The 288,358-nt window shown below is 40.6% G+C and overlaps 2 protein-coding genes across 5 annotated transcripts; both read left to right on the top strand.

Moving 5' to 3' along the window:
* Positions 1-48,481: 48,481 nt before the first annotated feature.
* POC1B (POC1 centriolar protein B) lies at positions 48,482-255,835 on the top strand. 4 transcript variants are annotated; one of them, XM_082665740.1, is made up of 13 exons: positions 48,482-48,835; positions 69,136-69,307; positions 73,591-73,770; positions 96,324-96,431; positions 96,562-96,677; positions 98,217-98,350; positions 100,443-100,511; positions 101,249-101,401; positions 115,854-115,934; positions 150,366-150,584; positions 251,396-252,086; positions 252,704-253,141; positions 254,184-255,835. In XM_082665740.1, exons 2-13 carry the CDS (start codon positions 69,162-69,164, stop codon positions 254,489-254,491), a joined length of 2,643 nt encoding a protein of 880 aa, XP_082521866.1. In that variant the 5' UTR covers positions 48,482-48,835; positions 69,136-69,161; the 3' UTR covers positions 254,492-255,835. The 4 variants fall into 4 exon arrangements, with proteins under 4 accessions (XP_082521866.1, XP_082521868.1, XP_082521869.1 ...); XM_082665742.1 differs by lacking the exons at positions 150,366-150,584; positions 251,396-252,086; positions 252,704-253,141 and having other exon boundaries at positions 254,184-254,391; XM_082665741.1 differs by lacking the exons at positions 48,482-48,835; positions 251,396-252,086; positions 252,704-253,141; positions 254,184-255,835 and adding an exon at positions 153,935-155,366 and having other exon boundaries at positions 69,147-69,307.
* On the top strand, positions 49,404-51,152 carry LOC309829652 (polypeptide N-acetylgalactosaminyltransferase 4; the record flags this gene model as incomplete). Its single annotated transcript, XM_082665744.1, has 1 exon — positions 49,404-51,152. One exon carries the CDS (start codon positions 49,404-49,406, stop codon positions 51,150-51,152), a length of 1,749 nt encoding a protein of 582 aa, XP_082521870.1.
* Positions 255,836-288,358: the final 32,523 nt, after the last annotated feature.

Genomic DNA, 288,358 nt, shown 5'->3' with positions numbered 1-288,358 from the left:
AAGAAAGTGATGTTTGAGATTCACCTTGAAGGAGGAATAAGAGAGGAACCGAAAACATTCTGCTTGGATAAAAAAGGGAGAGGGTTAGATTAAACTGAACTGCTACATCCATAAGGACTCACATACCACTGATCCACACTGAAAGATGAGGCTAACTGCTTCCCTTTCATAATCCTAGTCTGCGTCCAGATGTCAGCTGGGAATACCACCAACTTGTCTCTTCCAGGTTCAAGGAAATCTTTACACTCTACCCTGGGAGGCTTATTCATTTCTAAATGCAGACTGGAACATATATAGGAGTTAGAAAATCCTCATCCTAGAATATGCCAAGATTCTCCCAAATTCACCACTAAATGTGGTTATGATGGGTTAAGAAAAGAACTTTGGAGCTGTGTGGTCATTCTCAAAATTCATGCTTCTCAAGTATGGTCTAAGGCTCTGGCTCAGAATCCATTTGGGGATACTCACTGAAAATGGGGTGTCCTAGCCCTACCCTATGGCTCTGAGTCAGAATCTTTGATCATGAGACCCAGGAATCCTCATATAAACAAAATCTGTGGTTGAATCTGATGCTCCAAAGCCATCCTTGGGAATTACCTGGCAGTCCAGTGGTTAGGACTCAGTGCTTTCACTGCCGGGAGCCTGGGTTTGATCCCTGGTCAGGGAACTAAGATCCCGTAAGCCATGCAGCATGGCCAAAAAAAAAAGCCATCTTTGACCTGTACAATCTTGGGTCCAGAGCTTTCCCAGAACTGGTATAAGAAGACTTTGAAACTGCTCATTACCATCATGTAAAACCGCTTGTTAATCCAAAAAAAAAAAAAAAGAAGCAAGAAACTCATTATGTGCAAAGTATTGTACTAAGTGCTGGTGGAGGATAAACAGAATTATGTGGGAGGGCCCGTCTCTCCAGGAGCTTGTGTCAAGGAACAAACACCAAGACAGAGTTAGGAGGGCAGGAGATCTACTAGCGGTAATGCCTATGAGAAGTAAGGGGATGAGGGAGCAGGACACAACAAGGTGACTCTTTAGACCATGATGCATCTCTAAGACCATCCTGGACAGCCCAGCGGAGAGCTCCAGCTCATCGACTTCCTGTAGAGGAGTCCCAAGTTAAGCAGAGGTGGCCAGGCCCTAGTACCCCTGCCACATTTAGTCACTGGCTACAGCTACCCTGAGAGAGTGTGTCCTTGCCTCAGACATTGCGCCAAACCCCAAAGTTGTTGCAGCTAGAAGCTGTCGCCTGACTCTGCTCCTTATGAAGTTCCCTCTTGAAGAGAGTTCTGAGAGGTGTGCCTCCATGGCTGCCCCCAAGCTTGGGCTCTAAATGGAGGTTTAAAGGTCTCATCCTTATCAGTGGAACATCAGGAAGAAGGGGTGTGGCACTCGTGAGGAATCAGACACACGTCCCTGGAGCCAGACAGACCTGGATTAGAATCTCAGCTGTCACTTGGTGTGTGACCTCAGGTAGGTGGCCTGACTCTCCAAGACTCTCCTCAGTGGTCAGAGTGGGTTGGTTATAAAAGGACATTGGGGCTGGCTAATGAGAGCTCACACGGTCCCCGACTGATCACGGTTTGACTCATGATTTTTCAACTTTTATGATGGTATGCAAGCGATACACATCCAGTAGAAACTGTACTTCAAATTTTGAATTTTGATCTTTCCCCGGGCTGTCCATATGTGGTACGATACAGTCTCATCATGCTGGGCAGAGTCTGTGAGCTCAGCACCCAGTCAGCCCCGGGATCACAAGCGGAAGTGATCAATACACGCACAACCATTCTTTTCCTTCCAGTACAGTATTCAATAAATTACATGAGATATGCAACACTTTATTATAAATTAGGCTTTGTGTTAGATGATTTTGCCCAACTGTAGTCTGATGTAAGTGCTCTGAGAACTTTTAAGGTAGGTTAGGCTAAGCTCTGATGTTTGGTATGTTAGGTGTATTATAAACACATTTTTGCTTACGGTGTTTTGAACTTGCGATGGGTTTATTGGGATATAACCCCAACGTTAAGTCGAGAAAGATCTGTATAGACAATATTATATCTAATAATACGTGCATACACACACCCACACACTCATACATACACCACAATCTGCCTCTTCCTTTGCATGCAAGTTTTGTTTCCTGATAAAGAAGAGAAACTAGAAAACAGGAAAGGCAAGCAGGCTAGCAACGGCACAGTGTCTGTTGTTGAGCTAGTCCAGACTGGATTCGTACCCCTTTTGCGGTTGGCACAGGTTTGTGTGGTCGGGTTTATGTGGATGGCTAGATTCGTGTCATAGTATTAATATTTACAGAAATGATAGTATGTGTAGGCCACACTGGGGTTGATGAAAAAGACTGCTCAAGGTTCGATGACTGTGTTAGGGCTCTGCTCACTCAGTACCCACCAGGCTGCCCCAGGGGCCAAGGGGACCAGTATCCCCTGTAACCTCTGCGGTTAACTGCTGCGCCAGTGTACTGTTGGGAAGCTCTGCCATTAGCTCATAGATCTCATCAGGAGATTTGACGAGCTTCTGGCCACATGAAAAACTGCTAAACTCATGAGGTGACACAGAGGGAGATGAGACATTCTCCCTATCTCTTCATTCAACTCAGAGATGTTTGAGCACCGCAAGTACCAGAACATTCGGTAGCATCTGCAGCTGAGATCTTGGATGTAGATACTGTCATTTCACAGTGACATCTGTGCATGAAGAAAAAGAACAGAACAGACTGTGTGGTGACTTGAGGCTGACAGGCTGGTTTATAAGAAACCATGAGGGAGATATTGTGATTTATAAGAAATACATATTTGGTCATTCAGATGACTAAAATATATTTTTCATATATACTTGGTATTTGTCCCAGGTTCCTGGCTCACAGCTTTCAACACCCTTGGGATGGGCTTCCCTGGTGGTGCAGTGGTTGAGAGTCCGCCTGCCAATGCAGGGGACACGGGTTTGTGCCCCGGTCCAGGAAGATCCCACATGCAGCGGAGCTCCTGGGCCCATGAGCCATGGCCGCTGAGCCTGCGCGTCCGGAGCCTGTGCTCCGCAACGGGAGAGGCCACAGCAGTGAGAGGCCCGCATACAGCAAAACCCTTGGGACTTCCTGGGCAATAAGCAATGGGAGCATCTCTTGTCATAATATCTGATCTTCGTCTTCAGTTCCTGAAATCACTTCAGAATCGTAAAGGTGAAACGGATGCCTTTTTATTCATAACAAGGCCCTTTCCACTACAGCTGAGTTTATGTTAATGTGTGACTTTGGTAAGCGACAAGCATGGAGGCTGGCTGCCAAGGGAACCGAGCATGATTAGGGCATTGGAACTTTCAATTCTACCCTCCAGCCTCCAGGAGGCGCGGGGGCTGCTGATTGCATTTAATCACCAACAGCTAATGATGGAGTCAATCATGCCTATGTAACGAAGCCTCCATAACACCCAAAATGATGGGGTTCAGAGAGCGCCTCAGTGGGTGAACACGTGCAGAGTGGTGCCCTCGCAGGGGGCACGGAAGCTTGGTGCACTTTTCTCGTGCCTTGCCCTTAGGCATCTCTTCCATCTGGCTGCTCCTGAGTCGTATCCTTTGTAATAAATTGGTTATCTGGTGAGTAAATGGGTTTTCTGAGTTCTGTGAGCCACTCTACCAAATTAATCAAACTGAGGGAGGGGGTCCTGGGAACCTCTGATTTATACCCAGTCAGTCAGAAGTACAGGTAACAGGTAACCTGGGTTTGAGATTGACATCTGAAGTGGAGGGTGGTCTTGTGGGACTGAGCACTTTACCTGTGGAATCTGATGCCGTCTCAGGGTGGATAGTGTCCAAATTGAGCTGAATGGCAGGACTTCCAGCGGCTGTTCAAGAACTGCTTGCTGGGGCTTCCCTGGTGGCACAGTGGTTGAGAGTCCGCCTGCCGATGCAGGGGACGCGGGTTCGTGCCCCGGTCTGGGAGGATCCCGCATGCCGCGGAGCGGCTGGGCCCGTGAGCCATGGCCGCTGAGCCTGCGCGTCCGGAGCCTGTGCTCCGCAACGGGAGGGGCCCCAGCAGTGAGAGGCCCGCGTACCGCAAAAAAAAAAAAAAAAAAAAAAAAAACCTAAAAAAAAAAAAAAAGAAGAACTGCTTGTTGGTGGTATGAGGAAGCCCCTGGTGACCAGAGCCCCTTTAATGAGGCGTCCCTTGAGGGACACCCAGAAAAAAATTGTGGGATATTGGAGGAAACTATTAACCCAAGAAAGAGCTGAGTCACAAGAAAACTACTTCTCAGGGAGTTGAGAGGATTAAACAAGCTAAGTCCTGTGAAGTCTGGCACGCACTAAGAGCTAATTGGTAAATGGGTTGCATGTATTGGGGTCTTCTATTAAGTCTCTGTCTGCAGGTAACAGAAAATAACGCCAGTATACTTAAACCGACAAAGAACTGTGTGCTTGTGTCTGTGTGTGTGTGTGTCTGTGTGTGTGTGGAAGGTAGGATGTGGTGAGTGTGATGTTTATTATAATAGAGTTATCTCATGGGACCTGAAGGCTGGAATCTACCCGATCCTCGGGAGGGACTGGAACCTAGAACCGCAAAACTGGTCAGAACTCGGGCAACTTCAATGAGTGAGTTTCTCTACAGACCAACTTCCTTTACTTGCCAGTCCACTCGGTGGGTGAAAATGTAACAGCACAACCCCTGAGTTCTCCTCCTCTTCAGCCCATGTGGAGAATTCCTTAATGCAGACTCCCCGGAAGGATATCTGATTGGCCTAATTTGGGTGATGTGTCCAAACATTCTTCGAATAAACTTTGGCCTGAAGTGGGGGACCCCGTAGAGGGAACACAGCCCCTTGGTGGCCCTCCTGGGATCAGGGTGAGCAGATGCTCTGTGCCTCTCTATCTCAGGTCTGATGGAGGTCTCAGTGGGGAAAAGAGAGTATACCCATCTTAGGATAACTTGAGGAAATTGTAAGAAAAGGACTGCTTACAAAGGTGAGCAGGATGTAGGGAACAGGAAGAAGGTGCTACTGAAGCCAGGCTGTTCCCACCCCTGGACCCACCCAGAGAAGGATAAAGAGTGGTTATCAGAACCCAAGGACCCAGAAGAACTGTGCAATTCCTCTGTGGGCTGCAGCAGCCCAAGGTGACCCTGAAAGGAGGGAGCCTGGGAAACAGATTCCCTCGCATCACTTCCTTCCTTCCCTTGGATCACTTGCAAGTCACTCTGTGGCTGAACCAGGACGTAAGGGAGACCCTTGTGCTATAGCCTCTATAGGCCTGCCTGCTGGGGAAGAGAATGGAAGGAGAAAGGTAGAGGGTGTGTCTCGGGGGCAGAGGGATACATCTGGCACTGATACTTTTCACACTACTTAAGAAAATCACTCTTCTACCTAGTAGTTAATAGCTCTCTTTAAAAACAAACCAGCAAGTTTATAGTGTCAGACCTATCATCTGGACCCTAATTTCCATAATTCTCACTTCAATCAAAATAGGCTATTAACCATTCTACTTACTCCAAACTCCCATTCCTTGCCACCCCACCTCACCCCACTTACCCACCCAAGAAAAAAATTCAAACCCCACCTGCTTCCTAAGGTCTTCCATTGAACAATCTCCCCGGTCCCCGATTTCTTTAAACTCTGGGAGACTTGGTGCTGTCCCATTTCCTACTCTGTGCTGTAACTTTTGTCCAGCTTCATGCTCACTCATCTCTGCATCCCTATAGAAACGTGCACAGACCATCGCCCACAGGAGATGCTCAGGAATGTTCGCTAAGTTGTTATCGAAGGAGGTTTGAAGAGTTTGGCAAATCTCATTTTTTCTGGGATGGCATTTCTTCTTTTAAGGTTGCTTAATGGATTCTTTAAGCTTGAAATTTGGAAATACACAGTTCAACAGGGTAGAACATTTGCGAAAGGACTTATGTCTACCTCACAGCACTGGCACGGCTCCATGGCCCTTGGGTTACTTTTTTTTTTTTTTTTTTTTTTTTTTTTTCAGTACATGGGCCTCTCACTGTTGTGGCCTCTCCCGTTGCAGAACACAGGCTCCGGACACGCAGGCTCAGCAGCCATGGCTCACGGGCCCAGCTGCTCCGTGGCACGTGAGATCTTCCCGGACTGGGGCACGAACCTGTGTCCCCTGCATCGGCAGGTGGACTCTCAACCACTGCGCCACCAGGGAAGCCCCCTTGGGTTACTTTTGAAGAACTTTGATTTGTTTTGACTGTTTCTGAGAAAAGGTTGGTATTAACTAACACAGGAGTGAATCACTCTCCTATCTCTTATAAAGCAATAAGAGATGTAGTTAAAATTATTAAAACCCATGTGGACTATATCTTGACATGGTATTAACTTAACATCAATTCATACAGGATAAAATTGAAGGTGAGTCCAAAAATTACATACAATAGTCTGTTTCACACCTTTAACCTTATTCCAAGAATTCATTTGGCATCTGGAACGCCACCCAATTTTCCAAGTGGGACATTAGACTCAGAAAGTAGTTCACCCTTTCCAGTCTGATAATCTCAAGATCACCCTCAAGACTTCTGTCTTTATATTTAGAGACACTTCCCAGCATGTATAGTCACTATTCAAGGCCATGCTGTTAAAATAGGGGTCATCAGCCTATCTTCTTTTTCAACCTGCCATCTTTCCATCCTGTTACTTCTACTTTGAACTCGTTATTGTTGATCCTCTAGGCTCTTTTCTGTTCCCGCATTCAGTGGAACACCACACCACATCTCTCCTGTCTGCTTACAGACGACTGAATTTTCCTGACCCCAGGGGCTCTTTCACAAAGCCATGAGTACTGAATAAGAAAACACAAGTAAATCAAGTAGGAGTTCGTTGATGCCAGTGATAATACCTAGAAAGTTTTGTGAGAAAGATTAAATAAGGTAAGGCATGCAAAACAGCAGCCCCTAGAGGCTCATGATAAATACAAAATAAACATTGGCTCTACAGTTCTCCAAATAATGAGAAAATGGCTTCCCTTTCCAAGATTATTCATCTCTGGAGGCCAGACAAAAAGCTGGTGTGGCTGCAATAAGCACTGGGGCCACCCAACACCTCCTATCTGTACTTCTGGGCAAGACTTGCTTGGTTGGTAAATAAGCAAGTTTGGAAAAGAACAAGTTTGGGCTCAGTGGGCTCCTGTTCCTTTGCATTAGCGGTGGTAACATCTAGAAAACAACAGTGCTCACCTCCTGCATAGCCCCACAAAAGTGCTTAGGTATTTCTCTTTGACAGATTTCATCACTCTCTCAGGGTTCTAAATTCTTAAACTTTTAAGATCAAGCTTCTGCTACAGTCCTAAACTTTGCCTTTTGGGAGGTAAGCAGTGCTTTCATATCAAATGGAGAGAAGGTTTAGCTGGGGAACTACCCCTCTGGCTTTGGTAACCAGTCTTCCTGGAAAAACACCAGACTACTACAGAAAAATCCAATCCTGAGTTCCCAAACTTGTAAGACAGTTTGTTTGTTTCTTCTCTTTGAATCCTCCAGTTTCTTTCAAGTATACCACTGATTTTATCTTTCCTCTTCCCAAGCCCTAAAATCCTGCAGTGAATTGTAATAATAACAATAAATACCACCAATTACACCGTGGCCAACTCTTGGCATACGCTGTCCATTCAGTTCTCATATTAACTCTATGATGTATGTACGAACATTATGTCTAATTTACAGGTGAGCTACTGAGGTTTCAGGGAAGTTAATTGCCCAAAGTCAAATTGCTGATAAATGGTGAAGCCAGAACTTAAACTCATTTCCAAATCCAAAGCTGATGCTTTTAATCTCTGTGCCTGACTGTACCTGGGACCTTCCCCACTCTAACGGTCCTTCTCTGGTTTTGATGATGTTTTCGGCTATATTCATTTAAGTATCATGCTTCTGTCTGTTAGTCTATGATTATATTTAATTCCGTTTAAAGCTATGCTGAGCTCTGTAACAGATACAAAGAATTTTGCCCTTAATTTTCTCAAAACTTAACTTTCTTTACCCAAGTGAGGTGAACATCCATTTGGATAATAAATTCTGGCCTTACTTCCTTCTCCACACAAAATTAGTGAACACATTAGCAAAGCACTGGGCACAAGGCATTAATCTTGCGGTTCTATTCACTGCTGACTTCCTGAAAAGACCACCAAATTAACCTATTGGTGAAGCAAAGCCAAGTTTATAGCTTACTGCAGTGAAGGAGAGCCCTGTCTTGACGTCGTCTTAGTGTTTCTCAGAGGGAGACAACAAGGATGGGTATTTATTAGGTTTAGGTGAGATTTTCAGCGTGGGGACATGCTTGTGGCTAGGCCAAGTGTGTGACACAATGGTTTAAGATCAGTGAACTCAGCAAGGTGTAGGTTTTGAAGTGACTCCTGATGAGTAAGTAACCCTTTGATAAGCAATCTGGTTTTCCCAGGTGAGCTGTCTAGTCTTCAGATAAATGAATTTTCAGGATGTCCTTGAGACAAGTATTTTGCAAGCTTTATCTTCTTGGGCACGAACTTCCCAGAATAGAAAGTTGTGTTCGTGTAGCCAGTCCTATTTCATACAGTTGCACAGCAGTTTTTCTCAGTTCTTTATGTCTCTTATCTGTAAATGGAGATGATTCTAGCACTTACCTCATAGAGTTATTATGAGGTTTAATGAGTTAATGGAGGTTAAGCACTTAGAAAAGGCACACAGAAGGTGCTATGTATGTATTTATTATCATCTTTACAAGCTAGTACATTTTAATTAATCTTGCCCTTGCCAGACGGAGGAGGACTTTCAATCTAAATGGACTTTTAAGGAGGGGTTTTTCTGATAAAGTGGGATTAATAGCAATGATAGTCATCTGACAGCTTCACATTACTTTGTTTTTCAGCCATTCTGAATAAATAAAATTTGCATATATTGTCCTGGCTTTGATCCTTCCTGAATTCGAGATGTGTATTTCCTGTCAGAAATGAAACTCAGTTTCCCAAAGTGGAACTCTCATCTTTCCCTTCTAACGTGTTCTCCCAGCACCCATCTTGGCGCTACTAGAACCACTCAAACCCAGGACTGAAGACAAAGTGAGCTCTGATTTCTTACCCCATCCTCCCATGCAGGCTCTTGTCAAAGGTCTCAGTCATTCAGCAAATATTAGGTGAACACCTTTTGTGTTCCAGGTACTATGACCAGTATGGGGAATAAAATCGTGAGCAAAACAGATATGGAACCTCCCCTCACCGAGCATACAGTCTGTGGTAGAGATGGATGTTAGATGTAAAGTTACAATTGCCACAAGTGCTGTTGGGAAGGGGTGACATAGACACAGGCATGTCATGATAACTGAGACTGTTCGCCTCCATATGCTGTAACTGGGGCCTCAGAACCAAGGTCACCTACACCAACATGACTGCTCGATTTGTTCCAGTAATTCTTGCCCAGGGAGCTGAGGCTATATCCCAGTAAATATCTTTATCGTTTGCTTTAAGGACTTTCTAAAAATCAATTTATCTGAACTTTAGCTGCTCAAACAGTCAGTTTCTCAGGATAACAGAACACTTAACTGGCAAACTCCTTGCTCATCAAACAACTGTTTACTTATCAAGATTTGCTGCAAGACCCCCAGCTCACTCTAAATTCACCAATCTGAAATGATTCAGTAAAGAAGTTTGCCTGATCTCAGTCCGATCCCCTTAAAACCGCTTGAGTCTAGACCTCAAAAACCTATAAATGTCAGCTCCTGACTTCCCCCTCTGAGACATTTCTAAGTTTTAGTTGATTGACAGGTTATGCCTTTGGTCTTTTGGAGAGTCTATACTCAGTAATCATTAAACTGATAGGTGCTATGAAATCAAAACCCAGGAACAAGAATGGATAGCAAAAGACGCGATCTGGAATGAGAGTGGAGAAGGAGAGCTCAGAAGGCTCCGGAGGAAATGATGTTAGAACAGAAACCTTAACGTCGAGGAGGAATTAACTAGATAAAGAGTGAAGGAGAGAGAGTGTTCCGGGCAAAGGCCTTGAGTTGGGAGAGAACTGTATTTTTCTAGAATGGAAAGAAGACTGTTGTGTTTGGAGCAGCAAGAATACAGAGAAAGATAGGAGGAAATGAAGCTAAGGGATGGGCAGGGCCAGCAAGGTCCTAAGAACCTTGTATGATTTGTTGGAGATTGAGCTCTTATCCCTACAAGTAAAGGTAAACTATTGAAGGGCTTAAAGCAGAAGAGTAGTAGGATCTGATTTGATACCTTAACGAGATCACTCTGGCTGTTGAGTGGATGTAGTGATTGCAGAGGAGCAAAAATTGATGGGAGATAGTGAAGAGCTGCTGTAGAACTCCAGAAAAAAAGACTAAGATTGACCTGTCACCTGTATTGTAATCCAACTCCGTCCTACACTGCCCACTCCCAGTTTGGGTTTTCACCATAGCCTCCTACCTTAGTCTAACTAAGACCATTCTAACCTAACTCTAGGACCTAACTAACTCTCTGATCTCAGTACCCCGTTTTATAAATGGGGTAATAACACATATACTTCTCACTTAATTCAGCAAATACTCTGGAGCACCTGTTATATGCCCGGCATGTGCTGAGTCCCAGAAATTTACTCATGAGCAGGACAAACATATCCTGCCCCCCAAAAACCATAGGGTCAAGTAAAACAAAATATGTCAAAGCTCTTTTAAAACTATAACTTTAGGTATTGTATATATTTTTATTTTCTCTCTATTTGATGTTTTGACACCATTTTAAAAAAAGCCTTTCTGACTGGAGAGAGAGCGTTCCTGAGACTAGCAAACTTAAGAGATAGCCAAGGACTCATCTGGGAGCATGCCTTTGATATGCAAACTAACAAATCCAAAGCTATACCTCCTCTATCAGGCCCTACACCCCAGCAGACAATATCCCTCTGCCTTAATCATCCTAGGCCAGGTGTCAGGTGACTAGAGACACCCTTATAGTTTAGAGCCCACGGAAATTATTCAAACCAGCCAATCCTAGACTGTTTACCCTGATCTGCCTTGTCTTTCCCACAGAAACTGAAAAATGGTTCTAGCTTCAGCTTTCCCCTTTTTCTTGTCTTCTGCTTGAAGATAAAACCCAAATTCCGGTGCTTTCCCTGTAACCCTGTATGGCAAGCCGTCACTCCCCTCTCTAGACCTGTGACTACAATAAAATTTGTTTTCTTGTACCTCTCCTGAATCTCTTCTTGTGGCTGCACTTGACTGACCATCACATAAAAGAACACAGAAGAACACTTTTGATTGTAAGTAACAAAAACACAAATCACACATCATGAACAAAAAGGAAATTTATTAACTCATGTACCTGAAAAGTCTAGGAGTATCCTGGTGTTAGACATCTTTGTATCTATGAAATCAAGGAATGACATAAGGGATCCATATCTTTCTGCACCTCTTAGACTATTTCCACATCATGGACCAAATGGCCACTAGCAGCATAAGAACAATCTTGGCAGAAAGAGTACATCTTTCAGGAGTGCTCCAATAGAAAAATTCAGTGCAGAATTCTGATTGGCCTGGCTTAGATGATTGTACCCATCCTTGTTTCAACCTAAGGCCGGTGCCAACCTGGATGTAGTATTCTGTCTGGGCCTAGATCATGTGAGCATTCCTGGAGGAAGGAACTGGGGGAGTCAGTTCTCCTGAACAATGTTTCTAAGGGTCGGTGTGAGGGAAGATTGGTTCCCCAATGGAAGGTTTTCTGGGGAAAGAACAACCGCAATAACATGCCCAAAATGAAGATGTTGCAAACAAATATTATGCTTTATAATTAGGACCCAAATGTCTGATGTCTCTGAGATAGTCTTTGTGAGTCTCAACATAAATAGAAGAGAGGAAGGAAGAAGAAATAAGAAGGAAAAGAGAAATATGGAATAATAATAGCTAGAGGATGTCACTGTGTGTATCAAGCTGATGACTTTCAGCATGAGAGAAACCTGAAGATGTTTTTAGTCTGAGGAAGATGAAGTTGAAAACACTGGAGAGAAAGGAAAAAAAAAATCAATGGAAAAAGGTCAAGGAGGAGAAAGAGTAAAGAACATAGGAAGAGGGTTTTAGTTTTGAGGAGGGATATCTCATCTTTCAACACAGGAAAGAAAGAGGTTCTGATGGGTGTGGATGTACCATACTTAAAAATCATGCATTTTTTAAAGACAAATATTTTTTCTTAAAACATCGCTTGTATAGGAATTGTCTTAACATTGTTTCATAATTTACTGCAGCATTATTTAGTGTTATATGACATAATGGTGCTTCTTATAATCAATAGTCTCTTAGATTTGATGAAATTTGGCAGGTAATTGTATCAGTAATTGTTTGACCACCTCCATGCTCTTTGTTTTCTGAGCAGGTGAAGTAAGAGATGAGGTGAGGTCATTTGCCAATAGGGATGGGGTTGGAATTTGGATGAGGTCGGGCCAGCCCCGGCTCTGAATTTACTCTTAGCTCCACCAGTTACTAGTGAAGTCCTTGGTCAAGTTTAACATCCCTAAGCGTCAGTTTTCTCATCTATAAAATAACAGTACCTAACCTATATGGTTGAAGACTAAATAAGATAAATTTATGAGAAAAGAAACCTAACATGTTGCCTGAGCCACAGAAACTGTGAGTAAAGGTTAGTTGCTGTTGTTCTTAACTTTATTTTTGCTTCAGAGAAGTGTGCATGTTTGGAAGAGCTGCCATGGCGAGCGGGCATGAAACCACACTTCTCAGATGGGACTCGATTCCACAATCTTACAGCTGAAACCAAACAACTCGTCTCGGACTTAGTGAAGCTCAGGTTCTTTCTGTCTCGGCCCAGAAGGAATTCAGCAAGAGGCGAAGTGATAGGTAAGAGGTAGATTTATTTATATCCTTTGTAAAGAGGTTGCAGGAAAATGGGGCTCAAGAAGATGGTCATGTCCCAGGTCTTGGGGGAGTTCCTGGGACAGGCCCTTGTGAGGGTCCTTGGCTTCTCACAGGAAAGAATTCAAGAGTCAGCCAAAGTAAAGTGAAAGCAGAGATACACATTCCATAGGCAGAAGGCAGGTCCATCTCAAAAGGCTCTGAGAGCAGCCCTCAGGTGTGGGGATGGTTAGTTTTTCAGGTCTGGGTAATTTCATAGGCTAATGAGTGGGAGGAGTATTCCAACTATTTTGGGGAAGGGGCGGGGACTTCCAGGAATTGGGCCACCACCCACTTTTTGGCCTTTTATGGTCAGCCTTGGAACTGCCATGGCGCCTGTGGGTGTGTCATTTAGCATATGCTAATATATTACAATGAGCATATAATGAGGCTCAAGGTCCACTGGAAGTCGAATCTTCCGCCATCTTGGATCTAGTGGGTTCTAACCGGTTTATGTCGTATCTTCAACGGCTATGTCATTCTTTTAATGGTTGTCCCCTGTCCACTTCCCTGTCTCAGGAGAGAGAACTAAGAACAAGAGGAGCAGTGCTGAGAACCCATGTGAGAGTTGAAGAAATAAATCTACAGCGCCACTGTCTGCTCAGTGACGTGAGTACGTCCAACCGATCACGTATAGGGTGGCGATGGCTGGGGGAGGGCATCAGCATGCCAACCCTGTAGCCACTGCTGCTGGGCCTTTGCCTTTACTGTTCTCTTGCCGGCTACACCTTTTGCCCGTGGCCACGTGGCTCCTGCCCTCACTTCACTCCAACTTTTCCTCCAGTGTCGCTTCTACTGGGGTGCCTCCCTGGCCACCCTCCTGAGAGTAACACTCTACCTCGCCCTGCTTGATATCTTCATTAGCACGCAGCGGCACTGTAGGGGAGAAAAAAATCCTACTTCTACCCTTCAAGGTTCTCAGCTGGGGCCCCTGTAGCAAAAGTCAGATTAAAAAGAAAAAGGCAAACGGAAGTTTTTAAACATGTATATCTCATATACATGGGATAAACTCAGGGAACAGTAACTCAGAGGTGCCTTAGAATTTGGGTTTAAACACCATCTTCAGCTACAACAAAAGAAGAAAGGTGTGGGGAGGCAACTTCTGGGAAAGTGACCAGGAAAAGTATAATAAGCAAGAGTAAGTTTTGTTATGCAGAGTTAGGTCTGTGCCTTCTCTGTGGCTAAGAGGTTTCTGTGCTTTAGAGTTGTCTTCCCCCTGGTGCAGAGTGGGAGACATCCTTACAAATGGAGATTTCTTTTATAAATGCAAATTTTCCTTACAAAAGAGTAACTTCCACTCTGGTTTCAGAGCTTCACCTGTGTCTGCTATTTTTCAAAATAATCAGCTTAAAATAATCCTTATGCAAAAGAGGCATATTTTGGGGTGACATATTATGGTATCCTACAGCACTTAACATTACAGTACATTTTAATTTGTTTATGTATTTATTGCCTGTCTTTCTGGCGAGTAAGAAGGCAGTGACTTGGTTTTGTTCACTGCTCTATCTCCAATGTCTGGTACAGAACAGACACATAAATAATTGTTGAGCAAACAAATGAATAAATGAATGAATGGAGGGTGAGGGGGTGACTCAGGTAATCATCAGAAGCTGAGGTTGCAATGGAAGGAAATGAAGCTAGAAGGCAACTGATACCCACTTGCTCATTCACTCAAAACTGTTTCTTGTGCCTGTTCTGTGCCTACTCTGTTCTTGGTGCTGAAGACCAATTAGTGAGGAAGCCAGACAAAATTCTCGTTCTCTGGGGTTTATGTTCTACTGCAGGAGAGTCAAAATAAGCATGATCAATAATTAATTATGTACTGTGTTAGAAAGGGATCTGTACTATGCAAAAGTAGAGCAGGACAAGGGGAATGTAGAATACAGGCCAGAGGGTGGGACAGACTGGAAGTTGATCACAGAGACTCTTGAAGCCGCCTGGGTGAAGATTTTTCTAGGCAGAAGGTACAGCTAGTGCAAGGGACCTAAGGTAGGAATAGGTCTGGAGTGTACAAGGAATAGCCAGGAGGCTGGTGTGCCTGCAGCTGAGTAAGACAGGGGAGAAGGCCTGGGAATGAGGAGGGTACAGATGTTCTGGGCATCGTCAGCCATTGTAAGGATTTGGGATGTGATACTGAGCAAGGGGGAGCCATGTAGGATTTTAGGTAGTAGAATAACATGATCTGGATTTTGTTTTAAACAATTTAAGGGAGAATTAGCCCCACTTTATAACTAAGAAAACTGAAGTTCAGAGGGCAAGGTTATTTATTCAAAATCACAAAGCAAGTGACCGTGCTGGGATTGGAACCCAAGACACTCTACACTCATGTTCTTAGGCAACACACACAGAGTCTCCCCAAAAGACACATGCAGCACAGGGCACCTCCAGGGCCCCGAGAGCAGCGTTCCAGCTCTGTGTGGGACCTGAGAGTGGCCCGCCAGCAACAGGAGCTGTGTGCCACAGTCTCTCTTTGTGAGTTTGTCCTTCCAGCCTACAAAGAGCCGCCACCCTCACTCACCCCTCCACCTGTTGTGAGTCAGAAGAGTGTCAGCCAAATGCCATCAACCCCAGCCCCCAACTCCAGAGGAAGCTCTGTCCTTGAATTTCAGCTGCTGTCCTTTCACAACCCTTGTGAAGGGAACTGCCCCAACCCTGACCCCAGCTCTCTGTGGCTTCATTTACATAGGCATTTATGACCCAAGGGCAGCCCATCCATTGGCTAGGCTGTGACATTACTGTGGCCCAGTAAAATTCTGTAACCCATTAGAACTAGAAAATTCTAAGAGGTCTCCCTGTTAGTAGTGGGAACAGGAGTCAATGCATAAACAGAGGACTCAGTAGGTAGAGAGAGGAAAATGGAGCAAATAGCTGAACGTAGCAGATAGGCTGAGACAGCGCTGGTCCAGGCTGATGCTGCCTGAGTTCCTGAGCTGTTTACAGAAGTAATGCATGTGGATTCCTGCGAGTAGCCCTCACTTTTCCTGAGGTAACCTGAAAACTAACCAAGCCATGTTGAAGCAAGTTCACTCTTTTTTTTCTGACTGCGTTGGGTCTACATTGCTGTGCGTGGGCTTTCTCTAGTTGAGGCGAGCGGAGGCTACTCTTTGTTGCAGTGCACGGGCCTCTCATTGCGGTGGCTTCTGTTGCAGAGCATGGCCTCAAGGTGCACGGGCTTCAGTAGTTGCAGCAAGCAGGCGCAGTAGTTGTGGCTTGGGGGCTTTAGAGCGCAGGCTCAGTAGTTGTGGCGCACGGGCTTAGTTGCTCCGCGGCAGGCATGTGGGATCTTCCCGGACCAAGGATCGAACCTGTGTCCCCTGTATTGGCAGGCGGATTCTTAACCACTGCACCACCAGGGAAGTCCAGGTCGCTTTTGATATTTTCAAAAGATACTGCCTTCTGCTCCACATGGCACAGGGAGGTCACCACCTCCCCTGGCTATGCTATCCTTGTGGTTGTCTGCTCTGTGAGTGCCGGAGAGATAGAACCCAGCCTGGAGTCAAGGTCAAATCTCCTGACTTCCATCAATGGGGTTCTAGATGATGCCTCCCTGTTCTGATTGATGTTCAAACCATGAAAAATATTTCACCCTCCTTCCTATCAGGCATTTTCCTCTTATTTTTACTACGAGTGCTAACCTAGTCCAAACTAGAGATCCTAAAATAATCCTAGTAAGTTAAAGCCACTTTCTAATATTCAGCTCAATCCAGTAAACACTAAGTGGATATCTGTTACATGCTGGGTATTGGGAGCAACTGTGCATAAGGCAGGTAAGTTCTCAGGGAGCTTCAGTCCAAAAAAAAGAAATCAACAAATTTGTAGTCTTATTTTGGGCCTGGTGGCACAGTTCTGTTGTGTATAGAGCTTTGTTTTGAGGATCATAGAAAAGCAATGGTTTCGCCTTCTTGTGAGCTTAAGAACTTGAAGCTGGTCATTTGGTGACCCAGCAAACTCATGGAACACATTGCAGGAAAAGCTGATTAAAGCTAAAGCTTGTCTCCTTGTCTCATGGACTGAATACTTCCATTAAGGTTTGAATGTCCTCCTTGTTCCTTTAAACGTGGCATCAGGCCAAGTCATTAACTTTCTGATAGCCTGTCCTTTCCCCCCAGCTATCTGTTCCAGATCTGCACTCGGTGACTCAAGTTGCATGGATGCTTTGATGGAAATTGGGAATGAACACACATGTAGAATATTAAATCTGAAAGTACTTTGCCTAAATAGTTTTCTACCCTAGATAAATGGAAAAGGAAAACTGAGAAAAATGACGATTTTCCGCCTGTTTTATATATCTGTGCAATCTTCTGTGTTTTTTCCAGTCTCATTTTTTAAATTAACATACAGTAAAATTGACCTTTTTGTATGTACTGTCCTGTAAATTTTAACAAGTATATAAATTCATGTAACCATCACCAGGATCAAGATACAGAACAGTTCTATCCTGCCTGAAACGCCCTCATGTTATCCCTTTGCCGTCATACTCTCTCCCCAACCCCTAATCTGTTCTCCATCACTATGACTTTGTCCTTTAGAGACTTTCATATAAATGGAATCATTGAGTAGGTAACCTTCTGAGACTGGTTACTTTCACTCAGCTTAATGCCTTTGAGATTCATCCAAGTTGTAGAATGATTCGAAGTTGGTTCATTATATTGCTGAGTAGTATTCCATTATTCAGATTTACCACTGTTTGTTTATCTGTTCACTAACTGAAGGACATTTGGGTTATTTCCAATTTTTGGTGATTATGACTAGAGCCACTATATAAACAATTATGTACAAAGCTTGTTTGTTTGTTTTTGTAAATGTATTTATTTCTCTATGATAAATACCCAGGAATAGGATTGCTGGATATGGTGACTGTGAATGAAATAAGTCAGACAGAGAAAGACAAATATCATATGATAATCGCTTATATGTGAAATCTAAAAAAATGGTACAAATGAACTTATTTACAAAACAGAAATACAGTCATAGATGTAGAAAACAAATTTATGGCTACCAGGAGGAAAAGGTGAGGGGGATAAATTTGGAGACTGGGATTGACAAGTTCACACTTCTATATATAAAATAGATAACTAATAAGGACCTACTGTATAGCACAGGAAACTCTTCTCTAGACTCTGTAATGACTTATATGGGAAAAGAATCTAAAAAAGAGTGAATATATGTATATGTATATCTGATACACTTTGCTGTACAGCAGAAACTGACACAACATTGTAAATCAGCTATATGCTAATAAAAATTTAAACAAACTTCCAAACTTTTTCCAGAGGGCTTGTACCATTCTATATCCCCACCAACAAAGTATGAGAATTACAGTTGCTCTGCATCCTTGCTACCACTTGGTATGTTGGTCATTTTTATTTTAGCCATGGTAATAGATGTGTCATTGTAGCTATAATTTGTATTTCCTTAACAGCTAATGATATCGAACATCTTTTCATGGGCTTATTTGCCATCTTTACATTCTCCTTGGTAAAGTATCTACTCAGGTCTTTTGTCCATTTTAATATTGGATTGTTTTCTTTTTAATTTTTTTTATTGAAGTATAGTTGATTTACAACATTGTGTTAGTTTCTGGTATACAGCAAAGTGATTCAGTTATACACATGTATGTATATTCTTTTTCATATTCTTTTGCATTATGGTTTATTACAGGATATTGAACATAGTTCCCTGTGCTATACAGTAGGACCTTGTTGTTTATCTATTTTATATATAGTAGTTTGTATTTGCTAATCCCAAACTCCTAATTTATCCCTCCCCCACCCCCTTTCCCCTTTGGTAACAATCAGTTTGTTTTCTACATCTGTGAGTCTCTTTCTGTTTCATAAATAAGTTCATTTGTGTCATATTTTAGATTTCACATATAGGTGATCTCATATGGTATTCGTCTTTCTCTTTCTGACTTACTTCACTTAGTATGATAATCTCTAGGTCCATCCATGTTGCTGAAAATGGCATTATTTCATTCATTTTTATGGCTGAGTAGTATTCCGTTTTATATGTGTACTACATCTTCTTTATCCATTCATCTGTCAGTGGACATTTAGGTTGCTTCCATGTCTTGACTATTGTAAATAGTGCTGTTTGTATGTTTTGGAAATTAAGCCCATGTCAGTCACATTGTTGGCAAATATTTTCTCCTAATACATAGGTTGTCTTTTCATTTCATTTATGGTTTCCTTTGCTGTACAAAAGTTTATAAGTTTGATTAAGACTCATTTGTTTACTTTTGCTTTTCTTTCTATTGCCTTGGGAGACTGACCTAAGTAAACGTTAATATGATTTATGTCAGAGTCGAATTTTTTTCTTATTGTTGATATTTGAGGGTTCTTTATGTATTCCGGATAAAAGTTCTTTTTTAGAAATATTATTTGCAAATATTTTTCTCCCAGTTTGTAGCTTGTCTTTTCATGCTCTTAATATCTTTTGTAGAGCAAAAATTTGATGAAGTCCAATTTATCAATTTCTTCTTTTATGTTTCACGCTTTTGGTGTTTTTTGTTTGTTTGTTTTGTTTGTTTTTGTTTTTTACTCTTTAGACTGCTGATATGGTGAATTGCATTGACTGATATTCAATGCGGAACCAGTCTTGCATTTGTAGGGTAAATTCCACTTGGCATTGTATATTATTGTTTTTACATATTGTTGGACAGACTTGAATTTCAAGAGATACCAGAGGGGAAAAAGTGATTAAATCACCATTTTGGTCATCTTCTCCAATCTGCCTGCTACTACTTACCTTAGGAACCTCAGATGCTCCATGTGTTGTGAGCAGGTTTCACAGCTGCATTCAGTGGGAGGAACAGGGTGGAATGAATGAATGTGCTCACTCTATTGTACCTAGAATCAAATCTCTTCAGTATTTTTAAAAACTCCTTCAAGAGGCAAAAGAATGGTGGACGAAGTTCCCTATTCTAAATTTCCTGCCTAACCAAACATTTAAGCCTATTAATGCTAGGAAGAGGAAAAATGTAAGTGTGAGTGGATGAGGTGGGACTATCACGTAGTCGTGTGAAACATTTGAAAGCCAAAAAAAGAAACGTAAGTCTTTTAAGCTTTACTTTTACAGGCTTATATTTTACCCACCATCTGTGGGAAAGGAAATAAGAAGCGAAAGGCAAAAATTAAAATAAGTTTTGGAATCAGTAAAGGACTAAAGAAAGTTTTGCTGGGCAAGTTAGTATGGATTCAGAAAAGAAGGAAATACACTATACTTACTGAGGATTTTTTGTACCATCTCCAAGCCAGGGCTTGCCAGGAATTTCCCTTTTTCCATTTACCCTGCTTATAAGCCCACCACAAAGAGCAAGGCTTGGGTTTGCCTAAGCCTACGCTTGAGACAGAAATAAAACCCTTCTACCTCCAAATAGAGGACTGAGCTGTGAGACTCTGAAAGCTTTTCTTATTGCTTATCTTCTTTTTTATCTTTCACAGCCTTGTGGATCCATAATATTACTTTTTCCCACACAATTAGCTAGTTTTGGCTCTCATGTCCACATAGTCCATGGAGTCAGGTCACTATAAATATCAACCTCTACACAATGCGCCACTGTGTTAGCTGGTTTCAGCCTGAATATATTAATTATGGGGTGTGTGTGTGTGCGCGCGTGCGCGCGCCTGTGTATATACTTTGGGAAATTTTCAAAGTCAGAGTTCAGTCAAGGATATAAGATCCTGAATTGGGGGTCTCCTGACAAGAGAGACACGGGTTTTCTCCAAACCCTTTCCTACAAGTATCTCTATATTGTACTCCCATCCTGTAACTGGTTTGGTCAGAAATGCCATATCCTCTACTCTTCAAGGGCCAAGGTTGAGAAAAGGATTGCTGGGTATGATTTATAAGACAAAAACACATACTATTCATCCCAAATGAGATGCTAAATTTACTTTGAAAACCTGCTCTGTTTGCCCGAGATGACTCTCGTGGAAAACACCCTGGAGCCTCTGCTAAAATGAGGGTTGTTACTACCCAAAGCACTGTCCCTCCTCTCTGGAGCCTGGCAGGAACCAGAATTTGGAGTTTGGGGAAGTGAATTGCTATCAGCCTAACAGAGCAACCTAACCCAGAACGACCAGATTTCAGGCTTTTTCGTGGGCCAGGGACCACGTGTTCTTTACTTTTTCTCTTGCTCAGCCAGAACCTTCCACATGGGGGGTCATCCATGAAACTATTTAACTAAGTGACATCTTGACCAGATCTGAGAATTGATTCATTCATCAACATTTAATGAGTAGCTTGCTATGGGTGAAACTTTGTTCTAGTTCCATACACTGGAATAGGAAAAAAAACCACCAAAATCCTGCTTTAAAGAGACTCTTAGTGGAAGAGGCAGAAAGAAGGTAACCAATGGTCTCAGTCAGCTCGGGCTGCCATAACAAAATACCATAGGTTGGGTGGCTTAAACAACGGAAATGTATTTCTCGTGGTTCTGGAGGCTAGAAGTCCAGGATCACAGAGCTGGCTAATTCTGTTCCTAGTGAGGGCACTTTCTGACGTGCACATGGCCACTTTCTCACTGTGTCCTTACACGGCAGAGAGAGAGCTGAATCTCTGGTGTCCCTTCTTATAAGGACACTAATCCTATTGGATCAGGGCTCCACGCTTAAGACCTCATTTAAACTCAATTACTTCTCAATCTACATTTAGCATGCCGAAGGGAAGGGCTTCAACATACAAATTTTCAGGGGATACAACTCAGACCATATCGCCAATCACCAAACAAATAAATGTAATGGCAGGTAGTAGTGAGTGGTATAAAAAGCAAGTGGAAAAGACTAGCACAGTTTGAGATCAAATGATGCTAATAGGCTTCTCTGAAGAGATGACATTAAGCAGAGGCTTCAGTGAAGAGAGGCAGTAAGCTGTTCAAAGGGGAGATGGGCCAGATTGAGGGACCAACGAGACAGAGGCTCTGGGGCAGAAGAATGCTTGGTTACAGCAGGTAGATATTTCTGGACCAAAAAGAATTGATCAGGGGAAAGAGCAGATTTTTTTTTTTTTTTTTTTTGCGGTACGCGGGCCTCTCACTGTTGTGGCCTCTCCCGTTGTGGAGCACAGGCTCCGGACGCGCAGGCTCAGCGGCCATGGCTCATGGGCCCAGCCGCTCCGCGGCATGTGGGATCCTCCCAGACCGGGGCACGAACCCATGTCCCCTGCATCAGCAGGCGGACTCTCAACCACTGTGCCACCAGGGAAGCCCAGAGCAGATGTTTTGAGTGAAGCAGCCTATAGGCTTTCAGCTCAGTCCCAAGTAGGAACCACATTGACCCATCTGGTCCCCGGTGTGCCCAGAGGGTACGAAGGGGAGGGAGTCTAGATGCATTTAGAATACCAGGTCTCTCTAATAACAAGAGCTAAAGCCTCAAGAGATTTTGGCCTGTCTGCAGAGCCTTGAAATAATTCATTCAACAATTTGCAATAATTCAGAAGCTCTTGCTGCTATATGCGAGGTACTGTGTAATTACTCATGATCATGGCTTGGCATAGAAACTGGTAAAATGTCCTTGAACTTCTCTTCCTGGGAGGTAATTATTACAGTGGTAAGTGGTAAGTCAACCAGTCCTGTCACAGGCTTGGAATACCCTAGGACAGAACTGGCTGCTCTTTCTTTGTTGCTCGGTGCTTCTCTCGGACTGCTCCAGGGCTTAGTCTTTGGTTCTCTCCTCTATTTTATGTTCTCTTCCTGGTTATCTCATCTAATCTTATAAATATAATCTCTATGCCTATTAACCTGAAATTTACATTCACATTCACACATTTATTTTGGACTCTAAACTCATGTATACTTTACTACCTACTTAACTTTTCTGTTAGGATGTCTGAGAGACATCCCAGACTTACTGTGCCCAACACAGAACTTGTCATGTTCCTCCTCAGTCCCGCTCTACCCACAGTCTTCCTCATCTGAGTTGATGACAACTTCACCTTTGTTCAGTCCTGAAATCTCAAAACCATGCTTGACTCCTCTCTTTTCTCAAATCTCATATCCAATCCTTCAAAAATCCTGTTGGTTCAATCTTCAAAATATATCCAAACGCTGACAATTATTTACACGTCTGCTGCTACCAGCCTGGTCCAGGTCACCATCCTTTTTCACCTGGATTATTGCAACAGCCTCCTGACTGGTCTCCCCGTTACTAGTCTTTTCTTTTTTGTCAATATTTTAAAATTGAAGTATAGTTGGTTTACAATGTTTCAGGTGTACAGCAAAGTGATTTAGTTATATATAATATATATTTTAAGATATTATACATAAAATCTTTTTCAGATTCTTTTCCATTAGGTTATTAAAAAGATATTGAATATAGTTCCCTGTGCTGTACAGTAGGTCCTTGTTGTTTATCTATTTTATATTAGTATTGTGTATCTGTTAATCCCAAATTCCTAATTTATCCCCCCACCCTTTTCCTCTTTGGTAGCCATAAGTTTGTTTTCTATGTCTGTGAGTCGATTTCTGTTTTGTAAATGAGGTCATCTGTATCATTTTTTTAAGATTCTACATATAAGTGATATCGTATGTTATTTGTCTTTCTCTATCTGACTTACTCCACTTAGTATGACAATCTCTAGGTCCATTGATGTTGTTGCAAATGGCATTATTTCATTCTTTTTATGGCTGAGTAATATTCCATTGTGTGTGTGTGTGTGTGTGTGTGTGTGTGTCTATCACATCTTCTTTATCTTTTTATCTGTTGATGGACATTTACATTGCTTCCATGTCTTGGCTATTGTAAATAGTGCTGCTGTGAACATTGGGGTGCATGTATCTTTTTGAATTAGAGTTTTTGTCTTTTCTGCATATATGCCCATATATGCAGAAATTTCTGGATCATATGGTAGCTCTATTTTTGGTTTTTAAAGGAACCTCCATACTGTTCTCCATAGCGGCTGCACCAATTTACATTCCCACCAACAGTGTAGGAGGTTTCCTCTTTCTACTACTCTTCCTCCTTTGTAGTCTATTCACCAAATAGCAACTAGATACTTTAAAAATGTAAGTCAGCTCATGCCACTCCCTTACTCAAGTTCTTGCAATGGTGTCCCATTTCATTGAAAGTAAAAACCAGAATCATACAACAGTTTAAAATTATCTTTCCTCTCATTAATTCCCTGACCTCACATCTACTCCTTTCCCCTTAGCTCATCTTATCCTAATCACACTGGTTTCTTTGGCTTGAAGTCATCAGGTCCTTTTCTGACTCATTGTGTCCTCTGCCTGGATTCTTTCTCCAGCTCTACACATGGGTAACATCTTTTTTACATCTTTGCTTAAGTATCACCTCCTTAGTGATGCCCACCTGAACTTCTTATTTAAAATTGCAAACTTCCCCTACAACACTCCCAATCTCTCTTACCCTGCTCGATTTTCTTGAACATCCCTTATCACCATCTGACAAATCATGCAATTTACTTATTGTTTGTTGTTAATTGGCTGTCTTCTCTCACTAGGCATCAGTTCCACAAGGATGAGAATTCTGCCTGTTTTGCTCACTCATGTAAGCTCAGAGGTCTAGACTAGTGCCCGCTACTTAGCAGGTACTCAATAAATATTTGTCTTGTGATTAATTGTTTTAAATGTAGATATGTTGCCTTCCCCGCAAGTCTATAGACAATATTTAATGCAATGCCTTGCATTCTACACCTTCAATAAATGATTTTGATGGGCTGGTTAGCTGGAAGAATGCACTAATTGTGCAGCATTTTGTGAAATTGTCTAATCTAGTTTCTAGTTCATGAAAACGTTTGCAAGAATGTCATGATTATATAAAACACATTCCATTTCTCCCTTCATATTGAAGTGTAATAGACATATACAATAGAACATCTATCATAAGTGCACTGCTTGTTGTAATTTCACGAAATGAAGTTTCCCATGTAACCAATGCCCCGAGGAGGAAACACAACATTATCAGCCGCTAGATGCCCCCTTGTGCTACCTTTCCTGACTTCTGACATCATAGGTTAGTTTAAGCACATTTATTTTAAAGACTCCATCTTGGGACTCCAACAGTTTCAATAATGCTTGTATAGAACTGATCTTATAGAATTGATCTGATTTTTCCCCTGCTGACAAAGAAAATATAAAAATGAAACTTGTTTTAAAAAGCACAAACATAAGGAATGTATCAGAAGCTCACATTTCAAAATAGACTTTCTGGCAAAAATCAATTAAGCTTAGATGTTGGATGCATCTACTTTTACCTCAGGTGCGTTCAGGATGGACCATGAAATACACTATTTGTCAGAAATATATGTCAAGTGCTAAGTTATTATTCCTTTATTGCCTTCTTGGCTTGAATGTTGATGCTGTTTTGTCTGTAAGAATTTTCTCATATAAAGTAAGAAGTAAGGTTACTGAAGCTCCATTTAAATTTAAGGGTAAAGAACTTGCACATATGTGGGTGAGCTGTTATCCTCTATCCCTTCACATCCCCAATTCTATTCTCAGCCCTTCTCTTCCCTGCAGAACCACACGACTCAGACTTCCTACTGTTTCCTGCCTCTCCCTCAAACCCTACCTCTGGCCCCAGGGAATTCCCTCTGAGCAAACAATCAGAAGACAGGGGGATGCTGGCCTGATTCAAGGAGCTATCTGTCTAGGGTGGCTCTGCAAGTCACAGGGAAATCTCCCAGTAGATAGAACTTTGGGCACTACATCTGGTTGGTCACTTGACATGAAAAAAGAGATAACCTGAGTTTTCCTGAAATACACTGATTCATGGGCAATGGCTAACCAGGTTGGTCAACTTATCAGGGACTTAGCAATTTTTAAACATATTGGAAGATTGGAGCCAAGACCATCTGTAGGGAAATTACGTCATGGATCCCTAAGAATGGCTACAGTGTTCAAAGCCATTTGAGCCCCATGTAAATGCCCCCCAGAGGACATCCATTTCATGGAAGGCTAAGTAAGGAGGAGGCCAAGACGACCTATGCCTTGTTTGTCAGCAAGCCCCTTCCCCGGCCATCTCTGAGCTCGCATAAATGGCCCAAGTACCAAGTGGCTGTGGGAAGAAATAGACACGATATATGGGAATGAAGACAGGCATGTCCTCTCACCACAGCTGAGCTGGCCTCTGCCACTGCTGAGTGTCCAACTTTCTAAACCGGAATCTAACACTGAGCCCTTGCTTGGCATCGTTTCCTGGGAGCACCTGCCACTCAGGTCAATTCTTTTGGACCACTCCATTTTGGAAGGGGCAGTAATGTGTCTGTATGGAAATAATTGCATATCCTGGAGAGTGACTCCCCTTTCCTACCGGTGATGCTTCGGCCAGCACCACCATATGTGATCGATAGGCTGCCTGTTCACCCCCATGGTATCACACACATCATCGCCTCTGACCGAGGAGCTCATTTACAGTGAAATAACTGTGGTATTGAGAGCTGACATCAAGAAACCCATTGTTCTCACATCACCTACAAGCACCTGGCTTGATGGAATGATGGAATGTCATATTGAAGGCTCAGGGTTTTTTTCAATTCAGTTTTTATTTTATATTATAGTTGATTTACAATGTTGTGTTAGTTTCAGGTGTACAGTTCAGTTATCCACATACATATATCCATTCATTTTCAGATTCTTTTCCCACATAGGTTATTAAAGAATATTGAGTAGAGTTCCCTGTGCTATACAGTAGGTCCTTGTTGATTATCTATTTTACATATAGTAGTGTGTGTATGTTAATCACAAACTTCTGATTTATCCCTCCCCCTACCTTTCCCTTTTGGTAGCCATAAAGTTTGTTTTCTAAGTCTGTGAGTCTGTTCCTATTTTGTAAATAAGTCCATTTGTATCTTTTTTTAGATTCATTTGTATCATTTTTTTAGATTCCCCTTATAAGTGATGTCATATGATATTTGTCTTTGTCTGACTTATTGAAGGCTCAGTTCATGGAGGCGGGGGAGACAACATCTTGTGAGGCTGGGGTGGTGTTTGTCGAGTGGTCAGGTCAGTAGTCAATACAAGGTATTGAGTATATGGCCCTGGGAACCCAGGGGTGGAGGTGGCAGTGGCTTCTCTCAATGTTACCCTTAATAACCCACTTCAAGAAGATTATCTTCCTGTCCCTGAAACATTGTATCTAGTGAGTTTGAGGTCCTTGTGCCAAACAGGGAGGAATATTTCCACTGGACAACACTGAAACTGCCCCCTGGCCATCTCAGGCTGTGCCTGCCACTAATTAAGGGCAGAGAATTGGGTGCCTGTAATGGGCCAGTGTGATTGATTCTGCTTATCAGGGAGAAATTGGATTGTTGCTACAAAATGGGGACAACGCTATGTCTGGAGCCCATGGAATTTATTGCACTCCCTGTTCAATAGTCATGGTCAGTGGGAGACCGCAGCAACTCGATAAAGACAGAGCCATTAAGTACCTGGGTCCTGTGAGACTGAAGGTTGGCTCATCCCTTCAGGTAAGAACACCTTCACCTCCAAGGTGCTGTCGAGAGTAAGGGCGTCATGGACTGAACGGTGGAAGAAGGAAGTCAGGATTGTCACATTAGTTCCACTCAGACGCAAGGCTGGAGCCACTACATGCTGTGGTCATTGTTTCTTTGTCTCGCTTTCCTGGTTGCCTTGCACCCTGCTGGCTTTAGTTTCCAGGAAAGAGCAGGACTGAACTCTGTCACCCCTCGGCGACGCGATGTTGAGTGTTCTCGTTGTTGGGGGCCTGAGTTTCTTCAGCGAGGAAAGGACGAGAACGGAAGCTGAGTGACAACAGGATGGCCTGGCCTGGTTATTCTTAGCTCTTTTCTGGCCAGACTCTGGGGCTTGGGAGGCTGACGGCCACCACACCTGCTGCCGCCTGGTGTGCTTCCCTCGCCCTCTGATCGGGAGGCACCAGCAAGAGGCTGGAGGGCAGGCGGGGGGCCATGTCAGGGGTTCCTCCTCCCGCCTGCCCGCTCCTCCCGGCTGAGGCTCCAGGGCCTCTCTGCACAGCTCAGCTCTCCGCAGGCCAGTAGCAGCACCCCTCTCTGGGGCTGAGGGCTAATCCCTGGGTGTCTCCCCAGATCTTGCTGGTTCCGTGAACCCTGCCCACGCCTCTGTAAATAATCCCTGCGTGAAATGCTTTTCAGTTAAACCCCTTTGAGGGTGCCATCTGTTTCCTGCTAAGACTTTAATGGATAGAGCAGGGGAATAGCTGAGAAATGAGAGAGCTATACCGTTGGCTGTTGGGAGGTGAAGGGAAAGTTAGGGATGTACAGGCCAGCATATTACAGCAGGCCAGAAGACATGCCTTTTCACAGGCTGAAAAAAGAATCCCTACTGGTCAGAGTTTATAGTTGTTGTTTTTTTAAGTGTTGTCAGGTAGAAAAAGCCTGTGACGTTAACTGGGTTGTGTCTAAGGTGGAGGGGCTTCCTCGGATGCAGGATGATTCCTTCAGAGCTAAAACTGGGACAGTCCTAGACAAACTGGGGTGACTGGTTACCTTCATCTGTGACTTTTGTCAGGACCTCTGAGGCCTCCCCAGATCCCTGTGCTGGAGGGACATTCCAGGCAAAGAACTATTCTAGAACCAAGAGCCATCTGCTCTCAGTACTGTCAATGGCAGGAAGCCTTTATGGCTCATGGCATGCTTTCTCATTAACTCTACGTGCAGTCTGAGAATTCCTCTTACTGGTATCAACTGGTATCAACCAGTATCAACTGGTTGGACTCGGAATGCCAGACAGGAACTTGTCTGCCACCTCGGAACTAGAGCTTTGACCCCAAACCCAACAGCTGAACTGGACCGAGTAGAGCCTCCAGAACCCCTTTTGCCCTTATAACCCCAGGCCTTGCCAAAGCGGCAGACAACACGGCCTTTTGCACCCGGCGCAGAACCTGACCTTGTCTCTCTCTGTGTCTCTCCATCTATTGAAAAAGCTTCAGAGCCTGACAGTATGTCGTAAGGATAGCAGTTCATACCTTTGTAGTATTAACAACATGCCTGGCGTTGTTCTAAGTGTATTTATCTATTATATTTTAGACAGTGAGGAAACAGAGTGTTAAGTGATTTACGTGACTGACCCTGGTCACATGGGCAGCATGTGGTAGACTCAGGATTCACATCCGTTCATCAGGCTCTGAAATCTCTCAGGTGTTACACTGTGGTGCCTCTCATCTTGTTCACCTGGGTATCCCTGGCACCCGGCCCAAAGCCTGGCAGGTAGTCAGTGTTCAATCATTAAATATGTGCTTTAAATTGTTAAATGAAAATAAATCCTAACATAGAAAGTTGCCTCTTTTTTCAAGCCTCCTTTTCACTGGACGCTGCCCTGGTTTTATTAAGCTTCTAAGGAAGGGCAAGCTTTGACCTAGTGGACTAAACCAGCAACCCGGGAGAAAAAAAGAGCAGAATAGTCCAGTGTAATGTGGGTCTAAATCCAGGTGCTCTCAGTCTCCTAATCTGTAAAATGGGATTTTAAATGGTGTTTACCTCGAAGAGTTGTACTAAATGTTGTGCTAAAACTTGGCACACAGTGAAGAATAGTGTTAGCTTTGATTTATTTAATTGGTATTATTACAAATCAATCCAAATGTAGTAAATCTAAGTGCAAAGGGGAAATTTCCATTTCTGGGAACAATCCCTTTCCACTTCTGAGTTCCATCCCCTAGCGAAGGGCTCATTTTGTGGAATCTTTTTTTGTCCTCTATTGACGTTTCTTCTCTGGCGTGATTGAGTGTAAGGAGAGAAATCCTTGAGCGCCCCCTAGAGGCCAGTGGTCTCCAACTTTGAAATCTTCAGTGATGTCCTGAGACCCACGGGATGCTTTCTGAGATTTTGTTGATTCCTCCAGCTGTTTGTCACTTCTTCTGTGCTGAATGTTTTCTGTTTGTCCCTTTGGGTCTACTCTCCACCACTTTCTGCTCTGCTCTGGGCCCCTGGATGCTGACCTGTAAAGACTGCCTCCATTGCTTCCCTTGCCCACTAACTTCCAGTTTATTTTAACCAGTGGAAGTCACGAGCATTGAGGTCTGGGGTATTATTTCCCCTGGCCCCTCCCAGCCAGGTTGCTAAGAGAAGACAGTACCCTTATAGCAAAGCCCACAGCTCCTGTCATGCAGACTCTGGGATATCTGGTCCCTTGGTGTTGGCTCTCCATGTCCCCCTTCAGACCTAGGGATGGAAATGGCTTTGTGCTGTTATTACCCCCATAGCACAGCATATCTCAATTGTTTCCCCTAATCCTGCCACACCATTGTAAACAGTCCCTTTATTAAGCTCTCCTCAATTCCCCTATTTGAGAGTGGCATCTGGCTCCTGACAGATTCTACTCATACTATGTCCAAATTCCTCAGGTTGAAACTCTCATCTCTCCCTCACCTCCCTGGTACCCTCCGCTCCAACAAACCAACTACTTACAGTTTCCATACTATAATATGCTGCTTAGCGCTCCAGGATTGTCAGATTATTTCATCCATCTGCAATGCCCTTACACACTCGACATCCAAACCCTTTACAACCCACTCTCCTCCCTGGCCTTTACCCAATCCCAATCCCCTTTCCTGTTTAGAGGTGATGGCTCAACAGCCATGTCTTCTGTTCAGTCCTTCCTGATCTCCTGCGGTGTACATTTTTTTTTCCCCACCTCACCGGTATCCATGCCATTTCCATCCTACTGGGCATTTTGGTTACCTTTCCTCTAGTGTCTGTTGAAAGCACCACGGAGCTCCGTGATGGTCTAGCTGAATGGAGTTGGGAAAGTCAACGAGCCTTCAGAGATCTCTAGTTTCTCATCTCTAATAGAAAGGAATTGAAAAACTTCCCAGGGCCCCGACCAAAGCTAATGTTTTGCAGCTTTTTGTTGTTCTAAGTATTCATCAGAAAAAGTTTAGCATGTGCAGAGCTTGACAGCAGTATTTGTCAGCAGCAGCAGGAGAAAAGTCAATTAGTGACTCTGTATTGGTGATAATAAATCAACTCACATATGAATAGGTTACTTTTTCATGTCTCCAGGCACTATTTCAGGAACTCCTGATCTAACACAGGAAATAGAAACCTAGAAGGGTACACAGTAGACTGCTTTTTCGGAAGTTCAAGAGGTGATTAACTGACATCCACCAAGATTTGATAACAGCTACTTAGGGAGAAAATATATAAATGATCACATCTCATGCCAAGTCAAAAAACTGAAACAGTGATTTTTTTTTTAAAAGTATGTCTTACAGTGAAGAAACTGTAGTATATATATGGTGAGTTTAGGGGATTTCCAATTATTTGAAACATTCTGAACACCAGGAGAAGACCAGCCCATAACAGTGAATCAACATTTCTTGAGCTTTTAACAAGTGTCAGGCACTGTGCTAAGTGCTTTCATTTAAACCAAGAGTTCTCAACTTTGGCACTATTGGCATTTGGGACTGGAGAGTTATTGCAAGGGGCTGCCCTATGTATTGCAGGATGTTTAACAACATCCTTGCTGTCTACCCAGCAGATGCCAGTAGCACCCACACCCCCAGTTGTGACAACCATAAATGTCTCTCTCTAGACATTGCCAAATGTCCCCCCAAGGAAGGTGTGTGGTGGGGGGAGATTGTCCCTAGTTATGAACCACTGATTTAGATGATCCAATTGAATTGAATAGTTCACAGAAACGCAGCAGGGTAAGGTCCCTGCAGTCTTCATGGTGCTGAGGCCATGCTGTGGTACATGCAGACCTGGGAGGGAGCCTTCTCCTCTGGTGCCTCGTTTTCCACTTAGCTTCCAGGGTGCCCAAGCAGTGCAGCCTGTGTTAAGTGTCTCACCAGACTCAACCACAAAGCAGCTTCTCCTGCTTCTCCCTCTGCTCCCTCTCTCCATGAGACTCAGACTGAGTTCCTGGGCCTGGGGAAGCTAAGACACAACAATGCTGTCCTCTGACCTGCCTCCCATCTCCCTTCTGTGATAAAAGAGTATTTACTCAAAACTTAGGGGGGATCAGAAAACAGAAGGATAAGTCTCCAACTGCTATTAAACACTTACTATCTGCCATGCAGCAGGAGGTAATAATACCCATATTCGCTCTGTGGTGTTAAATTCTAAAATGGATGACTCTCATTTATTTTATGGAGATAAATAGAAATTTCCAGGCTACTCTCTGAGCCTTTTTCCCCCCAGTTACTTACTCATTTTACTTGAAAACACACTGCTATTTAACTTTTCACTAGCATGAACATAGTTGACTCCTTTACTAATAAATTTTATCTTGTTTGTAATGTTTTCATTCTGTTCCGTGAGGATGACTGATATAAATTTTACATTCTGGTAAAAGATAAGTGGTTATCCCATACGAGCTAGCTGGGTTAACTGGGTCACTTGCAAGGCAAGCAGCTGAAACCACGGGGACAAAGGCTAGTGCTGAAGCAGAAAGCTGACAGCAGTTCTCAAGACAGGAACAAGAATTGATTTAGGATGTCAGTACTTCGCTCTTGTGTCAACAACCTGGAAAGCCGTGTGGCTGACAGGGTCTTGGTGCTCCAGCCAGGGGTCAGACCTGAGCCTCTGAAATGGGAGAGCTGAGTTCAGGATATTGGACCACCAGAGACATCCTGGCCCCAAGTAATATCAATCAGCGAGGGCTCTCCCAGAGATCTCCATCTCAACACTAAGACCCAGCCCCACTCAAAGAGCAGCAAGCTCCAGTGCTGGACGCCCCACGCCAAACAGCTAGCAAGACAGGAGCACAGCCCCACCCATTAGCAGAGAGGCTGCCGAAAACCATACTAAGTTCACAGACACCCCAAAACACACCACCAGACGCGGTCCTGCCCACCAGAAAGACAAGATCCAGCCTCATCCATCAGAACACAGGCACCAGTCCCCTCTACCAGGAAGCCAACAAAACCCACTGAACTAACCTTACGCACTGGGGGAAGACACCAAAAACAACGGGAACTACGAGCCTGTGAAAAGGAGACCCTAAACACAGTAAGTTAAACAAAATGAGAAGAGAGAAAAATATGCAACAGATGAAGGAGCATGGTAAAAACCTGCCAGACCAAACAAATGAAGAGGAAATAGGCAGTCTACCTGAAAAAGAATTCAGAGTAATGATAGTAAAGATGATCCAAAATCTTGGAAATAGAAAGGAGAGAATACAAGAAACATTTAATAAGGACCCAGAAGAACTAAAGAGCAAATAAACAATGATGAACAGCACAATAAATGAAATTAAAAATTCTAAAGAAGGAATCAATAGCAGAATAACTGAGGCAGAAGAATGGATAAGTTCTACCTGGAAGATAAAATAGTGGAAATAACTGCTACAGAGCAGAATAAAGAAAAAAGAAAGAAAAGAATTGAGGACAGTCTCAGAGACCTCTGGGACAATATTGAACACACCAACATTTGAATAATAGGGGTCCCAGAAGAAGAAGAGAAAAAGAAAGGGACTGAGAAAATATTTCAAGAGATTATAGTTGAAAACTTCCCTAATATGGGAAAGGAAATAATCAAGTCCAGGAAATGCACAGAGTCCCATACAGGATAAATCCAAGGAGAAACATGCCAAGACACATATTAATCAAATTATCAAAAATTAAATACAAAGAAAAAATATTAAAAGCAGCAAGGGAAAAACAACAAATAACATGCACAAGAATCACCATAAGGTTAACAGCTAATCTTTCAGCAGAAACTCTGCAAGCCAGAAGGCAGTGGCAAGACATATTTAAAGTAATATAGGGAAAAACCTACAACCAAGATTCCTCTACCCAGCAAGGATCTCACTCGGATTTGACAGAGAAATTAAAACCTTTACAAACAAGCAAAAGCCAGGAGAATTCAGCACCACCGAACCAGCTTTACAACAAATGCTAAAGGAACTTCTCTAGGCAGGAAACACAAGAGAAGGGAAAGACCTACAAAAACAAACACAAAACAATGAAGAAAATGGTTATAGGAACATACATATCGATAATTACCTTAAATGTAAATGGATTCAATGCTCCCATCAAAAGACATAGACAGGCTGAATGGATACAAAAACAAGACCCGTATATATGCTGTCTACAAGAGACCCACTTCAGACCTAGGGACACATACAGACTGAAAGTGAGGGGATGGAAGAAGATATTCCATGCAAATGGAAATCAAAAGAAAGCTGGAGTAGCAATTCTCATATCAGACAAAATAGACTGTAAAATAAAGACTATTACAACAGACAAAGAAGGACACTACATAATGATGAAGGGAGCAATCCAAGAAGAAGATATAAGAATTGTCAATATTTATGTGCTCAACATAGGAGCAGCTCAATACATAAGGCAAATGTTAAACAGCCATAAAAGGGGAAATCGACAGTAACACAATCATACTAGGGGACTTTTAACACCCCACTTTCTCCAATGGACAGATCATCCAAAATGAAAATAAAGAAACACAAGCTTTAAATGATACATTAAACAAGATGGACTTAATTGATATTTATAGGACATTCCATCCAAAAACAACAGAATACACTTTCTTCTCAAGTGCTCATGGAACATTCTCCAGGATAGATCATATGTTGGGTCACAAATCAAGCCTTGGTAAATTTAAGAAAATTGAAACCATATCAAGTATCTTTTCTGACCACAACGCTATGAGACTAGGTATCAATAACAGGAAAAAAAATCTGTAAAAAATACAAACACAAGGAGACTAACCATTACACTACTTAGTAACCAAGAGATCACTGAAGAAATAAAAGAGGAAATCAAAAAATACCTAGAAACAAATGACAATGAAAACAAGACGACCCAAAACCTATGCGATGCAGCAAGAGCAGTTCTCAGAGGGAAGTTTATAGCAATACAATCCTACCTCAAGAAACAAGAAACATCTCAAGTAAACAACCTAACCTTATACCTAAAGCAATTAGAGAAAGAACAAAAAAACTCCAAAGTTAGCAGAAGGAAAGAACTCATAAAGATCAGATCAGAAATAAATGAAAAAGAAATGAAGGAAACGATAGCAAAGATCAATAAAACTAAAAGTTGGTTCTTTCAGAAGATAAACAAAATTGATAAACCATTAGCCAGACTCATGAAGGAAAAAAGGGAGAATACTCAATGGAATTAGAAATGAAAAAGGAGAAGTAACAACTGACACTGCAGAAATACAAAGGATCGTGAGAGACTACTACAAGCAACTATATGTGAAAAAAATGGACAACCTGGAAGAAATGGACAAATTCTTAGAAAAGCACAACCTTCTGAGACTGAAACAGGAAGAAATGGAAAATATAAACAGACCAATCACAAGCACTGAAGTTAAGACTGTGATTACAAATCTTCCAACAAACAAAAGCCCAGGACCAGATGGCTTCACAGGCAAATTCTATCAAACATTTAAAGAAGAGCTAACACTTATCCTTCTCAAACTCTTCCAAAATATAGCAGAGGGAGGAACACTCCCAAACTCATTCAATGAGGCCACCATCACCCTGATACCAAAACCAAAGATGCCACAAAGAAAGAAAACTACAGGCCAATATCACTGATGAACATAGATGCAAAAATCCTCAACAAAATACTAGCAAACAGAATCCAACAAAGGATCATACACCATATCAAGTGGGGTTTATCACAGGAATGCAAGGATTCTTCAATATATGCAAATCAATGTGATAAACCATATTAACAAATTGAAGGAGAAAAAGCATACGATCATCTCAATAGATGCAGAAAAAGCTTTTGACAAAATTCAACACCCATTTATGATAAAAACCCTCCAGAAAGTAGGCATAGAGGGAACTTATCTCAACATAATAGAGGCCATATATGACAAACCCACAGCCAACATTGTTCTCAATGGTGAAAATCTGAAACCATTTCCACTAAGATCAGGAACAAGACAAGGTTGTCCACTCTCACCACTATTTTTCAACATAATTTTGGAAGTTTTAGCCACAGCACTCAGAGAAGAAAAAGAAATAAAAGGAATCCAAATCAGAAAAGTAGTAAAGCTGTCACTATTTGCAGATGACATGATACTACACATAGAGAATCCTAAAGATGCTACCAGAAAACTACTAGAGCTAATCAACGAATTTGGTAAAGCAGCAGGATACAAAATTAATGCACAGAAATCTCTTGCATTCTTATACATTAATGATAAAAATCTGAAAGAGAAATTAAGGAACACTCCCATTTACCATTGGGACAAAAAGAATAAAATACCTAGGAATAAACCTACCTAAGGAGACAAAAGACCTGTATGCAGAAAACTATAGGACACTGATGAAAGAAATTAAAGATGATACCAACAGATGGAGTGATATACCATGTTCTTGGATTGGAAGAATCAACATTGTAAAATGACTCTACTACACAAAGCAATCTACAGATTCAATGCAATCCTTATCAAACTACCACTGGCATTTTTCACAGAACTAGAACAAAAAATTTTACAATTTGTATGGAAACACAAAAGACCCCGAATAGCCACAGCAATCTTGAGAAAGAAAAACGGAGCTGGAAGAATCAGGCTCCCTGACTTCAGACTATACTACAAAGCTACAGTAATCAAGACAGGATGGTACTGGCACAAAGACAGAAATATAGATCAATGGAACAGGGCAGAAAGCCCATTGATAAACCCACGCACATATGGTCACCTTATCTTTGATAAAGGAGGCAAGAATATACAATGGAGAAAAGGCAGCCTCTTCAATAAGTGGTGCTGGGAAAACTGGACAGCTACATGTAAAAGAATGAAATTAGAACACTCCCTAACACCATACACAAAGATAAACTCAAAATGGATTCAAGACCTAAACATAAGGCCAGACACTATAAAACTCTTAGAGGAAAACATAGGCAGAACACTCCGTTACATAAATCACAGCAAGATCCTTTTTGATCCACCTCCTAGAGAAATGGAAATAAAAACAAAAATAAATGGGACCTAATGAAACTTCAAAGCTCTTGCACAGCAAAGGAAACCATAAACAAGATGAAAAGAGAACCCTCAGTATGGGAGAAAATATTTGCAAATAAAGCAACGACAAAGGATTAATCTCCAAAATTTACAAGCAGCTCATGCAGCTCAATATCAATAAAACAAACAACCCAATCCAAAAATGGGCAGAAGACCTAAATAGACATTTCTCCAAAGAAGATATACAGATCACCAGAAAACACATGAAAGAATGCTCAACATCACTAGTCATTAGAGAAATGCAAATCAAAACTACAATGAGTTATCACCTCACACCAGTCAGAATGGCCATCAACAAGAAATCTACAAACAATAAATGCTGGAGAGGGTGTGGAGGAAAGGGGACCCTCTTGCACTGTTGGTGGGAATGTAAATTGATACAGCCACTATGGAGAACAGTATGGAGGTTCCTTAAAAAACTAAAAATAGAACTACCATACGACCCAGCAATCCCACTACTGGGCATATACCCTGAGAAAACCATAATTCAAAAAGAGTCATGTACCACAATGTTCATTGCAGCTCTATTTACAATAGCCAGGACATGGAAGCAACTTAAGTGTCCATCAACAGATGAATGGATAATGAAGATGTGGCACATATATACAATGGAATATTCCTCAGCCATAGAAAGAAACAAAATTGAGTTATTTGTAGTGAGGTGGATGGACCTAGAGTCTGTCGTACAGAGTGAAGTAAGCCAGAAAGAGAAAAACAAATTCTGTAGCTAACACATATATGTGGGGGAAAAAAATGGTTCTGATGAACCTAGGTGCAGGACAGGAATAAAGACGCAGACGTGGAGAATGGACTTGAGGACATGGGGAGGGGGAAGGTGAAGCTGGGACAAAGTGAGAGAGTGGCATGGACATATATACACTACCAAATGTATAATAGATAGCTAGTGGGAAGCAGCTGCATTGCCCAGGGAGATCAGCTTCGTGCTCTGTGACCACGTAGAGGGGTGGGATAGGGAGGGTGGGAGGGAGATGCAAGAGGGAAGGCATATGGGGATATATGTATACATATAGCTGATTCACTTTGTTATACAGCAGCAACTAACACAACAATGTTAAGCAATTTTATTCCAATAAAGATGTTTTTTTTTTAAAAAAACATAAGTGGTTACCTGTGTTTATTCATTTAAAGAAAAATGTTTATTTAATATTTTAAGTATAAAAAGCAAGGTTTTTATACTTAAGTTGTGAAACTGTCACCATTATCTAATTCCAGAATAGTTTCATCTCCCCCAAAAAGGAGCCCCTTTCTCATTAGTAGTCACTCCTCATTCTTTCCTCCCTGCAGTCCCTGGCAACCATGAATCCACTTTCTGTCTCTATGGATTTGTCTGTTCTGAGAATGTCTTGTGAACAGGATCAAATATTGTTTACTGGCTTCTTTCACTTAGCGTAATATTTTCATGTTTCATCCATGTTGTAGCATAAATCATTCCTTTTTATTGCCAGATAATATTCCATTTTATGGATGTACCACATTTTGTTTGCCCATTAATCAGTTGATGGACATTTAGGTTGTTTCTTCCTTTGGCTATTATGAGTAATAGTGCTATGAACATTTGTGTCCAAGTTTTTGTGTGGATATATATGTTCACTTATCATTGGTACTTACCTAGGAGTGGAATTGGTTGGTAATATGGTAACTCTATGTTTAACTTTTTTGAGGAACAGTTTGGAAATTCTTCACAAAGTTAAACATCAAGTTACCATATCACCCAACAATTCTACTCCTAGGTATAAAGTGGCCAGATCATTTTACATTGCCACTACTCAGGAGTGTTTCAGTTTCTCCACATTCTCACCAACACTTGTTATTTTCCATTTTTCTCCCCTGCTTTATTGAGATATAATTGACATATAACTTTGTGTAAGTTTAAGATGTACAGTGTGATGATTTGATAAACAGCTATATTGCAAAATGTTTACCATAATAAGGTTAGTTCATACATACTTTACCTCAAATAATTACCATTTTTTTGTTGTTGTTGTTGTTATTAGGGTGAGAACATCAAAGCTTTACTCTCCTATCAACTTTTAAATTTACAATACAGTGTTGTTAACTATAGTCACCATGCTGTACATTTGATCCCCAAAACTTATTCATCTTATAATTGAAAGTTTGTACCCTTTGACCAACATCTCCCTTTTTACCCTACTCCTCAGCCCCGGCAGCCACCATTCTACTTTATTTCTATGAGTTTGATGTTTTTAGATTCCACATATGAGATCATACAGTATTTGTCTTTGTGTGAATTATTTTACTTAGCATAATGCCCTCAAAGTCCATCCATGCTGTCACAAATGGCAGGATTCCCTTCTGTTATTTTTTTTTGGTTTTTTTTTTGTGCGTGTGTGTTTTGCAGTATGCGGACCTCTCCCTGTTGTGGCCTCTCCTGTTGTGGAGCACAGGCTCCGGACGTGCAGGCTCAGCGGCCATGGCTCACGGGCCCAGCCGCTCCGCGGCATGCGGGATCTTCCCGGACCGGGGCACGAACCCGTTCCCCTGCATTGGCAGGCAGACTCTCAACCACTGTGCCACCAGGGAAGCCCCCCCTTCTGTTTTATTTCTTTTCCCCCATTTCTTGCCTATTGTGAATAATGCTGCAATAAATATGAGTGCAAATTTCTCTTTGAGATCCTGTTTTCATTTCCTTTGGATATATACCCAGAAGTGGGATTGCTGGATTAAATGGTAGTTCTAGTTTTAATTTTTTGAGGGACTTCCATACTGTTTTCATAGTGGTTGCACCAATGTACATTCCCACCAACAGTGCACAAAGGTTCCCTTTTCTCTATATCCTTACCAACACTTGGTATCTCTCATTCTCTTGATGATAGCCATTCTAACAGGTGATTCTCTCATTATGGTTTTGATTTGCATTTCCCTGATGATTAGTGATTTTGAGCACCTTTTCATGTACCTATTGGCCATTTATATGTCTTTTTTGGAAAAATATATATTAGTTCCTCTATTTTTTATTCAGATTGTTTTTTGCTATTGAGTTGTATGAGTTCTTTATATACTTTGGGTATTAACCCCTTATCAAAGATATGATTTGCAAGTATTTTCTCCCATTCCATAGGTTGCCTTTTTAGTTTGCTGATTGTTTCTTTTGCTGTGCAGAAGCCTTTTAGTTTGATGTAGTCTCAGTTATTAATTTTTGTGTTTATTGCTTGTGCTTTTGATGTCATATCAAAAAATCATTGCTACAACCAGTGTCTAGGAGCTTTCCCCTTATGTTTCCTTCTAGCAGTTGTATGGCTTCAGGTATTACGTTTAGGTCTTTAATCCATTTCAAGCTAATTTTTGTGAGTGGTGTAAGATAAGGGTCCAGTTTTATCCTTTTGCATGTGGTTATCTAGTTTTCTCAAAACAGTTTATTAAAGGGACTGTCCTTTTCCCATTGAGTATTCTTGGGCTCCCTTGTCAAATATTAGTCGACCATATATGTGAGAGTTTTTATGGGCTTTCGATTCTGTTTCATTGGACTTGTGTCTGTTTTTATACCATTACCATACTGTTTTGATTACTATAACTTTATATTATAGTGTGAAACAAAGAATGGTTATGCCTCAAGCTTTGTTCTTCTCAGGATTGCTTTGACTAGTTGAGGTCTTTTGTGGTTCCATGCAAATTTTAGTATTTTTATTTCAATTTCTGTGAAAAATGCCATTGCAATTTTGATAGGGATTGCATTGACTCTATAAATGGCTTTGGGTAGTATGGACAAATTAATATTAATAATAGTAATTCTTCTGATTAATGAACACAGGACATTTTTCCACTTATTTTTCTTCAATTTCTTTCATCAATGTCTTATAGTGTTTCATGTATAGCTCATCAACTTCCTTGGTGAAATTTATTCCTAAGTATTTTGTTTTCGATGCTATAGTAAACAGGATGTTCTCTTTATTTTTCAGATAGTTCATTGTTAGTGTGTAGAAATGCAGCTGATTTTTGTGTGTTGGTTTTGTATCCTGTAACTTTACTGAATTTGTTTATTAGGTGTAACAGTGTTTTTGGTAGAGTCTTTAGGATGTTCTATATACAAGATTATGTCATCATCAAACACACAATTTAACTTCTTCCTTTCCAACTTGGATGCCTTTTGTTTCTTTTTCTTGCCTAACTGCTCTGTCTAGGATTTCCAGTACTATGCTGAATTGGAGTGGTGAGAGTGGGCACCTTTGTCTTGTTCTTGATCTTGGAGGAAAAGCTTTCAACTTTTCACCACTGAGTATGAATACCTGTGAGTTTGTCATATATGGCCTTTATAATGTTGAAGTATATTTCTTCTATACTCAATTTATTAAGAGTGTTTATCATAAAAGTATGTAGAATTTTGTCAAGTACTTTTTCTGTATCTATTAAGATGATCATATGATTTTTGTCTTTCATTCCTTTAACGTAGTGTATTATATTTATTGATTTGCATATGTTGAAACATCCTTGCAACCTAGGATTATTCATCTTTTTGATTATAGCTATCCTAATGGCTGTGGAGTAGTATCTCATTGTGGTTTTGATTTGCATTTCTCTAATAACTAATGATGTTGGGAATCTTTTAATGTGCTTTCTGGCCATTTATATATCTTCTTTGGTGAAATGTCTTTTCAAATCATTTGCCTATTTTTTAGTTGTGAGGCATACATGTTTGAAGAAAAATAAAAGTTAAATGTGATAAGGAATGAGTGGGGGCATGAATTTTAAAAAAGCTTGTGAGACCTAAGTGAAGTAAAAGAAGGGGGTCATGCAAAGATTTTAGGGAAGTAAAGGCAGAGGGATCAGCAAGGGCTATGGAGAAAATAAAACATGGTAATTGGATAGGGAATGACTGGAAAGAGGAGCCACACCAAATAGGGTAGTCTCTGAAGCCTCTTTGAGGGGTGTCGTTTAAGCAAAACCCTGCCAGCCATCTTCAATTCCATCTTCCCCTTCATCCCTCTTACACAGTCACTTGACAAGTCCTAGTGATACTTCACCTCAACTGACCTTCCAATGTATAAGCTTATGATTAGGATGGAGAGAGAAAGGGGGCATGGACTGCCTTTTCTTTCTAATGGGAAAAAGGAGGGGCTTCCCTGGTGGCGCAGTGGTTGAAAGTCCGCCTGCCGATGCAGGGGACACAGGTTCGTTCCCCGGTCCGGGAAGATCCCACATGCCACGGGGCGGCTGGGCCCGTGAGCCATGGCCGCTGAGCCTGCGCATCCGGAGCCTGTGCTCCGCAACAGGAGAGACCACAACAGTGAGAGCCGTGTACCACAAAAAAAAAAAAAAAAAAAAAAGGAGAAAATTCTTACAAGTGGTAACCTGATACAACGGTCAAAATACAAGGAATAAGCTAGGTAAATTGATAATAATTCGGGATTTTATTTGTTCTGAGACAGTAAAATCTTCGTTCTTTTTTAAAAAATTAAATATTGAACTGTAAGCCCGAAAAGAGGAGTTACCAGTGCCTCAAAGTAGGTCAGATAACCATTTGCCAACAGGTACTATTGGTTCAGGACCAAGGACAGCATTCACAGTTTTTCTGCCCCCTCCCCTTCGTTTTATTTATGTCACACTTGCACACATCCATCAATTTCTTTACATCCCTACTGCCAGTACTCCAACAATGCCAGAATTCCCCATTCCTGTAGTGCTCTCCATTCTACTGAAGTTCATCCCATGAAAGAGATGCCTTTATTTATGTACTTTCTTCCCCTTCAATACGTCTCTTTTTTTTCAATTGTGGTAAAATATACACAACATAAATTTACTATTTAACCATTTGTAAGTGTATAGCTCAGTGACATTAAGTACATTCGCATTGTTGTGCAACTCTTACCATCATCCATCTAGAACTTCATTATCTCCTCAAACTGAAACTCTGTACCCATTAAATAGTAACTCCCCATCTCCTCCTCCCCTCCACCCCTAGCAACCACCATTCTACTTCCTGTCTCCTCCCTGCATCCCACCACCACTTTTTTAAAAAATAAACTTATTTATTTATTTATTTAATTTTTGGCCCCGTTGGGGCTTTGTTGCTGCGCATGAGCTTTCTCTAGTTGCAGCAAGCGGAGGCTACTCTTCGTTGCAGTGCGTGGGCTTCTCATTGCGGCGCCTTCTCTTGTTGCAGAGCACGGGCTCTAGGTGCGCAGGCTTCAGCAGTTATGGCACGTGGGCTCAGTAGTTGTGGCTCATGGGCTGTAGAGCACAGGCTCAGTAGTTGTGGTGCATGGGCTTAGCTGCTCCGTGGCATGTGGGATCTTCCTGGACCAGGGATCAAACCCGTGTCCCGGAATTGCAGGCGGATTCTTAACCACTGCACCACCAGGAAAGTCCCCAACACCACTCTTTATTTAGTCTGCTGATTGCCACAGAATGGTTCATTGATAGCATAAGCGTCACATCTAGGAAATATAAATGCAAATTCTTGGACCCCTGACCTACTGAACCAGAAACTCTCAAGTGGGAGCCAGCTATTTGCATTTTAACAAGTCCTTCAGGTGATCCTAATGCCCATTTCCTGCAGGAGTTTTCTGCAATGGCTTAACTATTGGCCTAGGGAAGCTGGGCTGTTGGATATAAAATAAGAGTTGGTTTGAGGTTCAGACCATGCAATGCACCTCATGCATTGAGGTTCAAAATGCATTTTAAAGAAGTCCCATGGCATGATTTGCCCCGTGGCTCCCAAATATTGATGTACATTATAATCACCTAGAAAGCTTGTTTAAGAACATATAGATTTCTTGCATTCACATCAGCATTTCTAAATCAAAATATCTGGGGTGGGGCCCAAGAATTGGTACTTAAGCTACCCAGGTGATTCTTATGTGTTTGTTGGCAACATGCAGGATAGACAGACACAGGTAGGTCTTGAAGTCAGAAAGTAATTCAGGGATTATGGAAATACTCTAGAAGGCAGAGGCAGAGGGGCTGGGGCCAAAGAACAGAAGGATAGGAAGATAAAATCTGTTGTGAGGATATAGTGGGTAGGATTTGGCAACTTAATGTTGATTGACAAATCACTCAGTCTTTTTTTTTTTTAAAGGTTAATGCTTTAATGATTCAGAAGGATCTGGTACTTTCATTTCTATGTATTCTCCTATACTTTGAAGTAACTGTATCCAGAAGACAGTTACACTGCCAGGCAACAGGCTACAAAATAATTGACCCTTGAACAGTGCTGACCCCCCCAGGGGCAGTTGAAAACCCATGTATAGCTTTTGACTCCTCAAAACATTTTACTAATAGCCTACTGTTGATTGGAAGCCTTATTGATAACATACACAGTTGATGAACACCTATTTTGTATGTTATATGTGTTATATACTAAATTCTTACAATAAAGTAAACTAGAGAAAAGAAAATAATAAGGGAGAGAAAATACATTTACAGTACTGTACTATATTTATCAATACCATAAGTTTAGGTCATCTGTTTACAAGATGAATCATCTGCCTGTATCTACATCAATATTATCTTATATAATACAAACCACTGTATATCTTATACATATTACTAACACTAGACATCAAAAATGGAAAGATAATGTGAAAAGGAAATCCATGTTTATTTTCAGGTATAACGATTCATGCATTGATAATGAAGCAGCAGCAATATCATTGCTTTATCGTGTAGTCTAGTGCAATCAATGCAAATGCTTCATGGTAGCCTAGGCTATACACTAAATGAATGAATCAATATAAAAATTTTATGGCATACAGTCATATTCAGAGTACAGTATTGGAAACATTGTTACATTTAAAGAAACACCTGTGATGATTGGCTGATATGCAGTTTCTCTAATTACAAGAGAGAGGCATACCATATGGTAATGTAATTCTTTGAAAGCAAAGTTATAAAACAGTAAGAAGACTAATACATGATTAATTTAATATTCAATATCACTCACCTTATGCCTATGAAGGATGGACTAATCTACATAGTTTTATTCATTCATGACATACCTAAATTTCTCTTAATGTTTTGAGATTTCTAGGCTACAAAAAAGTAGCCTAGAAAGTTTTTTGAAAATTGTTGCAAATTTTAAAAAAAAATTCCAATATTTAAAAAAAATCCACGTATAAGTGGACCTGTGCAGTTCAAACCCATGTTGTTCAAGGGTCAACTATACTTTCAGTCCAAGTGCCACATAGGGAAATGAACAGTAGATGGCACTTTTGTGCTATGCCTGAATTCTCCACTTGGAAGGGAAGTAACCTCGGAATGACTCGTGCTAAAACAGAAACAACCCTTTGTAGTGTTCAAGTGGATAAATTCAATTTCTGATTTGAAGGGGATCTGGAAAAGGAGGGCTAATTAAAGAGTCAGTTTTACCCGACCTTTGTACCTGGCCTCCAATGACACCTTAGATTTTTAAATATTGTGACTCCCATCCAGATTAATAAATTTGCAATTTGAGGTGGTCCCAAATAATTACTGTAGCAAGTAGAATTACATGAACTGAAGCAGGCTTAGGGTTAGAAAAAAAATCCCGAACTTGGGCCACATTTCCAAATATCCACCTCTGAGCTTTTGCTGTTTGCAAAGGTTAGGAAGAGCAAAAAGAAATAAAATCAAATATGGAAGAGAATCATGGGAGGGGCATTTGGGAGTAATAAATGAGGACAGTGGAATGGAAATAAAGGTGTTACATTTTTTTCTTTTGTAAAACTTGTAAACTGGTAAAGCATTAGGTAGGATACAGAATTTTACATTTATCATACCCTTGCAAGCACAAAAAAGGCATCATGACTTAGTGATTAAGAGGTGGAGTCTGGAAGTGCCCACTAAAATCTAAAGCTCTGCCACTTCCTTAGCTGCGTACCCTTTTATTTTGTATCTATATGAGATGATGGATGTTCACTAAACCTACTGTGATAATCATTTCATGATGTATGAAAGTCAACTCATTATGTTGTATACCTTAAACTTATACAGTGCTGTAATTCAGTTATATCTCAACAAAACTGGAAGAACATCATCTCAAACAGAAACTCCACACCCGTTAAGCAATAACTCTCCATTCTTATCCCCATCCCCTGGTAACCTCCATTCCACTATCTCTCTCTATGAATCCATGTATTTGAGGTACCTCATATAGGTGGAATCATACAATATATGTTCCTCTATGTCTGGCTTATTCACTTAGCTTAACGTTTTAAGGTTCACCCATGTTATAACATGTATCAAAATTTCTTTTTATGACTGAATAACAGTCCATTTTATGTAGGTATCACATTTTGTTTATTGATTCACGTGTTGGATACGTGAATTATTTCCACTTATTGGTTATTGTGAGTAATGCTGCTACGAATATTGGTGTACAAGTATCTGTTCCAGTCCCTGTTTTTAATACATTTGGGTATATACCTAGGAGTTAACTTTTTGAGGAACTGCCAAACTGTTTCCCCAGTGCTATATCCTTTTACATTCCCACCAGCATCCAGCATTATTTTTAAATATATTGCTCTTTTTTAAAAAAAAAAAAAAAGTCAAACCTAGACTGGGAATAAGTAGCAAAGCTTAGAGTCCTGCCACAGTTTGCTGATAAATTGCTGGTATCAACAATCTGGACACATCACCTCCTAAACTAGAGCAATGTTTCCCAATGTACACAGCTGAGACTCCCATGGCAATCACCTAAGGGGCTTATTACATCTATAGGGTCCTCGATCCCACCCCCTATATGCTGATTCAGCATTTTGGGGAATGAGGTCCCCTAAATCAGCTGTCCCCAACTTTTTTGGCACCAGGGACCGGTTTTGTGGAAGACAATTTTTCCACGGGGGGTGAGTGTGTATGTGTGGCAGGGGAGGTGGGGGGAAGGTCCAGGCGGTAATGCGAGCGAGGGAGCGATGGGGGGGCGGCAGATGAAACTTTGCTGGCTCACCCGCCACTCACCTCCTGCTGTATGGCCAGGTTCCTAACAGGCCGCGGACCTGCAGCGGTCCGCGGCCCAGAAGTTGGGGACCCCTGCCCTAAATCATCATTATTCATGTTAAAATATGAGACTCAGAAACCTAGATTGTTGAGTTCTTAAAGGCCGGGAAAATACCTCAGTCACCTTTGTACTCCTCAGAGCCAAATATACAGGAGATATTCGACAAACATATACTTGAACTAATGTTGCAGTCTAAAGCTATTTCCTACTTGCTTGATTGCTGTGTATAGTACTCATTAAAACTAAATTCTATCACTAGACAACTAGTTAATCTGTAATTTTGGTGTATAGTTTATCTTTCATTTGCATAGAATGTGTATCTTACCAGCTGTGGTCTATTATGCCATCTTATGCTGCCAAGAATCTACTGTATATAATTTTCAGCTGAGTCCTTCAAGCTTTGAGGCAGGGTAATAAAGGGTATGGACTTGGAACTGGAAGAGCTGTGTGTGATCGTTGATAATTAAATTAAAATAAGAATCAAGTTTATAATTTGTAAAGGTTGGTAACATTTTGTAACTCTATTAACTTCATAGTGTTGCTGAAGCTCAATGATATTCTGTGCAAGAAAGCCTACTGTAGCAAAGGCTATTGTTACTATATTGCCCAATAATTTAAACAAAACAATATGTTCCTTTCTACGTCTTCCTAAAAAGTTTAAATATGCTGCTGTATCAATTTGCTGCTCTAAAGCATATGCAAATGAGATTGGAATACAAAACGCACAGCAGAAAAACATTAAGTGGATTCACAACATTAATTCATTCATCACGTTTATACAGTATTTACAACAAGCCAGGCATTGTGTGAAAACTTGTGATTAAATAAATTCAAGCCTGTCCTCCAGAGGTTTAGTTCCTTTGGGTATATTAATAAATAGCAAGCGGCCCCATTTCGCATCAAACTCTCTTGTGCGTCATAAGCTGTCTGGGACCAGCTTGAAATTCGCGCGGGCTGTCTCTTTAACGTGTAATAGAACTCTGATTGCATCGATCACAGGCTCATTACCCTCTCCCACGCTTCGGTCTCTTTTCTATCCCGGTTACTACCCTCCTACTTGTGTCAAGTCGTGGGGAGCGCAGGTGTTAGTAAAAGTTGGCTTTGATGTGTGCCGGCACCTGACCCCGGGGCTTCCTGCTTGCCAGGTGGCGGAGGCCAGGCTCTCTACGGCGCGGGCGGAGCCTCGGGGCTCGGCTGGTCATGCCTGGAGCGCGGGGTTTGAGTGGGCCGTTGTTGTAGTGACCGCGAGGCGCTGCCGCTCCGGGCAGACTGTTCCGGGCGCCGCAAGGTCCCCCTTCTTACCTCGCCCCCTCCCTTTCCCCGATTCCCCACACGGGCAGGGGGCAGGAGCCAGGAGCCAACCGCTCCCCCCATGGCCTCCGCCCCGGTAAGGACGGGCTGGGGTGCGCCTCCCCGGAGCCGGTCCCGCCGGCTGGGGAGCCAGGTCGGGGCCGCGCCCGCACCTGGCGGGAGATGGAGGCAGACGTCCTCAGTTGGGTCCCGAGCCGCTAGCTCCTCGCCCCTCGCTCCGGGGCGCCGGTGACTCGTCCTCTGCCACTGGGACACCGGGAGCGCAGAGCCCTGGCCGAGCTCCCGGGCACTCCTCCCCGAGTCCCGGAGTTCCGACAGCCACGGCAGCTCCATGGACCCCAGAATTCTCTGAGGGTTTCCGTGGAGAGCCTGCGTCAGAATCACCTGGGAAGTTTTTGAAAAGTACCGAAGCCCGGGTCCCGCCTCGCAGCTGTGACTGCGTGCCAGCGGGCGGGGTCCCGGAACGTGCATTTAAATGGAGCTGCCCAGGTGGTCCCTCGCGTGCGCTCGGTTCTGGGAAGCGCGAGTGGAGGATTCGGCCGGCTCTGCTGGGGAAGTTGGCGCTCGGCGTCCCCCTGTAGCGGTGGCCGCGTGTGCTCGCGCGGGGCGCTCCTGCTCTGCACACCCACCTTCGATGCGGCCGTTCCCGGGCCGGCCTCCGGGGGAGGGGACAGCGTTGATGCCCGACCCCCCCAAATTCGAGGTCAGCATCTGCTTTCAAAACTTGACAACTTTCCTTCCCAGGAGGACCCCGTTCTGCAGCGCTATTTTAAGGGCCACAAAGCGGCGATCACCTCCGCGGACTTTAGTCCCGACGGCAAACAACTTGGTAAGTTTTCTTTTTTTCTTTTTGTAATGAGACGCTCAACCGGTCAGAACCCTTGCCTCCTGTCCACGCCGGGCCCCCGCGAGAACCACTGAGGACGTATGGGTGGAGGTGGTGTTGAAAGCGGCCGAGATGCATTCGGAGCCAGAGTGGGCGCGAGCTGGGGCCACCTTGGTCATCCCGGCCCACAGCCCGGCCCCGCAGGGTCGCCTGTAGGCTTGGGCCTGGCCGACGACTTTCGCGAACTAACCACCAGGAGGAGTAAGTGGGAAGGGGCGGAGTTTGTCCTCGGCCCCGGGAGGGAGGGGGGTTGGCTGGAGAGTTTGTGAAAAGTTGTGAGACCAGCAGGAGGAAGTGGGGAGAGAGGCGTTGGGGCTGTTCCGGAGGCCGAGCACGGGGTGGTCTTAAGTGACCCCCGGGGAGCCCCCGCGGCTGGAAAGGAGCCGAGCGCCTGCATGAAAGGAGGAACCTGCTGGGAAGTTCGCTTCTACCTGAGCCCGGAATTCCAGCGTCGGGTCCCGCAGCCCTTCCCCTGCGTGGTGGCTCTGGTGGCCGCGTCCGCGCCCCAGCAATGAGGATCCGGATGGCCGTGAGGTGGACGTGGGCAGGCAAAAGCTGCCTGCTGCTGGCGCTTTTAACAGTGGCCTATCTCCTGGTGGAACTCTCCGTCTCCACTCTCCATGCCTCCCCAGGAGCCGGCCTTACCAGGGAGCGGGGCCCAAGACAGCTCTCAGACTCCGGGAAGAAAGCAGTGGATTTGTCTCGACCGCTTTATGAGAAGCCCCCTGCAGATTCCCATGCACTTGGGGAGTGGGGGAAGGCCAGCACACTCCAGCTCAAGGAGGGTGAACTGAAGCAGCAAGAAGAACTCATTGAGAGATATGCCATTAATATTTACCTCAGTGACAGGATTTCCCTGCACCGCCACATAGAGGATAAAAGAATGTATGAGTGTAAATCCAAGAAATTTAACTATAGGAGACTTCCCACCACTTCTGTTATCGTTGCTTTCTATAATGAAGCCTGGTCGACTTTGCTCCGCACCATCCACAGTGTTTTAGAAACTTCTCCTGCAGTCCTTTTGAAGGAGATCATCTTAGTCGATGACTTGAGCGACAGAGTTTATTTGAAGACACAACTTGAAACTTATATCAGCAATCTCGATAGAGTCCGCTTGATTAGAACAAATAAGCGGGAGGGGCTGGTTAGGGCCCGTCTGATTGGGGCCACTTTTGCCACTGGGGATGTCCTCACTTTCCTGGATTGTCACTGTGAGTGTAATACTGGTTGGCTGGAGCCACTTTTGGAAAGGATTGCTAAAGATGAAACAGCAATTGTTTGTCCTGTTATAGACACCATTGATTGGAATACTTTTGAATTCTATATGCAGACTGGGGAGCCCATGATTGGTGGGTTTGACTGGCGTCTAACGTTCCAGTGGCATTCTGTCCCCAAACATGAAAGGGAGAGGAGGAAATCGAGAATTGACCCAATCAGATCACCCACCATGGCTGGAGGACTGTTTGCTGTCAGCAAAAAATATTTTCAGTACCTTGGAACTTATGACACTGGGATGGAAGTGTGGGGAGGTGAAAATCTGGAGCTGTCTTTTAGGGTGTGGCAGTGTGGAGGTAAACTGGAGATCCACCCCTGTTCTCACGTGGGCCACGTTTTCCCCAAGCGGGCGCCATATGCTCGGCCCAATTTCCTGCAGAATACTGCTCGGGCAGCGGAAGTGTGGATGGACAGGTACAAAGAGCATTTCTACAATCGAAACCCTCCAGCAAGGAAAGAAGCTTATGGCGATATTTCTGAAAGAAAGTTACTACGAGAACGGCTGAGGTGCAAGAGCTTTGACTGGTATTTGAAAAATGTGTTTTCTAATTTACATGTTCCAGAGGATAGGCCAGGCTGGCACGGAGCTATTCGCAGTATTGGGATCTCTTCTGAATGTTTAGATTATAATTCTCCTGACAACAACCCCACAGGTGCTAACCTTTCACTGTTTGGATGCCATGGTCAAGGAGGCAATCAATTCTTTGAATATACTTCGAACAAAGAAATAAGGTTTAATTCAGTGACAGAGTTATGTGCAGAGGTTCCTGAGCAAAAAAGTCACGTGGGAATGCAAAATTGTCCCAGAGATGGGTTTCCTGTTCCAGCAAACATTATTTGGTATTTTAAAGAAGATGGAACCATTTTTCATCCCCACTCAGGACTGTGTCTTAGTGCTTACCGGACACCTGAGGGCCGACCTGATGTTCAAATGAGAACTTGTGATGCTCTAGATAAAAATCAAATCTGGAAGTTTGAGAAATAGAAGAGCATAACAGCACTTTCTCGTCCTGAGCTGACGATAGCTTGAGCAAAGTCAAAGAGCCTTCAGAGAGCCTCAGTGAAGATTAAGTTTATCAGCATTCACCCAGTGGTCATCTGCAAGAGCTCTGTAAAAGCTGTGGATCATTTTGGTAAAAACACTGAAACTGGGTACACAGAGAGCTGCTGTTTAATATTTCAAAGTGCCTTACTTATGGGTTTTATTTAAGAGCTTTGTCAATATGGTCTCTTCTTAATGAATTTGACTTGAGATACACAAAACATTTAAGTGCCAGACTTAATGTTAAAGAACGTAAAAGTCCATGCAAAACGAGGGATGATTTATTTTGATGGGTAAGTTCACTGCACATCCCATCAAAAAAAACCAAAAAAACAACTCAGAAATGTGCAGTTTGAGCTATTGCTATTTTTATTGTACATAGAATTTGAATTTCCTTTAGCCAGCACATTAAATTTCAGGTTTTGTTTATTTTTTTAATTCTAATTTTCCTTTACTCAAATAGAAATCAAGGAAAGTTAATCTTAAGGAGAAGGACCTGGTTTAGACATATGTGTCATTAGATGTGAATTTGAATGTAAGTTTAGAGGTCTTTTTAACATACAGACATCTCAGAAAAATATACCCATATCTGAATGAAATGAGAGATATTTACATTCCAGACTGCAAACTTGAGCTATTGGACTTAACTGACCTATATTGATACCTCACATCACTCTGATTTTGTAAGCTGTCCTCTCTGTTAACTTGTTTGTGTGTGTAGGGCATTTTCTGATTGCACTTCCTTAAGTTATGAATGTATTGGAGAGGGACTCATTCAGAATACTGTGCTTCTCTTTGTTAATGCTTAATCACTTAAAGTAAATGCTTAATCACTTAAAATTAACACAATAGAGGACAGCTGCATTTACTGAAATGTGTGAAACTGAAAGTGGGCCCACATCTACAAAGGCTGTGGAACACTCCTACAGACTTCTTGCTGATTAGGACTTTTAAGGATCAATTTTAAGAAAACAAGGGGAAAAGATAGCCTTGGCAATGGTGGATGCTGCCTTCCAGGTTGTTTTCTGCACCTAACCCTGAGCCTGGTGCTTAGGCAGCTGTCAGTAGTTGTGGGTGAATGACTGACTGAATGATTGGCTCAGCCGATGATTGTGACTTTGGTCAAGTCATTTGATTGACTTAGTTTGGGCCTCAGTTTCTCATCTGTAAAATGTGGGTGCTGGAGCAGGTCTTGAAGATCTCTCCAGCTCTGAAATGTTATGCTTGTACATTCAGTCACTGTGCAATCTTTACAACACCTTTATTTCCTCCCTGCTAACGTAGGTAATGTTGTTGTGCAACGTTCAGTCCAGTTATGAAGCTGGAAAAAAAGAAATGGTTTTAAAAATTAAGTGAGCTGAGCTCAACTGAAGTGGTTTATTTTGGATTGAATGGAGAGTTGTGGTCAGTGTTTGTATTCATTTTATTTTGACAATTGCTGAACCAATTTTTGTTTTTTATCTTTAATCTTTCAAACTCTAAAAGTTATCTTTTGGGTTAAGAATATGAATATTTTCCAAACTAAATTATGCAAGAAGTAAACATACTTAAAAAAATTATTTTTACTGGTTTTATTCCAATGTTGTATCCAGAATTCAATCATAGGCTGAATTCAGAATTAAATCTTAATTAGTTCATTGTGTTGTAGATTTGTGAAAAATGCATGCTCCATAAAGCATCAGTCCACAGTACTCGGAAGTTGTTTTCGGTGTCTACTTGATGACTTGGAGAGTAGGAACTTTGCAAAATCGAAATTTAAGAAAAGTTTGTAGGATAACCATTTCAAAAAGTAAAATTGCTATGTATTTTGAATATTTTGTTTCTCTTTTGTTTCTTAAAATAAAAATGTGTTAATAACTTTCTGTATGTTATGCAGCAAAGAATTGTCCAGATTCCATGTGCAGTGTGCATGGCCCTGGGTACAATTTAGGAGGGTTTGTAATCTGCTCTGATGTGGTTAATTGGCAGCAGATATGCTCCTAAACCCATATGCACCCTCACCCCTTGCTCAGTCTGCCTTTTCGTCTTTAAAATCACCCTTTCTCTTTTTATTTATTTTTGTTGTTCTTCTTAGCCCCCTATCAAATGGGAAACTAAGATTGACATATTCTAAATGTACTTACTGGAATTATTTTTATTCTAGAATCTTGCTGCTCCCATCGAAAAAAAAGGGAGCATTGAAAAGTAAAGCGCTTAATTCTTTATTTACCTTTTGCCTAAATTGCAGGGTGTGACCTGTTAATCTTTTTGGAAGAAATTTTAGGCTAGTGTTTTATTTATATCAGTAATTTGGAATCAGTGGGCTGTTCATTCCTCACAGTAATGTAGGTAACGGAAGAATGAGACCCAATTTTCATATATAGGCATTTCCAATTTAATTCCTAAAATACACTGTAAAACTACAAAGTATATTTTGATTGCCTACTTCTAATTTATTGGTACCAAAGCTCTCTTTTGCAGTAGATAATTAAGAGTTGATCTTTTAATTTATATGCTTAAAAACAGTTTTATAAAAAATTTGGTAGACAAGAAGTTTCAACTTTAAATGGTCACTATGTTATTTAGTGTTCAGTTCTATGAATATGTTGAGTAAATAGTCATTTTTAGCAGCCATTTAAAAAAATGATAATCTGGTCATCTACAGGATCTCTATAACTCAGAATAACTTGTTTGTAAACGAAAATTTGTCTGTGCACCCAGTAGTAGGCTCCTGAGTATTCATTAATTGTTGGCAAATCTCACTTTTCTAGGTTGATGATAGGAGGTTATTTTTCAGTTGTGTAATTTTAGTTGGTTTAGGGTCTCAATTTTAATTAATAAAATACTTAGTTTTGACTTTTTTGTCCTTTTCTATTGATGTTTTAATAATGTTTTAAAATGAGCACAAGGAATGTTGAGGTTCAGATTAATCTCTTTTGAACGATGAATTTTTTTGTGTGTGATGAGCGGTTTCCATCCTTTTTTCCGTTTGTTAATGGTATTTGCAATATTGATTAAGACATATAAAATAAAATGTGTGCCTAATTATTTTTGCAAATGGATTCTGATGATTTTAGTCCCTGGGGTCACTCTTCCTGTGTACACATTTATTGATGGTAATAGAAGTAAGTTAGCTTGTAATTATTTTACTTATTTGACAATGCAGGCAGTAGAATATTTTAAAAAGTTGAATTTCATGTATTATCTTGCAAAGTGTCATTAACCAGCAAGTATTCTGAAGTGGTGTTAACACTACTCGTGCATTAACTACTCATAAACAAACTGGAAATGATCGGAGATCTCTGGGACAAATTGGGGACACTATAGAAGGAGGCAAGTGGGTACGTGGGCACCTTAGCACAAATTTCAGAACCCTGGGCCGAAAAGAAATGTCTGTCCTGTAAACTGCATAGCTTCCCATTTCCCTCAACCTCCTCTCTGCATCACCCTGTCCCTAAGTGCAATTCCTGTCCACCAGTAGCATCTCTGTCCCTCTTTTAGTGATTCCCTCCAAACACCCTCCACCCCTGCCTCTCCCTGGCCTGAAACACTGCCTGAGCATCACCAGCCCAAGGACTCCGCTTTGTATATCAGATGTCTTATAGCCACGTTTAGGATATGTGTAGTCAAGCTAAACATATTTTCACTGATCTTTTTTTTTTATGTACAGTTTAAAATGTTACTATAAATATATGTTATGATCTTCCTAATAATGAGTAATATAATCTTGCTAGTAAGTTTCTAAGTGACTGCAACCCTATGCAGATCATTTCATCTCTCTGTGTTTCAGTTTCATGAACGTTAGAAAACACTGGAAAATCCGTAGAGACAATATTAGTGGCTGCCAGGGCCTGGGGGAGGCAGGAATAGAGAATGATTGCTAATGAGGATGGGTTTTTTTGGAGGGTGTGGTGATGGTGATGAGAATGTTCTGGAATTAGTGACAGTGGTTGTACAACTTTGGGCAAAACACTGAATTGTACACTTTAAAAGGGTGAATTTGTGGTATGTGAATTGTATCTCAATTAAAAAAGAGTTCAGGGGAGAAAAAGAGGCTGGAGAATTTCATGTGTCTCAGAAAAGATTGCTCTTTTCTCTGTCCCTCTGTGCATACTAGACTTTAAAACAGGCCAGCAGTATTTATTGTTGATACTTGAGTCATGCTGTAATTCAGCAGAATTAAGGAAGTTAGATAAATATGTGAATCTCCGAGCTTCGTATGAGGGTGCAGGTGGAAACCAGTTTGTATTGGAGTTTTTTCTTAAGATTTCAAAAAAACCTCAATCCTTTTGAACAGGAGGTAGAGATTATTATAAAAGGTGAAACGAGTTCCCAGAGTATATAATTGTCTGTGGCAGAACTGAAGACTAGGGAACTCCTTCTAACTTGCTAGTTAGTAGTCAGATACTACTTTTCCTTTTGTGCCCAACTTGATCATTTCCCAGGCTGGCTGGGAAGGGATGTCTGCTGCAGGCCAGCAGTGTCCTCAGCTGTCTGATCATCATTCTAACCCATTTATTTACACTTATCTAATCCTCTTCATAAAAGGAATAGGAGGTACTCTATTTACTTAGTACTCTTTTTTTTTTTCTTTAAAGTTAATTCTGCTATGTGTCAGGTGCTGTCTTATGCTTGGGTGTACATACAGAGATGTACAAAACAGGTGTGCTTCTTATGATGGTAGGAAGAATTCACAGTCCAGTGATAGAGACAGATATTAACAAGTAAACATACAAATCATGTGCAGATACAACTTCAAACTGGAAAACAACCAAATGCTGTGAAGAAAAGGAACAGGTTTCTTTGAGGGATGAAAACTGGGGCAAAGTACTTAAGTTTATGGGGTCAAAGAACACTTCTCCGTGGAAGTTAGATTTAGCTCAAGACCTGAAGGAGGAGCTAGCTAGGCAAAGACTAGAGACAGAATAGAATAAGCAAAAATCAAGGGTGGGAAAGAGCTTGTCCTTGATCAAGGAAATAAAAGAAGGCCAGAATGGGTAGAGCCTGTAAACAAAGGAAGAAAGAGAGCTTTAGGAGGTGAAATTGCAGGGGGAGGCCGAGGCAGCTTGAGTTGTCTTTGGAGGCTATAGTGGGTTAAACGGCGACCCCCCAAAAGATATGTCCATGTCCTAATCCCTGGAACTTGTAAATGTGACTTTATTTGAAAGAAAAGGTCTTTGCAGATGTAATCAAGGATCTTGAGCAGGGATCCTCCTGAACTATCTGGGTGGGCCCTAAAATGAGACATACAGAGGAGATAAGAGGAGGAGGCCACATGAAGTCAGAGATCGGAATGATAGAGCCACTGGCCAAGGAGCTCCTGGAGGCGCCAGAAGCTGGAAAAGGCAAGGAATGAAATCTCTAGAGCCTTTAGAGGGAGTGTGATCCTGCCAACACCTTGATTTTGGACTTCTGGCCTCCAGAACCGTGAGAGAATAAATTTCTGTTGCTTTAAGCCTCCAAGCTTTTGGTAATTTGTTATGGCAGCCACAGGAAACTAAGAGGGCATGTTTTAGGCTTTTGTTCTGAGAGTCATGGAAATTTGTTGAAGGATTTTAAATGAGGGAATGATACAATATGATTTATACCTCAAAAAGATCACTCTGGTTACTACGTGGAGATTGAACCACTGTGAGTAGAGAAATCAGTTAGGAGCTATTATATCAGCAGGAGATGATGGTGGTTCAGACTAGGATGGTGGTCTTCAAACTCGGTGATAGCCTGGGAAAGAGAAATTTGGGAGTTACTAGCATACAAATGGTATTTAAAGTCATGGGAATAGATGAGGTCACCTGGGAAAAACATAGAACAATGAGGGCAAATGGTCCATTTCTGAGTCCTAAGGCTCTCCAACCTTTGGATCAGAAGAGGAAATGACAAAAGAATCAAAGAAGGAATAGTCGGAAAAATAGGAGGGGAACCCATTATAGTAAGGTATTATGAAAGCCAAGGTGTAGATAGAGTGGAGTAAAAATGTAGAAGAGAGAGAAGAAGATATTAAATAGTCATTAGAAAGAGTGGGGAAGGGAACTGTTATAGAATTGAGCACCACTGGGTAGTGTGGAAGATCCGTGTGCAATTAGCGATCATGAATTTATAGTATTTCCAGTCTTCCTGGGAGTGTGTCTAGCAATTCTCACTGGCACAGATATAGTCTCAGAAAAGGCAGAGCGACTGGGATTTTGCCAGGGGAATTTAAAGGAAGGAGGAAAAGTCAAAGGATTGAATATATGTGTAAGAAGGGGTTTATAATTTGGATAAGGAGAGAAGTGAGGATTATAAATCAGATAGTGAAATGAAGATAGTGATAGAGAGCCTCAGTGGAGAACATAGGTCAATGGATTGGAGTTCTGGATGACTTAGAAGCTCATCCAGAAAAGAAGCTATAAGAAAAGCATGTTATCAAAGGGTAGTGGGTTTCATTTAGCAATCAGGGAAGTGTTGGTTCTGCTGGGGACAAAATCCAGGGTTTGACCATGGAATGGGCTGCTGAGGAAGCATGGAAGAAAAGGTCTTTGGAGAGGCCTGGTTGTCCCTTTAGTCTGAAATATTCATCACCACCTCACTCTGGTTGGCTGGCTCCTTCCTGTGCTTCACGCCTCCACTTAAAATGCCACTGATTACTCCATCTGAATAAAGTATTCTATGCCCATGAAAAATTCTCATGTGACATCCTGCTTTATCGTTCATGTCTCTTAGCACAATTTAAAGTGATATGCTTGCCTGCTAATTGACTTGTTTCCCTCTTCTCTGCTTAAATTTAAGCCTATACCAGGGCTCCCTGTTTTACAAATAAAGTAGCTCAGCACAAAGAGGCACATGGACAAGTGCTGGCAAGATAATCATTGGTCTTTGCTTTGGGTGTTATCATGGCTAAAGCAGATTTTGCTGGGAGAACGGTGATAGGTGTACTGTTCACATGGCTTTGGAGAAAGATATTTTCTTCCATTAAGATCCTGTGTCTGAGATGCAATATAGATTTTAGCACTTGAAAATGCTGCCCGAGTCAAGAGCTCTCCTGCAATTTTCAGATAAGTTTGTGACCTGCCAGCATATTTGATTTTGCATTTATTGAAATGTTCATTAAAACAATGCGTCTACTGAAACCCAAAGAAGTTACGTAAATGAAATAAAGCTTCACACAAACTTAAATTAAAAAAAAAAAAATTAAGCTCCCTATTCAGAGATTTTTGCCTGTATCGTTACTCAGGACTCTCCCCACCCCGCCCACCATGCCTTACATGTGGTAGGGGTGAGATATCTGTTGAATGAACTAATAATACCAGGAGTTAGAACGGAGAGAAAGACCTGAAGTGTGAAAGAGAAAATGATTGTTGCTTGAAAGGGCTGCAGGGAACTTGATGTCCCCGAGCAGAGTCAAAGTGTAAGTAGGTTAGTAGGAGGAGGGACTTTCAGAGAGGAGGATGTGTATACAAGAGGGATCATGTAGTGGGTGTTTCTCTGGCCCGTGGTAGCTTTGGGGAAGGAGAGCAGGCATGGGTACCAGGGTCAGCTAAGGGGCTATCTGGAGCATTATGGGAGATAGTGCAGGGTAATTGATGACCAGAGAGGCTGAAGGCTTAAATTCCTGCTCATGACTGGAGGAAACAGCATGAAGCATGGTGGATTTATACTCAGTAGCTTCTTGGAAGGTGGTGGGCTCTTGGGTTTCACAGGATGAGTTGGAAGGTGATCAGAGAGGAGAGGATGGGAAAAAATGACCACCTGTGAAATACCATCCCTCTTTATGCAGACAGAAACTGGAAGTTGAGTAACTTTGCTGAGGCGGTATAGCTAGTAAGCAGCAGAGCTTGGGTGAGCCTGACTTCCAGTCGGCCTCTGGAGCCACACTCTTCCATTAGGGCAGTTTCCCAGAGGGGCACACTTAAGTTTATACAAGTGTTAGAAGAGTTTAAGAGCATTTTCATGTGACGTGCACAATCTGAGCTGCACTTTAGAAGTTTCCATTTAAAACGATATATTTTAACATTGATGTTGTCACCTTTTCCTCTTTTTGTGTTCAAGGTTACCCTGTCATTGATTCATTCCCTATTTAATCTGTGGGACGTTTGTAGAGTAAATGACAGTATAGGACAAGTTTATATCTCCTTTTTCTTTCTGAATAGAGGCAGAATGAAATTGTGAATTTTTAAGTTATTTTCCTCACAGTGAAACTATAATTAAAGTTTGCCAGAAATTCTTTTTCTATTCTGGTTCTTGATGGCAACCTGTGTAGCAGATTTACTTAAGTTCCTCCTACTGTTATAGTTTTAAAAATTGCTCCCAAGCGCTAAAGTAAGCTCGGGTACACACTGAGAGGCAGTAGCAGAGTGCAGTATTTCTCAGATGTCCACATATATCAGAATGGACTGAGAAAGTGATCAAAAGTTCAGATTCCTGGGTTTTACTCCAGAGAATGTAACTTACTAGAAATACACGTTTTTCACAAGGTCCCCAAGTAATTCCAATGGGGATAATCAGTAAATCCCCAGAGCTTCTCCAAGCACTGGGTTCTTGGTTAAATGTCCCGGCTGTGGAGTCTGATAGACCCGGTTAAACACGGAGCTCTACTCCTTTCAACGTGCGTGACTCTGGGCAAGTTACTTCACCTCACCAAGCCTCATTTCCTCATCTGTAAAAAAGGGATAATAATGGTCACCTACCTCGTTGTGAGGATTATGTAAAAGGATGTTTACCAAGTTCTTAAAAGTACTCGGCCCACAGTGACAACTCGAGAAGGGTTTGTGTTAAGATTGTCACTCCTCATCGAGATACAGAATTTGAATACGTTAAATTTCTCCACATTGTCATTACTAAAGATTATTCTTAAAGCAGTCACAACTCCTTTGAGACTCTGCTTACACCAGCAAGCTAACTACTTAGTGTCAGCTAGCAAGAAAATTATTCCCTCATTCAGACAGGAATTTTAAGTCAGTGCCATCACTTAATTATACTATTATATAGTGCTTGGATTGTACAAACAATTCTGAAAGTATTAGATAGGGTATTAAAGTTTATCTAGTTACGGTTAGAATATTATCTTTTTATTGTGCAACCATCTCCCTTCTGTCTGGGTTTATGGATGTGTATGCCTGGGGATTACATTTTATTTTTCTTTTCTTAAAAATACTTATAGTTGGGCTTCCCTGGTGGCGCAGTGGTTGAGAGTCCACCTGCCGATGCAGGGGACGCAGGTTCGTGCCCCGGTCTGGGAGGATCCCACATGCCGCGGAGCGGCTGGGCCCGTGAGCCATGGCCGCTAAGCCTGCGCGTCCGGAGCCTGTGCTCCGCAACAGGAGAGGCCACAACAGTGAGAGGCCCGCGTACCGCAAAAAAAAAAAAAAAAAAAACTTACAGTGAACTCCTTCTCTTAGATTTCCTTAGAAGATTTCCTTGTTTATATTTTCCTGAAGAAGGTGGTCCAGTGTTTCTGTTGTGAACCAAAGACCACCATGAACCTGGAAATGCAACAGAAAGTACAAAATCATGGTGCCCTCAAACTAGAGAGCTGAGTTTCATTCTGGTAGTGGGTTTTAAAACAGAACATAATGAGGGTAGGAAATGTATTGAGGGACTTCTGCAATAATTGAAAAATTCAAGAATTTCTATATGGAGGTGATTGAGTTATTAGGACTCTCTTGATTATGGAATGAAAAGGCCTAAGAGGAATATAATCCAAATTTATAAAGTTGTGAAAGATACTATATTATGAACATGGACCTTTTTAGTAAATTCTAAAATATGTACTCTTTGACCCATCAATAATTCTTTTGGGCATTTATCACAGTGTTATTTTGCATATGTCAGAAATGACACATGTACATTGCAGCATCATTTGTAAACAACCTAAATAGGGTAGACTGCTTAGATAAATTAAGGTATAGCTACACCATAGAATACTATGCAGCTATTAAAAAGACTAAGGCCAACTTCTGCCTCCAGACACGATAGTAACTGGTAACCAAACTTGCCCTCCAGCTGAAAACAACTGTAAAATGAGACAATATATGAGGCAACTGTTTTCGGGCATTGAGCAAACAGGGAATGTAAACCGGTGATCCTTGCAAGAAGGAAACACCTTCTTGCAACGAAGGTGAGCTCCTCCCTACTTGGCTTTCTCCCCGGGGGCACTCTTCCTGCTGCACAGCAGAGGTAGAGCAAAGCGGAGCAGAGGTCTTAGTTCTTCTGCCTGTGTCCGGGCTGAATGCGTGTGGCAGGGTTCCTGAGAAGCTGCTGCTGAGTGGGGTACGTGGCCTCATGTCTGTGGGGCCTGCTGCAGTTTTGGCTGAGGTGCAAGTTGAGAGAGTGTGAGGTCTAGCGGAGACCCCTTCCTGCCGGGCTGAAAGAGGAGTGGTGAGCCCAGTGACCATGCCGGGCTAGAGCGCTCCAGCTCTAGCTCAGACAAAGGGGAGATCTTGCCCAGCATCTCAGGCGAGACACCAGGGAGGCCAGGCCTTAGGCATCAGGACCACATCTGAAATAAAGGGCATGCCCGAAAACTAAATTTAAAACTGAAGTAGATTTGCTCTAATAAAGAATAAAACCAAGGCTGGCAAGATCAAAAGGAGTAAAACTGCACCCTGAACTCTAGTTAGTAGCACCGCTTTTTGCAGGGGTGTGGGTTAGTGATTCTGAAACCGTTTGCGTGCTCTAGACTTGAACAAAAATATATTGAGTGTAACGTGAGCCAGATTTTTTACTGTGGGGGAAGAGAGTTATAAATGTAAGAAGAGGGAGGGCTGGAATGTATTTGGTGCTGTTAGATGGAATTAGAGTTATCAATATGAACTCATGGTTTTTAATATCTTTATCTTCATTTCTACATATTGATAGATACAGCTTTCTATTTATATCTGCTTTCTTAGTTCTGCCTGCTGAGATTTCTATTTATACCTTATTTCTTAGTTCTGTTAGCTGTCACAGCAGTAGCAATGAGCAAACATAGTTTCCAGATCTTGGTTTCTAAATACCACTCTCTATTAAGAGGAATCAGAGCTTCTTGGGGAGAAAAGACCTATTCCAGGGCTGGAGCAGGGAAAGTACATCTTGGAACATCTTGTAATTCTAGAAGTAAGGAAGTATTCAAAATGATGGACACATATCAGAAGGACACAGAGGCCAGCTTTAAGGGGCTCTTACTAGCCAAATCTGGAACAATATGAGTCAAAATAAATAATGATAGCTTTGAATTATAACCCACTGAGTAAAATAATCTGAGTTCACACTGATACGAACAAGTATCTGAATAAGTAGATAAGTGGAGAAAAAGAGAAGATTCTTCCTTAAAGTAACAAATTAACAAATTAAACATTAGTTCATTAATTAAACATTAATTAGTAAACCATAGGAAGAATAATGGGTTGGAAAATCATTGAAGGATGCTAAAATTAGTGGGTGATGGACTTCCCTGGTGGCACAGTGGTTGAAAATCCGCCCACCAATGCAGGAGACACGGGTTCAAGCCCTGGTCCGGGAAGATCCCACATGCCGCGGAGCAACTAAGCCTGTGCGCCACAACTGCTGAAGCCCACGTGCCTAGAGCCCATGCTCCGCAACACACAAGAGAAGCCACCGCAATGAGAAGCCCACATACTGCAAAGAAGAGTAGCCCGCGGTCTCCGTGACTAGAGACAGCCCTCTCACAGCAACAAAGACCTTACGCAGCCAAAAATAAATAAATAAATTAATTAAAATTAGTGGGTGACAGTTTATTGAGGAAGAGGATATTTATATAGTTTACAGTATCTCCCGAAAAAATACTAATTAATTACAAAGTGGAAAAATACTAATTTTACAAGGCAAAAACTACCTAAGCCAAGTGATCAAAGTTAATCTCACCAGTACTGGCACAGATACCAAGCGTACCCTGATACGATGCACTGATAAGGGCACAACATAATTTTTGTGGTGTTCTTGTCAAAAGTGTATATCCTGAATCTAATGGCAAGGAAACAACAGGAAAAAAACAAACTCATTAAAAAAGATCAGATTTGTGATTACCAGAGGCAGTGGTGGGGGAAGGGGGATTTGGATGGAGGTCGTCAGAAGGTACAAGCCTCCAGATGTAAGGTAAATAAGTACTAGGGGTGTATAACTATAATTGACACTGCTGTACGTTGTATATAAAAGCTGTTAAGAGAGTAAACTCTTAAGAGTTCTCATCATGAGGAAAAATATTTTTTTCCCTATTTCATTACTGGATCTCTATGAGATGGTGGATGTTCACTAAACTTACTGTGGTCATCATTTGATGTGTGTAAGTCAAATCATTATGCTGTACACCGTAAACTTATACAGTGCTGTATGTCAATTATATCTCAATAAAAATGGAAGAAAAAAATCCAGAAAAAAAAGTAATTTGACACACATATTTGCTTAAACACACGGGAGGATACTCAATGAAATGAGTATCCTCTCTCCTATGTGCTTAAACAAATATGTTAACTATGCCTCTAGGAAGGGAAACCGGGTGGCCAAGGGCTGGAAGGAAATTTGGTAAATACTCTTGTAATACTAGAATTCTGCATCATATACATTTATTACCGTTAGAAAAGATAATTTAACAACAAATGCAATAATTGGGAGGCAGTACCATCTCTTTCCAGAAAAAGGTATTCCTCGCAAAGCAAACCTCCAGTTAACTGTAGTTGATTTTGGTTAAATCAATGAGAGAGCTCGGGTTGAGGAAAGAAAGTTATTGCTACTTAAGGTGACGCAATAACTGTTGGCCTTTTGGACATTATGGAGAGCAAACCATTAGTATGCTCTTTGTTGTCACCTCCAGAGACCTGACACTGGCCTAGGTGACTGTGGACTTTGTTCTTTCTTTTGTCCTAATGAGGATTTCTTGAAACAATAGATTATTGTTATAAAATATAAATACTTTTTTTTTTAATGGGTAGATTTACTAGTTAAATTTTTAACTTCCTCCCTTTGATAGTTTATCTTAAAATACATGAGTCAGATGACGATTAGGTACAAGCTTTGACATTTTAAATGATGTGGTAATGTTTATAGAGGGTGTGGTTCACTAGAAATGTATGAAAGCAAATTCCAGGTTGACACTGTACAACATTGACACCAATAATCAAACACCTTTTATTATTGTGGTATTAGGGTTTGGTGGCGCAGGGTTAAGGAAGTAAGGAGGGAAATTCAGTGTTGGTTTTCAGAGTTTCCAATAAGAATGCATTCATGGGCTTTTTGTAGATTGTTAGTCTTTTTTTCTGTTTTCTTGAAATTTGGAAGAAAAAGTAGAGTGTACCCTGAGCCACACAGTTGTAATTGGGACATCCCTGCTTCTAGTGTTTCATAATTATTAGGGCTTGGAAATGCCACCTTGCTGTAAGGTTTTGCTGTCCTTTAAAGCACGCGTTCATCCTGCCCTCTCATCACTTCTCTTTAGCGGGTCTCAGGCTGATAATAGCCAAGTGTTGCTTTAATGTAGCCATCAACTCTAAATTTATGATTTTTGAGCATCTACTCTGCTTAAGATGTCCTTTTCCTTTTCTGACAAAATATGTAAAGGCTCAAGTCCTGTGGCACCTTCTCAGTTAAGTGTCATGTTCTCATTCCTCTGGCTCTGCCCTCTGCCCCTCCCCCCCACCCAGCCCATGCCACCCCTAATCAATTGTTGCTTCACCATGATCCTATAATAACATTTTTTCTGGTCCTTGTCATATTAAACATTAGTGACCCTGTAAACCTTCAGTGAGTTCATGGATCAATTGTGTATTAACTCCCTCCACTGCCTCCCTCCCATTTTCTCCTCCACCCACACCATTCCAGCTTTGATCCCACCACTTCACTGAAACAAATCTTGTTGCCAAGGCAACGTTTGATCCTCGGGCCTAGGGCTGGCTTCTTGGGCAAATGACCTGTATCGTTGCGTAGGTCTCATACTTGGTTTAATGCTCTGCTATCATGGTCTTGAAATTCTTAATGATTTCCCACAAGGGCCTCCACATTTACACTGGACCCCCCAAATTATGTAGCTGGTCGTGTTCAGGCCTGATCTTAACCAGATCTCTTCAAAGCACTTCACACAGCCCGTCAGCCTCTTGGAACACATCCTGAATTCCTGGACACCAGTCTCCTTGCCCCCACCCCCTCCATTTATGGCTCCTTCCTGTCTCTCCCTTCTCTCCAGGTTAAGTATCTGCACCCTCTTCTTTATCTAGACTCACTGCCTGAGTGATCCCATCCAGTTTCCAGTCTTTAATGTATTATCTACACTGTTGCTGCTGACAGTAACACAAATTAAAACGACAGTAATAATAGCTACATTTGAGCGTTTTCTATGTGCCACGCATGTCTTCTGAGTATTATTTCACTTAATACTTTAAATGCCTTAATTTCATTAAATCTCTCTAAGATTTACCTGGGTGCGCACGCCAAAAGCTGGGCACCTTTGTTTCTTTTCTTTCTTTCCCCTTCACATCTAATGTGTTTGCAAGCCTTGTGGACTCCCGTCTTTATGATATATCTTGGTTTTGACTGCTTCTACTATTTCCATAGCCTTCAGCCTAGTCCAAACCACCACCTTCTGGCCGGATTATTACAATAGCCTCCTGAGTGATTTCCTTCTTCCTGCTGTGCATACTCCACACAGCAGCCAGAGTGAGATTTTTTGTTCGTTTCGTCTAAACATTTTATTAAAGTGTAAGATATGTACCACAATTGGACAGCTTGCAGAATTTCCACAACTGTGACATGCCCATTTTGCCAACATCCAGAGTGAGAAGCCCTCTTGTGCTCCCTTCTAGCCACTGTCCTCCCTTCCTACCACCCACATGATCTCTATGCTGACTTCTAACTCCATAGATTAGTTTTGCTGCTTCTTGAACTTCGTATAAATGAAATTTAATTACACGTTAGGTGCACGGTATGAATATACCACAGCTTTTGTATCCGTTTTACTTTGATGGACAGTTGGGTTTCTAGTTTTGGTCTTCTTAGAATAGTACTTCCACAACGTTATTGTACCTGTCTTCTGCTAAACATGCATAAGCATTTCTGTAGGTATATACCTAGGCGTCAAATTCTGAGTCAGATGGTAAGTGTACATTCAGCTCCAACAGATTTCAAAACAATTTTCCAAGGGTGCTTAAAACGACCACCATTATTTGAGAGCTCCGCTTGTTACACATACTCACCAAGATTTGGTACTATTTATCTCTTTTATTGTAGCCATTCTAATGAGAGTGTAGTGATATCTTATTGTGGTTTTAATTTGCACTTTCCTAGTGACTAATGGATTTGAGCACCTTTTCATATGTTTATCGGCCATTTGCATAGCCTCCTTTATGAAGTGCCTGTTTAAGCCCTTTGCCTATGTATTTGCCTGTCGTATTTTACTGCCTTTCCTTATTGATTTGTAGGATTCTTTATATATTCTTTATTATATGTTGGATAAATGTATTGTAAATATCTTTTTCATCGCTGTGGCTTGCGTTTTCACCTCTGTGGCTTGCGTTTTCACTTGCTTGGCGGTATCTTTCAATGAGCAAAATTTCTTAATTTTAGTGTAGTACAAATTATCATTCTTTTCTTTTAGTAATTTTAGTAATTTAGTCATTTTCTGGTATTATCTAAGCAATCGTTGCCTACCCCAATGGCCATGAAGATATTCCCCTAAGTTCTCTCCTAAAAGCTTATTGTTTTACCGATCACATTTAGATCCGCAATCCATGCGGAATTACTTTTGTGTACAGTATAGTGTAGAAGTCAAGGTACATTTTTTTTCCTTGTGAATACCCAGTGGACCCAACGTCATTTTTGCAAAGATCATCCTTTTCTCACTGTCAGAGCGGCAGTTTTCTTAAATCAGATCACAAGGTCCTCCTGCTTATAATCCTTCAGTGGCTGAGAACTAAATACACACCTCTCACCATGGCTCCTTGCTGGCATCAGCTTCTCTCTGGGCTTCCATCCCTTGTTCTCTTTTTCTCCCCTCCCCTGTGGACATGCTGGTCTCCTTGCTGTTCCTCAGGTTGACAAGTGCATGGCTGTCTCAGGCCCTCACATGTGGAGCCCTCCTGCCCAGAGTGCTCTTTCTTCACGTCTTAGCCTGGATCACTCCTCATTTCACTCAAGTCTCTGCTCGCATGTCCCTTCCTTGGAAAGGACCACTAACTACCCCATATAACATTAAGAATATGGTCAAAAGGTTTAAGCTTCCACTTATAAGTACTAGGGATGTAATGTACAACATGATTAATATAATTCACACTGCTGTCTGTTATATGTGAAAGTTAAGAGAGTAAATCCTGAGTTCTCATCACAAGGAGAACAAATTTTTTTTTCTTTTTCTTTAATGAGAAATATGAAATGATGAATATTCACTAAACCTATAGTGGTAATCATTTCATGATGTATATCTCAAACCTGGAAGAAAAAAAAATAATATATAAAAGTCCTCTGAACATGTATGATATTATAGTCTAATGAAGCATCTCCTGCTCTGTTGTGATTCCCTGAGGGCGCGAGGTTGTGTCTTACTCCCTTTTGTAGCTCTTGTTTGTAGCATACCTTAGAACTCAGAGTCCCCAATATAATGTACATAATTCATTGTTTTCCCTAGTTTGTCCACATTAGCCCCAGATAATTGAAACCCTGATTTATTTAATAATTTGATGAGCTGTAATGGAATGTCAACTTTTTGTACTTTTAAAAAAAGGGGGTAGTATACAGCTTATAAACTCACTTTAACTATTTTACATGGAAACATTGCATAGGCCAAGTCCAAATGAATTTTATCTATGGCTAAGGAACTTAGAAGGTTTTCAGTGACTTTATATTTCTCTTCTAACAGTAATACTAATTGTATTTCAAGTTTATAAAGTTTTTTTTTTCTAAACATTCTACAGTCTAGACTTAGTGATTCTCATTGACCTGGTTCCTCTCACTGGGGCTATTTTGGGGCTACATGAATATATAAAATTTGGTTTTAGGGCAAGAGTTAGATCTATCTTTCATTTGTTTATTTCTTCATTCCTTGTTTAAGGCATTTATTTCCACTGTTGATTTCATTTGTTTTCCTTTTCTTAAAGCCTTAAGTTAATGTCTGAAACACATGACTCTTTTATTAATTGTAGAATGTCATAACAGAGCAAAAAGTGTGTTTTAAGATTACCTTATCTAGCTATAAAAGACATTACTGGTCAATTAACAAAACTGGAAAGCAGTAGATTAAAGTACTGTCACTGGTAAATTTTCTGAAATTGATTATAGTGCTATTGGTATGTAAAAGAATATCTTTATTCTTAGAAAAATACACTTAAGTATTTAGGAATAAAGGTGCCATGATGATGAATTTACTTACCCCAGAATCGCTTAGGAAGAAAAAATTGTGTGTTTGTATGTGTGCCCACACATACAATGCTTGTGTACAGAAAAAGAGTGCGCACAGGAGCAAATTATAAACCAAATGGGGCAAAATAGTAACAACAGGTGGATCTGGTAAAGGGTATATTAATGTTCTTTATACTATTTTTATGACTGTTCTATAACTGTGAAGTTATCTCTGCATAAACAGTTTAAAAAAATCATTCTCATCCAGCCCTCTCAGGAAAAGCATTCAGTCCTTATGACACAAAGATTAAGTTACTTTCGCAGTCAGCCTGAGAGAGACAGAACTGACTCCTACTCCTGTGTCTCTGTTGTATTGTGCTGCCTTCTTCTAGTAAATAGTCATTGAGTTCTAACCAAATACAGGGGCCAATAATCCTGCTCTGTGGCTACATAGGACACAGCCAAGCTTGCATATTAGTGATGTGGCTTTGGGTTTCTTTTACAAATGTTTTTGCCATTGCTTGGTCTGTCTCACAACCTCCAGGCCCCTCTGTTACCTGGACGTCTTGTTCTTAGATATGCTGCCCATTGTAATGAGACATGCCTACATTCGTGTTTTAACACACAGTGGTTTTGTTCTTCTATTTCTTAATAGCTACCGGTTCTTGGGATACGTTTCTCATGCTGTGGAGTTTCAAGCCGCAAGCTAGAGCTTTCAGATATGTGGGTCACAAGGACATTGTAACCAGCGTGCAGTTTTCTCCACTTGGAAACTTACTGGCATCTGCTTCACGAGACAGGACCGTTAGACTCTGGATTCCTGATAAGTAAGAGAAACGAACACCTGTTATGCTCTGGATTTAGAAATGTGAAAGAATACTGGAGGCGGGCTGTTCCCTGTGCGATTCTTGGAATGCCCACACCCCTAGTTACCTGCACATCTTTAGTCTGAGTCACAAACAAGGTGTACTGCCCTTGTCGTAAAGTCAGACTATTTCATTACCATTTTTTCCTCATCTTTAACTCATAATTGTGTCTTCTGTTTGAAAACTATTTCTAACCATGGAAATATGCTTAATATGTCCTAAGGTTTTCTTGGGGCGGGGGCGGGGGCGGTGGTTAGGAAGGGTGATGGTTATCAATCCCTTTATAAATCTGATGTAAGCTTTAGATCGTCTCCCCAGAGAGATATACATCAGCCTGTCTAATCAAGATTTTACAGTTTATTAACCTACTACCACCCATCGCGGATCCTTGAGGGGACTTTGAATCTCTATTAAAAACCCCGGGGCTAGCTATTCTTTGATGCATATCATTCATTTGGGCTCCAGAATTTTCTTGTTAAAGAGAATTTCTGACAAATGTATAAACCTCATTGCATTTGTGCACAGTCCTATCCTGTCATAGCAAACCTCTCTATAAGAGGTTTTTTAAATCCTAGCTGATAGCCCATCTATTTTAAGCAATTATTGAGCCTTGATTATTTTAAAAGTTCTTAAACTCTTAATTATAAAGAATTTCAAGCATACATGAAAATAGAATGGGTGACGTGACAACTCCCTCCCCACATAACCATCCCCCATATCCAGCAGTTATCAGTGTTCTGTCAGTCTTGTTTCATCTGTTCCCCCGTTGCCACACACCTTTTTTTTTTCTTTTCTGGAATACGTATTACTAGAACAAATCTCACACATCATATCACTTCCTTCATAAATACTTAGGATAATAAGAAACGAGTGTTTTCCTTCACTCTGTTGTGGCAGGATTTGATTTGTGGTACGTGCCTGAAGAGGCTCAGGCACTCGCAAATGAATGAAAGTTCCAGGGGCATTTCCCTGCCAGTGGGCACTTTTTTCCTGCCACTACCCAAAGGATCTCCATACTGAGAAATCTGAACATTATCCCGAGGTAGCAAACACTGCTGAGGAGAAGTGACATATTATGATACTGCAGATGGCAATGTAGAGGGAATTGTAAGGACAAGAGGCTGATTTGGGGTCCAAAAGTGAAAGCATTTTTTAAAATCCTTCACTTTAGGAATTTAGGACTAGTGGTTTGTTATTCTCAGCACAGCCTGTCTCCCATCGCTAATTCAGGGAAATCTCAGTAAACTGCACGAGGGTAGATGAGGTGAAAGCACACTGAATCATTAACTTGTACTGGCTAATCTAAGTACAACAATTAGGCTTGTGTAGACACGTCTAGTTCCTCTTCCTAAATCAGATCACAGTGGTGCCAGGGCAATAGTGGGTCATGGCAAGGAGAAGGAAACTAACCAGTTACCTATTGCTGCATAACAGTCCTCAAAACTTAGTAGCTTAATACAATAACTATCATTTCTCACAATTTTCTGGGTTCCTGGATGACTCCTCTGCCCCATTGATGTTGGCGCTTACTCACGCAGCTTCATTAAGCTGGCAGCTGGGCTGGCAGGTCCAATTCCTCCCTCATACACCTGTGGCCTTAGTGCCGGCTATTGGCTGGGGCACCGTGGTCCTCCAGCACTATGAGGACCTCCTTACAGCATGGCAGCTGGATTCTAGGATGGTAAAAGCCAGAGCTGCTAGACTTTTTAAAGGCTGGTCCTGAAACTTGCACAGTATGTATCCCTTCTGCCACATTCTGTTGGTCAAAGTAAGTCACAGCACCAGCCGAGATTCAAAGGGAGGAGAAATGGATGGATTCCACCTCCCATGGGGAGGAGTGGCGTGTGTGCACAGGGATGAGGGGAATTGTGGGCAGCCGGATGAGCAAACACCAGAACTGGTGGCGGGAAGGCTAAGAAAGCATAGTAGGAGCGAGTTCGGAGGCAGGTCTGGCCTGGCGTTCATCACAGTCGGCAGTCAAGAGAATTTGGGCGGAAAGGGCAGGTGAACGTGTGGGAGGTGGAAAGTCCGTGTGAAGGCAATGTGAGGAACTAGAAACCAGTTAAGCACCAGCACAACAAACACTAGGCACTCTTATCTCGGTTTCCTAGATGCTTCCTGTTGAGACCGGACCTGGATCTGGCTGTTGGGCCAGCCTGTAGCCGAGAGGAGCGGCTTTTAGAAAGAATGCAAGCAGGAAAGCCTCCTGCAGTATGGAGTGCAGAAGAAAGTTCAGGGCAGACTTTGATGATACCAGCTGTCTCTTGGCTTCCTGGCCATAGCAGATGCCAAGTCTTTTCTTTGTTTTCTCTAGGCTTTATACCTAAAATCAGGCCATACTGTACTCCTGACTTCTACTCAAAGAACTTTCCCTTGAAACCTCACTGACCTAGTAGTCCCTGAATGCTCCCTCCTATTTTGTTTTTAAATATTGATTTTAATTATTCTTGGTATGTCATATATCAGGTGATGGAGATTTATGACAAAGTCACCTCTGCCTTCTACAGGCCACTGGAAGGGAAAGCCAGGATGGATCTAAGAACCATTAAGTATTGACTCTTCCCAGCAGAATTCAGCAAAATGTACTGTACAGAATTCGGCAAAATGTACTGAATTCAGCAAAAAAAATTCTTTTTCCATGCCTGACATTGTGCTAGATGCTGGTCTTTTAGAGATGAATAATCAACTTTCCTGTCCTCAAAAAATTACTGCCTAATAGGAGAGAAACAGGACTATTTTAAAACAAAAATTACTGTATAATGTAATAAGCAAAATAGCTATAATAAAAAGGGAACAATTAAGCCTGTCTGGGTTGGTCAAGGGGGCTTTGCTGGTAGGGGAAAGTAGTCAGGCTAAGAAAGCTGTAAGTACAAAGCCAGAGGTGTGTTTGAAGCAGTGAGACTGTTGTAAGAGTACAAAGGTCAGTGCAGTGGCAGGATGTCTCGCCAGAGAGCTTGGGCGTTGTACTTTTTCTTGGAGAGCAGCCCATGACACGTTTACACTGGGATTTACACGCTTAGAATTATACATTTAGCAAGGCTGTAAGCACAGTATGTAGGTGACTGGAGGGAGATGAAAGATTAGAGCAGGAAGACCAGTTAAGAGGCTTTTGCAGTAATCTAGGTGAAGGATATTGAGGGTATGTATATCTACCTTAATGCAAGCATAGCTGGGATGGAAAGAAGAGGAGGGATTCAAAAGATATTTAGGAGGTGATAGCAGTCTCACTATCACATTAAATAGGTTGCTGACCTGTCGGATGTTGGGGAGGAGCCGAGTGTAACTTCCAGGCTTCTGCAAATTCTGCTGCCTGATCTTCTTCAAACACTTGTGGTGATTTTTCCCATAAGGCATCACCTGTATAAATATGATTTTCTGAATGGAAAAATTGCTAAGGCTAAATGTAGTATAAAGTGAAAGTACCTTGGGAACTTGGAAACGCTGACACAAAGTAGCATTTCCCAAATGTCACCATTTAACTCCAGCGCTGTCTACTAGCCTACCCCTAATTATGTCAGCATTTTTCCTGCTGCTTCTCCTTAAATGCCACACATTATTTTCTCCACCTTTTTTTTCCTATTCTCTTTTTCCCACCCTAGCCAAGAAAGAAAAAGTATCTGAAATTTCAAGGTGTTGAGAACTGAAGGATCAATATGTTATTACCATTTATCTTTTGTTTTGCTTATGAATGTAAGATTGGGCTCAGGGCTGAGCAAGGCCTTAGGTATACCTCAGGATCTCAGTTCGCATTGCTGGTGGGTGAAAGCGGGAAAGTCAGATCACCCAGGGACATTCTGCATAGAGGCAAGTGACATAGGGAACATCTCCTCCTTCCCAAGCCAGACTGCCAGTCCACACAATTTCCACGTGAGCCCAGTTTGAAAACCCTACCTTAGAGCTCTTCATTTAATGAATCTTAGGTTTTCTAGCTTGCAGTTCATTTAAACTGTATGTTGCTCTTTCTAGAGGAACAACAGGAACTTGTTCAAAATATTATTCCGTAGCTTCCAATTAAAGCAAAGTCAGCAAATGCATTTCAGGGTGGGGACCACTAGGCTCTCACTTGTTTAGTGTCAGCTGTGACTTTAACAAAACCAGCTTGGAACAGTGTCAGTGAAGAGTACAGTACAACACAGCCTTTTCACACTTCTGTCAGTTTTTACAACAAACTATTTTATATGTTTCAAAGTCTGTATACTGATAATTAAATCAAATGTTATAAATATTAAACTGTTTGTCTCCAGGAGAGGGAAATCCTCTGAATTTAAAGCTCACACAGCTCCAGTTAGAAGTGTGGACTTTTCAGCCGATGGCCAGTTTCTTGCTACAGCTTCTGAAGACAAATCTATCAAAGTATGGAACATGTATCGCCAGCGCTTCTTATATTCTCTGTACCGACACACACACTGGGTTCGCTGTGCCAAGTAAGTGCAAAGTTTCACAGTAAGGTTTCCACATTTTTTTTTCCTGTTATAGTCCATGTTTTACCCCCCCGACTCCCAGAAAAGGAGATTGAGGGCAAATTCATTCATTCATTTGTTCATTCATTCAGCAAATATGTATTGTGTGCTTGCTATGTGCCAGGAACAATAGTAAACAAAACGGTCAGAAACCGCTGCTCTCGTGAAGCTTATATTCTGGGGAGGGGAGACAGACAATAAACAAATGGGAAACTGGATATGGTAAGTCAGATGGTGGTAAGTGCTACGGGGAGAAACAGATGGGAAGGGGGGCTGCCAGTTTAAACAGGGTGTTCAGCGACTGCTCCCAGAGAGGGTGGCCTTTGAGCAGAGGGAGGGCAGGGAGTGAGGGTTGAAGATGTTTGGGAAAGGAAAGTCCGCGTGGAGGAAGCAGGAGTGAAGGCCCTCAGGCGGGAGCTGGGTTGCTGTGTGAGGACAAGAAGACAGGGGCGGCCAAGAGTGCGGCAAAGCCGGGGAACAGCCCTGACGGGCACTCTGAGTAGATGCGCCGTTGGAGCATGTTCATCTCTCTGACTTACAGTTTAACGGGACCCCTCTGACCACTGTGTGGTGAGTAGACTGTCAGAAGTCAGGGCAGAGCCCGGAGGTGCAGGCTGTTGCAGTGGTTCTCATCCCGGTTTGGTCCAGGGTAGTGGCCGTGGAGATTTTGAGAAGCGGTTGGATTTTTAGATAATCTATACAGTTGACCCTTGAACAACACAGGTTTGGGCTGCAGGGGTCCACTCATACGTGCATTTTTTTCAGTAGTGTCGATAAATACTAGTGTACTTCACAAACCGAGGTTGGTTGAATCCACAGATGTGGAAGCGTGAATACGGAGGAACCTTGGATTCCAAGGGCAAACTAAGTCACACACGGATTTTTGACTCTGTGGAGTGTTGGTGCCCCTAACCCCCGTGTTGCTCAAGGGTCAACTGTAGTTTGAAGTTACAACCAAAAGTACTTGCTGTCGTGTTGGATGTGACGAGAAAGAGAGAAACCAAGAATGACTCCATAATCTTTGGCAACAGTCTGTTGGGACAAGTGCTATTGTGTTATTAAGGTCTGCTAATAGCCGCGGAGCCCTCTATTCCTAAGACACAGTGCTGTAGTACTTAAAATACATATCTCCTTTCCCCATCGGAACTGGCCAGGGAGGGAAGGGCTGTTGTTCTAAATTCCCCATTTTACAGATGAGGAAACTAAGTTTCAGAGTTAGAGTTAGAGCTCATCTAGCTGAAAGTGACAGAAACCCATTCTTTTTCACTTCTCAAGGTGGTTTTGTTGCCTGTTTGATAACCTTGGAGTTGGAAGGAGAGACCAGAACGAGGGACTCCAATGCTGTTAGCTCTCTCTAGGCCTCTCTAACATGCCAGCTTTACTCTCTGAGAAACCCTAAGCTTTGAGAGGAAACTCTAAGCTTTGAGAGGAAAAGCTTCTCCCAGCTCCAGTTAGAAAAGTACCCAGGGGTGACTCTGGCCCAGCTAGGACCCTGTACCCATCCCTTCACCAGGCAGTGAGACACTGTGATTGTTCAAATTTATCCAGGCAGCCAACTGAGACAAGCTACCCTGGCTGGGGAGGAGGGGTCATACCAACCATGTTTTCTGGTGATGCAGAGAGAGGAGAGTTCTCACAAGAAGGGGGCTGGTACAGAGGTAATCAGTGGGGGAAGCTGTGAACCCTGTGGTCACCTGGATTTGTGCACACCATATGACATAACATGCCAGGTGTCCACAGCTAGGATGTGGTGGAGTGAGCATATGAGCCCAGCTCTCTGTCTTGCCTTACAGTCCAAACTCTTAACCCTTGTTATGCTCTCTGGGGGGCATTATTGCCCAGGAGGTGTCAATTATAATTTATGGTAATGAGTCCAAGCAGACTAAAAAAGGATAGAAGATCATACTTTTAGTCAATAGTTTTTCTTTTTTTTTTCCTTCTAAAGGGCTTAGCTACTCTTGGCTCTGGCCATCTTAGTGTTATTTTCCATATATGCCATATGTCTGTGTGGTTACAAATATATAGATTCAAATCCCAGCCCCACCACTTACTAGCTATATGACCTTTGGGGAAATTATCTGATTTCTCATGCCTCAGTTTTCTTATCTGTAAAATTAGGATGATAACAGTAACCTGCCACCTAGGTTGTCATGGTATTTAAATGAGTAAATTTAAAAGCCCACATACTAATCAGTAGATAAATCTTAGCCATCATCCCCATCACCATCATTGGACATCTCATTCTTATTTAATTTTTACATGTATTATGTAACTGGAATTGATAATTTTTCCCCACCTAAGGAGGTGGCACGATTTGTATTTATTTATGAAATGATGTTGTAAATAAGAGGAGGCAGAGATCTATTATCTAGTGGTTGGGGCCTGGGGAGCAGAGGTATAGGTGGCAGGGCCGGGTACTAGGAAGGGTCATTTAGCTCCCACTATGTACCAACTCTGGATATGTTCAGTAAAGAGACTGATTTCTGTTACTTTCATCAGGGAGCTCAACATAAGCAAAAGCACTGAATATTGATTTAACTAATCAAGACAGAATGTGTCCTCTATATTCTGACTAATAATAAGAGCTGTTATTTATCCACTGTGATCTATGTATCTCTGTTTCCTTTCATAAAGAATTTAAAGTGGTTTATAATAACTGACATACCTATGTATACATCAGTCACTGGAGGGAATGGAGAGACAGTTCTATCTAGAACCACGTAACCTGGGTTAGTGCAGTTTTGGCATGAGGTGTAGCCTGAGTTTCCTGCAGCCCAGGTATTAATGGAATGATGGAGGCTGACATATTTCCATTTTCTAATAACAAGAAGGAATCCTATCAAATTGTTCAGATAAGAGAAAATTTTTCCTGGAGTAGATTCTAGGAAATACTTTATTCCTTGCCCTTGTATTGAATTATCTATGTATAATATAAATGTTAAAAAGGAAAAAAGGTAACACTAATGTAAGATAGAACTTATGAAAGGTTGAAAGATCACCAATGTGAAATTTTCGTCATCAAAACATTCCTTTAATAAGCATAGCCCCCGATACGATCCACACATCTGTGCTGGGTGTTAAGTATGGAGAGATGAAAGACACCATCTTAGCCTCAAGGAGCTTTTATAATTCAAGGGAAAAAATATATATATAAATAATTATAAAAGGGTGTGTCCTATGGGAAAATGATATACATGACGAGGGAGTGTGCGAGTGGAGCATTGAACTAGGCTTGTGTGAGGAAAAGTCAAAAGAGACATTGTGAGCCCCTAACTGAGGGGGGCGGGGAGAGGAGAAGAGGAGGGAGTGGCGAATCATCAGACGGGAAGCGGGTGGCAGACCTTCCAGAGGGAATCAGTGGGAGTGAGCACCGTGGCTGAGAGAGTGTGGTGCTCTGTCAACTGTTCAGCTGTGGCCATGCTCAGGAAATAAGGTGGGGTGAGGTGTAGGAGGAGATGGGAAGGCTCAGGGTTCAGGGTCCTGGATGATGTGAAAAGACTTTGGACTTCATCCTGCAGGTGATACGGAGGCACCAGAGAGCTTGGAATCTGGAAGAAGCGTGATCTGAGCTCTTCTTTATTAATTGGTCTATTCTACTGGCATGACTTTGCGTTTAGAGGGTTGACATGAGATAGTCCAAGATTCACGTGCCCACATATAGCACCTTGTTACCCTCGGGCATGTTTCGGTTCACGGCTCTCTGCCTCTGTGGAAAGTGAGGGTGATGAGGCTCCTCAAAGTGGACTGTTGCGAGGGTGAGAAATGTAAGTTTACAGCGTTTGGGACTGAGTGATGCCACAGGACTGCCGTGCCTCCAGCTGAGCACCGTCTGCTAGGGTGAAACTCGGGAAGTGGGGGGAGCCTTTGAAAATGTTGTTTTTCCTTAAATCAAGAGAAGAAAGCCATGATGGAATTTTGCACTTTGCCTAACATCATTCCCCGTTTTCTGGTGGTAGTGCCCACATTTTCCCTGAGGAACCAGCCCTCCCCGACGGTCCCTCTATGTACTGTGGTGGCCCTGTCTCCAGTCCAGCAGGAGGCTCAGCTCAGGTTTGCCATACGGGACAGAGCATCTCCCTTCCTACAGGAGAGAGTGAGCCTTGTTAGAACTGTAGTCCTTTGTTGTGGGATTTCTATCTTGAGGCTTATTTAAACCTGAACTGCTGAGGGACACCGTGCACAAAATACTGACCTAAGAATGATGCTGGTTCTTTCAGAGGAGAGCGGAGCTGTGAGAGGAAGACAGAAATTGTTGTCTGATTACATGGTGTGGTTTCTAGGTACAGCCATGCCTGGAATTATTAGTGGGAGTGGGGAGGGGCCGGAGAGGGAGACAGAGACATGAGCCTTAAAATATTTCTTTTCACTCTTTTTTTAAAAGGCACTTTCCATAGGAAGTGATAGTGAAGCAGAGTTTTGGAAAAATGGGATTGATCCTTGCATCCAGTCATGTGCACTCGTGATTCCTGTTTTATCTCCATCCCCAACACGGCCTTAGTTTTCAGCATCATTATCACTTGTGGAGACTTTTGCAATAAACTCCTAAATGTTTTCCATGACCACAGATTGGCATTTATTCCCTCCTTCCCCTACGGCCTCCAAAGAGACTTTTGTGAAATGCAAATCTGATTGTGCTCTTCCTTAGGTTAAAGCCACTCGGTGACTCCTGTCCAGGCACACTTGTCCTGCCACATCTGCTCTGCCTTCCTGTTACAAGCTCGCCTTTCTTTCCTTTTCACCATTCACCTTATTGCAGCTACACAGGGTTCCCCAAGTGTGCGATGCTCTGTTGTGTTCTGTGCCCCTTCACATGTTGCCTGCCATACCTGGAATGCCCCCAATTCCACCCTCCCTTCACCAGCCTGCTTTGCATCTCTTCCTCTAAGAAGTGTTTCCAACTCTCCCAGGGGGAGCCTCTTATGATTCCTTTATGCCACCACATTACCCTGTTAATGAGGTCTGTTTGCCAGTTTAGGCCTCACTTCCCTATTAGACTTTGAATTACAAGTATTTTATTCATTGTGTATTCTCATGCCAGGGACCATTCTAAATTCTGTAAATACCGCAGAAAGTAAATCAGACAAAATTCCTACTGTCATGGAACTCCTTCTATCAAAAGGAGACAGACAATAACCAAATATACTAGTGATATGTGCTCTGCAGAAAAGTGCTGTAGCGGGTAACAGGACAGAGAGTGACGGGGATGGGAGGTGCTCTTCTACATATGGTGGCCAGGGAAGGCAGCTCTATTAAGGTGATATTGACTGGAGTGGGAGAACTAATAAGGTGTGGGTATCGGGGGAGAGTGTTGAATTTAGAGTCAGATACAGTGTGAGAGACACTGCAGAGTGTTAGTTATAGGGTGAGGAAGGCTCAGAGGAGTTGTGTAAAAATGTGGGTCGAATGAATCCATGAAAGGTTGACCGCTAATGTGCAGGTGGCTTTGGTGGGAGTTTTCATGGGCTTCTTCAGGAAAGAGTCATTTTTGTGGATTTTTTTATACCAAATTCAGGAGTACTATACATGCATGTTATACATGAGGAATATTTAAGTGGCTTCACTACTTTTTCGTTTTGTTTTATTTTTGATCAGATTGATAATTTTTATACTCTGCACACCTGGTCTTAATGGAATGCCTTTATTTTGCTGGTACCTTGTGGATCTGAGGGATTGATTGATGGATTGATTTTTCAATCAGTTGTTCTCTTACTGTTTGGAGTGAGTGATTCCTGTGGAATTCTGCAGAGGCCTCTCTGGAGGAATGTTCTTTGGTAACAAATTTGGCTAAATTTAATGAATAAAGATTTTCTCTTTTGGCCGGCTTTCCATAGATGTGCTCGACAACATGAGTTCTTTCTCACACATTTATTACCATCTTTTTTCTTGACTCCTCTTAATGCAGATGGAGTCCAAGAGAGTTGGGAGGGCCTAACTGACCACTCAGGCCCGGCCTCTCAGTGCTTGTGCAACTTCCTGTGAGAGCTTCGCCTTGATGGGGTCCTTCTAGTCCAGGACTTTCTTCTAAATGTCTGAAGGATCAGAAGTTCTGTTTTGGCCCGAGGTGAGGAGGCTCAGGGGGGAACTAAGTCAGGCTTAATAAACGTAGGAGAGTCTGAAACAGAAGCCAAATTTACAATTTATTGACAGTGACAGCGCTAACCTTCAGAGGGGCTAGGGCATTTGCATGCCTCGGTCAGGGCCTTCTTCCACTCTGTCAACAAAGTCAGAATAAGGGCTCAGTGGGCCCTGGAACTAAGGCAAGAAAGTTTGTTGAAAAAAATCCTGATGGATAGTTTTTTCAGGTTAGGGTAGTAAGATGGGCTTATCTCCTCCACATATACATACCTGCCGAGGAAACTGCACAGTCAGTTCTGCTGGTCAGGTACTCTCTTCCCTGGGCCAGGCTGGAGACACCCTGATGGATGATTGCTCTTGCTCTTGCCTCGGGTGGTTCCTGGGCACCTCCTCTCTCTTGACATAGTATCTTTTAGGTGGTGCAGTAGAGCTGATTGGTTTCACTAGCATGTGATCCTGCAAACGTGACATAACTCCTCTGGTCCTTAGTCTGCTCCCTTATAAAATGGATACAAAGGAGTACCTTCCTCAGAGAGTCATCCTGAAAACTGAACAAGTTAATGAATGTAAATAATGTCAGCTATTAACTACCCTCACACTCCAGCCTTTTCTCCTTGCAGTTCTACTGGAGTCACCTTTAGGGTGTGTTCCAAAGTCATTTCACACATTTGCGCATAGTGTTTGGGGTTGCTGCTATGGGTAACTACTATTAACCTTTGAATGCATTTTATGTACTTAACTATAGAGGGTAACTTTATTTTTAACTGCTTGTGTCTGAAAATCTCTGCCTTTTAATTGGAGTGCTTAGTCCACTTAAATTTATGTAACTAGTCCTATGGTTAGATTTATTTTAACACTACCATCTTGCTCTTTGTTTTCTATTTGTCTTATTTGTTTATTTCTTTTTACTCCTTTTCTTTTGGATCAATCAAGTATTTCTTAGTATCCCATTTTATCTCCTCTATTGTCTTTTTATTTATTTATTTAAAATATTTATTTATTTGGCTGCCTGGGGTCTTAGTTGTGGCAGGCAGGCTCCTCAGTTGCGGCTAGTGGGCTCCTTAGTTGTGGCATGCATGTGGGCTCTAGTTCCCTCATCAGGGACCGAACCTGGGCCCCCTGCATTGGGAGCATGGAGTCTTATCCATGTGCCACCTGTGCCACCAGGGAAGTCCCTCTATTGTCTTTTTAGCTTTATTTTTGTTTAGTGGTAACTTTGGTCTTATATTTTTGTTTAGTGGTAACCTTAGCATATCATAGTCTAGAATTAATTTTATGCTGTTCTATATATAACGTTAGAACTTATAAAAGTTCTAATGTTAGAACTTAAAAAAATACATCTCCATTCACCCACCTCTTGACAGTTTTACTTCTACATATCATATATACCCATAATACATTAAGCAACCATTTTCTTCTAAAGAAACAAAACAGGCTTTTATATTTACCTTTTCCTGCACTCTTTTCCTTTGTGTAGATCCAAGTTTCCATCTAATATCATTTCTCTTCACCCTAAAAAACTTCATTTACTGTTTCTTGTATCCCAGGACTCCTGGTGATGAATTCTCTCAGCTTTTTGTTTTTCCTTTTTAAAGGATATTTTTGCTGAGATGTAGAATTTTATTTCAGTGGATAATTTTTCTCTCAGCACTTTAAAGATATCATTCCATTGTCTTCTGGTTTGCATTTTTTTTTAAATGAAAGCAACAGTCATTTTTATCGTTATTCTCCTGTATGTAATGTGTCTTTTTTTTCTCTGCTGCTCTAAGATTTTTTTTGGCTTAATCTTCTGTTTTTAGTGATTTGACCATGATGAACCTGGGTATGGTTTTGTATATTTTTCTTGTGGTTCATTGAACTGCATGGATCTGTGGATTGATCTTTTTTCATCATATTTAGAAAGTTTTTCTCTTTTCTTCATACATTATTTCTCTGCCCTAATTTTTTTCTCATCTTTTTCTGGAACTCCAAATTCACATTTGACCACTTGATATTGTCCCATCATTTATTGAGGCTTTGTTCATCTTCCCAAACTTCTCTTTGTGCTTCAGTTTGCATAGTTTCTATTGGCCTGTTTTCAAGTTCAGTGGTATTTTTTTCCCTGCACTGTCCAATCTATTGTGAGCTTATCCATTTCTCTGATGAGATTTTCCATTTGTTTGCTCATTATGCCCATCTTTTCTTTTAAATCCTTGAACATATTTATAATAACAATTTTAAAGTCCTTGTCTGTTAATTCTAACATTTATGTCATATCTTGATCAAAATTTTTTGCTTCTCTGTATTTTTTAAGTTTTTTGTTGTATGCACAAACATTGCTCAGTGTTTGAGAGTATGAGTTACTCTATCATCTTCTGAAAAGTGTTGAGTTTTGTTTTGGTAAACAATTAACTTTCTGCTGGCCTGGCCAGATGGTGTTGGATTTAGACTTTAGGCTGGATCCAGAGTGGCCTTTACTCTTGGGCTATAGTACTAGTGGACTTTCTAGGGCCTCAGCTGGATGCCTGGAGTGTTCAGCCAAATCGGTTCAGAACTTGAACATCTCTCAGTACTGTGTAACCTCAGGAATCTTGCTTTGGCTCACAGTCTCCGTTGTTCTCTGCCAAGCCTTCTTGTCCTGTGCATTATCAGGTTTGTATTTGACCGAAGACTCAGTGAGACTCCTCGGCAGATTTTGGGGGATTTCTGCTCTTCACAGGTCCTCTCACCTACCCTGCCCACAAAATTCCAGCCCTTTAGTAGTTCTGAATTCTAATTGCTATTTCCTCTGCTCAGTGAGACTGCAGCTGTTTCCTTGGACTCTGCGTCCTTATGCCATGCCTGAAAATGCTCCTGGGTAGAAATCTGGGATGGATTTTGTGTTTATCTCATTTGTTTTCTGTCTGTCAAGTTTCATAGCCCTGTGCTGTCTCTTGTCCAGTGCCTAAAAACAATTGCTTCATGTATTTTGCTGAGTTGTATGATTGTTTATGGTAGGGAAGTAAGTCTGATCATCATTACTGCTCCTATCCGGAACGTGAAGTTTTGCCGAAGGAATTTAGTGGAAACTGCCAAGCCAGTTTCAGAGTTTGTACAGATGAGTTAAATGTGTGAAAATAGCCAAGAAAAAAATGACCAGAAAAAATTGGAAGAAATTTGTTTAACCAGCTCTCAGAACACAGTATAAAGCTAAAGGAATTAAAGTGTGGTGATCATGGTACCACGTTAGGAAAATAGGTTATAGAAAGCTCAGATGCAGATCCATATATGTTTTCTGATAAAGATGGCATTTCCAATCAGTGGGGAAATGGATGAATAGTTATTTAAAATGTTAAGATAATATTAAAGAGTTACTAAGCTCTATTTACAATAGCCAGGACATGGAAGCAACCTAAGTGTCCATCGACAGATGAATGGATAAAGAAGATGTGACACATATATACAATGGAATATCACTCAGCCATAAAAAGATACGAAATTGAGTTATTTGTAGTGAGGTGGATGGACCAAGAGTCTGTCATACAGAGTGAAGTAAGTCAGAAAGAGAAAAACAAATACTGTATGCTAACACATATATATGGAATCTAAAGAAAAATGGTTCTCAAGAACCTAGGGGCAGGACAGAAATAAAGATGCAGACGTAGAGAATGGACTTGAGGACACGGGGAGGGGGAAGGGGAAACTGGGACGAAGTAAGAGAGTGGCATGGACATATGTACACTACCAGATGTAAAACAGGTAGCTAATGGGAAGCAGCCGCATAGCACAGGGAGATCACCTCGGTGCTTTGTGACCACCTAGAGGGCTGGGAGACGGAGGGTGGGAGGGATACGCAAGAGGGAGGGGATATGGGGATATAGGTGTATGTATAGCTGATTCACTTTGTTATACAGCAGAGACTAACACAACATGTAAAGCAATTATACTTCAATAAAGATGTTAAAAAAGATAATATTAAATAGTTATTTAATATATTAAAATAGTTGTTTTAGATGTAGTTAAGATAATTATGTTTCTATTTGGAAAAATTTAAATTTGGATCTATATTGCACACCACACATTAACAAAAATTGTAGATAAATTAAACAACTAAACATTAAAAATGGTCTAAGTGATACTGCTTTTCCTTCCAATGCATGGACAGCATATTTAAATGAATGTAGAGGGTCAACAGAGCAATTATTTCTCCCTTAAGTATTTGAATTTTAAATGTGCCATGGACTTGAGTAATTAAAATTCTGTGTCTCTCTCTGGGCCTAGTACTTATTATGAGTTTGTCCCTGGAGTCCAGACCTACTCCATGTGGCACAGAGATGGTGCCCATTGGTGTAAGAAGAGATGAGTAGCTATATTTTCTGGACTAACTATCGTTTATGATCATACATCTTGATTCACAGAAATATTTCTTATTTTTAAGATATATCATCTATTGGGAGATATATTCATGCTTTAAAAATATAAATTACTCTAGTCTTTTTAGAAATCAATTTGCAAAATATATCAGGAGTCTTTGTTGCAGTGAGTCCACAACTGTAAATCTATCCTAAATAAATACTCTTTTGTATTTAAAGGAAAAGCTTTGTATTTAAAGATACCGCTTTCAGTTTAATTTATAATGATGAGAAACTGGAAATAACCAAGTTTTCCAAATAAAGAAAACTGGTTAAAAAAATTTAGATTATTATTTAGCCACTAAAAGGTGAATATATGTAAGTAGTGACATAAAAACATGTTTATGTGTGGGGTAAGAAGGGCAAAATTCAGAACTCATGATTATAATATAAAAGATCTGTACACGAACAAAAGATAAAGTACCTACATACATAAAATATTACATGATTTTGTTTGGGTGCTGCACTGTGGACTTTTTTTACTTACTATATTTCCCAGTTTTTTTAAACAAGCAATTTGTCTTTAACGAGTAATGAAGAAAACATGTATCGTTTGAAATATCTACATATGCGGGTTGAGAAATATTTATTTTTAGTGGCAGGTGAATTTTTCTAAAAGTTCAAATTGTTATAATCCTGTATTTTAAAAAATAATGTGTGTTGTGGTATCACTTATGTTTCTTTAGGTGTCCTCAGGCAAAAAAAAGTAGCGGCTGATGAACGACTTTTCCAACTTTGTCTTTCTAGCATTAATTTTAGGGGGGAAATCTGACCTTACTTTTCAGTGTTTGGTAGTGTTACAAGTGACCTTTGATCATCTGAATTGCAAGGATTTTTCTTTATTGCAGTAAACTATATATAATATGAAATTTACCATTTAACCACTTTCAAGTATACAGTTCAGTGGCATTAAGTACATTTATGTTGTGCAAATAATTGCAAAGATTTTAAACATCAGCGTTCATTGGCTGATGAAAATCCCCTTGAAAAGTTTTTTAATGCCCTACATATTTACTGAGGACCTACTCAGTACCATATACTGTGCCTGGGGATACAGCAGTGAGTGAATAAGACAGATGTTGTTTCTCTCTTCTTGGAGTTTACATTCTCTTAGGGAAGCAAACAGAATAATTGGTTGTAATTGTGACTGTGAGCTAGCTACTCTAAGATGCATACTGGAGAGCAGACCTACTGCGGGGAGGAGTTCAGGAAAGCTTTTCCTGAGGAAGTGACCCTGAGCAGAGACTTGAAGGATGAGTAAAATCCCCTTAGGTATTTAAAACTAGATAAAGAGGGCTTCCCTGGTGGCGCAGTGGTTAAGAATCTGCCTGCCAATGCAGGGGACACGGGTTCGAGCCCTGGTCCCAGAAGATCCCACATGCCACGGAGCAACTAAGCTCATGTGCCACAACTACTGAGCCTGTGCTCTAGAGTCTGTGAACCACAACTACTGAGCCCACATGCTGCAACTACTGAAGCCCATGCACCCTAGAGCCCGCACTCCTCAACAAGAGAAACCACCACAATGAGAAGGCCACGCACTGCAACGAAGAGTAGCCCCTGCTCGCCACAACTAGAGAAAGCCCATGCGCAGCAACGAAGACCCAATGCAACCAAAAATAAGTAAATGAAATAAATTAAAAAAAAAAAAACTAGATAAAGAGTAGGGAGTGGTGTTTGAAGCAAAGGGAACAGCATGTGAGGGAACACCTGAGGCAAGAGAAAGACCCGAGAGAAGAGGGGTGTGGTGCCAAGAAGAGTAAGGTGATGGAGATGAAGAGACAGGAGGGCAGATCCTCGAGGACCCAGGAAGCAGTGGTAAGGGTGTCACTTTTTCCCAAGGGAAATGTGAAACCACCGAAAGGTTTTAATCAGAAAAAATTTATTTAAGATTTAAAGATCACTTTTATTGATTGTGGAGAATGGAATGTCAGCAGGGCCTGTTATGGTTGGAAGAGGAAGGGCCTGATAATGGATTGGAATGTGGCAGCAAGTGGAGGAGAAAGGAATCAAACTTGACTCCTAGGTTTCTGTCTTGAGAAACCATCTACTGAGAAAAGAAACGCTGGAGGAGCAGTTCGGGGAGGAAGATAATGAGTTCAGATTTGGACAAGTTCAGAGTCAGAGGTGCCTGCAGGATATCCAAGAGGAAACGCTTAGTAGGCAGTTGTACTTATGGGTGGAAATCCCGGGAGAGGAGTCTGGGCGTGTAAATGGTAAATGACCCAGCAATAATTAGCATGTTTCATGGCATACTTAAATCTTCTTATGTCTCTTTCATCTGCTTTTTGTCTCTCAGCAGTTATAGGAATGAATCTTGTTACTGCGACCAAAAGACGGTTTCTCCTCTAATGCTGACCAACACTTAAAAAGCATAACCGTTTTGCTTATTGCCTTGAACTCCACCTTCACTATGTAAACCCAAAATCCCATCAAAGCAAACTCTGAGACTGCCAATTTTTTTTTTTTTTTTAATGTCTGTGAAAGTTTTAGGCCTGAATGCAAGCCAGAATTTCTCATTATCCAAATAGAAAATGGTGGCCAGGGTGGTTATGAGTTTCACAAGGTTACATAGCTGGGCAGTTGCAAAATTGGCTTTAGAATTCAGGACTCTGCACTGACTGGGTAGTCTTATTTTCACTGCTTTTTACTGCTTTCCCCTCCTATTGAATAGCTGCTGGCTTCAGAGTACCACTTACTAATGATTTGTTTCTTAAGGGACATGGAACAGTGCCTACTCTGGTCTCAGAGCCCTGAGGGCCAAAAATGTAGGGTTTTGGTTTTGGGTTTTTTTTTGGAGAATATTTTGCTTTCTGTATTTCCTTCATTTTTTCCTTCTCTCCCACTATTCCCTTTCTATCCTCCCTTATTTTTAATTTCTTTTCCTTTTTTTTACCCTGCCCCCCTCCCCCCCAACCAGAGGTGGAGCTGGTGAGTGTGGCTGACATTGGATGCTAAATAGATATCCTTCAGCCCCTGGAGTCCAGGTTGGTCCTCAGGGACGATATCTAGTTCCTAAATGTGGCGTATCTAACTCTCAAATTAGTCTTCTGTGTCCTCCTCCTGTTCGGAGGGCGGACGGTTGAGTCACAAGCTCTCATCTCAGAAGGCTTAGCCCTTCCTCCATGCAGTTGAGTGTCTGGCAGGGATGGGGGCTGTGTGTCCTTGTTCCTCCCCCACCAGCTTTATGAAGATATAATTGACATATAACTGTGTGTAAGCGTAAGGTGTACGATGTGGTGATTTGATACATGCACGTATATATTGTATTTTTGTAGACTATTTAGTCTAATGATAAGAAATAGCCGAATGAAAATTTTGATTTCTTATGAAAACACTTTAAAACTTCTCAGGGTTCATGGACATGTTTGGCTCGCTAATGAACGAATAACTCAGTGACTGTACTTATGGACATATAATTTTATATATAGTTTCAGGAACTCCATAGATTCAAAGTTAAAGAACTCCTGTTACATAACTTGGGCTACTCTCAAGGACATGTGAACCAGTTTTTCCAGAAGAAAGTTCAAGAATTTCCTCATTTTCTCCAAAGAGTACCAGTACATTTTAAAGGCTTGAATAGGAAGTAGTTAACTTCGCAAATGCCTTACAGACAGTTCACGTCTGCTGATCCATTAGTCACTGTTGACTAATGTGACATCCATCTTCTTGACACACTTGCTGGAAGTTTTAAAAGGTGGTTAGGTGATACTGAATTAGAGTGTTAGAAATTTTTTTTACGTCTTGATAGAAATTTTATATCCTCTTAACGTTCTTCAAATTAATAACCCCATCAGATGTTGTTTGAGCCCTGACAAAAAAAGGACTATCCTTTCCTGATCAAAGTCAGGGCAAAGAGAAGCCTGTTTTATTGGCACGAACCTATTTCTGATGTATCTAATTAAAAATAAAAGGGAGGGGCTTCCCTGGTGGCGCAGTGGTTGAGAGTCCGCCTGCCGATGCAGGGGACACGGGTTTGTGCCCTGGTGCAGGAAGATCCCACATGCCGCAGAGCAGCTGGGCCCGTGAGCCATGGCTGCTGAGCCTGCGTGTCCGGAGCCTGTGCTCCGCAATGGGAGAGGCCACAACAGTGAAAGGCCCGCGTACCGGAGGGAAAAAAAAAAAAAAAAAAAAGAGAGGAGAAGATACAAACCGCCATCCTCACTTTCAACCCCTCCAAAGGCGAAAAGAGCCAACAGAGAGTTTATGCGGGGATTATACACAGTGTCCAGAGCAAGTGAGAGGACCTAAGCCTGACCCCTGCTTTGGTCGTGCAGAGGGGGGTGGTAGAAACGCCCCCCTCAGCCACCGCCTTCTTTCATCCCAGTCGGCTTCTCCACTCCCCACTTATCTGAGGTTCACATTCCCTTCATTTCTCTAGTGCTGGGGAAATTTCCCCCAGGCTATGGCCCCTCCTGCTTAGGATGAATTTCTGGCTGGTCGAGATACCTTCTTTTCCTTAATTCACAAGTTTCTTTAAAATCCTGTTTCTTCTGGTAACTAATTGGCACCTTTTTGTTACCAACTCTGTTCTTGCCATTATCTAAAATTATATTATTTGTGTGCCCACCCTCCTTCCTAGTATGAAATCCTCATGAGAGTAGGGGTCTTAGCAGACTCCTTCACTGTGGTATTCCTATTACCTAGGCCAGTGACCAGTGCCTGGTTCTGGCAGGTGCTCAGTAAATATTCGAATGAGCCAGTGAATGACTATCTTCCCCATAAACTCCTCAAGGACACTGATCGGGTATGGCATCAGACACAGAGATTTTTATTAAGGGATTGCCTAGTGGTTAGCCTGTCAGGCAGAGCCCAGTGATATAGCTTCCTAAGAGCATTGCCAGTGGTTTTTCTCCACTTTAGAACTTTCTGTGGTTACACAAGCCACACAGAACTTCCTGTGCTCTACTTTGGCCGGTAAAAGAAACTTTCCTTTCTGTCAGAGACATAAACAGAGTGGCTGAGAGATCTGGCTCTGGAGCCAGACTGACTAGTTCACATCTTCCTGGCTGTGTGACTGGCAGTTACTGACCCTTTATGTGCCTTGGTTTATTCATCTGTAAATGGAGGCCGGCAATAGCAATTGTTTTGTAGGGTTATTCTGAGGATTAAATGAGTTGCTACAGGTAAAGTGTTAAGAACCATTCTAGGACACAGATGCTCAGTAAATGTTGACAGGGTAATGATGATGATGGTGGTGGTGGTGGTGGTATTTGGCCAATAATATCATAGAATGAGTATATTTGTACTTTGCTTTTAACCTAATCCTTCCATTCTATTACATTTTTTTAATCATTGCTTTCTTAAAATGTCAGAATCAACTCATCAACTAGAAATATTCTTATCATTTAGAATGCTCACATTAAATAATTTTTTAGAACAGAGCTTATTAATAAACACAATTTGATTTCTTATATTAGTTGTTTACAATTACTATGTAAAGTTTATTTTCATGGGGATACTGAATAGATTTTTCTTCCCCAGTGTCTATACAAAATAAGTTACATCTATTTGGAGCATTTCTGTAAAACTGTCTTTCATATTTGAATCTTCCTCACATATTTTCCTAAAGGAAAAGATTAATAAAATATTATGATAAAATCAAGCTGAACTGCCCGGTGTGGAAAATATTTCCTTGCAAGGTTATTTTCTTGAATTTTTAAAAACGATTTCACATAGAACTTAATTATTCATCTATGTTGCTTTTAAAATATGGTGAATTCATAAATTCCAGATTGAAAGCTTCTGTTAGGAAGAATTATTTGTCGGCCAACCTTAAGAATGGGAGGGGCAGGGGAGGGGACAGTGAGAAAACAAAAAGAAAAACCTTCACTTATAACCCACACCCTTAGTTAATCACTTTTATAGTAATCTGGGCAGAGAGGGAAACTACAAATAAAATTGAAACATAATCGGTCTGTGACCTAAATCTTTTTTTGGTTTTTGTTATTGCTAAAATATTAATAGCAAAATTACTGTTCATAGTTTCTTTGTTTTTTTTAATTTTTTAATTTAATTTTTTTTTTATACAGCAGGTCCTTATTAGTCATCAGTTTTATACACATCACTGTATACATGTCAATCTCAATCGCCCAATTCATCACACCACCACGACCACCCCCCCCGCTGCTTTCCCCCCTTGGTGTTCATACGTTTGTTCTCTACGTCTGTGTCTCAATTTCTGCCCTGCAAACCGGTTCATCTGTACCGTTTTTCTAGGTTCCACATATATGCATTAATATACAATATTCGTGTTTCTCTTTCTGACTTACTTCACTCTGTATGACAGTCTCTAGATCCATCCACGTCTCAACAAATGACCCAATTTCATTCCTTTTTATGGCTGAGTAATATTCCATTGTATATATGTACCACATCTTCTTTATCCATTCGTCTGTCGATGGGCATTCAGGTTGCTTCCATGTCCTGGCTACTGTAAGTAGTGCTGCAGTGAACATTGGGGTGCGTGTGTCTTTTTGAATGATGGTTTTCTCTGGGTATATGCCCAGTAGTGGGATTGCTGGATCATATGGTAATTCTATGTTCAGTTTTTTAAGGAACCTCCATACTGTTCTCCATAGTGGTTGTATCAACTTACATTCCCACCAACAGTGCAAGAGGGTTCCCTTTTCTCCACACCCTCTCCAGGATTTGCTGATTGTAGATTCTCTGATGATGCCCATTCTAACTGGTGTGAGGTGATACCTCATTGTAGTTTTGATTTGCATTTCTCTAATAAGTAGTGATGTTGAGCAGCTTTTCATGTGTTTCTTGGCCATCTGTATGTCTTCTTTGGAGAAATGTCTATTTAGGTCTTCTGCCCATTTTTGGATTGGGTTGTTTGTTGTTTTAGTATTGAGCTTCATGAGCTGTTTATATATTTTGGAGATTAATCCTTTGTCCCTTGCTTCGTTTGCAAATATTTTCTCCCATTCTGAGGGTTGTCTTTTTGTCTTGTTTATGGTTTCCTTTGCTGTGTGAAAGCTTTGAAGTTTCATTAGGTCCCATTTGTTTATTTTTGTTTTTATTTCCATTACTCTAGGAGGTGGATCACAAAAGATCTTGCTGTGATTTATGTCAAAGAGTGTTCCTCCTATGTTTTCCTCTAAGAGTTTTATAGTGTCCAGTCTTACATTTAGGTCTCTAATCCATTTTGAGTTTATTTTTGTGTATGGTATTAGGAAGTGTTCTAATTTCATTCTTTTACATGTAGCTGACCAGTTTTCCCAGCACCACTTATTGAAGAGACTGTCTTTTCTCCACTGTATATCCTTGCCTCCTTTGTCATAGATTCGTTGACCATAGGTGCGTGGGTTTATCTCTGGGCTTTCTATCTTGTTCCATTGATCTATGTTCCTGCTTTTGTGCCAGTACCATATTGTCTTGATTACTGTAGCTTTGTTGTATAGTCTGAAGTCAGGGAGTCTGATTCCTCCAGCTCCGTTTTTTTCCCTCAAAACTGCTTTTGCTATTCGGGGTCTTTTGTGTCTCCATACAAATTTTAAGATTTTTTATTCTAGTTCCCTAAAACATGCCATTGGTAATTTGATAGGGATTGCATTGAATCTGTAGATTGCTTTCACAATATTGATTCTTCCAATCCAAGAACGTGGTATATCTCTCCATCTGTTGGTATCATCTTTCATTTCTTTCATCAGTGTCTTATAGATTTCTGCATACAGGTCTTTTGTCTCCCTAGGTAGGTTTATTCCTAGGTATTTTATTCTTTTTGTTGCAGTGGTAAATGGGAGTGTTTCCTTAATTTCTCTTTCAGATTTTTCATCATTAGTGTATAGGAATGCAAGAGATTTCTGTGCATTAATTTTGTATCCTGCAACTTTACCAAAGTCATTGATTAGCTCTAGTAGTTTTCTGGTGGGATCTTTAGGATTCTCTATGTATAATATCATGTCATCTGCAAACAGTGACAGTTTGACTTCTTCTTTTCCAATTTGTATTCCTTTTATTTCTTTTTCTTCTCTGGTTGCCGTGGCTAGGACTTCCAAAACTATGTTGAATAATAGTGGTGAGAGCGGACATCCTTGTCACGTTTCTCATCTTAGAGGAAAGGCTTGCGGTTTTTCACCATTGAGAATGATGTTTGCTGTGGGTTTGTCATATATGGCCTTTATTATGTTAAGGTAGCTTCTGTCTATGCCCACTTTCTGGAGAGTTTTTATCATAAATGGGTGTTGAATTTTTTCAAAAGCTTTTTCTGCATCTATTGAGATGATCATGTGGTTTTTATTCTTCAATTTGTTAATATGGTGTATCACATTGATTGAATTACATGTACTGAAGAATCCTTGCATCCCTGGGATAAATCCCACTTGATCATAGTGTGTGATCCTTTAAATGTGTTGTTGGATTCTGTTTGCTAGTATTTTGTTGAGGATTTTTGCATCTATATGCATCAATGATATTGGTCTGTAATTTTCTTTTTTTGTGGTATCTTTGTCTGGTTTTGGTATCAGGGTGATGGTGGCCTCATAGAATGAGTTTGGGAGTGTTCCTTCCTCCACAATTTGTTGGAAGAGCTTGAGAAGGATGGGTGTTAGCTCTTCTCTAAATGTTTGACAGAATTCGCCTGTGAAGCCATCTGGTCCTGGACTCTTGTTTGTTGGAAGATTTTTCATCACAGTTTGAATTTCATTACTTGTGATTGTTCTGTTCATATTTTCTATTTCTTCCTGGTTCAGTCTTGGAAGGTTATACCTTTCTAAGAATTTGTCCATTTCTTCCAGGTTGTCCCTTTTATTGGCATAGAGTTGCTTGTAGTAGTCTATTAAGGTGCTTTGTATTTCTGTGGTGTCTGTTGTAGCTTCCTCTTTTTCATTTCTAATATTATTGATGTGAGTCCTCTCCCTCTTTTTCTTGATGAGTCTGGCTAATGGTTTATCAATTTTGTTTATCTTCTCAAAGAACCAGCTTTTAGTTTTATTGATCTTTGCTATTGTTTTCTTTGTTTCTATTTCATTTATTTCTGCTCTGATCTTTATGATTTCTTTCCTTCTGCTAACTTTGGGTTTTGTTTGTTCTTTCTCTAGTTCCTTTAGGTGTAACGTTAGATTGTTTATTTGAGATTTTTCTTGTTTCTTCAGGTAGGCTTGTATAGCTATAAACTTCCCTCTTAGACTGCTTTTGCTGCATCCCATAGGTTTTGGATCATCATGTTTTCATTGTCATTTGTCTCTAGGTATTTTTTTATTTTCTCTTTGATTTCTTTGGTGATCTCTTGGTTATTTAGTAACGTATTGTTTAGCCTCCATGTGTGTGTGTTTTTTACGTTTTTTCCCCTGTAATTGGTTTCTAATCTCATAGCGTTGTTGTCAGAAAAGATGCTTGATATGATTTCAGTTTTCTTAAATTTACTGAGGCTTGATTTGTGACCCAAGATGTGTTCTATCCTGGAGAATGTTCTGTGCGCACTTGAGAAGAAAGTGTAATCTGCTGTTTTTGGATGGAATGTCCTATAAATATCAATTAAATCTATCTGGTCTATTGTGTCATTTAAAGCTTCTGTTTCCTTATTTATTTTCATTTTGGATGATCTGTCCATTGGTGTAAGTGAGATGTTAAAGTTCCCCACAATTATTGTGTTACTTTCGATTTCCTCTTTTATAGCTGTTAGCAGTTGCCTTATGTATTGAGGTGCTCCTATGTTGAGTGCATATATATTTATAATTATTATATCTTCTTCTTGGATTGATCCCTTGATCATTATGTAGTGTCCTTCCTTGTCTCTTGTAACATTCTTTATTTTAAAGTCTATTTTATCTGATATGAGTATTGCTACTCCAGCTTTCTTTTGATTTCCATTTGCATGGAATATCTTTTTCCATCCCCTCACTTTCAGTCTGTATGTGTCCCTAGGTCTTATGTGGGTCTCTTGTAGACAGCACATAGATGGGTCTTGTGTTTCTATCCATTTAGCAAGCCTGTGTCTTTTGGTTGGAGCATTTAATCCATTCACGTTTAAGGTAATTATCGATATGTATGTTCCTATGACCATTTTCTTAATTGTTTTTGGTTTGCTTTTGTAGGTCATTTTGTTCTCTTGTGTTTCCTACTTAGAAGTTCCTTTAGCATTTGTTGTGGAGCTGGTTTGGTGGTGTTGAATTCTCTTAGCTTTTGCTTGTGTGTAAAGCTTTTGATTTCTCCATTGAATCTGAATGAGATCCTTGCAGGGCAGAGTAACTTGGTTGTAGGTTCTTCCCTTTCATCACTTAAAGTATATCATACCACTCCTTTCTGGCTTGTAGAGTTTCTGCTGAGAAATCAGCTGTTAACCCTATGGGAGTTCCCTTCTATGGTATTTGTCATTTTTCCCTTGCTGCTTTCAATAATTTTTCTTTGTCTTTAATTTTTGCCAGTTTGATTACTGTGTGTCTCAATGTGTTTCTCCTTGGGTTTATCCTGTATGGGACTCTCTGTGCTTCCTGGACTTGGGTGGCTATTTCCTTACCCATGTTAAGGAAGTTTTCGACTGTAATCTCTTCAAATATTTTCTCGGGTCCTTTCTCTCTCTCTTCTCCTTCTGGGACCCCTGTATTGCCAATGTTGTTGAGTTTAATGTTGTCTCAGAGGTCTCTTAGGCTGTCTTCATTTCTTTTCATTCTTTTTTCTTTATTCTGTGTCGCAGCAGTGAATTCCACCATTCTGTCTTCCAGGTCACTCATCTGTTCTTCTGCCTCAGTTATTCTGCTATTGATTCCTTGTAGTGTAGTTTTCATTTCAGTTATTGTATTGTTCGTCTCTGTTTGTTCTTTAATTCTTCTAGGTCTTTGTTAAACATTTCTTGCATCTTCTCGATCTTTGCCTCCATTCTTTTTCCGACGTCCTGGATCATCTTCACTATCATTATTCTGAATTCTTTTTCTGGAAGATTGCCCTATCTCCGCTTCATTTAGTTGTTTTTCTGGGATTTTATCTTGTTCCTTCATCTGGTACATAGCCCTGTGCCTTTTATCTTGTCTATCTTTCTGTGAATGTGGTTTTTGTTCCACAGGCTGCACAATTGTAGTTCTTTTTGCTTCTGCTCCATAGTTTCTTAATAGTCTAAAATTTTTCATTTTCTTTTCAGCCTTCTGCTCTTCTATCTCCATTCTAAAAAGGCACTTAAGAGAGAAAAATAACCTTGGAAAGGATTTTAAAGGGAAAGAGTATAAAAGCAGTAGACAAGATGTCTGAGAATTTTCTCATTTGTTTTTTAATGGGGCATGTGGATAATAGGTGTGTCTCTGAAGGAACTTCAGTTTTGTATAAATGAGTTATCCTATTTTCAGTCTGTTGGAGCTCTCTGGGCTCCCCAATCCGGGAAGTTACAGGCTTGAGGAGTTGGTTCTTTTGTTGATGATAGCATTCAATTTTAATTCTCAACACACCAGTTCTTTTCTTACAAAAAGCCTCACTGTAGAGTTGGTAGGATGAGTAATAGATGCTCTCTTGGGTCATATGGATAACACCAGAAAATGACAGTAGAAAGAAATAGAGAATACTTTTAAAAAACAAGGTACTTGGGGCTTCCCTGGTGGCACAGTGGTTGAGAGTCCACCTGCCGATGCAGGGGACACGGGTTCGTGCCCCGGTCCGGGAGGATCCCATGTGCCACAGAGTGGCTGGGCCCGTGAGCCATGGCTGCTGAGCCTGCGCGTCCGGACCCTGTGCTCCGCAAAGGGAGAGGCCACAACAGTGAGAGGCCCGCATGCCACAAAAAGAAAAAAAAACAAAAAAAACCCAAAAAACAAGGTACTTGGCTTGGAAGCAGTGCAGACCTCAGACAGAAACTACCTTGAAACTAAATTATTTAAATATAAAAGAATAAAAGGTTAAAATACTCTCAGTTAATCTGTATAGTATATTTTCATCTTTTTAATGGTCTATCAGTGTCATTCGTTGTGCTTATTTTTAGTTGGAAAAGGTGTTGGTAGCAGAATAGGAGTTTGCTGCGTGGTGTGCTAACACTGGCCTAGGGTATTTAATATGTACATGCATGTCATGTGTATGTCATGGTGGGGGTGGGGGTGATTGTCAGGAGCCTTCCAGAACAATTATCTTTCTTATGCTTTCCAGGTTTTCACCTGATGGAAGACTAATTGTATCATGTAGTGAGGATAAAACTATTAAAATCTGGGATACCGCAAATAAGCAATGTGTTAATAACTTCTCAGATTTTGTAGGGTAAGTCCATTCTCTTTTTGCATTTATATGGGTTAGTTTGATACGGAGACATTTAACTATTACAATTCAAATAAAGAAATGAGAGTAAAGAGAAATCAAACTATTAGACCATCTTATTCTTTCCTCCTAGGTTTGCAAATTTTGTGGATTTTAACCCTAATGGTACATGCATAGCTTCAGCAGGTTCTGATCATACCGTGAAAATCTGGGATATAAGAGTGAACAAGTTACTCCAGCATTATCAAGGTAACAATTTCCATAACAAAATTCAGTTGTAAAATGGGCTCCTCTAGGAAGTTCTTAACGCTGACAGACTATCCTTCTCAGTGTGGCTTAGCCCTCTTAATGAGAAAGATGGGCTGACTTTGAACTGACTAGAGAAGAGTTAGAGTAGAAGAGCTGGAGTAGAGGCCAGCGTACAGAAGGGGGTGGAGGGACCTTAAAAATGCTGCCAGGGCTGTAAAAAAAATAATAATAATAAAGAAGAAGAAAAAAGGTTACTGTAAGATTTTCAAACTTAATTATCTGCTTTGTATAAGACTCCAGGATACGGCTTCCCTGGTGGCGCAGTGGTTGAGAGTCCGCCTGCCGATGGAGTGGACACGGGTTCGTGCCCCGGTCCTGGAAGATCCCACGTACCGCGGAGCGGCTGGGCCCGTAAGCCATGGCCGCTGAGCCTGCGCGTCCGGAGCCTGTGCTCCATAACGGGAGAGGCCACAACAGTGAGAGGCCCGTGTACCGCAAAAAAAAAAAGAATCCAGGATAGAAATTGACTCAGAAGGAGATACCTGAGCACAGATAGGTGTTATAACTGGTAGAAAACAACATCCTACTGTGCCCATATATTGAAGTTAAAAGAGAAATGAATTGATTTCTTAGTGTATATTAGATTTATATTAAATCCACATTTCCCTTTCTTTTTTTTTTTTTTGGTTTTTGTTTGTTTGTTTTTTGCGGTACGTGGGCCTCACACTGTTGTGGCCTCTCCCGTTGCGGAGCACAGGCTCTGGACGCGCAGGCTCAGCAGCCGTGGCTCACGGGCCCAGCCGCTCTGCGGCATGTGGGATCTTCCCGGACTGGGGCATGAACCCGTGTCCCCTGCATTGGCAGGTGGACTCTCAACCACTGCACCACCAGGGAAGCCCCACATTTCCCTTTCTTAATAACTATAATGTAGCAGACACTGTGCTAAATCCTCACAACAGCCCTAAGAGGTATTACTGTTACCTCCACTTTAAAGATAAGGAAACTGAGGCTTAAAGGGGCTAAGTTACTTGCTAAAATATTGATAGAACTGATGTGGGACTTTCTGTTTATAAAGTACATTTTTATAAAATACAGTGATGAACAAACTTTTGATCGCTGTGTTATGCTGCCTCCTATTGGAAGGAGGTTGTCCAGAAATGAATTCTCAAGCTGGCAAGACTGCCCTTCTCCACATATATCTCCATACTCTTCACCCCTTGACCCAAGCAACTAACTGGTAATTAAATTTAGTTTAAGGCTAAGATGTATACCTTATGTGAGCTGGTGGTAATCAATGGTTGCTTATATTGGTAATATATCTGAAGATTTTATAGTTATGTGTTTATTAAGATCATTCTTCCATGACTTACTCTCATTTGTAAAGCTATTCTGTGTCATGAGCTATGTGGAATTTTGATTGCTGTGGAGACATTGCCCCGAATTGATTCTTTCAGCCTGGTATTGCTAATAGGGTAAAGGGGCATCTCTAGAATTAAGAATTATTCTCTGAACTTTTTGCTTTAATTTTCTACAAATCAGTTCACAGCGGTGGAGTTAATTGTGTGTCATTCCATCCTTCGGGTAACTATCTCATCACTGCTTCTTCAGATGGTATGCTTAAGATTCTGGACCTCTTAGAAGGAAGGCTTATATATACACTTCAAGGACATACGGTATGAACAGTAAGATTTTTACTTCTTAAATAATATATCTTTAAAAGTTTTGATCCATTTTATTATATGGCTTTATTATTTTTCCAAGTGTAGCACACATTGCTGCTACCACAATGTGTTTTGTTTTTTTTTTTTTGCTTCCAAGGCTATGTTTTTTATTTTAAGATAAATATTATTTTTTATCTTTAAATAAATATTATTTATTGTAATTCATGTCAAAATCAATGTGTATCTTTCAGTGGACATTAACTTAATCCTTTACTGCTATCTTCTTCAGTATGTAGTATAGGTTTGACTGGTTAAATGGTGATGGATACATGTTTTTCTTACTTCTGATCTTTCCCCTCATGTGGAGGCTGTCCCACTAGCTTTGACCCTCTTAGCCTCCACACCCCCTCACTCTATCCTTTCACTAATCTGATTGGCGAGTTTAGAAGGAGAAATTTGACAAGTCGAGCCCAATGCCTTCTACTCTTGGGAGCCTGTACCTGTCTGTATGGTTTTCCTCTGATATTTCTTGTGGGGAGGCCTGCCCTTGTCCAGCCTTGCCTGTGACTGGGTACTCAAATCTGACTCATTCTGGGATTCAGTTCTAGAAAGCCCAGTTGCCCACAGATAAAGCCACATTTTCTCTTTATAAGCCTTCATCAGTAAGAAAGATAATATTTCTTTTGTCTTATTTTTCAATTGTTTTAGGAAACCAGTGGGGAAGTGGGGTGCTATCTATTGAGCCTATTCAATCACACACACACACACAAACACACATATACACTAGTATATAATGTACTAAAGAAAAACTTTTTAAGTGTAGAAACTATCTTTCCTTTCTGGGTAAATATTCAAACTTCTCTAAATTTTTTAGAATGCATCCTCTTTTTTTTTTTTAATAAGATGTACTAGGTACTTCCTTTTAACCAAGTATAAGTTATTTATATCCAGAAATAGAATGGGTTTTGTGGTCTAAGGGAGAAGTTTTTTTTTCTGCCTTCATGTATCCTGCGGGACTTCCTGCTTGCTTTATCATTTGTTCTGCAGCTGTGTTAGAGTGAAGCAGAAATAGACACTAACCAGCTCAGATATATGTGTACCCATGGATTTAGGCTGGATGAACAACAAATAAAAGTGGCCAAAGATTAAAATATCCATGGAAGAAGGACAGAGTAATAGAAAAAAGATAAATAAAATAATTTAGGAGAAAAGCACTACACATGAATATGGAATATTTCACAGTCTGGAGGTGAAGGTGTTTATGAGGCTATAATAACCTGAGTCTGTGGGATGGTCTACTTGAAAAATATAAGATGTTTTTCCTTCAAGATTTTCTTGCATAGATTAAGGACATATTAAAAACAAACAGTATACGAATATTTTTGAAATGAGGAAGATTTACTCTTATCCTGACTGAAAATTGACCTAGAGGTCATGTTGTGACTGTGCCGGGTATAGTCTTGTTCAGCTCCACAACTATTGCTCCATTTCGTGTTCCTGTTACCTCTCACCTAGATAATTGCAGTAACTTCCTAACTGCCCTGCAACCATTTGTTCTGACTCCAACTCATCATTCTCACAATCGTGATATCAATTTTCATCAATCACAGCTCTTCTATCCATGTCCTGCTCTTAAAACTTGGAGTGGCTCAATATTGCCCACATGAAGGGAGAACTCAGTGAAGCCTGTTGTGGTCAGGAAATAAGCTTTGTTCATGCAGCCTCATTCCCATCACCTACAGAATTATCATTCAGTTTCTGCTAGTGATTTGTTGAATAAAGAATCCAAAGCCAGAAAATCTTAACAGAAATTCTTACTAACTTACCTATGCACAAGCTTTTCTTTAAAGGGGAGAAGAGTGTATTTTCTCATTTTTATTAGCATCTCTTTTTTCACTTAGTATCATTTATAGATGTTTTAATGTAATTGGGTTGATTCTTTGATTCTCTTTGCCTGCATAAGTTACTAACAGCTGGATATGTTCTCAAGACATTGCATAAATAGTCTGCACAAGTTAGGATGAAAAATTAATACTCACGGCCTTCTTGGCCATGAGAACACATTACCAAGTAAGTTTTTCTTTTATCTCCCTTTATTTCTTAGGGGCCTGTCTTCACTGTTACATTTTCAAAAGGTGGAGAGCTGTTTACATCAGGAGGTGCAGATGCACAGGTTTGTAAATCTCTCGGCTCCCTCTTTGATTTGGTTAGGGGCATGGAATCTGAGACCTCAGCTAAGATTTTTACAACCAGCTAGTTTGTATATGTTAAGATGATTATCAATGAGTTTATATTTAATTTAGTGCCAGGAAGTCTGCTATCTCATAGCTGAAATACTTACAGTTCTGATAGTTTTTGGAACTCAAATAGCAGTTATTTTCTTTTGCTCATCTTTACACTTAATTATAATACATAAAACTGACACTTACTGAATACCTAATATTGGTGTGGCCCTTTCACTTGAATTATTGCCTAATCTATTGTCTGTATGCCTTGTTTTTCAAATGTTGATTAAGCTCCTTGAGGATGGTAAAATTAAATTGTTTGTATAGCAAATCTGCATTTATTTGAAATGACCAAAAGTCATTCAGAGCCAGATTTATTGAATAAGGTGGACAGTAAAGCCAAAAACATGATTTTGGGCTTTGGGAAAAATAAAAGAGGATTTTAAGATAATAAGTTATTTTCTTAATATGAATTTTAAACTGGACATAAAGGCAATTTGAAATGCTAAATCTCTCCCTATCACCCTTTAAAAAAAAAAAGTGTTGAGATGTAATGTTGTCAGAATATATATCTAGCCTTTCTGACTATTTTGAGAGACAATTCTATATATTCATTTTTTTAAAAATTTACTTCTACTGCTTGTACATGCAAGTCAATAACTACCAACCTGATTAATTTGTATAGGTCTTATTGTGGAAGACTAACTTTGATGAACTGAATTGTAAAGACGTTATTAAAAGAAACCTCAAAAGATTACACTTTGATTCACCACCACATCTTCTCGATATCTACCCAAGGACACCACATCCCCGGGAGGGAAAAATTGAAACTGTTGAAGTGAGTACTTTGTGCATATTTGCCCTACCATTTGTTAAGTGTACACTTTGGGGCTGTTGGTCAACTAGATGCTTGAAATTATACTTAATTAGATGAAACCTAGTCCTGCTTTAAAACAGCAGCACTTCAAGAAACAATTATTTTCACTAATAAAATAAAACTGTAAATAAGGTAGTGTGTAATAGTACTAAAGCCTCTCATATTTGCTTCTTGAAGATTTAGAAATAAAACTTAAAAATTGTGTTAATAATAATGGAAATGAGGAATCAAATCTAAGACCTCTGATGACTGTAAAGTCTGAGCTGGCTTCATATTCTAGGCACGTTTAGGGAGCTCATGTGATGGCTGTCAAGAGAACAGGGCTGAAGGGCAAGAATTTTTAGAGCAGTTATTGAAATAGGTATCTTGAAGCCCTTTTACAATAAAAAATAAAATAAAAGGTCTTATGAACAGTAAAAAGAAGAGACTTAAGCATTAAACCTAATAGTTGAGACCATTTTACTGTGTGCCAACATATATTTTCAAGTATATAATTATCTGTTTAGCTGTAAATTTTTGTTGGCAAGTTCCCTTAGGTCCTATAGATTTAAATGTTCTACTCTCTTCAAAGAAAAAAGTTCCGTCTTTGCTGGGTACTTTGCTGGTATTAGTCTATTTCTTTCCATTTTGCATGATTCTTTTTTTTTTTTTTTTTTTTTTGCTGGCTTGTGGGATCTTCGTTCCCCAACCAGGGATTGAACCCGGGTCCACAGCAGTGAAAGCGCCAAATCCTAACCACTGGACTGCCAGGGAATTCCCATTGCATGATTCTTCTTAAGTTGTTTTTTCTCTCAGAAAGAGCAGATATCAGGAATTACTATTATCTGTTCATCTGAATTTTTTTCCCAATCACTGGCAGAGTCTTTCTTTGCTTTTCAAGTAGATGCTTAAAAATTCTTAAGATATTATTCCTGAGTGGCAGTTTACAGCCACCTCCTGCTTGTTATTCATGCTGTAGTTCCAGACCCCCTTCTGTGGTCTCTGGCTTCCTTACCCCGTGTCAGTTCTTTAATTTTGGTTTCCTTGGTCTTAGCCTTTTCTCTTACCTCAGGTATTTCTTTTAGTCTCAGGTTTTGTGTATGGGTGTGTGCATGTGCACGCATGCATAAATTTAAGTTTTTAAAACTTCTAATTCTTTTAGACTGTTTTTAAGATTTTGTTTAATCTAGCCACATTTTGGGGATTTCTTTCCTTGTTTTTCAATGGTAGTGTTTATTTTCAGTTCTTTGCTATAATTTTTGTCCTCTCCAACTTCCGACCATCTTTCCAGACCTCCTAACTAAAGTGTTTACCATTGTGCTTTACTACATCTTCATGCCGCTTATTGTATTATCATTTTCCCCTCTTTCATTTCTTTGAAAGAAAGAATGTAATGTAATTTGTGGTTCACCACATTTTTGTTTCAGTTTCTGCAATTATGGATGCATTTGTTGATCCCCTGTTATCCCATGCATTCACATCAAATATATGTGAAATATATTTTAACTTGAGTTTTCTTTTCTTGTTTTACCTAAGCTGGTTTTATTGACTCTTGGTGTTTTTTATTCTAGTATTTCTGTAGCTTAGCTGGGCCTGATCAGCAACATTGCTGCTGCCCTCTCATACGCTTAGCCACCTACCTTTCCAGTGTGGTAGGTGACAGAGCTGCAGGCTGAGCCCAGGTCTCTTTACTCCTAATTCATTTATACTTCCATGACATCACACTGCCTCAGCACTGAGGATTCAAGCCATTTTCTCTGTGATTTACTCTGAGCCCCAGCTCACTTAAGAGTGCTAGACTTACTTTTTTTTTTTTTTTTTTTATTGCGGTACGTGGGTCTCACCGCTGTGGCCTCTCCCGTTGCAGAGCACAGGCTCCGGACGCGCAGGCCCAGCGGCCACGGCTCACGGGCCCAGCCGCTCCGCAGCATGTGGGATCCTCCCGGACTGGGGCACGAACCCGTGTCCCCTGCATCGGCAGGCGGACTCTCAACCACTGCGCCACCAGGGAAGCCCTAGACTTCCTTTAAAGTGTCAACAAGTTCTCTAAGTAGCTCTTCTCTGACAGTGGAGCCAGAAAGCAGTAAAACCAGCTGGGTTGCTTTCTATGGCTAGGTCAAGATGACCCAGGGCATGCAGAGCCACTCTCACCCATATTTTTCACATATACCCTTAAAAAATCTATTAAAAACTGGCTTTTCATCTTGGAGTTACACCTCAGTTACAGTATACAGAATCTTGAACACTGTGACTGAATTACGTTTGTTGCCTTAAGAAAGTCAGCCTCTGTGTACAGTTTAAATTATCTGTACACACTCAAATAAAGTGTGTGGGACTGAAATAAACTTATAGTAGCAACTGTAGTATCTATCATTTATCTACCACAAAAATTTTAGAAAATGGCACTTCTGAGAATGTGAATGTCAGTTTCTAATCCTAGGGGATCAGAGACCAATTCATAAAGAGTCATTATCCATTTCTTTCCCTTATCTTAGTACAGAAGATGATTGGGGGAACCAATGCTCTGTCTCCCTAAGCGTAAACAAGTAATTATGATTTACCACTCTAAATATGGTTTGTATACAGGACAGTGATGAGAGAAATGTCCCGGGAGAGTATACAGATTGTGCACATAGATATTCTCTACAACTCTACTTACTATTTTTATTTTTCATATTTACCAAAAGGCTTGGTTCTTACTAGATGCCAGTACGTAATAGAGAGTATTGAACATTTATTAAATATCAGTTACTACCTGGGCACTTTACATTTATTATCTGCTTAAATTAAGTATACAGTATGACTTAATATTTGTCAAAATTCAGATTTTGTGATATGAAATGCCAGAGATTTTATGATATACGATTCTGCATATGAACAACCAACTGTTCATTTTTTTTCCCTTAAAATCTCTTATAATAAAGCAAGGGTATAAAGTTTTCTGGACAGAGAACATCTTTAATATTATGAATAAATAATTATTAAATATCAAATTATTTTTTAAAGTAATGTCTGTGAATCCCTCATAGAGCCAAAAGACTATAAATTTTTAAATATCATTTAGAATAGTATGAATCAGAAGTTGTACTGTGCTCATTTAAGATTAGCAAATTTTACTTCGAAATACTAAATTTGATGGATTAGATTTTTTTTTTTTTCAAAGCTTTACGCAAGGTCAGCTTACATATGTTACTTTGGAAATATTTGGAAACTAGTAAACCTTTTTTTTTCTTTTCGATACGCCAGCCTCTCACTGTTATGGCCTCTCCTGTTGCGGAGCACAGGCTCCGGACGCGCAGGCTCAGCGGCCACGGCTCACAGGCCCAGCCGCTCCGCGGCACGTGGGATCTTCCCAGACCGGGGCACGAACCTGTGTCCCCTGCGTCGGCAGGCGGACTCCCAACCACTGCGCCACCAGGGAAGCGCTAAACTTTTTTTTTTTTTTTTGAGGTCAGAATTCCTGACTAAAGGAATAAAAATGTATTATTAGAAGATGTGAAATAAATGGCATCTAAATAATCTAATTTCCCCAGCTTTCTCTTTTTACAGTAACCACGAATGCTTCATTTCTGAGTTTGAAGTAACATAGCTGTCCTATGATTTGTATTTTATTGTGTTTTCTGTGAGGCTCATTTGAATCGCATATAATCTCGGTCTTCTGGGTGAAATTATTTGGCCTTTTGCAAAAGCCATCCATTTGTCAGCCTTAAAGTCATCACTTGTTTGAAGGTGGGGAATCCTGTGGAGTCTTAGACCTTGGGTACCAGCTGACTACAGATATAAATTACTAATTCCTACACAGATAGAGAGGGTGATAGCCAGATTGCTTTTAGAATAAATGAGAGAAGAAGGCCACATGAAAGAAGGCAGGAAGCATGAAATCCTTTCCCTTGCTGTGTCAGACCCCTCCTCTGTCCTTTCTGCTTATCTAACTGTGGAGCCTTTGTAACGCTCCTGGCCTGGGCACTCTGTCTTAATTAAAACATAAGAACAACTTCTTGCTTTTTTTGGTGGGAAAGAAGCCCACTTTTAAAACAAGGTATCTTAACCCTGCCTGCATTGCTCAATGGCACATCACGAATTTGTGCTGACTTTGTCTTCTTCAGACTGTCACGAGCTGGACTGCCTAGTCCAGCCGCCCAGACAAAACCAAACTTTCCTTCTTGAAGGAGGAACTAACTTAATGTGTGTGCCTGACACTTTTCTCCCAAGCAGTTCCCTACCCTTTTGCATATTTTGATGGGAAGACGTAGAGCCGTTCTAAGGGATGGTGGTAGATCTTGGTGACAGAAAGGCATCAAAATAGCTATGCTAGGAGAGTTGCCGAATATTGTAGGAAGGGGTAATGGTTAGTTTGTTAAAAAGAATTTGTTAATAAAATAATTGTTTTGATGGCTTCTAATTTTGTAATGGCCACTTGAGATTACCTTAATCTACACATTGCATAGGAAATTCTGTACGACATTGATCAGGAAGGAAAACTTCCTTTAACTTAACCAAATATTTGTATAATGATATTTTATGGTAGTCTGGCCACGATTCATAGTTCAAAACTACAAGTGATCAATTTTAAGTCTTGGAGTCTGAGATTGGGTTTTATCTCAACCTTCTATTAAGGTTGAAACATTATGATTTATGATTAAAAAAAAGACCACTCCTCTATCAGTTTTGTAATTTAGTTCTAGCTGTGCTATATGTCTACACTGTTTTGGACCTCAAAAACTGTTCTTCAGAGATTACATAATAATAATAGCAGTAATAATACTAATATCTAACACATGCAACATTTTTCTAATAGCCTTACACAAATTGTCATTAAATCTTCCTTAAAACTCTATAAAGCAAGCACCATTTTTATCCCATGAGAAATTGAGGCACATGTGAATTAAATCTTTTTTTAATTTTTAAATTTTATTTAATTAATTATTTTTTTAATACAGCAGGTTCTTTTTCTTTTTTTTCTTCTTTTTTTTTTTGTGGTACACGGGCCTCTCACTGTTGCGGCCTCTCCCGTTGTGGAGCACAGGCTCCAGACGCGCAGGCTCAGCGGCCATGGCTCACGGGCCCAGCCGCTCCGCGGCATGTGGAATCTTCCCGGACCAGGGCACGAACCCGTGTACCCTGCATCGGCAGGCGGACTCTCAACCACTGCGCCACCAGTGAAGCCCAGCAGGTTCTTATTAGTCATCAGTTTTATACACATCAGTGTATACATGTCAATCCCAATCTCCCAATTCATCACACCACCACCACCACCTGCATTTTGCTCCTTGGTTTCCATGTTTGTTCTCTACATCTGTGTCTCAACTTCTGCCCTGCAAACCAGTTCATCTGTACCATTTTTCTAGGTTCCACATTACATGCGTTAATATACGATATTTGTTTTTCTCTTTCTGACTTACTTCACTCTGTATGACAGTCTCTAGATACATCTATGTCTCAACAAATGACCCAATTTCATTCCTTTTTATGGCTGAGTAATATTCCATTGTATATATGTGCCACATCTTCTTTATCCATTCGTCTGTCGATGGGCATTTAGGTTGCTTCCATGACCTGGCTACTGTAAATAGTGCTGCAATGAACATTGGGGTGCATATGTCTTTTTGAATGATGGTTTTCTCTGGGTATATGCCCAGTAGTGGGATTGCTGGATCATATGGTAATTCTATTTTTAGTTTTTTAAGGAACCTCCATACTGTTCTCCATAGTGGCTGTATCAATTTACATTGCCACCAACAGTGCAAGAGGGTTCCATTTTCTCCACACCCTCTCCAGCATTTGTTGTTTGTAGATTTTCTGATGATGCCCATTCTAACTGGTATGAGGTGATAGATACCTCATTGTAGTCTTGATTTGTGTTTCTCTAATAAGTAGTGATGTTGAGCAGCTTTTCATGTGTTTCTTGGCCATCTGTATGTCTTTGGAGAAATGACTACTTAGGTCTTCTGCCCATTTTTGGATTGGGTTGTTTGTTGTTTTAATATTGAGCTGCATGAGCTGTTTGTATATTTTGGAGATTAATCCTTTGTTGCTTCGTTTGCAAATATTTTCTCCCATTCTGAGGGTTGTCTTTTCGTCTTGTTTGTGGTTTCCTTTGCTGTGCAAAAACTTTGAAGTTTCATTGGGTCCCATTTGTTTATTTTTGTTTTTATTTCATTACTCTAGGAGGTGGATCACAAAAGATCTTGCTGTGATTTATGTTAAAGAGTGTTCTTCCTATATTTTCCTCTAAGAGTTTTATAGTGTCCGGTCTTACATTTAGGTCTCTAATCCATTTTGAGTTTATTTTTGTGTATGGTGTTAGGGAGTGTTCCAATTTCATTCTTTTACATGTAGCTGTCCAGTTTTCCCAGCACCATTTATTGAAGAGACTGTCTTTTCTCCATTGTATATCCTTGCCTCCTTTGTCGTAGATTCATTGACCATAGGTACGTGGGTTTATCTCTGAGCTTTCTATCTTGTTCCATTGATCTATGTTTCTGTTTTTGTGCCAGTACCATATTGTCTTGATTACTGTAGCTTTGTAGCATAGTCTGAAGTCAGGGAGTCTGATTCCTGCAGCTCCTTTTTTTTTCCCTCAAGACTGCTTTCGCTTTTCAGGGTCTTTTGTGTCTCCATACAAATTTTAAGATTTTTTGTTCTAGTTCCCTAAAACATGCCATTGGTAATTTGATAGGGATTGCATTGAATCTGTAGATTGCTTTGGGTAGTAGAATCATTTTCACAATATTGATCCTTTCAATCCAAGAACATGGTATATCTCTCCATCTGTTGGTATCATCTTTAATTTCTTTCATCAGTGTCTTATAGTTTTCTGCATACAGGTCTTTTGTCTCCCTAGGTAGGTTTATTCCTAGGTATTTTATTCTTTTTGTTGCAGTGGTAAATGGGAGTGTTTCCTTAATTTCTCTTTCAGATTTTTCATCATTAGTGTATAGGAATGCAAGAGATTTCTGTGCATTAATTTTGTATCCTGCAACTTTACCAAAGCCATTGATTAGCTCTAGTAGTTTTCTGGTGGGATCTTTAGGATTCTCTATGTATAGTATCATGTCATCTGCAAACAGTGACAGTTTGACTTCTTCTTTTCCAATTTGTATTCCTTTTATTTCTTTTTCTCCTCTGATTGCCATGTCTAGAACTTCCAAAACTATGTTGAATAATAGTGGTGAGAGTGGACATCCTTGTCATGTTCCTGATCTTAGAGGAAATGCTTTCAGTTTTTCACCATTGAGAATGATGTTTGCTGTGGGTTTGTCGTACATGGCCTTTACTGTGTTGAGGTAGGTTCCCTCTATGCCCACTTTTTGAGGACTTTTTATCATAAATGGATGTTGAATTTTGTCAAAAGCTTTTTCTGCATCTATTGAGATGATCATATGCTTTTTATTCTTCAATTTGTTAATATGGTGTATCACGTTGATTGATTTGCATATATTGAAGAATCCTTGCATCCCTGGGATAAATCCCACTTGATCATGGTGTATGATCCTTTTAATGTGTTGTTGGATTCTGTTTGCTAGTATTTTGTTGAGGATTTTTGCATCTATATTCATCAGTGATATTGGTCTATAATTTTCTTTTTTTGTAGTATCTTTGTCTGGTTTTGGTATCAGGGTGATGGTGGCCTCATAGAATGAATTAGGGAATGCTCCTTCCTCTGCAATTTGTTGGAAGAGTTTGAGAAGGATAGGTGCTAGCTCTTCTCTAAATGTTTGATAGAATTCACCTGTGAAGCCATCTGGTCCTGGACTTTTGTTTCTTTGAAGATTTTTCATCACAGTTTGAATTTCATTACTTGTGATTGGTCTGTTCATATTTTCTATTTCTTCCTGGTTCAGTCTTGGAAAGTTATACCTTTCTAGGAATTTGTCCATTTCTTCCAGGTTGTCCCTTTTATTGGCATAGAGTTGCTTGTAGTAGTCTCTTAGTCTCTTAGGATGCTTTGTATTTCTGTGGTGTCTGTTGTAACTTCTTCTTTTTCATTTCTAATTTTATTGATGTGAGTCCTCTCCCTCTTTTTCTTGATGAGTCTGGCTAATGGTTTATCAATTTTGTTTATCTTCTCAAAGAACCAGCTTTTAGTTTTATTGATCTTTGCTATTGTTTTCTTTGTTTCTATTTCATTTATTTCTGCTCTGATCTTTATGATTTCTTTCCTTCTGCTAACTTTGGGTTTTGTTTGTTCTTTCTCTAGTTCCTTTAGGTGTAACGTTAGATTGTTTATTTGAGATTTTTCTTGTTTCTTCAGGTAGGCTTGTATAGCTATAAAGCTACTTCCCTCTTAGAACTGCTTTGCTGCATCCCATAGGTTTTGGATCATCGTGTTTTCATTGTCATTTGTCTCTAGGTATTTTTTGATTTTCTCTTTGATTTCTTTGGTGATCTCTTGGTTATTTAGTAATGTATTGTTTAGCCTCCGTGTGTGTGTGTTTTACGTTTTTTTCCCTATAATTGATTTCTAATCTCATAGCGTTGTGGTCAGAAGAGATGCTTGATATGATTTCAGTTTTCTTAAATCTACTGAGGCTTGATTTGTGACCCAAGATGTGATCTATCCTGGCGAATGTTCTGTGCGCACTTGAGAAGAAAGTGTAATCTGCTGTTTTTGGATGGAATGTCCTATAAATATCAATTAAATCTATCTGGTCTATTGTGTCATTTAAAGCTTCTGTTTCCTTATTTATTTTCATTTTGGATGATCTGTCCATTGGTGTAAGTGAGGTGTTAAAGTCCCCCACAATTATTGTGTTACTGTTGATTTCCTCTTTTATAGCTGTTAGCAGTTGCCTTATGTATTGAGGTGCTCCTATGTTGAGTGCATATATATTTATAATTGTTATATCTTCTTCTTGGATTGATCCCTTGATCATTATGTAGTGTCCTTCCTTGTCTCTTATAACATTCTTTATTTTAAAGTCTATTTTATCTGATATGAGTATTGCTACTCCAGCTTTCTTTTGACTTCCATTTGCATGGAATATCTTTTTCCATCCCCTCACTTTCAGTCTGTATATGTCCCTAGGTCTTATGTGGGTCTCTTGTAGACAGCGCATAGATGGGTCTTGTTTTTCTATCCATTCGGCAAGCCTGTGTCTTTTGGTTGGGGTATTTAATCCATTCACGTTTAAGGTAATTATCGATATGTATGTTCCTATGACCATTTTCTTAATTGTTTTTGGTTTGCTTTTGTAGGTCCTTTTGTTCTCTTGTGTTTCCCAGTTAGAGAAGTTCCTTTAGCATTTGTTGTGGAGCTGGTTTGGTGGTGTTGAATTCTCTTAGCTTTTGCTTCTCTGTATAGCTTTTGATTTCTGCATCTAATATGAATGAGGTCCTTGTTGGGTAGAGTAACCTTGGTTGTAGGTTCTTCCCTTTCATCACTTTAAGTATATCATGGCACTCCCCTGTGGCTTGTAGTTTCTGTTGAGAAATCAGCTGTTAACCTTATGGAAGTTCCCTTCTATGGTATTTGTCATTTTTCCCTTACTGCTTTCAATAATTTTTCTTTGTCTTTAATTTTTGCCAGTTTGATTACTGTGTGTCTCGGAGTGTTTCTCCTGTATGGGACTCTCTGCGCTTCCTGGACTTGGGTGGCTATTTCCTTTCCCATGTTAAGGAAGTTTTCAATTATAATCTCTTCAAATATTTTCTCAGGTCCTTTCTCTCTCTCTTCTCCTTCTGTGACCCCTATAATGCGATGTTGTTGCGTTTAATGTTGTCCCAGAGGTCTCTTAGGCTGTCTTCATTTCTTTTCATTCTTTTTTCTTTATTCTGTTCCACATCAGTGAATTCCACCATTCTGTCTTCCAGGTCACTCATCTGTTCTTCTGCCTCAGTTATTCTGCTATTGATTCATTGTAGTGTAATTTTCATTTCAGTTATTGTATTGTTCATCTCTTTTTGTTTGTTCTTTAATTCTTCTAGGTCTTTGTTAAACATTTCTTGCATCTTCTCGATCTTTGCCTCCATTCTTTTCCTGAGGTCCTGGATCATCTTCACTATCATTATTCTGAATTCTTTTTCTGGAAGGTTGCCTATCTCCACTTCATTTAGTTGTTTTTCTGGGGTTTTATCTTGTTCCTTCATCTGGTACATAGCCCTCTGCCTTTTCACCTTGTCTTTCTGTGTATGTGGTTTTTTTTCCCCAGGCTGCAGGATTGTAGTTCTTCTTGCTTCTGCTGTCTGCCCTCTGGTGGATGAGGCTATCTAAGAAGCTTGTGTAAGTTTCCTGATGGGAGGGAGTGGTGGTGGGTAGAGCTGGCTGTTGCTATGGTGGGCAGAGCTCAGTAAAACTTTAATATGCTTGACTGCTGATGGGTGGGGCTGGGTTCCCTCCCAGTTGGTTGTTTGGCCTGAGGCAACACAACACTGGAGCCTACCTGGGCTCTCTGGTGGTGCTAATGACAGATTCTGGGAGGGCTCACCCTAAGCAGTACTTCCCAGAACTTCTGTTGCCAGTGTCCTTGTCCCCATGGTGAGCCACAGCCACCCCCCATCTCTTCAGGAGACCCTCCAACACTAGCAGGTAGGTCTGGTTCAGTCTCCCCTGGGGTCACTGCTCCTTCCCCTGGGTCCTGATGTGCACACTACTTTGTGTGTGTCCCCCAAGAGTGGAGTCTGTTTCCCGCAGTCCTGTTGAAGTCTTGCAGTCAAATCCCACTAGCCTTCAAAGTCTGATTCTCTAGGAATTCCTCCTCCCGTTGCCGGACCCCCAGGTTGGGAAGCCTGACATGGGGCCCAGAACCTTCACTCCAGCAGGTGGACTTCTGTGGTATAAGTGTTCGCCAATCTGTGAGTCACCCACCCAGCAGTTATGGGATTTGATGTTACTGTGATTGCACCCCTCCTACCGTCTCATTGTGGCTTCTCCTTTGTCTTTGGATATGGGGTATCTTTTTTGGTGAGTTCCAGTATCTTTCTGTTGATGATTGTCCAGCAGCTAGTTGTGATTCTGGTGTTCTCACAAGAGGGAGTGAGAGCACGTCCTTCTACTCTGCCATCTTGGTTCCTAGTCTGTGAATTAAATCTTAAAGCTAGTAAGTAACAACATGAGAATTCCAACCCAGTCACTCTGGTTCCATTCTGTACCTTTAACTATTTTGATGCAGTGCTTCAGTAGAATAAAAAGTTAATCTCATCCTGTTAACAGATATTGGACATCGTACTAGCTTTAGAGTGTGCAACAGTGAACAAGATGGGCATATTTCTTGCCCTTCAGAATTTGTCAGAGCAGGGTTTGTGCTCATGGACTCCTCAGTGTGATGGATACACCAGAACCTCAGAGTGGGATGGTATTGGTGAGGTCGTGTATACTAACCCTCCCTCATGCATGAATCCCTTGTTTGGTGATGGAGAAATCAGCCTTTCATAAGGCAGCCAACCCCATTTCAAGGCAACTGTAGTTATTGAAGCGTTCTTTCCTTTAATAAAAATGGAGAGATAGTACTGTTAATATTCATGGAGGTTAGCTTGCAAAGAACTCAACTGTAAGTGTCACTGCCTCAGCATATTTTCTTTTCAGAGAAGACTGTAAACTTTTACTTAGTAAGAATTTCCTGCTCCATTTAATGTATATGGCAGCAACTGTGGTACATACGGTGAACTATTGTTACATCAAAAGTTTCCCAGCTCATAGAAGCTCAAGGATTTCTCTATGAGAAATGCTAACCATTTCCATGTGATTTAGTGGTTTTTTGAGCAATTCCAGTTTCAGATGGCAAAACCAGATTGTATTTTTCATTGGTAAACAATTTCATATCTACACTAGGTGGCAGTAGATAAATGAGAATAATGTGTCTGCAAGCACTCTTTCTGGACAGCTCACCCAAGATTAAAAGGAAAGCGAGTCAGCCTCAAGTTTCTTATCTTTGCCTCAACTCTGGACTCTGGAGCTGATAGGAAGAAGGTTGTGCGTTCTGTTCTGTGGAATGGCCAGAAAGAAACATAGGTGTTGGTGGGCCAAGCAGATAGACCTACATGGTTCTAATTCCTTCTTTACTGCAGTGTGGGGATTATTGGGAGTATACACCTCTACTTCTGACACAAGTGGCTGGATAGATGTAAATGCTTATTAATATTTCCAAAACTACAGCTGTACCCATCAAACTTGATAAGTGCTGTTACAATAATTCCACTCCTCTTACCACAGTCCCTGACTGTTGCAGTGTTGTCCTCACTGTTAACCCCTACTTTATTCTTGATACTCTACATGTTCCTGTCAGATTGATCTTTCTAAAGCACATTTTAGCCTCCAGTTTTTCTGTGCCTTCCCAAATTCCTTCACCCCTCACAATTTGACCCTTGCCACCCTCTCTTGTCGCTGCCCTGTGCAGCAGTATCGTGTCAGCATTCTGCCTCTATGCTCAGGGAGGCTTGTAACCTCATCTCTGTCTCTCTCTTTTTGCTTTTGTTTTATAAACCTTTTCTAAAGGAGCCATCACAAGCTCTGTTTCCTCCACGGGAAGCCTTTCTCACTAAGTGCTCAGTCAAGTTTCTCCTTTGAGGTTCATCAGTATGCTTTTTGCTGGTAGCATTTATTTGATACCAAGTTCTGCTATCTCTCTTGCCCTTAGTTTACTTCTTTGTATTCATAATGTTTAGTAAATAAATGGTGATCATGTGGTTTCTTTCCCTTTTTGTTTTTCTGAATTCTAAAATAATCTCCCTCAGAAGTAGTCACCACTCTAATTATTCCCTTGCTTTTCTTTCAAATTTTACTATTTATGATTGAATCAGTAATGAGATATTTTTTCATTTTGGATAGTTTTAAACTTTATATAAATGGAATCATACTGCATATATTTTACTATAGCCTCCTTCTTTATTTAGCATTAAAATCCTGAGATTCATGTGCATGGATTCTGAATTCATACATTCATATGTTGTTGCACATAGTTGTATTTCATTCATTTTCACAGCTGTATAGGATTTCAGTGAATTTACTACAGTAGTAATTCCCATGATTATACATTTATTCTACTGTTGATAAACAGGTGGGGATTTCTGATTGTGGTTTGTTTTTCTAATTAATTTACTGTTTATTGACATATAGTTGATTTACAATGTTGTGTTAGTTTCTGCAAGACTGTGGTTTGTTTCTGTTTTTGCCATTACAGTGTTGCTCTAAACAATGTCAGCATCATTGAGCTTTCTAGCTTTTGCAGTCTTGTAGGTGTTAAGCAGTATTTTGCTTTAATCGTCCCTTTTCTAATTACTACTAATGTTTCTGAAAATCTCTTCATATTCTAGATAACTGTTAGGTTTTCTATAATTTTTTCCTTAGGATTGCTCTTCTTTTCACATTGATTTGTAGGTTTTTCTTATATATTTTAGGTATTTGTCCTTTTTCAGTTTCAGATATAATATCTCCTCCTATTCCATTATCTGATTGTTAACTTTGTGGTAACCATTGTTAAACAGAAATCCTTAATTTTGGGGCAAACAGATGGATCAATTTTTTTTTAATTTATTTAGTTTTTGCCTTATGGTTTTACTTTTGCAGCTTTTAAGATATTCTTCTCTACCCTGGGTCAGAAAGATATTCTTTCACATTTACTTCTACTAACTTTGTAGTTTTAACATACCATTTCGGTTTATAATTTATCTGCTGTCCATCTTTGTATGTAGTATTAGGCAGGGATCTATTTAGTGAGCCCGTTTTCTTAGGTACAAGTCATCCTTCCTCTACTGATTTGTGGCACCATTTTTCCTTTGTATTTGTTTTCCATATATACAGGGCTTTGCTTCTGAACTCTTTATCGGATTGCTTCCTGTTTTTTAAAGACTTCTTTAATGTCTTTATATGAGTTTTTTTTCTTTAAAGGTCATATGCATTTTTGAGGTTTTTTCCTGATGTATTTAAAAATTTCTATGGCATTATAAATTATGATTTTCAAAAAATTACATTTTCTGTGTGCTGAAGTACAGACAGGTAATTGACTTTGTATATCAATTTTGGATCTAGTAAACTCTCAGTTTTAATGATTCAGCAGTAGATTCTTTTGGGATTTCTTTATAGATAATTATATATGAATGACAATTTTTATTTCTTCTCTTCTAATTCTTACATCATAATGCTTTTATTTCCTTTTCTTGTCTTACTGAACTGGCTAGGATTTTTTTCTGCATCTTTTGAGGTGGGTCATTTCATTTTATTTTTAAAATCCCTTAATAGGTGAATCCCATTGATTTTCTAATGTAAAAGCAACTTTTTATTCCAGGGATAAATTCAACTTGCTCACAATGATCTTTTCTTATATATTGTTAGATTTGATAGGCTAATATTTTATTTAAAATTTTTGTATCCATGCTAATATATGGATATTTTCATTTTAGAATATATTAGGAAATACCCTCTAGATTATTAGAAATGACATCCACTTTCCTATGGTATAAAAATCTAATATTAGCTTTTTTTAATGTATATATACAGATTAATCCAAAGCTTGATGTAGTCGATTTGCAGACCTCTACTCCCCCTGTTGTGGACGTCCTTTCTTTTGATTCTACCACAGTAAGTTTTCTTTGGCATTTAAATGGTATTTAATTGTTTGGCACAATCCATTTTCCTTAAAAAGTGTGTGGGAGGGCTTCCCTGGTGGCACAGTGGTTGAGAGTCTGCCTGCCGATGCAGGGGATACGGGTTCGTGCCCCAGTCCGGGAAGATCCCACATGCCACGGAGCGGCTGGGCCTGTGAGCCATGGCCGCTGAGCCTGTGCGTCCAGAGCCTGTTGCTCCGCAACGGGAGAGGCCACAACAGTGAGACGCCCGTGTACCACAAAAAAAAAAAAAAAAAAGTGTGTGGGAGAGAACATAAAAAATGGGCTAAATAGCCTAACACCTTAGCATAGAAAAAACCTTGTACAAAAGTCATATTTACAATGTGTCTAAATAACCACAAGGGGGAGCAGTACCAATTTCTAGAAAAGCTTCAATTTGAGGACCTTGAGCTCAGTAGAAGCCATACCGTCTCATCTCCCGTTAAGGTGCCACCCATGTGACATTTCACTTGCTGTCACAGAACAGATTTCCTTCTTTGGTAATTGCCTTTCAGAGGTGCTAAACTTACGTCTAGTCTCCTTAGAAGGTGTAAGAAAAGCAATCATTTCCCTTTGTTCGTCTCTCTTGAAGGATAATCCAGAAATTAAGAAGTATTTCTAACACTTGCAATTTTGTTTTTAAAAATTTCATACATATAATTTATTTACTAAGTGTATCCAAAGACTTCAAAAATTGAGAGTTTTAGCATTTCAATTTGAGTCTGCTTAATCTTTGCAAAGCAGATTATTTCTGCCATCAATTCTGCTAGTCAGGGCAAAACTAGCTATAAGAACGAATGGGAGGACTTCCCTGGTGGTGCAGTGGTTAAGAATTCGCCTGCCAAAGCAAGGGACACGGGTTTGAGCCCTAGTTCGGGAAGATCCCACATGCCGTGGAGCAAGTGCTCCGCAACGGGAGAGGCCACAACAGTGAGAGGCCTGCGTACCGCAAAAAAAAAAAAAAAAAAAAAATTAACTAGACATCAAATTCTTGCCACAGTGCTTAGCTTATAGTAGGTGCTCAATACTTATGTTCAATGAATTACTCAAAAGTCTCACTGTTGAAATTTACAAATTCTGGTGAGTTGGGTTTTTGCCCCACTGGTGAGAGGAGCAAAAGGTAGGTGGTTTTTGAGATGTGCTGCCTTCTTGTGAGGTAGTTGGTAGACTAAAATTGGGTGTTTCTGGCCTAGAAGATATCAGAGATCATCAAAAATCTTTGATCAGAGCTTTGAGACTCACTCTCCCTGCCATTACCCTTTGAAATTTGCAAAACCTCATGACCTGAGGAATCCATGTGTTCTCAGTAGTGTGCTATGGAGGTGGGCATAAGTGCCACCTAGCAAGCGATAGCAGAGTGTCTGTCCCTGGATGGTAATGCAGAAGTGCCAAAGTCAAGTGTCCATGTTATAGAACCCTAACTCGGGAATACAGGGTACGCGGGATTTCAAAAAGACAGTTCTTTTTTTGTTTTTTTAATTGAAGTATAGTTGATTTACAATGTTGTGTTAATGTCTGCTGTACAGCAAAGTAATTCAGTTATACATATATATAATTCTTTTTCATATTCTTTTCCACTATGGTTTATCTCAGGATATTGAATATAGTTCCCTGTGCTATATAGTAGGACCTTGTTGTGTATCCATTCTATATGTAATAGTTTGCATCTGCTAACCCCAAACTCTCAGTCCATTCCCCCCCTCCCCCTTGGCAACCACAAGTCTGTTCTCTACAGGGAAGACAATTTTTAATAATAAACATGTGACACGTTTGCAGTTGTGTTACAAAGCAGAATAATAAGACTGAAGAGTACAGTTATTACCCACATAAGGGATACTATTAGGCTGAATTATATGATATTGCCATTTTGTAGGCAAAAACGATCTAATACATATCAGTGATTTCCCATGGTTCAGCCCCACACATAAGCATTAAAAGGAAGACTCCACTGTTACTTTGAGTTGTGTGCTTGATGCTACATAAAAATAAAACAAACAAAACAAAAACTTGTTTGCTATAAGTTGGTTTCGAATTAGGCTAATGATGTCCCCCTTAGATTTTTTTACAATCTGGAAGATAGCTGCTTGCCTCCTGGCAAGACATAAGGACTCCTGATTTTATTTATTTTACTGACACATTTTCTGAAGACAGATATTCATGAAGCATTTAGATTTTTATAAAGAGTATCTTTAAAGAGCTTTCCTTTAAATTTTCAATGTATGTGTCTTTCTTTTAGCTCATTGATAGATAAGTGGTTAGAAAACTAAAGTGCAATCACTGTAATTGTTTGCCTTTCCATTAATCTAGTGGTAATTCTTAATCTGTCATCTCCTCTGTATCGGCTGCTTTTCTTTTGCTTCTGCACAACAAATCAAACATAAATGTAAAGGAGATTTGTTTCTATTCTGGCATGAAGCACTATTGTGGTGTGAACTTTGCATGTAATTATAATGAAAAGACACAGAGAAGTATTGGAAGAAAAAAAGCAGTATTTACAGATGGTTTTGGTTTTTGTTATTGTGGTTGCTGTTTATTTTGGGGATTTGTTTGTTTGGTTTTTGCAGACTGGAAGAAAGTTTCTTTAGAAATTCATTTTCATCAAGATGAGATGTAAAAAGGTTACTCTTTAAAACTTAGTTTGTGAAATTTCTTAGGATAAAAGCAGGTTTTTTATGGTGTAAGAAATAGTTGGCTTCTGTTCCTGTTTTGACTTGATTTAATATTACATTCAGGATGATTTCTAGATCTAAGTGTACTGATATCTATGCTCTGATGCCTTCTTACAACAGAGAAGAAATTATGGCATACAGTGTAACAGTTGGTATCTTTGTGGCTTGCACTTGTGTCTCTAATGCCAGGCAGGAAATTTGATACAATATTTCGGGATTAAAATAAGCTGTTCCCAATCTGCATTTTTAAAGCTTTGTTGTAAAAAAAAAAAAAAAAGTTTCCGTAAAGGGATATACTGGCTGTCACATAGACATAGTTTAAAAATGTTGATCTCAAATTTCTGAATCTTATTCCAATTATGTTGTCTCTTGCTATTTGCTGATCTTCTAAAGATTATTTAGTTCAAGATTCCCATTGAGTCTTTTAATGTTTTCATTTATTCTATTAGAAATAGATGAAGGTTTTGTCATCAAAATTGTACAAGGCATTTAGCATTAGCACATGTGGTGTGGCTATATCCTCAGCTCCTCTCTCCCCAAAGGCAAATAAGACAGTGATTTCTCTTCTGTGTCCTTATATAAAGTGGTGTTTTTTTAAATACTAACTAAACAGAGCTTATTTAAAATACTCTAGGATTATTAAAATTGTTATTTTTAGGTAAACTATATTCCTAGGTTTTGATGTATTTTATTACTATTTGTCCAACAAATGAACATAATGAAATTGATGATCTTGCTAGTATTACTCTGATTGACTCAAAACACTGGACTCAGAGAACTCAGAGTGTCCTTGTCTTTACTCTGGCAACTGTGTAGAGTATGAATGTAGTATTTATGCCTTTCTTTAGAATTTAGGGACAGTTTTCAGGTTAAATTAATTATTTACAATAAACTGAGAATCTGAAGTTATATCATAGAAGAAAATCAAGGTCTACAGTCTTTTCTTGCTCCATCAGTCAAATATTTAAAGCCACACTGCATGGAGGCATCATATGATATACTGAAGACAGGATGTCAAGCTGGCCGCCTCACCTCAAGAAACTTACAGCCAAGCCAGAGAGAAATAACAGTGTAAGAAGTAAGTGGCAGTTTCAAGATACTAGATGCTAAGGGTATATGATTGTCAAAGGAAAGGTTGTTAACAGAAGGATTCAGAAAAGGTCATGAATGGGCTAGAGGAAACTAGAAGACTTCTCTAGCAGAAAACATTTGACCAGTTCTTGACCTGACCGAAGATGGGTAGGATTTTGATAGAGACATTCCAGGTGGGGAAAGCAAGGTATAAGTAGATGCCTTAGAAGTAATTGAAAATACAATACGTACCATGGTAATAAAAGTGCAGCCGTCTAATCTGGAGTCTCTGCGTTGCCTAACTCAGTGGATAGCAGATGTGGTAGGATGCTGGGAGCATACCTACTCACACATATTTTTAGCTCTCAGTCAGTACTTCTTGAGTAACAAAATATACCTGCCCCAGAGAAGCCTACATTGTATATTCTAGAGGAGGAGACAAGCAATTCACAGATTTAAAAAAAGTAGACCATATAGTATAGTAGACGGAAACAATGCAAAGGTGTAAATAGCACCGAAGTTAGGTAGGAAGAAGGGTGCATTTAGATAGTACGGCCAGGACAAGAGTCATGTGAAAGGTGACATTTGTGGAAGGAACTGAAGGAATGACGTGAACAAGTTAGATGACTATCTGGGAAGGTACTCCAGGCCATGGGAGCAGTGCTGGAAGGCCAGATTGGGAGTGAGGAGCCGCCACTGGAGGGTTTCCTGCAGAGAAAGGGGCATAATCTCATGAGTGTTTTAACAGGGTCACTCTGGCTACTGTGTTGAGAATCAGCTGGGGGTGATGGTGGAGGGGAGCAAAGAGACCAGTTCGGAAGCTAATGAAATCATCAGACAGAAGGCAGAAGTGGCTTGATCCAGGGCCGTAACAGAGGAGGTGGTGTTAAGCGATCTGATTCTGGATGTATTTTGAAGGTGGAGCCAATGGACTGGATGTCCGCTGTGGGATTCCGTCTCCTTTCCCCAGGGATAGTAAGGCGCAGCCCTGAGTAATCTCAGGGTGGCCCAGCTTATCTCCTGGCTCAGCATCATTTGGCCAGAGGGGTTGCTGAGAGAAAAAAAGATTTGTGATTTTCCTATCTTCTTTTCTGGGATTAGGAAGGTGATCAGCTGAATCAAAGCAAGAGAGGCTGTGCTGTTTCTGTGACTTTGAGAACCACAGTGGTAAAACATAGTCCTCCTTCCTAGGTGTCCTTTAGGTTTGCATTTTTCAGCGATGTTTATTGGTTTCCCTTTTGGAAAGGCTGTCGCATCAGCCTATTTTTAGAAAGAAAAAAGTTATCCACTTTCATGGAGATTGTCATATGATATATGCTCTCTGAAAAATATTGATATATTGATAAAATAAAAGGACATACAAAGAGTAAACTTACAGCTGCAGAGAGGATATCTCCATGGTTGTTGTGGCAACAGTTCGTCCTGGTTACTAGACAACATTGCATAACCAGTTCAGAGCTATTCCAGTTCCTAACTGCTTATGTAAGCAAAGATTTGGAAAGACTTACTTGAAAGAACACAGTGTATGAAACCTAAATGTTCAAAACTAAAATTTGTAACTTGAAAGTGTAAAATGGCAATATGTGATGCATCGTCCCCAGATACCTCATTTACCTTTCCAGGAAAATCAATAGAAATCATGTTGTGCAAACCTCCTGCTTATACTGCTTTTCTGTATGCTAACATTCCTGCATTTACCTATAAACAGCTTCTAAATTTGGAGGTAGGTGAAATTCTTTTTTAAGTGTTTGAACTTTGCAACAGTTTATAAGGTAGCATTTGATTTGTAAATTCGGGGCATATGATTTCTGAAACTAGATATGTTTGTAACGTTGTTGCTTGCTAAGCTTTAGGAAACAGACGTGTTCATGGTATCTTTAGACATCAGTTCAGTGGCCCTCGGGACTTTTCTCCTGCTCCCACTCGAAGTGTTTGAAAGAAAATGAACACAGGCATTTGTAAAATCCGCCTATGTACTGTACACAGAGGTGCTTTCCACAGTTTATCCTCATTTTTTATCCTCATATTTTTTTATCCTCATTTAGTCTTAATTTCAAATGATAGTGAATATGTCAAGTGAGATACAGTGATTCTTTTTTTTTTTTTTTTTTAATCCAGTGTCTCAAAAAGTTAAGATGCTTAGTAGGAGTAAAAGATGAATTCTTATCAGGGCTGAGAAATAATTTTAAAACATTACCCTTTGAAATTGAAAGAGATAAAGTAATTAAATTGTCAAAGCATTTTAAAAATAAGACATACATGATAAAACTAACAAGTAAATAAGAAGAAATACACTTCCACAAATCTCTCACTCTTTAGAATAGAAAACACATTTATGGTTTTTTCAGATACAAGTTATTTTAGAGATAGAGAAAACGTTAGAGAGGAAGAGACGATTTCCAAATTCGTTGCATCCTTGCTTTAGAAGTACATCATGACCTATATGTTATAAGAACTACCAACAGTTGTGAATGTGATAGCTGACCTTTAAAAAAAAATGTGTTTTGGGGATTATAGAAAAAAAAACAAGCAACTAAAACTTTTAGTCTGTTAAAGGAATGTGGCTTTTTTTTTAAAGCTGATTTACTAAGATAGTACAATTGTAAAAAGAAAGTAATAGTGTGGGTCAGAGGGTTTTTTTCCTCCAAATAAAATATACTTTTTGATAAAAATCATAATAATCATAAGTCCCAAATGTTTGATTTAACTATCCTTAACGACTTAACTAATTTGAGCCTCATTCCCTTTAAGTTTCAAGGTCACCGAGAAAGAAAGCTTACATTAATGAGTGTTTCCTTTTACCAAAAATTTTATACTAAGTAAATTTTTAAGCATAGTCCTAGTTAAAAATTTATGCAGTGAAACTGGTCTTTATAACCTGTTGACAAAAGTGATTTAGGACTTAAACTTTTCTTTATGAAATGTAAAGAGAGAGAGAACTCTACAAAAGGATTTTATAAAACATGCTATTTGGGAGCCCAACAGAGTAAATACGTTTTTTAATTTCCTTTAGAAAATTAGCACATTTCTGGGAACTGGAGGTTTTGATGTTCCAGGTATTATTTCTGCCTTCCAACTTCCTGAGCTACTGTATTTCTAAACTGCTGCAGTCATCTGGACTGTCACAGGCCTGGGAATCTAAGCCACATCCCCAGTTCCCACAGTTGAAACTGAGGCGTGCAGAAAATGCCCGACAGCCTCAGCCCACACACCCAGTAACAACTGGTTCCTTCCTCTTCCTGTGGAAGAGCAACATCCTCGGAGATGAGAAGAAATGCACCCTGAGGAATGCAGGAACAGCAGTGAGCTTTTCACACAGGAAATTACTAGGGGAGCATTCTGCAAAGTGCTTGTCTCCTGGACTGTCAGCCCATAATGAGCTTCCTGCTGACCTGGAGGATGGTTTACTATGGAGCTAAATGCCCGTTGGCAGGTCTGTCAGAGTTGCCTGGAAGATAGCGAGCTTCCCTTTCAGCTGTTCTGTACATTACACCCATCTGGTTTTGAGTAATTTGGTGCTGCTTATACAGTGAAGCTAGTTGGCTTTGCTCCTTTACTTAGCCACCTGACAGCTAATTGTTCGGTGGAAGTAGTCAGCAAGTCTGCTGAAATGAATTTTTCAGTCAGTTCTTTGTGCTTTATGAAGTCAGGTTATGTAAACTATATTAGGACTTCAGAGGGATTAAAACCCTCGTAATCTGAGTGAACTGGCTGCTGATGCCCAGTGCTGGTTCTTGCCGAGTTCCATCTATGTCTTTCAGTCTCCTTGCTTTTACTTTCTGAAACAGTCAGGCGTCAGTAGAAGATATACTGTGTGCACAATCGTACATCCTTGAGCACACAGAAAACTCTGCTGCTTCAAACCAGCCGATCCACCAACCCCTATAATTTAAACATTGAGACTGACTTGGAATGACTTTTACAACTGAAGAATGTTCTGGTATAATTTTTTTCCCCTAATTCCTACGTATTTTCTTTTTCCTTTACTTGAGATAATGATGGCCACTGTAAAGCCCAGTTTTTATATCATATGTTCTTTTTAAACTGCTTTCCAGATCACTACAGAATTTTGGTGGGTTTCAGCATTTATGGTGGCAAAATGCCTTTACTTTTCATGTATTTGTTTGGATTATTTTACTGAAGCACATAAGAGTTACATGTTGTTTGTTTTAAGTTGAAGGGGAGATGGAGGAAAGGAATGTCAGGCATTTCCTCTTCCTTTCAGAATGTCTTTTTAATGAACATTCCTCTTCCCTCCTATGAACAAACCATCTCAACTCAGTGAGGGGCCTCTAAGTGTCTAAGTTTCTAACAAACCAACTTCTTTCCTTTGTTCCTTCAGCCCTAGAGTTAGTTGCTTCATGCATTTACTATTTCTTCTCACCTCTGTGATCCCTTTTAGCCTTTGCAGACTTCCAAACCTTTTTAACCAGTTCCCTATATTAAATTCTCTCTGCTAAAATAACTGTTGTGGTTTCTGTTTTCCTGCTGGATCCTGAATGATCATCCTAAAGATCCTAAACCATCCTAGAGAAATAGAAGTACAGAAAAAGACTTGTATCCAAGGATGTTTATTTCAGCATTACTTATAACAACAAATGGACACAAGTCAAATATCCTTTAAGAGAGTATTAGTTAAATAAAACTATAGTACATCAAGTGATGGAATATTATATAGCCATGCCATGTTTAACAACAGCTAAATGCATGTGTATGATTCTGAATTTGATTCTGGGTCAGTAGAAGAATTGCTATAAAGCACATCACTATGCCAGTTGACAAGAATTGAGCATGGGCTTTACCTCCTTGGTAGGGCTTTGTAGTTACTTTTCTTTTACTGCTCTTCCCAGGTCCTCAACCTCACCCAATCAATTATTTTCATTTTTTTGTTTGTTCTTTTTTTTTTTTTTTTTTTTTAAGAAAGAGTATTCTTTGTGGCAAGAATTGTGTGTGCCTAAGTTTTCTTTGGTGGTGTTACTGCTATTCATTCTGGTGTGTGCAGATATTACTTCCTTTGTGGAATAGGTGATAGTCAGTTTCCATCAGATTTGGCTACAGTGTGAATTTTATGAAGTGAATCCTATTTTCCATTGACTTTTATTTTTAAGCAGAGCTATGTTTTCTTGGTAAATATTCTGTTTATTGGGCTGGAAATCTTATGGGCTACGCTTGAAAGCATGCCCAAATCCATAATTACAGTGTTACAGTAATAGTACACCTTGTTCCCATAGCTGAAACTTTAAAAGACATTTTGTAATTCACTCGGAAAGTTCTTCTGTTTGAAGCTACAGGTTCAGTAGAAAGAATCTGTGTCCCATTTTGTCCATTCTCTAAGCTTGATATTGTGTAAACTAAATTCATTTTAAATGACATCTAGCATCAGGCAAAGTACCAGAGTAAATGTTATTCTAAATTCAGAAACAATGCATTTTAGGGATAATAATTAATCATCTAATGAAATTTTAATTATTTGTTGATAAATAATTACTTGTTTTAAACAGAACTGGAAATGCATTATTTTAAGATAAAGTGAAGACAGTTGTGTGCTTTGGAAAATCAGTTGAAATTTTGAAGAATTTGACTAAGAAATGCACTCTCCCAGATTTGTACTTTTAGAAAATTCTGTGTACTTTCTGTAAAATTCAGTACACAGTAAAATTACTGAAAAAAATTCAAGCTGTTAACACTATTTAAAAACTTTGTTCTTTTTCAAGAAATCGTTTATATATGTTCTGTGAATTATAAATGCCATAAAACTATGGCTTTTTTACATTTCGGGCACCAATCTATCAGAGAGTCACACCCTCTTCCTCCCAACTCAGGGAAAACAACCTCTTTCTGATATACAATTAAATGACATGAAAAATTTTAAACAAATAATATGTTTTTTAAAATATCACCATTTTTTAAATTGAGTAAACTGATACGTTTATGACACAGAATTGAGAAAAAATAAATTCTATTTAAAAATAAATTATCTCTTCCCTGAAATGTATTTGAAACTTTCTATTTAGAGAGCAATAGTTTTCCCTAAGGTATTATATGATTAATATTTTAATCAAGCATTAGGATCTTGTTATTTCTCTTACTATGTGCTATGATTATTTTTATGTATTTATTAGTCAAGCGAAATGACATTCCTGGGGTTTATCTCAAATTATGTTTTATTTGTTTATTTTTAGTTTTACTTTGGCACTTTTTCCAGGCAGTTCTCTTGGCAACAGTGGCATTGCTTCTACTTGTCATGTTTTATGCAATTAAGCTCTTCCAGTATATTCCCCATCACAACTTATTTCATGCAAATGTTCTAGCTGTTGTATCCAGCCATTAACTTATATAATTTTTCCTACAGTATTTTTAGTCAAACTTATTTTCCTAAATATAAAGGAAAAATGAATTTTATGAGAAGCTAAACAATGAAATTTTAATGGAAAAAAATCAGAATGTACTGAAAGTTTTTGTCTTTTCCTCCTGCCTCTACCCTTCCTGGTGCCAGTCCTCACACCAGGGTGGGAGATTTGGATCTGACCACATTAACTAGGATTTGCTTTTTTTCCTCTGCTGCTTATATACCTGGCACAAGAAAATCTGGAGTACTAGTAGACTGTATGTGGAGACTGTGGCCAACCAGCTTGTTAGAGTAGCAAAACGAGTACATATGGAATTAATTACTCTCCTGCCATAGCTCTGCAGACCCCAAATGAGTAAATCTTGGCAGGAATAGAAAATCTTTCAGAGTACTAACCACAGATGAGCTGTATTTCTGCAGGAGCTGAGCTCAGGGCAGTGAACCTTTGGTGTGCAGCATCACGAAGGGAAGTGACTCAGCCTAAGTTAGGGGCTGACTCAATAGACATTGTTCATTCATTTCTCAAAAATGAACATGCCAGGCACTAGATAGGAGTAGGGGGTTGAGAGGGAGGAGGATGAATGTGGGTTATAATGATAAGCAAAAGCTATCATGGAAAGTTACATAGTACAGTGACAGTATGAATTGTGGGCATTTGACTAAGTCAGGAGTATAGGTGAGGCGAAATCAGAGAAAGTTTCCCTGAAAAAGTTGTTTTAAGCTGAGATATAAAACCATGCTATTCAAAATGTGGTCCATGGTTTGTTTGAGCATCACCTGGGAGCTTCTTAGAAATGCAGAGTCTTGGGTCCCACCCCAGACCTACTGCATCAGACTCTGCATTTTAATAAGATCCCCAGGTGATTTATGTGTTCATTAAAGTTTGAGAAGTGCTGATCTAAAGCTTCAGTAAGAGTGGATGTGAGAAGATTAGGAGTAGTGGAGTGTTCTAGGCAGAGGGAACTGTGTATGCAAAGACTGGCTTGCAGGGACCTTGGTATGCTCTAGTGACTGAGAAGAGGGCTGGAGCCCAGGGATAGGCAGGAGAATGTGGTATCAGGACAGCCAAGAGAGGAGTGTTTAAAGAAGATGGGAGTGTCGACATTGCTGAAAGCCAAGAGAAGGATTTTTATAATAATCAATTTAGCAGAAATTTTTGGTTACCTTTTGGAGAGCTTTTTCAATGGACTAATACAGGTGCGAGCCAGTATGAAGTGAGTTGAACAGTGAGTGGAGGGGGCAGGGTGAGCAAAGAGACAGCTAGAATAGATTATTCTTTCTTTTATTGAATACATTTGCTGTGCGTCTATTATATACCAAGGAATGAGAATGCACAGATGAAAGAGTCCAATAATAGTGATAAATGCCTAAGTTGCTATGGGAGTAGTACATCAGTGGAGTGGTTAAATAAGGAGTGTGTATATGTGTGTGTGTGTGTGTGTGTGTGTGTGTACACATGAGCATGTGTGTGAGTGCTAGAAAATTTGGGTGGGGGACAGAAAACTTAATCAGAGATAACTTCCTGGAAATGGTTGAAACTTGAGCTGTTTCTTTAAGAATTTGCCTACCATTATGCAGAACACGGACAGAGTTCAGCATTTGTATAGGTGACAAGGCTTAAGAGGGGATGGTGAATTCAGGGAACCATGACAAGAGCAAATTTGAGTTTTAGGACAGTTACTCTAGAGATGTGATAAAGGAGGGGTTAGAGGGAGGTGAGGCTGGGAGGCATGAAAATTAGGAGGCAAGTGCAGTCATAATCTAGATACGGGGGGGGGTGCTTGATCTTGAGCAGTAACATAGGGGGGAATGAAGAAGAGGAGACTGAGCTGTGAGATCTTGAAGAGAAAGAGTTAAGTTCTGTTTACTGATTAGACATAGGAGAGGGAAGACTCTAGAATAGCTCCCAAATTTGAAGCTTCTGAGTAGATAATGGCACTGTTTACCAAGATAGGACAGAGACCGGTCTTGGGTATGGAGCATCCAGGCAGAAGTATAGATCTGGGAATCTTTAATTGATTGATCAAGCCGTGAGGTCCCACAGGGTGATCCCTGAACTGCAGCTTCATACTAAATACGGTAATGATTATGACAAATAGATGATCACCAGTAATCTCATCTCATTCATCAGGAGTGGTAATTAGAAGACTGTTTGCTTGAATAATGCTGGTTATTTGGTGAATACTGTGACTGAAATATAAAGCAGATAAAACTGGTTGCATTTAATGGCTGTAAGTAGCAGACGTGCATTAGTGGTGTCACGGCTTCCTTTTTTAAGAACTTCCTGCTTACTCCTCTGGGTGTGTGTTTAGTGTAGATAAATTTTCATGATTCTTAACCACACTTTTAATAAAGTTATAGAATATAGTTCATATTCTCTTTGACTCATGACATCTGTGAAAAATATTTTTGAACTTTATGGTAGCATTTGAACATTAATTCTCCTGGACCATTTTCCCCATGATAATTGGTTTAAAAAAAAAGAAAGGAAAATCTTTCTTTATAAAGACAGTCATTTTAAAATTAATTTTTTAATTGAAGTATAGTTGATTTATAATGTGTTAGTTTCCGTTATATATATATATATATATATATACTTTTTTTTCAGATTCTTTTCCCTTACAGGTTATTAAAATAATATTGAGTATAGTTCTCTGTGCTATACAGTAGGTCCTTGTTAGTTATCGGTCATTGTTGTTATCCTTTGGTTTCTGAGTTTCTTCCACCAGCAAAATTAGAAAGGAGCAAAACACCCATACCTTTCTATATACAAAACTGTAGGAAAGAAAAATATAGTATGTCTATCAAACAGTAATATTGTTATCATGGCCTCTTATTTATAATGAAGTATTTGTTACTGATTTTCTACTCATAAGCTCTTTGTCCTGAAGATTTTATGCCATAATTTTTCAACTATGTCCAGTTATATAATATTTATCAAGGGGTTAAATATTTCAGATGAGATTCATAGATTTAAATGCTTGATGTTAGATTGGCTTCCTGTATTATTATTAGGAAATCATTTTTCACGCATTAAATGATGGGACCAGAATTTTTAAAAAGATGTTGTATCTTTGTTTACTAAGTGTTTTAAAAAAGTATTATGTACATTTCTCAGGCAGCTGCCTGAAAATGGAAACTTTTTTCTTTTTTAACTATATCTGAAAATGTCTTAATATTTTGTTTTGGATTTGCTGAACAGTGATTTTCATTTTAAATGTATATTCAGCATATGCTTATCCATTTACTACTTTATTTAGTATGGCTTGTTCATTTATTTTTTGAACTTCCACCAGCCCTTAAGTAGCCTGTTAACTTATTTGAGAAACCAGACAGAAGAATTTTTTTATAATTTGAATATAATGGATAGAAAAATATCTTTAATTCAACAAATTTTATTAATTACTTTATGTATGCCTTACACATAGGAGGCACTCACCATATTGTCAGCTATCCGAAAGAAGGTGAGCTATGGCTTCTGCCTTCTAGAAAAGTGCAATTTAGATTTTAGTGGAGTTGGGGGGAGGACACAATTTGATAATATTGATAATGATAGGTAATTGATCACAAACTATAGATTAAACTCTTTACCTGCATTCTCACAGCAACCTTATAATGTAGCCCAGGGTTATTTTCTTCATTTTACAGGTGAGGAAACTAACACTTAGAGAAGCCAAGTAATTTGTCCAAGGTCATACAGTCAGTACACAGAAGAGACAAGATTAAACCCAAGTCCGTGTGACTTGATGTCCCATTAATATAGCGCCATATTATATGATAGCATGGATAATTATACAGTATCACAAACAGCAGAAATGCAGGGAAAATTGATAATTACCTTTAAGAAACAAAATTGAATTTTTCTAGAGATCTAGAACAGGCAAATTGCATCTATTTGGGGAGGATGAGGAAAGACTTCATTATTTTGCAAATGCAAATTGAAGCAAACTTACATAAAGTGCACTGTGTATACTGCGATCTCATAGAAAGCTTTCACTCTCTGTCTTCTGAATGATATAATGAACAATAAATAGAAGAGTGGTTCTCAATACCCAGCTGTGAATATACATACTGTTATAATCACAGTTTTATCATTAATCGTACTAGAATGTTCACATTATGCTAGATGGTGAATAGAACATAAATAAATATAATATTTGCCCTCTAAAAGATGTTTTCTGGATGTAGCTTTGTTAAATGATTGGATAAATTCCTGCCTTAAAATTGCCTCTTCATAGTATTAAAACACAGTAAAGAAGCTAGTCTTATTGAAGTGAGCAAAGCATGAGTTACTGTGTATGTGCAATTAAAAAAAAAAAATTATCTCATGGCTTTTAACACACAGCTCACTTCTCCTGAACTTGGCACTTGAAGAGTTTTGAGGAACAGAAAATAGGCCTGTAAAAAAGGTCAAAGAATGGCATTATTTACCTTAAGAGAGTCAGCAAGCCCAGGAAATAATTTTTCATAAATTTATTCTAAATAATCCTGACTCTGATAATTTTGTGTTTCATAAAAATAATGAGGATAGTTATTTGAGGACAACATTTGGCTTGTTGGTTTGGTCGGCTCTCCATGTACATTATCATGATACTAAAATGGTGGTGGTGTATTTGCTTTTGCAGCACGTATACTAAAATTGAAAAGATACAGAAAATATTAGAGTGGCCTCCACGAGAGGATAAGTTGAAATTTATTAAATGTTCCACGTGTTTTGGAATATTATGTTTGTAGTTAGGGAGGCTCAGTGTCATAAAGACGTTAGTTCTCCCTGAATAAATCTACAAATTCAAGGCAATTCCAATAAACATCCTATTAAGATTTTTCATGAAACCTAAAAAGTTGATTTTATGGCATACATGGAAGAGCAAAGGTCCCAAAATAGGACAATTTTGAAGAAATTTGAAGGTTGGGGACTCTTTAAGCTCTAAGTGTGATATTGTTAGAGAGACAAAGAGTCCACAATGGAGAGCACATAAGCAGACCCACACAAGTGCAGATGGTTGGTCTATGAAAGGCCTGATTTTGTAGACCCATGAAGATGGGTTTGTCACTAAGTCAACTGTTCAATAAATGTTGCTGGGACAGCTAGCTATATGAAAAATAAAAAATTATATTCTTACTTTTAACCACAAATGAAATCAATACCAGATGGGTTAAAGGCTTAAGTGTGAAACCCCATACTTCAGAACTTCTAAAGGAAAACAGAAGAATATATTTATGTATTCTGGGTAGGCAAGGATTGCTTAAGCAAAATATAAAATGTACAAATCATAAAAGAAAAAGTTTAATAAATTTGACTACATTTAAAACAAAAAACTTCTGTAAAAAATCCCATAAAAGTGAACACAATCCACAGAGTAGGGGATGTGGATATAAACAAAGTATTGGTATCCATAATATATAAGCAACTTTTTAAAATTTTTATTGAAGTATAGTTGAATTACAATGTTGTGTTAATTTCTGCCATATAGCAAAGTGATTCAGTTATACATATATATATATATATATACACACACATTCTTTCCATTATGGTTTATCACAGGACATTGAATATAGTTCTCTGTGCTCTACAGTAGGACCTTGTTGCTTATCCATTCTCTATATAACAGTTTGCATCTGCTAATCTCAAGTTCCTACTCCATCCCTCCCCCACCTCCCTCTCCCCTTGGCAACCACCAGCCTATTTTCTATATCCCTGATTCTGTTTCTGTTTCATAGATAGGTTCATTTGTGTCATATTTTAGATTCCACATATATGTGATATCATATGGTATTTCTCTTTCTGACTTACTTTACTTAGTATGATAATCTCTGGTTGTATCCATGTTGCCGCACATGGCATTCTTTTTTATGGATTAGTAGTATTCCACTGTATATATGTACCACATCTTATATATCCATTCATCTGTCGAAGGACATATAGGTTGCTTCCATGTCTTGGCTGTTGTGAGTAGTGCTGTTAAGAACATAGGGATGTATGTGTCTTTTTGAATTATAGTTTTGTCTGGATATACACCCAGGAGTGGGATTGCTGGATCATATGTAGTTCTATTTTTAGTTTTCTGAGGAACCTTCATACTGTTTTCTACAGTGGTTACACCAACTTACATTCCCAGCAACAGTGTAACAGGGTTTCCTTTTCTCCACATGCTCTCCAGCATTTGTTATTTGTAGACTTTTAAATGATGGCCATTCTAATTGGCGTGAGGTGGTACCTCATTGTTGTTTTGATTTGTATTTCTCTCTATAGAAGGAACTCTTAAATATAAATTAGAAAAAAGCAGACCAACTAAAAAGTGGACAGAGGACTTAAATAGGTAATTTGCAGAAGAATGATCAATATACACATAAAATATGCTCAAGTTACCAATAATCAAGGAAACAAACAATGAAATTACCACCATGGGATACCATTTCCTGCCCATAATTTTGTTAAAATTTAAAATGTCTGACAATCAAATATTTTTGACTTTGTAGAAAAAGGGGGATTTTCTTCTGCTCATGGAAGAGTAAGTTGATTCTACCATTTGGGAAGGTATCTGGTAAAACTATAACTGAACTATGACACGTTAGAGGAACTCACCTACCTGTGTACAGGAGACATTTATAAGAATGCTTACTGTGGAATTCAATGCTAGTTAACAGTACAAAGGACACATAAATTGTGGAATACCCAATCAATGGAATACTATTCGGCAGGGAAAATAAGTGAAGTAGACCTACCTGCAACACCATAGACAAATCCAACAATGTTGGTTAACAGAAAATACTAAAGAGATCTAATACTATTTTATGTGAAGCTCGAATACACACAAAAGCAATACTGCTGTTGAGGGATGTCTACCTATGTGATAAAAGTAAAGGGACATAGATTGGGATGATAGACACAATATTCAAGATGGTGGTATCCTTTAAGAGGGAAAGGTAGGGAGATAGGTCATAAAAGGGTATACTTTGTTTCTTAAGGTAGGGGAGAGGGTTGCTTTATTATTCTTATATCTCTTCATTGAATTTTTAAAAATTTTTACTTTATTGTAGTTGATTTACAATGTGTTAATTTCTGCCATACAGCAAAGTGATTCAGTTATACATATATATACATTCTTTTTCATGTTCTTTTCCATTATGGTTTATCACAGGGTATTGAATATAGTTGCCTTGCTATACCATAGGACCTTGTGGTTTATCCATTCTACATATAATAGTTTATATCTGCTAATCCCAAATTCCCAATCCATTCCTCCCCCACCCTTTTGGTAACCCAAAGTATGTTCTCTATGTCTGTGAGTCCGTTTCTGTTTCATAGATAGGTTCATTTGTGTCATATTTTAGATTCCACATATAAATGATACCATGTGATATTTTTCTCTTTCTGACTTACTTCACTTAGTAGTTTTATTTTCAACGAATTTTTGAAAGCAAAATTGGAACTTAAAAAATCAGTTATTATGAGATAAAAAGAGGGATTACAGATTCATTCAGAAATGTTAGTGTTGCAGTGAGGTTGCATTGCTTATTCACGCCTGTATTCATTTCACTTGATTGCTGTTCTGCATGCAAAGAAGGGGCAGCTTTCTGAAAGGTGAACAGATGGCTTTTTGGAGACATGATGTGGGTGAAACTAAACCAAATGTGGTTTTCCAAGTCGAACTTCAGTTTTCTCCAAGATGTAATCCTTACTTGAATGTAAAACATCTTTTAAAAAAGTACATCATTGTACAATATAAGTTATTACCTGCCTCAGAATTTAGATTCACACGTGCACACACCTTTTTTGAACACAGTAAGGTATCGCTATAAATAATGGTTGATTTCTGCCCTTGTCATTTTAGCAACTTGCATAAAATATTCTTGTTGATTCTATATGGAAGAGATAATAAGAATGAATCCCTTATTCTGTAGGCCTTTGGGGTATAACAGCAGGATTCACAAAAGATGTAATGACTACTTGTTTTCTCCTTGGAATTTATAGAAAGTTTTATTGGTATTCTACTTGTCTAGAATACTGGGATTAGAATTTTTAGTTTTATATTAACTCAGAAGAGAGAGTACTAATTCTAGTTCACTGACTACCTGCTGTCTCCCTCCACCTCCCCCAGATAATTCTGGTAAGTACTTTATCATTAATTAAAATTTATCTGGTGCAGTGCACAGTTCTAGACTCCGCATAAGGCATTACAAGACAAATATTCCTTTAAGGGATGCATAGTTTGTTTGCCTAATCATGTAAATAGTGAAACATGAAAGGAAATTTTTGTACAGATTTTATTTGTCCTAGCTGTATCCTACCTATTCATGGCTTCAAAATTAATAAGCTTCTCTGGAGATGACAGTAAAGATTAAAGACAAAGATAGATTTATGGCCTCGGCTGTCATTTTCAAGGGCACTGAATTAATCACTCAGATTTCCTAGTTGATAGTTGCATTGGGGCGGGGGGGTTTTTCAAGTCTTCCGACAAACATGAAACGTCCAATTTGGTTTGAAGAAGAAAAATCAAAGCCCTCAGTAAAACCTTATCCCCAAAGCCTCTTTTTCTCTCTTTGAGAAAAAGATGTATGATTTTTCCCAAGGGATAAACAGAAGGCTTTCTCCGCTCAGCGACTTTAGTCTGGGAGACACAAATTTCACATGACATTCTCTGATTTTATCCTAGAAGTATTTTTAAATCAATGAGACTGGATCAGGTGGGTATGTTCCTACAAGGATATACAATACACTGTGCAGATATAACATAGAAGAGATGTGGTTTTCTTCTTCAGGATTAACAGCCTTTTCTTCTTAAGAGTTTTAGAAATTGGGAACGAATCTTGCCTGTGTTGTGGTCCTGTGACAGCCCCACATGGGTGACTCCATAGCTCTTCATTCTGTTTTTCTGATTAATCCATCCACTTCTTGGTTAACACTGGCTTTTGATCTCAAGGAAAGAACCAAAGACAGAGCAACACTCTGAGTCACTTCTGAAAGACAGCCATCCTCTCTTGGTCAGATGAACTCAGTGACTGTCTAAATCCTTTGTGTTAACGGTAAACTCAGTGTAAAACCTCCCACGCACTGGCCACCACTTCCTCTAGTCCTTCAGTTTTGATAATTCATCAACCCCAGAAGGACCTCCAGTCCACTGAGCCTCTGCCTTTTCATTGCCCACCTTCTGTGTCTGTGTGTCTCGCCTTTATGGGGTTAGATTCTATAGTCCATCATCGTAGCCATACGCTTGCCCCTTTCTCTCTCCATTGTACTCACCCCAAAAAACTTCAGCCTGGTTAAATCTATTTTTTTCTGCCGACTCTCTACCTACACCCAAGCAACTGAATTCGACTAGACTGCCATGCTGACTGATCTCCCTTTAAATTTATTTATACAAAGCTCCAGGGGCACTCAGTACTGCCTAGCAATCCATTTACCAAGTAGTTATCTCCTCACCATCCTGTGACATCAGTGCTCTCTTTCTGTTTGATCTTTTCCATCAGCCCACGTTTGTAATGTATTTCCCATCTTTAAAAAGGAAAACTTCATTTGACCCCTCATCCATTTCCAAGTCCTGTCTCATTGCTCTGCTCCCCTTTATAGCAAAACTCCTCAAAAGAAAGGCATATATTCAGTCTTCATTTCTTCACTTTCTACTCTTCTGAATCCACTTCAGTTAAGCTTTTGTCCCCACCATTCCACTCATGTCAAGGTCCCAGTATTCATCCGAATTAGCCTTTCTATAGGACTTGATCTTAGTGATCACTCCCTTCCCCTTGAAACTTTTTCCTTACCTACCTTCGGGTCCAGTACCCCTCCTACCTCATGGGTCGTTAGTCACCTTTCCTGCTCCTTCTCTTCCTGCCTTCTAAAGTCTTTGCAGCTGTTCTCTTGTTTGGCTTCTCCCTCTTGTTTGATCATAGAGCCATGGCTGTAAATAGTTATATGCCGAATACCCCAACTCCAAGGGAACAGAAGCTTCCGCAATTGGTACCCTTCCAGACCTTGCCTTATGTACCTCTTCACCTGGCTGTTCATTTGTATCCTTTATAAAAACTGGTAAATATATGTATATATATTCCGATAACTCCCAAATTTATATCTTCAGCCCCAACCTCTCCACAGAAATCTAGAATCATACATTTCCAATTGTATTTATGATTCTTCCCCTTGGAGGGCTCATAGGCATCTCAAACTTAACATGCCCCCAATTTAAAAATGCATCATCAGTGGAGCTAAATCATAATGTAACACGTTGCCCAGCTTTATTTTTCTTCATAACCATTGTTACTACCTGACATTACATCACATATCTATATATTTATTCACTGGAATATAACCCCATGTCAACAGGGTCTCTTTTTTTTTTTTTTTTTTTTTTTTTTTTCTTTTTTGGTACGCGGGCCTCTCACTGTTGTGGCCTCTCCCGTTGTGGAGCACAGGCTCCGGACGCGCAGGCTCAGTGGCCATGGCTCACTCACGGGCCCAGCCGCTCCGCGGCATGTGGGATCTTCCCGGACCAGGGCACGAACCCGTGTCCCCTGCATCGGCAGGCGGACTCTCAACCACTGCGCCACCAGGGAAGCCCAACAGGGTCTCTTTTGTGTAATCATTTCTTGTGTTAGGCAGAGCAGTGGTCCGTAAAGATGTCCAAGTTCTCATCCCCAGAATCTGTGAATATGTTTCTTTACACAGCAGAGGGGCTTTGCAAATGTGATTAAGTTAAGGATCTTGAGATGGGGAGATTATCCTAGATTATGGTCCAATACAGTCACAATGGTCCTTACAGGGGAAGAGGGAGCCATAGGAATCAGAGGAGTAGAGACTGGAGTGATGCAGCCTAGAGCCATGAATGTAGGCAGCCTCAGGAGCTGGAAGAGGCCAGGACAGATTCTCCCCTAGAGCCTCCAGAAGGAACACAGCTCTGCTGACACCTTGATTTTAGCCCCGTAAGATCTATTTGGACCTTCAGAACTTCAAGATAGTAAGTAAATTTGTGTTGGTTTAAGCCACTAAACTTGTGGTAATTTGTTACAGCAGTGGTAGGAAACTAATATACTCCTATATCTCTGGCACCTAGAATTTTCCTGGCACGTAGGTGCTAAGTAAAAACAATTTTGTTTGAATAAATGGTATGTCTTCATTGTTTTATATCCCATATAAAGATTATTGGAGTTTCTAATCCCTATTCTAATTGTTATTGTTGAAGATAAATGACCCATTCTTTCTTTGAAATTGCTTTTATTTTTGTCCAGGCAAAAGGTATTTTTTGTTATCCTAGTCTGTTTCAGGCAGGCATTTTATAAGAGTGTGTGTGTGTGTGTAGTGATTTAAAAAATCTCAGAGGCTTCCCTGGTGGCGCAGTGGTTGAGAGTCCACCTGCCGATGCAGGGGACGCGGGTTCGTGCCCCGGTCCGGGAAGATCCCACATGCCGCGGAGCGGCTGGGCCCATGAGCCATGGCCGCTGAGCCTGCGCGTCCGGAGCCTATGCTCCGCAGCGGGAGAGGCCACGGCAGGGAGAGGCCCGCGTACCGCAGAAAAAAAAAAAAAATCTCAGAATGTCAGGAATGGAACAGACTTTTAAAGGGCATTCAGTTTGCATTTCCTGATCCGATGTTTGTATACTTCTCACAGTATCCCTGATAAGTGATCATCCCTAGTCTACTTTAGAACCTTCAGTGATGGGAAACTCACTTTAGCTAGAGGGATCAAGACCACTTTGGGATAGACTTTGCTGACTTTGGTCTGTTTTGTTCTCTACTTACAGAATTAAATCAAAACTAGAAATGTTAAGTATAAGCCCAAACTGACTTATTTTAACCCATTTATTAAATATGTATCTGCAGTTCAGGTCACTGCTTATCTGTACACGTGAAGTACCTCCTTTTGCGTTCACACTTGTCAGAAGATCCTTATGCTATTTCACCAGAAACCATCAAATACACTTTTGGGGGATAAAAATCAAGAAGTGATTTGCAGTTAAGTGATAAATGCTTCCATTGCTCCCTCATTGTGCCTTTGAGGAGGCCTTTAAGATAGTAATTTTTAGTAGAGAATCGTACTGGCTTGACTTTGAGTTTATATCAATAGTTCTCTCCAAATACTGTCAAATTATTAATATTTACATTTTGAGGATGGCTCAGCAGATGCAGGACGGTCAGTTGAATTCAGTTCAACAAATGTTAAGCCCTGTATGTGTCTCATGCACTATGCTAGGCACCTGAGGAAGAAAGATGACCAAAGTTATGGCTCCTACCCTCGAGAGTAATCCCCATGACCTGGTAGGGAATATTAGACATGAAAGCACAAATATAATGAGAAGTGATGAATGCTCTACTAATGGCATCAACAAAGACTTATGAGAGTGTATGGTGTTAGAGAATGTTCTAATTTCACTCCTTTACATGTAGCTGTCCAGTTTTCTCAGCACCACTTATTGAAGAGACTGTCCTTTCTTCATTGTATATTCTTGCCTCCTTTGTTGTAGGTTAATTGACCATAAGTGCGTGGGTTTATTTCTGGGCTTTCTATCCTGTTCCGTTCATCTCTATTTCTGTTTTTGTGCCAGTACCATAGTGTTTTGATGACTGTAGCTTTGTGTATAGACTGACGTCAGGGAGCATTATTCCTCCAGCTCTGTTTTTCTTTCTCAAGATTGTTTTGTCTATTCTGGGTCTTTTGTGTTGCACACAAATTTAAAAATTATTTGTTCTAGTTCTGTGAATAATGCCATTGGTAATTTGATAGGGATTGCACTGACTCTATAGATTACCTTGGGTAGTATAGTCATTTTGACAATATTGATTCTTCCAGTCCAAGAACGTGGTATATCTTTCCATCTGTCTGTGTCATCTTTGATTTCTTTCATCCGCGTCTTGTAGTTTTCAGAGTACAGGTCTTTTGCCTCCTCGAGAGTGAAGTGGTGCCAGTGATTAGTTCTGACTTGCCAGCCCAGGCAGTTGAGTGGGTAAGAAGGAAGGGTAGTAGGAGGGGGAGAGAAGAGGCGAGGAAGAAAGAGAATAAATATAATGCATGAGCTTCCGTATGTAATTGAGCACCACAGTGTCTTGAATGTCTCACTGTTAATGATGTAAATAGTAGTAGTTGAAATGTGTAGACCTTGATTGCATTGTTGAATGGTTAACTTCCCAATAAAAATTTACTTGCAAATGCCACAGTTTTCACTTTCTGTTGATGCATTAAAAGAATTCATTCTCTAATGTGACAAATGAAACTTTATGCATTAAAATTAATCATGGCATTTAAACAACCTGTTAAGAGTCGTTTGTCCCCAGAATGTGACAGGTTTTATATATAGCTCTCAGGACTATCAAAGTAGTTTGCATCAGTCAACTCTGTATTTTTTACTCTATTTTGTATGTTCAGAGGGAAAGTGGAGCCTTTTAACCTGTAGAGAGAAGGATTTCTTAGCCACACACATTCATTCTGTGCACTTGGTGAGGCTGTATTTCCCATCTTTGAGATGGCAACCATGAGTTTATCCAAGGAGAACTTAAGCGTGGTAACTGCCCTGCCATCCATTTGAAGGAATTGCTTCCCTGGAGAACTGTAAGCTCCTGAAGGAAGGTACCATATCTGATTTGTTCTTTGCTGTAGCTTTAATGCCTAAGTATAGGAGGCCTTCATTTGCTGAATCAATCAATGAATGTTATTGTTACCCTGCTGTACTTCAAGTGTCTGCAAAGAAAGTAAGAGGTAAGGGAACATGCGTGATTTCTTCCTTTTATGGACTTCCAAAGCATTTGTTCTGTTCTTACAGTCATTTGCTTGTGTTTCTTGCTTATTCACTGCCGGTATATACCAGGCACTGCAGGGGATCCGAGCCTTGCTCTGTCTTAATTCTCTCCCCATAATAGAGACTCCTTCTTGATTGCTGGTATCACATTGTACTCACATTTAACATTGGTAAATGCTTAGTATGATGTCAGTGTTCAGTAAGCATTCACCCAAAAAATGAATATTAGCAACTCTGAAGTAGGAGAGGACCTCAGTGTACTGGGAGCAAGCAGGTACTGCAGCCTCATTTGCTAAACTTTTAATAACCCAGAATCTTAAATATATTTTTTTCCCTTTTCATTTTTTTTTAAATTTTATGAATGAGAGCATTGAAACTTCCCCAAGCTGTGCATCTTGTTCTTTTCCTGTACAAACAGGAAGCAAAGGCAGGCTTGGTCGGTGGGAAAGAATCTGCTCATATCTAGGTCAAAATAGCTTTGAGAGACCAGAGAACAGATCTGTCAGTTGGCTAATGTGGGATGGAGATCTCGTACTTTTTTTGTCTCTCTGCCCATACCCTTTTCCCTTTTCTATTCATTTTTATGTGTCATATGATAGTATATATATATATTTTTTTGGGGGGGGTCCCAAACAAGAAAACTATTGTTAAGGTTATTGGGATCTTTTTCTGCCTAGACTGTCTACGGCCTTAAATCTTTCTTTGCCCATCTCCTACTGCCCTTTTTCACTAACCACCCTGACTGGAATCCCCCAGGGTTCGATGACCAATTTGTTAATTAGATTGAGGCTTTTCCCACGAAGGGCCAGAGCTGCTACTATAATTAGTTATATTTGCGACCATGTGTGTACATACTTAGGTATGTTGTGATCCGTGTAAAAAAGACTGTCCTGGTCATAGAGAGTTTGGTTTCCATCTGTGAGAATGGTGATAAACTCTGCATGTGAGTGGTTAACATATTCAAAAATATTTATGTTTCTGCTAAATCCAGGGGGTACAGTGGTCAGAAGAGTAGGCATAGCACAGTCTAGTGAGGGAGACAGACAATAGAGAAGGAAAAGACAACTCTGATCAGTTACGGAAGAATCAGGAGGCCATGGTAGCCAGTAGACAGACCACCTTCACTAGGGTGGTCAGGGACTACTTTTCTGAAGATGTGACAATTAAGCTGAAATTTGGAGATCAAAAAAGATTCAGTCATGCTAGGAGGGCAGAGAAGGCACAGCAGAAGCAGTGTTAAAAAAAAAAAAAAAAAAAGTCTGTCTTTTGAGCAGGAATTATTTAAGGTGAGGATGGCTGTGCATGGCCATCCATACAATGTCCCCAGTCAGAGGTGGCTGCCTAGGACCAGGAATGCAGACTGTGATTGTGAGACAGGACTTCTTGGTGAATTCTTCAGATATTCCATACTCACTTTTACACTGCTTTCATTTCATTGTTTGCCACCAGCCAATAGCTGGGGACCCCGGTAGATAAGTGCTGTAGGTTGTTTTCTAAGTTCCCTTAGCTCAGGACATGAATAAGTAGGTCATAGGTGCTTCTGGGCCCAGCTAATGAGTGGCATTAAAAATCCTTTATGTGAACTTGTTCTGTGATCTATGATTGCTAGTTTTGCTTCTGAACATTTCAAGGACAGTTTTAGATTTTCTTCATCACACAGAGTTAAGTAATTCAAAGCATTAGTAATAGGATTCTTTGGGGGGTGTGGATTTTAATGAGTGCTTTCTGCCCAAAAAAGTCATTTTCATTCAGGTACTTTAGGTTCAGACCCTAATATCGTCAGTTATATCACAAAGGTGGAAAACTGTGGGTACAGAGCATAACTGCTCAGAGACCAGGATGGTTTTGGAGATGAACATAGGCTGGTATGCAACAGAACAAAAGTAGAAAAGATAAGGTACCAAATGACTGAAGGTACCAGAACATAAGCTTTAGGAGAGCAGAGTCTTGGGGCCTGCCACCCACTGCTGGGTTCTCACCATTGAGAACTGCGCCTCACACAGAGCGAGGCTCCGGAAGTATCTGTTAAGTGAACAAACAAAAAGAACCTGAGCAGATACACTCAGCTGGGTAGGAGTAATAAGATGTGTTTTCTGCATATTTTAAAATAAGCTTGAACTGGGGGTGGTGGATTTTGAGTTTGTTTTTATTATTTTCAACAGATGATGAATTAGTAAGATTATGACAGAGGGAAATTTGAAAGTTTTCATCTTCCTAAAAATGGTTGGGAAGATCATGGAGAACAGTGGCTTTGATCCCAAGGTTACAATACCCAGAGTGCTTTGGCTTCTCTTAGATCTATGATTGGTTATGTTTCATACACCTTTCCCACCTGTGTGAGCTTGGGCGAGTTATTTAGTCTCTCTGTATCTCTGTTTCCTAGTTTGAAAAATGAGAATAATAGTAGAACAGAACATACCTGATCGGGTTATTGTGAAGATTAAACCAGTTAACATGTGTAAAGCGCTTGAAACAATGCCAAGTACACAGTAAGCTCTGTACTTGCTAATTGTCACCATCATCATCACCACCACCACCATCATCATTAGAAGTATACTTGCCATGTTTGAGGTACCTTCTGTCTGGAACTCTCATATGCCAGTGACAACCAGGAATGAAAAACTGATTAAAATTTTTAAAAATTCTGTGATTTCTGTGATGCATATATTTGGATTCTTTGTTTTTAAAATAGCTTTAATGAGGTAATTCACATACTAGAAAACTTGCCATTTTAAAGAGTACAATTTAATGATTTTTAGAATATTCACAAAGTTGTGCAACCATCAGTGCTGTCTAATTTTAGAATATTTAATCACTCCAAAAATAATTTTAGAGTATTTTCATCACCCACATACCCATTACCGACCTCTGCCCATTCTTCCCTCCTCCCAGCCCCTGGCAACCACTAATCTCAGTCTGTCTTCCTGTATTTGTCTATTCTGACTATTTCATACATATGGAATCACATAATATGTGGCCTTTGTGTATGGCTTCTTTAACTCAGCCTACTGTTTCCAAGGTTCATCGTGTTGTAGGATGTATCAGTACTTCATTCTTTTTTTGTGGGTAACTGATATCCATTGTAAGGATAATACCACATTTTGAATTTCCATTAATTATCACAACATTCTGATGTATATAGGTTGTTTCCATTTTATTGGCTATTCTAAATAATGCTGCTGTGTATTCATGTACAAGTTTTAGGTGGATATATGTAAAGGATGTCATTTCTCTTGGGCATATACCAAGGAGTGGAATCACTGGGTCATAGTAATTCAATGTTTAATGTTTTGAGGAATTTTTCCAAACTGTTTTCCAAAGTGACTGCATCATTTTACAATCCCACCAGCAATGTATGAGGATTCGAGTTTCTCTACATCTTCAACACTTGTTATATTCTTTCTTTTTTATTTTAGTCATCCTAATGGGTATGAATTGGTATCTCATTGTGGTTTTGATTTGCATTTCCCTGATAACTAATGATACTGAGCGCCTTTTTATGTGCTTATTGGCCATTTGTGTATCATCTTCTTTAGAGAAATGTCTATTCAAATCCTTTGATCATTTTTAATTGGTTTTTTTTTGTTTTTGTTTTTGTTTTTTTGAGGTACACGGGCCTCTCACTGTTGTGGCCTCTCCCATTGCGGAGCACAGGCTCCGGACGCGCAGGCTCGGTGGCCATGGCTCACAGGCCTAGCCAGTCCGTGGCATGTGGGATCTTCCCGGACCGGGGCACGAACCCGTGTCCCCTGCATCGGCAGGTGGACTCTCAACCACTGCGCCACCAGGGAAGCCCCTGGGTTGTCTTTTTATTGTTGAGTTGTAAGAATTCTTTATATGTTCTCACACAAGTCTCTTATCAAATACATGATTTGCAAATATTTTCCCCAATTCTGCGAGATTTGTTCCCACTTTCTTGTTACCTACTTTTAAAAAATATTTATTTATTTGGCTGCGCCGGGTCTTAGTTGAGACATGCGAGATCTTCTTTGCTGCGTGCGGGGTCTTCATTGTGGCATGCAAACTCTTAGTTACGGCACGTGGTATATAGCCGCCTGACCAGGGATCGAACCCGGGCCCCCTGCATTGGGAGCATGGAGTCTTAGCTACTGGACCACTGGGAAGTCCCTCTTGTTGTCTTTTGAAGCACAAAAGTTTTTATGTTTTGATAAAGTCCAATTTGTTATTTATTTTGTTATTTGTTAGTTTGGTATTGTATCTAAGAAGCTTCAGTCTAATCCAAGGTGAGGAAAATTTACTCCTATGTTGTCTTCTAAGATTTGTATTGTTTTAGCTCCTGTAGTTAACTTTATGATCCATTTTGAGTTAATTCTGTACATGGTGTGAGGTAGGGGCCCAAATCCATTCTTTTGAATTTAAAAACACAGTTTTTCCAGCACAGTTTCTTGAAAAAGACTATTATTTTCCATTAAATTATCTTGGCAACCTTGTCAAATATCAATTGACCGTATATGGAAAGGTCTATCTATTCCATTGATCTATATGTCTGTCCTTATACCAGTCCTATGCTGTCTTGATTACTGTAGTTTTGTAGTGAATTTTGAAACTGGGAAATGTGAGTCTTGAACTGTGTCCTTCAATATTCTTTTGGCTATTTTGGGTTCCTTGCATTTCTATATGCCTTTTAAGACCAGCATGTCAATTTCTTTTAAACAGGCAGCTGGGATTTTGATGGGGATTGGATTGAACCTGTATATATCAATTTGGGGAATATTGCCATCTTAACAATATTAAGTCTTACGTTCCATGAACATGGGGTATGGAATGTCTTTTCATTTATTTAGGTCTTTAATTTCTTTCATTGATGGTTTATTTGTAGTTTTTGGTATATAAGCCTTGCACTGTTTTTGTTAAATTTATTCCTAAACATTTTATTCTTTTTGATGCTCATGAAGACTGAGTTGTTTTCTTAATTTTATTTTTAGATTTTTATTGCTATATGTTCGGAGGGCTTATTTGTTTTATTGTGGTAAAATATACATATTGTAAAATTGACCATTTTAACCATTTTTAAGTGTACAGTTCCCTGGCGTTAAGTATTCACGATGTTATGTACCCATCACCACTATTTTGAGATCTTTGTCATCATTTCAAACAGAAACTCTGTCCTCATTAAGCAATGGGTACATAAGCTCCATGTTTCTTCTCCCCTCCAGCTCGTGGTAACCTATACTCTCTCTGAATTTGCCTATTCCAGGTACCTCATATTAATGGAATCATATGGTATTTTCTTTTGTGTCTTGTTTGTTTTCACTTAGTATGTTTTCAAGGTTAATCCATGTTGTAGCATGTAGTAGAATTCTATTTATTTTTATGGTTAAATAATATTCAATTGTATGTGTACCACATTTTGTTTATACATTTATTTGTTGATTGGTACTGGGTTGTTTTTATCTTTTGACTATTGTGACTAATGCCACTATGAATATTGGTGTACAAGTATCTGTTCAAGTCCTTGCTTTCAGTTCTTGTGGATATATACTCAGGAGTGGAATTGCTAGATTGTATGCTAATTCTCTGTTGTAACCTTTTGAGGAATAGCCAAACTGTTTTCCAATTAGGTGACCATTTTATATTCCCACAGCAATGCATGAGGGTTCCAATTTCTCCACCAACACTTATTATTTTCATTTTTTAAAGTAATAGTTTTTAATTTTATATTGGGGTATAATTGATTTACAATGTTGTGTTACTTTCAGGTGTACAGCAAAGTGATTCAGCTATACATATATATACACACACACACACACACACACACACACACACACACACACACATATATATGTATCTCCATTCTTTTTCAGATTCTTTTCCCATATACGTTTTTACAGAATATTGAGTAGAATTCCCTGTGCTATAAGTAGGTCCTTGTTGATTATCTATTTTATATATAGTAGTGTGTAGATGTTAATCCAAAACTCCTAATTTATCCCTCCCCCTGACCTGTCCCCTTTGGTAACCATAAGTTTGTCTTCAAAGTCTGTGAGTCTGTTTCTCTTTTGTAATTAAGTTCATTTGTATCATCCTTTTAGATTCCACATATAAGTGATACCATATATTTATCCTTCTCTGTCTGACTTACTTCACTTAGTATGATAATCTTTAGGTACATCCATGTTGCTGCAAATAGCATTATTTCATTCTTTTTTATGTCTGAGTAATATCTCATTGTATATATGTACCACATCTTCTGTACCACATCTTTACCCATTCATCTGTCGATGAACATTTAGGTTGCTTCCGTGTCCTGGCTATTGTAAATAGTGCTGCAATGAACAATGGGGTGCATGTATCTTTTTGAATTATGGTTTTCTCCAGATATATGCCCAGGAGTGGGATTGCTGGGTCATATGGCAGTTCTGTTTTTAGTTGTTTTTTTTTGTTGTTTGTTTTTTTTGCGGTAAGTGGGCCTCTCACTGTTGTGGCCTCTCCCGTTGCGGAGCACAGGCTCCAGAAGTGCAGGTTCAGTGGCCATGGCTCATGGGCCCAGCCGCTCTGCAGCATGTGGGATCTTCCTGAACCGGAGCACGAACCCGTGTCCCCTGCATTGGCAGGCGGACTCTCAACCACTGCACCACCAGGGAAGCCCTGTTTTTAGTTTTTTAAGGAACCTCTATACTGTTCAATTTTTTAGAATAGTTTCAGAAAGACAGGTATTAACTCTTCTCTAAATGTTTGATAGAATTCACCTGTGAAGCCATCTGATTCTGGACTTTTCTTTGTTGGAAGATTTTTAATCACAGTTTCAATTTCAGTACTTGTGATTGGTCTGTTTATATTTTCTATTTCTTTCTGGTTCAGTCTTAGAATATTATACCTAAGGATTTTTCCATTTTTTCTAGGTTGCCCATTTTATTGGTATAGAGTTGCTTGTAGTAGTCTCTTATGATCCTTTGTATTTCTGTGGTGTCTGTTGTAACAACTTTTTCATTTCGAATTTTATTGATTTGAGGTCTCTCCTTTTTTTTCCTTAGGAGTCTGGCTGAAGGTTTATCAATTTTATTTATCTTTTCAAAGAACCAGCTTTTAGTTTCATTGATCTTTTCTATTGTTTTCTTTGTCTCTATTTTTTTATTTCTCCTCTGATCTTTATTTCTTTCCTTGTACTAACTTTGGGTTTTGTCTGTTGTTCTTTCTCTAGTTGCTTTAGGTGTAAGGTTAGGTTTATTTGAGATTTTTCTTGTTTCCTGAGGTAAGACTGTATCACTGTAAATTTCTCTGCTTTTGCTGCATCCCACAGGTTTTGGAACATCGTGCTTTCATTTTCATTTGTCTTTAGGTATTTATTGATTTCCTCAGTGATCCATTGGTTGTTTAGTAGCATATTGTTTAGCCTCCACGTGTTTGTGTTTTTTAGTTTTTTTCCTTGTAGTTGATTTCTAATCTCATAGCGTTGTGGTCAAAAAAGATCCTTGATATGACTTCCATTTTCTTAAATATACCAAGGTTTGCTTTGTGGCCCAGCATGTAATCTATCCTGGAGAATGTTCCATGTGCACTTGAGAAGAATGTCTATTCTGCTGCTTTTGAATGGAAGGCACTATAAATATCAATTAAGTCTATCTGGTCTAACATGTCATTTAAGGCCTGTGTTTCCCTATTGATCTTCTGTCTGGATCTGTCCATTGATGTAAGTGGGGTGTTAAAGACCCCCCCCCAATTATTGTGTTACTGTCAGTTTCTCTCTTTATGGCTGTTAGTGTTTGCCTTATATATTGAGATGCTCCTATGTTGGGTGTATATATATTTCAATTGTTATACCTTCTGCTCAAATTGATCCCTTGATCATCATGTACTGCCCTTGTCTCTTGTAACAGTCTTTATTTCAAAGTCTGTTTCTTCTGATATGAGTATTGCTACTCCAGCTTTCTTTTGATTTCCATTTGCGTGGAATACCTTTTTCCATTTCCTCACTTTCAGTCTGTATGTGTCCCTAGATCTGAAGTGGGTCTCTTGTAGACAGCATATATATGGGTCTCGTTTTTGTATCTGTTCAGCCAGTCTATGTCTTTTGGTTTGAACCTTAAATTCGTTTATGTTTAAGGTAATTATATGTATGTTTTTATTGCCATTTTGTTAATTGTTTTGGATTTGGTTTTCTAGGTCTTTTTTCTTCCCTTCCTCTTCTCTTCTTGTGATTTGATGACTAACTTTAGTATTGTGTTGGGATTGCTTTTTCTTTTGTGTGGTGTATCTACTGTAGATTTTCAGTTTGCAGTTACCGTGAGGTTTTGATATAGGTGTGTGTGTGTGTGTGTGTGTGTGTATATGTATATATCACACACAAGATTGTTTCAAGTTGCTGGTCTCTTGATTTCAAATGCATTTACAATATATCCTGCATTTGTACTCTCCTCGTGATTGCTGGTTTTGATATCATATTTGTATGTGGATGACTTCTTACCTTTACATTTGCCTTTATCAGTGAGCTTTCCCATTCGTAATTTTCTCATTTCTAGTTGTGGCCTTTTCTTTTCTGCCTAGAGAAGTTCCTTTAGCATGTGTCATAAAGCTGGTTTGGTGGTGCTGAATTCTCTTAGCTTTTGCTTGTCTGTAAAGCTTTTGATTTCTCCCTCAAATCTGAACCAGAGCCTTGCTGGGTAGAGTATTCTTGGTTGTAGGTTTTTCCCTTTCATCACTTTAAATATATCATGCCACTCCCTTCTGGCCTGCAGAGTTTCTGCTGAAAAGTCAGCTGATAACCTTATGGGGATTCCCTTGTATGTTACATGTTGCTTTTCCCTTGTTGCTTTTAGTATTTTCTCCTTGCCTTGAATTTTTGTCAATTTGATTAATGTGTGTCTTGCTGTGTTCTTCCTTGGGTTTATCCTGTACGGGACTCTCTGTGCTTCCTGGACTTGGGTGACTGTTTCCTTTCCCCTGTTAACGTAAGTTTTTGGCTATTACCTCTTCAAATATTTTCTCAGGCCCTTTCTCTCTCTCTTCTCCTTCTGGGACCCCTATAATGTGAAGGTTGGTGTGTTTAATGTTGTTCCAGACGTCTCTGAGAGTGTCCTTATTCCTATTCATTCTTTTTTCTTTAATATGTTCCATGACAGTGATCTCCAGCAATATCTTCCAGCTCACTTGTTCTTCTGCCTCATTTATTCTGTTAATTGATTCCTTCTAGAGTATTTTTCATTTCAGTTATTGTATTGTTCACCTCTTTGATTTTTAAATCTTCTATAGCTCTTTTTTGAAGATTGTCTATCTCCACTTCACTTAGTTGTTCTTCTGGGGTTTTACCCTGTTCCTTTGTCTGGAACATATTGCCCTGCCATTTCGTTTTATCTAACTCCTGTGTTTGCAGTCTCTGTTTCTGAGGCTGCAGGTTTGCAGTTCCTCTACCTTCTGGTGTCTGCACCCTGGTGGGTGAGGTTGGTCCAGGGGGCTGTGCAGGTTTCCTGGTGGGAGGGACTGGTGCCTGCCCACTGATGGGTGGAACTGCATCTTTTCCCACTGGTGGGCAAGGCCATGTCAAGGGGTGTGTTTAGAGATGGCTGTGGGCTCAGGATGACTTTAGGCAGCCTGTCTGCTGATGGGTGGTGGTGTGTTCCCACCCTGTTGGTTGTTTGGCCTGTGGCATCCTAGCACTGGAGCCTGCAGGTTGTTGGGTGGGGCCAGGTCTCAGTGCCAAAATGGCGATCTCCAGGAGAGCTCACGCAGATGAATATTCCCCGGGGCCTCCACCACTGTCATCCTTGTCCCCACAGTGAGCCAAAGTCAACCCCCGCCTCCCCAGGAGACCCTCCAAGACCCGCAGGTAGGTCTGGCCCAGGCTCCTGTGGAGTCACTGCTTTGCCCTGTATCTCAGTGCACATGAAACCTTGTGTGGGCCCTCCAGGAGTGGAGTCTCTGTTTCCCCCAGTCCTGTGGAGCTCCTGCACTCTAGCCCTGCTGGCCTTCAAAGCCAAATGCTCTGGGGGCTCCTCTTCCTCCTGATGCCAGTCCCCCTGGCTGGGGCTCAGAATTCTCACTCCTGTGGGAAAACCTCTGTGATATAATTATTTTCCAGTTTGTGGGTCACCCACCTGGTGGTTATGGGATTTGATTATACTGTGAATGCACCCCTCCTACTGTCTTGTGTGGCTTCTTCTTTGTCTTTGGATGTAGAGTATCTTTTTGGTAGGTTCTCATCTTTTTTCGATTGTTGTTCAGCAGTTAGCTGTGATTTTGGTGTTTTCATGAGGGGAGGTAAGCTGAAGTCCTTCTACTCTGCCATCTTGTCTCCTCCGCATAGAAATCAAATAATACTCACCTTAATGGATGTGACTTTTTAAAAATCAAGAATTAGCATGTAACCACCTTTTTAATGGTAGAACACCTGATCTTTCAGACAGATACATACAATTTTATTGAAAAACAAAATCAAGGAGAATCGTGAATTTTGTCCATCCTTTTTTAGCCTTTTTTTCCTTCTTATAATTGTAATTTCCATAATTTGCTGTAGTTGAAGATGAACAATTAAATGAAACCTGGGCTTTTAAAAGAGGAATGTTGAAAACGTTAATATATATCATTTTAAAGTTTGGAAAATATAACTCTTCCTATCTTTTCTATGGTGTCAAAGACAACGGAGACCACTGTTCATACTCTACCAGACAAGGGTGAAGAGATCTGCGGATATTTCTTGAACCCTTCTTTAATGTCATCAGAATGTTCACCTACAACCTTGAAAAAGAAAACAGAAGAAATGAGTGACCTCCCTTCTGAGAATCAGCGAAGCATACCACTCGCTGTGACCGACGCCTTAGAGCATATCATGGAACAGCTCAATGTTTTGACACAGGTGGGTTGGCGCACTTTTCACTTGGTTGTAAGAAGTTTTTCTTTCTTAGCAAGGCAAGCTCAAAGGTGGTAGTTAATATAGCAGTGCCTGCTGTGCTGAGCCGCTCTAAACCTTATGGAGGCAAAGTCAGAGCCCATGCACACATATACACGTATGCATGTGTGCACACACACACACACTGTACTCTAGCATCTGAGGCCCACAAACGAATAGAGGAGACCATGTACTTCATGCTACAAATGTATTACTTGATTTTGGACAGTAATGTTTTGCCGTAAGAATTTTTGATGCCATGTATTCAGATTTGGACATTATCAAAAATATTTAGGGCAATAAGAAAAATGTATTGGGATTAATCATTTCGGTTAGAATGAAATTTTGGCATTGCTTTAGTTTTTCACTCTGAAGAAGTTCTCTCTGTCCAATGTTTAACTTCCCTCATTCCAAAGCTCCTTACATGATGCTCTGTTCTTCTGGAGGTGAGGTTTCCACATTCCCCTTTTAGAATATTACGCAGTCCTTTGATGCCAATATACTTTTGCAAGAAGGGATACCATGGATCTTAATATATCGAAGGTCTTCCAACTCTTGGTCAGGAAATACAGATGTCATTTAATGGAAGCGGTGTATTAAGATGGATACATCAGAGGTTGCCCTTCCAGTTCTGCTCAGTGTTTCCTTTGAAGAATTCTTATTGTTCCTCTTTGCCCTGGATCCTCATTCTGTTTATCAGACACTGTCCTAAATTATACAGAAAGAGGCTATAATGTGAACTAGAGAAGACGTCAGTTACTTTTGCAGAATAAATATTTCAAGTTGAAATTGCTCATGCATAGAAATCATCTAATTCTTATTCTCAACACTGGCTGTACATTCTAATCGCCAGGGCAGTTAGTTAAGAATCATCCAGACGTCCAGGTCTCATCTCCAGAGAATTCAAGGCCCTGGCATCGGACTTTTAAGGTTCCATTTTGGGTTAAGAGCCAGTAATTAAAAATTTTACCCTTTAGATAACATCTCAGGGCCTTGGAGTTAAGGGATGTGGATGGGGGTCATGACAAATTGTGAGAACGAGCCTTGTGAGACCTTGGAGTCGTAAGATCTGTTCAATGAAAATAATAGGAAAATCATCAATTTTTGCTTTGCAGTATTGTGCTAGAGGTGACTGTGTTTATCGGACTTTCCTTTCCTTTAAAAGGCAGTTTTTCTCTCAGCTTCATGCCAGCTTTAGTTTTGGTTGGCCTGTTTCCCAGGGCCCTGGCTTCCTCACCTGCACTGTCACATTGGGTGGCAAGTCCTCTTTAGGCTCTTTCCGTCTTCTACTCTGTCAGCTTCGTGACTCATTTTGCCTTCTTTTTTCCTGATTTAAGGTTAAAATGGATCCCTTTAAACTTTATTGAAAGTCTGTAATTTTTTACTTTTAATTTTTAAGGACTGACTTTCCTTCAAATATGAAAAGTTAAAAGCAGGCACAGCACACTTGCAAAATGGGAACAATGTGAATCTGTGGGCAAATAACAAGTAAAATAAACACATTCAGATTCACTTTAATTACAGATGACTGAACATCTCCTAACCCAGTGGCACTGCTTGTAATTCAGTACAGATTGTAGTATCACTTTCTCATTATAACTTTTAAGATGGTTGGTAGGTGAGGAGTTAACCAGGGTTAAAGGTGTTGATGATACACATATCAAAAGCTTTTGCATCTTACATTGTGATAAGTATCAGGCAAAATGCTTGGCACACAGTAGGCACTCAAGAAATAGTAGAAAGTATTATCAGCATTGCCGTTAATTTCAATGAATCATCTATAGTATGGAATATGAGAGCAAAAAGTATTAGTTTTTTTTTTTAAAACTGATTGCCTTCGGAGGCTGGTAGGGAATCAGTTGTAACCAAGCATTTATTATGCTGCTTTTCCTACGTGAACTGTACTACCAGGTAACCAAATAATATATGAGAGAAGTGTCTTGTATAAATTATCCCAACTAATACATTTTTTAAATGATGGAATTAGAATATCACTGGCAATCTCTAAGAATCGATAGATCTAGACATTAAGTAGCTACTGACAACACAGAAAAAGAAGCAAATGTTATTATTGTGCCCTCCAAAGAAAGAATAGTCTTACCAAGGGATCTAACCCGAGTCTTACCAAGCCTTTGAATCCAGCTTCCAATTTAAATAAAATACAGAGGGTAGAAGAACAGATTAAACTGTACCCAGAGGACGCAGTCCCTAAAATCCAGACTGGTAGAGGCGCTGCAGGTCAAATGGCCTGAACCTGTCCAAAGACAAATTATAAAGAAAATAAATGGAGAGAGTAGGGATCTGTAGATTAAAAGACTTTAAATGACATCAAATCTTGAAAATGGGTAAGATATAGTTATAGTGTCTAGGGATGTACACTTGAAAGATAAAACCATAAAGACCTGCAGAAGAGTGATTATTATAATGGTCAGCATAGGGGCTGTTATGGGGGAAGGTGCACGCGAGGCACTCGGGGGTGGCTGGCAGAGTTCTAGTTCTTGACCTGGGTGTTGGTCATAAGGGTGCTTTTCTCGTGAGAGTTCATTAAGTGCCACATGTTTTTTGTGCAACTTCCTGAATCTATTTTATCGTATAGTTTTATTTAAAAGATAAAAGACTGAAGATGAAGTAGTCTATCACAATTAGATTTAAAAGTAGTCACACGCGTGTGTGTAGTTATATACTCACGAGCTGAAGGAGTTAGAATAAGATTCACGAAGTCCTGTGTGGCAGGCACCAGCTTAAGCATTTTACGTGCCGTATTTCATTTAGTCAGTCTTCATAACAACCCTAGGAGTTGCTGTCATCTTCTGGGTGCAGAAAGGGGTAGCAGTCATTATATTTTCAAAGTAAGCTAGGTATCCAGCCGTCTAGGGTAATATAGGTATGGTCCATCATGGATTGATTGTGACAGAAGGACCAGTGATGCCATTTAAGTAGCGGTGGGGTTATGTGGCATTCCATCCCCACCTCCCACATTCCATGTCACCTGTGACACTACCTACCATGCCTCCTGTGGCCTGTTCTCTGGCAGCGATGCTTTAGAAGATCAGACTTCAGAATTGCCTACAGAGGCTTGATCATTTACTCCGTTTTCCTCAAATGGTTCCTTTTTTTTCTTTTCCTCAAACTGCTTGACAGTGCTTTGCCTTGTGTTAGGGCACAGAAGTGGGGCAAGTTCTAGGGTTCATTTCTGAGCCAACCTCCTGGCAAAAGGGTGGCATTCCAGTTCTGAAAAAGATCAATGCTGAGATTATCATCATCATCCTCACCACCAGGTCACCAGGCATTGATTATTTTGTCCCCCTTTTTTGCAGACTGTTTCAATCCTGGAGCAGCGACTGACTTTGACAGAGGATAAGCTGAAAGACTGCCTTGAAAATCAGCAAAGGCTTTTCAATGCTATCCAACAGAAAAGTTGAATAGAAAGATATGAGCAGAGGCACGAGAAATGAACACATGTACACGTACTCAGGAAGGTAGTACAAGATGCTTTATGCAACACAACCATGTGCTAATTATCATGGCATTTCTTAAAAGGGTGAACAAAAGGCAGAAAAGGCATAATTAAGGACTAATTTAAACACACAAATCAATGCCGAGGACTAATTCAAATCATTACCATTTATGATTGCAGTAATAAAGTGATACACGTTCAAGTGGCTCTGTATTTTCCCCCATATTATTTTAAATGTCAGTTTTCATTAATAGTCCAAATCCTGCCAGTAAAGTAGTCAAATCTCTGTATTTCACTGTTATTCCAAATTGACCATGTTCAGGCAATTCCTTAAACACCTGGTGTACTTCTTTAGTGTAAACAGTACCCTTGGGGTGAAATAATTCACTTACCTCTAAAACAGCATTTTGTATGCAGAGAATGAATTAATGATCTGATTTGTATTTCTTTCTGTTAAAAAAAAAATTCTTTACCTATGCCTTGAAAAGATGATCTCATACAACTCCCAAACCGCAGAATTTCCACAGCAAGAATACACTTATTTTAATTAGCAACAGCACATACAGGACATACGGCAGGGGGTTTCGATTTAATTTATGGTATACATTGTTTATTCTTTGACCAACCTAAAAGAAGAGTTAGAAGTATGTAAAGTGTACAAATCTGCTTCCGTAGATGAATGCACTGAATGATTTGGGTTGTATCCAAACCTGTGATCTCAGTTTACGAAGATTAAGTTAGTGCAGAATCCTCAAAACCCAGAACGATGCAACAGCAATGTTTAAAAATATTCACACATGTATGTTCACATTCTTCAGAAATGTTTAGGGTGATTTTTTAGCTGAATAAAGAACATTTGCATCATCTTCCTATTTTCCTTTTAATGAATTGTGATTTGAAACAAAATGAAAATGAGCCAGGCATTCTAAAGGATCTTGGTTTTAAATTAAGAATTTTATCTTAAACAAAATAAGAGATTAAATTGAAAAAAACTGAATTTAGTTTGCATTTCTGTTAACCTATATCTAGAACAGAAGGTAGGAGAAGGCAGTCCACATTTATGATGCCTGTAGGCATATCATGGGGAAAATACTGTCTATGCTTTGGAAAAGAAAAAAGTCCTATTTATCTAGGAGTCTATATTTAGAAATTTCTCAAAGCAATTTTGATTGTATTTATGAGGTGATTTTGTTTTATCATCTCGTGTGTTTTAAGTGACTTTTTAGATAATACTAAGTGTGAACTTCTAGACAGATTCAAGAGTTTATAAGACTAAGTGGCACTGTATTTTTATAACCTCATTGAGAAGACTAAGAAATGAAATGTCATACCAATTTTTATCTACTTTTTTAATGCTTCAAACAATAAAGACATTTTACCTTTAAAAAAGTTGTTTCTTTTTAAATGATTAAAATCTAGAAATGCTAAACTTCTTATCTAGCTCACTCAACTTTAACCTTCATAACAATCTCCTGGAGAAGTTGTCAAAACAGTTCCGGCCCTTTGCCCCGGGTTTATGATTCACTAGGTCTGGTCTGGTGAGGCCCAATAATCTGCATCTCTAGCAAGCTGACAGGAGATTTAATGCTGTTGGCCTCAGGCCCACACTTTAGAAACCACTGACCAGCTATAGCCACTTCCTGCAACATGGTATTGCCACACCTTTTACAGTCATAGAACTTTATAAGTGATATAAAAACAGTGATGATGTAAGTTTAAAAGCCTTGACACTTTTTCAGGAGGGTTATTTTATAAGCCCCCCAACACCTCTTTTATGCTTTTGAGGCTTCTTTTCGTCAGATGCCAGCCTCTCATCTGTCCTAGCTGCATGTTCACTGCATGATCAACATGTCCACTTGGACAACATGGCAGGCAGCCTCTGAATATGTCCACAGCCAAACTCTGCTGCGCCTCACCCCCACCCACAGCCAGCTCCTCCCCTCGTCTTCCCATCTCCATAAATGGCAACTCTCCTTCAAGGCGCTCAGGCTGAAGACCTCAGAGTTATCCTTAAATCCTTGGTCTCACTCTCCACTCCCATTCCTTCAGCAAATCTCATGAGAACATATGAAACACCTGATCATTTCTCACACCTCCATCAGCCACCAAAACCCAGGCCACCATCATCTCTTACCTGGATGTCTGCAGTGCCTCTTAACTGTCTCCCACTGTCACCCTTGCACAGCAGACCACAGTGGTTCTTGAAAAGCCTGAGTTCATACCATACGACCCAGCAATCCCACTACTGGGCATATACCCTGAGAAAACCGTAATTCAAAAAGAGTCACATACCACAATTTTCACTGCAGCTCTATTTACAATAGCCAGGACATGGAAGCAACCTAAGTGTCCATCGACAGATGAATGGATACAGAAGATGTGGCACATACATACAATGGAATATTACTCAGCCATAAAAAGAAACGAAATTGAGTTATTTGTAGTGAGGTGGGTGGACCTAAAGTCTGTCATACAGAGTGAAGTAAGTCAGAAAGAGAAAAACAAATACCGTATGCTAACACATATATACGGAATCTAAAAAAAAAAAAAAAATGGTTCTGAAGAACCTAGAGGCAGGACAGTAATAAAGACACAGATGTAGAGAATGGACTTGAGGACATGGGGAGGGGGAAGGGTAAGCTGTGACAAAGTGAGAGAGTGGCGTGGACATATATACACTACCAAACGTAAAATAGATAGCTAGTGGGAAGCAGCCGCATGGCACAGGGAGATCAGCTCGGTGCTTTGTGACCACCTAGAGGGGTGGGATAGGGAGGGTGGGAGGGAGGGAGACGCAAGAGGGAGGAGATACGGGGATATATGTATATGTATAGCTGACTCACTTTGTTATAAAGCAGAAACTAACACACCATTGTAAAGCAATTATACTCCAATAAAGGTGTTAAAAAAAAAAGAAAAGCCCGAGTTCAAACATGTGGCTCTTCAGCTCCAAACCCTTCAGGACTTCCCATCTTAGAGTAAAAGCCCAAGACTTGACAGTAGTGATGTGCTCCTAACCTCTTCACCTTAGACCTCCCCTCCCCCTAGGGGGTCACCCTTACTCACTGCCCTCTGGCAGCAGTGGCCTCTCTGCTTCCCTTCGTAGACGCAAAATGGTTCCCACCTAAGGGCATCTGTACTTGAGGGCATTTGTACTTGCCATTTCCTCTGCCTGGAGCTCTGTCCCCAGGTATCCCTCGTAACATTCCAGCCCTGCTCACATTCTGCCTCTTCAGAGGTGCTCTTCCTAACCAGCCTATATGGAATAGTAACCCTCCATTCACTCCCTCTGGTATATAGCTCTGGTACAACACAGGTTGCAACACACTTACAGTCCTGCCTCTTCCACTGTGAACCGACCTTCTCAAAAACCAAGCACTGTCACCTTTATATTCCCCATCTACCACAGTACCTCGTTCATAGGCTGAGCTCAACAGATAGGTGTCCAAAAAAAATGCTCAACCTAAAAGTTGAGCATTATGTTTTATCCAGTGGGCTTACTGAGCACTTAAGCCCAAGATACAGCTTCTCAGATAGCTCTGAGGGATTATTTACAAAGAGGTTAAGACAGGAGCCAGGATATAAAGGAGTTTTGCAAACAAAACAATAAAAACAAACAAGAACAGGTAGTCAGAACATCAAAAGATTACTGCTAGAGAAAAACCAGACATCTCAAGTTAATGAATTTTAGCACTTTTCCATGTATGGGAAGATGCAAGAGTCGGGGCTTATTGAAATTATTCCTTTGATATGCACCTTAACTATCTAGGGCCAGTATCCTGTTTTTCTCCATCCTGAATTCCCCTCAGGGTGCACAGTTGGTGGCTGCAGTGGCTGCAGCATCCTTTGTTTACTGAAATGCTGGTAACATTCTATGTCCACAACGTTTCCTCTTGGTCATAAATTCAACCACCGTTTGGGAGGCATTTAATGACCAATTTTGTCCCACAGTGCTAGGAAGGCTCATTCCTAGATCAGGCGAAGATTGTGTGATAGGCTATTCAATCCGCTCATTTTTTGGATTAGGGCTATTGATCTTCTAAAATTCTCTGGATCAGCTGTCTTACTAGACTATTATGATCCAGGTAATGTTTTCCTTTGTTGCTTCTTCCCGTATCTAGAGTTGCATGCACTATTACAATTATTCTATGTAGAGTTATATATGATCAACTACCTCAAGACTTTTAGCCATCATTAATTTTGTCAGAGGCCTGGTTATACATTGGGTAGTGCAAGAGATAACAATCCTATAAAATAGACAGAATAAGTAATATAGCTAGTAACATTAATAAGGTCATAGTACAGCAGAGAGAGACACAAGGTATAAATAATTTGAAAACAACAAGAGAGCAAATTAAAACAATGATTAGCATAACTAGTTATAATCTGGTTGCAATAAGCCATCAAGTCCACAGGGGAGCCACCTGGAGAAGCCAAATTCTGGAAGAATCAGGTAGAGAGAAAAAGCTAAATGTTTCATAATCATTTACAAAAGTATACTTTATCAACTTGTTGCAGGTCACAGTTAGCATAAGAGGAAAGATTTTCTGGAAAAGATTAAAAGGCAGTATATTTCAGCAGAGAGTCATAAAACTGTCTTATGTATCAGTTCATTCAGTCCCATGTAACTAATTCCTGTTGATCTGGATGAAGTCATCAGGTTTTTTCATTAGAGTTTTAAACTTTCCTACCCAGTTCAGTTGTATGATATAAAAGTTATCAGAAACCTTAATTTATCAAAAAGTCCTTTTTATGAATCTTCCTGAAGATCCTCATATTTTATACAATCAGTAAAACAATGATTGTTTTTAAATGACAAAGATTTAAAATGGTATTGCTAAAGATCTAATTACAATGCAATTGACAAGAAACTTGGGATATTTTTGTGACATACAACATTTTGAGATAATAAATAGAATTATGACTGATAACATAACAGGACATATCAGATTTTTAGGAATTTCATATAAATTTTGGAATATCTATATTAATGACATTTACCCATACAATATAACCTAAGGTTTGTCTCCAATCATTTAACAATGCTTCAAGTAATTTAACACACCAAATAAGCTTAATTAGTTTAACATTTCTCTAAGGTGCCTCAGGGCTCCTCTGAGGCATCCCTGAGTTGGCTGGAGGTCAAAAGAACTTCAATTAAATTTGATATTTGAGAAGTCTGTCAAAAATATCAAAAAGGTTTCAAGACACTTGGTCAAATAGGATCATAGGTCACTGTGAAACAATACTTATTATTATTTTTTTAACAATACTTACTTAACGTAAGTGACAAAATATTTCAAAAGCAAATACAAATCACTTAAAGGTAAAGGAACACAAAAGCAGTATTCCAAGAAAAATTTGTTCTCTTAACAAAGAGAGGAACCAAATCCAGTCCTGCACCAGCCCACTTAACAAAATCCATTTACCTCATTAAATTTAATCTCAGCCTAACCATGCACAAAACGACTTTTCAGGGCTCCCTTTCCATAAACCTTTCATGACTTTCTGAATCCATATGCGTTTGTCCCGTATTTTTCCATCAAGAACAAGCTCTAGAACAAAAATCACTCTTTTCACTTAACAAAAGGTATTTCCATGCCTCATACCTTCTTTTACTGAAGACACACATCCTATTTTCCTTGCATACTGAAATGTTTCCCTCACTTTTAGTAGCTTTAACTACGTATTACCACTTTAACCCTTAAAAACCTTAATCTCTAGCAAAAACTGACAAGCAGCAAGTAATTGTGAACTCTGTCATACCAGCATTTCCTGATTGGAAAAATCCATAACCTCCAGAAACATACATCTTCTCATAGCATAATTTCCTTCCTCTTTCCCTCTTATAAGGATACAAAGGTAGGTAATTTTAGACCTGCTTAGCATTTAATGTTCCAGTATTTTATCTTATTTGAAATGACTTTGATATTCAATAATTTCCCATCATTTAACTTAGCAAAACTCAAGTTACCAGAAATCTGGAGAAACTATTTTAGACAGACATACCCCAAATATAATTCCTAAGGAGCTCACCTGAAAACTCCTCATTTACTTTTGTTTTACAAGTTATGAAAATATACCAAGTTAACTTTTTCTTCTTGCTGACAAACTCTCCAACAGAAATAACATGACCTTACTGACCTTCAGTTAACCTAGGTACAATAAAAGACCTAGGTACAATAAAAGACCTATATTGATAAACCAACAAGCCTAAGCTAGCTTTAATACCAGATATTAACTTAATATTGGATATTTCTTAGATCATGTGACCCTCAAATTCATTCTGACCAGTTTCTTTTATATTTAGAAATATTTTATTTGTAAGTGCTTACTTTCAAGTCAAACAAAGCTCTTCTATAAATTTAATTTTGATATTTTCTGGAGGTAGAGATATGTTATATGTATAATATACACAGACATAAAAAGACATAATTAGAAATCTCATAGCTTCACTTTAACACTTAGTTATGAATCAGGTGTTACAATATAAACTTAGATATAAACTTACAATATAAAATAAGTTTATAAACAATATAAACTTAGTTTATAAATAATAGTTGAAATAAGTTAAATTTATTTGCTCAGATGACTAGGGCTTTACTCTTTGTGGAAAAGACGTAAGATTTTTATTTGTCCTTGATAAACACTTAAGGAGGATATGATTTAGATTCTAGGTGAGGGAGCCTTTCCAGTTGTTCCAGTTTTAAAAGGCCACTTTTTCCCTTTTTCTCTCCTTGGCTTCAGGTTCTTTCTGATTGAACTGATAAGGCTCAGTCTCAGGTCATTGTGGGTTATATCTAAACTTCTGATTTGTAGAGATTTGCAAGACAAAGATAGCTGCTTTTAATTCTCCAAAGAACTGGTCTGCCTCCTAAATGATATTAAAAGATTGATTTGCCCAACTATATTTCCTTTCATTTGCTTTTTTCATATAAGTGAGAAGATTTCCAACTAAACTGAAATTCAAGAGTTCTATGTTCTAGAATTTTAGTTTGATTTATCAAGCCTTCAAAAGCTTGCACAAAGCATTCAACTAAGTCCCGCTTTCTGAGTGCACAGGCTAGACCCAGAGCAAAGTTTCTGTTGTGGTTTTTTTCTTTTATTAGCCCCTGAATATTACCTTGCAGATTTTACTTTATATTGTACAGTCTCAGGTAACCCCATTGGTTTCCTTAGTATGTTTAATTAATGTTTCCTGAGAGACAGATTCATATGCCCTGTCTTATAGTACCAAGCAGGGGAAGCATTCCCCAGTGAGATATACTGTTTATCCCACAATAAAATTAGGCAAAAGAGATGTAACCATCTTCAATAAAGCATATTTAAATATACCAATTTTTATAAACTTTCATCTCAATTATATCAACTCTTACACGTTTAGCTTTTAGTTTCAATTAGGACACAATAAAAAAGCCTTGCTGTTACAAGGAGTCCTAGAAGCTTTCCTTTCTTTTTATTCCTGACCATTTATCTGTTTTTGTATAAAAGGCTCTGGGGTCCCCAGTGAGGGGTTGAGCCAAGGGACTCAGGCCCGTTCATCAATATTTTAACTTGATTTTAACTAGGACTAACTGTTGCTGCAAGTAATTGTTCATCAAATATCTCAGAGTAATTTTCTTCCAACATTTTTAAGTATATGTATAAGCTGGGAGAAATACAGCAAACTCGTTTGGAGTTGCTTTAACGTTGGGAACCAAAAAGAGGGTCTCTTTGGGTCATCCAACCTTAGGTATTGTTGTATCAAATCTTTGTTTTAATACCACTGATGTCCATTTAATTTATCCCAATTCTTAATAACCATCTAAAGACTTCTTTATCCATTTGGGACAAGTACTTTTAAAATTTCCACCTCGTTGGGAGGAAGTCTCTAGACTTTCCTTCAGTTTTTTCTTATTCTCTGTTAATCAACCTGTTAATAATCCTACTGTTTTTATTAGCATCTGTGAGACTCATTGAGGGGAAGTGGAGACGACAAATAAGGCTTCCCAAACCGTTTTTCTGTTTGTTTGTTTTAAATTAAGGGAGTTCTTAGGTTAACCACTAAATATTTTTTCCACCTTCTAATTTGTTTTTCTATAGTTACCAATGAAACAGCTGTTAATAATGAGAACTCTCTAAAAATTTACCAATTTAGAAGTTTCTCTAATGTAAAGGATTCATCATTCAGCCATTAATGAGATCTCTTAATATCTACTCAAATCAATAAGATGCAAGAGGCATTCCCAGAAGAGACTGGGAAGGATGCTACCTATACAAGATTCAGAAAGTTTACTCCCAAGAAATGCTTCAAATAATTCTGAAAGCTCAGGGGGAAAAAAAAAGCCATGGCACAAGGATCCAGGATTCAAGAGGGATTTTACCTGCCACTCCAGATGTAGCAAAAAACAGTGAGCTCTGGGCTCAACAGGAGTTGGTTTCCTTATTTTAACAGCAAAACAAAACATGTTCGAGACAAAATGGTGGAGTAGAAGGACTTGAGCTCACCTCATCTCATGAAAATACCAATATCACAACTAACTTCTGAACAACCATCAATAAAAAAGAATGGAACCAACCAAAAAAGGTATTCTATATTCAAAGACAAGAAATCACAACAAGATGGTAGGAGGGGCACTTTCACAATATAATCAAATCCAATAACCAGCGAGTGGATAACCCACAAACTGGAAAACAATTATATCAGAGGTTTTCCCACAGGAGTGAGAATTCTGAGCCCCATGTCAGGCTCCCCAGTCTGAGGGTATGGCATCAGGAGGAGGAGTCCCCAGAGCATTTGGCTTTGAAGGCCAGCAGGGCTAGAGTGCAGGAGCTCCACAGGACTGGGGGAAACAGAGACTCCACTCCTGGAGGGTCCACACAAGGTTTCATGTGCACTGGGATGCAGGGCAAAGCAGTGACTCCACAGTAGCCTGGGCCAGACCTACCTGTGGGTCTTGGGAGGGACTCCTGGGGAGGCGGGGGTTGACTGTGGCTCACTGTGGGGACAAGGACGACGGTGGTGGAGGCCCAGGGGAATATTCATCAGCGTGAGCTCTCCTGGAGATCGCCATTTTGGCACTGAGACCTGGCCCCACCTAACAACCTGCAGGCTCCAGTGCTGGGATGCCTCAAACCAAACAACCAACAGGATGGGAACACACCACCACCCATCAGCAGACAGGCTGCCTAAAGTCATCCTGAGCCCACAGCCACCTCTAAACACACCCCTTGACATGGCCTTGCCCGAGGGAAAAGACCCAGCTTCACCCACCAGTGGGCAGGCACCAGTCCCTCCCACCAGGAAACCTGAACAAACCCCTGGACCAACCTCACCCACCAGGGTATGGACACCAGAAGCTAGAGTAACTACAAACCTGCAGCCTCAGAAACGGAGACTGCAAACACAGGAAGTTAGATAAAACGAAATGGCAGGGCAATATGTTCCAGACAAAGGAACAAGATAAAACCCCAGAAGAATGACCAAGTGAAGTGGAGATAGACAATCTGCCTGAAAAAGAATTAAGAGTAATGATAGTAAAGACGATCCAAGATCTCAGAAAAAGAATGGAGGCACAGACTGAGAAGATAAAAGAAATGTTTTAAAAAGAGCTAGAAGATTTGAAAATCAAACAAACAGAGGTGAACAATACAATAACTGAAATGAAAAATACTCTAGAAGGAATCAATTAGCAGAATAAATTAGGCAGAAGAACAAATGAGCTGGAAGACAGATTGGTGGAGATCGCTGTCACAGAACATATTTAAAAAAAAGAATGAATAGAAATAAGAACACTCTCAGAGACCTCTGGAACAACATTAAACACACCAACATTCACATTATAGGGGTTCCAGAAGGAGAAGAGAGAGAGAAAGGGCCTGAGAAAATATTTGAAGAGATAATGGCCAAAAACTTACCTAACATGGGAAAGGAAACAGTCACCCAAGTCCAGGAAGCACAGAGAGTCCCATACAGGATAAACCCAAGGAGGAACACAACAAGACACATTAATCAAATTGACACAAACTAAAGCAAGGAGAAAATGCTAAAAGCAACAAGGGAAAAGCAACATGTAACATACAAGGGAATCCCCATAAGGTTATCAGCTGATTTTTCAGCAGAAACTCTGCAGGCCAGAAAGGAGTGGCATGATATATTTAAAGTGATGAAAGGGAAAAACCTATAACCAAGAATACTCTACCCAGAAAGGCTCTCGTTCAGATTCGAGGGAGAAATCAAAAGCTTTACAGACAAGTAAAAGCTAAGAGAATTCAGCACCACCAAACCAGCTTTATGACACATGCTAAAGGAACTTCTCTAGGCAGAAAAGGCCACAACTAGAAATGAGAAAATTACGAATGGGAAAGCTCACTGATAAAGGCAAACGTAAAGGTAAGAAGTCATCCACATACAAATATGATATCAAAACCAGCAATCACGAGGAGAGTACAAATGCAGGATATATTGTAAATGCATTTGAAATCAAGAGACCAGCAACTTGAAACAATCTTGTATGTGAGATATATATATATATGGTTATATCAAAACCTCATGGTAACGGCAAACTGAAAATCTACAATAGATACACACACACACAAAAGAAAAAGCAATCCCAACACAACACTAAAGTTAGTCATCAAATCACAAGAGAAGAGAACAAAAGAGGAAGGGAAGAAAAAAGACCTAGAAAAACAAATCCAAAACAATTAACAAAATGGCAATAAGAACATACATATAGATAATTACCTTAAACATAAACGAATTTAATGTTCAAACCAAAAGACACAGACTGGCTGAACAGATACAAAAACAAGACCCGTATATATGCTGTCTACAAGAGACCCACTTCATATCTAGGGACATATACAGACTGAAAGTGAGGAAATGGAAAAAGGTATTCCATGCAAATGGAAATCAAAAGAAAGCTGGAGTAGCAATACTCATCTCAGAAGAAATAGACTTTGAAATAAAGACTGTTACACATGACAAAGGACACTACGTGCTGATCAAGGGATCAATCCAAGAAGAAGGTATAACAATTGAAATATATATGCATCCAACATAGGAGCATCTCAATATATAAGGCAAACACTAACAGCCATAAAAGGAGACACTGACAGTAACACAATAATGGGGGGGGGGTCTTTAACACCCCACTTACATCAATGGACAGATCATCCAGACAGAAAATAAGGAAACACAGGTCTTAAATGACACATTAGACCAGATGAAGTTAGTTGATATCTATAGTATATTCCATGCAAAAGCATTAGAATAGACATTCTTCTCAAGTGCATATGGAACATTCTCCAGGACAGATCACATGCTGGGCCACAAAGCAAAAATCAGTATATGTTAAGAAAATCGAAATCTTATCAAGCATCTTTTTCAACCACAACACTATAAGATTAGAAATTAACTACAAGGAAAAAAACTGTAAGTAACACAAACACTTGGAGCCTAAACAATATGTTACCTAACAACCAATGGATCAATGAAAAAATCAGAGGAAATAAAAAATTACCTAGAAACAAATGAAAACGAAAACTTGATGATCCAAAACCTGTTGGATGCAACAAAAGCAGTTCTAAGATGGAAGTTTACAAGATACAATCTTACCTCAGGAAACAAGAAAAATCTCAAATTAACAACCTAACCTTACACCTAAAGCAACTAGAGAAAGAACAACAAACAAAACCCAAAGTTAGTACAAAAAAAGAAATCATAAAGATCAGGGCAGAAATAAACGCAAAAGAGATGAAGAAAACAATGGAAAAGATCAATGAAACTAAAAGCTGGTTCTTTGAAAAGATAAACAAAATTGATAAACCTTTAGGCAGACTCATAAAGAAAGAAAAGTAGAGGGCTCAAATCAATAAAATTAGAAATGAAAAAGAAGCTAGAACTAACACCACAGAAATACAAAGGATCATAAGAAACTACTACAAACAATTATATACTAATAAAATGGACAACCTAGAGGAAATGGACAAATTCTTATAAAGTTACAATATTCCAAGACTGAACCAAGAATAAATAGAAAATATGAACAGACTGATCACAAGTACTGAAGTTGAAACTATGATTAAAAAACTTCCAACAAACAGAAGTCCAGAACCAGATGGCTTCACTGGTGAATTCTATCAAACATTAAGACAAGAGTTAACACCTATCCTTCTGAAATTATTCCAAAAAATTGCAGAGGTAGGAACACTCCCAAACTCATTCTATGAGGCCACCATCACCCTGATACCACAACCAGACAGAGATATCACAAAAAAAGAAAGTTACAGGCCAATTATCACTGATGAACATAAATGCAAAAGTCCTCAATAAAATACTAGCAAACCAAATTTAACAATACATTAAAAGGATCATACACCATGATCAAGTGGGATTTATCCTATGGATGGAAGTATTTTTCATTATCCACAAATCAATCAGTATCATACACCACATTAACAAGTTTAAGAATAATAACCATACGATCCTCTCAATAGATGCAGAAAAAGCTTTTGACAAAATTCAACACCCATTTATGATAAAAAACAATCCAGAAAGTGGGCATAGAGGGAACCTACCTCAACATAATAAAGGCCATATATGACAAACCCACAGCTAACATCATCCTCAATGGTGAAAAGCTGAAAGCATTTACTCTAAGATTAGGAACAAGACAAGGATGTCCACTCTGGCCACTTTTATTCAACATAGTCTCGGAAGACCTAGCCATGGCAATCAGAGAAGAAAAAGAAATAAAAGGAATCCAAATTGGAAAAGAACAAGTAAAACTGTTACTGTTTTCAGATGACATGATACTACACATAGAAAATCCTAAAGATGCTACCTGAAAATTTCTAGAGTTCATCAATGAATTTGGTAAAGTTGCAGGATACAAAATTAATACACAGAAATCTCTTGCATTCCTATACACTAACAACAAACGATCAGAAAGAGAAATTAAGGAAACAATCCCATTTACCATCACACTGAAAAGACTAAAATTCCTAGGAGTAAACCTACCTGAGGAAGGAAAAGACCTGTACTCTGAAAACTATAAGACACTGATGAAAGAAATCGAAGATGACACAAACAGAGGTAAAGATATACCATGTCCTTGGGTTGGAAGAAGCAATATTGTCAAAATGATTATACTACCTAAGGCAATCTACAGATTCAATACAATCCCTATGAAACTACCAATGGCATTTCTCATAGAACTAGAACAAAAAATTTTTAAATTTGTATGGAAACACAAAAGATCCCAAACAGCCAAAGCAATCTCAAGAAAGAAAAACAGAGCTGTAGGAATCAGGCTCCCTGAACTTCAGAGTATACTACAAAGCTACAGTCATCAAAACAGTATGGTACTGGCACAAAAACAGAAATATAGATCAACGGAATAGAATAGAAAGCCCAGACATAAACCCATGCACCTATGGTCAATTAATCTACGACAAAGGAGGCAAGAATATACAATGGAGAAAAGACAGTCTCTTCCACAATTGGTGCTGGAAAAACTGAACAGCTACATGTAAAAGAATGAAATTAGAACATTCTCTAACACCATACACAAAAATAAACTCAAAATGGATTAGAGGCCTAAATGTAAGACCGGATACTATAAAACTCTTAGAGGAAAACATTGGCAGAACACTCTTTGACACAAATCGCAGCAATATCTTTTTGGATCCACCTCCTAGAGTAATGAAAATAAAAACAAAAATAAACAAATAGGACCTAATTAAACTTAAAAGCTTTAGCACAGCAAAGGAAACCATAAATGAAATGAAAAGACAACCCACAGAATGGAAGAAAATATTTGCAAAGGCTGCGACCAACAAGGGATTAATCTCCAAAATACACAAACAGCCCATGAATCTCAATATCAAAAAAGCAAACAACCCAATTGAAAAAATGGGCAGAAGTTCTAAATAGATATTTCTCCAAAGAAGACATACAGATGACAAAAAAAGCACACGAAAAGATGCTAAACATTGCTAATTATTAGAGAAATGCAAATAAAAACTACGATGAGCTAGGGAAGGTGATCAAGATAAAGGAGTTGTAGGAAGTGAAGCTCACCTTCTCCCACAAATACATCAAAAATACATCTACATGTGGAATGTTTCTCACAGAATATCTACAGAACACTGGCAGAAGACCTCAGACTGCTGAAAGGGCAAGAAAATCTCCACGTAACTGGGTAAGATAAAAGAAAAAGGAAAAAAAAATAGTAAGAAAGGTATCGGGATGAGAACTACACTACTGGGAGGGAGCTGTGAAAGAGGAAAGGTTCCCGCACCCTGGGAAGCCCCCTCACTGGCAAGGAGATCAGCCAAGACAGAAGGGGAGCTTCAGAGCCTCAGAGGAGAATGCAGCAGCTGGTTTGTGGCAGCCAGAGTGAAGGCAGGACTGTACAGATGGTCAGGGCCGCCGCCCTGCATTCCCCAGCCTGAGAAACATGATCAACAGTGTGGGCTGGGTGCTGGAACTCAGGCTTTGGAGATCAGACCCAGGGAGAAGACTGGGGTTGGCTGTGCAGAAACAGACTCGGGGGCAGGGTGTGCTAGAATCTGGCATGACAGCCACTGAGGGTTTACGCAGAGGAAGCCTGGGCCACCTTAGAGGCCAGATGCCATTGTTTGGGATTTGCACGAGGGGAGGGTCAGGGCCCACCACTGCAGCCTTTTTCCCTGTGCGCATGCTCACAGAGGGCAGGACACCACCTGCAAGGGCCTCAGGGGTGGTCGCAAGCCACTGCTGCCTCCCTCCCAGACTCCAGAAGTGGTTGTGAGCTGCCTCTGCTCCAACTGCACGCTCTGGGGGTGCACCTGAGCTGCCACAGCCGCTGAGAATCCCAGTACCAGTCATCAGCTGATGCATCTGCACACCTGCTATTAAGGGAATAACAAACAGCACACTCTGGGGAAAGCCCATTGCTAGTGGGCAACAGGCATCCATACTAAAAAAAACCCTCACACCAAATGTATTAAACCCACACAAGCTACACAGGGACGCCCCCACCTATAAATAGCCCTCCAAGACCGCAGGAGATAACTGTTTCTCCTCAACTCACAGAATAAGAGAAATGTAAGTATAATGAAGAAGCAGAATTCCACTAAAGGAAAAAACAATGAAACAGACCTCTTCAGTCTAATAGACTCCAAGTTCAAAAAGGAGATAACGAGAACACTGAAGGAATTATAAAAGCTATCGACAGAAATGCAGAGTACTGTAAAAAGGAACTAGAAACTATAAAGAGGGACCAAGAAAAATTAGAAAACTCATTTGCAGAGACGGAATCTGAGCTAAAGGCAATGAATAGCAGAATGAATAATGCAGAAAAACGAATAAGTGACCTGGAAGATAGAATAATGGAAATCACCAAATCAGGGCAGAAGACAGAGAGCCAAATGAAAAAAAAATGAAAACAATATAAGGGACCTATGGGATAATATAAAGCATGTCAATCTGTGCATATTAGGAATTCCACAAAGGGAAGAAATAGAAAAGTGGGTCAAAAATGTATTTGAAGACATTATAGTTGAAAACTTCCCAAACCTAAAGAAGGAAATATATACAGATACAGGAAGCACAGAGGGTCCCAAACAAGATAAACCCAAGAGACCTACACCAATACATATTATAATAAAAATGGCAAAAGTTAAAGAGAGGATTATAAAGGCAGCAAGAGAAAAAGAGTTAATTACAAGGGAACCCCCATAAGGCCATCAGCTGATTTCTCTACAGAAACATTGCAGGCCAGAAGGGAGTGGCAATATATATTCAAGTCCTGAAAGAAAAAAATCTGAACCTAGGATATTCTACCCAGTAAGATTATCATTTAGAATAGAAGGAGAGATAAAGAATTTCTCAGACAAGAAAAAACTAAAATACAGCAATACTAAACCTATCCTAAAGGAAATATTGAAAGGTCTTCCCTAAATAAAAAAGAAGTAAGGGGCTTCCCTGGTGGCGCAGTGGTTGAGAGTCCGCCTGCCGATGCAGTGGACACGGGTTCGTGCCCCGGTCCAGGAAGATCCCACATGCTGCGGAGCAGCTGCGCCCGTGAGCTATGGCCGCTGAGCCTGCGCGTCCGGAGCCTGTTGCCCCGCAACGGGAGAGGCCACAACAGTGAGAGGCCCGAGTACCGCAAAAAAAAAAAAAAAAAAAAAGTAAGAATCTCTAGGAAAATCACAATTGGAAAGTAAATTACTTAATAAGCCATTACACAGATTTAAAAAAAAATAAAAGATTTCTGTGAAAGTGATGATAACCACAATGACCACCAACAAAAAGATGAACAGGAAGATGTAAAAGAGGACATCAAAACATAAAATGTGGGGGAGGAGAGTAAGTAAATGTAGATTGTTTTCCTAGAATGTGTTTGAGTCTATATGACTACCAGTCTAAGGCAAGTAGATAAAGGAAGGGGGTAACATATTTGAAAAACAGGGTAAACACAAATCAAAAACATATTCATAAAAACCAAAAATAAGAGAACATAAGTTTAATACAAAAGAAAATCATCAAACCACAAAAGGAAAAACAAAAAGATAAAGAAAGGGACAAAGAAGAAATGTAAAATCAACAGGAAAACATGGTTTAAAATGGCAATAAATACATATCTATCAATCATTACATTAAATGTCAATAGATGAAATGCTCCAATCAAAAGACAGAGTGGCGGACTGGATGAAAAAGCAAGAGCCTACAGTATGCTGCCTACAAGAGACCCACTTTAGGGCAAAGGACACACATAGACTGAAAGTGAGGGGATGGAAAAAGATATTTCATGCAAACGTAAATGACAAGAGAGCGGGGGGGTCACAATTGTCATATGAGACAAAATAGACTTAAAGACAAAGGCCATAAAGAAAGATAAAGAAGGACGTTATATTATGACAAAAAGATCAATACAAGAAGATTTTAAACTTGTCAGCATACATGCACCTAACATAGGAGCACCCAAATACATAAAACAAATACTAACAGATATAAAGGGAGAAATTGACAGGAATACAATAAAGTAGGAGACTTTAACACCCCACTCACAACAATGGACAGATCTAGACAGAAAATCAATAAGGCAACAGAGATCCTAAATGATACAATAGAACAGTTAGACTTAATTGATATTTTCAGGATATTACATCCAAAGAAACAGAATACACATTCTTTTCAAGTGCACATGGAACATTCCCTGGGACTGACCACATATTAGGGCACAAAACAAGCCTCAACAAATTTAAGAGTACAGAAATTATCTCAAGCATCTTTTCTGACCACAACATCATGAAACTAGATATTAACCACAGAAAAAAGAAATAAGACAGTAGATGCAGAGAAAGCTTTCGACAAAATTCAACACCCATTTATGATAAAAACCCTGCAGAAAGTAGGCATAGAGGGAACTTACCTCAACATAATAAAGGCCGTATATGACACACCCACAGCCAACATTGTTCTCAATGGTGAAAAACTGAAACCATTTCCACTAAGATCAGGAACAAGACACAGTTGCCCACTCTCACCACTCTTATTCAACATAGTTTTGGAAGTTTTAGCCACAGCAATCAGAGAAGAAAAGGAAATAAAAGGAATAAAAATCGGAAAAGAAAAAGTAAAGCTGTCACTGTTTGCAGATGACATGATACTATACATAGAGAATCCTAAAGATGCTACCAGAAAACTACTAGAGCTAATCAATGAATTTGGTAAAGTAGCAGGATACAAAATTAATGCACAGAAATCTCTGGCATTCCTATACACTAATGATGAAAAATCTGAAAGTGAAATCAAGAAAACACTCCCATTTACCACTGCAACAAAAAGAATAAGATATCTAGTAATAAACCTACCTAAGGAGACAAAAGACCTGTATGAAGAAAATTATAAGACACTGATGAAAGAAATTAAAGATGATACAAATAGATGGAGAGATATACCATGTTCTTGGATTGGAAGAATCAACATTGTGAAAATGACTCTACTACCCAAAGCAATCTACAGATTCAATGCAATCCCTATCAAACTACCAATGGCATTTTTCACAGAACTAGAACAAAAAATTTCACAATTTGTATGGAAACACAAAAGACCTCGAATAGCCAAAGCAATCTTGAGAATGAAAAACAGAGGTGGAGGAATCAGGCTCCCTGACTTCAGACTATACTACAAAGCTACAGTAATCAAGACAGTATGGTACTGGCACAAAAACAGAAAGATAGAGATCAATGGAACAGGATAGAAAGCCCGGAGATAAACCCACGCACATATGGTCACCTTATCTTTGATAAAGGAGGCAGAATGTACAGTGGAGAGAGGACAGCCTCTTCAATAAGTGGTGCTGGGAAAACTGGACAGGGACATGTAAAAGTATGAGATTAGATCATTCCCTAACACCATACACAAAAGTAAGCTCAAAATGGATTGAAGACCTAAATGTAAGGCCAGAAACTATCAGGCTTTTGGAGGAATACATAGGCAGAGCACTCTATGACATAAATCACAGCAAGGTCCTTTTTGACCCACCTCCTAGAGAAATGGAAATAGGAACAAAGGTGAAAGGATGGAACCTAATGAAGCTTCGGAGCTTTTGCACAGCAAAGGAAACCATGGATGGGACCAGGGGACAACCCTCAGAATGGGAGAAAATATTTGCAAATGAAGCAACTGACAAAGGATTAATCTCCAAAATTTATAAGCAGCTCTTGCAGCTCAATAACAAAAAAACAAACAACCCAATCCACGAATGGGCAGAAGACCTGAATAGACATTTCTCCAAAGAGGATATACAGACTGCCAACAAACACATGAAAGAATGCTCAACATCATTAATCACTAGAGAAATGCAAATCAAAACTACAATGAGATATCATCTCACACCAGTCAGAATGGCCATCATCAAAAAATCTGGAAACAATAAATGCTATAGAGGGTGTGGAGAAGGGGGAACACTCTTGCACTGCTGGTGGGAATGTGAATTGGTACAGCCACTATGGAGAACAGTATGGAGGTTCCTTGGAAAACTACAAATAGAGCTACCATATGACCCAGCAATCCCACTACTGGGCATATACCCTAGGAAAGCCATGATTCAAAAAGAGTCATGTACCAAAATGTTCATTGCAGCTCTATTTACAGTGGCCCGGAGATGGAAACAACCTAAGTGTCCATCATCAGATGAATGGATAGAGAAGATGTGGCATATATATACAATGGAATATTACTCAGCCATAAAAAGAAACGAAATTGAGCTATTTGTAATGAGGTGGATGGACCTAGAGTCTGTTATACAGAGTGAAGTAAGTCAGAAAGAGAAAGACAAATACCGTATGCTAACACATATATATGGAATTTAAGGAAAAAAAAGTCATGAAGAACCTAGGGGTAAGACAGGAATAAAGACACAGACCTACTAGAGAATGGACTTGAGGATATGGGGAGGGGGAAGGGTAAGCTGTGACAAAGTGAGAGACTGGCATGGACATATATACACTACCAAATGTAAGGTAGATAGCTAGTGGGAAGCAGAGAACAGGGAGATCAGCTCGGTGCTTTGTGACCGCCTGGAGGGGTGGGATAGGGAGGGTGGGAGGGAGATGCAACAGGGAAGAGATTTGGGAACATATGTATATGTATAACTGATTCACTTTGTTATAAAGCAGAAACTAACACACCGTTGTAAAGCAATTATACTCTAATAAAGATTTAAAATAAATAAATAAGAAAAAAATGGTTACATGGAGACTAACTCATGCTACTAACACGCTACTAAAAAAACCAATGGGTCAACAATGAAATCAAAGAGGAAATTAAAACATACCTTGAGACGTATGACAGTGAAAACACAACCGTATAAAATCTATGGGATGAAGCAAAAGCAATTCTTAGAGGGAAGTTCATAGCAATAAAGGCCTGCCTTAAAAAACAAGAAAATCTGGGCTTCCCTGGTGGTGCAGTGGTTGAGAGTCTGCCTGCCGATGCAGGGGACATGGGTTCGTGCCCCGGTCTGGGACTATCCCACATGCCGTGGAGCGGCTGGGCCCGTGAGTCATGGCCACTAAGCCTGCGTGTCTGGAGCCTGTGCTCCACAACGGGAGAGGCCACAACAGTGAGAGGCCCGCGTACCGCAAAAAAAAAAAAAAAAAAGAAAATCTCAAATAAACAACCTAACCTACCACTTAAAAGAATTTGAAAAAGAACAAACAAAACCTAAAGTCAGAGGGAAGTTCATAGCAATATAAGCCTTCCTCAAAAACAAGAAAAATATCAAATAAATAACCTAACCTACCACTTAAAAGAATTTGAAAAACAAGAACAAACAAAACCTAAAGTCAGCAGAAGGAAGGAAATAATAAAGATCGGTGAGAAAATAAATAAAAGAGATTAAAAAAATAGAAAAAAATCAATAAAACCAAGGCTGGTTCTTTGAAAGAATAAACAAGATCAACAAACCTCTGGCCAGGCTCACCAAGAAGAAAAAGAGAAAGAACCCAAATAAATAAAATAAGAAATGAAAAAGGAGACATAAAAACTGATACAGCAGAAATACAAAAAGGCATAAGGGAATATTATGAATAATTATATGCCAACAAATTCGACAACCTAGAAGAAATGGAAAAGTTTCTAGAAACATACAGTACACCATACTTGAATCAAGAAGAAATAGATAATTTGAACAGACCGATCACTAGAAGTGAAATAGAATCTGTAATTTAAAAACTCCCTACAAACAAAAGTCCAGGGCCAGATGGACTTATTCCACCAAACATACGAAGGAGAACTTATACCAATCCTTCTCAGACTTTTCCAAAAAATTGAGGAGAAGGGAACACTCGCAAAGACATTCTATGAAACCACCCTGATAGCAAAACCAAAGACACCACCAAAAAAGAAAATTACAGGCCAATATCTTTGATGAATATAGATGCAAAAATTCTCAACAAAATATTATCAAATGGAACCCAACAACACATAAAAAAATCATAGATCACAACTAAGTGGGATTCATCCCAAGTTTACAAGAATGGTTCAACATATGCAAATCAATCAATGTGACACATCACACAAATAAAAGACAAAAACCACATGATCATCTCAATAGATGCAGAAAAAGCATTTGATAAAATTCAACATCCATTCATGATAAAAACTTTTTTTTTTTTTTTTTTTGCGGTACACGGGCCTCTCACTGTCGTGGCCTCTCCCGTTGTGGAGCACAGGCTCCAGACGCGCAGGCTCAGCGGCCACGGCTGACAGGCCCAGCCGCTCTGCGGCATGTGGGATCCTCCCGGACCGGGGCACGAACCCATGTCTGCTGCACCGGCAGGCGGATTCCCAACCACTGCGCCACCAGAGAAGCCCCATGATAAAAACTCTTACCAAAGTTGGCAGAGAGGAAACATATCTCAATGTAATAAAAGCTATTTATGACAAACTGACAGCCAATATAATACTCAGTGGTGAAAAGCTGAAAGCTTTCCTGCTAAAATCTGGAACAAGGATGCCTACCCTCACCACATCTATTCAAAAGAGTATTGGAAGTCCTGGCCACAGCAATCAGACAAGAAAAAGAAATAAAAGTTATCCAAATTGGAAGGGAAGAGGTAAAATTGTCATTATATGCTGATGACATGATAATATATATAGAAAACCCTAATGACTCTACACAAAACCTGCTAGAACTGATCAACAAATTCAGCAAGGTAGCAGGATACAAGATTAACATACGGAAATTGGTTGCATTTCTTTATACTAATAATGAAATATTAGAACAAGAATGTAAAGAAACCAATATCTTTAAAGTCACACCCCCAAAGACAAAATGCTTAAAAATAAACTTGACCAAGGAGGTGAAAGACTTATATGCTGAGAACTATAAAACATTAATAAAGGAAACTGAAGGTGATTCAAAGAAATGGAAAAATATTCCATGCTCTTAGATTGGAAGAACTAATATTGTTAAAATGGCCATACTACCTAAAGCAATCTACAGTTTAATGTGATCCCTGTCAATTATCCATGACATTTTTCACAGAACTAGAACAAGTAATCCTAAAATTTACATGGAACCATAAAAGACCCAGAATTGCCAAAGAAATCCTGAAGAAAAAGAACAAAGCAGAAAGCATAACCCTCCCAGACTTCAGACAATACTACAAAGCTACACTAATCAAAACAGTGTGGTATTGGCACAAAAACAGACATATGGACCAATGGAACAGAATAGAGAGTCCACAAATAAACCCATACACCTACAGTCAATTAATCTTCGACAAAGGAGGCAAGAATATACAATGGGAAAAAGACAGTCTCTTCAGCAAGTGGTGTTGGGAAAGTCGGACAGCCGCATGTAAATCAATGAACTTAGAACACTCCTTACACAAAAATAAACTCAAAATGGCTTAAAGACTTAAATATAAGACATGATACCATAAAACTCCTAGAAGAGATCACAGGCAAAACATTCTCTGATATAAACTGTACCAATGTTTTCTTAGATCAGTCTCCCAAGGCAATAGAAATGAAAATAAAAATAAACAAATGGGACCTAATCAAACTTATAAGCTTTCGTACAGCAAAGAGAACCAAAAACAAAATGAAAAGACAATCTACAGAATGGGAGAAAATATTTGCAAACAATGCGACCTACAAGGGCTTAATTTCCAAAATATACAAATGGCTCATACAACTCAACAACAACAACAACAAATGAACAACCCAATCAAGAAATGACCTAAATAGACATTTCTCCAAAGAAGATATACAGATGGCCACTAGGCACATGAAAAGATGCTCAACATTCCTAATTATTAGAGAAATGCATTTCAAAACTACAATGAGGTACCACTGCACACCGGTTAGAAAGGCCATCATTAAAAAGCCTACAAATAACAAATGCTGGAGAAGGTGTGGAAAAAAGGGAACCCTCTAACACTGTTGGTGGGAATGTAAGTTTGTGCAACAGCTATGGAAAACAGTATAGAGTTTCCTCATAAAACTAGAGTTGCCATATGACCCAGCAATCCCAGTTCTGGGCATATATCCAGACAAACCTATAATTCAGAAAGTTATATGGACTCTATTGTTCACAGCAGCAATATTCACAATAGTCAAGACATGGAAACAACATAAATGTACACTGAGAGATGAATGGATAAAGAAGATGTAGTACAGGTATACAATGGAATACTAGTCAGCCATAAAAAAAAGAATGAAATAATGCCATTTGCAGCAACACAGATGGACCTGGAGATTATCATACTAACTGAAGTCAGACAGAGAAAGACAAATACCATATGATATCACTTATATGTAGAATCTAAAATATGACACAAATGAACCCATCTATGAAACAGAAACGGACTCACAGACATAGAGAATAGACTTGTGGTTGCCAAGTGGGAGGTCAGCGGGGAGGGATGGAGTGGGAGGTTGGAGTTAGCAGATGCAAACTATTGTACATAGGGTGGATAAACAACAAGGTTCTACTATATAGCATGGGGAACTATATTCAATATCCTGTGATAAACCATAATGGAAAAGAATATAAAAAAAGAATACATATCTGAATCACATTGCTGTACAACAGAAATTAACACAACTTTGTAAATCAACTCTACCTCAATAAAATACTCCAGGTTCAATACTCCAGGTTCCTGGAGACAACCTATGAGATGTGTGGACACCTGACTTTACCAGGATGTTTTCCTTCTCAAAGACTACACTCCACCTCCAAGAATTTGACAAAATTACCATTTAATCTGAGCTACCCTGTGATGGCTCCAGAAGCTTGTGCTTCAGCTTGGCAAGTCTCATCTCTGACTCTGTACACATCTGTCCCTCCAGAATTTGATGAATCTGTTGGCCCTTAGACCTCAGTTCTCTAATGCGGCCAAGAAAAGCTGATCTTTTTCATTTTGTTCATTTTCTTCTTCTAGGGACCTGAGTGATGACTTATAAACTTTATAAGTGTAACTAATATGAAAAGTCCTAGAAATTTGATATGTATCTTCCAAAATAAATGTACTTCCCTCAGATTTAACAATGTTAAGATATAGCTTCCCTCTAACATACTTGGGAATTACACCTGTAAACCAGTGTGCATCTATCATGGTATCCATCCAGGAGATCCAGAGTTAAATTCAGTAACATTTTAACAACAAGGACCTATGCTGATCCTCACTATGCCGGTAGCATTTGTTGAATGGCGCCACCCAACACCATACTCACACGATAATCCTGATTTTTCTGCCCTCAAATATTATGACTGTCCTTTCAAATCATTATCTTGAACTATCCTTTCAGTAACTTCCTCAGATTACATAATACATGGGAGGGAGGTCTGTACATAATGTAGCCAGTCTGTTCTAGAACTTACATGAGTTAAAAGGTGGTCCAAATTAATAGTTTAAATAGATGAGACTACATAAGGTGAAATATAACAAACCTCTGATGAGGAGAAAAGGCAGTACATTTGGCATGTGTTATAATAGTATGAGGCAGGTACTCCTTAATTAATGACATAAACAATGTGTTGAACTATTTGACAGGTCGTAGTAGCATTTATAGATGTAGAGATGGTGAAGATGGTCTTGAGAGACAAAGGAAAAGATGTTCAAAACAAAACAATGTTACAAGCCAACATTCTAAGTGCAAGGTTGCTAGGCAATGGGGTATACACGTGTGCTAAGTCAGCTGCTTTAACTTCCACAAATTGCTACAGCAGGAAATTTAAATCATTTAATGGTATTTCTGGAAAGTTGAAAATTCCCACTTGTGGAGTTTTAAAGAGACTGGCAAAGAGTGAAGCCTTTTATTATTTGTATAGTTCAGAGAAAACTGGTTTTACACAAGAGGGCAGCATGAACAGATGAGCTCTAACAACGCTGTCTCATCTTCCCAGGGCAAGTCTATGGGAGCAGTGCAGACCAGAGACGTTCTCAAAGGTCTTGAATTCAGAGGTTGTAGACGTGAAGAAGAAAGCACACAGCCCCATCATCAGAACAAACCTGAAAAGTAATTCCTGCAATTTGGACACTAAAAAACCTCAGGCCATACCAGATCTCCTAGTGAATGGCATTAAGACTCATAAGGGCGCTATGCATTGAATCAATTCTTGCACAAAAAGAATGTGGAAAGAGCAGAGAAATCCACCCGTCTGTTTTGGAAGTTCAAAGAACTTTACTCTGTCTACAGGTCCAGTTTTGCAAAAAGTAGGTCCGACAACCAGATAATCTCTTTTCCTGGCATATTTGTATACCTTTGTGTTTATTTCTTGTCCAGTAATTTACCTCCAGGAAATCATTTCATTTACCCTTGGCCAATAATCAATCCTAAAGAAAATTTACCCTCAGGAAGAGACAATGATGAAAAATTTCCCAGTCAGATGAGTATAATTCCCCAAAGTACCCACACAATGGTCTCTGCCTTGAGGATACATCATAGTTTGGAATCTTTTTTTCTTTTTTTTTTGGAGTAATTTTATTTATTTATTCATTCATCCATTTACTTATTTTGTATTGAAGTACAGTTGATTTACAATGTTGTTTCTGGTCAAAGTGATTCAGTTTTATATATATATATATATATATATGTATACATACACACACACATACTCACACACACACACACATACATATATATTCTTTTTCAGATTCTTTTCCCTTATAGGTTATTATAAGATACTGGGTAGAGTTCCCTGTGCTATATAGTAGGTCCTTGTTGTTTGTCTATTTTATATATAGTGGTTTGTATCTGTTAATCCCAAACTCCTAATTTATCCCTCCCCCACCCCCTTTCCCTTCTGATAACTATAAATTTGTTTGCTATGTCTGTGTGTCTCTTTCTCTTTTATAAATAAGTTCATTTGTATTATTCTTTAGATTCCACATAAGTGATATATTTGTCTTTTTCTGACTTCACTTAAGATGATAAACTCTAGGTCTATTCATGTTGCTGCAAATGGCAATATTTCATCCTTTTTATGGCTGAGTAATATTCCATTGTATATATATATATACCACATCTGTTTTATCTATTCATCTGTCAGTGGACATTTAGGTTGCTTCCCTGTCTTGGTTTGAATTCTGACCTTTCTGAAAGTTTTAGCTGAATGGGTTTAGCTGTATTTTCACTAGCTAAAACTGGAGTCTTACTTTCTTTACTCCATGAAGGACCAACAATGATTATTTAATCTGATTGCCTTCTTTTTACCTATTTCTCTTTGCTTTCGAGCTTAGATGACTTTAACGTGCTATATTTTATCCCTGTGATCGCCTGTTGTCAAACACATGAAATAAAAAATAAGCAAAATCCACAGCATCTCATACCCCTCACCTCCGTCATTTCTGCAAGGCCATGGTGGAGATATACTCTCATTGTTCCAACCTGCAGACTCTATCTACCATTGCTCTTTTTGGGTCCCGTGATTATGTTTCTTCCTGGTCCTATACCTGACAGACACCCTCACCTAGAATAAATGTGTTACCTTGAAACTCATTTAGTAAGGCTTGATTATGTTCTAGAGATCTACCTGGTCTTCTCCTTTCAAACATGAATGGATTCATCAAAACATCTATTCTGAGTCTCTCAGTCATCAATTTTCTCTCCAATTTTTTTTTCTACTTCTGATGTATTACATTCAGGTTCTTCTTTGATGTAGTAATCACCTGAATATATTAATTATTTCAGAGTGCTTTATTGAGAAATAATTTACATGTCATAGACTGCAGATTTTCACTGTAAAAATCAATCAGTATTATCATGTGTGTACAATGTAGCCCATAACCCATCAAGATATAGAATACACCATCACCCAGAAAGGTCCCTCATTCCCCTCCCCAGGCAATCATTGATCAGATTTCTATAGTTCTGTCTAATCTCCATCTTCATAAAACTGGAGTCCACAGTATCTATTCCTTTTTCTCATTCTTCATAATTTATTTTAGAATTTTCATATTGCTCTGCATATCAGTCATTCTTTTACTTTTTATCCTTGTGTCTCGGAAACCTGATAAGATGCTAAGCCATAGGAAGAGAATCTGATTAAGATGCAAGACAAATACTTGCACCTGTAATCCATGAAGCCCTAATACTACACAGAACCCATTATGATTAGAGGACCATAGCACCAGGATACCCACATAAAGTCAGGGTCTATTTTTAGGTAGACAGAATTCCCAATCATTCACTAGAAATGAACAAAATGCTTAGCATGTAGGAGATCATCATTTTCTTAACGAAAATCCACCAATGTGGTGGGCTAAGTGAGCAGCTTCAGTTGCCAAAAACTCAAAGGTTGGTATAGGACTTCTGGAAGGATGGAATGAAGAACTCAGAAAATTCTCTCCTCCAATAAAAAAACTATGAAACTCACAAAACTATGAAATTATCAAAGACAACTATTTTAGAGTTCTGGAAATTAATTAAAGGAGTACAACAAATATGAAAAATATTTACTCAAGAAAAAGTACTGAATGTTGGTAAAAAAAAGCATAGCGTCTGCGCTGTCTGACTTGGGGCTGCTTACTGTCCTGCCCCATCCCTGAAGACCAGCAGCCTTGTCGCTGATGGAGTGGGCTGACTTATTTGCAGCTGTGCATAAAAGTCCCATATCAGGGATGTTTTCAAAATCAATAGTAATTGATTGATGGCAAATGATGGGGGAAAAAAGAGCATCATGGCAACCCAAAATGATCATACTGCTGGACCAGGCAAGAGATTAGGCAAAAATTTAAGGGAAATGGGAAAGATGAAATAGTCCTAGACAACTCTGGAAACCTTTGGTGTATTCCTGGGGATTTGGAAGGCTGTGCATATGCAGGGCTGCAGTAGGGCCAGGAAAGACAGAAGAGGGCATTGGTTACCCATTTGCTCAGGGCTGACTGTAAACTGCATGCACTTTGAATGCATATTGCAACCCACACGCAGATCTCCTAGGGCAAGATGTTTGTGCCTTGTTGACTTGAGTTGTTTAAAGAAAACTGAACAATTTGTGGTTGACTACTAAGCTATGCTGACTCAGGGCTGACCCTTAGGAAACCAGCCTTAAAAATGAAAACAAGAATTAAAAAATAAAAACCAAAAACTGAGAAGAGGCTTTAGTGGCTGCACCTGCAGGGAACAGAGACTCTGTAAATTTATTACAGTAAGTCACTAAATGAAAAACAAAGTTTTCTGAGCCCCTCATTCAAAAAAAAAATAATAATAAAGCAAAAAATAGAAACAACAGCTGCAGGGAGTAATCAAAATTCAAATCTCTTACACTATAATGATCTACAACATCCAATTTTTCAACCAAAAAATCTATTAGATAGAAAAACAAAGAGGGAAGGATAGCCTATAAATATAAAGAAAATAATGGAAAGGGCCAGATATTGGCCTTAGTGAAAAAATACTTAAAATCAGCTATTATACATATGTTCAAATAAGAAAAAAAAATTAAATTAGAGTATAATGACAATAAAACACCACAAAAAAAGGCTTTTGATAAAGAGAGAAAACTTCCTTTAAAAAAAGAAAGAAGTTGAAACTCTGGAATTAAAAGTTATAAAATAAAAGAAAAATTTACTAGCATGACTAGGCTATAGATTTGACCTGAAGGAAGAATAAATCAGTGAATCTGAAGCTAGGTCAGTAGTTATTATTCTTGCTGAGGAACAGTAAGAATAAAGAATAAGGAAAATTAACAGAGTCTCAGAGACCTACAGAATTCCACTATTACTAAGACATATAATGGGAGTTGTAGGAGGCAAAGAGAGAGAAAAAAGCACAAATTTAATTTGAAATTGTATTGGCTGAACATGTCTCAAATTCAATGGGAAAACAAACAACAAAAAATTAACTTATACACCCAAAAAGCTCAAGAAAGTCCAAGCAGAACAAATATAAAGACATTCACATCTAGATACATCATAGGAAGATTATCAAAAGCCAAAGATAAAGGGACAATCTTTAAAACTGGCAAGAGAAAAATGATCCACCAAGTAAAGGAACCTCAAAATGATTAACAGCTTACTTTTGATCAGATGTGAAGGGGTTTAGAAAACAGTGGGATGACATATTCAAAGTGCTGGAAGAGAGAAGAAAGACCCAACAAAAACCCTATATCCAACAAAACTATTCTTCCAACAAGGAGGCCAAATAAATGCCTTCACAGGTAAAGACTTAGAGAACTGATTACTAGCATACTTGCCTCAGAAGATAGACTAAAAGAAGTTTGTAGCTGAGAAGAAGTAATAGCAGATGGTAACTTGAATGCTCATTAAGAATTAAAGACACACAGACTACTCATAAAGGTTTCTACATAGGTAAACATAAGAATATAAGTATATATTATACAGACGTATATGCAGGACGAAATTAGTGTTATAGGTTGAAATATGTCCCCCCACCCCCAGCAATTTCCTGTGTTGAAGCCCTAAGGCCCAGTACATCAGAATGTGACCATATTTGGAGATGGGGCCTTTAAAGAGGTAATTAGGTACAATGAGGCCATCGGAGGGGTCTTACTCCAATCTGAGTGGTGTCCTCATAAGAAGAGAAAATTTGGATACACAAAGAGACACCAGGGATTCATGAGGACAGAGGAAAGGCCATGTGAGGACACAGAGAGAAGGTTAAGCCAAGGAGAGAGGCTTGGAAGAAACCAGCCCTGCCAACACCTGGATCTTGGACCTACAGCCTCCAGGAATGTGAGAAAATACATGTCTGTTGTTTAAGTTGCCCAGTCTGTGGTACTTTGTTATGGCAGCCCTCACAATCTCATACAATTTTCTATAATCATCTCAATAGATAAAGAAAAAACACTCGACAGAATTTAATATATTAATTATAAAAATTATCAGGAAACTAGGAATTTAAAAAAATGTTATGAACTTTATGAAGGCATAAAATAAAAACATACATGTAACATTTAAACTTAATGGTGAAAGATTAAGTCCATTGATCAAGAACAAAATAAAAGGGCTTCCCTGGTGGCGCAGTGGTTGAGAATCTGCCTGCTAATGCAGGGGACACGGGTTCGAGTCCTGGTCTGGGAGGATCCCACATGCTGCAAAGCAACTAGGCCCGTGAGCCACAACTACTGAGCCTGCACGTCTGGAGCCTGTGCTCTGCAATAAGAGAGGCCGCAATAGTGAGAGGCCCATGCACCGCGATGAAGAGTGGCCCCCGCTTGCCACAACTAGAGAAAGCCCTCGCACAGAAACGAAGACCCAACACAGACAAAATAAATTAATTAATTAACTCCTACCCCCAACATTAAAAAAAAAAAAAAGAACAAAATAAAAGATATCTGTAACTTTAACCTCTAGTTAACATTTTACTGGACCTGCTAGCAGTACCAAAATGGAGAAAAAAGGGGGGAAAAAAAAAGAAACGCAGGTTCGAAAGAAAGACAAAACTTTCCGTGGTCACACACACACATGATAGTTTATAAAGAATATACCAAATTACCTACAAAATAAACAACAGGAACAAGACAAGTAAGTTTAGTAAGGTTCCAGGGAACAAGTTAAAGAAACAAAACTAATTTTTACATATGTTATAAAACATTTGGAATTGAATTTTTTTTTTTTTTTTTTTTTTTTTGCGGTACGCGGGCCTCTCACTGTTGTGGCCTCTCCCGTTGCAGAGCACAGGCTCCGGATGCGCAGGCTCAGCGGCCATGGCTCACGGGCCCAGCCGCTCCGCAGCATGTGGGATCCTCCCGGACCAGGGCACGAACCTGTGTCCCCTGCATCGGCAGGCGGACTCTCAACCACCGCGCCACCAGGGAAGTCCTGGAATTGAATTTTAAAACAAAATGAAATGCTTAAAAGCAGTGGGGAACATGAAATATTTAGGATACAGTTAGTAAAATATGTAATATGTGTATGCCAAAAATAGAAATTATTCCTAAAGTTAATGAAAAAATGAATGAAGTGAATTATCAAGATTCAGGAGAAAATCTAGATGATCTTAGGTTTCTGGTAAATTTTCAGATATTACACCAAAAGCCCAATTTATGAAAGAAAAAAGATACACTGAACTTCATTAAAAATTAACTTCTGCTCTGCAAGAGGCACTGTTAAGACAATGGAAAAATGAGACACAAACTAAAGAAAATATTTTCAAAGTGCTTATCTAGTAAAGGAATCCAATCTAAAATATACATCAAACAAGTGAAGCCCAACAATATAAAACCAAAAACCCAAATGAAAATATCCAAAGAAGATATACTCAGGCTCAATAAGCTACAAAAGGATCTTCAACAACATAGGTCATTAGGGAACTGCAAATTAAAACAAGGAGAGACCACTGCACACCTATTAGAATGGCTAAAATACACACACTGACAACACCAACGCTGGTAAGGATATGAAGCAACAGGAACTCACTGATAGGAACGCAGAATGGTGCAGCCACTTTGCAAGACAGTTTGACAGTTTCTTACAATAATAAACATACAATTACCATGCAGTCCAACAATCAATTATCCTTGGTATTTACCTAAATAAACTGAAAACGTATGTAAACACAATAACCCACACATGAATGATTATAGCATCTTTATTCATAATTGCAAAAACTTGGAAGCCAACAAGGTGTCCTTCAGTAGATGAACTGATTAGTAAACTGTGGTCCACCCAGACAATGGAATATTATTCAGTGTTAAAAAGAAATGAGCTATCAAGTCATAAAAAGATATGGAGGAAACTTAAATGCATATCACTAAGTGAAAGATGCCCATCTGAAAAGGCTACACACCGTATGATTCTAACTCTGACATTCTAGAAAAAGCAGAGAGGGTAAAAAAACAAAAAAAAACCCCAGGGGTTTCCAGGGGCTTAGGTGGAGGGAGGAAGGTGGAGCACAGGGAATTTTTAGGGACAGTAAAGCTATTCTCTTTGGTGCTTTAATGTTGGCTAAATGATGTTAAGCATTTTTCAACACCCCAAACACTGTACAACACAAAGTGTGAATCCTAATGTAAACTGAGGATTTTCAAGGGTGGATCAATGTGGGTTCATCAATTGTATCAAACACACACCACTAATGCAAGATGCTGATAAACTGTCAGGAGGAGAGGGGTGTACAGGGACTCTACGTGCTGCTCGACTCTTCTGTAAACCTAGAACTCCTCTAAAAATAGTCATTTATGTGTCAAAACATAATAGGACAACTCCTGAACGACAGGATTACATTCAAAAATCTCGAAAACAGTATGCTGCACGAAGTAAGCCAGAAACAAAAGAGAACACGATATATGATCCATTCATATGAAATGAGAGAAACATAAATCTGACCGAGAGTGATAAAATTAGATCCGGGTTTGTTTGCCTGCTGCTGGGCGGGTGGGAGTGGTGACTGCAATGAGAAACAGGGAAATATTGGGAGATACAGAAACTCTCTGTCACTTCATTCTGTGCTGCTTACATAAAAGTGTATTTGTGTCAGATTTTTACTTAACCTAATATTAAGAATTAAGACGAGGCAGTCAAAATGCATTTATAATCTATTAAATATTTCAAATGCTGTGAACTTAGATATCCAATGTGGCGGCTATGGCCAGAGTTCAATTAGGTAATATTTCATGTTTTCCAAATTAATTTAAAGGTAACTTTTCAGTGAGGATGATTAATTTTATATTTTCTGATCTAGGTCTCGTCTTTCCTCCAAATTCAGTATAACGACTTTAAGCGTAAAATGTATAAAACTAAGTATATTGGCAAGAAATTCTGTTTATGGTGATAGGAAAATGGCTTGCATGGACTCATCGTTCTGCCAATAACAATTAATCAAAGTTTTAAGAAAATACATATTTCTGAAGGTGGGGAACCAAACAGAAGAATGTGAGGTGTCAACATCCTTATGTAAAGAGAGGGAAAAGTGGATGAGATGGGCATATATATATCTGACCGTCACCTGAAGGCACTCCCTGTGTGACCGCACAAGTAACCTTTGGGAAATCAGACGCTGACCTTCAACAGAGTTGTGACCGTGTAAATCAAGGGTGCCCATCTGCAATGAAGGGGGACACAGAAGGCTGAGCTCAAAAGTCAGGAAAAATTCCCTTAAAATCCTGGCCTGACTAATTGCATCAATTCAGTGTGAGACTCAAAGGATCCTAACAGAAAAATCCCTGGAAAGCTAAAATTGCTGAGCAGAGATTTCATGAGTTTCCCTGGGCTGAAGAAACAGACTGGAGACCTGATCAGCTGACTGAAATAAAATATCATTCACAATAGTATTGAAAGACAAATTACTTCAGGATGAGGGTGACAAAGATGTGATACCTGTACCTTAAAAATACGAATATATTTTTTTCTTCTCTTTTGTCTATTCCAGATATTATGTTCCAGAAATTATAGTTTATATATATCACAATTAATCATATTGATACCAATTATAAATATTAAATTAGTATTAAATATATCATGAATACATATTATTTATCTATTACTGTTAGCTACATATATTATATATAATGATATAACTTCTGTATTATAATGCCTGTAATAAAAGAAGAAAAAGTGGAAGATTTGTACTATATCAAGATTTTTCCTGTATCTACTGATATCAAAGTGTGATTCCACCATATGAGGTATTTAAAGTGTCAAAATCATAAACTCAGAAAGTAAAATGTTGGTTGCCAGGGATTGGAGGAAGAGGAGATGGGCAGTTTTACAGCAGGAAAAGCGTTCAGGAGACGGATGCTTGGTGATGGCTGTCAACATTATGAATATACGGTACCTTCTATGTTATATGTATTTCACCACAATAAAAAAAATGGGGGGGAAAAAGAAAAATAAGGGAAAATGTGATAGTAGCCAAAGAAGAGAGACAGATTAAAGGGAGAAAACAGTCTAGAAATTGACTTGCATATATGAAGACTTTTTGTAAACAAAAGTGATGAAGGAATTCAGTGGGAAAGGAAAATATTTTCAATGAGTGTTGGTGAAATACTTCAATTCCCGTATGGATAAAAATGAATTTCAACCCCCCACCTCCAATGATGCATACAAATCAATTCAAAATGATTTAAAATGTAAGCACTAACCATAAAAGGAAAATGATTAAATTATGCTGCTGCGAAATTAAATATTCTTCTCAGAAAGAGCTAAACAAGTGAATGATAAGCACGTTAAAATGCCCTCAGCATCATTAGGATTAGGGAAATACAATATAAAACCAAAATTAGACATCATTAGTGCACAGTAAAATAGCTAAAATCTGAAGGAAACTGCCACACCAAACGTTGGTGAAGATGTGTTTAAAATGGTACAAACACTTTGGAAAACTGTCAGCCTGTGTCTTAAAAGTTAAATATATACAACTTCAATAAACCAGCGATTTCCCTGGACATGTATGTAACCCGGAAAGAGAAGAATGCATGTCTTTAAGAAGCATTACACAAGAATACTGATAGCAGATTTATTCCTAATAGCTGCAAACTAGAAATATGCCAGGTAACTATGTATAGGTGAGTAAACAACAACAACAAAAACCACACAGTGAGACTCAATAATAAAAAGGAAAAGAACTACTGATAAACAGCAATACAAAAAAGGCTAAAATTATGAAGAATGAAACAAAGGAGTAGATACTGTGCATTCCAGTTTTATGAAGATGTAGAGTAGGCAAAACTATAGGAATTTGATCAATGATTTCTTCTCAGGAAGGGAGTGAGGGAACTTTTTGGGTGATGGTGTATTATATATCTGAAGGGTTGTGTGCTACATTGTACACACATGGTAATACTGATTGATTTTTACAGTGAAAATCTGCATTCTATGACATGTAATTTATTTCTCAATAAAGCTTCCTGATATAAAAGAGACATAGTCAAGTGATTACTACACCAAAGAAGGACCTGAATGTAATATATCAGAAGGAGAAAAAAAAGAACTTGGGGGAAAAACTGACAACTGAGAGATTTACAGTAGGGGTTTTCATGAATCCATTCAAGTTTGAAAAAAGAAGACCAGTAAGATCTCTAGGATATAATCAAGCCTTATTAAATAAGTCTCAAGGTAACACGTTTATTCTAGATGAGGGTGCCTGTAAGGCATGGTACCAGGAAGAAACCTGCTCAACAGGACCCAAAAAGAGAACGGTAGATGGAGTCTGTATTTGGGAACAATGAGAGTGTATCTCCACATTGGTTTTGCACAAATGATGGAGGTGAGGGGGGATGGGATGCTCTGGACTTTATTTTTTATTTCATGTATTTAACAACACAAGATCACAGGGGTAAAATATAGCACAGTATGTTAAAGTCATCTAAACTAGAAAGCAAAGAGAAATAGATAAAAAGAAGGCAATCAGATTAAATAATCATTGTTGGTTTTTTATAGAGTAAAAGTGAGACTCCAGTTATAGAGTGAAAATAAGGCTAAACTTATTCAGCTAAAACTTTCAGAAAGGTCAGAATTCAAGCCAAGACATGGAAGCAACCTAAATGTTCATTGACATCTGAATGGACAAAGAAGATGTGGGGTGTGTGTGTGTGTGTGTGTGTGTGTGTGTGTGTGTGTGTGTGTGTGTGTGTGTGTGTGTGTAATGGAATACTACTCAGCCATGAAAAAGAATGAAATAATGCCATTTGCAGCAACATGGATGGACCTAGAGATTATCATACTAAGTAAGTCAAAGACATATATGATATTACTGATATGTGGAATCTAAAAAACAATACAAATGAATTATTTTTAAAACAGAGAGAGACTCACAGACATAAAACACAAAATTACAGTTACCAGAGGGAAAAGGGGTGGGAGAGGGATAAATTAGGAGTTTGGGATTAACTGATACACAATACTACATACAAAATAGACATACAACAAGGTCCTACTGTATAGCACAGGGAACTATACTCAGTTTCTTGTAATAACCTATAAGGGAAAAGAATCTGAAAAAGAATATGTATATAGAGATATATATGTATAACTGAATCACTTTGCTGTACACCAGAAACAACATTCTAAGTCAACTATATCTCAATATAAAATTAATTAATTAAATTACTCCCCCTTCAAAAAAAAGATTCCAAACTATGATGCATCATCAAAGCAGAGGCCACTGTGTGGGTACTTTGGGGAATTATATTCATCTGACTGGGAAATTTTTCATCAAACAACCATCGCTGTCTCTCCCCGAGGGTGAGTTTTCTTTAGGCTCAATTCTTGGTCAAGGGTATATAAAATGATTTCCTGGAGGTAAATTACTGGGCAAGAAACTATTTAATGAACACAAAGGTATACAAATACGCCAGGAAAAGATATTATCTGACTTTTGGAACAACCCTCTGCAAAACTGGACCTGTAGACAGAGTAGAGGAAACTTTTCTTTGAACTCCCAAGGTATTGGTGGGTTTCTCTGCTCTTTCCACATTCTTTTTGTGCAAGAATTGATTCAATGCACAGCGCCCTTATGAGTCTTAATGCCATTCACTAGGAGATCCTGTATGGCCTGAGGTTTTTTAGTGTCCAAATTGCCAGAATTACTTTTCAGATTTGTTCTGATGATGGGGCTGTGTGCTTTCTCCTTCACGTCTACAACCTCTGACTTCAAGACCTTTGAGAACATCTCTGGTCTGCACTGCTCCCAGATTTCCCCTGGATTTTGATGATAGCACTTCCTATTTCCACCTTCCATCCTGCACTTGGAGATGAGACAGCAGTGTTAGAGCTCATCTGTTCATGCTGCCCCCTTGTGTAAAACCAGTTTTCTCTGAACTGTACAAATAATAAAAGGCTTCACTCTTTGCCACTCTCTTTAAAACTCCACAAGTGGGAATTTTCTACTTTCCAGAAATACCATTAAATGATTTAAATTTCCTGCTCTAGCAATTTGTGGAAGTTAAAGCAGCTGACCTAGCACACACGTGTACCCCATTGCCTAGCAATCTTGCACTTAGAATGTCGGCTTGTAACACTGTTTTGTTTTGAACATCTTTTCCTTGTCTCTCAAGACCGTCTTCATCATCTCTACATCTATAAATGGCACTACGGCCTGTCAAATAGTTCAACACATTGTTTATGTCATTAAGGAGTACCTGCCTCATACTATTATAACACTTGCCAAATGTACTGTCTTTTCTCCTCAGACATTTGTTCTTATATTTCACTTCAAGTAGCCCCATCTATTTTAACTATTAATTTGGACCACCTTTAAACGCATGTGGAAGTTCTAGAGCAAACTGGCTACATTATGTACAGACCTCCCTCCCATGTGTTATGTAGTCTGAGAAAGCTGCTGAAAGGATAGTTCAAGATAATGATTTGAAAGGACAGTCATAATATTTGAGGGCAGAAAAATCAGGAGTATCGTGTGAGTATGGTGTTGGGTGGCGCCATTCAACAAATGCTACCGGCATAGTGAGGATCAGCATAGGTCCTTGTTGTTAAAATGTTACTGAATTTAACTCTGGATCTCCTGGATGGATACCATGATAGATGCACACTGTTTTAGAGGTGTAATTCCCAAGTATGTTAGAGGGAAGCTATATCTTAACATTGTTAAATCTGAGGGAAGTACATTTATTTTGGAAGACACATCAAACAAACTACTAGGACTTTTCATATCGGCTGCACATGTAAAGTTTATAAGTCATCACTCAGGTCCCTAGAAGAAGAAAATGAACAAAATGAAAAAGATCAGCTTTTCTTGGCCGCATTAGAGAACTGAGGTCTAAGGGCCAACAGATTCATCCAATTCTGGAGGGACAGATGTGTACAGAGTCAGAGATGAGACTTGCCAAGCTGAAGCACAAGCGTCTGGAGCCATCACAGGGTAGCTCAGATTAAATGGTAATTTCGTCAAATTCTTGGAGGTGGAGTGTGGACTCTGAGAAGGAAAACATCCTGGTAACTAAAGTCAGGTGTCCACACATCTTCATAGGCTGTGTCTCCAGGTGCCCTACCAGGTTTTCACAGTGAAAACCGAGAAACTTCTCACTGTGGCTGTGTCAAGAGTGAGGAAGAGAAACTATCATGAAATATGGCCACTGCATTTTCCATGATAAAAGCTTACACTCCAGGAAAAAAGTATTTTGCCAGTCTTAACCCAGCTGAAGGAAAGCCATCTTCATATTCCACACTTCATATCTGACTGGAGAAACACTTGTGAAAGTCTCAGTCCAAAGACACAAAGCCACATGAATACTGATTTGGTTATAATATTATAAAATGCATTCCCTTCCCCATACCTCAGCATCACACCAATAGAGTCGGATATAAAAACTGTAGATCCCACAGAAAGAATTTCCAGATGCAGTTTCTCTTTGAGGAGGAGTAATTAAGGAAGCTCACAGTCAAGAGACCTGAGTGGAATGTGAAACCCACAAATATTAATTATAGCACAACTACCAGCCAGATTGTCATAAACCCTCACACAGAGGTCTTGTTGATTTTACTTCCTATTACCTGATACAAAATATGGGACTTTCAACAACGACAACAAAATTACAAAGCACGCTGGAAGGCAAAACCAAGAGTCATGATAAGGACAATGTTAATAATAATACAATCTGTGTTAAGAAATACTATAAACACTTCTATGCTCACAGATTTGGTAACTTAGATGAACTGGACCAATTTCATGAAAGACACAAACTACCAAAACTTTTACAAGATGAAATATAAAATCTGAATGGGCCTATCACTAGTAAAGAAATCAAATTAATAATTAATAAATTTTCAGAATAAAGGAAAGCAGCATGCCTCCATAGGTTCACTGGCAAATTCTACTAACAATTTAATGAATAAAAATGCCAAAGATCTGTAAGCTTTTCCATAAAAGAGAAGCAGAGGAATCACTTCCTAACTCATTCTATATGTCTGGGTTTACTCTAATACAAAAATTAGATAAAGAAATTATAAGAAAAAACCCTAAGATCAATATTTCTTATAACTGTATATGCAAATACCCTCAGCCTAATACTTACAAAAATTATATATGGGTGTATGTATACATCTGTATAGATAGATAGATTTAGACATCATGAACAAAGGGGATGTATTACAGGTATGTAAGAGTGGTAAAATCCAAAATTCAAAGTAACCCCTCACTCAGCAGGCTGCAGAAGAAAATTATATAATCCTAGCACTGATGCAGAAAATAGCACCTGGGGCTTCCCTGGTGGCGCAGTGGTTGAGAGTCCGCCTGCCGATGCAGGGGACACGGGTTCGTGCCCCGGTCCAGGAGGATCCCACATGCCGCGGAGCGGCTGGGCCCGTGAGCCATGGCCGCTGAGCCTGCGCGTCCGAAGCCTGTGCTCCGCAACGGGAGAGGCCACAACAGTGAGAGGCCCACGTACCGCAAAAAAAAAAACAAGAGAAAAAAAAAGAGAAAATAGCACCTGGAAAAAAGTAAAAATTCATGAAAAATATCACAGTAAACTATTAATAGAGGGAGAAATTTTCAGCTTGATAGTAAATATCTATAAAAAGGCTAAATATAACATCATATTTAATCCTGAGAAAGTGCATGATTTTAGCCTAAGATCAGGAACAAGACAAGGACGTCCTATTCAACACGCTAGAAACCTACCTAGAACAATAAAACAAAGGAGGTGAAATGTTTAGAATTTGAAAAGAAAAATAAAACTGTCTTTATGTGCAGGTGACATAATTGTTCATGTAAAAAAAATCCCAAAAAGTTGATAAAATAGTTCTATAATAAATGACAATAGTCAGGTTGCAGGATGTAAACTCAATATGCCAAAAATAAACAGCTTACCTAGATGCCAGCGATGAACAATGTGAATTTGAAATAGAGAAAAATTACATTATCACCAAATCAAGTTAAATATTTAGCCATAAATATTTATAAGACCTACATCTGGAAAACTAGAAATCTCTGATTTAAGAAGTTATACATAAATGCAGAGTAGTCTGTGTTCATGGACCCACAGACATTATCTGAATCATTATTAGTTGAGATGATAAATTTACTGTAGATGGAGATGCCTTGGGGCAAACTCCACGTGTGTGGAGTTAGGATCGTAAGACAAGATCTCTGGAAAATGCACTAAGCAGGACAGATTGAGTGCCTGGGTGAGGATGATGAAAAGTATCACCTGGTGATTATCAGTCAGCTCAGGACAGTGAGAGTAAGCAAGGAATGCTGGATCATCATCTGACAGACATTCATCTCCTCTTTCTTACAGGGGGCAACTGCACACATAAAAAGCTAAAAGCGTATGTTGAAGAAAACAGTCTAAGATTCCACCACCACCACCACCCCCGCCCCGCCAAAGCAAAGGAAACTAGAAGGAAGCAAGCGGAATGAACATCTTGAAGTTTGGGGTAGTAAGAAGGCAAGGGATGGGTTTCACAAGCAGGTGAAAACGCAATTGCGATGTTCTGTTCTTTACCTGTGTCCTCCGAAAAGGTCAGAGAGGAGAGAATGACACAAAGACTACCATGACTCTCAAGAGAAGGATCTGTCAATACTGCGGAATCTTACATACATTAAGTGTATTGTCTGGATTGTGATGAGAACAAAATGCAATATTTTCTAATAAAGTATAATAGAAAAGAATATGAAAAAGAATATATATGTACAACTGAAGCACTTTGCTGTACGGCAGAAATTAACACAACACTGTAAATCAACTACACGTCAATTAAAAAATAAATTTTTAAAAATGTGATTTCTTGAGATGGAATTCAGTCCTGTTGAAGATGCTGTGAAGACTATTGAAATTACAACAAAGGATTTAGAGTATTGCATATACTATACTTCAAAAAAGAAATAAAATAAAAATTTTAAAAAAGAACGAAAAGCAATGACCTACACTGTCCAGAAGAATGCTTTGTGAAGAGTTGCACACCGTGTACTCACATTTACTTAAGCAGTATCCTAAGTGGTCCCTACGTTGTTTGCAATTCTGTTACAAATTTTTTAAAATGCAGAAAATACCATCATATACTATAATGGAAACATATACACATAAGGCTCTTGATGCTTAAAGAAGCGCCTGAACAGAAACCGTCTCTACTGTGTAGCTTTCATAACTGATTCTAAGACTTTTGGGAGTGAGATGAGGAGGGAGGAAAAAGGGGGAGAGAGAGATGAGACTGAAATGCACAGATGCTGAGAACATGTTAAACAGGGGAAAGCCAAAGTGGAATAAACCCACTCAAGTGATACATGTTCTATCTTTTCACTCTCACAGAGGCAGGCAAACTTGATCTCATCATTATTCACTCAACACATGATTTCCTGGTAAAATACACAGTCAGCCAGAATGCGAAAAGCAAGACCACCCACGTGCTGGATGCCTTTGGTATGTTTACCAGGCCAACCCCTGGAGAGTAAAGGGTCGTGTTGTCAGGGACACCAAGACAAAACGAATGTGCATGTTCATGGTTTATGGTGAAGGGAACACACAGGGGGACCCGGCCTCTCTGCATTCTGGGTCAGGACCCTAGTAGGGGATCTATAGGGGAAGGCAACCATGGTCGAAGAGAAGACTTCTTAGTAATGATGTGCATTTGTTCTAAACGTGCCTATAAGAATCCAGGATGTCTCCATCTCATACTCAGATAAATTATTCTTCCATTGCACGCGTCTCTGTGACACACGTGGGTGGTGTCACCTAACTGAATTCTGGAGTGGGAAATTTGAACCCAACAGAACACGTTACCATTCATGAATGCATCTAGCTCATTCCAAAACCTGTCATTTTACAACAAGAATTAAAACAGTGTCTCCAACCTGGATTCATAACTCAAAGTACCCAATTTTGGAGAATGCAGCCTAGAGGGAATTGCAAGTTGTTGAATTAACATCTCCCATTCTGAAGGGGCTCTGCTTCCAGACGGTTGCAGTAAAGAAATCTAAGGGTCCTTGCTGTGGTCACCAAGAAGCTCAGTCTCCAATATCCAATCCTTAACAAGCCAATCAGATATAGAGGGTCCTGGACACGTGAGACCAGTACAAACAAGACCAAAAAGCAGAGACCGGCCTCTCCTGCAGGCACGGAGGACCTCAGCAGCTGAGACCTTTCCTATTGTTTCCAAAACCCCGCCAGCGGGGCCTCCAACCACAACCTGCTCAGAACTGCGTAACAATTTAGAGCCAGGTGCGTTTCCATAACCAGGTTACTCACCCAAAGGCGGCTTCATACCCAAACCGCTTCTCCACGCAAAACCAAACCAAGCTCAGGTGGTCGGCGGCGCCTGGAGGAATCCGGGGCTGGTGCTGGAACCAAGGGACCCGACGCCACTGGTGCTCACACACAGGCTCTCAGTGCCCCCGGGGGCCACGACCCTCGGGCAAAGGTTCCTCTGGACTCCCTCCTGCTGGCTTCCGAATTGGTCACCAAACCAAGTTCGTTTTGCCGGACGCACGGCAAGCCCAAATGCAGACGGTGGAAGCGAGGAGAGGGTTTCTTCACTAGGCAGTCAGGCGAGGAGCCGGGAGGACAGGCCTCAAGTCTGCCTCCGAGAAAGCCCGGGCTGGAGACTGACGGATTAGGGTGACGCTGCGGGGCGGGCTAAAGCGTGGGCAGCGTAGGCAGGGCGGGGCAGGTGATTGGGAAAACGTGCGGGTACGGTCCTCCTGCGCAGGCGTAACTAGGCTCTAGGCCCGCCCACGTTCACAAGGTTCCGGCGGACACCTGCGCAGGCCCAGTGGAGGGGCCTGTGGTCCTATCCAGTCTCACGCTCAGCCCCAACTAGACACAGCTGAGACTCCCCTCCACCTCACTCAACTGGAAAGAGACTGAGGTTAACAGTGTATGTCAATATAATGGAAAAGAAAGACAGCTCTCACGGTAGTCAGCTGCCACAGGGCCTCACATGCTAGTGGACAGACAGCCCGAGGTTACCCCCTCAACTTTCAGGCCTCAGATACCAGTGGAGGTACCTTCACAACTTTCCATTCCCCGCCCTTATTTCCTGACATCGTGGTGCTCATGGGAGTTTCCCCGGCCTCCTGTGGCCAAAGCCTGCAAGCCCTGTACTTGCCCAGCCCGGAGACTAAAGAAAGAGCCCAGAGACAGCCACAGAGACATCCATGGGTTATTGGACAGGGGATCTTACTCACGAAAGCAAAAGGTCCTGGAGCAACATTCCCACTCTGTGTGGCCGCAGGCAGGCAGGACATGGCGGCAATCTTCGTTACCGAGGGGAAGAGGCTACCATTTACAGGGGGAATTATCATCGGATTGGCTTATCAGTTACCAGGGGAACCGGCAGCTGAGCCACATCCCTCACAGACCCTCTGGTTAATGACCATCATGAGGGTAGATATTTCCCTTTAATAAACTAGCAAGTGGAGCTGTGCTGGCCTAAGGATTAGGGCAAGCACTAGCTGGGGCAGGGGAAAGGACATTCACGTGCGTGGGATGTAGGTGAGGCAGGACTGATGGAAGAGGGGATGTACAAAGAACAAGAAAACAGCCATCTTGACTGGCCTGAACATACAAGAGGATTGGAAGATAAACCGTCTGTTTGTGGGTAGAAATATTTGGCTGTTGAGAAGAAAAATCCAAATATTTGGAGGTTACTGACAAATAATTATGCTCAACTCATGAGCAATTTTAATGATAAAAATAGATGGGTCTATAGTAGATATTTAAGTGGAATTATATCAATACACTATATGCTTCATTTTCCTTGACGGCTGATACGACATTCTGCCTTAGCAAGTCACAAGATCTTAGACCTCATGAACCAGAGGATTTATGAATGTACATTGAATCTAGGAACACGGTGTAATTTCCAGGTTGTCCTCCATAAGCTCTAACTGTGACTCAGCCTGATAACACAATGGTAGCCTGGGCTTACTAGGAAAATAGGTCAATGGCTTGCCAAGAGGCAGAGGTTAATGGGGGTGGAGAGGCTGTGTATAACAACTTTTTTGTTTGCAAAGTCCATCAGTTGCATTTTCTTTTGGGTCAAATCTCAAGCATGTTTCTATTAAAAATAAAGACTCTGATTTGAGATTCTTCTCATAATAAGGTAGATTTCACAACAGAAGCAGTAGGAGAAGTAACTCAGTCATCTTAAACTTCTAAATTTACAAAATACATGAATAGAAATAATTGACAGAAATAAAATACAGAATGTAATTAGAAATATCAACAGTTCAGAAGTAGAATTTAGTTCATCCACATGACACAAAGTGATACAAAATTAATAAGGCAGATTTAACATCTGTGCAAAAAACTACGTGGAAATATAAGCAAGTTTGCTTTTTCGCCCAAGTGTATTTTAGACAAAAATTGACCATGTTCTGCAGTACATAATAAAGTCACAACTCTACATTCCATATATTGAGAGTAAATCTTAAAATTAGACATAACAAAATAAAATAATCACACAGAAAATATGAAAAGGAAAACTTAAACTCCACTAAATAATATTTGGACCAGAGAAGAAACCCCAAAATGTCATGAAGAGTATTTTTAAATACAAATAGAAATGCAATATGTCAAATTAGATGGTATACAGCCAAAACAATAAAAGTATGAACCAAGGATATCCCTAAGAATGTAAAGAGCAGTCATAATAAGTGAAAGGAAAATACAACAAAGTTATATAAGGAAATGTGAAAAATAGCTGGCTCTTCAAAAATTTTAATCATTAACCAAAAGGATAAAAAAAAGCTTGTTTTACTTCTAAAGTAATTAATAAAAACACAGTTAACTTAAAATTTGGCCATTCAGGGCCTCCCTGGTGGCGCAGTGGTTGAGAGTCCTCCTGCCTATGCAGGGGACGCGGGTTCGTACCCCGGTCCGGGAAGATCCCACATGCCACGGAGCGGCTGGGCCCGTGAGCCGTGGCCGCTGAGCCTGCGCGTCCAGAGCCTGTGCTCCGCAACGGGAGAGGCCACAACAATGAGAGGCCCATGTATGGAAAAAAAAAAAAAAAAAATTTGGCCATTCAGGTTACCATCGAACATTTTTAAAGTAAATGTCAGCCATAAATCAGAATGTGAATATTTGAGAAATCTAATAGAAAAGTGATTTATGTTGCTGTTTATTTCAAGAATTTTTAGTGACTCTCGAATAGCAGCTAAGTATGTACTTTTTATCCAGCTTTGTGTTGACAGAAGATGGATATGTCAGGCTGGCATTAGTGTAGCTGCTTTGACACAAATCCTTTTCTTTTACCGTCATATGCTAATCCTTCTGCAGACTCCCAGTTTGGAAGAAGTGTGACTAGGAACGGTTTGTAGAGTAGCACATTGGTCTTCTGTGAACAGGAAACTCTCCACTTGCGTCTCATTCTTTGAACAGAAGCTTCTAAGATCTATCATTAAGAAAATTAATCATCTGTCTTGTTCTTCTACCTGTTGCTTTCAGTGACTCAAAACCAGGACGTGGCAGGATGAGGATGGCACCTATCCGTTTTTAAATATTTATTTCAGAATGATTTCATGTTAGCAAAACAATACATGTAAGAAGTTTTAAAAAGCAAAAGGAAAAAAAATTGTCATGTATCACATTCAGATGAGACAACTCTCCACCTCACTCAAAACCCACCGTTTGTCCAAGATATTCGTGGCGCCAGGAGAACAGAGGATGAGAAGCCTCAGTGGGGCAAGGGCTTGTGATGCTCTCTGCTGGATATACAGGGGGACCCTTCCAAGACTGGGGCAAAGAACTTCTTGTTGAGTTGACTTCAGGATAATTTTGCATCTCATAATTCTAATGAAACACTATCGCTACCTTAGGTTGTTTCCTCTGCTTAATCCCCAAAGGAAATCCCTTTGCTTTTCAGAGATAAAAAGTTAGTAGAACAAAGAGAAAGTCAGGGGAAGCACAGGGGCCTTTCGCTATAGAATTTCACTGAAGCATTTCCAAGCCCGGAGGATAGAACCCAAGGGCTATACTGTTTATTCCTGCACCTGGATTGAATATCAAGGTCTGTGAGAAGATGAATCATTTAAAAACCTGATGTTCTTGTAGCGAGCTGTTGCTTTTTTAGAACTCTAATTAACAACTGTGTCGAAGGTAAAAAATCACGTAAAAAGTTCAAAGTTGTTAGATCCTCTTTCTGCACTGCTCTTAAGAGAGTGATAGTCAGAATTGCTGGGTGCAAAGGCCTGCAGTGACTGGTGACGTTGATCATTCTCTCTCTGAAAAGGAGAGATTAAAGGTGCAACATCAGGGTGAGAAGAGAGCAAACTGCTTGAGGTGGCAGTTCTTAACTCAAGGGAACACCTAAGACTTACATCATTTCCTTTTTCATTTTGTCCTTAAACTGAATGATTGAGGCAAAAGACACAGGACTTGATTTTGAACCATAAAAATCATGATCATGAAAAACACATATGAAAGGAGTCATCCTAGCAGGGTCCTGACTTAGTTGTTTCCAATATAGCACACAAGAGAGCACATCAAAGCTCAGTTCATACCCAAGGGTGTTTCAGAATCAGCAATGGGAAGTAGTTATATTGTCAATGTAAAAAACTAGAGATGATGAAATCCTAGATTATATTTATTCACCATTAATATAAGCATTTGAAGTTTTAGACGGATTGTAATAATCCAGTTGCTGTGCAGCCAAAATGTCTTATAAGCAGCTCTTCTTACCCCCATCTGTACATCTTTTTAACTAGTGTTAAACTAGTTAGTATTACTATCAACACTAACTAGTTAGTATCAACTAGTGTTGATCAAGTTGGCTGCTGCTTTAGCCAGAGTTGCCGACAGGCAATCAACAGACATGTTTTGTTTGGCCTCTAGAGTATTTTGTTTTTCAAACTAGGTGCCCATGTTTAAGAAGCGAACAATTTCACATGAAATCCAGATTTCTGGCTTCCATTGAAAAATAGGAAGAACTGGTAATGTGATATAGTGCATATTACATATTATATTTTATATTATTACATGTCATGCATCACTTTCTCATGGTGGTAACCTCCAGTTCACTTGTCTGTTTGTCCTTGTGGTCCTGACCTGCTGGGTTGAATCAGTATCTGAACAGCATGGTTTATGTGTCTCAAAGATACAGTTCTCATGATCGTGAAGACTCAGAAATGGTAGAACTCAGGAAACGCATTTCTCTATTTTGAGGAAATGGAAATACACTGATGGATTAGTGCCTGGACCCGGGCCACACTCATGGTCTCTTCACACCAGAGCCAGCCCTCTTTCCACTGTTCTACGCTGCCTCCTTTGGTTTCTATTTTATTTCAAAATAACTATATTTCAAAAACTATAGAGATTTAAAATAATGTTAAGTGAAAAAAAACTCACACTGTACAATATGATTAGAACAGTGTTAAAATAGTACATTGAGAAAAGACTTTGGGTAGTGGCATTGGGGGATTTTTTTTCTCACTTTCTCAATAATTATGCATTAACTTTTATAATAAAATAAAACTCTATTTTTACACATTCTAAACGCACTGAAGCAGACGCTTTGCCTGGTCATGACCATCCCACCTCCCTTTGCCAGAAACGCACTTCCTTGCTTCCCTGTAGCTCAGATTGGCCTGGTGTCTCCACCCTGACTAATGAGACAGGAGGGGAAGTCTGCCGGTGGCTCCACATTTCAGAACTTTCAGTCTTGAACACAGTTATGTGAAAATGCCAAGCAGAATTCTGGAGGCAGAATTACAGATTCTAACCTTGAGTGGAAAACAAAAGCAAAAGCATAGACCTTTTCATGCACCCAGTTTCAGGTACCTGCATTCAATGGTATCCTAAGGTTTATGAAATTATTAGGTTTTCTATTACTTGCAGCCAAAAAATGAATATACATAAGAACATTTACATTTTCTTTCAGATACTTATTTTCCAAATACTAGCTAAGTAAGTTGAACTAAGAGCCAATACTTTTGATTATCTTACCCAATGGAGAGGAGTGGTCAGGAGATCAACAGAAGATTCCTCATCATGTTCCCCTCAAGAGCATTTTAGTTCATTTTTCACAAGTTTGGTTCTAACAATCCTTGGGAGCCATGGGACTGATTAGGTAGGGAAATCTTTACTACGATCATTCAAAAAAATGTATATTGATTTGATTTCATAAAAGCCTTCTGCTTCTGCCGGAGGTACAGAGCACACGCTTAGGACGGGCTGCCATTTGATGTGCTTCATTTGTGAGGCTGGTTATTGGGGCTGAGGAGGTGGGACCAAGAACTTTAGAGAGAGGATGGGGGAGGGCGGAGAAGCTGCAGCAACTGGAAGCCATTTCAGAAGGAGGGTTTAAGTGTTTGCAGATGGTTAGCCTGGAGAAGACTTGGAAAACGTGAGAACGCTTAGGTAAATTCTTATGGGTTTAAGGATTAGACATCCATTTGATTTGTTTCAGGTAATGCAAGAATTTTTAGAAGGATATACGTGAAAATAAAGAAGGCAAGAATCTCGATGACCCTGCCAGGCAGAGGCTAGCTTATGGGAGGTTAGCTTACCACTTGGCAAGGAAATTGTAGCTTAGAATAGATGATGGAACATTCAAGACCAGCTCCAACCCTGAGACTCTATGATCCTGGGGTTACATCTGCTAAACTGGTCAATGTAGAAGTCATTCTGGGACTGGAGGAGATTCACACGTCTAAGATGGCCTTGAGGAGTTTTGAGCCTCAAGAAACTCTTACAATAGTTAGGCTCTGAATCTCCTCTGAGGCAGATATTTGACAAGCAGTAGGCCTTAAGGGGTTATTTGTATCCCAAAGGGACCCTAAAAAAATTTAAACCCAATTCGTCACTAGCGTTGGTTTAAAAGAGTAGCAAGTGCTTGATGGTGAGGAGAAGGCTTAAGTTTCTCAGCTCTTGTCACTGTTTTGAATTGAGGCATTGAAGTTCTCACATTAAAAATGTGTCTGAATGGAATATTACTCAGCCATAAAAAAGAAAGAAATAATGCCATTTGCAGCAACATGGATGGACCCAGAGATTATCATACTAAGCGAAGTAAGTCAGACAAAGACAAATATCATATGATGTCACTTATATGTGGAATCTAAAATAAGAATCAAATCAACTTATTTAAAAAACAGAAACAGACTCACAGACATAGAGAACAGACTTATGGTTACCAAAGGGGAAAGCGGGGAAGAGGGATAAATTAGGAGTTTGGGATTATCAGATACAAACTACTATATATAAAATAAACTACAGGGGAACTATATTCAATATCTTGTAATAAACCATAATGGAAAAGAACGTGAAAAGCTATATGCATATAGATGCATAACTGAATCACTTTGTGCTAAACCAGGAACTAACACAGCACTGTAAATTAACTATACTTCAATAAAAAAGTGTGTATGGGGCTTCCCTGGTGGCGCAATGGTTGAGAGTCCGCCTGCCGATGCAGGGGACACGGGTACGTGTCCCAGTCTGGGAAGATCCCACATGCCGCGGAGCGGCTGGGCCCGTGAGCCATGGCCGCTGAGCCTGCGCGTCCGGAGCCTGTGCTCCGCAACGGGAGAGGCCACAACAGTGAGAGGCCCGCGTACCGCAAAAAAAAAAAAAAAAGTGTGTGTGTGTGTGTGATAACACACCTCATCACATAGTAATTTATCAAATGAATTAGGCAGTAACCTAAAAACAAGGGACAGATAATTTCAGGAATGGCAACTGGAGAGTAGCTGTAGGAGTAACTTGTTACATTAACGTTCAGTAATTTTTTGGGTCTTTTCCTCTGGGGCAGTTGTTTGGGGGAAGGAAAAGAAGCAAGGAAGGAATGGAAGCAAGGAGAGCGAACATCTAATTGGACACCTGCTCTGGGACAGGCCTGGGCACTTTCTGAGGCTTCCTACAGTAAGCAGCTGAGGCCATCTCTCATCTACCTGGGCAATGAATGAGTGATGGCCCATCTTCAAAGCCAGCTGTAGTCCTCTGAAATCACTGTACTTGTGGCATTAACATGAACTATTTCACAGGAAAGGAGGGGAAATGCGACCTGTGTTGATTTCTGTTCTTTCTTTGCATTAGATCAAACTAAAGCTTCAGCGTTAACCTAGCATGGGAGTCTCCTTGGCTACAGCCTGGCTGACCCACGCAAAGGTACAAATATTTGAATTCACTGATGCTGTTTGGGAGTTACTGCAAGTGTAATAATGACACGTTGTTCAGTTCTTAGCATTTTGTGAGGACCTGTCTCGAGATGGATTTTACTTCAAAATTATGAGGCAAAAGGTTGAGACTAAGGTTTAAAGAAAATAACCTTTGGAATTCAGCCTCCAGTGGGGGCACTGGCAAGCAAACTGTGTTCAGTATTCTTTTCAGAAGTGTCCTGAATGGAGCCGGGCTCCTAGAGACCAGGGCTTGCCAGGTGGGGCTAAAGAAAAAGAAAAATCCATTCACGGGAAAGCGTGCAAATAGAAGAAGAGAAGAAAAACCTGGAAAAGGCAACTCAATTCACTGGCATGCTTGTCCTTTCCTCAGCCACTGGGTCAGCCTCGCCCCTGCCCTCTACTCTCAGGGGGCCCCTTCCTCACCCCAGGACAGGCTAACCGGGTATAGAACTGCCCGAGGAGCTGGTGTTTGTCTGGGGACACTTGGGTGGGGAGAGTTTTACCTGAGCCAACTGCAAGACCCCAGTTCTCTGCTCACTTAAATTCCACATTGTGGAGGACGTTCTGGTACCCCGGGCCCCAACATCCATCCCACCCCCTCACCATCGCGTAGCCAGCATGGACGGATGGATGAGCCCTGGCTGGTCCATGCGAACAGGCCAATCCCATTTCCCTGGATCTGGTGATTGGTTCAAGGGTCGTCTGAGAAGGATGGGCACAATACGTTCTTTGCCTGTCTGCGAAGGCAGAAGTATTAGACCCAGTTGCTGCTTCCAGCATCTTGAAATCTCCTGTGGGAAGTCACTCTGCACATAAGCTGACACAGGCAAGAAGGCAGATGCGTGAGGATAACAACAAATGGCCTGAGCCAGGCCCTGAGTGAGCCGTGCCTGAGGCTGGCTACCTTCACGCCTTTCCCATCAGCATCCTACCTTCACGCCTTTCCCATCAGCACCCTTTCCCATCAGCACCTTTCCCATCAGCATCCTAAATCAGCATCACGCCTTTCCCATCAGCACCCTTTCCCATCAGCGCCTTTCCCATCAGCATCCTAAACCAGCATCATGCCTTTCCCATCAGCATCCACACAGCCTTAGAGACTAAGCACCTGGAGAAACACAAGTGTCACTGGCTGCTATGTGATAGGTGTTAAGTGGGGGGGGGGGGGGGGGGGGGGAGGTGTTCCGTGGCCAAAAACGTTTGCAAAATATTGAATTACACAAAATGCAGCCACTTGTAAGCCATTTATAAACAAATGCATTTTATAAATGTCCAGGAAGGAACTATTATATTAAGCAGATTCAACTCAGAACCAAATGGATTATTTGTTTCTGTTTTCATTTGTTTTCTGAGAACACATTAGCATTTCGAGAAACACAGTTTGGGAAGCTTTGCTGAGTCATTGTCAGGTATTTACACTCTAGGAAGTAGCAAAAGAGAGAAGACAGTAGGTACTGGACTTGGAATGTAAGAGAGACAAGCCAGGACAAGAAGCAGAACTGCTGCTTCCTTCCCAGACCCACCCAAGAGCTCCCGGAACTGAGGGGACTTGCTTAGAGGGTGACGTGCCATGCTGGCTGTGTACCATCGTCACCTCTGGGCTTTCTAGGACCAACCCCCCACCTCCTACCCATATTCTAATTCAGCAGGCCTGCAGGGTCCCAGAAAAATTATATACATGTACATATGTAAAATAGATACAAATAGATAGATAGATGTCTATCTATATCTTATATAAGAACAGATATGGGTACAGATATTTGTTTTATGGCAATATTGAACCTTTGGGCCTCTCACTGTTGTGGCCTCTCCTGTTGCAGAGCACAGGCTCCAGACGCACAGGCTCAGCGGCCATGGCTCACGGGCCCAGCCGCTCCGCGGCATGTGGGATCTTCCCGGACCAGGGCACGAACCTGTGTCCCCTGCATCGGCAGACAAACTCTCAACCACTGCACCACCAGGGAAGCCCGAACCTTCTCACTTTAAGAGAAATGGTAAGTAACCTAATGTCTCTTGCTTTAAGATACTCTTTAATGTTTCTTTCTCTTTCTCTTTTTTTTTATTTTTTATTTTGAAATAATTTTAGACACAGAAAAGTTGAAAGAATAATAAAAAGAACTGCCATATACCTTTTACCCAAAGTCCTTAATTCCTAACATTTTGATACTTTTGCTTTATTATTATCTATCTATGTATCTATCTTTATCTATCTGTCTAGCTAGCTAGCTAACTATTTTCCTGAAATAATTGAAAGTTGCAGACGTGATGCCCCAGTTTCACTGGAAGTGTCAATGTGAACTTCCTAAAAGACAAGGACATTCTCCCACATAATAACCACAATTCAGCCATCAAGGGCAGGAAGTTGACAGTTATACAGTACTACCATGTAATCCATTCACACCATTCACATTTCACTTATTATTCTAATACATACTGCATCCCACTTTTTTTTCTAATACATACTGCATCCCAATTTTTTTTCTTCTATTTCTGGTTGCAGTCCAGGATAATGTGTCACCTTCACTTTGGATGTCTCTTTCATCTTCTTCAATCTGAAATAATTCTTCAATCTGTCCTTGTCTTTTATGACCTCTATATTTTTGAAGATTTCACACCAGTTGTTTTGTAGAATCTCCCTCAATTTGGGTTTCTATTATGTTTCCTTATGATCAGTACTATTTGCATTTTGCCAGGAATAGCATGGAAGTGAGGCTGTGTTTCTCTTAGTGTCTCACACCAAGGGACATATAGTGTCAATCCATCCCATTATTGGCGATGCTTATTTTGATTTCTGGTCATTTTCAGGCAGGTGTATTTAAAATAATAAACCTGAGGTCAAATGCTACCATTGCAACTATGAGTGTTGCCTTCGTTCCAGTCCTGCACAAGAAGATAAGAAAAGAATACAGAATGAAAGGAAAAGCACAAGAAAGTATATTTACTAAGGACAACCAGATTTTCTTAGTTTAATCATTTCCTTGATTATGAATGAGAAGAAAAACCTGGTTTTTCTCTTTCTCTTGTCTAACAGAAAAGTGTGTGTTATGGTTGGCACGTTCAGGAAGTATCAAGTTTGCTGTTAAACAGATTATAAAACATGTTTATGCAATAGCAAACCATGAGATTATTCTAGGTCATGTTTCTATTGCTTACTCAGTCATCTATTTGCATGAATCAATTTTAACCTCCAAAGTTATCCAGTGTAATCCAAACATTAATAGTGCATAAGTTGCAAATGGTTCAGAGAAATGCCAATTTGGGGCTGGAAATTCCAATTGTGGAGCAGCTGTTTCAAATGTAAGTGGCGCATTGCGGAAACAAGGCAGATGGACTTCTAAAGGACATCCAGAGTCCCCTGGGGGTCGGGGCTGCACCAGAATCCCTAGATAGCAGGGGCTTGGAGCAGCAATCTGGTTAAAAGAGGGATGGCTAAGGGTTGTCTTCAAGGTACAGGCAGCACAATTTTTAAAACTTAGATTACGTACAACAGATTAATGAAAGTATTATTCTCTAAATAGGCTTCTATACCCACCTCATATACTACTGAGACAATGTCCCTTATACATATCAAGTAATATGATTATTTTTATTTGTAACAAATGGCTTAAACCAATCTGGCCAACGGATGATCATGAGGCTCTTCCTGAGAAATTTCAGCAGTTTCTTGTAACAGGCTAGTGGGCATTACTTGATCCAAACCAGCTAGTGTGTCACAATTCAAGCAAGTCTTGGGCAAAATGGCTGGACATATGTACACATATTAGCAAGCAGGCAGGTGTGACTCATAGCTTTGGACACCTCCCTCTCTGTTGCTGTGGATATCAACCAGCATCTTACAGACGTGGTCTGAAGGAGACTTGCTGACATACAGCAGGATTATACAGGCGACATTTGAGTCAGATCAAGCAAGAGGGTCCTGAATGATGTGGAGGGACCCAAGGCAAAGAGGCCCAGGACCTCCTGAGAGTCACCAAAAAATCGAAAGGTGCCACACAGCACAGATACATTGAGCAAGTTCTTGTGTTGTTGCTTTCTCATGACAAGTTTCTCATTCTGCTTATTATGGAAAAATAAGAAAATATAGTCGACAAAAAGTGTCGGCAATCCATGATCCAATTTGGCATGGATTACCAATTTCACACATGTAGATACATATAGATAGATATCTACAAATAAACATATAAGTTTTACAAACATGGGAACTTTGTTTTTCTTCTCAATGTATAGTCAATAGCTTTCAATATCAATGCCTATGTTTGAAAGTCAGCACTGCTTAATAAGCTGGTTAACTATAACAGATCTGCTACTGCGAGGCTCTTAGATTGTTTCTAACTTCTTGCTCTTACAAATAATCCTGCCAGAGAACATCCTGGCAAAGTTTTTTAATTATTTCCTTAAGAAAATTCTTGGAAGTGATGTTGCCAAGTGAAAGTTCATGCATAGTTAAGTTTTCTTTCTTTCCTTATTTCCTTGTCCTTAAGTAATATGTGTTCATCTTCTTAACACTTGCTTCCTATTTCAGGGAGAAAATAGATGTCACCAGAAGATCATTTCCACTATCCCCAGCACCACTTCTACCATCTTCCAGCCTCTGTTGCCATGAGCTCTGCCTTCCCTCCTCTTCCCTTTGGGCACTGGATGCCAGCCCCCCTGCCTATCCATGGACACTGTTCCAGCAAGTCTCTTTTCTCTTTCCATCACCATCAATGTTTCCTCTCTTTCCTGTGGATCATTCTCAACAGCATAAAACAACTCTTATTTTTCCCATCTCTGAAATAAACAGAACCCTTCTCTTGGCCCCATTTCCACTTCTAACTGTAGCTCTATTTCTCTTCTCCCCTTTGCAACAAACTCCTCAAAGAGTTGTCTTCATTCACTGGTTCCAATTCCTCCCATTCTTTCTTTAACCCACTTCAATAAGGCCTTCATGTGCACACTCCACCAAAACTATTCTTGTCCAGGTCACCCATGACCTCCAAGTTGCTGTAGCCAATGGAGAACTTTTCGTCTCATCTTACCTAACCAATCCACAGCAGTTGACACTGATCATGAATCCCTCTTCCTTGAATGAGTTTTTTTTCATGAGCCTGCAGAGCACCATGAGCTCCTGGTTGTCCTTCTCCTTCACTGGATCCTTCTCAGCATCCCTTTCTGGCTCCTCCTCATCTCCATGCACTTAACTCTAGAGGGTTCCAGAGTGTGGACACTTCTTTTCTGTTTACAGGCAGTCTTTTGGTGATCTCATTCAGTCTCTGGGAGTTAACAAACTCCCAGATGTAACTCTCCAGCCTAGGCTCCTTCTCTCACCTGCGCTCCACCCCCAACTCCAGATCCAACCGCTCCTTGACGTTGCAAATATAATACATCCAAGACTGAAACCCTGGCCTTCCCCCTTCCCAACTGCTCCTTCTACAGATGTCCCTATCTCAGTCAACAGCAGCTCTAACTAGGGCCATAAACCTTGGAATCTTCCTTGATCTCTCTTGGTCCCTCACACTATCCATCCAAACCTTCAGCAAATCTTGTTGGTCACACTTTCAGAATATATCTAGTACCACACCATTTGTCACCACCATTCTGGTCTGAACCACCGGAACATCTTGCCTGGACTGTTGAAATAGCCTCATGACTGATCTTCTTGCTTCCACCTTGCTCCCCTAGAAACACACAGAGGGGTACCATTGAAGAACGTGCCAGGTCATATAACATTTCTGCTCAAAATCAGACAACGGCTTTCCATCTCACTCAGGGTATAAGCAAAGCTCTTGTAAAGACCATAGAGTCTCATATAATCCGTCTCATTGCCTTTCTAAACTCAGATCCTGTTACCTTCCCTCCTCTTGCTTGCTCCGTCCTCCGCTTCAGGGCCTTTGCAAATGTTGTTCTGCATGGAAAGCTTTTCTGTGTAGACACCTGAAAGGCTTACTGCCTCACCTCCTCTCCGTTTTTGCCTAAATATCACCTTTCTCTGAGCCTTTCTTGACGCTTATTTAAAAAATCACAGTCCTCCCACCCCATTACTCCTGATATGCTTCTCCACTTCATTTTTCTCCACATCACTACATACTTTATTTATTTCCTTTGTGCCTAGATCCCCCCATTAGAATCGAAGCACCATGAGATGTCCTGCACCTGGAAACCCCCCAACAAGTGACAGGTGCTCAACACATGTCTGTTGAGTGAATAAATCTTTCAAAAAAATTAGAAAAGTAAAAGGAGAGAGTTAGAAAAAAATCACCCATATATAAAAAGGACATTTTATTCAGCCGTGAGAAAGAAAGCAATCCTGCCATTTACGATAACGTGGATGAAACTTGAGGACATTAATCTAAGCGAAATAAGCCAAAGAAAAACAAATACTGTATGATCTCACTTAAAAGTAGAAACTAAAAAAGATGATGAAAAAAAGAGTAGAATGGTAGTTACCAGGGGCTGGGGGTGGTAGATATGGAGAGAGGTTGGTTAAAGTGCAAATTTCCAGTGATCAGTTCTTAGGATCTCATGTACAGCATGGTGATTATAGCTGATAACGCTGTACTATATACTTGAAAGTTGCGAAGACAGTAGATCTTAAATGTTCTCACCCCAAAAAAGAAATGGTAATTATATAATGAGATGGAGGTGTTAGCTAAAGTTATGATGGTAATCATTCTGTAATATATAATTATCGAATCAACACACTGTACACCTTAAACTTACACAATGTTATGTCAGTCAATTATATCTTAGTAAAGCTGAAAAAAAAAATCACCCATAATCACGCTCTCCAGAGAACCATTGTCTACACGCAATTAAACTCACAGTCTTTTTCATGGATTCATATGTATTTTTGGTGGGGTCACTCTGTACATAGTTTTAACACCTGCTTTAAAATTTTTGACATGTGCATAATTTAGACTTTGAACACATACCCCTACATAGCCTTTCAGAAATACCAAGTTATACACTGCTGGGAGTTTATGATGGTCCATTTCTGCATCTTCTCCCCTGAAACTTGCTCTTATCGGATTTGTCTTGTATATAAGCCAACCAACATAATAATTGTGCCTCTGATCTTGAAATCTTTCTTAGCCGACTTTACTTTCAGCGGCTTCCCAGATTCCTGTCACCTTCATCACTTCTCACTGTGCACACACACCTCCTTCTTCCCTAATAATTTCAGGGATTCCAGAGAATGAAAAGTGCACACTCTCGATGGAGAAAATTTCCAGAATTTCAGAATCTAGCTTATTAAAACTCAGAAAGCCTGATAGTTTGAATTAGGATGGCCAAATGTGGACTCGTGATGTTTTGACGACTCTCGTAAACTATTGCTGCCCTGTACAGTCAACAGTGTGTGCCATTGACACCGACTACAATGAAAAGTCACCCCCTGGGAGTTCTGCAATGTGGCAGCCCCCCAAAAGGTCTGACTAGATTACACTCAATTCAGTTTTAAGGAATCACTTCTGAGATGCTTTCTTTCTCTGGCTCTGCCCTTCCCCCTCACGATCTATTGAGCATTTGTCTAAGAAAAGCACACTTTCTATGGTGATAGTCAAAATTTTTAAATTATCTCTTTGACCCTTTCTCTGGTGGACAAGGAAAGGGATGCAAGCCATTTGGTCCAGTAAAATAACCAGACGTGTCTGCCAAATGAGTGTGCTAACAGGTCTCTCCAGCGGGGAGCTTGGGAGGAAAGCAAACAGCTGAGCTTTGAAACCCATTACATCTCTGGTGGGTCAATCAGCCTCTGGCCTCTTCGGACCCTGATGCCTTGCCTGCTTCATCTATTTACTCTGTCCCTCAACCCCTAACTCAAGCCCCACGTTGCATGTGATGGGTCTTATGTGTGTGAATCTATTCTTTTCTCATTGCTGTAGGAACTTTTCAAACACTTTCTAGACCTAAGAATCCCTTTCTACCAAACCAGCAATCCAACAAACACTTATCCAAAATGTTAGCAAACAAAATAGATCAAGGCAGAGCTTCTCTGGCCGAAAAGGTTCTACTTCTCCCCTGATGGGGCTCTTTTGAACCTCTAGGCCTCTTGGAAGCAGAATCTGAAAACCTGGCACCTCTGCTGGAACTCACGCACAAAGGATCCTCTTTCGTCCCATCCCCATGCAGCCTCCATTAGATTCCCCCGGACATCAGAGTGAGGCCCTTGCTTAAGGTGCAAAATTTTAGAGGGGAGCACCGAAAAAACTCAGTAATCAAGATAAAGAGTATTTTAATATGATATTTTAAACAATCAAAATTAATGCAAAGAATCCACAATGAACAAAATATTAACGTTAAAGTTAAAGACATGATGAGCAATGGTGCCCTGCTGAGCCACGCTGAAGCCCGAAACAAAAGGAAAAATGAGTCATACTGAACTCCATCCTGATAATACTCTTCATCTTGATTACTAAGTCTCTGGTGTCCCTTTAAATCCTGAGCCCAAAGTGAGTGCCTCACTCGCCTCACCTGCCTCTCCTGGTACCCTTGACATCCATCACTCCACGTTGTCCTATAACTGGCTATTTCTCTTGTCTCTCATCCCTTCTTAGACTATACCCTCCCTGAGTATATAAGGACCATGTCATACTAGTCAGTATCTCCAATACATTAAGCTCATAGAAGGCATTTAATAAACATTTTTTGAATAAATGAATTGGACTATAACTAGGGGCTATGGGTTTTTCCATCTGGCTCAACCTCTAACAAGCCCTGTGATTGTGGGCAAATGATAACTTCTCTGGTTTCAGCTTACTCATCTGTAAAATGAAAGACCTGGTCATCTCAACTGTCTTTCTGTATCTGTCTATAGAAATCATCCATCTGTAGAAGCCCAGGTCTCCCCAAACATTCCCTGCCTCTTAGTTGACGGTATCAATAAGGCAGCTGCAAGCGTGCTGGTATTTTGCGATAGAGTACAGCACTGTATTCAGTAAAGCTATGGAGTTATCTGTAAAATGTCCTCTTGGCCAGACAATTGCTTTAAACTTACATGCTGCTGGAACTGTATTTTTAAACCATGTAGAGGGTAATTTCTCCAGTAATGCCATCCTTGTTGGGAAATATAGGCATTGTCCTTTAATTAGACCAACATACTTGAAGAAATACCTTCCTCCTTCAGTTCCATTCCTGTCAGTCTGTTGTCTTTAAATCTGGGGAAAGCCACAGAAGTATTTAAAAGCATTTTATGCTTTCCCATCATCCTTTGTATGTGATTGAGAGAGAAGAAAAGAAAGATAAGAATGAAGCAGTTCATTGCAGGTATAGAAATATGTATCCACGGAGCACTTACTGTCCATCTACTACGTACAGTCTTCTGTGGGAAGCACCTCAGACAAGGTTCTTGTCCTCAGCGAGTTTTCAGACCCTTCCAGGAGAGAAAACATGAACACAGAAGCACCCCGAGTTAGTTAGATGATTAACTACCATGAAGGTAAGAACACAGGAGTCAGAATAGTAGGAGAAAAGGAGGACGCAAATCACCTTTATCTGTCTAGTGTGTGAGGACTTAGAAATTTTATCTTGTGCAATCTTTACAATTGTCTGTTTTTTCCTTTTTTTAAAATTAACTTTTCTTGGTGTATAATTGATTTACAATGTTATGTTAGTTTCTGCTGTGCAGCAAAGTGAATCCATTATACATACACATATATCCACTCTTTTCTAGATCCTTTTCCCATATAGGTCATTACAGAGTATTGAGTAGAGTTCCCTGTGCTATACAGTAGGTTCTTATTAGCATAACTCTCTTTTTGAGTTAAGTCTTACTATCTCTAATACACTAATAAGGACACTAGGCTTAGAGCAAAAGCCAATCAGGAAGCATAATTTGCTTTCCGAAAGTGTTCACGTACAAGTTCTTCTAATTGTTTGAAATGCATTACTTGACCTGGATCTGTGAGGTTTAACCAGATGAGGAATATTGCTTACCTCTTCCCCTCAGTGATGCAGGCCTTGGGTTTAGAAGCGGCTTTTATTTAACCATCTCATCCATGGAGTGTTTGCTTATTAGGATATCACCAAGGTTTGGAAACTCTCGTTGGGGAATTTAAAACAGGCCCTTAGTTTCATTTTCACACTAAATATGATTTAGGCCTTGTTACTGGGCCATCAGACACAGAGGTTCCCATATGTTATTTGGTAGCTCCAAAAGCTCTGGGTTCAGTGGCCAAAATTCCCCACCTGGTTCCATACTCCAGGATTTTTCTTTCTTCTTTCCAGGGGCAAGCTAGATGCTGGCCGTTTCCATGAAGGAGGGCTGGTGGGGGGCGGGGGGAGTTGCCTCCCCTCTGTCATTCTAAAGCCCAGACCTTGAAACAACAGCTTTGAGATAGCAAAGCCTGTAAAACTTGTGTGTTGCTTTTTTCTTTTCTTTCTTTCTTTCCCTTGCTTCCTTCCTTCCCTTTTTCCTCCCTCCTTCTCTTCCCCTCCCTCCCTCTCTCCCTCCCTCTCTCCCTTCCTCTCTTTCTCTCTTTCTTTCCTTCTTTCTTCCTTCCTCCCTTCCTCCCTTTCTTCTTTCTTTCTTTCTGTCTTTCTTTCTTTCTTTCTCTCCAGTTTATCCTGTTGTTGTTCTACCTCTCCTTCCTTCTCTACCTCTGGCCCCAGGCAATGAGAGAAGGGGTTGAGATTTAACCATCCATGACAGATGGCAATTTGCCAGCCTTGGAAGGTGGTGGTCTGTTTACCTAGGAGCCAAATGTGAGGCCAGAAATGCACACATCCCAGGCCTCAACCTCAGTCTGAAAGATTCAGCCTTCTTGTTGGGAAGCAGAGGGACTCAACTAAGCTCTCAAAGATTCATAACATACTGGCCTGTGTGCCCACAAAGTATTTCTACCTTTAAATAAAATTAGATGTATCAAGGGATGAAAGTGACTCACCCAGCATTTGCAATCTTTGAGGTAGCAATCCTACCAATAAAAAGGGGCCTTTTGGGCTTCCCTGGTGGCGCAGTGGTTGAGAGTCCGCCTGCCGATGCAGCGGACACGGGTTCGTGCCCCCGTCCGGGAAGATCCCACATGCCGCGGAGCGGCTGCGCCCGTGAGCCATGGCCGCTGGGCCTGCACGTCCGGAGCCTCTGCTCCGCAACGGGAGAGGCCACAGCAGTGAGAGGCCCGCGTACCACAAAAAAAAAAAAAAAAAAAAAGAGGGGGCCTTTTAATAATTTAATTTAAAAAATGACTAGTTTCTGTTTTTGTAGGACCATTAGAACTTCTATTCCACACTTGCTCAGTGATACTTTTTAATTATCCAATGAAATCTTAATAGAAATATTGGTGCAGAGCTTTTTATAAAATGTAACGCATCATCACAAAGGCAAAGAATATGAAATAGCTAAACGATGGTATTAGATGGGGACTGGGGAGTTTGGTAAGTGGTTTGGATGTTTCCTCCATATAGGCAGCACATACTTGCTTTGAGTCAAAGTCATGCATGTTTTCCTGGGTCTCGGCTTGCAGGTGAGAGCATCATGGTCTTTCCATAGCCACACAGTCTTGCTAGCGCTGGTGGAGAGTGCCCAGGAGGTGGCCAGGGAGTCAGCAGTGTTTCCCAGGATGGTGGAACGTACTCTTTACTATAACAGACCCAAGGGGGAAAAAGGCAAAATAATTTGAAAATATGGTCCCTAGAAGACCTTATAATTTAATCGTAGAAAAAGAACCTAAATTCAGAGAACTTCTCAACAGCAAATGGAAGATTACCAATATATCCGAGCATGGCATGGCACTCAAGGCCTGTCCTATCTGTTCCTGGCTTCCACCAACTACCGCACATCCCGTCTGTGCCGTCCCCACCTTCCTTTACCTGCTCGACTTGTACTCATCCCAGAAGATTCAACTCTGGCATCAGCTTTTCCAGGAAACCTCTGACACCCCGGAAGATGAGTGTGTGTGTGCTTCCACATGCCTATCTCAACTATCACTCTGATCACATTTTATTAGACAATTTTTCCTAATGGACTGTGACCTCCATGAGGGCAGTGACTAGGATTCACTCATCAGTATAGCTCCAGGACCAAACCCAGTGCAAGTACATACACAGCAATAGAGAGCAAATCAATCCAGACATAACTGCTTAGGGTTTGCAATGATGCGGAAGGACTACATGTAACCAGGGAGAGCTTCTCAGAGGAGCGCTGAGTAACGTTTGAAGGAAGCGGAACTAATTGGATTGGTAGGAAGAAGACCGGGCATATCATTTATGGGAAATGTCAGTAGCTGCACTGTGTGGCTCTCAGAAAGCATTGTACGGGGGATTCATGAGAACGGGATTAATAAAAGAGGAAAGAGCATAGTTGGAGGACTGTGGAAAGCACTTTGTATTCTGGATTTGATGGGCAGACCATATCATTCTTTCCACTACTGTAGTCGAGAGGGTGAGCCAATGCCAGCAGTGCCCTGATCAAATGCTCACCAGAGAACCTCTCTTTGGCTTATTTAAATCCCACTGGGCTTTCAGTTTAATGCAGCACTTCCTTCATTTCCTATCTGAAATCCTTGTGCATATTTCAGTGGTAGTTGTGGATTATTTCTACGTACTACTGTAAACCTATCCCCATAAATATCCAAGCTAATTCAAGTTTCTTCTTTTTTTTTTAAGGCTGCAAGTTCTTTATCTTCAAGCAACTTTAATCTCACATTTAGCATGATTTGAGCATCATTTCTCATGTGTTTTCAATTGAATGAAAAGTCTTACTTGAGTCCTGCAATCACAGCAGCACCATCAGGAAGAGATGAGCAGGGCTGTTAACCAGAACATGTTGTACCTTTTTAAACATTAACCATTGTTCAGGTCTGTAGCCCTGGATGCTGAAGGCAATGACAGGAATCTGGAATCACACGCAAACAAATCCTACCTATGGAAGACTTTAGAGCTGCCTTATCTGCCTTAATCCATAGAAGTATTATACTATATATATATATATATATATATTACACATTTTTTAGAGAAGTATAAGTACAACTAAATTAACCTCTTATCTGAAGATAGCTCTATCTGATCCATGTCATGTTGAGAGAGACCAAAGTCATGCCATCTGACAGCATTTGAACTAGGATGACATCATGCCATTAGAACATCTCTATGAAAGAAGTTTCTGTTCTGTGAGGAACTTTGTTTTAGCAAATAGAAAGAACTTGATAATCTTTGCTATTTGCTGGCATAGCTTAGGTGTATGTGGGTTATCACTGATTTTATGTATTTTTCTATAAATGTGAATCATGGGAAGCAGCATTTCTATCGGAGATGGTAGGGCTGCAATCATCATCATCGTTGTCATTTGGTACTGAGCGCTTACTAGGCCAGGTACAAATGACTTTCATACATTAGATCTTAGAACTTCGCACTTACTTTTATTATGGTACTTCTCAAGGTGAACTAAAATACGTTATATAAGCATCTGTCTCGACTAAATTCTGCTTCCACTGGACCCTCCTGAGTACAGGGCCTGTACCTTACTCATTTTGGTATCCCAGCACGCTGCACAGATTGGGCGCTCAATGAATGTTATAGAAGTAGAAATAACTTGAAGTAACAAAATCATACCTTTTTTAGAATCTTAAAGAAATATTACGGCCACGCTACTTTGATATAATATTTTTTCTAATAACAAAATCTGGAAACAAACTATATCCCAACCCTATGGGAATAGTTAAACATAAGCAAGGCCTAGTATAACAGACACACTTGATACACTTAGCATAACGGAAACACATTGACCGTGAAACACATTAACTGTGAAAGCACTGCTATCAGAAATATAAACGGCCTGTGTGTTGGGAAAGCTTTCCTTCTTAGTCTCCTATTAGGCTTTCAGATCAGAAACTTCTCCAGCCTTTCTAAACTTCAGATTGTCTCTGTATTAAGGGTTCTCTTCTTGTTCACCCTGCCTGGCCACCTGCCTTTTATTTTAATTAATTAATTAGTTAGATTTTTTGCATCCTTTTCCCTACCACCCTAAGCCTTCTCAGGTACTTTGTTATTTATTTGCTCCCACAATTCTATCAAAGATATACTGGCATCTTTCGCAGCAAGGTGTCCTGTTAGCGGACGGTTCCTATCTTGCTTTAAACAATCCTTTTTAGTGGCCACTTTGCATAGCTCCTGGGTTCAATTAACCTTCATTGTCCAGCAAGAGAGCTGCTCAGATGATTTCTGGCGGGATAAAATTAGACCCTTCCACTGAATAACAACAAAATAATAATAAATAAATGTATGCTCTCAATTTGCTTGGTTCTGCACAAATCAGAAGAGATTAATTGCACACCTCAGGATTAATGATCAATGAATCAGCAGAATTCCTGATCCTATTAGAAATGCTAATCTCGTGAGAACAGGGAGAACCATTTGTGAAAGGGCTGAGCTGCCCAGACTGTGTCTGTCCCCAGGGTCCTGGCTCTGTGAGAAAGGAAGGAAAAGGGGAGGGGAAAGAATATTTGTTCAGTGCCTACTCTATTCCAGACTTTGGGCAAGGGGCATTCACACACCCAATGTAGTTAATCCCCAAGCCAATCCTTCAAAGCAGGATTACAGTCAGCCTTGGTCCTGATGGAAAACCTAAAAATCAGCGAGATTAAGTAGCTTGACCTGGACCACACAGCCAGGAAGTGGCAAACCTAGAAGTGAGGACTTGAACTCAGGGTTTTATGAGTCCAAAGTCTGCCATGTTGTCATTATAGCAGTTGCCGGGTTTGGTTAGATAGCCTGTAACAATGTTCAGGTTATTAAAGACCAAAAGGCAAGGTACAGGTCACCTCTGCAAGGCTGATTCGTCCTGCTCTCATGGACCCCAGGACTCCCTCCCACACTGTGTCACATATACCTGAAATGAGAAGTCATGTTATCCCGGATGGACTCCGGGAAGTCAAGACCTTAGGCATCAGGTTTATGGCCACAGCCCTAATACTGACTAGCTGACCCTGTGTCATTTGAACAGGGCCTGGCCCCATGAATAGAAAGGGCTTGAGGACCCCTGGAGCCAATCTCTATCCCTAACCAGCTGTATCTTTTCATGGAAATTCCACCATTAAAAAATCATTCCTGAGGACTTGATTTTCGTCTCCAAAATATCCTATCGAAATATACATAGACCTTTAAAAAGGTAACACCTAAAACTCCTTTATTACACAGCATTCTGGTAGGATATAGTTGGGCAAGGCCCATAGGTCAGGTACCTGAGTGATGAAGCAAGTAGATGAGTTCTAGAACAATTTCCCCTTTACTATATCATCCCTTACGTTGGGTTCACTCCTGTCTTTATGTTTCAGTTTTCCTCTTGGGAAATTACCAGTGATAATGAGACACTGGGGACAGGAATTTAAACCAACCAGAAGAGGAAACATGCGTGGACTTAAATGTTTGGTTTTGCAGAACCACAAGCCAAACTAACTTTAACATATATGTTTTTAGTAAACATTTAATTTTAGAATAGTTTTAGATTTATAAAAAGGTTGTGAAGATAGTACAGAGAGCTCCCATATATCTCACACCCAGTTTCCCCTATTGTTAACAGCTTACATCAACACGGAATATTTGTCACAATTAAGGAATGAAAAATAACATGATATCGTTGACTAAAGATGGTACTTTATTCAGATTTCCCTAGTTTTTACCTAATGTCCTTTTCTGTTCCCATCCAGTTGTCACATCTCTTCTGGCTCCTCTAAACTTTCTCAGACTTTCCTTGTTTGTGATGACCTTGACAGTTTGAGGAGTATGGATCAAGTTATGTGTAGAATGTGTTTCAATTTGGCTTTATCTGATGTTTTTCTCATGGTTAGACAGGGGTGATGGGTTTTGGGGAGGACAACGTCAGTGGTAAAGTGCCCTTCTCATCACACCATATCAAGATTATGTTTATCAAATGTTAAATCACTGTTGATTTAACATTTATTTTTATTTATTTTTTTGCAGTACGCAGGCCTCTCACTGTTGTGGCCTCTCCCGTTGCGGAGCACAGGCTCCGGATGTGCAGGCTCAGCGGCCACGGCTCACGGGCCCAGCTGCTCCGTGGCATGTGGGATCCTCCCGGACCGGGGCACAAATCCGCGTCCCCTGCATTGGCAGGTGGACTCTCAACCACTGCGCCACCAGGGAAGCCCTAACATTTATTTTTAAAGAAAACAAATCATGTGGCAAGTTAGTCTGAACCAGAGCCAGGCCTGTCCATTTTCTAAAAGGACAGAACTGGCACAAAATCAGATTGTCAAAGTCTCTGGGAACAAAGTAACGTTTCATTCAGTCCAAGTCCCGGGTTGTAACATTTTATGCAAGTTCCATTTGCAGAAAACATTTGGAGTTCCTGAGGGAAAAAAATGGCTGTCTTAAATATAGAATGTAGTTAAGATGCCATGTATGAAGAAGTTCACAGAACTGCCAGTGAGCGAGCACTGTCATCACAGAACACCAGCTGTGGAACGCTGCCTGTTGGACCCACAGGCCCCAAGTCCCTGGAAGACAATATTAGCAATGAACCAGATTTTCACATTTCCTGCCTCCCCTGAATTCATAACGTTTCCAAACTGCCGGGCTGCTCCTAGGAGTCTGTACCATTACCTTGTAGGGAAAGTGCTGGCAGAACCACCTTTCACATGTGTTGCATAAGAACATCATCTTCATTTCAATGATTTAACTCTGATTAAATTTAGCCGTCAGCCTTTAAAGTTCTCTGAGCAGCTTTCAAACTCAGTAAGGGAAGAGGCATGCTAGCAGGTTCTCTGCAATCCCTTCCCTCCTACCTTCCTGCAAGCTCCTTTCCAAGCAGCTGGGCAAGGCTGGGGTCATGCAGAGAGCAGTCGTTCGTCAGGCTGGGAGGTGCCTGGTTGGAACGGCTTCTCCCACTCTGCGACCTGGCCTTGCCTGGGGAAGGTGGCGGGAGCTCCCAGCACTGCCTGCCACTTTTTCATCTTTCTAGTTTCGATTGCTTCTTTCAGTGTCTTACTTCTCAGGTCAATCAATACAGCCTGTAGCTTTGTTTTGGTTTTGTTTTGTTGTTGTTTGTTATTTCATTAAAACAATTTTTTAATTTGAAACTTTTTTCCACATTTTTTTTCAATTGAATGAAAGATTCTTGAAATTCTATAGTGCTTTACAATTTTCGGAAGTTTCACACACATGATTTCATATAATCCCACCATTTTTATTACTGTTATTTTTTTTGGCTCTTTCAATTTTTCCTTTCTTGCCAGACTGTCTTGTATTTTTCCTCTTCCTGTTTGGGCCCTCCTGTCCCCAGCCCTCGTGCTTTCACTGGACACCCAAGGCTGTTTCCCCTGATGAGTGTCTTTTCCTGTGCTTTCCACTGCCTTCCTGCCATTAGGGTGAGGGCAGGAGGAGGGGACAGGAATGTGGATGCCATTGCATCCAGCCCTCTTCCCTGGTGAGGGCGGAAGCAGGCCCATCCTGGAGGGGTGCGGGGCACACACAGTTCCACAGGCCTCCTCCCACACCCCTTTTAACTTGTTCTCTTAACAATCTCAAGGGTCTCATTGCTGCAAATTGCATTTTGGGGTTTTCATCTCATGCTTTCTGTGTGCTCACCATGCAGAAAACTAAGCAGAACTACAGAACAACCTAAAAATTGGTCCTAGGAATCCTGGAAGTGGGTTATGGCCATTACAGACAGCACAGCCTTCCACTTATCGGGGTCGTAAAAGGATATATAAGAAGGAGTTTTGTAATCAAGTCCATATGCTCCAGGCTTGATTACCAGGGCAGATCTTCGATGTTACACAATCCCCAACTGCTTTGATCTTTGCTGTCCTGGTCAGTATAGCCAGCTGGATAAATAACATTAGTCCAAGCATAGCTTCCTGGACAAATGGTAAAAATTGATAATGTCCTACATTTTCTAGAGGCACAGGTGCTTCAGATCAGTGGGGCTAATCTTGTGGAAACAACTAATGCTAAGCCTTTTTATAAGACAAAAAAGCTTTTGTGTTTACAGGTTCAGATTCGGGAGGTAAAATGAATTTTCTGGGAGAGAAAAATGTTCCCTTTAGAGCTAATGGATTGTTAACATTCAGTGTGGTTTATTGAGCTCTTAAAAAGAAGAAAAAAACAACCAAAACAACAAAGTAATAAAAACATGTACCATCACCATCAGCTTATTACAATAGTTAACTTTCCGCTTATGAGTTTTTCAATAATGACTCACCTGAAAGCTTGAGATAAATATATTATTATGAAACAGATTATCATTCTCCAGGTTTGCTCTTATCAGAACAGATCCAGATGGAAGTGGAGACTCCTACCGGAATATGGCTGGTTTCCAAAGGTTTAGAAGTGTTTCTTACGACTGAATAGATAGTCTCATAATTGGGTTTGTGAGTATAAGTTTGTCAAGATTCCACTTTATGTGGCATAGATAGTCTCAGCTCAAACTCTCAAAAGATATTCCTCTGTAAATTTATAGGCAAATACCAAAAGACTCATTCTAGCTTTTCTCCAGTTGGGAGACGCAATGTAGAAGCAAGTCTCATTCTGTTGGTGTGTGACTTTAAGCAGATCCTTTATCGTCCAGGGCCTCTGCTCCCTCGTGCCTAGACTAAGGTCTAGCCCTAATAATCTGTGCCCCTATTTAAAACAGCGATTAGGAAAGAGGGTTCCGCAGTCAAACAACTGTGGTTTTAAGTGCTGGCTTCATCCCTAAGTAGTTACATATTGTTGGGCAAGACAGTTAACCGTTTGGAGCCTCAATTTCCTCATCTGTAAAATGGCTGTAGTAATAGCACCTACCTGAAAAGGTTGGGGTAAAGATTAAGTGAGATAATTACATGAAACACTCAGCATAGGGCCTGACCTATTACAGGTGTTGGAGAAATGTTAACTTTCATTCATAGAGGCCATATTATTATAATAAATGGTTGATTTGTATGTGGTTTTCACCCTTTTCACTAAATTGATCCACTTTTTTTCTTTCTTCTTTTGAATTGAAGTATAGTTGATTTACAAATTGTACTAGTTTCAGGTATACAGTAAAGTGATTCATATATATATATATATATATATATTCTTTTTTCAGATTCTTTTCCCTTATAGGTTATTACAAAATATTGAATATAGTTGCTATGCAGTAGGTCCTTGTTGGTGGTTATCTATTTTATATGTAGTACTGTGTATATGTTAATCCCAAACTCCTATAAATTGATCAACTTTTATGGGGATGGATCAGGTAAATAGGTCATGGAAGACCGAGACTCTTACTTTATACATTCAGAGGTGCTGTTATTAATATTACGTCAGTATTCCTGCTTCTAGTGTTTTTGATGCAAAACAATAATTAGGTGTGTGGGGTCCTCTTTGGATGGTTTCCAGTGACCATGTCTACAAGGAAGGCAAATGCCCCATCGGAAATGTGGTTCTTTTCCTGAATGATTTCTGAGCCAGGAAGAATAAGGTTTAAAAATAATAATTTTTGACAAATGATAGTAGCAGATTATAGAGGTATGGACTTTCTAGGAGTGTGTGCGTGTCAGGGGAATGTTCTGTGTCCTAATCAAAATATTGTGGCTAATCCCAGTCAAACCTACAGCAACAGGGCACTTTGTGGTAGATGACAAAGCTATAGGTGATGAGATAGGTGGAAGGGGAGGAATGAGGACTGTGGTGCTGACCAGGAAAGGGAAGGCCTGGTTGGTCCACTTAAGCTAGCTGGTCAATGATTTCCTGTTTTGATTATCCTTGTCTGAAGTTTTTGGTGAACTAATTGCTACTTTATGCAAACAGCCATTTCTAGCTGGGAGGTGAGGACGTTCGAATCCCCTTCTCCTACTGGTTAGACCCAAGGACTACCTATGAGTCAAGCAGATCTGAAATCATCATGTTTGCTTCTGTCTCCCTCCATTGGAATAGAAGCTCCTTGAAGGCAAACACCTTGCCTGCCTAGTTTACCAGTGCCTGGTACAGGATATATAGAGAATATATTCTGTACATATATGGAATAGATCCTCGACAGATGCTTGTTGAATGAAAGCATACTCAGACGTTCTTTCTCATTAGGCTGCTGGAGTGGCGTCTGCAGCAAACACAAACAAGGGGAGGAGGAGGACGGAGGGGGAGAGGGAGAAGAAAGAGAAGAAGAAGAAGAGGAAGGAGAAGAAGAGGAAGGAGAAGGAGAAGAAGGACAAGAGGGGAAGGAGAGGAGGGAGGAGAGGAGGGAGGAGAGGAGGGAGGAAGAGAGGGAGGAGAGGGGGAAGGAGAGGAGGGAGGAGAGGAGGGAGGGGAGGAGGGAGGGGAGGAGGGGGAGGAAGAGGAAGAGGAGGAGAGGAAGGGGAGGAGGAGAAGTTTCAGCAGGTTGAAGAGGGCTCTGGTCAAGGTTTCAGGAAACTCATCTTCTCTGTACCCCTTTCCCTGGCTCCCTCTTGCTCCCTAAACTCCATGGGGAGAAGGCTGGTCATTGATGATTTAGGATACTTTTCAAACCAAAGCTGAAAATAACTTCAAAAGAATGTGACATCTTAGGGATACCAAATGCTATACCAGGAGATACTGCTTATAGGAAAGTAAAATACAGCCTGTCTCTTTTTCAGTTGCTGTCGTGCAGAAACAGTGGTTCCGGCTGACTTTAAAATTGCTGCCTAAATGAAGGAATGAGGATCTTCTGGGAAATGTAGGCTCCTAATGGAGGGTTGTGGTTTGAAAAGGTTCCCACGCAGTGATTTTTCAAATGCCTATTGACCTCACTGAAGTGGCTGCTTTTCCATCATAATCTGTTATATAATTACTGTGCAACTCTGGCTCTGCCTCTTACAAAACTGATTGAAACTTACCCACCTAGACAAGCATCACTGACCTTTTCCTAGAATCTGTGGGGCTTATTAGAATTGCACTGACAGAACTAGAGAATCTGGTGATTTCAACCAAATTAACTCCAGGAAAATTAGTTCAAGGGCTCCTTTTCCTTCCCAGGCTTGCGAGGGATGACGTAAAGCCAATGTTTGGGATTCGAATGGCTTGAGAAAACTTGAGTTTGGTGCCTTTGTAAATGTTTGACCCCAAGCGACTCTCCCCACCTCCCAGATTTTGACCTTCTGCATTGCATATTGAAGTCTGTGGCATCTGAGAAGCTATTTTAGTCTGGATTCTGTGATGGAAATAACAGAGGCAGAGTCTGGGTATCTTAAGCAAACAAACGAACTTATTGGAAGGATACAGAGGAGCTCACAGAGCAGAAGGAGAAGCTGAGAATCCACTCTATAAAATTACAAGAGAAGCTCTAGGAATTCAGGTTATAGGAATAACATAATTCCCTTTGGCCATTGCTACCAGAGTAAGTGACTTAGAACCAGTCTCAGTTTTTGTGTCACTTCTCTCAGCACCAAAATTCCAGGTCAAGAGCATCTGGTAGACCTAATTTTGGTTATGTATGTGACCTCCCTTTGGCCAGGAGAGGGGAAGGCACCATGATGGGAAACCATTTCTCCTACGGGGGAAAAGAGGTTCTCTGAAGAAATATCAAGGCTGTCTCTCCTCAAGCTATTGTGGCACGTGGCTGCCCTATGGCAGGGGAAGAATGTGCAGTTCTAAAGGGAGAGGCGTGGTGTGGGTTATACTGCTTTTAACTCACCATCCTCCAGTTCTAGCTCATATCTTCCGTCTCCTCCAAACCCCCTGTTAGCACACCAGCCATCCCCCCACACCAGGACAGCATATACTCCTTCCCTCAGGAACAGTCTGGGATGTGTGAGCAGCTTAGAATTTTGGAGAAGGAGAAAAATGGGTAAAAGGAATGAGACTGGAGAGAGGAGGAGTGGGTTTCATGCCCTCCTTCTGAGCTGTTGATTTCAGTTCTCCCCAGGTCAACCCATTTTTTATTTAATTTGAGAGAAACTCAATATATTTCTACGGCAGTACCATCGAATCTGCTATCTGTGATTTTTTTTAGGTGTGAAGAGAAAGATACAGGTGTGAAGAGAAAACAAAGATGTTTTTAAATTCTTTTTGCTAAAACTGACCTCTCTAAAAATTTTTTATTTTGTCAATCAATTAATTATTACATGTGTAATTAATTGAAAGTATTCTTTTATTGATGAGATAGACAATAACAAAACATTGAGGGTGCCGAAGAAGTGGGGAAGCTATTGGGCAGATCCAGCCATCCTCACCCCTGGCCACCCCAAGGTAGCTTGCTCATTTGACTCTCCAGTCCTTGAGGTATTCTGCTCTAGGGTTTCCATGTAAGTGACCTCTTAGGTGATACAACAAAAAAACCTATAATGCACCCAGGATTTCATCCCAGTGCATCCTGCAGTGGAGCAAAACAACACACACTGGAGAAGAAATCTCTTCCAATGTTATGCCTGTGCAGGTTTTCGTTTGGGGAATATCTAATTCTGTTGTTGTTTCAGAAAATATAAGGACTTGGGTCTCTCTTAAACCTATTTGTTACATCTTTTTAAACTTTGGTATGTTTTATATAGTTCAGCAAAAAGTTAATCATTGACTTTGATTCATGTTAGAGCAAATCAGTATGTTCATTCTGCTTTTCTCTCTTTTTTCCTTTCAGTTCAAATTACCACCTCTAGCACTACAAGCTTCCCCCATGCCTCTATCGCTGCAAGTCACCAACCCAGAATGGAGCTGATGTGTACCAGACACCTGTCATATGACAAGCATTATGACAAGCATCATTTACACTTGTAGTATCTTCATACGTGTAACCCAAGGTCCAGAGAGGTTAAAAAAAGTATCCAGGGTCACAAAGGGTCCAGGGTCAAAAAGTATCCAGGGTCATTGGTAAGTTCATATTGGAGCCTACATCTGTCTGGTTTCAAAGCACATTTCGTCCACTGTGTTATGTCAAATAAGGTAGTTAGCTATCAGCTCATCAAGAACTACTACACATTCCAGGAAGAAATGCATGTTATGAGTTCCTAAGACCAAAATGATGCTAGAAGAGATGGATGAACGGAAGCAGAAAGAATCTTGTATCTGATATATAGCCTCTTGGTTCTCTTTCTTCCCTTCTGGGAGCACCCGGAGGGTGAGTGAGTGGACTGAGTATGAGTTCAGTGTTGAGCAGCTTAGGTCAGGGAAAAGGATCACTGAAGGCTGGAGGACCATAAAGTCATTGTGGAATCTTACAGACTAGACAAACAATGCTTTCATTTACATGGACATTGATTCATTTTCATACAATGAATATTTATTGTATGTATCTATGAGTGTCTATGAGAGGGCAGGAATACAAAGATGAATAAGACATGGCTCTTCCTTCAAGGACTTCAGTGTGTATTGAGGAGGGGAGATAAGTTAACAAGCTGTCAGAGTGGAATAATATATATTTTCACTGTCCTTAGATGCCCCTTCTATGAACAACATATCATGGGCACAAGCTGATTTTTGACCGCTCGTTATTCACTCCAATTTGAATTTCTTTTGAAGGATTACATCTCCCCCACTGGAAAACCTGGTGAGACTATTAAATCTAGGTGCCCTCAACCCTCTACTCACCAACAAACAGCTACCTAACCCAAGCTGGAACACTGTTTACTTCTTAGAATCAAAGTCTTGAAACGAGGATAGAAAGATAGAAAAAAAATCCCCAGAAAAGACAGAAGAGCATTCATTCTGGGACAGGGCACTGACAACCCTGTTGAATGGTTCCTAGACCTATCCCATCCACTCCCTGACAATTTCTATCAATTTAGGCATCTTCTGGTCCCCCTAGAGAGCTGACAGAAATCTTCCTAATAAAGTCCAATTGTTAAACAAAAGATAAGATCCCCTTAGTGAGATATGGGTTGTCTGGGGCAAGACTGAAAGCAGGGACACCAGTTAGGAGACTATTGTAGCAATCCAGGTGAGAGATGGTGAGAGACTGAACTCAGTGACTGGAGAGCGAAAGAAGGCAAGATGGATTCCAGAATCAAAAGAGATAGAGCTAGTTGGACTTGGTGACTACCGGATGCAGAAAGCCAGGAATATGAAGAGTCAGGTGAAGAGTTTTTCAGTGCAATCACGTAGGGCAGCTCCCCTCACCTCTTTCCTGAGGGTATGTTCTGACACGGCCATGGTTCTGGTAGCATTTTCTTACTTGCAAAGGCTGCCTTCTTCCCCCTCCACCCTCCTAGCCCTGGGAATGAACACATCACTTTCTCCCCAAAAGTCATCTCCATTATTTAGGAAACTTGGCAGGGACACCAAATTCCTCCTTTCGCCTTGTCTCCTAAGCCCCCCGGGGTACATGTATGGTAGATTCTTGGAAATAGTCCTGGACAGCACGTTGTACTCCAATGACACCAAGCGCACTCTGATGATGACTGGGTGTCACAGGGATATTTACTACATTTGTGTTCCCATTTACATCCTCACCTACGTGACCACAGCCCATACAGTTCACATAACCTCAACCCTCCTTCTCTGTAGGGATTCCCAGGGTGTCCTGTGCTATCAGCTCTGCTGCAGAGGAAAGGTGTTCAAGCAGTTGTGGTCATGTGGAAAGAATCCAGCAGTGCTGGGTGTGCAGAGGTGGAATTAGTGGACTGTGCTCTCTCCCCTCAAAAGGAGCACATAGGGCACAAGCAAACAGCAACCTCTGTGAGTCAGCGCCCACTCTGCCCGCCTGTCCTTCGCACGAATCTTTTGAACCAATAGATACAGGAACACCCATAACTACAACCTCTTATCTGCAGGAAAATAAGCCAGTTAGGAAAGTTGTGCAAGACACTGAACAAACATCTACAGGAACCAAGGGCTCTACCCTCCCTGGAAAGCCCTTCAACCCTGGATTTTGGGGACTCACTTTTGAGATGGAAAAGATGAATTGACAAGGGCTCTAGTTGGTTCTTTCTCTAGTTTCTCTTTTTGGAAGATTGAGCATCTTGGAACGTAAGTATCTTTAAAAAAATTTTTTTAGCGAGCATATTAGTGGCTCTTGGAATATCACATTATTTACTGGCTGCTCTTATGAAAAATAAAAGCAAGATATTGGTGTGTTCTAGTGGCTTTTGGAACCTCAGCATTTTCAAAACCGTGCTATTGAATAACTCCCCTCTTTAAGGCTGTCCAAGTAAACAATGTGCTACAGACACTCAGACTGTGAAGGAAATCTTGACGGATGATAGAAGAGAAAGAAACAAAAATATCTCACTTACAATTGATGCTCCCATGCAATTTTTGCTGGGTGATTAGATTATTATATTTGTTACAGTTTGATCACCTGTATTTCATTTCAAATAAATTTTCTTCAGTTTCTTTGCCAACAAAGCACACTTGATAGAAATGCCTCAAAATCAAATTTATACTGCTTCACTCGTTTTATGCATTTCAGATTTAAGGAAACAACAATTAGGATATTTTCAATGAAGAAAAGAACTCCATTAAGCTGCCACAAATGTCAAAAGTTCCTGGCTATGCTAACACTTATGTAATTGTTCTGGAAACCCCACGCACCGGAATAGACCTACAACACAAGGCATGACTCACCGCATATTTCTATGCACATACCCTCTCGAAAATGCACTCCAGTTGTTTGTGGGTTTTCTTTCCCCCAAAGGGGGAAAAAAAGACAAACTATGGTACATCAAATCCAAAAGTTCTTTCTGTAAGTTTTTGGAAAGTACTGCCTCACATGAGAGCATTAGAAGATGCTGTGGTTCTCATTAATAAAGCAGCCAGACGGGCTAGCATTAAAACAGGTTGAAACTTTGAAATCCTTCCTGAAAGAAAAAAAATCACATAGACAGCGGATGGGTTCTCAAGTTTCCAAATGGTCCTTATTTCTTCTCGTGACTTTATTCCCAAGTTTGTTTTTTTAAAAGTTGTTGCTGCTAGCATATGACTAGTGTCCTAATCTGAGCAATGTTAAGGAAAATGACACACGCCATCAAAGGCCAATCAGGACAGACAGGCCTGGGCCTAAAACATCAAGGCTCATATATTCTGAGAGCTTTTATTGGACACCTTCTCTAAGTCCAAATGCTTGTGGGAAATTTACAAAAGCATATTGCATAACCTGTATCCCCCAAAGCTTATGTTTGATGCTACCTTCAATATCCAGGTAGTGCATTTTTCATTAGCAATAGTCAGAACGGCGTTTAGGAATTCAATCAGTGGTGCGCCAAACCAGGTTTGTTTATGCGAGGATTCTAGGGGCGGTTCTCCCAGGTGGTTGAAACAGGTTCTAGATGGGAATTCCTGTTTAGGCAGTGATGGGGCGCTTCAGCCACATGGTTGTCAGCAGAGATTTTCAACAAGAGGTCATCAGTCTGTGTTCTATCTGAGAGGGCAAAGGGGAGGAATCTGGCAGGCAATAGCCATCCGTGGACCCAGCAGCCACAGCTGGAAATGGAGCAGGGCCTCAGAACAGAAGCCCGAGCCCAGCTGATTAGATATTGATTAGCTGAGCTACTTACATTCCCTCTAAGAGCAGGCTTGGGCTCAACCCCTGGGGTAGGGCTGAGCTGCAGGTGGGCCTCCGTGGCCTCAGCCCAGGGTTGAGCCTGAATTCGGGGAAAGACGCCAGGCAGATGGCCAAGCACACCCACATCCAAGTCCTCATGGCTCCCAGCCCTGTTTGGTTTTTTTTGTTTGTTTGTTTGTTTCCACAACTTCATCCCTTTTTGCAAGCTGTTTTGTTTATTTCCTTTTTTTTTTTTCCTTTTTTTTTGGCTGTGTTGGGTCTTCGTTGCTGCCCGCGGGCTCTCTCTAGTTGCGGCGAGCGGGGGGCCACTCCCCACTGCGGTGTGTGGGCTTTTCACTGTGGCGGCCTCTCCCATTGCAGAACACGGGCTCCAGGCATGTGGGCCTCAGCAGTTGTGGCTTGTGGTCTCTAGAGCACAGGCTCAGTAGCTGTGGCACACGGGCCCAGCTGCTCCGCGGCACGTGGGATCCTCCCGGACCAGGGCTCGAACCCGTGTCACCCGCATTGGCAGGAGGACTCTCAACCACTGCACCACCAGGGAAGCCCTGCAAGCTGTTTTTGTTACCTGAATTTCCCAAGCCCAAACTCCTCGGGCTGCTCATCCTTCAGGATCCAGTTCAAAAAGCATCTCCTCTGGGCTTCCCTGGTGGCGCTGTGGTTGAGAATCTGCCTGCTAAGGCAGGGGACACGGGTTCGAGCCCTGGTCTGGGAGGATCCCACATGCCGCGGAGCAACTGGGCCCGTGAGCCACAACTACTGAGCCTGCGCATCTGGAGCCTGTGCTCCACAACAAGAGAGGCCGCGACGGTGAGGGGCCCGCGCACCGCGATGAAGAGTGGCTCCCGCTTGCCACAACTAGAGAAAGCCCTCGCACAGAAACGAAGACCAGACACAGCAAAAGTAAATAAATTAATAAACTCCTACCCCCAACATCTTCTTGAAAAAAAAAAAAAAAGCATCTCCTCTGTGAAGCCCTTCCTGACTCCTGACACTTAGTACACCTTGTCTCGTCCTGTTTTTCTTTACACGTCTCTCTCCCTGACCAGCCTTCGAACTTCTTGCCAAATGAGCTTTGGCATCTCCTGAGCCTAGCATAGCATCAGCATAACGTAAGATCTGAACACATATTTGATGATACATAAATGAATGAGTCACTGAATGATTCAGTTCACTAAATGGAATGAGCAGGTGTTTATTAAATGAAAATTGATCAATCAAGAAACAAGTTAATGAATAAAGCAATTGTTGACAACTCCATATATTGACAAGGGACACAAAGTGATAACAGTAGCTAACATTTATGTACTGCTGACTGTCCTGGGCTCCTGTACTTAGTCCATCACATAGATTATCTTATCTTCACAACAACTCAAGATGTAAGTGCTGTTATGACATCCATTTTATGGACGAGAAAAATGGAAGCATCATGCTAGAGTCTTTACAAAGTCAGTCTGATCTGGGAACTGTTTATTTTACTCAGCAAAGGGATCACTCACTTCTCAGGCCTTTCACTTGCCACAGGGGATGTAGCGACTGTTGGGGGTGGAAGGAGAAGATGTCATCAGGCTCTCCTTGTCTCTCTACCTCCCTCTTTCTCCCCTCCCCGTGTCTTGCGTTAACAAGAAGAGTGTGTCCCATGCAATTCTATTGCTGGGTCCCTCCTGATGGGCGAGACTGTACTGGAATAGGCTACATTTGGTCCCTTTGAGTTCTTGACCTTGCTATCATCAAGGTGTAGGCGTGACGGAAGATGATGTGAAATGATAAGACATTTCCCTAATCATCTGATATCTGTGTATCTACCTTCTTCTGAGGACCCCAGGAAGTACTTTACCTATATCATTCTCCTCGGTCCTCACTCCAACCCTTTGAGGGAGGTGTCCTTATCCCCCAACACACAGGTGAGGCACCTGAGAGTCCCAGAGGTCTAGCAACTTGCCTAATGTCCCAGAAGCTGGTCGCAGAGCCAGGATTTGAACCAAGGCCCATCTGCCTCCAAGTGATGCAATTTAATAACTATCTACAAAGCCCCTCCTTTTGGACGTGCTCAACAATATGCAGTATGTTGTCACTAAAACCCTTTGGTGTCGGGGATACGGTCGTAGTCACCTTCTCTGGTGATTGGTCAGGGTCTCCTTTAACGTGTGACTGTGGTGGCAGCTTTTTGGTCTGCTTATTAGAAAAAGTCACAAAGGTGCCATTCATCAGTGTAAAGTTAGCGACAGAAGCCGTGTATGACGGTGGGTAAGATGAACAGCATCTTCAGTTGGGAAATCCGGAATCCTTCCCGACTTCCGCTGTTGTCTCCTCTTCTGCTCTTTAGCAACTCACATGCTCATAGTTTACATGCAGCCATTTTTGTTGACCTGTTCATGATGGATGGTGAGAGCCTGTTATGAAACGAGGCACCAGCAGGAGAGAGCCCAGAGCCCACACCCACACTGTTTGCTTTGTGAAATTCCAGACTGTTTAATCTGCTCTACCTCATCCTAAGAACTCCAGGTTCCACTTTTCTTAATGACTTTCCCCTCCTTAAATACCTACACAGTTATTTTTAAGGAAGGAAAAAAAGAATAGATGAATCATTTGCAGGAAACGGAGGGGAGAGATGTGTGGTTGGAACGGCAGATGGGCGAGCGTGTGGGCATGTAGCTGTCTCTGTTGTTCCTTCCACCACACTCTGGAAATGAGTCCTTTGGAAGTAAGTGTACATTCATTTTAGGGTAAGGGCTGTGCCCGCTTTCAGGTACTAACATGTAATTCCACATCCGCTCAGATTCCTCTGAGACGTAGAAACTCCAGGGAAAAGTGGGAAACTCAGGCTAGGCTCAGATTGGACTGTTTATCCTCTCTTTGAAGTTTTGACATTAAACCTTCTAAAGATAAGGTGATAAACTCCTTTCAATTAGTGGCAACAGAGTTTCTCCTGCTGTCTTCTTTCTCCTGCAGGATATGAAGTCAGTACATGAATATTCTTTCTGTGCCACAGTGCAAGCTCCCTAACCTCATAAGGGATTGGCAACTGCCTAGAGGGAAGCTGGAGGAGAGAGCTTGAAGCAGGAAGCAGGAAACACAAATTGTTCTTGGTGGGGCTTTTGATGGCGGGGGGGCGCGTGGAAAGGACATAAAGACAGTACGATGTTGGGGACAAGTGCCCATGTATTGGTCCCCAAAGTGAGCTTCTTGCTGTTTGTATGCAGATGACAACAACTATGGTCTTTTCACTTGGATAACTAAAAATAAGTTTCTAGAGTCCCGAAAATCCAAGAGAACATACATTTTTGAAAAGCTGACTTTTTTTCAGAAGGCTTCATGTAGGCCCTCCTGTTACTTCTATGTAAATTTCCAAATGTTATCTGGATGGCATACTAGGATAAGTAATTGTGGTTATTTTATTTTTAGATTATGAAACTCATTCCATCAACAGACTCTCTTCCACTGATTTTTTTTCCCCCACTTCCATCACCACCATCTGCCCTCCCTCCCCTAGACCCACAGCACAGGACCCTGTTGTGAGCACACGAATGAATGTGCAGAGAGGTAAAAGCTTGTGATTTTTAGTGCAATAGAGTTTTGCTAAAATATGTGTCTAGAAGTTGACATCTGTTTCTTAACACAAATATACCACTTGGAACCAAAGAATTGTGGTTAAGAGCATTTTTTAATTAATGAACACTCTTTCAGGATCCACTTTAATAATAAAAGTCATCTGATGAAAATGAGTAAACTCAGTCCAGAAATCAATCTGAATAATCATAAAAAATATTTCAGCCATCATAAATCTTGTTAATAATAGAATTTCCACCCTCATTATGATGTGATGACGCGTTTATCTGAAAGTCATTCATACTAACCTTCACAAAAGCACTAATTCTTGGATCCTAAAAGCTTCAAAATGATTCTTCATAATTTATAAACATGACCATACTGGACTCATTTTTGTGCCTCTCGGGATGCCCCAGATTCACATGACCCCCAGCCTCTGCCTCGTCCTGAATGGAGAGCCTCCTGGGGGCGGGGTTCTGGTGGAACCACATCTCATCTGCCGTAACAGGAGCCTCAGTGGTTCCTGGCCCAGGTCTGACCAGACAAGACTCATGTACCTTATGGATGGCTGCTGCCCTCCCGTGTCTTCCAGGCAGCTTGCTAAGATGTGGAATCTGGCTTCCCTAATGGCTCCCTGAAGTGGCTGAAAAACAACCCAGATGTTGCAGGGGACTTAAACTTTGAATCAAGGGACTAGAGGCCAAGAAGATAAACCCTTCTTCCTTCCTCCACCCCCACCCCTACCTGACGGATTGCTTCAAGGTAACTTGCAGGATGAGCAACTGGCCCGTAATTCCTTGTGACTTTATGGCCAGTTCCTTAACACGCATGCCTGGTATCTGCATTCCTTTCTCTCCTGCCTCATCTCTCTTTCTCTCTCGCTTTTGTAGCCCTGGGATTGCCGAATCCAACATAGCCTTAGCAAGTAATCTTTGCTGCAGGTTTTATTCTCTAGGAAATTTAGTTAAGACAATGATAAAAAAAAAATCACACATTATATCTTCAATCTGGCCTCCTGCCAACAGTCTATTGTCTTCTTAATAAGAAGAATGAACGGAGATCTAAAGTTTGTGTTAAGGTTAACTAGTACTGCTCCAGTGAAGTGTTTCTGGGTTGAGAATATGGTCTCTAAATCGCATCTAACTTTCCTGTAAGTGGGTTTCCTCTCACCACTAGTATGATTGGATACTAGCAATTCTTTTCTCAGATTGGTTGCTTCTGCCCAGGCTGGTTGGTGATAAACCAGAAAACCAGAACAACAGATAGCAGCTTCTCCTACATACAGCCTGGTATTTACAAACCTACTTCCTGATCTCCATCGTATCACCTTTGATGCTATCCTCTGTCTTCTTTGTGTCTTTACCTTCTATTTCACTCTCAGCAAATTCCTGATATGTAGGTGTGATAAAGCCGGTTCAAAGTAATGCTCAAAATCCTTTTGATTCATTATATTCAGTTTAGGGTAAAATATGTATCTTTTAATCAACAGCTAGAGAATATCTGCCACCAAGAGCAATGTGATATTTGGAGATTGTAAACAAGACACTTTAAACCATACCCAGACTGAGAACGAGAAAAGGACTTTTTCACTTCTCTATTTAATGGACTAGATAGGATCTTATTATTGAGGGGGGGTGGCGTGGGGGGGTGGGGGGGTGGTGAGGATAAAGGCGCTTAGATATTTGGTACTATCAAAGGCAGAGACTGTGAATGCTGGAAGACAATATTAAGGCTGTTATTTTAATGAATTAAAATTCCTCAGAAGGTTTGCATAGATAATAATGTCTGAGGCTGAGTTTAAGACACCCTTCTGGGATTAAAACCAAACAAACAAAAACCAGAGCTGTTGGACCCTGAGCAAGCCTGAGGACTGGAAACAGTTTTCATTATAAGATGACATTTAGAATGAGTTGAAAAGGAAAAGTCAAGCACCAGTGAGTTATATATCAAAGTGTGCTCAGGGATTAAGTGCCTCCACATTTTTTTTTTTCTATTTGAAACTAATGATTGAGTTATGGTATTTAAATTCAGTGGCTACCATCAACTTAATATTATGGTTGAAAAATAAGGTATACAAATAAAATAGGATTTTAATTTACTTATTTACCAATCAAAACAATGGGACAGAATATGAGTAGATAGTTCATAGGAAAGGAAATTCAAACAGGCTTTAAACATATGCAAAGATGCTTGACCTGACTCTTAATAAGAGAAATGGAAGTTAAATTCACCATGAGATATCAAGATTCATCTATCAGATTGGCAAAAGGTTTGAGAGCACACTGTGTCAGCTAAGGTATGAAAAAAATACATGAGTGGCAGTAATGCAAACTAGTACAATCTCTGAAAGGGGTGTTTGGGTGATATGAAGCAAAATTATAAACTTGCATACTCTGACCAAGCAATTCCACATTTAAGAATTTATCCCACAAACATATACGAAGTAGATAAACGTATAAAAGCATATTCACTGCAGTTATTGCTTGCAGTAGCAGAAAAGATGAAGAACCACCATGCCCATGGATAGGAAGATTGCATAAATAAACTATGCTATCTATGCTCATGTAACAGAATACTATGTAGCCATTAAAGAGAATGAAGAAGCTCTTATGTTTTCTTTCTTTTTTTTTTTTAATTGGGGTATAGTTGCTTTACAATGTTGTGTTACTTTCTGCTGTACAATGAAGTGAATCAGCTATAGGTATACATATATCCCCTCCCTCATGGACCTCCCTCCCCTCCCCTGCATCCCACCCATCTCCTTCACCACAGAGTCCCCAGCTGAGCTCCCTGCACTATACTGCAGGTTCCCACTAGCTATCTGTTTTACACATGGTACTGTATATATGTCAATCCCAATCTCCCAATTCATCCCATTCCCCTTTGCCCCCAGCTCCGGGTCCACACGTCCATTCTCTACATCTGCATCTCTATTCCTGCCCTGCAGATAGGTTCATCTGTACCATTTTTCTAGGTTCCACATATATGTGTTAATATATTTGTTTTTCTCTTTCCGACTTACTTTACTCTGTATGACAGACACTAGGTCCATCCATGTTTCTGCAAAAGGACCCAATTTCGTTCCTTTTTATGGCTAATATTCCACTGTATATCTCTACCACATCTTCTTTATCCATTCCTCTTTTGGTGGACATTTAGGTTGCTTCCATGACCTGGCTATTGTGAATAGAGCTGTAATGAATATTGGGGTGCATGTGTCTTTTTGAATTATGTTTTTCTCAGGGTATATGCCCAGTAGTGGGATTGCTGGGTCATATGGTAGTTCTATTTTTAGTTTTTTAAGGAACCTCCATACTGTTCTCCATAGTGGCTGTATCAATTTACAAAGCCCATCTCCAAAATGTGCTCAGTGAAAAACCAAATTGCACTCCTGTATGTTTAGTCTGCAACTGTTGTGTAACATTGGTACTAATGTCAGTAATAGTAAATGTATACATTTGTATATGCATAGACTCTCTCTTTGGGAGGATGTACCAGACCAGTTAATAATAGTTGCCTCTAGGGAAAGGAACTAGGTATCTAGGAGAGACTTACTTTTACTCTCTACCACTTCTTTCCTTTTCCATGCACAAGTATCACCTATCCAAATATAACTCAATAATGTTTTATTTTTTATTTTTATTATTATTATTTTTTTGCGGTACGCGGGCCTCTCACTGTTGTGGCCTCTCCCGTTGCGGAGCACAGGCTCCGGACGCGCAGGCTCACCGGCCATGGCTCATGGGCCCAGCCGCTCTGCGGCATGTGGGATCTCCCCGGACCGGGGCACAAACCCGTGTCCCCTGCATCGGCAGGCGGACTCTCAACCACTGCACCACCAGGGAAGCCCAATAATGTTTTATTTTTTAAGAGAAGAAAAAATTGTACAATATATGTAGACATTTGAAAAGGAGCTTTCATCTAATTCATGAGAAAACTGTATTCTGTAGTTTCAAGTCAACTGGAAGCAGCATACGCATTATTTTTTTCATTAATTAAAAAAAAAAAAGACTTTTCTAGAGCAATTTTCGGTTTAGGGCAAAATTGAGCAGGGTACAACCTCCCCCATTACCAACATCCCCCACCAGAGTGGAACATTTGGTATAAGTGAGGAACCTATGCTGAGACATCATTATCACCCAAAGTCCACAATTTACATAAGGGCTCACTCTTGGTGTGGGACATACTATGAATTTTAACAAATATATACTGACACGTATCCACCATTATAATATTGTTTCACCACCCTAAATATCCTCTGTACTCCACCAATTCATCCCTCTCTCCCTCCAACCCTCAACAGTCACTGATCTTTTTCCTGTCTCTATAGTTTTGTCTTTCCAAGAGTGTCATATAGTTGGAATCATACAGTGTGTAGCCTTTTCAGATTTGCTTCTTTCACTTAGCAATATGCTTTTCAGCTCCTTCCATGTCTTTTCATGGCTTGATAACTCATTTCTTTTTAGTGCTGAATAATACTCCACTGTCTGGATGTACCACAGTTTATTTATCCCATTCACCTTCTGAAGGACATCTTGTTGCTTCCAAGTTTTAGCAGTTATGAATAAAGCTGCTATAAACATCTGCATGCAGGTTTTTTTTTGTGGACATGCTTTCAACTTCTTTGTGTAAATACCAAGGAGTATGATTGCTGGATCCTATGATAAGAGTATGTTTAGTTTTGTAAGAAGTTGCCAAACTGTCTTCCAAAGTGGCTGTACCATTTTGCATTCCCACAAGCAAAGAATAAGAGCTCCTGTTTCTCCACAACCTTGCCCGCCTCTGGTGGTGTCAGTGTTTCAGATTTTGGCCATTCTGATAGGTGTGCAGTGGTATCTCATTATTGTTTTAATTTGCATTTCCCTGATTACTTGCCATCTGTATATCTTTGGTGAAGTGTCCATTAAGGTTTTTGGCCCTTTTAAAAATCAGATTGTTCATTTTCTTACTGTTGAGTTTTAAGAGGTTTTTTTTTCCATATGTTGGGTAACAATTTTTGTCTGATGTGTCTTTTGCAAACATTTTCTCCCAGTCTGTGTCTTGCACATTTTTTTGAAAAGAAGTGAATAAGTCACCTTTAAAGATCTAACCAGAAATTAGAACTATCAAATGGTCACATTACTTTATTAGTAAATGGATAAATCTTTATTAATTCCCTTTGTAACCAATTCTTTGTTGCCAGCACAGCCATGTTTCTAGCTGTTTTCCTTGAGCTCTTTGAAGTAAAAGAATCTAACGTGTAATGGACAAGTAAATGCAAATGCAGATTGGGATGTTGTGATATTTAAACTGCCCTTAGAGTAAGAACGAATTTGTGTAAGGATTAAAAAGGGTTATTCTTCTGTAATTTGTAATCTCCCAATTACTTTGTGATGAATTTTGCTAGTAAGTTTTCCAAGAAATGCATGTTAAGAGAGAACAAATGAATCAGAATAATTTACTGTACCAGAGCAAATATTTCCATTTGAGAGAACTAATCACTTATTCCTTAAGTAACTCCTTAGAAAGTACTGTATATTATCTTCTCCTTATGTGTTCCTGACATGTACCCTTATTATATCACTCTAGAATCATTTAGTTTTCATATATAAAACAAAGAACCATGGAGTTCCTCATTGTAAGTCTAAATCGTCCCATCCTGGGTTGGCAGGACTCTGTCCGTCACCTAACACCACCATCCTTTTTGATCTTGAACTTTGATACTGTTCTACCTGCACACTGAATGCTACTTCGGCAACATTCTCTCTTAGGTCATGGTCCCACCTGTTAGCTTCTTGAGGCGAGTGTCCCCATGTGATTTATCTTTTTATTCCTCAGAAGATCTTGCCCCAGCTCAGCAGATATATTGAGCATGGATTTTTTTAAAGGTAGAAGACAGTCATTTTGACAAAATGGAAAGCATTTTCAGTTTGTACTGCATTCTGTGACAGATACCGGTGATACCCTTCCAAAAAGAGGAGAGAATTCTGCTATGGTTCTGGGCGGTGAAATGGCGATCTAGTTGTCAGAGAGGCCGCGGCAGCAGGTGGAAAAGGCACGGCCAGGTGTCCCTTGCTACCAGGCCAGGGTCTAGGACCCCCAAAACAAAAACACTTGAAAGCATTATGCCCAACTCTTCACTTAAATGACCGTGTTTAACTCCTTTACAGACAGGGGACAACCCCCACCCCTATTTCAGCAACAGGAGTAACAGGAGGAACATCCCTTACACTTTTGTTTCTAATGAAAAGAAAAACAATGGGGAGACAAGCTTTTTTTTTTTTTTTACAAAATTTCACTTTACGGAACAGTGTTTTTAACCACACATGTTGCGATGGCATTTACGTCCTAAAGGCCGCGGGTGATTGTATTAGAAATGCCACTTCCGGGCTTCCCTGGTGGCGCAGTGGTAGAGAGTCTGCCTGCCGATGCAGGGGACACAGGTGCGTGCCCCGGTCCGGGAAGATCCCACATGCCGCGGAGCGGCTGGGCCCGTGAGCCATGGCCGGTGAGCCTGCGCGTCCGGAGCCTGTGCTCCGCAACGGGAGAGGCCACAACGGTGAGAGGCCCACGTACCACAAAAAAAAAAAAAAAAAAAAAAAGAAATGCCACTTCCTGGGTAGTTGAGCAATTGGAGCTTCTGCAGGAACTTAACTGTTTCTGATGCTTTTACTCAACTTTCAACTTATCTGCAGGTCTGAAATTTTCATAATAAAAAGTTAGAGGCGAAAGGCAGTTTGTCTCCTGGAGAGAAATGTCACCAATGGCATTTAGAATAACATTTCCCCCTCTTTCCTGGCTTACAAGCATCTCTCAGCACCTTCCTGTGTGAGGTAAGTTAAGGATTTTGTCATCTTCTATTAATAGGGAGGGATTCTGAGTCACAGAAAGGCTAAGTGATTTTTCTAGCCCCAGAAATAAGAGGAATAAAATGAAGCAAGATGATTAGTACATTATTTTAGGAATAGGACTATTATGGTGGAGAGCATCATTTTCTTGAACAACTGCAATTGCTTCCTAACTGGTTTTCCTGCCCCCAATTTCTCTCTCCCCTCCAGTCTACTCACTCGCTTTGTTACCAGAACCATATTCGGAAATCATGCCACACCCCTGTATAAAAATCTGTGATGACTTCTCACTGCCTAAAGAAAAATTCCAAACTCCTTAGCAGGACGTCCAAAGCCCAGGTCCATCTGGCTTTAAACTACCTTTCCTCTTTCTTTGCCACTCTGTGCCATTTATAACTGCTCAACTGCTCTCTGGTTCTCACGCACGTCCGTCCATGCCTCCAAACCTTCGCTCACGCCATCTGGCTCTCTTACCCAGAAGACCTTTCTTCTTCTATCCTTCTGGGACCATGGAGAGGGGGGAATCTGCTTACCCACGGGGATCTGACTCGAATATTGTCTTCTCTGGGACACTTACCAACACCCAGGGTCAATGGACCCATTTCCTCCTCTTGTTCCCATTGTACATTTTTTCTATTGCAATTACTATATTTAGTTTCTTACATTCTAGGAACCTGGGCATGTGTCTAACCTCCCCAATCAGACTTCTTTTTTGTGACAGCAGGGTCTGACTCTTACTGATTTCCATATGCTCCAGCAATCACTTCAGATCTAGACACACAACAGTGTTCGACGCAAGCCTTGATGCTGTTGTCAAGAGAAACCCTCTTTTAGGCAAAACCACAGGCAGATCTGGGTACCGTTTCAGCCCCCTGAAAGAAATCAGAGCTCGTGCCAGTTCAAGAGTTGAGTTGACAAGGACAAGCAGATTAGTTATGCCTGAGGTTGCATTTTTCTGTAACGAAGTTCTGATATTTGCGGATAAAGTGTACTATTTGATTCATCTTTCCAGGTAACCTACAAGAAAATTTCTATACTTTGTGGACCAGAGCTGGTGGGTGAGGAACCTGGCTGTCCAGGCTATTAGGAACTTCTCAAAGTGTGGTCCATCTGTAAGAGCCACTATTGGCTGCTGGACTAAAAGGCAATTACCTGGGTCCCTCTCTAGACCTCAATCAGGGTCCCTGAGTGGGAGTCTGGAGTGTGGGCCACAGGCAAGTACCTCCAGCTGTTTCTAAACATTTATTTTGAGACCCACTGGTCTGGCTGGAAACCTCTCCCTAGGCAAGCGGAATGAGTGTTGTGAATCCTTCTAAGGCAGAGGTTCTCAGCCCAGGTTGCGTATTGGAATTCCCTGGGGAACTTTTGAAACATATCGATGTCTCGGACCCAGATATCATTTAAATCAGACTTACTGGAGCTGGGATTTGAGAATCCATATTTTTCAAATGCTTTGCTTCTGAGCCAAGGTGGATGTTGGATAAATGTCAGATTCTTTGGATAAAAATCAGAGGCTTCTAGTGGTTAGAGACCCCAGATCTAGGTCACACTCTTCACTGCACCCCACCTCACTCTCACTATAAAAGTAAATCTCATACCAAATTTAACTAGATACACACACACAAAAATGTTTCAGCAAGTACGTACAGTCATCCAAACTGAGTCCTTCTCTCCACCTCAGTATTTTGATGAACAGCACCTTGCATAGAGGCCCATGCTGAAGGAAAGGCAGCAACATTCCAAAATAAAACCCAGCAGGGGGTGTAGTCTCACAGGGCAGGGGGCAGGGTCCTAGGTGAAGTGGAGGGTCACAGGTTCCAGTGCTGGAGGCTGCATGGTTACCTACGCAGGTGGTCTGGCTGCCCTCTTATATCTTGGTCATACAAGATCCATGGGTCCTGTCACACCTCCCCTAACAAGACACATCGCAAGCGCCACCAATTTCAGCAACAGATATAACTTTTTAACACCTTTTATGCAAATTAAAAAAAACCCTCACAGGTCACTGAGTCTAAGGTATTGGTTCATATTAGAGGATGTCACAGCTAATTCTCCATCTTTAAAGCATTAGAGTACTACAGTAGCTATACTGAATTACTTAAAGTAAATTACCATACAGACACTATAACAAAAGGGCAGAGAAATCCCCATTATAAAGGCTTTTTCCCTGGGAAACTGATTAGGCGAGAGGGATGGATTGGGGGAGGGGGCGGGGCATGACCTGGCAAGGCTTTAGACTTTTGGTAAAGAATCTAAAACTTCTGATGCCTCCAGAAAAACCTGAAATTTGTCAGACATTTAATAAAAATAACCTTGGAATCATGCATGTGCAAAAAATTACTATAGAAACTGAGCTGAGCAGGTGGCCCGTTTACTTAAGGCTAGGTATGCTTCTACCACGTGGCCTTTAGCAGCACACTCTTGCTAGGCAAGACGTCAGAGGAAGGAAGGAACTTTCCAGAGGAGATTTCTTAGTTGCAGGAGGCCTTAAAAGCTTGAGTGTATCAATGCGTGCTCCCATCAGCGACAACAAACCCAGATCACTGAGGATGGTTACATCGCTTGGGCCAGTAGACTTCCAATTCACCTCCTGCAGACTGTGCAAGCTATTGCACAGTGCAAGGAAGGGCTGTGAGCCAGCAGTGATGGAGGGGGAAAGTGCCTGCTGCTTCAGCAAGTCAGTCCTAGACTGCTGGGAAGTCCCTCCAAGACAACCAATGTCCCCAAGGTCCCCAATCTATCCACATCTCTCAGCACACTGAGATCTGGGCTGCTTATATCAGCAACTAAGAGGGGTGGTAAAGCAATTGACTCCGTTCTTTAGCATTTTTCTTTCAGAATTTTGCACTGATTCTTTTTTCTATTCCTAAGAACAAAACTGGCACTGTAGTGTTTTTCATTATATAATCCCTTTTCAGCAAGGTCAGTAAACATTTATCAAGATCTGTGTGTGTGTGTGTGTGCGCGGGGTGTGTGTGTTAATAATAAAAACAGGTAACTGCCAATGAATTAGTATTGTTTCAGGACTGTTCCTACCCCTTTACAAATGTAACTCATTTATCACAACAGTCCTGTGATATACTATCCCCACTTTACAGATAAGGAAACTGAGGTATATGGCGATTATGCGATTTCCTTCAGAGTCACACTCTAGAAAGGTTTAGAATCCAGATTGGTCTGACTCTAGAACTCCCAGGCTTGACCAGCAAGATAAAACTGAACAAATAATGTAGATGCTGCTATTTAATAATAGGTTGCATGAAGTCACTCTTATCAGGTAGGGAGCAGCGGGTACTAAAGAGGTTTTGAAGGGACTGAGATATTCAGATTCCCGTGTAATTACCTGATATTTGAGCCCAGCCCTCCCCACTATAAAATTGTGGTAATAGTATACCTGCTATGCAGAATTATCACCGTAATTAGACTGAACACGCGCAAAGCTTGGTGTTGAATAAATTGTAGCTTTCTGTTGTTATTTTCATGGTATACCCAAATATAGCTTTTGTAATTAACCCACCAAATGCTGTAAAGCAGTACTGCTTAGACTGGGGTTTGGAAGCTCCTGGGGTTCCACAAATATATTCCTGAGGAATCTGTGAGTTCTTAAGTTTGATAAACGGAGTGAAAGCATTCCTTGCATTGTGGACACACAGTCATTTCTACTGATTGCTGAGGCAAAAATAGGCTGGCAGGAAATAATTCCTACTTAGAAAAATAATTAGTTCTCTTACACAACAGCTACCTGTGCTGCTCACACCTGCATAAATAAAGGAACACAAGATGAGGAGAAATGTCACCCGAGGAAACATGGCCCATACAAGGAGGCACAGGGCAAATCAACTGCACGTAGATGCAGCATGGCCAATGCCCAGGATGCTGCACACATGAGGCCCCATGACACGACCAGGGAAGGTTCCTGAAAGATGAATACATAGAGTCCCTCACCTTCCCTGAAGGAAATGTTAGCCTAATTTCCCACCAAGGATCCTCACTGGGGCTTTGGAAATAGTACAATGGGAAGCAAGGTGCTGTCATTCCTTTTCCAAAACAAAAAGCAAACCAGAAAAGTCTAACAGTAAGTGAACTTGGCTATACTGCAGACGCAGAGGTGCCAACCCCCTGATGATTTCTTACACATACATTTACACATGCCTTTACTTTCCTACTTTGTGAAAATAAAAGAGAAGAGGGAAGAATGAAGGAATGTTTTCCCATGGGAAGGAAAAGGATTCAAAAGCATCTGAAAGGAGAAATCAACACTGCTAGCTGTAAGTGAATTTCCTTACTAGAGACTAACTTCCAAAGAATATTCTTGATAGAGTCTCTATGGGATCCTGAATGTACACTAATAGGTATTCCATCAGGGGAGGGGAAACAGAAACCCAAGAAAGCTGATGAAGACCTAATTTTTAAAAAACTTCGATTGGGGTCAAGGTCTGAATTTCACAGTAGTTCATATTTTTCTTCAGGTTGTATAATTCCGGCAAGGTGTGAAAGTGCCACCTCTTTCACAGGAAAGCTCTGACCACTCCCTCCATGTGACTGTGGGTGTGACTCTGGAACTGCTGCTGTCTAGCTGCCTGTTAGTCCCCGTGTAAGCTTACCTGCCTTTCCTTCCACGGCTGCATTGTTTGGGGACATTGTTACCATTGTTACCCGCCTTCAATAAGCTCCCTGCAGCTGACCCTGGGGCAAGCTGCATGAAGCTGCAACACCAGAAGCAGTTTGATGGCAAACAAGGATCTGCAGTCATGTTATTTTAATTTGCAGCTCACATTTGAAGCTCCCTGTGGTTTTTTCCATGCACAGCGCATGACTGTATATTACCTTGGTTTCCTATTGTCAGTCCTTTGGGCCTCTTGGGTTCCACGGTGCCTACCGGTCTGACATAAGTTGCTGTCTTTTCAAGGCACCTGTCAAGAAAGCACAACAGAGTTTTGTGAACCCCATATGCCGTTTATTTAAAGTCAGACTATTTCGAACATATTTCTCAAATGCAGTTGAATTGTGTTCTGAGGTTTAGCTGTCCTGAAACTCACCGACTGTCACTTTTTTTTTTCAATTTTTATTGGAATATAGTTGATTTACAATGTTGTGTTAGGTTCAGGTGTACAGCAAAGTGAATCAGTTATACATATACATATATATACTCTTTTTTTTAGATTATTTTCCCAAATAGGTCATTACAGAGTATTGAGTAGAGTTCCCTGCACTATACAGTAGGTCCTTATTAGTTGCCTATTTTATATATAGAAGTGTGTGTGTGTCAATCCCAATCTCCCAATTTATTCCTCCCGCACTTACCCCCTGGTAACCATAAGTTTGTTTTCTACATCTGTTACTCTACTTCTGTTTTGTAAATAAGTTCATTGGTACGCTTTTTTTAAGATTCCACATATAAGTGATATCATATGATATTTGCCTTTCTCTGACTTCACTCCACTGTCACTTTGAGGGCCTCCCTGGGACCTCTAAAAAACCTGAATCCTGGATATGCCACAGAGTCCATTTTAGGGACTTCCCTGGTGGCACAGTGGTTAAGAATCCACCTGTCATTGCAGGGGACACGGGTTCGATCCCTGGTACATGCCACATGCCGTGGAGCAACTAAGCCTGTGTGCCACAACTACTGAGCTTTCACTCTAGAGCCGGCGAGCCACAACTACTGAGCCCACGCACCACAACTACTGAAGCCTGTGCACCTAGAGCCCGTGCTCCGCAACAAGAGAAACCACCGCAATGAGAAGCCCATGCACCGCAACGAAGAGTAGCCCCCACTCGCTGCAACTAGAGAAAGCCCGCGTGCAGCAAGTAAGACCCAACACAGCCAAAAATAAAAAAACAAATAAAAAAACAAAGACTCCATTTTTAAGTCAGATCTTCCAAAACACACTCTCCCTATTAGTGAAAATCTGTTTAACTATTTTCACATGATGTGTTAATTAATGTCATTATATTCATAGAGATTACTCCAAGATTAAAGGTCATACTAACCCTTTCAGGTCTCATCAATCGCAAGTGTTCTCAAATGCAGGAAAATTCCTGCAAAGTTGGAATGCTTCTCCAATAACCAAGCAAACATTTATAACTGAAAGATTTTCTTTTAAGGAACTTTCCAGGGGGAAACACCAGGAAGAATTCAAGCACGAGTGCTCATTGCACGCACACACTATCACTCAGAGAGACAGTAGGATCTATGAAATTGTTTCTGTGCACTTATGAAAATGGATCAGAGATGACCTGCTGTACTCTCCAACCTTTAAACATAGCTCTCTACATGTGACTGATACCCTAGGCAGGGAACTGAGGCCTCTGGAAGTAAGGAAGCCTGTGGCTCTTATAGTCACTAGAGCTCTCCTGAGAAAGCTTTTCCTGGGGGCCCCGGCAACAGGGCCAGGATGATGAGATTCAAAGCAGGATTACCAGCAACAGCGAGTCAGTTTTATGCAGAAATGAAGCAATGAGTTTAAAAACCGTTGAATACCTACTTTGTGCCCTTTGTGTGTCATCTTGGCTGTCTCTATCCTCGCAGTCCTTTGAGGCAGGTGTAACTATTCCCCATTTTACATACTGCTGAATTCCTTTCCTTGCTTTATTTTCCTCCACAGCACTTTTCCTTTCTAATATACTGTATAATTATTTATTTTGTTCATTGTCTCTTGTTACTAGAATATAAGCTCCAGGAGGGCAGGGTTCTTGTCTGTTTTATTCACTGCTGCTTTCCTGGTAGCTAGAGTAAATGAGTGAGTGAGTGAATGAGCGAATGAATGAATGAATGGAGGCCCGGAGAGGTTAAGTGACTTTCCCCTATCTAAATACTAGTTAGAGACAGAGCTACGATTTGAACTCAGGCCCATGTGCTACACTGAGACACATCAGTAATGGTAGATGCGAGGATTACCATCTAAGACATACTCTAAGAAAGAAAACTGTATGGGCATTTATTGAATGGTTGACTAATGAAAAGGTGCATACAGTCAAAGAAAACCGCCAGATGTAAAAGGAGCAGGAAGGAAATGAGCCTAACTTTTGATCCTTGACATCTGTGGGGAAGGAGCAACATAATTTGTGAAGCCTGGAATTGCCTGGTGGTCAAAATTCAAAGTGCAGACCTTGAATCCTTCAAACTTCAGCAGCAACAGCAGAGCGCGGTGGGCGCGGTCTCCACAACACCCTGTAATATGGGTATGTGGTAGTCCTGGAGGCTCTGTGAAGAGTCGGGCTTCAAATCCTGACCCCATCGTTGGCTCCTGTGTGACCTCAGGCAAATTCCTTAATCTCTGTAAATGAGGATAATTTGCATGGGTTTTCTGAAGACTGACGGAAATATGCATGTAAACACAGAAATCAAGACCATGCCCACCAGGCGGTAAATACCCACTACATATGACTTCTATTATATCAGCTTAGTGTACAGAGTGTTTAAGAGGGGACCAGTAGGGAGAAGTTAGAAGGGTAGCTGGGTATATTCGGTATTTAACTGCGGTAAAGGATTTTGATCGTGGTCTGTAACAGCACCTGCTTTGCTTGACAGCTAAATTGGCATGGATTTAACTGCTTAGTGCAGTTCCTCAGAGGATTTCTTCTTAGACTAGGGAATTTCAGGCGGGCTGTTAGGCATCAAAGGGCGTCTTTGGGATGGAAAGGACGGCGGCCATTCTGCAGGTTCAGAATTCAGAAAGATAAAAATAATATTAACAGTTAATGACACACCAACAACGTCTTAGGGCATCTCACTTTACCCATTCAGCCATCACACCGATTCTGTCATTTTCCGTATGCCAGCGTGGAAGACTACGGCTTAAAAGAGTTAGACGATGTAATCAAGGTCGCACATTTAGGAAGGGGTGAGGGCACAATTCAAACCCAGGCCGCCCCACTCCAGAGGCCCTTTCTTTATACCGCACGTTTTAGGACCAAGAGGTCTGAATGCCATTTTATACAGTGTCCTGAGAAGGACTGAGGGTTCAGAAGCACGGGTAAAGCTAAACGTTTCAGGTTTGAGAAGTGTTGCAACCATCCTTCCAAACTAATGCCCAGGCTCAGGTATCAGCACTTTAAAAATAGCTAAGTGGAAAACAATTTCCCTTCTTGCATTTTCTGTTGGAGGTCTGTTGGAGGTCTTGGGCTGAAAGATTATGCACTTCTCAGTTCCGCTGGTTTGTTCAAAAGAAGCAGGCATCCTGCTTCTCCCCTCCTCGCCTCCAGGTTCCAGTAACAGAAAGGTCTCGGGGTAGGGACATCTGTAACAGGTGGAGGCGGATCGGAGGCGTCAACTCCAGCGCAGGCCTCCTCCAGCTGGAACTGGATAATATCCAGTGAAATATGGGAGCTCTGTTCCAAGGGATGCCCAAAAAAGGCGCGGGGATAGGAGCGCTGCAACTCCCACCTTCACCGAACACGCTCCTCCAGGGGCGGCCTGACTGTAGCAAAGCTCCAAAATTGGCAACCTGGGCCTCGCAGCCGCCTTTTTTTAGCCTATATTCCCCAAACCAGAGAAGAGGCGGGTGACTAAAAATGCAAATTGGAGCGGGGGCGTCAGCAGGCCGGCCCGTGGGTGTGGGGCGTCTGGCTTGGGGAGACCCCGCGACCTCAGGTGCCCTCGGCGATATCAGCGGTGGACGCAGAGCGCCGCGAGGGCGCTCGGAAAAGCCGCTCCCCGCCGAGCGGCTGCCTCCGCTTCCGCCTCCCCGGCGGCGGCGGCGGCGGCGGCGGCTGCGGCGGCGGGACAATGCGCGCCCTCTTTTCCGCCGTGGGTTAGGGAGGGGCAGCCGGATTAGGGCCCGCGCCTTCCGGCCGCAGGCCCCCATCCTCCACCTCCCCTGCGCGCCGCGCCGGCCGCACACAGGTGGCTTTCCGCTCGGGAGCTGCAGCCCCGGTACTTTTATATAACAACAGAGTTCTGCGCGCCTGGAATGCGTCTACCCGCCGCCGCCCGCCACGCCTCTATCCGGACCCCGCCGCCCGCCCCGCTCCGCCGTAACCCGGCCGAGCGCAGCTCGCTGGCCTAGCGAGCACCTTCCCAATTACCTGCTGGCTCTGCAGCGCGGCAGACACTTTCCCCAGGACTCCCAGCTCTCCTCGGGAGCAGGGGCTCCCGGCAGGCACTTCTCCTCGCCCCACACCCACCCCAGGCCTCTCCGGAGCTCGAAGTCCCGCATCGGCCCTGCACCGGTCCTCGGTGTCGCCGGACGCCCCGCGCCCGCTGAACGAGGAGGCGGAGGCGGCGGGTGCTAACGAGGAGCGCAACGCGTAGGAGCGGGCGGTGCTCCGCGAGGGCCCGGCGACTCGCAGGGGAGGGGGTGCCCGGGCAGGGAAGGGGGTGACCCTGTGCGGGAAGTCGGGGGCGGGAAGGAGTCTCCCTTTTGACATGCCTCGGTCTACAGTAACCAATCGCCGAGCCCTCCAGAGCCCCCGCAGCCTGCAGGCCTTGCGGGAGGACTTCCCCAGGCTTTGCGGATGGTGGGGACAGACAGCCGGGCTCCGCGTGCCCTTGGTGCACCTCGCCCAGGCGGCCCTTCCAGGCGGGCTCCTGTGTCGGAAGCTGAGCTAGGTTGCTCAGAAATGATTAACGAGCGCTACCCGCCCCCACCCCACCCAGGGCGCAGTGGGCGGGGGCGGGGGATTTGGATCCCCGTAACAATGGTTCATAACACCCCACGCCCCCGGAGAGGAATAAAAGCATCGGACTGCCCAACGAATTTGTTCCTGCAGTCTCCACTGTTTAAAAAAATTAATTAATTAAAACGCTCTTTTTAAAGAAAAAGCTTGCTTTCTATTCTCTGGACAACCAAGCATTTGTTTGTTTGCTTGCTTAAAAATGTTTCAACAAAATCCTGGTTTGTTCAAAAGATGTTGGATTAGCATTTAACACCTCATCGGTCACTAAAGCCCGGGCAGTTCACCAGCCCCAACACAGCCTCGGCTAAAAGAACATCAGAGTAAACAGAGCTGGGCTTTTTAAGCTGGCAAACAAATGCCACACACTGCCTAAGGGGGGTGGGGGGTGGGGTTAACGTGAACTCCAGTCCAAATGAGTTTAAAGGGAATAAAAGGGAAAAAGTCAGCACAAGTTTCCCTAAAGCTAGCTTGCGCGCCCAGGCGTCGCGAACAAGGGCTTTTGTGCCTGCTAATTGCACCATTTGTGCGCAAAAGTTCCGAAGCGAAGTGTGAACTCTCAACAGAAGGAAACATGAGACAACTGAAGTGCCCTGGTTTGTGTGCCCTGCTCCTCCTCCACCACCGCCTCCTCTTCTTTCTCCTTCCTCCCGCCGAGCCCGCTGTTGCAGCTTGTTTGCACTGGGGCTTATCCGGAGCGGAAATTCCTTTCCGTTTTTGTGAATGACAAACTCATTAACAATTCATCAACACAACCTGTTCCAGCCGGCCCGTCCCCACGGCAACAGCCCCTTCCGCAGCGCGCTCATTGGCTGGCCTGGAGAATGTATCCATTGAGACGCTCGCTGTTTGTATCCATTGAGGAGCTGCCTCGCTCGGGGGGTGTGCGAGGCTTGAGTCTAAGGGAGAGTGAGCAAATCGAGGCTTGAATAGTCCTAGGAGAAAGACGCCCGGGTGGATTTGAGGTGCAGTCTTGGAGGGAGGGATTAGGAGCCGCTGGGTTTTTTTTTTCTCCCCTCTGAGTAGCACGGAGTCCGAATTAATTGGATTTCATTCACCGGGGAGGAACAAAACTCTCCGGGCAGCTTCATTCAGAGAGATTCATTGACACTAAGAGCGAACGGCTGCAGCTGGGTGCAGAGGGAACCGCCGGCTTCACTTCTGTCTCGCCTGCCCCAACCGCTAACCGGGTTTGGGAAGGGCGAGGTGGAATTCAACCCCGCTCTGAGAGCGGCGGCTTCGCGCGGCGTGCTCGGCCTATGCCTGCCCCGAGGGGCGTCTGGTAGGTACCCCGCCCTCTTCGGCAGCTCGACCCCCATGATAGATACGCTCAGACCCGTGCCCTTCGCGTCGGAAATGGCGATCAGCAAGACCGTGGCGTGGCTCAACGAGCAGCTGGAGCTGGGCAACGAGCGGCTGCTGCTGATGGACTGCCGGCCCCAGGAGCTGTACGAGTCGTCGCACATCGAGTCAGCCATCAACGTGGCCATCCCGGGGATCATGCTGCGGCGCCTGCAGAAGGGCAACCTGCCGGTACGCGCGCTCTTCACGCGCGGCGAGGACCGGGATCGCTTCACCCGGCGCTGCGGCACCGATACCGTGGTGCTCTACGACGAGAGTAGCAGCGACTGGAACGAGAATACGGGCGGCGAGTCGGTGCTCGGGCTGCTGCTCAAGAAGCTCAAGGACGAGGGCTGCCGGGCGTTCTACCTGGAAGGTACGAGCCGGGGGAGCTCCACGCGGGGGCAGGACGGGGGACACCGGGCTGCGAGCTGCAGGCGGGACGCGCGTGCTGGAAGCGCCCCTGCAGCGCTCGGCTGGCGCTTCTGAGCCGCGCTGCTGCGCCAGGGGCAGTCTGCCGGCTCCTGGCTGCGAACCTCTCTAGAGTCCCGCACCCGCGAGCCGGGCCCGCGCGAAATCGACCGGCTTCCGGCCGCAGGCACTAGCCGGTTCTTTCTAACTAGGTCTCCTTCCTACCCGGGATATTCCCCACCATTCCCTGCTTTCTATCGTTCGATTTTTGAGTTCAGATTTTGCAGGACGGCAGAGGTCGTTGGGGTGCAGATTGACCCCTTCTAGCCCTTCAAGATATTCGGAAAAGTTGCCATTTTGTGCATTTCCGGATTCGGAAGAATAAAGGTTCCCAGGGGAGGCGGGCCCGTTCGTTCTGTTCCCAAGGGTGCACACTTCAGTGTCTTTCTCTTGTATCTGGCTGTGTGTGCAGGGCGGCTGGAAGGGTTCTGTGGTGTGTTTCTGCGTGAGGCTGCGGCTCTCAAAGCTGTGAAAACTACTACGGGATCTCGGGTTACATGATTGCTTTTCTCGTTCTGGCAGGTGGTTTCAGTAAGTTCCAAGCCGAGTTCGCTCTGCACTGCGAGACCAATCTAGACGGCTCGTGTAGCAGCAGCTCGCCACCGTTGCCAGTGCTGGGGCTCGGGGGCCTGCGGATCAGCTCCGACTCCTCCTCGGACATTGAGTCTGACCTTGACCGAGACCCCAGTAGTGCAACGGACTCGGATGGCAGCCCGCTGTCCAACAGCCAGCCTTCTTTCCCCGTGGAGATCTTGCCCTTCCTCTATTTGGGTTGTGCCAAGGACTCCACCAACCTGGACGTGTTGGAGGAGTTCGGCATCAAGTACATCTTGAACGTCACCCCCAATTTGCCGAATCTCTTTGAGAACGCGGGAGAGTTCAAATACAAGCAGATCCCCATCTCGGATCACTGGAGCCAAAACCTGTCCCAGTTTTTTCCTGAGGCCATTTCTTTCATAGGTGAGACTAATTAACAGTCCTCGCTCAGACTTTTAAATGCAAAATTCCTAACCTTTCCTAGAGTTCAAGCCATTCATCTTTCTTGCTGCTTCTAATTTGTGGGGCTGCCGGTCTCTGATGTTCCAAGGGCGTTCTTAATTCTGGTGTATCTTCTTGCTAAGAAAAAGTGCCTTTTGACAAGGCTGCAGACCTCAGGTGTATTTGAAATGCTGTCTGCTGCTTGGCTCTGAACTCAGTCATTTGAAAGGGAGACCATTCGTAAGTAGACAACAGAATTTTCCCACAATCTTTGGACTAGAGGAGGGCCAGATAATAGTACTCAAGGTAGACGGGAATTCTAGCATGACTTTGTAATTTTAAAAGACCTGGGAGTTGTTTGAGAATACGAAGTTAGGCGTTGGAAAGCCCTGTGAATGCTAGATGTTGTAATCCAGCTGAATGTTACTGTGATACCGGTTCACAGTGAGACAGTGAGGGTAACCTGAGCCCAGCAGGAAGGACTGTGGGCTGAAAGCCTGGAGAAGCGAATCTCCAGGCATTGTAATGCATTTCCTATTACAAAGGAACTCATTTTCAGGCCATGTCGACATCCTGTTCCTCCTAATGGGCTGTCCCCTGTGACTTCCCTTTCTCTTTTAAAATGCCTGAATATCTCCATTGTTAGCTGCACAACAGTTGGAGAATAATTTAATAGACCCTTGCAGTCTGCTTGTCTGTATAAAAGGCATTCACGACCATATTGCAGGGTTTCTGGTATTCACATGCTGGGGCAAAGAATGCACACATTAAGGAGTTTTTTGTTGGCGGGAACTTAATACAAAAGCTCCCTTTTCAGAAAATATCTGAAATATGTAATTGTGCCCAGTGTACATGTTTTATCACAGTGATACATTTTCTGCTGCCTGCAGGGCTCAACTGCTGCACACAATTATTTTTAATCTTTTTTATGATTATCATTATTATTCAGTTTTTAGACTGGTCGTTCACAAAGGGTGGTTTTCAGTCTGCTGACATTTTGCCTTTCTTTTTTGTGTGTTTACAGATGAAGCCCGGGGCAAAAACTGTGGTGTCTTGGTGCATTGCTTGGCTGGTATCAGCCGCTCAGTCACTGTGACTGTGGCTTATCTCATGCAGAAGCTCAACCTGTCAATGAACGATGCTTATGACATTGTGAAGATGAAGAAATCCAACATCTCCCCCAACTTCAACTTCATGGGCCAGCTGCTGGACTTCGAGAGGACGCTGGGACTCAGCAGCCCCTGTGACAACCGGGTCCCAGCACAGCAGCTCTATTTCACCACGCCCTCCAACCAGAATGTCTACCAGGTGGACTCCCTGCAATCCACGTGAAAGGCCCCACACTGGGATGTGTCCGTTCTTCAGCAGTTTCTCTTAGCAGCATCAGCTGGGCTGCTTTCTTTGTATGTGGCCCAGGTGTCAACATGACACCAGCTGTCTGCATTAGACAAGGTTACCACGTGTGGAATTGGTTATTCCAAAGGGAGAGATTTGCTCCATTCTCGTTGGAAGAACAGGACCTGCTGTATAGATACAGGCAGTAGGTTTGCTCCACACCCGAGTGTACAGCCTACCCCTGCAGGGACTGGGATTCGAGAACTTCCAGGTATATAGGGTAGGACCAAATGGTAGGGTAGGAGCATGTGTTCTTTAGGGCCTTGTATGACTGTTTCCTTTTGCATCTGGAACTGACTCTATATTGTCTTCAGTGAAGACTGACTCAATTTTGCATATAGAGGAGCCAAAGAGAGGTTTCAGCTCTGTATTTGTAGTATCAGTTTGCAAAAAAAAAAAAGAAAATAAATAAATAATCAATCAAATGAATCTGATACTCCATTTGATTATTGTAAATATTTGATCTTAAATCATTTGACAGTGTTTGTTTGAACTGTGTTTGTTTTTCCTTTGATGGGTTTAAAAGAAATCGTCCAAAGGGAGAAAGAGCAGTATGCCACTTCTTAAAACGATTGAAACTTTTGCTCTTTTCTAATCCAAAGGATATATTTGCAGCATGCTCGACTTTACCAATTCTGAATGACGTTTTCATGGACACTTATGATCACAGAGACCTTGTTATGGTGCAGTCTCCAGTGTCTTTCATATATCTTCCTTGTGACCTTTTTTTTTTCTCTTAATGTAGTTTGACTCTGCCTTACTTTTGTAAATATTTTGGCTTGTATTGTCTCAAAGGGGATATCTTGGAAAGACACCAAAATCATGGGCTCACTTTTTTTTTTAAACTTCAGCTGTGCTAAACAGTATATTACCTCTGTACAAAATTCTTCAGGGAGTGTCACCTCAAATGCAATACTTTGGGTTGGTCTCTTTGCTTTTTAAAAACAATTTGTGCGTAACTGGAAGCGTGTGTGTGAGCCTGGGTACCCATTCAACAGGCGACATGCATATGATTGTGAAGGAGGGAGACAAGTGGCTCCATTATGTTCATGGTGTAAAGTTCTGAGCTGAAATTTATTATAAGAATGTAAAACCTTAAATTATTAATAAATAACTATTTTGGCTATTGAATGTGTATTTTTAAAAAATCTCTCCTTAATTGTACTTACATGTGAAGTGACACATTTTAGGACTTTTTCAGTTGGGGATTGATATTGGCTTGTAAAGTACATGTAGGAATAATGGGGCAAAGTTCTCATCTTTTAAGCTATTTCCAAGAATTTTTCAGGTGCATCTTTTGCTTCAAATAAAAGTGACAAGGGATTGACTATATCATTCCTATGGAGAATACTTTATACGAAGGGAAGAGAGTGATTACATCATTCCAATGGACAATACTTCCTAATAAGTTCTGGCTTACTTAAGAAAATTGTAATGCTCTTGAAGAAAAATGAAGTCTCAGAGCCCAGCTTGCTGAACTATAAGATTTGGTTATTCATGAATAGTCTTAAAGGGGGGGCACCAGAATAACAAGGTGACAGTTGCAATGTTCACCTCTCTTTCCTTCCGCCTCAGGGTCTTCTGCTCAATAATACTTAGACATGCCAGGGAGAAAGTAGAGATGATTCTTTTTCTGGTCTGTAACTGTCTGGCAATTCTACCTGCAAATTCTAGCGTTGGAATAACAAATGAGTCTGGGATGATGTCTCCCCTTTCCTTTCTTGTGTACAGGGCAGGGCATAGCTAAGCTTTCTCCCTGAGTCTAGATGTAGGCACGATTTCACGTTGGCACTTGAAATGAAGCCTTGCCACTCCTAATGTGCTTTGTACTTTGATTTAGAACGTGGGCCAGAAACTCCTGTTGGAACTTTATGTTGAGGTTATTTTGAACAGTTACTTTAAGGTAAAGGCTTAATATCCTGTCGTTTTCCTTGGGACATACCTCTCCTCGTCCTGAGTGTCAAAATACACAAATCAAAATAAAGGGCAGGTGTATGAAATCAAAAGGATTAGAACAATACATTTCCAGCCCTTTTTGAATGAGCTTGATCCCTTGGTCTGCAGTGGGGAGAAAGATGGGCTTTTTACCCACACGGTACCTGTGAGATGCCAGTTGAATTATTTGGTAGGAGGCAAGTAGCCCTGATTTTACGGCAATCATGTCAAGCCGTCCAGTGTGACTTTTAGCATCTAAGCATGTAAAAAGGCAGAAACAGTGCAAAAAAACACCAAGTCAGTCTCTCCCATTTGGGTGCCCCAAGTCAGCCAGAGCTCCGAAAGGAGAAGTGGGTTGCAGTTCAACTTGGCTCGTGTTAATCCAGTTCTGAACGGTTTCCGCTCCTGGCATTCCCTAAACTGCCTCTTCAAAGTAAGGATTTGCAAGCAGCGTTAGCAATTTCCTGTCCAGCTGCAGCTCGAGTAGCTGCGTGCTTCTCCACACACCTCCCCCCCACCACCACTTTTCTCTGATTTCTCTTTCTTTCTTTTTTCTTTAATATAGGTGGTGGATAATTTTAGTGCATTTCCTTTTTGTGGATTATCGTCTCCTTTCCTTCTAGAACCTGCATACACTGAGTTCCTACAGCTCTGCTCAAGCCGACAGCTGGCCTCCCCAGCACTTCCTCTCATTTCACTGTGGGTTTGTTGTTTGTCAGTCCACTTCTGAAATTAATAATGTTTTCTGGCCAAGTGCCACAAGCCATTACCACAAAGGGGAAGTAACACATATGAATAGCAGGAAGCCATGCAGGGTCACAGTGTGAGCTGAACCTGTGGCAGGAGCATAATTGAGCCTGGCCCATTCAGCAAGTGTCTGACAGCGATTTGTGGGGAGAGGGAGCTCCCTGCATTTAAGCAGCTCAAGCTGTGAAAAAAAAAAGTTTCCAATAAATTGGTAGCAAATGGTCTTTGTCATCAGTGTGAATAAAAGAGAGGCAGCAAGAAGAGTTTAGGGCCCCCATAAAGTTAGCAAGGTTTGGGATTTCTCCCCCCTCTCCTGGCATACTGTTTCATAAGGCTGGTAAACAGGGGCGCCTGCTTCCCTCCATCGCCACAAAGGGACTCCTGTTAAATGGGTGTTTTTACGGTTCACACAGGCCAGAAGATTCAAACAGCTCTTCTCTTCCCTTATTTTTCTTCTCTGGAAGGTGGAAGGTTGTAACTGACAGCCTGGGCCCCTCTCTCACCCCACACCTCCCTTTCTCCTGGCCATCCCTCAGTTCCTTTGGTTCCTTTGTGCTCACAGGAGCCCTTGAAGGCGATCATTTTGCATCTTGGAGTTGGGCTCACTTCCTGAATGAAGCCCTGCACGGTTACTAGGGCAACCTTTGCCAACAGCTGCAGCTCCCTGGCCTCCCTCCTCACCTGCTGTCTCCATTAGCGGTTTTCTCAGGTCTCTGAGCAAGCGGTACCTTTCCTGGCCTTCTGCAGGGGGCTGGTGGGGGGGGGGGGCTTTCCCGGACGTTATCTGCAGGTTTCGTGGGGCTGCAGGAGACTTAGAAGATGTACTGCTTAATGGTCAGAACTGGTCTTAGGTTTAAAATCAGACGGAGAAAGGCTTATCTGGGGATAGAAATACCAGCACAGCCTTTAAAGGAGTGAAAATGGAGACTTGCTTGAACCAACAATTAGAAGACCTGAACTCTGACTCTCCCTAATGAATCAGAAGCCCTGGGCAGGTCACCCAACCTCACCAAGTCTCTTTTTTTCTAGTCTATAAAATGAGAGAGTTTTTAACCTCTCATTCTAGGATTCTTTTATCATTCCAGTGTTCTGGTACACAAACTAGATGGTAAAACGAGGTGCAGATGAGGGGAAACAAATAACATTTACTGAGGGTATTAGATACTGTACTTCGTTTACAATATTATCTCATTTAATCCTCAGAGCAGCTCCGAGATGGGTCCTATTACCATCCTTATTTTTCAGCGAGGAAACTGAGGCAGAGAGAGGCCAATAGAGCCTGAAGTCACCTCGTGGGAATTGGTAGAACTTTGAGGCTTTAGCTCTTCTTGTAAACTGCTTGTCATCAGTATTTGCTCGTCTTTATAAAGTCCTGTGATGCTGGCTAGGAAGTGGTGACCCCGTTTTACAGCCGAGGAAGTGGAGGAAGCAGAGTTAAGTGACCTGCCAAATCAAACCCGAATTCGACAGCCAAATCAAGAGAGGGTCAGAGGACCCCAGCTGATATGTCATCAGAGAGATGTCAGGTCTGCCTAGAAGCTTCCATCCTCCCTCTCCACGGAGAAGTTACTCTATCTTGGACCCATGAGCACATAAATTACAAAACTGATGTCCCTAACGATCTCTAGAGCGGCTAGCAGCTGGCCAGCTGGCCCTGAACCTTGCCCATACTCCCCTTTCAGGATTACACAAGTGAATTGGCCCCAGAGATAGTCACTTCCTCACTGTGATCCTCTTGGAGGAAAGCTGGCCTGGCGAGGGGGGAAGAGAGGAGAGAGAGAGAGAGAGAGAGGGAGAGAGGGAGAAGGAGGGAGAGGAAGAGGGAGGGAGACGGAGAGAGAGAGAACCATGGAAGGCTGCAGAATAAGAGGGGCATATTAGAAAATAGTGGAGGAGCAGAACACAACAAAGGCAAATCACGTGAAAGCTGGTCGTAAGTAAAGATTCTTGAAAAGTCATCTTGAAAAATCAGGCTTCAGACTTTAAACTGCTTCAAAAGGATTATTTTGGGTGTAAATTTATATGCAGTTCCTCACACTGTAACAGTCATTTTCCAAAAGATTCTGCAGACTTTCCAATACGCGTACTCCTCTTGTGTTTCTACCACAGTGGGCCCTGAATTAGTCTGGAATCTTTAAACTTCTTTAAAGTCCAATATTGATTTCCTAAGAGTATTTAAGGGCACAGAACAAAGTTCAAACAATTCACAAATATTTATCCAGGCCTTGATCTGTGTTACACAGATTCAATGAAACAAGGTTAAAATAAAAGGCAGCCAAAGACTTAACAGGCCCTCAAAGGCTGACGAAGGCAAAGTCATGTTTCAAAGTGTCACCTCTTAATCTTTCTGCTGGTGCCTCAAGTCAAAGCGGAAGCCCCAAAGAACTATTAGGCAAGTCCTTGTATGTCCTTACCTGCTGCAACGATCAAAATAACATTTTAGACCCTATATTTAATTTTTTTTAGGGGAAAGGATGATTAGTCCACATGTCTGCAATTTGGCCCACCTACTTCCCTATTTTGTCATGGAAAAATACCTTTAGAGACTGTGTGCAGCCTTTAAATGATGAGAAGTTTTGGACCACCATACCTCCAAAAACGAACTCTCAGACACACAAATGAAACAAGAAGAAATATATATTATTTGATAACGACATCCTGAAAAGCACCAAGCTAAAAAAAAATTGCTTCTTCTAAGCTAGAAGTCTTCTTTTACTGCATTTGGAGACAAACTAGGTATTTATTACATTAAGCATTTTTCATCAGGTCTAGTTTAATTCCCATTGCAAATGCTAACAGGAGAAGGAAGAAAGTGGGGAAGGTACAGAAGGGGTTCTTTGGGAGCACATAACTCTAAGGACAATCATGGCAGGAATGTCCCTTTATCTTAAGTTCTGGTTATTATTGCTATATAACAAACTACCCCCAAACTTAGAGGCTCAAACAACAACAATCATTTATTTTGTTCCTACGTCTGCATTTGGGCAGATCTCAGCAGGGAAGGCTGGTCTCTGCTCAATGCTGTCTTAGCTGGGGTAGCTCGACTGCAGGCCAGAAGCTCCATTTCCAAGATGGCTCCCTCATGTGGCTGGCAAGCTGGTGCTGGCTGTCAGCTGGGGGCTCAGCCGACGGCTTGTGTCAGGGACTTTGATTCTTCTTCATGTGGTCTAAATTTCCTCACAGTATGATGTTCCATGGGTGAAACCCCAAGTGAGAGAGTCAGGTAACTGTGTTGAGTTTCAGGACGTAGGCTCTTAAGTCACACAAGGGTCTACCACGGTTCAAGGTGAGGAGATGAAGGAGGGGCAAGATTCTGAGAGCACGTGCGATGGAAAATATGGCTGCAACCATTTTTGGAAAACAGAACCTTTCACTTCTTACATGGAAACTGCTTGAATGTGGGACTCTAAGAAGTAATAACGAGCCCCCAAATTAGTCTCATGGTCCTATCTTGAAGACGTTATAGCTGTCAACAATGCTGCAATTATTCTTTTAATCTAACTCATCTTTCGTCTGTCTCTAATGTTCCCAACATAGTAATACCATTGAAACAATCACAAAGATTGACCCATGAAATAAAATATGAAATAGTTTTACGAAAGAATATTAATGTTTTCATTTGGGCAGAGAAAATGTTATATTTGTGATGGATTCAACCAAGTTATTGAGTATAGTGATAGTTCATTATTTTCATGCAAAATAGTATTCTATTGTATTTCATGGTATTCCATTGTAGTAGACCACCTTACACAGACGGTTGGGTTTTATCCAGATTTAACTATTATGAACAGTATTGCTAAGAAGACTCTTGTGCATGTACACTGATACCCCTGTGCACCTGATACCCCTGAGGATACACAAGGGAATGGAATAGGTATAGATTGTGTAGATCTCCAACTTATATAATGAAAAATTGTTTTCAAAGTGGTTGTACCAATTTAAACACCACCAATGGTATTTGAGTTTTTATAGTTTCGCATTTTTGTCAACACTTGATATTGTCAGACTTTTTTAGTTTTTGCTTATCTGGAAGGTGTGAAATTGTTATTTATTATGATTTTAATTTTCAGTATTCTGAATCCTCATGAGGTTGAGCCTTTGTTTGGTATTGATTGGCAAAGGATATTTTATTTTGCAAAGTTCCTGTTCAAGCCTCTTGCTGAGTTTTTCATGAGTTACCTCTAGTTTTTGTATTGATATAACAAATACTTTGATATCCTAAATACTAGTCCTTTATTGATTATACACATTGAAAATATCAGTGCAGTGCTTTTCAAACTTTATCCCTCTGGTCCTTCTCAGGGAAGGGTACATTTGGGGGCAGGTTGTATATTATATAACTCTAAAAGGTGTCTATCAGAAAGACAATGACAAAACTGGCAGTGCCAACCTGCATAACCTTACGTGGAGTCTTAGGGAATCAAGGGACTTATGGCTAAAAATGTTTGAAAACCACTGAATCTATTTAACAAACATGGAAACAGAGTCAGAGAGACTGAGACGAAAGAATATCTACTTTTGGTTATCTGGACTTAAGTGGGGCTGGTCTAGAAGTGTGTTGGGGTATCCTAAATCTTGCACCAAGTTTTGAAGAGTGGTGTTTTTTTCACAGACATGTAAAAAGGATGCTACAGTTGTAGGTGATGAATTATGCCTAGATTTGGAAGTAGTAAAAGACAAATTCTTTGTAAGGCACGGTAAAAGTATTTTTCAAGATGTAAAACAGATAGCAAAAATCAGGATACCCAGGGATATGGGGGGTGAAATTTAAAGATAATTTGCAGAGAGTAGAAAAAACAGTGGCTTTTGATTTGCCTAGCCTCCCTTCCCAGTTACATCTTGAATTGGAAAAACTCCTGTTCTTTCCTCCTGTGTGTCTGTTTCTTGTGTCTCCTTTACTACTCACACACTTCCCTTCTCACACTCTGATCACCAAATGTGTAGAGGATTTTCCCCACACCAAGCAATTCTCTGTGACACCAGCTGGGTGTCCTATAGTTAAACTCAATTCTAACACTCTCTATTTAAAGATAGTGGCAGATTCCACAGCTTTAGGGCTGAATCCCTCAAGACTGTTCATACCCCACTTCGGATGCTAACAGCAAGTAGAAGGTCCCAGATTACCTACAACTTCAGTCCAACATGGCCACAAATCAGAGCATCCCATGACCTTCTTCTCAGGTTCAATTCAACATGTAGTTATGTTTACCAGTTTCTTAAAGGATATGACAAAGTATACGGATGTATGCCTGGTGAAGAGATACATAGGGCAAGGTCTAGGGTCTCCAATGCAGAAGCTTCTGTCTCTGTGGAGTTGGGGGTGTGTCACTTTTCCAGTAAGTATGTGCTCACCAAACGGGAAGCTCTCGAAACTCATACTCTTGGAATTTTTATGGAGGCTTCATCGTGTAGGCGTGATCAATCATTAACTCCATTTTCAGTCCTTTTCCCTTCTCAAGATAATGGGAGGCAGGGCTGAAAATTCCAAGCATCTATTCATGGCTTGTTCTTTCCTGTGACCGGCGCTCATCCAAAAGCCCACCCAGAGTCCTCTTATTAGAACAAAAGATAGTCTTATCACCCAGGAAATCACAAGGGTCTCAAGAGCCCTCTGTCAGGAATTGGGGACAGAGACCAATATATATATTTCTTATCGTAAATCACAATATCACACATCTGGTTACAGAATCTTACTGTAATGTATCAGGGAGAATTAGGTTCAGAGGCCTATATTAGAGAACAAAAACTAAAAATTATCAAAACTCATGAGGATTTATTCTCGTCTGTAAAAGGCAGGAGGTGTAAAATCCTGACCTGGTAGGGCCACTTCACAGGCCCATTTGAGACTCAGGCTTCTTCTAGCTTTGATCCCCACAGTCACAAGAAGGCAGTTCCATGCTGGTCATCACATTCACATTCCAGTCAGTAGGAAGGAGGGTGGAAAAAAGGGAAAAGAGTGCCCCTCTTGCAGAGTCTGTTCCCTCAGAGAAGCTTCCAGGAAAACATGTACCAGACTTGTACTCTATGTACTCAATACCCAGAATTAGCCACATGGTCATAGCTAGAGAGACTGGGGAATATAGACTTTTAGCTGGGCATGTGCTTCCCCTAACATATAATTGAGGTTCTGTTACTTGGGAAAAAGGGGAGACTGAATATTAGTTACTCACTTCATTCCTGGCGAAAGCCCTACCCCAACTCTAGGGGCAGGTACACGACCCAGGGCAGGGCAAGAAGAGTACATCATTTTCCCATCTCAGTGATTGGTTCAGGGATAAGACATGATTCAAGTTCAGCCAATCCTATCACACTCTGGATTTTCCCATGGAAAGGATTTTCTCTTAGAGTTGCTAAGCCTAGACCTACCAAGTTAGAATGACTGGATGTGAGGCCTGGGAATCTGTTTTATAATAAAAGGTCCATAGGTGATTCTTTTGATTGGCCACTTTGGGAATTACCAGATATGCCATATGTATTAAGCCAGTAGTTAATTTAATCTAGAATCTCCACTCTCAGGGTCTTCAAAGAACAGTGTGAATGAATGGGAGCTTGCTAGATGTCTTTCATAACATGGACATCAGAAGATGGGGCATATAATTTAGCTCTAACTGTACCATAAGCTTTTATGAGCTCCCTACTTTAGACTCTCTTAGAGTTATGATTTTTTTCTAGCTTATTACCTGTCCTATAGAATAGCATTTGAAAATGTAAATTGTCCTAGAAATACTTTAATTTCACCAGGACTTCTAGGTCTGCTGTGCTGGGACTGTGTTCACTCTATAACTCTATCAGAACCCTCTGATCTAAAAAAAAAAAAATGAAAAAAAATTTTATAGATTCTGACCCACCAACTCTCATATTTTGTCTTTTCAGGCTGACGTGTTTTAAAGTCTCTCTGATTTCTTTACAAACCCTAATGTTGACTAATTTTAAGTGACCTTCTTTGGATACATTCCAGTTTCATTCTGATATTTTTGAGGTTTAATGACTGGAACTCAACCCAGTATTTCTGGAGCAGATGAATTCTGGTGTCTCCGTGTGTATATGTGTGTGCGTGTGTGTGAGCACTCACGAGATGTGCTTTCTATTTTGTTTTTAACATCCTTCCTGATGATGCTTGCTTTTGTGACCGCCACAATACTTTGGACCGCCTTCCTCAGAGAATGGGCTACAATGATGCCATCATCCTTTTCCTGGATCACGTCTGCACTTGGAGGCCTTGGTCTCCGGAGAACAAGGTGGGTTCTCTTTTCCTGCGGGCATTACGTTCAACTGCCTGTACTGAGCGTCAGTGTTCTCTGCCCACTCACACAGCTCTGTGAGATCTTCCCAGTGTTTATTCTTGTCAGGTTGGTATTTCAATTGCCAGAAAATCTTGGCATCGTTTATAAAGTTGAGATTTCACTTTATTGATGTCTACATTGCTTTTGGAAAATGATAAATGGTCCCCCTACAGATTCATGAAACACACAGTTTTTAATATATCCTCAAACAGAAGAGTGATTATCCCTTTAATGTGCCCCTATAATATCCATCAGCAATCCACGAATAATAGAATCTGATTAAAGATAGTGAGACTCCTGTGAAAATATAGCTTTATGATCATTTCAAAAAATTCATGCTCCCCACCCAACCTCAGTTCCAATGAAATTTCTACTCCCAAATCCTTCTCATAAGGACATTTTGGAATTGCCACTGATTTTTATTCAAAGTTTCATATTTTTAAGGTTCTCCTAAGTCTTGACAAAAGCAATCAAGAGTTTAAAAGTTTAAAAAGAAAGATGCTGGCTGAGTGGACCATAGAATGTCTCAGTTTGGATATAGTTCTGACCTGTGGAATGAAGATTACAAATGCCATCAATGGGTTCAGTCTTCCTGATCTGTCACTTATTATCCATATGACCTTGAACAAGTTACTTAGTCTCTCTGAGCCTTGGGGTTTCCTCATCTGAACAATGGGAATAATAGTAACACTTAGCTGATGGAGTTGTGAGGATTGAATGAGAAATTGATGTAAAACACTTAGTACAAATAAATTATGATTGTAAGGCTCTGGGGAGTAGAATTATGGTATATAATTATTCATTCATTCATTTATTCATTTAATAAAAGACAAACTGTTGTGTTCAAGGAATGTTCTGGAGGCTATAAAAAGATAAATTAGATACAAATCTTGACATTTTAGCCTTGAAATGAAACTAATAATGAACATAAATCATTGTGGGGTATAGAGTGACAAATAGCATCAAGTTAAGAACATGGATTCTGGATTTAAACTCCCGCAGGTTCAAAGCTTAACTTCATAACTAGTTACATGTATAACCTTAGACCAGTTCCTGAACCTCATTAAATTTTTCCTCTTTTCATCTGTGAAAAATGGAGATAATAAGAGTATTTACCTCGTGGTGTTGTTATCAGGATCAAATGAGAAAATGTACGTGAAGTGTTCAGCACTTTGGCTGGCACATAGAAACTAATGTCACCTATTTCCATAAAAGAGATCCAGAAGCAGTACTCTGGCAACTGAGAGGAATAGGGGAATGTGTTTTTCTGTGTGGGGAAGGGAAGGCTTATGGAAGACTTCCTACAATAGGCTGCTGAATCACAAAGCCAATTGATAAATTTACTGGAGAGTACATATTGAGTTATTACCATGAGGCTGGTCCAGCTATCCTTTGAGGTAGGTTTTATAGGGATATGAAATTCCCATCTTCCAGATGAGAAAACAGGTATTCAGAGAGTTTAAATTAAGTCATTTGTTGGTCTTTGTTCACAGATCTGCCCGACTCCAAAGCCTGGGTTTTTAACATCTGCTTTGTCCTCCTCCACAGTGATGCGGACATTGCCCATCTCACTGGTCTCTCCCTTCCAGCATGAGGATGAGGGCACTGGGAGAGCTGAATCCCTCATTGCAAGACTGCTGACCAGCAAGTGAATCAGAGTCCAGGGAGTTTGTGGCATACTTCATCCAGGTCATATTAGGGTCAAGACAAACATTCCTGCTCTGTGGTAAGACAAATGAAATGAAATGAAATGAAATGAAACGAAACGAAACGAAACCAAACCAAACCAAACCAAACCCGCACCTTTTTAGTCACTGGAATGTTGAAGTCCATTGGATGGTGCTGAGTAAGCCTGACAAATTTCTGTCCTCTGGCTCTCTTTTCCTTGTCTTTTTTCAGGAACTCCAACACCCTCCATACATCAGTCAAGCTATAAGCTATAGCTAATTCAAACACAAATTAGTTATATTACTTACAGATTAGATTCCTTGTTCTACCCTAATCCCTTGATGAGAGACAGGAAAAGGTCTAGTTTCATCTGAAGCATATTGATGGATCATTTTCTGATAGTAAAAGCAGAATCTATATTTTTTGAGCCGTTCCTTTGTGCCAGGTTGTGTCCTATATGCAGACTATCTCCTCTAATCTTTGGTACTCTCTTCGTGAGGCAGAGATTACTCTCTCATGGTGGGTAAGTACAAGGGCTCTAGAGCTGGAAGCCTTGGTTCAAATCTTGACTCTATCACTTACTAGCTGTCTGACTTTAAGCAATTTGGTTAATCTCTCTATGCCTCAGTTTTCTAACCTGGAAAATGAAAATACTATAGGGACATAGTGGGAAACACATTAATTAATACACTTAGTGTTAGGATGGTGTCTTGCTCATTTTAAGTAACAAATACATGTTAGTTCTGTTGGGGAGGAAAAACTTTTCCTCTAACCTCTAAGGTTCTATAATTGGAGGCTGTGGATTAAACTGACAAAAGACAGCTTGGCAAGAGAAAAGACAAACTTTTATTCACGTATGTTTGCAGGAGTTCACAGAAAAATATGACTAAGGAAGTGGTTAGAATTTAGGGCTTATATACCATCTTAATAGTGGAAGTGGAGGGGGAGAAGGGCACTTATGGGAAAACAAATGACTCTTAGGAAAGATAAATGGTCCCTTAGGAGAATAAATGGGAGATACGGTAGTTTTGTGACAATGTCTGTTAGAGTGAATTCTTATCCTACTGCTGACTTCTCCCCAGTGATAGAAGTCAATCTTCCCTGGTTGTGAAACTCCCGGGAAGGGTGTTTACGACAGCTGAATTCTTTTGGAAGGCTCTGCTTTTAGGCAGATAAAGGGTGTCTAGGAAACAAACTCTTCACAGTGGTATATTCTGGACCCCTTCAACTCTTATCATGTCCATTTTGCAGATGGACAAGTGGAGGCTTAGAGGGATTGATTTACCTAGATCACCAAAGCAGTAAAGGGTGGAGCTGGGATTTGAAACTGACGTGACCTAAGAGCCTTTGATTTTTCCACCGTGAGAGATCAGAGATGGAGAAACTTCTTGTGTCAAAATTCTTAGGGAATATAAATTCTTTGGAATGAATTTAACTTACCTGGGCCTCAACTTCATCATTTTTGCAAAATGAGGGGTTGAACAATATGACCTTGCAAGGCCTTTCTACCTCAAAATTATTATTGATTTTAGGTGTTTTAGCATAACCCATCATTGAAGAAGAAATTATGGTCATGTTTCTAAGAATGCAGCAGAGGAGGCACTTCGATGTGTGTATGCAAGTATGTGTGTTCATGTACACTCCTCCATGTGTGTACACCTGAGTACATGGTCAGTTGTGGAACCAAGCAAGACCCTGTGGGTTTCCTGGGCACAGAAGCCTTTCTGTCCCCGCTTTCTTGACTCCAGCCTCCATGACCTTCCCTGAGTTCCAAAGGGCAAATTCGAACAGTTGCTCAAACGGGAAGGGAGGGGATGCAAAGACAAGGGAGGGGAAGCCAGGAAATAATAGTGCAGGCTTGGGGCAGGGTCCTGGTTCCACTTCAAGGGATACACATAACAAATTCTTTAAGCTCTTTAAGATGTTAGCATTCTTCATACCAGAGAAAGACCACCTGAGGCTACATTAAAGGAACCAGAGAGCTCATCAAGAAGATTACTTGAGACCAGATTAGAGGAGTGCAGGCCCTGCACATGCCCTAATCTTATCAGCAACCCCACCCTTGACCTGTTGCTATAAAACTCCTCATCAAATCCTCCCGAGTTGGGACACATAGTTTTTGAGGGCAGGAGCCCACTGTGTCCCCCTTTGCCTGGCAAAGCAATAAAGCTATTCTTTTCTACTTCACCCAAAACTCTGTCTCCTAGATTTGATTCAGCACTGGTACACAGAGGCTGAGCTTTTCAGTTGCTCTCAAAAGAATGATTGTCTTTGGAAGGAAAAGGGAAGATCTTAAGATGGAGATAGTTCAGTTGTTTATTTCTATCACACAAGCTGCTGACCTCGGATTCTGCACGTCCTCAGGGAGTGCCTCTCTAAGGCCTTTTCCAAAAGGTGATTGGCAAGCGAAGTCCTTCTAAAAGAGATAAGTAGCTTCTTAAAGTAAACTCAGAACAAATGGAGTACAAATTCTGTTTACTAAGTATTTCCTGGTTTATGGACGCTAACGTGCAGCCTTGCATGGCATGGTCTTTGAGGAATGGAAGAAAGGAGAGGGAGAGGTTGAATTCTGTTCCTGTATCATTTGGGAAAGGTATTTGGAAGCTGCCCCAGATGGAAGGTTACATCATTTCAGAGTAGTAACTCAAATCTATAGAAATAGATGCTACCGTGTAGATGTGTTTATGTTAGAGACCACTGAGACATGTGAGAAGCTTTTGTTTGCAGTTAAAAAAAATTTTTTTGGCCGCACCTCGATGCATGCAGGATCCCAGTTCCCGGACCAGGGAACGAACCTACGCCCCCTCCAGGGGAAGCACAGAGTCTTAAACACTGGACCGTCACGGAAGTCCCTTGTATGAGAGGCTTTTGAAGCTTATGATAAAATTTGTTAAATTCTTTGTAATTTATTAAATCTGTAGAATTCCTTGCACTACACAATTTTTTCTGAGCAGTTTACTTCCTTTTTGCTAAATACACTTTGCATTTTGTGTGGTTGTATTTCAGAATCGCAAGGTTTTGCTGCTGCTGGTTATTCTAACCAAAGGCTTTTTCTTCCCCACTCCGAGGACAAACAGGAAGGCTGGATGCTTGAGCCAGTTGAGTCAAACAGTTTCCAATTCTTTTTTTTTTCCTCTTTCTCTCTATTTTTTAAAAAAATCTCTTATTTCTGGGACTTCCCTGGTGGCGCAGTGGTTAAGAATCTGCCCAATGCAGGGGACATGGGTTCAAGCCCTGGTCTGGGAAGATCCCACAGGCCGCGGAGCAATTAAGCCCATGCACCACAACTCCTGAGCCTGCGCTCTAGAGCCCATGAGCCACAACTACTGAGCCCATGTGCTGCAACTACTGAAGCCTGTGCGCCTAGAGAAGCCCCCACTGGCTGCAACCAGAGAAAGCCCGCGTGTAGCAACGAAGACCCAACACAGCCAAAAATAAATAAATTTATTAAGAAAAAAATATCTCTTCTTTCTTAATATTTCCTTTTCTGATGTTGGGCCTTAGTGACGTTAATTTAGCAGCATGATTCTTATATTGAGTCTGACTTTTCAAGATGATTTGTTCAGCCTCAGGATAGGGCCAATTTAAAGTCTGATTGTCTGATACAGTGAGGCTTATAATTATACTAAGAAACAGGCTAATACAGGAAGAGAAGTCGAAGGATTACTAGTTGAGACCCAAAGTTGTAAGATAGTGAAAGAAAAGAATTTTGGCTTTTTTATCCCACGTGAGATGAAAAAAAACCCAAACCAAACCAACCAAGCAAAACATGAAAAAAACCCCAAACCAAACCAACTAAGCAAAACATAAGAACTGGCTTCTAAAGACAAGGGTGACTTTAGGAAAGAAAAGGAGAAAATCCATTGATTTAAGCACCTGTCAAGAACTTTGTTCCTCTTACCAAAATAAATCACAGGTGTACCTAAAATAAAATAATAAAATCCTGAAAAATGCTATCATCAGTTCAGATTAAGGAATAGGTTTCAAAACATAAAAAAAAAAAATCTCTTTCCTAAAACCACACTTCTCCGCTACAAGTTGATTTACTCACACAATTTTTTATTTAGTTATTTATTTTTGCTGCTCCTTATTTTAAATTTATTATTAAATATGTAACTGGGAAAAAGAGAAGAAAAAAATTCTTCCCTAGTTTTCTTACATTTATTCCTTTTTTATTTTTAACATCTTTATTGGAGTATAATTGCTTTACAATGGTGTGTTAGTTTCTGCTTTATAACAAAGTGAATCAGCTATACATATACATATATCCCCATCTCTCCTCCCTCTTGTGTCTCCCTCCCTCCCACCCTCCCTATCCCACCCCTCTAGGTGGTCACAAAGTACCGAGCTGATCTCCCTGTGCTATGAGGCTGCTTCCCACTAGCTATCTATTTTACATTTGGTAGTGTATATATATGTACTCACTCTTTAAGTGAAGTCAAAAAAGTGGCCTAACTCTAGTTTCTCTTGTAAGATGGGACTTGAGGCTGTCTGTGCTTCTTCCTCTGTCTTTCTGTGACCTTCTGATGACCTAGGAGTTCCACCTACTTTGCTTAAGTCCTCTCTATGCCTCAAATCTGCACATCAGTGGGATGTAGTTTTCCTTTTGTTTTAATGGCTCCTCAGAACCTTACTCATTTGGCAATCCTTCCCACTTCCTTTCTTGTTTCTCCAGCCTTTAAGGGCAGTAACCCTCCTCCCCTCCCCAGCAGGCAGGCTCTCAGGGATTGATGGTGATTCACTGATTTACAGTTTTCCTTGTTTTGTTTGGCTGGTTTGGTTGCTTTGTTTTGTTTTCTTCTCAAGTGGTGTTAAAAGCCAAACTGTGTTTTTCTTACACTTTGGATCTCGGCTAGTAATCCTTTCACTTCTCTTCCTATATTAGCCTTTGTTTTTTAGTATAACCATAGGGAAAAATTATAAACCAGTCAAAAGCTTGACAAAACATACTTTGGGTGTTAAAAGTCTGCATAAGGGATTTTTGTATTTTTACATAAACAGGATTATAGTCACATATTTTTTCCACAACCAGTTTTTCCAACTTCAACAGTTTATAAAGAACTTCTTTCATTTTCCCTAAGTATAGCTTTATTTCATCTTTAAAAAAAAAAGATGTTTTTTATTATATTGTATTCAATGGTATGAATGTAGAATAATTTATATGATTGACATGTTATTGAGGAACATGAGCTTGTTTACAATTTCTCACTATGATCAGCAATACTATAATGAAAATCGTTGGTTTATGCTGGCTTAATTATTTCCTTTGGATAAATTCCTGGAAGTGGAATGACTGGGTAATGACCTCACACATTTTATATCTGATTCATATTGCCTGCTTGCCCTCTTTCAGACATGCACCCTTATCTCATTGGGCATTGTTACTCTTTTTATTCTGTCTCAGTCAGTAGGGTAGCACCCATTTTAGAAGCTGGGCTTCTCTCCACCACAATTAGAGGATCACGCAATGCCAGATTAAACGTGTTGATGGCAAAAATATTGAAGATACGAAAAGTAGGGAGAAGAGGAGGGTGTGATGAATTTTCTACCTCCAACTCTGGCTTCTCCTTGATCTCATGAGATGGAAGTAGAAGAAACAATGCAAAGGAGAAAAATCAAATTTTGTTAGAGATATGTGGGATGTGTAAATCTGGTCTAGGGTATTTTAACCTGTTCTATTCAACCCATTTCTCTTAAGAAAACGAGAGCCCCCAGTGTTGTGCCCTAAATGTGGAAGAAACATTGCAGAAGACAGTATCCCAGTACAGGAATGCACAGGGTAGGGTGGGTAATTTATTGAGGGCCAGCCCTCTATATTCCAGGTGCGTTACAGATATTGTCTCATTCTATCCCGCACAACAACCCTGTGAGCTGGGTGGTGGTGTTATCACCATTATACCGTATTTACAGAGGAGGGACCATAAGCTCTCAGAGGGCAAGCCCACGCTATCAGAAGTATAGAATCTGGATGAGGTGGTGGTGTTGGTGTTGATGGGGTATCTGCATGAAGGGGCAGCTTTCTCATCTGACACACATGCCTCAAGGAATGGGGGCGTGGGTGTTGGGCAGGGAGGAGCAGGGAGGAGGAGGGTGGGACAAATGGCTGTCCCTGGGGGACAAATGCCTTTGTGAGCCTTGGGGAATACGCTAGCTGTATCTCTATGTTCGTAGATCAAGACTCAGAATTGTCCTAAAATGCCCTTTGCTTTTGGTGACAGTAGGGCCTATGTTTGTTTCCAGAAATTTCAGTAGCCATCACAATGAGGCTATGTTCATATGTAATCGGGTTTGACAGGAATTAATTTTTAATAAGAGGTTCCATTCAGACAAACAACTGCCCTTCAGGGCCGTGTCAGGGTCAGTTGATCAGGGCTGGGTACTGGCACAGTGTGCTCTTGGCTGTGGCCTGAGGAGTGTGTGTGTGTGTGTGTGTGTGTGTGTGTGTGTGTGTGTGTGTGTGTAGAGAGGGAGTGGATGTTGGGATGATGGGGGTACTAACTGGTCTTAGATCTTAAATCAGGACCAGGCATTGGTCTTACCAGAAGGTGGAGGAGGCAGCTGGCCATTTAGAATTTCCAAGAAGAATAAGTATGGTGCCCCGCAGGAAACTCCTTCTTGTTCTTCATACTAAGGGCTCTTTCAACAAATTTAAGGTCTGACAGAGGCTTAGGGTATGCCATTCACTGTGGTCTTGCTCAGTGCCACTTACTCTGTGTTGTTATTTAATCTTAACAACAACCCTACCTGGTACAATGTGATCAGTCCCATTTTAGAGATGAGGAAAACTAAGTCTCAGAGAGGTTAAATAATTAAGACTACAGTCAACTAGAAAGTTGGGAGGTGGGCTTTCCTGGTGGTGCAGTGGTTAAGAATCTACCTGCCAATGCAGGGGACACGGGTTTGAGCCCTGGTCCGGGAAGATCCCACATGCCGCGCAGCAACTAAGCCCGAGCACCACAACTACTGAGCCTGCGCTCTAGAGCCCGTGAGCCACAACTACTGAGCCCGTGTGCCTAGAGCCCGTGCTCCACAACAAGAGAAGCCACTGCAATGAGAAGCCCGCACACCATCACCAAGAGTAGCCCCAGCTCGCCGCAGCCAGAGAAAGCCTGCGCGCAGCAACGAAGACCCAAGGCAGCCAAAATAATAATAATAATAATTAATTAAAAAAGGAAAAGAAAAAGAAAGTTGGGAGGTGGACTCTATAATCTCTCTGCTAAATCATTTTGTGTCCTCCTTGTGAAGGCAAATCTCTATCATCATTTCTCTGAGGACCAGTTACTGGAGTACTGGAAGCATTACTGTTCAAACTCTTATCGTATTTACTCTTTATTTAATCTTTCTCATTGAAGTTACATTTACCAACCATGTTTATTTATGATCTGCTACCAATTTTTCCCCATGTCAAACTCTGCCTCACTCACATCCCTTTGCCTATTACTAACACTAATAAGGTGATGTTCATACCAATTGTTGAAGATCTGGGGCTTCTGTGTCTTCTCTCTGAGAGGCTGCTTCCATTTTACTGAGGAAATGCACACTTTTAGGGTTTTTTTTTTTTTTTTGGTCCTGTGAAAAGGCAGAATCTAGAGGCTCTTCCTTCTCAATGTGGGCGGCCCTGCCATTTCCAGCACTGCAGACTTATCCTCCAGCCGCCCCCAAAAGCTTTATCAGGAGATGTGGTTATTTCTCTATGAAATTACACAGGTTGGTTTAAAAATAGGCTGCAGGGTTTCCCCCGTCTGGGAACGCTGTCAGGCTGCCCACTTTTGACAGTCACTTCTACCTCCCTTCTTTGGTACAAGTTGGAGCATTTTTATTTGTATTAAAAAAAATGTTCTGCTTAAGTTATCTGGAGCCCCCAAATTACCAAAAAGGTTCATTTGAAACATCTAAGGGCACCTTAAAAAATGCTTCAGTTTCCTGATTAAGAATCACGCACAATTTGATTTTCTACACCTTACCATCTTTGCAGGGGCATTGTTAGCATGAAAATGAATTTTAAAAATACATTCTAGCGGAGGCGAGCGTCCTGACATGAAGAGTTCTGCTCTGTGTGGATGGAGACTCAGTTGGGAGCACAAAGTAACTTTGTGCTGGGAATAGATCAGCTTGCATCGTGAGTGCAGCAAAGGGCAATAAAAAGTTAAACAAATAACGATAAGAAAAAATAAAAACAAAGCAAATAAAAATAAGGTCTGGAAGTAAAAACAAATTAATTAAAAAAAAAAACAACTCACCCCACATAGAAATGCTGGGAAAGAGAACAGGCTTACAACTTGGGTAAATATTCTCTAGTCAAATCTTTTCCAAAATGATAGGATTGGTTGAAACATCTTGTCCTTTGTGTGCGGGAATGTAAAAATCTCCATTTTTTTCTGTAACCTTTTGCCTCTCCGTTCCTCTCTTCTTATCTGTACTGTCTGTTCCTCCCTTATATGGCTGTTCTCGGAAGTCCAGGAATTTGAGTGTTATGTGAAAGGCTAATTCTAATTGGGCTCAGTGACATTCCTGTCAGATGGGAGATGTATGGGGGTCGTCCTGTGAAAGATCAACACGGCCGGCCGCGGCATCTGCTGTTCTGCATTGCCTCTTTCATTCCAGTCTCTCTAAATACCGGGCTTAGCTAAATGGCCCAACAGCCCGTTATCCCCTCCTCCATACCCCTCCTCTCAGCCCACTGTTTCCTTAATTAGCAGGGCAAGTGTGATTCCCTAGCATTTCTTTAACACTGCAACTTTGCAAAATGATGTTTATTATCTCATTGATTACATGCAAAAACCTGTGAGATAAAGAGGGCAGGAATTCTTACATCATGTTTGTTTCCTAGCTAAGAGACTTGAGGCTTTGTAGGTTCTGGTTACAGCGTATGATTGCACAGCTCATTAACGGCAGAGTCCATTTCCCCTCTTCCAGCCCCAGGCTCCTTGGCGCCTTCGTTGGGCGGTTTTCCCTAAACAGAATACTTCCTGACTTTGGACATCAGGCACCATTTGTGGGTCCAAGTTAGAGATTATTTTGTAATATGAAAACCCATCCAGCTTTATGCCTCATATTAAAGAAGCTTTTCTTATCTCAATCTAAATGACGTCATACTTTAGGAAGTGTATTAGCTTCATTCATTCAACAAATATTGACACTGTCTTAGTTTGAGTACATAGCAGTGAAAAACAATCAAACAAATTCTCTACCCTCGTGGTGCTTACATTTCAGTGGAGGAGACCAAGCATTTAAATAAAGAAATAAATACGTATATGATAGGCCTGGTGGTAAGAAGTGTCAATGAAGTATTGTGCATTTATATGAGATGGTAAGGCATGGTTTCTCTGGTACAGTGACATTTGATGAGGTACATGAAGATTTGAGGAAGAGGGAGCTCCAGATATCTGGGTGGGGAGGAAGCATTCTAGGGAGGGTGATGGCATGTGCAAAGGCCCTGGGGTGGGAGAATGCAAATAGGATAGCTGATGGGAGCTGAGAGGGGAGGTGAGTGGTAGGAAATGAGGCCAGGGAGATGGGCAGGGGAAGTAGCAATTGGGATAGAGCCGTAGTAAGAATTTTGGCTTTAACTCTAAATGAGATGGGACACCACTGGAGGTGTTTGAGGATGGAATTCTGGTGTCAAAAAGGGCATTTCGACAAATGTCTGCATCCTGCTGGGCTATGGCCCAACTCTGACCTCTTGCAGCCCAGCTTCTGCTCCACTCATTTTCTTTTTGTTATTCATCAGAGATGACTACACAACTTGCATGGCCTGGTCCAAAAAGAAAACATGAGGATGTCTGTTCAAATAGTAGGAAAAAAGATACAGTTAAAGGTACTTAAATATACAGCTTTTCTCTTTCTTCTGCAGCCTCTCTCTCAAATTGTCATAGTGGTTTAAATTTGCCATTTAATGTAATTCTAAGTAAAGAGACATTAGCATTTAAAATTATTAGCATTAATTTTACTGTTCATCTTTATATTGCACAATGCCAGTATAAATGCCAGTTTTAAATGCAAACGTAAGAGCATTTTTTTGTATGTGCAATTACTGAAATTATACATTTCATGTTTTGTAGTCGATACGTGCATGTGTATTTTGTTTCTGCCAGAACAGAGGAAAGGCTGCACAAGACTAACTCAGTGGTTTTTACTTCTTGATACGCGACATCTACCAACACTCTACCTTTTGCTTACTGATAGGTAAAAAAAGGACTAAAAAGGCAAAGGAACTAATGGTTGCCTTTTTTCCCCCCTTTTGCTATGTCATCGTTTTCAGGGTAAATGGTTGGCTAACACAGGGAAGTACTAGGGGTAACCAAAGATATGACCGGTTTCCTTGGTTGTTGGGGTTTTTTAGAACGCCTTGGCCTTCTTTCTGCATCTGGAGTAAATTCTGGACAGATTGGAAGCCTGGCCCCTGGGGGTGGTAGCACCCTCACTTATGCAGCCCTAGATGTAACACGCTTACCTTGTACTTGCTTTCAGTCTCTCTGAACTCCCAAACGTGGCAGGGGCCCATGAATTCTGTGCTCGTGGGGCATCGCAAATGCTTGTGTGTGAATGGGGTGGCAGGGAATGATGGACAGGCCTAGTGTGTGTCCTTCCTCACCCCAAGGTCCTACTGGACCTCATTTAAAGAGTTCAAAGACAACATTATTAAGAATTTTAGGATGGTGACATCAGAACATTAAACCAAGAACATGGCCCATGAAGCCCGGCTGCATGTTCATGAAGCTGGCCCTGGTTTTCACCCCAATCTTTCTAGAACTAGCCTGGTCTTAGTGTAGGAGCTATTATAGGGCTGCCCGAGTACCTTCCCCATGCCTTGGTGACCATTGGCACTGCCCGTGAGGAGGGCTCTTAACCGATCCTGGTTGTGAAGATGGTGCTTCTTTGGAATGGAGAGAGTTATGCAGGAAAGCACAAAGACATTTGAGAAAAATGAACAAAGGAGAGGCAAGTTAACATGAGTAAAAGAGAGAAAGCAGGTGGGGATGAGGAAGAAAAAATGACTGGTGGCAAGGGCAGCTTCCAGGGAGGCTCTCTGACAGGTTTTTTTGTTTTTTTTTTTGCGTTACGCGGGCCTCTCAGTGTTGTGGCCTCTCCCGTTGCGGAGCACAGACTCCGGATATGCTGGCTCAGCGGCCATGGCTCACGGGCCCAGCCGCTCCGCGGCATGTGGGATCCTCCCGGACTGGGGCATGAACCCGTGTCCCCTGCATCGGCAGGCGGACTCTCAACCACTGCGCCAGCAGGGAAGCCCTCTGACAGTCTTTTGTGTGGAAGAGTGAGGGACACTGGGTGCAGAGAAGGGGGTGCCAGCATGGTAACTTTGGTACTTTTGGTTGAATTGACTCCACTCTTAGGGCTATTGGTAAGGATAACGTCAAAGAAAGGGGAATACAAATAAAATTAGGAAATAATCAGGGCCCAGGAATAAAGAGGCAAAGTTGGATATGAGTAATTATTAATTTAAAAAAGGAACTAGGCCTTAGTCTCCTGGTTTTTTATAGGAAGTGAGGGAGATGCAATGAGTTTAAGATAGTCATTGTGTGTATATGAGCTATATATATTTATATCTTTTCATTGTAGGTATATCTTTTACACATATATACATATTTTTTCTCCCTTCTCCCTTGGGGGAAGGATGAATGAGTAGAATTACCCTGGGGCAGGATAAAATGTCAAGAAAAGACAAGTTTTCTGAATTTGGAGAAAATGAGCAACATGGGCTTCGGTTTCAGACTTAGAGAATAATGTCAGGAATGAGACATTAGGAAGAAGCTGGTTGCCTGACATTTGTTTGTGATTTATGGAGAAAGTTGTGGGAGCCAAGGTGTCACCTAAAAGAAGCTGAAGCTCAGAAAACTAGAGAGGCCATCTGCCTGTGGGAGAAGGTGTGAGGCAGAATTTCCCTGGGGTGAAGGTCTGAGAAGATCCTGAGGAGAAGGATGTGGTCTAGTCGGTGTTACCCTTAGACCCAGGCAAGAGGTGCCCGTGTCCTGAGCCCCCAGCTGTGAGGGGTCCTGTCTTGGATATACTGGACAAGGGGCGAGACCTGTCTAAAGTCCACGCTCTGTTTCAAGACCACGTCTGAGTGCCTAGGCTCTGTGAACTCCCCACGCCCGAGTTCAGTGCCCTTGTGGCTGGGCTTATCCTCCTGACTGCAGACTGTTGTGCATTTATAGGCGTGTGGGGTTACCAAGGGCCAGCTGTCAGGCAGGGTTTGAACTGCTTGGATCTGGGGGCTGGGTTATCCCCAACCTGCCTTGAGGCTGCTTGCGGTGCTGGATGCAACCGGGCGCTGGGGGGGTGGGAGTGGGCAGGGCTCAGGGGAGGGCTCTCTCCCTGTTTCTCTGTTTCAGTGTGGAACTCTGAGGACTCCAAGAATCCTGAGTTTAAACCTGGCCTTCCTTGTTATTAAGAAGGTAGAATTGTCAAAGCAGGAGGATAGACTATATTTTATTTACTCATTTATTCTCTTCTTTTATAACTTTTAACTATTTATTCATTTGGTGGGCATTGGTTTGTTCTCCAGCACTGGTCCTGCCACCCTAGGAATAATTTCTGGGGGTTTAGTGGCTTAGACGAAGGTGAAGGGTGATGAAGTTCCGCCTTCTCCCTCTCCCACCAACATTGTTATTGTTGTTTTGTTATTATCCTTAGTAGGTTAAGATGGAGACCCTTAAAGACTGAATAGCAGATTCTTCCTGCCTAATTATACTCTGAATTACTTCTCATTTTGTGAATGGATAGAGTTGTTTTAAGGTGAAGAATTAAAAACATTTTGATGTTTTAGGCATCATTTGTTCCTTTGATACCTTGAACATGAAGGGAAAAAATGGAGAGACCAGAATTACTGGTTAAACTGAGTATCCTGTTTCAAGCAGATGACTGCAAGACATTCTTTCCCCCGGGAACCGGGTCTATGAGTTCCTCCACGAATCAGGGAGGAAGCCAGAGTTAGTCTGTACAGTCTGCTTTTTTCCTCTCCTTTAAACTCAGATCCCAAATCTCTTGCTCTTTCTCAGACTTGAAATTAAGAGTTTAGAAAAAGGGAAGTAAAACAGCTTGGGCAAGGAGAGCAGTAGATCCAGAATGTTCTGTTGATTTCAAATGTTCAACTTCTGCTTTGGCCCTAGGACATGGAAGCAGAGCTGAGGCGGTTGTGATGGGGGGCAAATGTAAGATTCCTTCATGGAACATGTGATGTGGCCAGTATTTTTATGAGAGTATGGGCAAGATTAGCAGACATGGTTTAGGTTCTTGTCAACAGCATGAAGACACATTTCCTGAGCACTTCTTAATGAGCCAGACATATGCTGAACATATGATGTGCATTATCTCATAATTCACAGATTCTAATACAATTATCAGTTCTCATTTTACAGACGCCGAAACGGAGAATTTAAGTTACCTGCCCAAGATTCTAGAGCTAGTCAGTTACTGAGCTAGACCTGAAACTGGTTCTTTTTGATAACAAAGTTCATGCTTTTGACTATGATGCTACACTGCCCAGACAGTGAATACTTGTGAAAGCACAGATCCAGAGAGGTCAATTGACTTATTTGGGATCAATCAGCCCATTGGTCCAAAACCAAAATTCAGGTGTCCTAAACTCTACACCGGCAATTATTCTGCTACATTCTGGTGAAGGACACATTTGAAAATACAGTTGGAGTAATGGTGGGTGAGGAAAGTGGACATGTTTCCTTTTAAAATTCGAACTTGGAGCAGAGTTGCCAGCCTCTCTTATTTTCCTGCTGTTTCTTTGCCTTGCAATCTGTGCTGAATTCTGAGAGCTTTCATAAGGGTATGTGTTGCTGATGGGTGGGTCTTAGTGTATGTCATGTTAAAGATGGAGGTACGTGGTGGTTTCTCCTGCAATGTTTCTAGATCAAATGTGCATTTTGTTTTAGTGGTTGTCCCATCAAACCCTCTTTCCTTCTCTTCCTTGGTGAGTAGGGTGTAGAAGGCAGGAAACGCATGCCCTAATTTTCAAGCATCTGATTTATACTTGACTTTCATGTGTGAACAACTGTTTGTTCTCCATCTCACCTAATAAAATTGTGGGGAAAAGTCACATGATGTCTCTAATTTACTTTTAAATACTTCTGCATTAAAAAATAAATAAATAAAATGAGTTTTAAAAAGGAAACAAGAAATTTTGGAACTTTAACCTACTGTGTGGATTCAGGAGTTGTTTCAGTTAGCTTTTGCAGTAGAACCAAGATGCAAGAACCAAGATTCCCAAAATGCATTTATCTGCTCACAATAGTTTGGGTAGCGGTCTGTGCAAGGCTCAGTAGGGACTGCCCATCTATCTCAGCTTTCACTGTGACCATAGTGGGGACAAAATAGATGGTTTGAGAAGATGTCCATGACAGTTCCTTTCATCACTACACAAAGGCCCCTTGACGACGTGACTTTGCCACTCCTCTCATCAAATAGGGAAGTTTATTTCTCTACCCCTTGAATCTGAATTTAACAATGTGACTTATTTTGCCGGAGGGGATATTGGCAAATGTGACACAGCAGATATTTGAAAAGGACTTGCATTTGGGGGCCTGCTCTCTTGCTGCTGGGAATCTGAAGACCACCTTCGGAAGAAGCCTAAACGAACTTCCTGCAGAAGGAGAAACCACGTTGAGAAACCGGCCATCCATCTCCGCTGTCTGGACTGAAACCTCAGACATGTGAGGCCGTCTTAGACCTTTCAGTCCCTGTTAAGTTGACCCAGACCAGAAGAACTGGGAGAAATAAATCATTGGTCCTATAATCCAGTTACTATTCACTTTTTGGTTGGTTGGTTTAAAATATCACATTTACTGCCCAGATCAAAATCTTATAGACTACGGTGATTTTTTAAAAAATCTATTTTTGCATGCTTAAAGAGCCTGAATAAGTACCTAGCAATCTAAGAGAGTTTTAATAAATTTTGTTCTACAAAATGGTGTTACTGATATCGTTGCCTGACTTAGAGCTGGTGGAACTTGTTGTAAGACAAAAAGTCCTTGTTGGCAAAGTAATTTAATCAATGCAAGGGACGTCGAGAATGGTACGCAGTCGCCGTGGGTTTACAGAGCTGCTCTAAGCAAGCGATATCACCTCCCTCTCACAGCAAAGGGGAGCAATGGCTAAAAAAACCTTCCAAGAATACCTTCAAATTGCACCTGCAACATATTTCTAAATGAATAAAGGTCAAGTCTGTAAACTAGATTAATGGTGCTCATGAGTGAAAGAATTAAAAAGTAAAGATGCAATCTGGTGAATCTTTTTACTTCTTCCTCTCAGGATATAATTTTTCTTCATGAGGAACCAGGAAAATCCCTTCCTACTCTTTGACTTCCCGGGTTAGCGGATGTTCTACAGCATTAGATCTAATTCCATCAATGTCTTGAGACAAACATTCCATTTTACTTTCAACAGATGTTGATGCATAAAAATCCACTAAGAAATACCCTCTGCTATTATGCTGCTGACTATGGATGGAGATCAAACAAGGAAGTGCTTGTTTCCCCAGGTTTCCCAAGTTCCTCACTGTTGCTCTCATGCTGATTGAGACAGAGCAGTCTCTGGTGGCTGCGTGGCTTTCAGGGTTAAGGCCAGCACTAAGCAGGGGCATTGCCCCTGCACACCACGCATGGCTTGGGACTGAGGCAGCTCCTGGGACACTGGAGAGCTGGGCTTGTGGGACAAGGTCCATAAGGACTGGAAGGACTGCAGGGACAGTACTGGAACTGGTGGGTCAGAAGGCTCCTGGGTCATGAAAAGCTTAAGCCATTTAGTTTTGGAGTGGTTTGTCTGGCAACGAAAACTAACCGAGGTATAAATAGAACAGCCTTAGAAGACCGTTTGGAACAGAATACCCTTAAGAAAATATCTCTAATTATGAAAACAATGCCAATGCCCACAGAATGAGAACAGCATAAAAATTACTACTTTTACTGAGGTATAATTGACATATATTTCATTAGTTTTAGGTGTATAGCATAGTGATTTGATATATGTACATAATGTGAGATAATTACCAGAACATGTGTAGTTAACATTCACCACCACACATAGTTACATGTTTTTTTTTCTTATGATGAGAATTATTAAGCTTTACTCCCTTAGAAACTTTCAAATATACTATAAGTGTTGTTAACTATAGTCACCATGCTGTACCTTACATCCCCAGGACTTGTTTAACTTATAACTAAAACCTTGTACTTTTTGACCACCTTCACCCATTTCACCTACCCCCAACTCCCGCCTCTGGTAACCCCCAGAGGTTACTAAAAATTACCATTATTAAAACTAACAATGATGATGATGATCCTGACAACTGAAGTGTCCCTTACTTCCTATGGTGAAGGTCAAAGGTCTTCCATAGAATGATCTAATTTAAATGTGTACACCTGTTAAAAAATGTTTGCCCTACACTTCCATTTGTAATACTGACATATATTCTATGCTTTTTAGAGATATTTTTGAAGGGATGGTGTTAATCGAAATATAATAAAGTACAGTATCTGTAGGAACTGGAGATATGAAGGATTGACTGAGTTTTCACAATTTAGTCAGATTGCTTTCCTCTGGACAGCTCAACTATTTGAAGGGAAAAAGGATTTTTATTGTAGGTAGGGACAAAGGAAGTGAGCACTCTGGAAGATCAGAATGGAGTGAGCACAGCTGAGGGGTGTGGATAAGCACAAAGGGGACAAGTTCCTGGGGAGAAGACATACAGGAGCTGTGTCAACAGCGTATAGAGAGGGGTGATGAGTCTTGGGCTGGTCTTGACCTCAGGAATTAAGGAGAAAATTCCCTTTTCCTCTTCCTTCCTGTTCAGCAAAGTTCATCAAGTTGGAGTTCTTAACATAGTTTAGATACATTTTGACATACAATAGCATTTTCCCCAGTGTGTTCTTTGTTTCATTAGTTCCTCAAGATGTTCCGCATGAAAGAGATAAGGCGTTAAATAAGTCTGACAAATATATTAAATCCTACTTTTTGCCAATGTATGTTAGTATAGTATACTGAGGACTTTAAGAAATACTGTAGTAAAGAAATTATTCCCTCTTTTTAAAATCCAGTACTTGTCAATCCTATTTAAAGACAGAATTATTTCCCTCTATAACATGTTTTAACATCTCACATAACTGTCTTTCCCTTGAGAAAAATTGAGTTAGTTGGCTCAATTCAACCCGTAGTTATGTATATGTGTATATACACCTTGGTAAGATAAGATAAGATAAGATAAGATAAGTTCGATGTGGTATTGGTCTCAGAAAATTAATAGGTACAATAGGGAATATAAAACTGGTACACAAAAATATTATATGACGTAGAAAGAGATAAGGGCTGTATCAGTAATAGGCTTTCACTGGAGGTAACAAAATCCAGCTCAAAGTGGCTTGAGGGAATGATTGGCTTATGTAACTGGAAAGTTCAGAGGTCGGCCAGGCTTGGGGAGCTTGTTCCATCAGGATCCTGGCTGTATTTATCCTGCCCTCCTCTGGGTGTCAACTTCACTCTGGCTTCCTTGATGGGAACAACAGGTATGCCCACAGCAACATAACCCATATTATCCATAACTTTCAAGTCCAGGAAGAGAATGTCTCCTCCCACAGTCATTGGTGAAAAGTCCTAACACTTGTGCTGATGGTACATCTCTTGAACCAGTCCATGTGGCCAGGAGAATGTCAAATACCTATTGGTTTAGGATTAGATTACCTGGATCAAAGATTCAGTCAAGAGAGATGAGATTATCCTCATTGGCACAGAACCCACTCCAGGAAATAAGGGTGGGCTCAGTCTCACTGAAACCCTATGGCTGTTAACCACAGACTAGAGGGGGTAGAATGGACGTGGGGGGAAATGACCACAATGCCCACTACAGAGGGGCCATGAAGAGCACTTCAGTTCTGCGGATCCAGTAATTGGTTCCTTCTGTTGAGAATCTTGGCGGGGTAGCTTTTGAGCTGGTTGTCAAGGGCATGAGTTGCCTTTGGATATGAAGGAGAAGAGGGGTAAAGGGCATTCTGGGAGGAGGGAGCTGCAGCGGCAAGTCAGAGGGGCAGGGCATGGAGGAGCGTGAGTGAAGTGCTGTCAGGCAGACCCATTTGGATGGAATAATCACAACAATGTTTTTATGGGAAAGTTCACTCTGCGCTCCAAGTACTTAAAAAAATGAGGTTTTGAAACTCAACCCATTAGTAAATTGGGAACTCCCTGTTCTCTTGGTGGCAGTCGTAGTCCTACTAACATTTATGATGTTTATGTTTCAAGAAGTGTATAGTTGGCATATCCATGCAAAATCTTTATAGAAAAACTACAGACTTGTTTGAAAAGATGCCAGGTTAGTGGAGAATTGACCATTGACAACTCAGAGTTGACCATTGACACATTTTATAGCAAAATACTTGTTGACAGGAATGAAATGAATTCCTTGCCTCTCCCTAAGGACCCCTGGCTTTCCATATATTACTATATGTAATAATTTAGATTAGAGATAAAAAGCAGTTTAAAAATCCGATTTTGGAAGAGATGCTATGAATTTTCCTGTACCCAGTGTTTAGCATTTTATTTTGAGTAACTAAAAAGACCATAACAATTTATGTTATGTTAATTTAACATAAATTGCCTAGACTAAATTTCAAATCTGTTAATAGACTGAAGTACATTAACAGTGTGAATTAGGAGAAAAGAAGAGGTGCATGCTATTGGGTATAGAGAAACCAGATGTGCAGTTACCCATCTGGTAACAGAAAGATAGAGCAGTGGATGCTCTAACATATTTTGAGCCTTTTAAAATATCTCCCTGACTTTTTCTTTTCATTTTTTAAAGAAGTCTTTATATTCACTTATTTAGTTGGTTTAGTTTTTGTTTGTTTGTTTGTTTTTTTAATTGAGGTATAGTTAATTTACTACTCAGCCGTAAAAAAGAATGAAATTTTGCCATTTGCAACAACATGGATAAACTTGGAGGGTATTATGTTTAGTGAAATAAGACAAAGAAAGACAAATACTGTATGAGATCACTCATATGTGGAATCTAAAATATAAAACAAATTAGTGAATATAACAAAAAAGGAAAAAAGAAAAGAAACAGACACAGATATAGACAACAAAGTAGTGGTTACTTGTGGGGAGAGGGAAGGGGGGAGGGGGAAGATAAGGGAACAGGATTTAGAGGTACAAACTGTCATGTATAAAGTAAATAAGATACAAAGATATATTGTATGGTGCAGGGAATATACCCAACATTTTTCTAGTACTCATTCTTGTTAATTATACATTTCTTCTTTTCCTTAAAAATCTAGCCTAGCACTGTATGGAACTTCCTATGAAACAAGAGTAGGACATTTTTAAGGGACTGGAGTCAGTCCTTATCACTGCCTTTGATGTACAGTTTGATCTTTCCTAAATAGCTCCAAGCTTTGGTAGTGGTCATTCTGCTTCCTCACTGGTTGATTCAAAATCCATAATTACCTCTAGGTCCAAAGAAGATTAACAGAACTTAGCCTAATTGCTTGTTTTTGTAGAGCTGTTAAAAAAGATTTGGGCTCCAGAAACAGAGGGTGTAGCCAGACAGAGGCAGCCTGGAGTTCAAAAGTCTTGTAATCTTTGGCTCCACAGGCCTATAAAATTGAAGTGTTGACTGAATGCAAACAGCCTGCCGTCTAAGAGACCCAGGCCCATCAGTCATTTGAAGAGGTGGGGTTTCCATAAGGGTTCTGGACTGAGCTGTTAACGGATGGCCCCATTTGATTTCCCCTTCCTCATGAATGCAAGATCTGGAGCTCTCTGCCACACAACAAAGCTTTTCTTAGCTCCCCTGTTCCTGGAATTTAAGAATAAATGAGGCCTTTTGCAAAGGCCCGGAATGAAAGGAGTAAATTGGAAATATTAAGGGCTGATTGTGCAGTAATAATGCACTCTTGTTTCCTGGTGCCACTCTTGAGGTAATTGTTACAGGCTTGTAATTTGTGAGCAAGAAATTAAGTTCAATATTAAAACGTGATTACAGGCAAGTAGGAGCAGGGGGCTCTTTTGGGAAAGTGTGAGCCATCAGTCACCTCCTCACCTCCAAATATGACAGGTTACCAGAGGTTATAAGATTTAACAATATGGAAAGTTTTGCTGGGTGAGAGGGTGTTTTAAAAACTTCACCTGGAAGGTCTTTCAAGTGGCTTTCTTAACAACAAATCGTGCTTTCTCACTCTCCATGGGGTTCTTAGGAAATCTCTGGGTATCTTTACAAAGGAAAAGTTTAAAGTATAAACTACATGTTATACCTGATTGATTTGTGGAATACAAGATATATTATTTCATTTAAGAAGATGTAATAGAATATCACATTAAAGCTGGTTATGAAAAGATGTTAGAAGAACAATGAAGACAGACTTTTTTTTAATTTTTATTTTTTAAACTAGGCAGAAATTGTAAAGGAACAATGGTTAAGCCTCTGTTTCCTTTTCTTTCTAAGCTGAATTTTTTGTCAGCAAGCTAATTTTCAGTTATTTTAGCACAAATATATTTTAAACAAATTTAGAAACAGTATAAATGGAAATAAATATTTTTAAATGTTTTCAATGAACCTGTTTTTTAAATTTTTTCTTCTTCCTCTTCAGAGGAAGAATCTCTTAGTTTAGGAAATCTTTGTTTTATATTATTTTCATATTTACTTAAAAATAAGTACTTTCATCTTATTTTATCTTAATATTTGGACTTTTATAAAGTCAGGAGATTTCCTAAAATTACACCTACGTCACTGATCCCTATTCATCACTATATTTGAGTTTCTCGAGAAAAACAAGGTTTGATATTTAAGAGCCTATTTTTTGTCTCCAACTTGAACTCATCTGTGATTTTTTGAAACTAAGAAACTAAATTAATTTGAGGTGCAAGTTTATAAAAAGAGGTACTTGTTATGGGAGTTTTGATGACTCCCATCTTTTTTTCCTCATAAACATGTCTGAAATCTATTATATTTTCCTTATAAAATGTCTGAATCTATTATATTCTAGAGGACACTGTCTCTTTGATGATGTGTCTTGCATTGGCCACATTCTGACTTTCTGATCCCTGGAAAAAAATTTCAACACCCGTTAAACAACTAGGTCTCAGAAAGTAGTTCCTGCCTTATCCATCCAGAAGGAACTTCTTAATTTAATTCTGAATACAATGATTGACTACCCTGAGAAAGAATTATGTCAGTTCTGTGTGTTTTGGACCCAAGTCTCTTGCACCAGCTCTTTCTCCAACCCTAGGACATGGGTCCCACAGGTAATCAGAGAGAGAGGTCAGATGAAATGTGTGACTTGTGTGGCAGGGTTCAGGACTTAACTCACATGTCAATTCAGATGTGCAGAGAAACATAGCTCCTTTATTTTGTCTATTGCCTGTCCCCTTCCTGAGCTCCCACATGCTGGTTTGTGGGAAAACTTCATTAAATTTCCAGTATGTTTTAAAATTAGTTCAATCTGACAATTTAAATAACCCCTTTAGGTTATTCTCAGTCTCTCACATGAAGAAAAATATTGAGTCTTGGAGAGTTTCTATTTCCTCCTGCCCCATTTCTAACATTGAGTTGGTGTGAGTGGAAAGGTGAGTATTGCTCAAACTTGTGTTGCCCCGAGGCAAAGGAGAAGATTTGGGATTCTCTAAGGTGTGATGTCTTCTGAACTCCAAGGTTATGGCCATTGATTACTGAATTCTCTCCCGCGTTCAGAGCCGAGATCTGGAGAATATGAAGCTGTGGGCTGTTCTCTTGGCTCAGGAAGTGCTACCAGTGTGGACTTTGGCTGCTTTGTGTCAGCCACCAAGTCTCTAGCAGTTCCTCCATCTGGCCTTCTGTTCTTGGGGTCCTCTTCAGCTGTGGAGTCCTTATGCTTTTCTGTGGTGGGCTCCATGGTTGGCCTGTTGGATTTCACTTTGAATCCAAGCAATGGGGAAATGCAGGTGGCTTGGGAATGTGAAATATCGAGGCTTCTTTACCTAACCACACTGCTAAGGTTTCTTTGAGTGGCTGTGCCTTAGACTGGATACTCTACTAAGTGGTCCCATTTCAGATTCTAAATTGGGGGTAGTGGATCTCATTGGTACTGCATGTATGACATATTACCTCCTTTCATGGTGGAAGCCAAGATGGAAAAAATTTGAAGGCATGTGTTGACTTGTCTTTTATCTTCTCTCTCTT

This window comes from Grampus griseus (assembly GCF_964374135.1).
Source record: "Grampus griseus genome assembly, chromosome: 11".
Taxonomy (NCBI): domain Eukaryota; kingdom Metazoa; phylum Chordata; class Mammalia; order Artiodactyla; family Delphinidae; genus Grampus; species Grampus griseus.
This window is presented reverse-complemented; position numbering and strand designations above follow the sequence as displayed.

What these genes read in the sequence shown, in the direction of transcription:
- POC1B (XM_082665740.1), top strand. Translation starts at nt 69,162, where the DNA reads ATGCTGTGGAGTTTCAAGCCGCAAGCTAGAGCTTTCAGATATGTGGGT. An exon ending in AGACTCTGGATTCCTGATAA is followed by an intron (nt 69,308 to 73,590) that starts GTAAGAGAAACG and finishes GTTTGTCTCCAG; the next exon opens with GAGAGGGAAATCCTCTGAAT. An exon ending in ATACACTTCAAGGACATACG is followed by an intron (nt 98,351 to 100,442) that starts GTATGAACAGTA and finishes TTTATTTCTTAG; the next exon opens with GGGCCTGTCTTCACTGTTAC.